At 39.6% G+C, this 222156-nt stretch overlaps 2 protein-coding genes across 5 annotated transcripts; both read right to left on the reverse strand.

Moving 5' to 3' along the window:
* Positions 1 to 4873: 4873 nt before the first annotated feature.
* On the reverse strand, positions 4874 to 167245 carry ST7 (suppression of tumorigenicity 7). 4 transcript variants are annotated; one of them, XM_068932637.1, is made up of 16 exons: positions 167182 to 167245; positions 166617 to 166757; positions 78229 to 78311; positions 68565 to 68724; positions 63097 to 63151; positions 62413 to 62528; positions 61186 to 61261; positions 59957 to 60111; positions 56612 to 56709; positions 44723 to 44837; positions 34390 to 34462; positions 32750 to 32852; positions 20013 to 20163; positions 14435 to 14527; positions 11277 to 11416; positions 4874 to 5200 (listed from the first exon to the last, which is right to left on the reverse strand). In XM_068932637.1, the coding sequence occupies exons 2-16, from the start codon at positions 166675 to 166677 to the stop codon at positions 5105 to 5107; spliced, it is 1575 nt and encodes a 524-aa protein (XP_068788738.1). In that variant the 5' UTR covers positions 166678 to 166757; positions 167182 to 167245; the 3' UTR covers positions 4874 to 5104. The 4 variants fall into 4 exon arrangements, with proteins under 4 accessions (XP_068788738.1, XP_068788732.1, XP_068788751.1 ...); XM_068932631.1 differs by lacking the exon at positions 167182 to 167245 and having other exon boundaries at positions 166617 to 167102; XM_068932650.1 differs by lacking the exons at positions 166617 to 166757; positions 167182 to 167245 and adding an exon at positions 120304 to 120754.
* Positions 167246 to 179926: 12681 nt separating this feature from the next.
* On the reverse strand, positions 179927 to 215690 carry CAPZA2 (capping actin protein of muscle Z-line subunit alpha 2). Its single transcript, XM_068932660.1, has 10 exons — positions 215562 to 215690; positions 200110 to 200173; positions 198083 to 198134; positions 197318 to 197381; positions 196619 to 196825; positions 195007 to 195086; positions 191620 to 191698; positions 186806 to 186877; positions 183857 to 183919; positions 179927 to 182861 (listed from the first exon to the last, which is right to left on the reverse strand). Exons 1-10 carry the CDS (start codon positions 215598 to 215600, stop codon positions 182721 to 182723), a joined length of 861 nt encoding a protein of 286 aa, XP_068788761.1. The 5' UTR covers positions 215601 to 215690; the 3' UTR covers positions 179927 to 182720.
* Between the last annotated feature and the right edge of the window lie 6466 nt (positions 215691 to 222156).

Consider the following 222156-nt stretch of genomic DNA (forward strand, 5'->3'; position numbering starts at 1 on the left):
CAAAAGCCTTGCTGAAGTCCAGGTAGACGACATCCACTGCTCTCCCCTCATCTACCCAGCCAGTCATTCCATCATAGAAGGCTATCATGCTTGATTTCCCTTTGGTGAATCCATGTTGACTTCCCATTGTTGAACTTCACGAGATGCTTGGTTGCCTGCTTCTCTGGGTTGTTGAGGTCCTTTTGACTGGCAGCACAGCCATCAGGGAGATCAACTACGCCTCCCAAGGCTGTGATGTCTGCAAACTTGCTGAGGGGCACTCTGTTCCGTTGTCCACGTTATCAACAAAGCTGTGAACTTGGGGCCCAGGGGCACACTGCTAATGGTGCCCTCCTGCTGGACTTTGTGCCACACATCACAGCCCTTTAAGCCCAGCAGTTCAGCCCATTTTCAGTCTACCTTGCCATCCACTTATTTAGTCCTTATTTCATCAGTTTGTCTAGGAGGATGTTAGGGGAGGCAGTGCTGAAAGCCTTACTGAAGGCAAAATAAACATCATCCACTACTCTCCACTTGTCCACAGAGTTAGTCACTTTATTGTAGAAGGGTCTCAGGTTGGTCAAACCCCATTTTAACTTCATAAATCCATGCTGACTTCTACCAATAACCTTATTATCCTTAAAGTGTTTGGAAAAGGTTTCCAAGATTATTTGCTGCATTGTCTTCCTAGCAACCGAAGTGAGATGACTGGCTTGTAGTTCTCTGGATCCTCCTCTTGCCCTTCCCAAAGACAGGAGGGACTATTGCTCTCTTCCCATCCTCAGGAACCTCCCAATTGTCATGACCTTTCAAAGATAATCAAGAATGACTTTGCAGTGACATTGGCCAACTTCTTCAGCACTCGTGGGTACATCTCATCAGGAACTGTGGAGTTGTGTCTGTCCAGTTTGTTTAAATATTTCCTAACCTGGTCCTCCTCCACCTAGGGTAAGTCTTTCTTGCCATAGACTTTTCCTCTGGTCTCAAGGGTCTGGGATTCCTGAAGGTCAGTCTTGACAGTAAAGATTGAGGAGAAGGCATTGAGTACTTCCATCTTTTCCATGTCCTCTGTCACCAGGTCCCCTGCCCCATTCAGCAGTGAGCCCACATTCTCCCTAGGCTTTGGTTTGCTGCTGATCTACCTGTAGAAGCCCTTTATGTTGCCCTTCACAACCCTTGCCAAATCAGGGTGTCCCAGCTTCCCCAAGTGACCTGAGGGATTTGTGTTCAGATCTCCTAAAGCTGAGTCACAACCAGAACTTCTCCTGTCTTCTGCATCTCATGTGCTCCTGGGATCAGAAGTAGGGACAGGGAAGCTAGCTCTCACACAAAAGACTGCCCAGCAGGTTGAATTTTATAGTCAGCACAAGCATCGTGTAAATAAGAAGCTGTAGGAAGAACAATACAAAAAAACCCCAGACCCCAACCCATAAAACTCCCGTTTCACCAGAGGAAAATCAGGATATTTTACAGCACGATGGATGCATGACAGCTGAGCTGGCAAATTATTTAGTTATGTTTTTTGCTGTATATATATATGAATAATAATAATAAAAAAAGCTCAAGGTAGGCTTCTTCCAGCTATAAGCATTTCTGCTGCGTTTTCCATGAAGAAAGCACTGCAGAGCTTTTGCCTTTACTTAGTGGGAAGAGATGTTCCCAGACATAAATATTACTAAGAAAGGCATCTCCTTGACCTTTAGCTAATTAAAAAGAAAGAAGAAACATAGAAATCAAGCTAAGCAAATGAAATAATTCTATATCCTATGCTATGAAATAAATTTCTCTATATATTTATTCATGAAGAAGAAACAGCTGTCCCTAGCTAGACATTTTAATGTCAGAAATAGATGTTAGATGAGGCAAAAAGTTGTAGGAATTTTTTGAGAGATGGAGTCCAATTTTCTTGAGGGAATTCCCTTTCCTTTTGGTGCATGAAATCAGAATCTAACAGCTCTCTGAAATGCTTTCAGCCAGCCAAATATCTTGGGACTGCTCCCTCACCCCCATTTTTTTGTAACAAACTTCAGAATGAAAAGCATTTGGAGGCCACGATCTCTCCCAGTTGCTGTCGAATAGAGCCACTGAGGTCTGCAAACACCTCTTTCTGTAGGCTTCTTCTGCAATGCAGGAGAACTTTTGATGCTTTTCCTTGTTTCTACCGGGGTAAGGACTTTTCTGCCATCCTCTCAAAAATCTGTTTGGCGTTAACACCTATTTAACCCAAATGATGAACAACGAGAGTAAACAGCCTTCCTATAGGCGTAGCACTCAGCTGTTCCAGGAGGGCTTTTGTCTTGGAGTAGCTGAAAACCCCATCTGGCTTGAGAGCCTGAAGGTGGCCAGCTTGACCTACCTGGCACTCCTGGGTTTCTCGGCTTTCTTGTTTTGTGCAGTTTATAATGTAAGGAGATACTGTGCAACCAAATTGTATTAGCTTGTCTTTAAAGAAAAAAAAAAAGGAACTGTGAAAATTTTGAGTTAAGAAGTCCTCCCTCCGTACATCTGCAAACTAAAGATTCACAGGAGTTACTGTCTGAACTAGATTTCCACAATGCTCATCTCTGTGTTAAGCCAGAGGCCTCCTATGATTATAATCATGGGCTGCATTCTCCTTTTGATCTAAGCTATACTGAACTTCACAAGAAACATGTCAGAAGCATAAAAGTCTAAGGCAACAGACACTGCCCTCCCAAAAAAGAAAATTCTTTTGTCTGACTTGCAGTCTCGCAGATGCCTAAAATTATAATTAAAAGTAAAAAGATTTTTCTAGATAAAATCCATAGCTCAAGACTGCATGTAAAGGAGATGGATACTAGCAACAGTAGAAATAAATAGAATTGCATAAAGATATTTTTGTGTTCCTATAGTTCACCGTAGTTCAAGGGAAACATTTTTTTTTAAGATTATTATTCCACACAGATAATAATTCATGTTATTTCATTTTCTAATGGCAGGCCAGTATAGTACCCTGTTGCTAAACATAGACTTTTGTGTAGAGCTATATACTGATATGCAAACACACTTACATATTTGGACTGTTAATCACAGCAGTTTGTTCCTTTGAACTTTTGGCTATATATACATTACATTTGACAGTTTTTTGAGGTGGCTGGGAGTAAGGAACACAAAACAATGTATGACAATAAGAGATGAAGATGCCCAATCCTTCTGATCTTTGCAAACTTTAAGTAATTCTGACAGCACCCTTGTCAGGCAAACAAGTGAGTATTATTATTCCTACTTTTACAGCTAGAGACATACAGGAACAGCACTTTAAAGGTGTTCCCTGTGGCTATTTTAGCAATTCGGAGGCAAAGCTGGGAGTATAAATATTGGTCCATTTCCCATTTCCACATGCTGTCCACTAGCAATTCTCTACCTGTAATCTTATGCCACATCCTGCATTAAACGTAAGCCATACTTATTTCAAAAAATTGCTTTGCAGGAGTAATGGCCAGAGATAATAAACCTGTCTGGAAATCCCAGCAGTGACCTCACTAGTCACCTCACTAGTTTTACTATCTAGCCATGGGGCTCCCTGCTTTCCTATGTTCTCCCTCAGGTCTCATTCTAACAACTGATTTCTCCTGCTGCAGTACGGGCTTTTTTCACCTAGTGCTGCAGACATTAAACCATTGTTTTAATGTAGTACCACTACTCATTTTGACAAATACCTTTCTCCTGTCCAGACTAACATATATGTGATCAAGAGGGCAAAAAACAAAATGATGCAACTCATTTCTTGCTGTAAAGAAACATCATCTTTTTACACTCGCTCTGTTAATAGTAGTTTTGTCTTTCCTCACTCATATCCTCATTGATAAATAAACTTACCTCCTGGTAATCACAGCCTTTCAAGCTGGGCAGCATTTGTAAAATAATGGAAACATCCTGTCACATGTGGCATATTTCAAAGTTCAGCTGGGAAAGTGGCATCTTCTTTCTGCTGTATCAAGTCTACACTTACTTGGAGGAAGAGCTGAAAAAACATCCTTGGTGAATCTATAAGATTGCAGTTTCAGCTCTTGACAGTTAAGAGCCCTTGCTTCAACTGAAGTTGCTCAACTTCAAATTCTTCATCTTAGCACTGGCTTCATACATTGGCAGAGATGTCTATAGGAAGTTAAGTAAGTCATACAGTTTCCATTTACAGTGCCGAGGTTAAAACTGAATACATTGTCTAAACCTCTCAGAGCACAAGGGTAAGATTTCTTGGAGTAAGCCAACTGTTGAAACACCACGGTCTCTACTAATTGTGCATGAACTAATACTAATTTTGTCAAAGAGCTTTTGGTCTCAAGCAAAAAACGTTTTACAGTGCTGATGTTTAATCTGTACAGGAAAAAAAAGCTGCTTTTTCATACTTGAGAGGTATTAATAATGCAGTAAAAACTGAGCAAGAAATACATAAAAGCATGAGTGCAATCACCACGCATTACAGCTAAATTTGTCATCAATTCTCTGCCATCTCTGTAAATGGGCAAAGCACAAAGCTTCTGGAGGTACTTCAAATAGTGGAATTAATAAAATCCGTAAAGTATGTGGACTAGTTGAAAATTCAAATGAGGATAAAACTGATGCAGGGGATGGGAATCAGAAGCCCAGTGTACCACCCAAACTGTCTAGAGAGCCCAAAGCTGCTCTAAGCGAGAGCTTTAAGCACCCAGAAACCTCGTCTAGACTGTGTGTAGCAGTGAGGGCTTCACCCTATTTGAACTCTTTAATGAAACATGGTGATGCTGTTGCTTCAAATTGTGAAGTTATTAGTGCTGCTTCATTAACTGAACGGAAAGCCAAGCCCTAGTTGTGGTGAAGCAGATACACCACACAGACGTTTAAGAACACAAAATACGATTAGAGCTTTGAAGGAGAAGCCAAAACACAGCAATGCTGCAATACACAAAAGTTTATTTTTAAGTTTTTTCTTTTCTGAAAGCAAAATATAATAGAACCTAACATCAATGTATTTTGTACAACAAAACAGTTTTTATATGAGAACAGACAATCCATGAAGAGTTTTTAAGTCTTAGAACTGCTTCCCTTTTTTTATCATGCTTTCTTGTGGTCAACAAAAAGTTGGCACAGAAGATGTCATGGCAGTCAAGTCAGCGGGTGTGCTCCCTCAGATCCTCGTCAGCTGGTGCCACAGACTGGAAGGCAGGATACTTTCTACTTTTTCCATAACAAAATTTAAAGGGGCAAAGAGGGTGCTGAGAAACTGCAAAGAAATCAGATATACATTTGGATCAAAATCCAGGAGACAATACACTTCAAGAGAAAGCTGTCCAACAAGATAAGAAATGCTTGCTGCATTCCTCCATAAAATCCTCCAGCATGACAAAAATCTAACTAATTCAAGCCTTTCTTCCAAATTCTGAGCCTTGCATATACACAGATCTCTGGATTTTGTACTCACGCCTGCAAGAGACCCATTTTTACAAACCTGAATGTAATGAAAACTACACAAAAGCTTTCACATGACTCACGTCCTTGATCCAGGCTCACTCTGAAGCCATTGAAAGCTCAACCCAAAACCTACTAAGTTAAAAGACAGTCTTTTTCATAAGTGCAGTCAGATCATCTCTCAGAGACGATATGTGTCTTCAGACCTAGATTTAAAATGGTTCTGTGCTATCTACAGATCTGCTATATCCACTGAAGCATCACTACCTGGAATTTATCTTAACCTCCTCCTCCCGCTACAGAACAGAATCTGTCACTCTGAAAGAGACTTCAATATATTAATGTTATGATAGACATGTATTACAGAATCAAGTGAATAGCGATCATTTTATCACAGGAAAAATAACACTGCCCTCTAAGTGCCTAAGCGCCTCAGAACTGAGTAATTAAAGCACTCCCAAAACTTTTGGCAATACTTACTAATTGTGCTTTACCTTAACTATATCTTAACAGTCTACGTTACATTCAGCTGTGTTGGAGCCCTATACGTGTATGAGAAAGAGTACAATATTAAGGTACACTATAATTGAGCAGATATTACACAATAATTTCAAATATGCAAAGTCAGCTACCTTGAGATCGTGAACACTCTGCTTCTATAATATCTGCTTCACTATAATTGAGCAGATATTACACAATAATTTCAAATATGCAAAGTCAGCTACCTTGAGATCGTGAACACTCTGCTTCTAAATGTCTTGGCTGTCACCATTTTGCCAAAAATAAACAATTCCGTTACGGTCCAGCAAAGAGCTACAAGCAGACTTGTGCTCCAGTTACTGCGACGCAGTCAGCACAAAGCATATAAACTCCGTTTAGCACACGGATGTGTATATTAAGTCTGCTTAGTATGCCAGTATTAAGCAAATCTGGTGATGTTCTGTTTGGTTGTAATTTGACCCAAAGAACACTTTTTCATAACAGAAGAGAGCATCATGCATAATATATAAACACATGTACATTTCTTTTCATGCTCTGAATTAATTCCATATACATTTAGGCACTTAAAGGAGGCAAATTTGAGAGTCTGGTCCCCCTGTAGTCACTGAAGAGAACTAAGCACTTCTAGAGAGTAATTCTATCCACCCCAGGACCAGAACTGCCTTTCGAAATTGCCTCTTCCCTCTCTTCCGCTTGCTGTTGAGGCAGCCAGGGATGACTGGGTTTTGTCTTTATGACTGAAGCGAGGAGAACTGTGGCACCGTGGGTCCTGGCCTGCCCCACCACACCGCTGAACTGCTACTGCAGATCCTCATAGAGATTTGGCCTGTGACAATTTGTTTCTCCTAAGCAAAGCCCAGGCAGGGCTTGGGGTAGGGAATGTTCCCAGCAGCCAGGGAGGACAGGGCCCTCCTGGCTTGGAAAGGAGAAGAGGTTAGTGGCACAGATACAAGTCCTGATATATCACTTGCCTTCGGCACCACTGAACAAGCCATGTTTCATTACCTCACATAGATACGCTAGTTGCTAACTTAGTCTCCTACCTAATGTATCTGAAGTTAGGTAAGAAAAATCTGGTTTTAAAAATTGTTACATGTCTGTGTGCTGCTGAAATATAGTTATATACTGCAAAAGTATTTAAAGTGGAAGGTGAGATGACTCTTATGTATGTGATTTTACTGCTATATAGTCTGTGTTGCATGAATTGTGGCTTTCACCAATATCCTCAAGTTGTTCACCGTCCAATAGCCAGAGAGTATGAACATTTCAAGGTATGCAAACAGCTTCACTGTTTACCAAAATGGGCTCTGTACTCAGTTTAATTATAAAAATTTATGGTGCTTATGTATTTTAAAGGCATTAGTAAGCATCAGAATTCTTATTTTCCTTCTTGGACATGCTTGCGTACAATGCAGATGCTGCATCATGGAAAACTTGTACATAATCAGAAAATCAGGTAACACCATTATGGGAAATCAGATTTTGTCATAAGCACAAGTCAAAGAAAAAGCTTTTTTTTCTTCTAATCAAACCTGAATGGGGTGTTTCAGATGCAGCACTGAAGATCAAGCTGTATTACATGAACCACAGTTGAATGAATGTAGCTGTGACTTAGCTAATCTTCACTGTTAATACTTCAAATGGCTTGCCCAAGTCGAAGCATTCTCTCTGATTAAACTGTGAATTGTTTGGATAAATACTTCCCTTTAATTTTGCCAAATGCAAAGGGTTCACTAGAGGACATTTTGTGCTCTTTAATAGCACTTGACCTGTGGGGCTAGTTTGCACCTGAAGCATCACATATACTTGGATAAAACCCAGCTTTTGCAGTGCAAATTACATGCTTGTTAAATCAACGAAACAAGAATATTTTGCCTGACAGCATGTTTTATTGCAATTCATAGGATTTTTTTTTGCTAGTTGATTGTATCCTGTAACAAACTTAGCAAATATTTGTAGCTAAAAATGCATCAAGCTTCTCTCCAGCTGGAAAATTGGTTGGAGCTCCACTGAAGTCCCAGGAGAATCTGCACTGACAGCAAGTGGTTCAGGATGTCACCTTCTGTACAAGCCTACCTGCGTGACATCTGTCCTGGGGCTATCCACAGCATCTCAGGCACAGAGCCCAAGCAGCCAGGGCTGAACAGAGCTATCTGAAACCCTAATAACAACAAGGGCTCAGTTCCTCTTCCCAAAGTCACGAGGAACCCAATTTCTGTCCCCAAACGCTGTGGGACACAGAAGGCCCCTCTCAGCTGACTGCCTCCCAGCACGTTTAGTGGAAGACCTGGTACTAGCTGTGAAGCTGTGGAAACAGGGCACAGCATGTGGCCCTTGGAAAGCTCTTGGTGCTCACATTCTCAAACATCACTGGCAGTGTACTGCACTTGCTCAACACGCACTAGCACTCAGGAAGGCTTAATCTGCATGGTTTGTCTTTTTTAAGCTTTTTGCTGTTCCCTTTGACAGTGACAGTTTTTTTACATAGAACAAAAGAAACAGCACCAGCAGTAGAGAAGAAAAGAAGGTGGCAGAGCAGCTGATGGGAGAGCTGCAAAAAGTCTGCTATTATTTTGTATTTTAAAAGAAAGCTATCAGCTTGGCTACTTCAAAGTTGGAAGAAAGTGGATTTCTGGGAGCATCTTCTGAATAATGCTGTTTGATTAAAACAGATACTGAAAACGTATCTTGTTAAACTCTTCCACTGCATTGGCTGGTGCATGCCTGAAGGAATTGACTGTTTATTGCTCAGTCCCTGTGATCTGATCCATACGTTGTCTACCTCAGGCTCTGCAGACGTCCAAGCAGACGAAAGATCTCCCTGTGGAAACCTGCTTGATGAACGTCTGAACATCTCATCTATCATATAGAAAATATTGAAAAAGACCCTGTCAGTGATCTCAGGCATAGAAAGGTATCAAATCAATCAGAGAAAAATCTGAAAATATGTCTTAAGTTTAATCATTTTAATAATTTTTGGTGCAATTTAACCAGGAACTACACCTTCAGACACATACGACTGTTGACTTGATGAATTAAATACTGACTCCTTTGTTAACATCTCTCATGTTTGTTCAAGATATATTCTTACCACTACCACGTTATGAAAGCACCTGCATTTTTAAATAAATTGTTGCCATTTACAGGATACTGTTATAGTTCTGCATGACAAAACACAATAAATTGTAACATATTTACACTGTGCCAGTAATTTTATCTAAACCACTGCAATTCTGCTTGTGTTCATACCTTGAAGTGACCTCCAAAAGCCTTTTGTTAGAAAGCCTAGCAAAAACTGTAAGTGCAAGCTAGGAACATGCTTTCCCCTAACCAAGTGAAAATGCTAAGGTCTGCTGTCTTTTGAAGTTACTTATACTCGGTCTGACAAATCAATCAAATAGAAGAAATTCCTATTTCTTTGTGGGAAAAGTCAACCTTACCTCCAGGTACACTGTTACATAATTGGCTGGATGCAGTTGGGAATATTTGCACTTTCTGCTGAACTGGCAGCAGCATTCAGAATAAGTTCTGGCTCTGAAAGAACGCTGGTCTGATGAGGTTTGGCAAATTCCAGTAAATCTATGCTGAACCTCTCAGAAAAGTAAAGTAGCTTTAAAACACCTTTGATCTCAGCAGCCAGTGGCGTAACACACGGCCCTGGGGGACTGTCACAGTGGCACAACCTGCCTTTGGCAACCTCACATACGGAGGGGGGTCCTCAGCATTCAAGGGCTTTTTCTGCCTTGAGAAGTCTTTTGCTGGAAGGATTCAGCATGTCTGTGGTCCTAGGCCACCCATCTAGGCGAAGCACGAGTCTTGCCAGCATGGGCTCACCTTGTACTGCAATTCCATAAACAGCGTGTAATGGGAGACCTGCAAGAACCACAGACTTCGACAGCTGACATTTGTTAATCCCTCCTTTGGGAGACCTTGTGAGCAGATCTGCTGCCAGTTTTCTCTGATGCTGCTAGTTCACTGCCTGTAGAAGGAGCTCTAAGAACAAAACCTCATCGTGCCAGCTTCCAATATATTCTTTGTTCTGGAGCAAGACAGACAGGCACAAGGACAGGACTGAGGATCATTAATTGTGCCAACACCAGGATACTGCAGGTTGCACTAGAAGAGCTCCAAAACAAGGGTCATACCCTTCAGATTTAAGGAAAAAAGCAAACAGAAACCCCTCTACAAATAATTTTAAGAACATATCCCTTGTGTAATACACTTACTGTCCACCAAATGCCTATACATATAGGCTTTAGAAAAAAGAGACTAGTAACATTTCAGATAAGTTTTAACACTTCTCTATGACAGAATTGGTATCTTTTGCTACAGCTGATCTTATTTTCTGTCTTCTAGAGCTGATGAAACAAAATTATTGACACAAGAACTGTTGCTGTATCAGACTTCTAACTCTGACCAGGCTGGGTGGTAGAAGACTTGGTTTACTTCAAAGGGAGTCCTTCAGCAAATGTAAAAGGAGTTTGAGAAAGTACTTACGTTATGAATTTTGCCAAAGCCTTTCAGCCTTGCCTCTTCCACCCTCCCTCCCCTCCCCCCCCCCCCCCAATGAAAAGTATCAGACATTGAAATTAAAGCTAGAAGGCTTTCTTGGAAACACAAGACCTGTCTCAGATACAAACATATTTCAGAGAAAATATTACTACAGCGGATATTCAGCATTTCTTGGATAAGGAGACCGTTTTTTGATCACTCTGGGACTTTTCTAGGATGTGAATTTTTCATGTCCTAGAACACCGGACTTGTGATGTTCTTGGTTTTGCAAAGAAAAAAGCAGATTTTAACACAACTGATGGCCCTTCCCCCTCCATCCTCCACCATTTATTAATCCTCATTGGATTAGAAAAGCAGAATTAACAGAGACTTCCCTAGATGCAGTTAATAAACATTATGAGGGAAATATTGAGACTGTATCTTTCACAGCAATTTGGGGAATGAATACAGCGATTTGCCTTCATTAGCAGTGCACTCTGATTCTGCTCATACCAACAGTTTCTATTGCACTGGAAAGCGTGGCATAGTTATTACAGCTCTACACGGAACAGAGAGGTTCTGCAAACCATTATTAGCTTATTTCGTTAGATTACCTAAGAAAAAAAAATATTCCTTGCCCCCCACCGTATCTTTCTTGGCAAAACCATGACAGATCTAGCCCAACAAAAGAGCCATATAAACCAGAGAAGAAAGATAGTACTGTTCTACTGTTTAGCTCCCTTAAGGGTTCTTCAATGTCCCGCTGCTCAGAGCTAGGTCTCTTGACGTTTTTACCTGTATTTCTGAATATGCAAAAGTTTAATACTGAGCAATATTTAGCTCAGTTCTGCTATATTTGTGTCTTTATTTACCAGAAAAGAGCAACAGAGAATACTCACAGCTTTTGCAAAGACCCCCATAAGCTCTGGGAACTGATGTGTCAGGAGGGCTAGCATGGCTGTGAAAGAACATAATCCAGCAGTGAAGAGGATGAAGAAAGGAAGTTCTTTCTTGGGGTAAACTGAAACTTCATGAAATGCTGTGGAACAAAGAGGGAGAAGGGAGTGCATTGTAAGTAAAAACAAAACAAAAAAAACCCCAACATTCTTATGCGTCTGAAAATGTTTTTGAAGAAAGAAACATACAGAAGATCTGAATCACCTAAGGCTAGCATTATTGTTGTGGCAGTTACCCCTCTGCTAGGTTATTCTGATGCAAACATCACACTTCTGTCTTCCTCTGATCCACCCTCCATGCTATTTTTGCTTTCCTTGTGTCAGCAATAGCTATAATTCAGCTGTGCAACAACTAACTCCAGAAAACTAACCTGCAAATAAAATGCTCAGTTTTTACACAGGTTAGTGACGAGCTACATGGCTGCATGTTTGCTAATGCTGACATACAGAGACAGCAGAAACATGCAGCTAGGAGCAGCAGTGAGACCAGCCTTTCAGTAGAAGCATGGCTGTAGATTGGTTTAAGCAGGATGTACAACTAAACTGTTTGTAACAGTAAATTCTGGGAGTAAATTCTGCAGAACTGAGAAAACTTATCCGAAAAGCATGACACACAAATATGTGCTTTAGATTCCAGAATTTCACAATTCCCTGTATATTTATAGCAATGTAACAACTTTTTAATAATTAAAGTTTTAAAACCTGAAATTGAAATTAATAAAGAATTTTTAAAGTGTTTGTTAGGATAAAGCAAAAGGGGTACAGAAAGATCCTTCACTCTGGTACTTTGGAGAAAGCAGCACCGAGAAGGCTAAAAGGGTCAAAAGAGGATGATGAGGATTTCACTGGGAGAAAATATCCTTTACACTTTCACGGTGACTCAGATTGAAGGTGAAAATTTGTCTGGGTTGGTAAAAGTTCTGGGCAACTCTTATCCGTTTCATTCATTCAGTCCATAATTCAAAGCTACAGTCAAGATAAATGCAGACTTCGAAACATTTTTTCCAATTCAGGACCAGTCTCAAGGTTAAATTCAAGCTTCCCATATACTCAAATCCTGTGGCAACCTATATACACAAAACACCATTCTGCCATTTTGTCTGCTTTCTCTGCTTCAGTGAACAGGTCTCATCTGATCACATCCACAGATAACATAAGCATAGGGTGATCCAGCAGGCCACCTGGCAGGACAATATTCATGACTGCATTCATCCTGAGCAGAGTGGTTTCCAATATAAACAGCAAGAATTTATACGGGTTTAAATCAAAATATTAAGAACAAAAAATAATTTTGGTTCTGCAAACTCATTCAGTTTAAAGAACGTTAAAAAGAAAAACACAGATAATTTGCAACTTCTGTTTGATTTAAATTTAGAGCTTGGAAAATTCTAGATTATGGGTTTAACTCTAAGATTTCTGGCATGCAGTTGGTTGCACTTGCTCAAACCTATTGTTCTGATTTATTATCTAGTCATAGGAAAAGTTATATGATTGATATTTTTAATTAGGGTAGCCTACAAGACCTCAGTGTTCTGACATCATTCCAGCTTACTCTCCTTTAGAACATATGCTATTAAAGGGTGTGGACAGGTATGCAAAACCCTTCATGCGACCTGTGTCTGGCACAGTATGTTAAACCCTTCCCTTCTCAAACCCAAGAGATTTTGCAGTGAAAGGCATTTCCCATAACAACCACGACTATCTACATATGCTGTTAAAGGGTCCCTTGCTTCTAACATTTGACGAGAACAATTAGTTTTGCATCTAGAAAGGAGAGCACTGAACTATTCTGCATGACTTTGTCATGCCTAAATCTCCCGACACTCCACCCTCCCCAGCTCTTTATCCCTCTGAGTAAAGCAGGCAGAGCACTCTAAGAGGTGTTGTTATAATTAGGGCGATTATAATGGGGTGGGGAGATACTGTCAGTTGCCAAGGATTTCTGTATAATATCAGGGAGAATGTACTGTGAAAGAGCCTCGGAATGAGTGGATTTTTGCTGTATTATTCTCACCTAACGTTTACCCACATAGGCTTTTTAAAAGTGGCAACACATTTGTTAGTTCAGCCTCACAAAGTTATGAATAAAAGACTATGAGGACTGCAAATACCAGCAAACCCAGCATTCACAGCAGAAACAGGCCGAGTTTTACTTTTTCTGGATTCCAGATAAAGATTTCTCTTGATTGTGATTTCAGAATGGAGTGAGTGAGAGGGGAACCCCTTTCATCAATCTGCGTTTGTCTTCTCTAACCTGACCCTACAAGCCCCTCCACATGTGTGTGCACTTCACACGTGCTCACACTAAGTCCCACTCACTTCAGTGAGAAACGATGTGGGAACAAAGTTTAAGTGTTTGCAAGACCAGCTGCTTGGGCTCTTCCTCTGCATTCTTGTACTCTGCTGCATGCACTGCAGGTAGTCTCATTAGCTTAGACTAGCTAGACCTCCTGAGGGCTGGATCCTTCTCTATATCTGTATCTTGTGGAACGCTGGGAACACTGTTGACACTTTGCTAATGCGTACTACAAACATGTATGATAAATGACTGAGGTAATTTCACATCAATCTCTTCATAATAGCATACACATCATTATATGAAGAAAAGCCTCCCTTGCTGCTTAGGTTTGCTTTTCAGAAAATGTCAGAATAACTTGGCACAACAGCTGTGTTAATGATCCAGCGGTCTCATGCAGGTTTGATCTTGCCTTGGAATTTAAGTAGCTAGTTTGTCTATGTAAGGCTGACAAGGCCGGGCAACTGTACTTTTGGTTTGATGGGATGTTATCCTAGATAAAGGATCAAACATATTTTCCACTGTCTTGGCAGGAGAGAAGCAGCAAAATCTAACAGATTTATATCCCCGCAGTAATCTCTCTCCCTATCCTCGCACTGCTGACAGCAATAAAGATAGCTAATCGTTATGAACTATGGTTAGAACTGCCTTTTAAACAATCAAGTGAGCTCCAGAGACTCACTGTCAAGTGATTATTCTAATCCACTGTACCCAATTTAACAGGCATCAACGGAGATCAGCATTGCAAGCCTAAGATAAACAATTCTTTTATGTCAACAATAAGAAAGAGGAGAAAAGAACGTACATGGCAGTAGCTCTCTATCTGCAGTTTCTGTACAAATAGGGTAAGGGTAGAAAAGATGTCCTTTTTCCAGTGGATAAGGGATCATTCTGAAAGCTTAAAAGAAAAACAACACAGTGCACAAATTACTGTGAGAGTGGCAGTTACTGGACATACTTAACTGTATTTACAGTTTTGAAAAACAAATACAGGCAAAGCACTAATATCAGCATATTTAGTTGCAAACAGTTAGGGTATAAAATACTTAATTAAATGCCAAAATTTAAATGTACACTTAGCTTTTAACCTAGCAAGTACTTATATTTACTTTTATTCCTGGGAGGAGGTTCACGAGTGTCAAGTGAGACCACTTTACATGCACATACACATAAATGTTTCTGTGGTCAGAGCTCAGGGTACTTACGTTCCATAGTCAAGTTTACACATTTTGGCTTAGACTTTTAGACTTCAGAATTTTTAATTTTCAGGGGGAAAAAAAGCTGTATCTGATATAACAGGTGTAGCCTACAAAAATGGCCAGCCCAGCTTGTGAATTTGGGCCAATACTTGCAATCTCTGCATAATGGAAATTTTACATGGAAAAAAGTACTAAGCCTCAGTGAATTACCCATCACACTCCAGCAAACCAGGTAACACTGTGTGAGTCAGCACAGAGAACCAGTTTTCCAACAGTCATGTTTTCATTTTATATTTGGCAATGAAAGATTAATAATGAATTATTAAAACCAGGTTCCTGTAATGCATTCTTTGAAAATGTAGCAGATCAAGTCAGGTTTGTGATATAAATCTTCAGGTCATGGATTAAACAATACTTAATCTTATGCATTTTTTCAAATATATGTAATATTTAAATTGAAAATAGTAACAGAGAGGGAGGGAAATGGATTACTAAATCTGGACTCTGATGATGTCAGAGGCCATCTGAGTTATGCTCGTGTGGTTTATGGAAACATCAGAATACTTGACTGAATTATAGCTTTGCAATCAATGCATCCTTTTCCATTATCCTATATATTATTCTCACTGTTAAAATGTCATCAACATGTTATTCTCACTATTTCTATGAACATCAGTCACTGAAGCAATATTTTCCTTAACAGATGTCCTAGAAGCACTGTATTTCAAATATTAGGTACAGATCACCCCCACATGACAATACTTTATCATCTCTTGCTCACAAGGCAATTGAGGAATTGTTTTAAAATACACAATTCTAACTACTACAATATTCTCAGTTGTATACACTGCATTTGATATAATATCGGCTGTACTTTTATCTTGTACAATTATATGAGTATTTATTTTCAGTTTCTATTTTTAAAGCAATAATAAGGAAGGCAGAAATCCTCAAAGTAGAATGAAAATATGCCAGTGTAACTTCAGCTAACATATGGCATTTATTCTCATATTTGATTATTATTAAAAAATAAAAACATTATGTATTTAATTTGAGTATCTGGAATGCAGCCAATCTACACTACAGATGTATCACTCCAAGGTAAATTGTCTTTTCAAAGTGTATACAAACCACTATGACCTCTGCATAAGGGAAGAACCTGTTTTCTTGCAGTCTTGTTGAGGTAAATGTTATCAGTTTTTCTCATGTAGCAGTAATTTCTTAAATTGAGATAGAAACAAAAAATACTCTATGTCTCAGATCTTCAGAAATGAAAGACTGATGGTTCTAAGTGCTCATGTGAGGTAAAACTGCCAACACTAGTTTCCCATAACGATTTTTATACAAGGAAGTGTAATATATTATTGAAACTATCCAACACTCTCTCCAAAAGAACCTAGAAACATCTTTATGCAACCCAGCCCCCAGGAAACATCCTAGTGTGGGTTTCTTTAATGGCATAACAAGTTCTCCATCAGGAAACAATGAACTGGAACCTAAACCACAATAGCACTATGTATGAGAAATGTATTTTGATGGATAGGTGGTATTTTCTCAAAGTCGTCTTAACATACAATTTTAAACCACGTCTTTCCCTAGACAGCACAACATATCATGCTTTCTATTTGCAAGATGCTTTACAAATACCTGATTAATTATATTCTGCATATGTTTTTACTGGTAGCACTGTCATGAGATTGCATGATGATTTTTCCTGGAAAAAACACACTTCTCTACTAGAAGATGACAGGTCATAGTCGCTTCTCCTGCTCAGTTCCTGGTCTGTAGTCTCTCTCTGAGGCACAGAAGATCAGAGTATACAAGTGGCTTCTCTTCCTTCTTACCTTCTGCTTCAGCATGTTATTTATCAGCAGCCTTACAGACCGAGTGAAATTCAGATTTGAAGTGATCTTCTAGAGTGACCCTAAATCTGTAGATCAGGCACTGCTCACGGAGTCAAAAAAACCAAAATTCTTGTTCTGACACTATGTAGTGAAATTTCAGGGAAGTTGTTTTATCTCCATGAACCTCAATTACATGTTCTCTGATACAGGTATAGCAGTATTTCTGAGGGCTGCCATTAGGTTTAATAAAATGCATATACTTATTAAGAGATTGACAGCCATTACAGTAGGTCAGTACATGGCAGAAAAGCATCTGAGCTTTCAGTCCCACATTTGTTCCCTAAGGAGTAGTCATGTCATTGTCAGTGAGACTATCTGCCAGCCCTCAAGGACCATCAACTTCCTGCAGCTTAATAACGCTACCTGGGCTTTAAAGCTTTTGCAATATTAAACCCCTCTTCTTCATAGCGCCCCCAAAGGCCAAACACAAAGTCAATAATTTAAGCCTTGTATGATCTTCATGTGCAACAAACTGAGTGCTTGTAACAAAAGCGTGTGTGAAGGGATATTCAATGCTCATTATTTCTAAATCACTAATACAAGCTTTTCCTTCACACTTGGCTTAATATTTAAACAGATAGTCAAACCTCTTCTGTCTCACACTGAATCACAGTAGTATAAGTATTCTAAACAAAACAGAAAGGGACAGCTAGGGTGCTGCTTTTACAAAACAAGCTAAAAGTGGTTGAATAGATTGTGCTGAATTTAAACATAATCCTCTTTGACACAAGACCAGATATGGAGATTTACAGCAAAATAATTCATTTAGCAGTGTTATGCGTCATAGAAGAAAGGGCTCTGGTGCATGTATATCAGTTCGTGTTTATGTAGGTACTCCTGTGCCTGACCCTTACAGTATTATCTGATCCTGTTTTACATAAAGCAATTCAGGTAGCAGAGAGGCAGTTCACCATTCAACCTTGTGCTTGTGAAAGGTACCATAACATTTTCATCTTCATGCAAACAACAGCAAACATATGATACAATTTTAGAAATTGAGGCTGTGACAAATAAGCACCTCAGACTCTTTCGGATTTGGTTATGCTTGAAACTACAGACTTTCTGTACAAAAAAGGTACAGGTTTGTTGATCCAGGTTGATCTGGATCAAATCTTAAAGAGGAACGTTTCACATTGTGTCACTCGGACTCTTGAGTTGTACTATGACCAGACGTGTGCTTTGACTGATCGAAACAAGAGACAGCAGGAAATAACCAACATTCCAGTTTGATGATCATCATTATTTTTATAACCTCACTTTTCTCAATTGTTGAATACAATTTGGGAAAAACACTCTAAGCGTTTCAGAGTTCAAAATGCCACAAGGACATTTCTGCATAAATTCTGTTAGAGGCTGCCTTAATTAGGAGCAACCTTATTCTCCTCAGAAGCATACAAGATGTACCCTCAAGTGATTTACTTACTGAAATACAGTACTTAATTCTGCCCAGTTCCTTCCCACAAGGTTAGAATTGAATAGTATACATATGTAGACAGTAATTTCCTACATACAAACTGCTAAAGGGAGACTTGTGGGTATTTCAAGCACACTAACAGTATATTGAATGATAAGTACATAAATACCTGGTAAGAAAACGAGAGCAACTGACCACATACTGTAGACTGCTGGTAAAAACTGGAATTTAGTTAAATTTAATTCCTTTGCCGTGTTTCCACTGACTTTAATTTACAATTGGACAGATACGTTGAGGTAACTTTTCGCAAGTAAAGGACATAACAGCAATATCAGTAGTTTACCACATCCATAAAGAATATTACCCACACTAAGATACGGACTGAAAGTTATGATTACTGGGCTAAATGTTGGTGAAACCATTAAAACCCATGGATGTCTTCATGTGTGAGGAAAAATCAAACAAAATTATTGAGGCTTGGTGCACTGTTCATCTCTCTCTGAAATTGCTGTGCAAAGCAAATTACAGATTTTTCTTTAGAGGCTATGTAACAATAGTCATTTACACCTTCACAAGCTAATAATATACAAACATGAACTAATAAAGTACATATTCAGATGGCTGTGAAGGTGACAAAGAGAGGAATCAGTTAATGTAGGGCATTCTTTACACCTAGAAACAAAGTCATTGCTTCCTCAGGAAGCCTATGTTGCCAGTTAGGCAAATTCAGGCCATTTAACGCAGTGACTCAGATGCTAAGTCAAGCGACTTTCAAAATTAAGGTATTAAATGCATTTTTGTAGGAGTTACTGTGGCGACAAACTTTATCTTTCCTAACAAGCCTAAATGAGAGCAGCAAATGTATGGAGGAAAAAAAAAAGATGGTAGAAAAAAAGGAACATATGAAGAGGGTGAAAGAAAGCAGAAGAAAGCAGAGCCGAAAAAGGGAACTGGATAATGATCAGAGAAAGAAAAATCTGTGTAAGAAGCCTAGAAAGGCTATTTTTTAATTCCCAGGAACCTGAAAAGAACAATTTTAGGGACAAAGTTAGATCAGGTTGCTCAGGGCCGTGTCCAGTTGAGCTCTGAGCACCTCCAGGGATGGAGGTCCCACGAACTCACAGCAACCTGTTCCAGTGCCTCACCACTTTCCCTGTGAAAACTTTTTGGTTTTCTTCTTATGTCTAGAGGGAATTTCTCTTGGGCAACTTGTCTGTTGCCTCTTCTCCTTCCGCTGTGCGCTTCTGAGAAGCGTCTGACTGTCTTCCATATAATCTCTCCATCAGGTGGTTGCAGACAGCAACTGGATCCCCTCTCTCCCTCCCAAAAGTCTTCTCTTCTCCAAGGTTGAACAAAGTCAGCTTCCTCAGCCTCTTCTCACACACCACATATTCCAGTCCCTAAAGCATCCTAGTGGTCATCTACTGGACTCACTCCAGTTTGTGAATAAAAATATCATTTAAAATGTTTTGGTTTATACTACATGCTAATATTTATCTGCTTATTAGGCACTTTTGCAGTTTCCAGTAACACAGCATTCAAATAATGACAAACAAAACTCTGCAACTCTGCCATGAGGAAGGTAAATTATTATCCCCTCATTCATGAGTAAGAAAACAGAGCACAAAGAAGATGGGAAATGTTGTTCAGTGTTACGCTAGAAAACAGAACCCAGGACTACAGAACTTTTTTCCCATTAAATAAACTCTGTATTTTCAGTTTGCATTTCAAATATTTCGGTACTGGTGAGGGTGCAACTGACCTCCAGAATTCCCACTTACTATACTTCACGAAAACCTATTACTTTCTCATGACATTCAATGGAAACATTTTATTAGCTCATTTGTAAGAAAGAGAATTACTTACTGCCTTCCCATGTACAGTGTAAGAGATTCAATGCCCCCTCTACTCTTTTCCAGTGTTGAAGGTGAAAGAAAGCATATGCTATTGCTTCACTGTCCCCTCTCTTCAGAATATGTTCAGGGGGCAGAATTAAGCTTTTCATTTCTAGTAGATACTGCAATAAAAAAGCAGAATATAATTATTTCAGAGGTAATAAAAAACACAAAAAGCTGCCTGCAATTCTGCAATGCACACTGAAAGATCTATTTCCCTACAGTACTCTCATTGGTAAGTGTTTCATCAGACGTGTAACATCACCAACTGCACTTGAAGACAATTACTGAATTATTCCCAAAGACTAAGATATGCTGACAGATGGTTAATGCTGTGCTCTTCAGCTGTACTAGGGAGACCATGGAGAATTTCAAAATGAGATGTCTCTCTTATCAAAGAGAAAGAAAAAAAAAGGTTCAAAGCAGAAAGGAGAATCTAATTACAAGAGCCTTTTAATTAAAAGTGTTTATAATAAAATGAAGAAGACATTAAGCAGTTTGATGCATATAGTGTTTCCGTAAGAAAATATGCACAAGGGTTGCTTTACTTACTAGGTATCTAAGTATGCCAAGGCTGGCAGGCATCAAAATAGCTACCAACAAGTTATATTTTGTAAGCTCTGCTACTTGGTAATGAATGTTATGTGCCCAAGATATTACACCATACAATACCTAATTTTCAGAAAAAAAAAAAGTATCTGATGTTTAAATTAGCTACTCAAAATATATACTGAAAATAGTATGAAAATGAAAATCACCACTGAGTAAACCCACAAGCAGTTCTCCCAGTACCAGTTCCACCATAGCAGAACGCAAGTGAAACACTCTGAGGGTTCATGCTACAGCAGAAGATAGCGATCCTGAACGTCATCCCAGTAAGGGATTTTTCTTCACCTTCCACATCATGAACGTCTAGACTGCTACCAGTTCAGCAGAAGTTAGTTACCTCATCACTGGTGTACTTCATTTCAGTTAGTGGAGGGAAAAAGATATAGACTTCCCTTCCTGGCATGCTTTGCAGGGAAAAGAAGGACAGAAAGAAATCACAGGCTGCTGAATCCATCATGAATTGTTAGTTTTCCTCCACAAAGTATAACATTTCCCAGCTGTACACTGACTTCCCTTCAATAGGATATGGAAAGAGCGCTCTCTTCCAGGATGCCCAAGAGCAAATGTTCTCCCTGCTATGGTACCTAATACAACAGGCAACAGTTAGCAGGTGAGTCAAACAGCTCACTCTCAGACCACAACATAAGGACAACTTTGCTGGCGGTGTTTGGATGAATTAAAAGGGGGTGATTCTGTTGTCAGAAAGGAAGACAGTTACCTATAAGGGAGGGAGATAAGACGGCTGCTTTAGCCACCAGGACAAAAGGATAAGGCCACAGAACTACTTGGATAAGAATCTACAACATTTAGTGACAGGCCAGCTGTTTAGCAGAATTAAAATGGGGTTAAAGATGATAAAAGAACTGCAGGCCTTAGGGAGGATGAGTTCTGTCATTAACAAGGTTAAATAAGACATGAAGGAAAGTTCAGGTCCACCACCAGCAAAAAAACAGTGAGCATGCTACTCATCCACTTTACAAGGTATTCTGTGCCTGCGCACGGTTCTCTGCTTTGGTCTCGAAGAACAAAGACTGCAGAATGTAAGAGCTGACAAGAACTGAGTGCAGGCACGCACTAGAAGGCAACTTCATATCAAAGGTGAAACAGAGGTGTGGGTGATGTTACCCTCTTCGCAGCTCCTGTTAAATGCTGAGTTTTGTGAATGGGAGACTGCAGGGCATGCTTGTACATTGGCTCAATGATGCAGAAGAGAGGAGAAAGCCAAAGTGGGAAAAACTACAAGTTAATAAGGAAGAAGCTGAGTGAAGAAGGGAGAAGAAATAAATGGGACTTCAGAAGCAGCCTTGAAGGAAAAGAGAAGGAAAGGCCAGAGAGCAATGAGAATTAAGCAGGATGGGCATCCTACATGAAGGGCATCCTACAACTTGTCGTCCTTCTGCCTACAGAAGCCTGGAAGGAGCTAGACAAACAGGCAAACAATTTGAAGAAACCAAGTTCAAAGCAGAAAATTAGCAACACTGGGGAACAGATAAGTAATTCAGAGAGGAAAGAGAAATCACACGTGTCTCTCATGTGGGTAACAGTGTTAAAGCAGGGAAAGCTAAATTAGCAGCAGCGGTAGACTGGTGATACTTGGATTTTCTCTAGCAGGTTTTAGAAACATCAGAGAGGGCTGTAGAGCAGATGGATTAATGGAAAGAGCTGCAATTTATTAGGCAGGACAGTCTGAGGGGGAATTAAGAATGGAAGAAAGGATGGAATCAAGAGCTAACAAGATGGAGGGAACTGCCAAGCTTACATAGAAAAAAGGGAATATGCCTGCATGACCTGCAGGTTGCTATTTTATTAGTTTAGAACATTACTCTTATCTCTGTATTTTTTGAAAAAGTGGGTAGGTTCTCAATATTTAAATAATTCAATCAAAGGAGAAAAACAAAAGCCAAAAAACAAATATCTGAAGGGAAAAAACGGGAAGGAATGTCCTATTTGCAGAAGTATTAGGATTAAAATGTGTTATATTGATCTTACGTATTACTTGCTACCTGCTTATGATTAAAAACAAATCAAGCGGAAATATGTGATGGAAGGATATATCTTAACACTTGCAACTAATTCTTAGTCCTCTCTCGTTTCTGATGATATATACAACTGCTTTTTCAGCCTGCATTTTTCTCAGTTTCAGGAGGAAAAAGATATTTGTAAAAGCTATTCAAATAAAAAATGGGAAACGCTCCTCCCTCATCACTCTGTCACATAGCTACTTTCCCAAAAAAAGTTAAGTCCTCTAATCTGGTTTGGTGATATTCAAGAAGGTCCACACAAAGTTGATGGATGGTTAAAGTCCCATGCAGGCCTCATAATAGTCTGTTCCAAGCACAAAGGTCAGTTTCACCTTTTGGGCATAAAGCTGTCAACTAATTTATTCTGGAGGTATTTCCAGTGGGAATGCTAATTGTACATAGCCCCAGAGAGCCCTTATCTGAAACACGGTTCTCATCACGCGCACTCGGGAACAAAAAGATCACATTGTACAAGTACAGAAAACAGCTAATCAAAGAAATGGCAAGTCTACTCTGTGAGAGGATGCTTAAAGGCCTCTGTTTGCTTAACTGATCTAAACTGAAGTAATGTTCACCAAAAGGTACCTAGCTGTAGACAGAGCCTGATATACTACTATATTACAGAAGGAGAGAGATGGCTGTTCAAGAAAATTAGGATGGTCTCGATATCACAGAGTATAATATCCACTCTTGTGTTACTGTACTTTCAAGGAGAGCGTAACGGCCCTTACAGCTTGCCCCCTCCTGGAGATTTGGCTGCCAAGGCTCAGGGCCAACCCAGAGACAGTGCAGCTGAGGAAGGCTCCCTTGCTTTGGTGCCAGTGGGGACAGGCTCCCAGACCGTGCTGCGGGGAGGCCTCCGAGTGGGCTGGCCCCTGCCCATGGAAGCTGCTTTCAGCTGACTCTCCACTGCAGGGGGCCTGCCCGAGCCCAGCCCTGCTGCCTTGCAGCCATTCCTGCGCCTGGCCATGGGCCCTCTGATCCGGGCCCCCACCCCGACCTGCAGACTGATTTCCTGGTCTGGCCTCAGTCCTGTCACTTGGTAGCGGTGGCGCAGGCCCTGGTTGATGAGGCCCCTGCCCTGCCAGCCCAGGGAGCCCCGCATCGTCCCTACCTCCAGGGAGCTGCTGGCCCATGTGCTGCCCTGATAGAAAGCTCCTCACACTGGGGATTGCCCAAATGGGTTCTGTATTAATATGAAGTTTACAGCTGGATAAAGAATGGCCCTTCTCTTTTATAGTGATTCTGAGATTTCAAACCTTGGATTTATTCCAGTTCAGGCCACCAACCAGAAGTGACAGATTTCTCTGTAACATGGAATGATTCTCTTCCCAGCTCCAACAGGGAGTGGGAAAACTGGAAGACCTGTGAGCCCAAGGCAGTCCAGTTAGTGGGCTCTCTTGGAGCAGCCGTCTCTAGTAGCCTCAGTCCAAGTAGTTCAAGGAGATCTGACATCTAAAAGCCTTGACTGTATGGATCCAGGGATCACGGGCCAGGGTATTCAAGGTATTATTCCCCTATCAGGTCATAAAGAAGATTACTGTGGAGATGAATGGATGGGATGGCTGTAAGCCAGGTAGGCTACTGACACAGGGATACTTGACAGGCAGGGCTGATTCACAGCAATTTGCTGGGTTTCTGGCATATTGTTACTGAAATCAACACAGCTCCCATGAAACATTTTGGACTGAATAAACAGGCAAATTCTAGTGAAATGAAATTAAATGAAATAAATCTTTCATCAAAAACTGTCCAACCAGCTACAGCCCTCATGCTCTTAAGCTAACATGTGAACCACGTATCTTGATGGACTTCTGCATGCAACAGAATACGTACCTCTAGCTCTTAGACAAAATCAGCCAAAAACAGCTGCTTATGGTTTCCAAGACATTATTACTGCTCTTAATCAAAGATACTACACTAGATAGGCATAGTCTTCTCTTTAGCTATTAATGATTTCAAGGTGGGAATCTGAGTATTTATACCATAATAGCTCCAAAGGCCTCCATCCAGAGTAGGGCCTTGTTCTTACAGACAAATATAAACGTAAGACCTCACCATAGACTCATCATAGCAGTAAAACACATTGGAAAAAATGAGTGCAACCAAAAAAAAAAGGATGAGAGGAAAGACAGTGGACAATGACAACAGTACTAATTCCACCTGGCTTTAGGAGAAAACAATCTACACATCTGCATGGATACCCTATTAAACTGTAACTGCTTATACACTTGCATCTTCTTGGATTCAGCCCTGATCTTTCTGACTGAAGGAATAAAACTTCATTACTTTTTTAATGCTTTGAATACATCGGGAAGACTGGAGCTCTCTGTCAGCCTGACAGGCCTCTGAGCCCAAGCACGGTTCCAGTGCAGCGGGAGGGTCTGGTAACAGGCTAAACAAGAAACTTATCAAAGAGCCAGCATCATGGAGGCAAACAGAGGTGGCACGCACAACACATCTCCACTCTCCCTGAAGCTGTTTTAGAGGATAAATGAATTGCAATCGTTGTACTTCAGTGACGAATGAGGAGGTTTAATTAGACCAGAGGTTCAGCTAGATCAAGAAACAATACAGGGCCATCACAAATGGCAATATGTTGCTGTGCCCTCCCAGGCAGAGGTCTCCAAAGACCCTGTCTTAGAGAAAACCTCTAAAGGTGTCTCTCCTACGCAATGCAATGGAAACCTGAGCTGCCTCACGCAGCTATACTTATTATTACACATACGCAGGTGCTGAAACACGGAGAGATCATCATGATGGCTCCTTGCATCTAGTTCTTTGCCTGGCTGATCCCAGCTCTCTCTTTGCATTCCTCCTCTTCAGATCTCTTTCATTATCTCCCTCCTCATCAGATCTGTCCTACACCTTATTGTCTCTGTTTTCACTCCCTCCAGGTCTCGAAGTCCAGCCAACACAACCACCCCCTTTCTTTCTCTGAGCTTAGTACTTCTTTCTTCCCTTTCCAACTGGCTTCTAGTTTCAACCCTTTCCTCTCCTTTTCTCTCCTGTTAGTTTTTTCTTCCTGACTGGGCAGCTTTAAACTTTCTCTTTGACATCTAAAGGCAACTTAATTACCAAGACAGGAACCCCTCTACCCAATGTCCTTCCAAATTGCCCTGTCCGTGTTGAGCATGTTATCTTTTTTCTCCTGCTGTCTACGTGCCAACCACTTCTGTCTTCATGTGTAGGGCTGCTAGCGATAATAGAAAGCTGTAGCTCTCCTAATTACGGCCAATGCAAAGTGCTCCAGTTACTACACAGCTGCCTGCAGCTCCTCCCATCCTCTTCTCCATCCAGCTATCTGGATCTCAGTAACAGCTTTTTTAAATCAGCGCCTGTATGTTCTCACTACTGAGTCTAACCAATTTTCTTTCTTTTCCTTTTTTTTTTTTTTTTTATTCCTGTACACCAGGCAAGATTAAGTCCACTGGATTTGATTCAAGTGCTTCCTTCCTTTAGGCTACCTTGGTGCAGCAGGCAGCCACAAGAGCTCAGGACAGACATGTTGATGGCTCTGGCGTCTACAGCAATCAGGAATTGCAATGATGGAGAGAATCTGACTTGGGCCCAATAGTCCTGGCATCTATCATAACTGTAACGCATGCACAGCCACATTAGCCTAGGAAACAGAGCTGTAAGGAGTTACGCAGGACAATAATCTAGGGGCTCTGAAAAGTCCTCCCTGAGTATGCTAAGTGTGATTTGTTGAGATGTTGCTTGAGTTTGGATAGGCTGCAACACGGCTTTCAAAGAAGAGCAAGGGAATATCTCAGATACACAGGACTTTCTCCCCACAAAATGTCCACTCATTGCTTTAAAGTAGAAGAGAACTAGTCATTCACAAGAGGGTAAACAAATTGTTTGCGACATGGCAAAATAATGTGTTTTTTTCTCTAGTTGAGGCATTAGAAATGGTAACAATACCATCTGGGACCATCATTTTCCTTTAAAAAGGAACTAGCTCAGAGAAGACAACCTAGAAAATTTCAGCCAGAACGACCTAATCTTAACCAAGCTATGAGCAAATACTAAAGTTGTCCAGTGATTTCGGTCTTCAAGAGATGGTTCTACCAGCCCTTGTGTATTGCATTCTTTTTAGTTTGGATTCTTGTGGTTGTCTTTTTTGTTTTCTGGACCCTCTCATCTCACATCCCAGAGTTTCTCCTTTCCCAGACTTCTTCCTCTCAAAAACCTATCTTTTAGGAACTATAAAAAATTACAAATGGGGAACAGCATTTTTCCTGTGCTTTCACAGAGGGCTTCTGAGCTGGTTACCTGACATTGTAATAAGAAAAACATGAACAAATGCATAAATAGATATTCCTCAGCTATAGCCATTACGTACACCAATGGGAACATACTTTTAATAAGCGTTAGGAGGATGACAGTGGAAACTATTTGCATTGTTATAATGCCAGTAGGTGCAAAGAGAACCTATTGTGTTAGGTGCTGTGCAAACACTTCCTTGTACACATAAAGTGCAACATAGTGGAGTTTATATTTCTCTTACTTCCTTGAATGGATTGAATATGTATTTACTTTATTGTATTGACAGCACTCTGGCCACTAATTCTCCTCTGCTGGGAGTGCTTTTAACATTCCCAATGTAACGAGGTACTTCAGTGCCCTTTTATACAATAAATTAACCTATCTGAGAAAGGTTTCCTTCTTTTCCTCAAAAGTGCAATTTGCCTCTGAAATTACAGCTCAGGCTGCAAATAGGCAAATAGTCATTCCTGCACCTGTGACAGCACCCCTTCAGGTCAGAATATGAGAATTTTACACTATTTGAACAGGAACTCTCCTTCTCCCAGGGGGATGAACAGCACAAGTTTACAACAGGTCCAAGATACTGGATTCCTCATGCCCAAAGAAGCTGCTTTTAGGTCACTTTACAAGTTCTTGTTGGATTGATGGTAATTAAAAAGTTTTGTCATTTTGCCAGAGAAATAAAAAATAAATCATTGTCTCAGCAAACAGTTGAAAGCTCTCTTAAATGTGTCTGGAATAGTTTCTCTGTAATATAATGGTGTGTACAGAATAGATTCATTTCCCATCTGGAATATAAATTTGTTTGCATTATTTGTTTCTATTAGCAACTACAACTTACTAGAAACCATGCAGGAATTCAGATACAGTTCTACCCCACCCCCCCAAAAAAAAATTAAAAAAGAAGGAAGGAAAGAAATGAGAAGGGATGAAAGGGAAAACAGGTAAAATTTTACAATTGTTTAACTTAATGGTTGGTTACATTGTTTTAGGAAACAGTTTACACACAAAACTGGGACTTAAGTAACACCAATATTTAAGTTGTCTGATTAAATTGTTACAGACTTCAGCAGGTAGTCTCATTAGATCATCTCAAAGCCTTGGCTTACATAGCAAACCCATACAGCTACGTGCACAGCACACTTCCGGGTTACTTTTAACAATCAGATATATGGACCTACATCTGTTTTCTCTCCCCTTTCACTTTACTGAATAGCTAATGTCTTACAAATGACACAAGAGACAGGGCCTTTCAGGAGGAGTTCGAATGCAGGGAGGGAGCCTTGCAAATCAGTTCAGAAAGGGTGTTCCACAACTGAGGAACATCCCAGAAACAGCTGTAGTATTTTATCAACATCAGCTTGGGATAGCTGCATTACATATAAGCTCCAAACACAACATAATAATATTGAAGTCTTGTGTTTTTTCTTCCGTAAACCCCAGGAATTATTTACTGTCCATGACCTAGGATGTACTACACTCTTTTCCATACATATGCCTCTAGACTGACACTAATATCCCAACTACTTCAGTGATACCTGTCTTAAATTGGCAATAAAACCTTTTTGTTTTTAAACTCCTACATTTCGGAGCAGAATGTTGTCAGACAGTGTCAGCCCTCTTCCTTGGGACCAACACTCTACAGTGCATGACACTACACTAAAACAAAGGTATACTACTCCCTAGAATCTCATTTCAGACAGATGTTTGAAAAAATGTAGACACTTTATAAGTTCACACCAAAAAGAAGCAAAGAGAAAAGTTGATGAGCAAGTCCTTGGCATTTCAACTGAACAGCGCAAGCTGACCATGAGCCAGCAATGCGCCCTTGTGGCTAAGGCGGCCAAACCTGGACTGCATTAGGAAGAGCATTGCTAGCAGGTCAAGGGAGGTGATCCTTCCTCTCTTCTCAGCCCTGGTGAGGCCATATCTGGAAGGCTGGGTCCAGTTCTGGCTACTGGAATGGGGCTACTGGAGTGAGTCCAGTGAAGGCCTACTAAGATGATGAAGGGACTTGAGCACCTCTCATATGAGGAAAGGCTGAGAGAGCTGGGCCTGTTCAGCCTGGAGAAGAGAAGGCTCGGGGGGGATCTGATCAATGTGCATAAGTATCTGAAGGGAGGGTGTCAAGAGGATGGGGCCAGACTCTTCCCAGTGGTGCCCAGTGAAGGGCAAGCAGCACTGGGCACAAATTGAAACACAGGAAGTTTCTGTCTGAACCTAAGGGAAAGCTTTTTTCCTGTGCGGGGACTGAGCATTGGAACAGGTTGCCCAGAGAGGTTGTGAAGTCTCCATCCTTGGAGATATTCAAAAGCTGTCTGGACATGGTCCTGGGCAGCCTGCTATAGGGGACTCTGCTTGAGCAGGGGGATTGGACTAAATGTTCTCTAAAGGTACCTTCCAACCTCAACCGTTCTGTGGTTCAAGATAAGATACAGGAAGTAAGAGTAAGAGAAAGAGAATGGCCCTGGAGGATTGAATGACGATAAAAGATCTCCAGGCCAGAATTCTGGGACAAACAAATGATTCCATTTGTTATGATTCTTCTCTAAGTGGAATTTACAGCTCTTTGTTTTGTTCTCTTTTCCTGCTGTACTGCTGGCTTCATTTCCCACTGGTACCTTTTTTTTCCCTCCTAAAAGGAACCCTGAAAATACTCTTGCCTGTCCAACTGCTTTCTTTTTACAAAGTCAATCTCTGTCAAAGTATAAAACCACAATTTGCTGTAGCTGGAATGTTCCAATAACATAAAGTTATGGATAAAAGTCTGTAGATACAGGTAATAACTTTTATCAGGTATTCTTCTGGCATAGCTGAAAAAATTAAGCAGCTCTCAAGCACTGAGAACACTTTTTACAGGTATAAGATATCTTCAGAACGAGAAGTCGTGATCTGTTTGACAGTGGTTACATTCCCGCTGCAGTCAAGAATGAGATCACAGTTCATGTGCCTGAGCTAGCCTTACACTACATAGCTCAGCTTCCAAAAACACCACAGCCAGGTCAACAGCGGCGAACAGCTCTAGTGTTTGCCCAGCTTCTTGGATAGATTTGGCAGACTGTACTGAGCTCTGTGCTGCCTTTGTTCATTTAAACCTAGTTCTGACATCTCTATGTGTCACATTGTGGCTTCAGTGTAATCCCAAAACAATGCGAATTTAATAACCTGTGGCTGAGGCTTCCTGAACTGAGCTTTGAAGACCTTTTAGTTTTGTGACACCGTTAGATTTTTTGTGATGCTGCTTGATAAAACTTATCTCCATTTAAGAACAAATTGGATATGACTTAAATCATAATTGAGCTGGAAATTGAGGTGTAATACCCATACTCTGCATAAAAGTATAATCGCAAGTATACTATTGCCACCTTAATATCCTCCGGCTTACAGAAGAAAACATGAGTGTGAAATTAGCAGTGCTGTATGTTAATCTGTATCAGGCCGCACTGTTTTAATGTTAAAATACAAAGTAAACCCCTCCACAGTCTGCTCCCTTCACCACCTCGCTATACTGATAATTTATACATCTCTCAAAGGTTTTCAATTTCAAAAGTATAGACTCTGAAAAACTGGGGGAATCAATTAATGAGGTGAACTGGACTGAAAAGCTCAGGAACTTCAACGTGGCAGAGGACTGAAGCAAAAGCAGGAAGAATAACATGGAATTTGCATTCCACAGATGGGGCTACCTGCCAGAAAGAGAGATTCAGCCTTTTAACTAACAGCCTCCTAAACAGAAGTTGGGGAGTGAGCAGAGGGTCATAAGTGATGGATAGAAAGACTGATCTGCAAGTAAAGCAGTATCTTGGAGGTCTGAAAGCACAGACATTACGGGCTGATTGCAGCTTAAACTAAGTTAGATTTTGCAAAGGAAATGAAGGCTGTTAAGTATAAACAGAAAATAGAACAAGGAAAAAGGTAGTAAAGGAAGACTTAGCCTCAGTTTCATGGTAATGTTGAACATGGAGACAATAGCAGAATGAGCAATAGGAATGCATACAAAAGTGGAAAACACAGCAGTCAGTAATCTCCATCTCTGAACACTGCAAGAACTGGCCCTGGAAATAGCCAGGGCTGGCACTAAGGATGTAAAATGAAAATCCACGTTCAGAATCAAGTGATCCTGTAATGAGAAAAGTAAATGCAATACTGCTTATTTAATGAGAAAGGAAAAAATGTGTGTTAATACGGACTCACTAGTGTGTAAACTATTAGAAAAGCAACTGAAGGAAAGAATGATCAAAAGCATGCAGATAAGTGAGGAAAATAGAACAGGCTCCCAGGTACAGCTCACGTCAGGCTAAACTGATATCTTTGCTTTGCAAGATAATCCCTCACTCTTTTTTTTTCTTTTTTGTCTTTTTTGTCAGAAAGGATATAGTACTCTATCCAGGCTTCAGTAAAACATTTGGAAAGGTTCACCCAGAGTAGGATTGGAACGTAGAGGTAACCAGGCAACCAGCTAGAAGAGCAGTATCAATGATTGCGCTGGGACAAGAACCATGGGGATGGAGAAAGTAAAACATAGTTCCTCGGGAGCAGTTCTGGAATCAGACTGTACTTAATATCTTCTAAACAGCTTGGCACAAGAGTAGAGATCAGCTAATAATACAAAGGCACTCATCTCACCTAAATCTTGTTGTCTAAAACTCAAGCATTTACTTGAAAATAGTTGTTCCTTTCCCAGTCAATGTAGAGAGAGGCATCTTGAAGGGAAAGTTTGTACAAACGAGATGTTAAAGACAGTTCTTTCTTTCCACTGCCTGTAGAGGAAGTCTAGATGATTTTGTTAAACAAACAGCCCAACTTTCAGATAGCTAAACCACGCTATTTAGTGGCTGGCATAAGAGGTATATCCTACAAAGAAAATGCTTAATTCCTGACATACATGGGAAAGGAATTTCTGCCATACCGATATATATCTATTTTTTTTTCGAACACACTTGGTGTTCAACTGTAACTGATGTGTAGGGCCTCTATTTTAACACACCTCAGTCTTCCGCTCCCCAGTGGAGGCTGCTTGCTTTCAGAGGGCAATACTGGACCCACAGGAGGTTTGGAGGCTGAAGTGCAGGAGCAGATCTCTGAGGGTGAAAAAGCATCTGCCCTTAATCTGCCTTTCTTTACCACGAACCTACATACTGCAGTACAGAGTAACAGGTGAGAAAATAATAAAATATATTAGCCTTTAGTAGCCAGAAGGCAAGATTCTTATTGCTGTGATATGTATCTAGGGAGGGGATTAGGGAATTAGAATGTAAATCCCTTTTCCTAGTGAACTTTGTAGTTTCATCGATTCTTCATCCATGAGCTTTAAGTTTTCAGAGCTTAGTGACAGGGTGCTGCATAAGGAATTACTAAGGCAATTTATGTGAAGCGTACCAGAACTCCAAACCTAGGTCCCTTTGTACAGCATGCTGAAAATAGATTCTTAGGCACGATCTTGAAAACAAAGAAAATATGCTATTTTAAACTAGATCTTTAATGACTATTGTGTAAAGAGTAATTCATCTCTATGAAGACTTCTGTCCTGTAACATAGCATCTGGTGGTGCCCACTGCCCCAATCCAGTATGTAACTGTTGCTCACAACAGAAGACTCACTTCAGCTAAAATTTCAGATTTCCAGGTCCATAGTAGAAGGCACTTAACGTGAAACCCCAAATGAAAAAATTGTGCCTACTATCAGCTTCTTTCCCACCCCATTGGTTGTTCCCCTTTCCACAACATCAACTTGTTCACCTAACGCAAAAACTAAGAGTTAGGTCTTCAGCAGTGTTAACTCTACAACAACACTTTCTCCTACTCACTTTTGGCACATGTGGATTAAACTCTACTGCTCTGTGAATAGCTTCTACTGCATTCATCTCTGCTGTACTCAGCCCTCGCCTTGAGGCAGCCTCTGGAGAAAATCTACAAAAGCAAAGAAACAAATACATTAGGTCAGAAATGCTAGAAAGTAAAAGCCAGAAAAGGAATCTAGACTATGGGCCCATGTAAGCAGACTGAGCCAATTTCCTATGCTCTCCAAACTTCCATAGTAAGTGGAAACTCTGAGTGACCTATTACATCAAGGCCAATGAAAATCTCAGCAGAAGTGGAAAGCGTGTTTGCATCTAATCATAGCAGGAAGTCAGTTCAAACAGTCAGTGCTTTCTCTGTCACTAATCTAAATTTGCTCTAGGTATCTTGCTAGGGGGCATATTCAAGGCTGAAATTGCAGAAAAAAGAAAAGCAAAAAAAACCAATGCCAAATAACTGTCGGAAGATTTCTATTAAAAACAGATTTGGGAAGGTTTTAGGGAGGTTCCCAACCCAATGCCCCTGGGTCAGGTTGGGATGGAAGCACGATGCAGCAGCAGTAGCGGGTGGTCTACTGGCCGCAGCACCATTGAGGGTAGCATGCCCAAACTGTGGGCAAATCATCTGCCCCAGTGAATGAAAAACCAGACCATGCAATCTCTTTCTCACCTCACACCCCACGGCTAACTCCAGAGCTGTACTTGGCAGGCAGACACCACAGGGAAAGCTGTGACAACCTTAGCCCTGCCCTCCCAAGCTGGAGTCGCTGTGTAGGGAGGAAAGATGTTGCAGTAGGTACTGGCGATCTACAGGATAAAAAGAATGAAAGAAAATTACTTAGATCTTGATGTGTACATACACTTTAAAAGCAAAAATTGTCAGGATGTCAGTTCAGAAAATGGCTTTCCACTCTACTTGCTTTCCAACTTTAGGGAGGCATTCGACCCTCAGGTGCACAGACACAACTCCTGCCCGGGATTTGTGTGAAGGCACCTGAGAGCAGAATCTGGATCTTTGGGCTCCATCTCACAGGGAGCCGAGCAACCTTTCAAAGTGGGCCAATGCTCTCAAGTCCACAGGCATCAAGTATATGTGCTCAGCACCTTGGAAGGTTGAGACCCAAGAGAAAAACATAACAGGAATGAGCAGATACTTGTGTCTCTAAAAATATGAATACCATCTACCTGTCAGAAACCCTGACATAGTAATGCTAAATCCACCTGCTGCTATTTAAGTAGATGAACAGTCTTCTGACAGCACTTGTAGAATAACATCACTACCACTGTACCCACATTTATGCATTACCTTTTGGGGGTCAGTTTATACAAAGTGAAGATGTTCAGCCACACAGCACCTTTTAGTTGCGTCTTCATTATACTACCTAGGAAGCCGCTGCTCCCCAGATAGTATACATAAAACTGAAACAAGAATTTATGCTATTTCTCTTCTTTTCTTCTTCTGTAATATTTGAAGTGTTTGGTCAATACAAATTCTTCTTATATATAATGTCATTTTATGAATTTACTGCAGGACAGACAATTCTCCTGCTAACCCAGCAGATTGTTAGGGTGTGGGCTCAGCACATCAGCTAAGAGAAATCTTCAGTTAAATCAGGATTTTTGCTGGACAGTGGTTCTTACGCACTTACTTGTCAGAGACAGCTCTGGCTTTGAGCAATGCAGCTGTGTAACATATCGTTGCTGATTTTGGTAAGCTTATATCTGTTGAAAAGAAAGAAAAATACAATAAATATCTGAACCCTTAAAAGCCTTCAGAAAGAGAAAGGTTTGACTGATACTTCAACACAGCAGGCATTTATAAAAAAATCACTAAAAAATGGGATGCACAAAATTGTCAAGTGACTTGAGTATGGTCTGATCAGGGACTTGCAATCGCATGTCACACAGATTTTAGGTTTATATCCAAGTAATGATCACAGGAACTGCTATTTAAGCAGCAACTGAGTTAATTAGAGAACTAATTCAAAGACGGATATGATAGGGATATAATTAAAGAATTCATTATTTCATACATAAATGCATAGGTAACCTAGAAAACACGAATTTTTCCATAGTTCAGGAAACACCTCAGAAATAGCTGAGGGCAATCTTATTCCCTTAATTTGTTTTCACTTGGAAGCACTTGTTTAATATAAATACATGACAATTATACATGTTAAGCCAGCTATTTAAGTAATAATGGATCTGATGTGTAATCAAACAACCAACAAATTTATTGCAGCTACAGATCATAAATAATGTGCAAAAATAATGTGTTTTGCTTCTTATGGGAATCTTGGAACAAAATATTCACCAGTCAGTCTCTGGCCATTTTATGCTGTCCCAGAGACACAAAGCAGCCATAAACCTGACTTAACCTATCAGTTCGGCTTTACTTATATTTGTTTTCTACCAGTAGATTGGCACAAAGTATCCAAAGGGCAGAAATAAATGCTGCTTACCAGACTTTGGCAATAGATTTATTTCCACTGTAATGTAGAAGAATTGACTTCCACACTAGTAATCTAACAAACAGGCACATATTATATAGTGCCTGAGACATTCTGGCATTCAAAAGATAAAGGTAAGGTTTTCTTTTTTTTTTTTTTTTCCTCCTCTCATGTAAATGCTAAGTACCGGCTTCTGCAAACTGCCTGCTACCAATGAACTAGTAAGTGACAGGAAGCATTATGACCTGAGATAATGCTATGGCTTCCCATTTTATCTATATCACCTAAAATACAATTCGGATACTAAATTCAAGGCACTGGACTAGGTCCTCTGTAAGAGTAGAGCATGGCCAACTGGAGTATTTTTCTAAGAAACGATTTATCCCTCTATGTGTTATTAAAAGCAATTAGGAAGATGAACGGTGATGATTTATGGTACAGCTTGATAATGTTAAGGGTTAAGAAAAGCTTGTGATTTACTGAACCCCAGGAACTTGCAAGATGGGCCTCCCTAAAAGGAGTTAAAGAGGACAAGTAAGTCATATCTCACTCTCACTGTCATCTTTCTTCACTTACGAGTGTGCAAACCAAGTAGAACGTTTTCTGTTAGACAGATAACGTTGCCAGAATGACTTAGGCACTTTAAAAATGCTACCTGTTAAATTCTCTCTATTTTTTTAAATGCACCTGTACTTCAAGTATGAGATGTAAAGATCCTGTTGGAGGCTCACTTAGAATATATTTCAACTATAATGTCACTAGACTATATAACTGAAGTGACTGAAGTAATTAACATCAACAGCATGCAGGGCAGTCTGGGTGACAGATATATTAATTACTGCACTAATAAAAGCTATAGAAACATACCTGAGAATGCTTTAAATGACAGGAGGAGAAAACTTTTATAAGCACTCCAATAACCCTATTTATACCACGTTTTCCTTAATATTATAAGTTAAAATCTATTTCCACTAAATACAAGTCATCTTTCTCAGAACATACTAGCGTCTGTGCTTTGGTACAAATTTTATGATCAAATCATAAATAGAGTGAAAGATAGAGTACCCTTCTGAATGGAAAAGAAAAAAAAAAGATCAGCAGTGATCTGTACGGTTTTCAATTAGTCAATAGAATATCATGTTTTCCCTTTACCTGTAAAGCATTTCTCTGGGTCATCAACCAAGCAATACCTTAGGGGAAATATTTCCTATCCATCAGTTCAAATCTAGTTCTGTATCAATGACTTCAGTTGGTTCAGGATTTGACCTTTACAAAATTTTTTATGAATGACACAGAACAAGAGGTAGCTCTGTTACCTAGAAGTCCCTAGAAATCTATTTCCCCAGGCAAACTCTACATAAGAAAAGGAGCAATAAGAAGAATGTTTGCCCAGACTTCTTTGAATAATGCAGTGACAGCATCACTTTGCTTTTCAATGTTTGAAGAAGCTGAAAACTAGGAATAATTAAGAGGTCCAGCAGATGTAGCTGATGTAGCAGAAGAAAAGCAGTTATGCCAATGAAAGCTGCCTGCTTATTTGCATCAAAGGAAGCAGGTATGCCACCAAAAGCCAGAACGCCAACAAGAAAATGGCAATTCAGCCATTAATACATAATTCATGAGGCTGAAACCATGAGAGCACTCAATACAAAAATCCCAAACCAACATGCCTGATGGCTAGTTTTCGGATCACTGATTCTTGAATGGTGAATGTTCAGTGGAAGTTATACGGACCAAGCTGTGACAGCTATTACAGTTCTTGGCTAGGGCTGCACAGAACACACGAGACTAAGATATCATACAAAAGGAACTGAACTTGACACTGGGTTAAATATACTAACACAAAATACAGTATCACAAAACAAGAACTGCTGCTAGGAAGTGGGTACTCCTGAGCTGCAAACAGCTGAGAAGAATCTGGGCATACAGACTATAGGACGCTCCACTGTGTACTGCTGGCGTCTGTGAAGAAGGGAAACGTAGCAATTTGAGGTAAGGGCTCCCTTAGTCAGACACACCACCTTAGTCATTCTTGGAGCAGGAACAGGATTTTTCAAGGGCATGTTATGTTCAAATCTTATCGTCCATGGTCAAGAACAACAAAAGTAAACAAAAAGACCCTGGATTGTTTTTGTAACAATCCAAACGAAATAAGTTCTGAGAGAAGATACAGCTGTTCCCTGAGCCCTGGAACTCCAGGAAAAGAGAAGGGCTGTTTATGTAGAGGATAATGTTGACAGAAAAGTAAACAGTCCAGAATTAAATTTAGGTTGGAGACTAAAAGAAGTCTTCTAAGAAGTCAAATTTTGGGGCAGATTTCCAAGTAGAATAATGGGGCAAACAGAATAGCTAATTTTAGGATAGAGCTTGCTCAGCTCACAGAAAGGATAATATCATGTAGTGAATGTAACAGCAGGGAACTTGACTCACCCAGGAGGCCTCTTCCAGTACTATGCTTCTAATGAGCAAGCAGCAATTATTTGAGGATAATACCTAGAGTCCCTTGGCAATGGAAGAAATACATACAAATGCTCATGTTTATGTTGCTGTGGAGATAGTGATCTCCCTTAGTAGGTCCATGCCTGCTTCCCCCCTGCGTTTTGTTTTTTGCTTGCCCTGAACTAGACTGTAAGTATTTGGCTATTTTATATCCTGGTCTGACTGCTGTGAAACTTCAAAATCTTTGTATAATTTAGGCTTCATTTCCTAAACTGAACCCTCAAATTTTAGAGAGCAGCACAGAAGAATTATGTCTGGTTACAACTTGAATTTAGCATGGGAATAAAGTCTAAACTAGCCCTAGGAGATAACTCCTCGGTCAGGAACCAAAGTGAAGATTTTCACAAATGAGTGTGTCCAGCTCTGTGAGCCATCTGGCAAAATACCTTCACATAGACTGTTTCCCACCCTCCTATGATTACTTGTGGAACTCCCACAATGTGCTGAAATATGTGACTGCTATTCCGTTGTCAAAATCATCAGGACATTTTTGCCTAATAAGAACTGACGTGTCAATCTGAAAAAGAATCTCCTCCTTCCTTACTTATATCTTTAAACAGAATACAAAATAGTCTAGGCTTAATTTATGAGCATTTTCTTTGGACTAGCCCCAGTCAGCTATAGGGAGGGTTGGGAAAGTGAATTCTTAGAGGTGGTTTGCTTTGGAAGAGATTGCTTGTGATAATGAACTAATGGAAAGATACTGCAGATAGAGACTTGCAACTATAGTATCATTACTCCTCTGATTTATGGTAGCATCCAGAATATGCCATATGCTGTCTAAATATGTCTAAATGGGATCTATTGTTCTCACGGAATAGCCACTAAAACAGGAAATGATGAATCTGGATATGAATTGGTGCAACATCCCCTGTCCAAGCCATCAGGAGTTCCTAAATGTGAAAAGATAGGCATGTTGCAAATGCTTTAGTTATTAATAAACAGGAATTCTAAATCACTAATCAGAAGTTATTCCCTATGTTGTCCCCAAAGTGTATGTTATTCCCAAGTCAACAGTATGGATTCCTAAGGACTTAACTCCAAGTAGGTGAGCAGTCTGATCAACATAAATGGGACTTAAATATCTGCTAAAACAAGCTGTAGATCTGCAGTCAGAGTGTGCACGCTCTGACTCTTGCAGTCAAACTGCTGGTTCCTTTTTATAAAGCACTGGAAAAAGACTACACTTAAGTTGCTTGACTCACTCGCATATTTCTGAATACAAAATGGAAAGTATGACAACAGACTGGAAGAAATAAAGCGATGGGGTAAAAAATGATGATGTACAGCATAGTGTGGTTTGGGGGTGAACCACAGTTCTGACTTCCTCTCCCTCACTGTCTCTCCATAGACTCTGCGTCTAAGTGATAGGCCAACACCTGCCCGTGTCAGTGTAGAACTCTCCAATTCTTTGCACCTGCAGACTAGATGGCCTGCTCTTGCACAGGCAAGAGGATGAACTGCTTATGGGAACGACTGAAAGAGTTCTAGTAAACAGATATGCGCAACCTGGACCAGGGGTGACAAAAGTGAGATGCAGCCATCTAGAAAAACACAAAAATTAAGGGAGAAAATTAATTAAGTTGATCCAAATGGTTAAAAGCAAGAATAATAGGATGGAATTCAATAAAGAAAAATATAAACCGAGTACCGGGGAAAAATATCTTGTCAGAAAGATCTACTATCCCATGGTATTATCTCCCATGAGAACTAGAGAATGGTCATTGCTTGAGTCCTTTTTGTATAAAATGCAGTAGAAAACATTTTGGAGGTAGTAGAACTACAAACACAATGATCTAACACTTCCTTTGTGCTTGCAGCATATAGCAGCCCTGATTTTTTGTATTTTGGACGTTCTTCCTCACAGGTAGGAGACATCCCACTCAAACACAAACACATAGCCACTGCGTACATTAAGGCCTGGTTTCTGGCTGCCTGATAATATGGGAAAAACATTTCAGCACAAACAAAGTGTTTTATTTTGCCATGATCACAGCTAGTACTTAAACTGTTCAGATATGGAAAGGTTTTGAGGGTCACTGCTCGCTGTAAGCATTTCATATGCAACTCTTGTTCCAGTGTCTGAGATTAATACCAGGCTGGTGTCAATCCCTTTGATTTGACCATCCTAATTGTACCTAGAGGGGAAAGAATCATTTCTCCTTATAGAAGATTAGAAAGAACAAGATCGGTACAGTTAGTTTAGACTTTTTGTGCTTTTGTATAAGCAGAAGAAACCAATAAAACCACAGACTCACGCAGTAAAAAAGAGACCAGATAGTATGAACAGATGCAGAACCAATACAAAGACCTAGCTGAAGTGACAAATGATATTGACCTGAAGGAAAGAAAATGGTTCTTAGAAGCAGAAGCTAAAGAAAATTCAATGCGGGGGGGGACTATTTTCCAGATATTGCTATTCCCCAAACTGGAAGTCTTATCTGATTTGCACTTCTGGCAGAAGGTAGAGTAGGCTTTAGTTTGACCTAAACTACAAGGAAATTGCTGACTTTCTTTTAAGGCCTCTCTTTCGAACAAAAACAAAAGATGAAAGTAAAGGATGATAAAAAGAGTGTGTGCCAGGTAATAGTTGCTCCCATAGTGCCACTTGCTACATCTACAACTCAGAAGAAAACCCTTTCTTGCACTAGAAGAAGAACTACTTAGCTCCACTAAATAGAAAGTCACCTTAATATTACCAGAATTTACCATGGCAAGTGATGAAACTAGTGGAATGGAGCTGTGATCTCATACACATACAGAAAAACCCTGGAGATCTAGCTAATATAATTGAATACTCCCTACAATTAGTTTATCAATCAATAACTCACTACAAAAGGAATGCCTTGAAGTTCAATGTAGATGAAATTTATGCATTTCCTAAGACTGTAAGGACAAGAAGAAACTGGATGGAGGGAGACTGGAGATATGGGAGTGGTCCTGAACAGCCTAAATTTTAGAGAATTAATTTCTCTGCATTAACTGTTTGGGTGTTATTGACTTAAAGGTCCAAATGCCTTTTTCCCCATGACTTTTATGGAAGAATTTGCCAAACTAAGTTAATTCTAAAGTCCGAACAAGAATATGATCAATACTGCTTCACCATGAACGTTCCAAAACAAAGATGACTCTGCTTCTAATCAGTGTTTTTTTCAAAGACCTGCATTTTGATTTAACACTAATTTGAAGGAGGATTCCTCCTAGTAAATAATTATCCAATAAAAAGAGTATACCTTAGAGTAGAATGATACCTTTATGCTTAAAAAAATCCCGGCATCTATGGATCCTTTGGCCTAAATCCTCTTCTCAAGTGAACTCTGAACTCAGGACTGTCTAAATAGTGACACGGTCTTTCACTTTTTTTTGCAAGGTGGGGGTAAGTGAAAGGAGAAAAAAGTGTATAAAGTATTCCTCCTACAGACCAGAATGCTCATAGTCTCAGTGAAAAACACTGTCCTTTTAAAAAGAAAGCAAGGAGAGGTTTAGGGAGCATCCACTGTATCACTACGATCAAATAAACAGGCATCTATCCTTTACAAATGTGACTTTTCATTGCCTGAAAGGTCTGAGTTTTCACACAGTGCCCAGGCTACCAGCAGGGAACAACTGAAGTAATTGGCAGCCCAGTGAAGTTAATAAATCATTTGCCCTACGTGCCACAAAAGCAGACCTACTTCACTGGAAAAAAGTAAGGCAAGAGGAGCAGAGAAGCTTTATTTACTATGAACGCTAGAAGCTTATTCCATCAAAAACGGCCTCTTTAGCAGCTATAACTATTTCTGCTGTAAGTAACATGGATATGTGTCAAATCAGAGCCAAAAATCCTTTTAGAATTCAATAGTATTTAGGTCATCTGCACTCTATTGACAGGCACTGAACTCTGAAACCATAATGATGTAGCTCAGCAACAGTGCATGCCTTCCCACTAATGAGGCACTTTTTCCATGAATAATGAGTATGGACATCAGCTCTGTTGCCAGGTACATAACATAAACAAAATTTAACACATGGCTTTTGGTAAAGCAGTGCATCTGCTTGCAGAGGCTGAGGTTTTGTATAATGTGATCCAACTTTTTAGCCCAGGGTGGGGGCAGACTACTCAAGGAAATAATTTGTTCATACGTTATCAAAATACAATAAATCAGGTTTGGTCTTAGTCAAAAAAAAAAAAGGCAGTGGATTGGGACCAACAGAAACTGCAGATAGGAAAGTATAAATGAGTTCATTGTTTTACGTTGCAATAAATCTTACAGCACATGAAGTTGATGAGTTCTAAAATGAGCTGAGATTCCCGGAGATGGACCTTCTGAGACTCATGAATCGTAAGAGTTATACTTGTTAAACCTGTGTTTGCTGAGTCCTTGGGCATACATATTGTCTGCACACACCTTTGTTTATATATGGCAAAACATGAGTTGAAACTGCATGAGTTCAAACATAGAAGAGTTTTATTTTGAAAAGGCCTCATCTGTTACATTTACAACCTGAATTTTGACTATACCAGATGGTTTTGAGAAAACAAAATACACCTTCAAGTTTTATCATCCTCCATGACACATAGTGCCACCATGGCATTGTTTACATCTAGGGATTAGTACTTTAGTATGCAAAAATAGAGCTGGGATAGGAGTTAAGTCAAGACTTTAATTCCCTGTTCTGCCACAGTTCTCACTGCTATCTCAGAGGACTATTATGAGATAAGTATATTTAAGACAGGGAAGGGCTGAAGCCCTATCGTGCCTGTGGCATGAAAGCGGGCATTTCTATTTGTTTTCTTCTTAATGTATCAAAATAAAGTCCATGGGGATCTACATCTCTGTCATAAGAATTACTGAGATACAAGGAGCTACAGGAAAGACCTCTGATTTTACCATTTCCACTGTAGGTTTTTTTCAACCTAACTAAACATAAGCAAGATCTCTCCTAGAGGCATTGCTGCTAACTGGATGGCAGTACTCAAAGGCCTGGGTGACCTTCTGATCCCTGCTTACAACGATTTGACTTCATAAAGCATTACAAACATTTCAGTGTCTGTTACCAATATTTCTTGCAACTAGTTGCTTATTTATCTTTTCTTGAACAACCTTAGCTCTGCCACAGTTTACAGCAGGGGACTGAAATTCGGTTGATTCGGTCAGTATCAGGCCGATGGCCGATTGCTGTCCTCATTAAAATTCATCTCAATTTGCCAAGTTATAAGATGTTAAAAGAAAGCAGTCGGCACATACTCAGCAGAAGCTTCTGCAGTTTTTTCAGTCATGCTCTCCAAAGACTCTTTTCTCATCAAGCACACTTGTCTCCTTTGTCCAACAGACATATGGATCATCCCCTTGCCACTGCACCATGTGACAATATGGGGCCAAGTATTCAGGCTGATAGCAAGAAGCCTCTGTCTCCAAGGGCTCTTACTGTTCTGCTTTCTGGCACCCAGGCAACGCAGCACAGAACGTCAAATGAAGAGGAGACAGAAGCCACAGGGAAAAGGGTAGATGGAAAAGGAGTGTGCTAAGACCGGGGTTGGAAAGTGAGTAAGGAGATATATGATGACTGTCACAGCCCTGAAAAGGAGACTGGAATTGGGAGTTAGGAGAGGTGGAAGCATGGAACTGGGAATGAATGGTACTGGCTGAACTAGGAGTCTCTGGCAGGATCTGGGAGCATTAGAAAGCTGAAACTCGGCAAAAGAGCAGAAAGTAGAAGACAATTCAGTAGACAAATGGGAAAAGAGATCAACTAAGGGCAGGCTGGAGGGGACGCTAAGTCTGTTCAAAGAATAGCAGAGAAAGGTGAAAAAAAGACGTCCAAAGTGCTGTGGACATACGTGCCAGTGTCCACTTTGATGGTCATTTATACAGTAGTATCTCAGAGGGTCTCCTTTTCCCTTTTCAAAAACTTCGGAAATTACAAACCTTAAAAATCTTCATTCAAAGATCACAAGAAAGGCTGTAAGATCTAGCAAGTAAGAACACTTAAAAGACCATTAAGATCAAGCTAGAAAGAGGTGAATATCAAAAATAAGGCTACCTGTTCCACTTAATTCAGACATTTAGTTCATGTGTATGATATTGTTACATGATTACTTAATACTCTTTTCATTAATTCCCTTGCCATACTTTAGCACACAGCATTCATTTCTGAGAATGAATGAGGACTGTGTAGTAACACAATAGGAAACTGGTGGCTGTAGGGGTCCTGACTCATTTGTTGCAGAACTTGGACTGTGGATAGTGAGTAAACCAGGAGATTGCACAAAAAGAATGAAGAGGGGTACTGTGATATGAATGCTGCCCAAGAGAACCGAATTTTATTCCTGCTTCTGCCAAAAAGCTTCTACACAATGCAAGGAAAACCCATTTAACTTACACCAAATAAGGTATGCCAGTTGGTGGTTCTTATTCTGTCCATTCTCCATTTGAGACCATGGAGACTGAACTAAAATGCAAAGGCTACAACTGAAGTCAGCAGGAGCTGTGATTTGAACATAAAAAGTGATGTAACACTGCATAAACTTATGTGTACTGAAAAATATTGAGGTCACAGGTTGAGAACTGAAAATTACTGTGAAAAGTCCACCTAGACTTCTGAGCTTTTCAACTTTTCCCCACAAAATATGAATTCTACCAGTTGAAAGGCTGTTGTGAAGATAAATTAATGTTTGCAAAGCACTCGTATGCTACAAAGTTAACATTCATAGAAAAGTCCACAAGGGAACTGAAAATTCTTCCTTCAGAGAAAGGTTTGAATAGCATGTAATAAAATGACTGCAGTACCTAAGCAGTCATTGACACTAACAAAAAGCAAAGAAAACACTGAAGAGCTGCTAGTAAGTGAGTTCCATTAGCCTGTACAATGAATGAAGCGCGATTTGGTAGAAAAAAACAATATGTAATCTTGGTGTTATGGACTGCGTAAAGGGTTCTATGAGGCTTGTGCAAATCACCTTAATGGTATTTCCCAAATTTTAAGTGTTTGACTTAAAAACACTGCTTCTGTGTGCAATATATAGATAAAATGTAAATACATATGGACTTACCATCATACTTCGCTAAAACTGCCTGGACATCTGCATATGCTTGCAATTCCAGCAGAGCTTCTAGCAGATTTTCATGGATGTTGAACATGCTGAGCAAAGGAAACTCCTTCATCAACTAAAATCAATAACATATGAAAGGGTTAAACTATTAACATGTGAAGTAGATTCTTGTTCAAAATGTATTTAAACAACCAACACCAAGTTAAAAATCCCCAGTTCCTCCTGTTGTTGTCTCTTTCGCAGAGATCATTAATATGTCTGAAAAATTTCTGTAACTCTCAATGGACTCTGGATCAGGCTTCTTGACAAGACATGCTTTGCATAAGATATAATTAGCAAAATCCAAGAACAGAGCTGTCTGAATGTGTCTCTTCAATCAACAGGGTTTCTTCTTCAAAGTGAAAAATGTTATCTTACTGTACTGGAAAAGAATGTTCAATAAAGTAGCTCCTGCGTATCACTAGTAAGCAATCTAGCACTTCCCTATTAGTAGAAAAAGCAGAAAATACACTGAAGAAAATCAGAATACAATCATATGAGAGAAATTTGCAAATATGCAACTGTATTTAGTAAGTATGTGTTATCAGCATTTATAATCACAAAATCTTTTAAACACAATTGTGATTGCTGCCAATGCTGGCTATAAGAAAAAAGAAAGGCAGCAACAAAGGGAAAGGTAAAGATTATACAAATCTAACACAAGATATGTATTTAAAGAATCCATGGTGCATGACGAGATTAATGAAAATGTGTAGTTACACTAATCTAATCCTCTTAGATCTAAGTGCCCTTATTGTATGAATTGACCCTTTGAGAGACCCAGGGATTTGTTCTTATACATCCTGACTTTAAATGCCTGCATAGATCTTAACGATTGAAGCTGCCATTCTGCTGCATCTCCTTTATGAAGTGATAGTTATCAGAAGCAACCATGTTCCTTCACTGTACAATTGATTACAAAATAATTTTTAATGTCAGAGTTCGGGTCTCTAAAGAACTGAAGTGTTATGAGATCCTTGCTTCAACTGCGTTCTCTTTATGGCTGTTCTAGTTTAACTGCCTACATCATGCACAGTCAGCACAACAAAGTCGCACGCAGCATAACATTAGGGTAGCTGATATTACAGCTGTGCTTCAGGAACTTCCTGTGAATACTATCATTTCTAATTTCTCTTTAGGTTTATAGGAAGAGAAACAGTAAAACAAGCCAAGCAAAGAAAATTAAGCAAGGTGAGCCTTGCTCAATTTGAAAACACCAAGCTAGATTTTAAAACTCTGTGCACTTAATAAATCTGTCTTTGAAGATACAGAGAAACTGATGAGAAGCAGCAAATACTAGTCTCACAAACAGGTAACAAACAAACATAAGCCAGGATGGAAACAAAAGCAGGACAGACTCACTAAGAAGTTTAGAAAATGAGAAACAGGTAATGCCCTAGAGCTTCTTCATTCTGTTAAGGCTTTAACAGGAGAACAAAGCATAGAGGGAGAATTTCGTCCTCGTGTTAACTGTCTGGCATTAGCTAATGTAAGAACTATTTTGTCCTTAAGGGCACATAAGTGATAAGTCCGTCAAAATTTGGCTCTTTGGACAGTACTGACTTTCCTGCATTTTGACGATTATTACTATATCAAAAATGCAAGGAGAGCAATGTTTTGTATATCCCTGATTATACAAATCTCTGGTGAGAATCATGATTGCCCAGATATCAGCTGAAAGAGCTCACTGAATTTGTGATGGCAGTGGGATGGGAATGGCTGGTTTCAATGGCAGGAGATGAACCTGTGAAAGAGAAGAACACAAAAGCGCACAGCCTGTGAGCTTTTCTCCTTCTCCAGTTTTTCAAAAAAAGGGATCGCAGACCTTGGTGTACATCTGCATAAATGGGAGATCTGACAATAATGAAAAAAATATTTAATTTCAGTCATTGCTCACCAACAGAAACAACCACAGGTGAAAATTCACATAATTGGATTAATCAGTTAAGGATCCAGCATAGAGTCATCTATTCTTCATTTTCATCCTTACTCACTGTTGCATACTTAACAGAGGAAGCTACTACTTGGCAGGAAAAAGCATGACAGAATCTGGCCCTACGTAAATAGTGATTTAAAGTTCAGAACGAACATATTGCAAATAAACCCCTCCAAGGGATTAAGGAAGATTATCCCTGTTCATTGAGAATGAATAATGGCTGGCAAAATAACATCCCCTCCATCAGAGAAGAAAAGGGAAGAGCTGCAGCTAGTTATAGATGTCCTGTGGCCAGTAAATGTTCTTCTTGCTCTGGTTCACTTTACTTCTCACTGACATCACTCACTGATTTTTTTTTTCCTATTTTAATTAGGTTCTGTCAGAGTGATAAACCTTGCTTCAGACAGCAGCAGACTAAAGGTCACTGTCTGGACTGCTAGGCCTCCAAAATGACAAGTGTTAACAAAGGTTTCATCTGGGAAAGGTCAATTGTGAAGCAATCCAACCCAGTTATAATGAACTCAGTGGATGCTGTAGCTAGAAAAATAAAACACCTCCAACTAGCCACTCAATTTACTCTGACATTGACTGTGCACAAACCAGAGTATGCTCGCCTTCAAAAAAAAAAAAAAAAAAAAAAAAAAGAGAGAGAGAGAGAGACTGAGAAAAGAAAGAAGAGGACATAAGCTCATTTCTCTGTCTTCTCAGGATGTAGATTACATAGCTTTTGATGTAAACTATTTTCAGTCACAGTAAAAAGTTGGTTTTTGAGAAACTTCCTTGAAAGTAAAACTACTTAGGTGGAAGCATATTATGACAGGTCATCTTTCAGGCCTCACAGTGAAAGCAAACACTATGCAAGAAAAAAATGCCATAGTGGTTGCAACACAGGCCTGCTGGATGTTCAGTGCAGGCCAAATACTGCATCATTCTGAGGAGCAACGGAGATGGCCTGTGAGCCTGCTCCTCTCTCCTGCCTCGCAGCTGGGGAGAGAGGCTGGCTCACAGTCCATACGGAGAGGTAAAGAAGGGCATGCTCTCCCCAGCACGGGCCTAAGAATGCACCTGCAGCTCCTCAGGCCCTCGCAGCACCGCCTTCTACTCTGGACTCTAGTTTAAAGAGACCTAGACCTTGCTCTGTGCCTGAAACTCAGTTTATCAATTTTAATTCACCTTCCATCTTTACAAGACAAATGCTTTCACTTTAGTGGTAACCACCACACTTAAGGAAAAGATCTTCTTATCATCTTTAAATGACACTGGTCAGGATGTTGGGACTAATAATTTCACTGCAAAATTCCGGTTCATTGGATTCTCACCTTTTACAAAAGAGCTGTACTGCACTGAGCTAAGCCTATCTGCACACCATATGAAAACAGATGCAACATGGCTACAAAGGTATTACTTTACAGTATAAAAACAAAGCCACATCTAATAAGGATATACAAACATATCATAGTGTATCATCATAACATATGTGATTAAACATATCATAGTAAATATATGTTCACGAGACTCTTATTTTGAACTTGCATTGGTCAAAATATTTTCTAGTGATCAAATTCAGATCTGAGACTAAGCCCATATTCTGCTCTAATTGCTTTGCACATTTTGGGGGAAATATATACATATGTAGAAAGTGGGACTGCTTTTTGTTAAAAGGCTCATTGGTTACATTGTAAATATACAGAAATAGTAGCTTTTGCAGATAATTAATACTTCTTTAAATGTTTTAGATAATAATTACTATTTTGGGAGTAAAAGTTAGCAGAAAAATTCTGGAAATACATTTGACATGATCGGATATCTTATCAGTAGTCCCGGGAGGGTCATATTTCCAGACTCACCCCAATCCATATTGCAGGGCGTAGGTTCAATGATTTTGTGATGGATTTGCAAGGGTGATGATCACAAAAAATGCTGTATGGTACAAGGAAATCCCCATCTGATTTACTGGACAAAGAACAATTTTTTCTCTCAAAGAAAATTAAGAGGACTCCCTTCCCTTAGAACATTTCATTCATCAGCATTTCCTCATTTAGATATAATTTTTGAAACATTTTCAAGTAACATAGCTTTAACTGTTGCATCTGGTTTTCTCCTTACAAAAGCACTAACCTCGTGCATCAATTAGCAATGATATATTATTCGTGCAGAAAACAGCTTTAAGTCACAGTTCATGTCTACAACTAGTCCATGGGACTCAAGGGAATAGAGAGGTAGACAAATGAATGATCCTGTAAATAACCTGGTGTTGACACGTTTATCCTCCACTTGCATTATGGCTGTACGCATGGTCATGTTTTTTACCTGCAGTGAAAGCAAACCACTTGTTGCTTATATGAATATCTTCCCAACAAACAAAACAATTTGAATCCTTGTGTTTAGCTGAATACACTCATAAATATGAAAAGTGAATTCATCTTAAAAGAAAAAAAAAAAAAGCAAATGAGAAATTCAGTGTAAATAGCGAAGCTCTTCCAATCACAACTCCTAGTAGATCTGTTCTCACCACAGGCATCTGAAATGGTAAAATCTCTCTCCTAAAAGATGGACAACTGAGACTGCCATTGTCCAGGTATGACTTTCAACCACCTTTGACGAATTAAATAAACAGGAGGATAGCACCGTTATTTTCACAAGTGCTTTGTGTAAGTTGCTTTCTGTTATATGACTTGTGATCTGTAAGAACTGTTAAATGAACAAAATAGAAAAGGCAAAGCACTGTGTAGTTTCCGAGCAGAAAAAAAAAAAAGAAATCCTCATTTCCCAGGGCCTCATCATCTGCAGCTGAATTTTCAGGTGTCTAAGCTGTGAGCCCAAACTGAAACTTCCGCTGGCCTTGAAGCATTCACATGTCATTCCATGCAGACTCCCTGATATCTAGTAGGATGCACTTATGCTTAAATTTTTCCCCAGTTGGAGGACTAATAGGATCTTTCTTCTTTATTCAGTTACTTTTCTCATAAAAGCTGAAGAAATGCAGTATCTTTAATGTTTCTACTCCTCTGTCAAAGTTGGTTGAAATTCAATGATGGATCAAATGTTCTTCATGCAGATAGATAGATAAACAGGCAAGATTTGATTGCATAAGCTTTATTTCCCCAGAAAAACAGGGAAAAATTTTCTAGTAAAGAGCATCCTAATAAGCACTAAGACACAAGCTAGACTGCTGGCTGTAAAGAAGTTATCTGACCAGATAACCAAATATAGCACAATTGATTTATCAGGTCTCAGAACAGAGGGATCAAAAACCACTGGCCAGTTCACCTGGCAAGAAAGGAACAGAAGAAAAGTTGTTGCTGGACTAAGGTTTGTTCACAGAGCCTTTCTGTGTGCTATGTCAGGCACTAATACGCTAAGACACTTAAAAATCAGGATAACTCCTGGTCCTAAGAGTGCAACTCATTCCAGTGTGTTCACACTGTGAGTGGGATCGAGGTGATGTAAATAGAAAAACTCCTAACTTACAGTCAGAAAGCAGTATGAAATACCCTGAACCAAAATGCTAATTACAACAGAATTAGAATTCTTTTGTTTAATACATTTCTCCAAGTGCTGCACTCCTTTTGGCAAATAATGATTATTTCATTTGGAAGCAGCTCCTTACTTGCTCCTTCACAGACCAGGGACAGTAAGATCTAATGGGGCCAAATCTGACAGATTCTGTTGGTCTGGAGCTTGGAAATCATGAGCAGTAGGATCCATATGTTTCCATCCCCATATGAAATCCATGGAGTAAGACATATCATCTAAGGGCTGAACTTAAAACAGTCAGAAAAGAAACCCACATCCAGTTTATACTAACTGTGGGTTGGTATAGGTTAAAATGGAACATCAGCTGAAATTTACAGTTTGGCAAATGCAAGTTTAGCCCTAGCATTTCATACTGTTTTTGGATAATATGACTTCTGTTCAATATAGGATTAACAATTAGAAAGACAGCAAAATGAAAAATATCTTCTTGAATGTGCAGACTCTAAGGAAATATGCTAGAACATGCTGCCTTTATATTCTCTCATAATTCTCTCTTAAGAGCAAACATTATCTTAATAGAAGCACAGAGCTGGAAACCCTGGGGCATATACCTTCCATGTGATGAAAAAGCAGACGCAGTTCTCCATACTACATAGATTTTGATAAAACACTATGCGATTAGAAAGCTGCAGGTATGTTCCAGCAAATTGTCAGAAACAAACAAGTAAAAAGGGATGCTGCATTGTAGCCTCAGAACAGAAAGTAAGTGTATTTGGCCTACAGGTTTACTGCTCAGCACATGCAGGTGCATGCAGCTCTTATTTAATCCTGCTGTAAGATGTCACTAAGTATATTGGACCAGCCTTTTCAGAAAGCTACAATGATCTACTAGAAAAATGTACATTTTCAACATATGCAAAGGCAATCTCTTATTGCACTCTCCTGGCTATGATAATTTTGAGCATAATTTATACGAAAAACATTATTATTGAGTTTAGGTAGTAGTCACCAAAGTTCTATAGTTTTTTAGGATTTTGAGTAGGATCACAGCAATGATGAAAAGAAAGGAGTCTGAGTCACATACAGGAAAGGGAAGGAATAAACTGCATTAGGGGAACCACAGGAGTCCTCACTTTGTTTAAGAGCCCATTCAAACGCAGGATGTTCCAATCTCCTATTTATCCATACCATGCATATCTGTGACAAGACTAGGCATATCTAAATACAAAAATATATGGAAGTGTTTTCATTATTCAAATCACCATTTATCATTTGATATTTTCAGGGTATTTGTGTGCTAGAACAAGAACTTACTAGCGATATTACTCTGAGGTGGAGATTGGCAAACATCAAAATTACATGACTAGCACTCATTTGAAATTTTTATGTAACTCTTGCTCTCCTTCAACTCAGAAGTAGTTTTGCTTCAAATTTTAATATATGGTACTTTTAATAAATGCTACAGATTTTAATAAAGCTGGAATTCCACTCAAGATAAAGAAGCCTGCTTAGCCTAACCTGCATAACATAGGCAAACGAATCTGATTCACTAATCCTTGCCTCAAGCACAGAGGTATTTGGGAGAGCTAGACAGTAGCTGTGGATGCAAGTATAGCTGCAGAAGTTGCATTGTTATGTCACTAGGAATCATAACATCTTTATTAATAATTAGGACTCTCTTTTTCTTTTACACAGCTTGATACCGTAAGGTGCGGAACATTGGCCCTGCCAGATATTCCCCTGTTAATTAAGGGGAATCAGCAATATACAGAAAAGAAAAAAAGAATTCAAAGCCCAGTAAAAGAGGTTGTCAAGAAATTATACTAGATTTGCATCATGGGCACACCAGCAAAAATCACTAATACTGCTGGTGACAAAAAGAAAAAAAAAATCAATTAAAATTATTATGGGATGGCAGAGCACCACTTTGAAGCCTTTAAGTGACATAATCTTTTAAACCACTATAAGTGTTCAGGGCATCTCACGTGTTTAAAAAAAATATTATCATGCACACTGATACACAGACAGGTCTCTAGCTGCTTTACACACTGCAAGTTGATTGCTGTCTGTGGACAAGTATTAAAATACGCATTGTAGATACTGCAGGTAGGCACTCAGATGCCACCCAGCAGAAATATTCTAAACAAGATTCTCAGAACTAGGTCCTCTAGCGTAATTTGAGGAGTATCAGCAGATTATGACTGATCCCAGAAATAAAACATAATTTTCTGACCCTTAAAAAGTGTTCTGGTTTCTATTTCATCTCCAGAGCTAAGCAAAGGCCTGGAGAGTCTCTTTTCTCCCTAAACCTCATTCATTTCTAAACAAAGCTGCAAAACACGGGGCACATTGCAACTCCACTTTATCTCAGCAACACATACATGTAAGGAGATAAACACTCTAAGGAGAAATTGTTTGTTTCACTTTCTCCCTGAAAGAGGAAGTGATTTAGACCTTTTCTTCAGTCACTACCATGCCTTCTGCCTGCCACCCTTCTCTTTCATAAATGTAGATCAGCCTTCAAGATCAGCCTTGTCCCACACTACATATGTTCTCCAGAACAATCATAGGAAGCTTGAATGAATTTAACAATTCACTTTCTTACATGGTACATTTTCACCTGGATACTCCAGTGACCCATTCAAGGGAAACGCTTTATCAGTTTGGTCCTGAATTCAGTCATATGTAATCACTGATCAAGTCACCCTCAAGCTGCAAAAGTTTCTTTGCACACCATCTCTACTTTCAGTCAATGGAAAACATGAAACACAAAAGCTGCATATGTCTACTACCATTGTAATGGGGAGGCAATCAGCAAAAAGCGGACAGGTAGTACCCGGTACAAAAGGCTATTCTCTCTCATCTCTACGGTTCTAGTTTGGCCTGAGAGATGAAAATTATGCACAATAAATATTCAGCATGAATTTTTACTGAAGATGCTGAAGGTTCCTCATGGCCACCATTGAGGATTTTCACCTCTGTGCATACCAAATTATCCAATACCATTCAGAACACATTAGCTTAATTCTTGCTAATATAATCAGTTTAATAAATAAAATAAGCAGTCTTGTAGACTGTTTTTCTCCTCAGGGCCAGTAAAAGAGATCTAGTTCCCTTGCACACTATATAATGCTCTATATGAACTGAAATAAAACTAGAATAACTCTGTTGACTAAACTGGAGTTACTCCAGCAACACGTTAATGAAAATGAGATCACAAGTTAACTCTCTCTCTAAATTTATAGTGACAGCTGCAGGTTTCTACAGAAGAAACATAGTAAATAATTATCATCAGAAATATAAGCAAAAGCAACACCTATGTATGCTTCAATTATACCCTTCCATGAAAGTTGCAGGTTAGCAATTCTGACTAATTTAAACTCAACTAAACGAACAAAATGAAAGCAGCAACAAAGCTAGCAACACAACACTACTTTGGCTCAGTCACAGAATCAACAGAAACTCCTACTCAGTTTCAACAATAAAATGCTAATGAATCACTGTTTTTAAATATCTTCAACAAAATATTAAAGAATGCGATTTTCCCATCAGCAGTGTCTATAACTAGAAACTCAAAATCTTATTCAAGGCACTAACAACTCATTTTCTTTCTATTAAGGTGTTATGAGCAGAATCTTAGTCTTTTCTTTCATAAAATTCAAGGAAGACAATGTAATCCATCAGTAATGTCCTCAAGATGGCCTTATATATGCAACGAGTTAAACATTCTCAAATATTTTATTTTCTCAAAGTGGCACAGACTCATTACATCCCAATCATATTTCCCAGATGGTGTCATGAACCTCTTAACACTTCATTTCCATCATGTTCCATGACTTGAGAAATCTGTTTTCAATCTTTCAAACACAAACAGGGCCTCCACCCTCTGTCCCCTGATGCTAGATTCAGCAGTCCCCAGCCAACTTGTTCTTCATATTCTTTTTAGGGTGAGTAAATTCACCTCCCCCCTCATCAATTACACAGAAATCATCAAGGACACATTCACGTTCTTCAAACTTCTTCATAAATGTACTGTTTGTCTTCCACGAAGAACTGGTGGATCTGCATTCATCAGAAATAAATAGCTAGATTCTCTGCCCCTCCGAGTCAGTCTACGAAGAACATCTGCGAAATCTGACTTGACCCTACTCTTGCTGCTAATGTACTGGCATTAAGACCAATAGATACTGCTGCTTTTATATTTTGTCTAGGGACCTGCTAATACTTAGCTCTTGCTTGCTCACAACAAAGAGCTCTAGAGGCATCTAAATTCAGTTCCGAAAATTTGGCTTATTGTCTGTAGGTGGAAAAATACAGAATGTGATGATCTGAGTTAAAGCTCTAGAAGTTGAAATTCTGTCTTTATGCTTCCTTTGTCTTGCATCCAGCCCTTTCTTTTTAGCATAATGTTCCCATAGAGGAATGTGTTTTCAGTCTTTCAAGTATCTAAGAAATTATGACTTTGGGTTTGCATGTCATTACTGCCTTTTAAGATCCACCTTGCACTTAACTTTAACAACACACATTCTTTCCCTAGTGACAGAATAACCCACTTATTCCAATTAAAGTGTTCTGGGTCTTATTTTGCATAAGAAACCAAGGACTGGATAGACCACCCAAGTCCCCCAAACCAGTGTTCTGCAGACACAGTTAACCAAACATTCGGACATCAGCTGCAGAAGGTTCCACAGAATACCCATTCTACATAGCCCTATCTAAAAATCACAAAATACATTCAGTAGCCCACACTAAGCCCCAGAAGTTGCCATGATTAAAACATGCCACATTTGAATGTAAAATTCAAAACTATATACTTTCTCATATATTAATACCAGAACTTAGAATTCTAATACTTGTCCCAAAGATGATTTCAGTATTCGACCGAGAGTGTCTGTGTAACAAAATCCGTAACGAATCAGTGGAGCTGACTGGACCAAAACCATCTTTTTTGAAAGCAACATTCTCCCAGCTGAAAGCCTTGACTACAAGCCTGCAAAACCAGGTCTTTCTTCCCTGTTCTTCTTTCTTGCATTCCTAGCTGTACAATGGCTGCATTTTGACCAGATCATTTTTTATATCTCTGTCTAGGAGCCTAGTGATTCTAGGGATTGAGAGCTGTGGGCCTGAACATCCTCAGCCTGAGAGAGGAAACAAAGTTAATTTCCATTTCCTTTCTGGTAGCTTATATAGCATGAAGATCAGCATCACTTTGAAGAACTCTGCTCAACTCTTTCCAAACAATGTGTGCCCCAGAAGATGCTGGGTTGCAGCTTCCAAGCTGACAGAGATACTTCCCCTAAAGTCCTTGATGCAAGTGCCTAAGCTCAAGAGAAAGATCCTTGCCTTTTTACTTCAAATTTCTCACTGAATTGCAGCAGGAATTTCCCTTTTCTGTACAGGATTTGGGATCATTCACCTGGGCTGCCTAAAGCAGTTTACAGATGCTTCACTCTGGTTATGGATTCCATACTGTGTCCCTAAAATTTAGGCCCTTCAGCTTAATCTGCCCATCTCTGTGTCTTCACCTGTACCTCACTTTTGTGGAAGCTGCAACAGAAGGTGTAAGAGAAGAGAGAATGTAGGAAGCTGACAAGCAGTTTCACCATCTTTTGTCCAGAGCTCTAGGACTCAAATTATCACAGACTTGCTACCTCAGGTGAGGGAAGTCACCTCCTTAAGAACTGTGTGCCTAGTCTGCAACCAGGGGATATCACTTAAAGAAATGCTGAGTGTTCTTAAAGTTAAGTATTTGTACGTACTTGGAACATACACAGTGCTGCATGTGGAGAGCTGATGCACCACCCCACCCAAAATACTTACTGTTTGGTGTTTCAAATGGGTCGCGCAAATTTGCAACTTACCAGCTTATGACTGCCCTTGGTAGCTCCCCAGCATACAAAATAGGGATAAAACCACCCCCCATTTCAGAGGTAAATCAATTCATTACAGGTTAATTACTTGTTCTGGACCTCTCAGTAATGAGCCCATGAACGAATGTATAACACTGTCCTCAAGCGTGACTAGCGTGAGGTATACAACGCAGAGAGCCATGCTGCAGCTTTGCAAGTAGGAAACAGAATACTTAAGACTTGTTTGTTAAATTAGTGTCATCTGTTACATGCCCTACTGAAGGGGGGAAGCCTTCAGAAAAATTGTTATGTAACTTCATGATCAAATAATTAAAGACTGCACTGTAATCTACACCTACCAGGATGGGGAATTCAGGCTGTAAAGGCAACCATCCATTTGGCTTCATACTGTTGCCTTAGCCACCTTAAACATAATCTCTTAACTTAATCTATATGCAAATTACACATACAAAAGGACTATCAGCAGTACAGCACACAGCAAGAGTAAGCATTAACTTGTAAGCAAACGCATATCAGTTCTATGCTACTATTATCCAGATATTGTACATGAAACAAAACCAAACTCACATCTCTCATCATTTTCACTGCTTCCCTGGTCCTTCCCAGCTTTCTTGCACACATTGCCAGCCTCCTCTTAATGTAAACTAACACATTGGTGTCCCTTCCTGTGTAAGGTAAAAAAGAAACAAAATTAAGATGGAATAGATAGAAAAAAGGTCAATTTCATACTATGACACAAAAGAAAGCATAGCTTTCTTGACTTTTTTGTGATTCTCCATTATCATTGTTTTCATAATTGTAATTAAAAAATTACAAATTCTAACAATTTAGGTGTGGCATAATGCCACTGAAATCAGTGGAATCACTCCAGGTATAGAGGGGTATAAAGGAGGATCCATAGTTTGCCCTTACAGCTACGAAATATAGGAAGATCAGAAGGTACAGAGAATGCCATAGGACAGAGTATCAAGTAATCAATCAGACAAGGGGAACCCTTAAAAAGTAACACCCACACTAAACTGTAGGTCATCCACATAGCATTACGTTACTTACCGATTCCCACACTCAGAAGAGACAAGAGCATCTATGAAGAGGCATGTTACGTTCTGCCTTAACCTTGTGGTAAGTTATGGTATATGTTCTTGTTGTTACAAGATGCAGCAAAACAAATCCCCAACTCTACTCTGAGTAACAGTCTTTTCATTTATGATTAGAAGACAGGTACTACACCCTGAACTTCCCTTTTACAGAGCCATTACTCGTGACACAATTATCATGTTCAGATTCCTAACACAATTAATTATGAACAGCAAATTAACAGGTTTCAGATACGACAGTCTTGTGGACTAGGAGATAGAAAAGAGGACAGACACTCAACAGCTGCAGCAATAGCGTTCTTGGAGAATCCTTACTCTTTTTGCAATCCTTGATTTCTCATTCTCCCTATAATCATAATGCAAACTTTTAAGGTGCTTCTGGACCAACAAGAAAGATGCAGGCAGCTAATCATCTATAAAATTACCATAACAGGAAAACACCTGCTACGAATTATCTTTGTGTATAATATGCAGTCAGTAAAGATTTTGGTCTGTGCCCCTAACATTTTCAAGTCTTTCTTAATAAGAACAAGATGTGCACTGAAAATATTCCAAGTACCTACAAATTGTTTTAAAGCTGTGATTGAAATTTTCAGAGAGATTAAGCAGCAGGTTGAAAGGTCTGACTTTAGGAGAAAAATTAAATAAGACAGAGAAGGAATTTCTTCAGCTCTATTTTATATTATGTAATTCCTTATCTCTGTACTGATTCCTATATATTTAATAAATGATTTATTAGCTACATCTGTTTTCAACATCTTTATGTAGTGCAACTAAGAGGTATATATCTCAGACCAGGCTCCTTTTCAGTTAGTTCAAAAGGAATGGTCAAATGCCTTTGCTTATTATGAAATCGAGGTACCTTTTCAGGCCAAAATTTTCTGAGGTGACTAATGATTTTCTGTGACTAATATGAGACATCTTAAAAAGAAGGCTGCCTGCACTTCATATAAACTAGCATCTTTTGAAAGAGGTTAACTTGGGTTAAGTTATTACCTACTCTTAAAATTCATGGCTTAACATAAATACTGTACGAAGGAGATGGAATACATGGATATACAGAAATATAAAACTATCTGCTGTTGTTCAAGAAATGATGTACTGGTTTTCACTTTTCATCCCAAAGTCATCCTGAAGGACTCGAAATAAAACACCACCACATTTCAGAACCATGGAGTAACCACAACATGAGGAAAAGAACTGTGGTCTCTGAGTAGACGCATCTGTCCATGGTCCTTCTTCTCTAAAGAAATCTGAGCTCCCCACTTTATTAAACCATATAAAGCCCAGCATGTAATCAACAAAAATCCTACTTGGAGGCCCTATGTCTAAGGCACCATATGAAGCTGAAACTCTTCTAACATTGGTGGGTGCATGCTGAAATTATCAAGGGTACAGTGGAAGGTAGTGAGAAGCGGGACAATCTAGCCCCTCTACTGTGCAAGTCACAGCTGGTCATCACTTTTCAGCCCTTCCTGCTCTGTGGCAACGCACTTGCTTAATCCCGTTAGTAAACTGGTTGCTACCTCTGGTATAACGTTGAAGGATCTCAGGGTCAAATTTGATGATGACAGTGGCAACACACATCATCAAGCAGACAGGCTACAAAAATACCATATTTACCTTTGTCTGCACAAACTTAACCAGAATCTCCTGAACATAAGCATCATGAGACAGTCTTTAATTACTCTTTTGGATATTTTCCATAGAATCACTTCCATTTTCAGTGCTTAGGATGGAATGAGTACAGAAATTAGGGTTTCACAGACAACCATAAGCCTGCTAGTGAGAATTGCTTCAAAGGCTCAGCTACTCTGTATCTCCATTTTCTCCAAAAATAAGCATATCATCATAAATGTATCATCCTAAATAATATTTTATAACCAACAAATGTTTGAAATACTACCCCAAGCTTTTAAAAACCTCAGGTCTTCAGGCATAGACTTGAACACACTTTGGAAACTAGAGATCACAGACAATTTCACTATGTACAGCTTTTAATCAGCAATGCTCCAATTACGTGAGATAGCCAGAGGCTGTGAATTCAGGTCCTGAGGAACCTGAATATGCCCAAAATATGTCAAAGCTTGCACTTATGTAATTCATCGGTATTATTTTTGCCCGAGGTAGCCATGGTAGACTAGAAATAACCTAGATCTGTTTGCTTTAGTTCATTTAGTTTTTATTCATTTACCAGCAGTGAATCCTCATGTATTTTCTTAGGTTTAAGAAGCTTCTACTGAATATAGCTGTCACATCACCTACATCTGCTTATCCAAAGCATAAACAAAAAAAAGTCTAGCGTCAGTCGGAGCATTTTATTATTCCTGTTGTTAGTTTTTAATGTTTCTGTGACCTTTCTTCATGTATGCACCCTAACTTTTCAAATATCACACTGGTGAATGGGTCCCATTACTCTTAAGTACACTACAAAACGATGTGGTGTACGTATTTACCTTACAGCTGATGAAAAAAGTTGGCAAAGCATCACTTCACTCCTGTTCTCATGGCTCTTTACTCTTTTCAAAACACGGGCATATGCTTTCAAAATGACTTGAGGCACTTCAGTGCGACTTTCTAAAGCAGAAAGTCCAGTATTTTCTGAATATCAAATCTCTTTTGGCTCTGCTACCTTTTCTTTGCTGTTAAGTAAATGTTACAGATTTTCTGCCATGACAAAGAAAAGGTGTATTTGTAATCTGAGCATCGCCAAAACAGTAACAGAGCTAGGCAAAACCACTGAAACACAATATAGCCATATCCTAATCCCTTCTCCCCCTTCAGAAGCAGCTCACCCCTCCAAAGACACACTTACTGTGTTGGGCTTCATACTGGGCACCGTGGTGCTGTAATTGCTGGCTACGCCTGTAGCAGCCCTCTCCAGCTTTCAGAGCTTGCTTAAAAAGCTTCTCTGCTTCTACAATTGTTGTTGCTTCCTCTTCAGCCAAGAGAATATAGGCAGTGGCACACCTGCAAAAGAATCAGAGGTATAACCATGAGATTGTTACTTCAAGCAAAAACTACCCCGAAACATGCTGACTAGGAAGAATGTATAAAATACAGAGGTAATGGAGTTTTGTCCATTACCTTTTGATTAATCTTTGTAACCACTCTGACAATGACATAATGTGTTGCTTTTGTAGACTCTATTGCTTCAGCACTTGAATAAACCTACTGAAACCAGGGAACCTGCCCAGAAAGTAAACCACTATCTCACTGTGCGTGATCTCATATCATTAAAACACATTTTAGAGATATAAACTAGTTTTATGCACTGTTGTTTTAACAGAAAACATCTGCACTACTGTAATGGCATGAAAGAAAACAGAAGAACTATAACACTTGTGATAAGCTTTGAATAGACTTCGAATGTAATTGTACAGGCAAAGATTCCACACACCCCCCACCCCCCCTCCCCCCCCCAAAAAAAAAAGAGAAAAAGAAAAGAAAGCTGCTTTGGGAATATACATAAAGGTGAAATGAAGGGTGGGAGTCATCTCACTCAGCTTTTCGCTGCCTAGACCTTTTAACCATCTGTTTATTGTGGGATCTCAGACTTCTACGTATCTCACTGAGAAAAAAAAAGATGGATTCACGAACAACAAAAATCCCACAAAATTACATCATATTCCCACATATTATCAACTAAATACTTCAGAAAGTATTTACAAGTCCCTTCCTCCTTGTCTCTATTCAGGACAACCAAGGAACCCAAAAGGCTACTTATTTTGTCTCCATGTCCTATATACAGACATCATATGCTGACCAGAAAGCAACATATTTAACAGTTCACCAAGCCAACACAGTGCCTGATCCAAAGCCCACTGACATCAAGGGGAAGACTCTCATTGTCATTAGTGCCCTAAGGATCTTCTGGGTGGCTAGCATAACATGCAGCTGTGCTTTATTCTTCCCATTATAGGTCTTCCTGTGACAGGCCTGCAAGCATGACTAAAAAATATTGTAGCAAACCCTCTGCCTTAAGCTATCATCAAATAGATTTTTAAAAGACAGAAAATACATGTTAACGTTGTTGTCACTCACTCATTCAATTCCAAAGCTTCATGTGCTGCAGAAATTCGGGCTTGTGGGTTTCTCTCTCTCCAGGCTTTTTGCATTACTGTTCAATAAACAAAGCAGAACAGGGGCATATCAGCCATTATAGCCGTAACAAGGAGGTTCTCCTGCACTACAATAACAAAAAACTTATTGCTCTCAGTCTGACTCGCTACAGACCATTTCAAAAAGCTCAGTGATCATTCAAAAGATACACAACCAACATGAGCTTCTGTCCCAAATACTCAGATTTACTATTTCATTTAATTAAACTTTTTCTTCAGGAAAGTTTGTCTCGGAGTTAGATCATGCCACCTGCACTGCTGCATACAGAGAGGGAAGAGAGGACAGGCAGTATTTTTCTCTTGGTGAGGCAGGCTCCACAGGACACAAAAGAATATGAGGAAAGTTGGATTCTTATTCCAATTCCTACCATGGTGTTGCTTCATGTGAGGGCTAAACAGTTCATGTGAGGGCTAAACAGAAACACCATCCAAGCTAATCAGACTACCTCAAAATTATCCCACTGGAGTTCCTAAAGGAGGATTCATTTTTCTCCTGCATCAGCAGTAGAGTATATTCTCCTTTGCAATTATGCCCTCAGAATGGAGTGCCCAAATGTCAGGATCTCTACTTTCCTAAGAAACAAAGATTTGTCTCTTTAGACACAAATTCTGATGCTTAAAATCATGGTTGTACATTTTAGCACAACACAATAAAAGCTTAATACAACTAAAGCTGCATATATCAAATTCAGTTCTAAATGTGTTGTTCCCATTTTTTGCAGAGCTTCCAACTTCAGCAGGAACAAAACACAGGACTCAGTTTTACTGAGTCTCAGCGCAGACTAAATGGGACTTTGAGAATGTTACTCCAGCTACTACACACTGCAGCAGGAGGCAAATTAAGCTGAACACATCTGAAGCCACTGTGAGAAACAGAAGGAAAAAAGGAAGTCTTCACACTCTAAGTGGTACCTTGAATGACCTCAGTAAGACAGTAGAACAAAACACAGTGACACAAATTACGTATTTTATAGTTACTTGTACAGATCTAGAATGTCATTCATCCAACAGCAACAGTTTTCCAGGCATGACCAAACTTTTGCCATTCTTAAGCTACCTGAGAGAACTGATGCTGACTACCTGTTTCTAGTGCCAGTTCAAAACCACTGTTAACCTATTAGCAAAAACGGTTGTTCACATGGTCTCTTACTAGCATCTGCAGGCCGCAAATGATCCGTGTCACAAGTAAAGAATGTCTGATGGTCCTGTGCTGAAAGATTCATATCGTAGTAGGTCAAAGGTTCTCTCCCTGTTACCCATGTATACCTGCAAACATGCCAACAAAGAGACATTTTGGTTAAATGAGCTCACATTCAGCAATATTTGTAGAAAAGGAGAAAGCTAGACATCAGAGATGGGCACAACCTACTAAGTTCACCCGGCTGACCTCCTTACCAATGTACGTTGCATTTCCCTGTACTGTGATAGAGCTATAGCAGTTAAACCTAAGCTAATGAGGATGTTGGAGAGCACATACAGGAAATCAGTAACTCACATATTCAAACATTAAGACTTCATGAAACATAGATATAATTCATTAGGTTGCCTGCTATAATTGATTTGAACAGAACTACTATGTTAACCTGCTAGATGCTCTGAAAACATAAATTTTCCGGTTTTTGTAGTAAGACCAAAAATTGAAGAAATAACGGGCGCTTGAGAATGAATTTAAATGTCTTTTCTTTCAGAAACATCTTACATATTACAGAAAAAAGTACAGCATGTGCCAACAATTTTGTTTTCTTTTTCAATCTCAGAGTTAGGTTAATGAACAAGTAACATTAAGACCTTTAACCTAGTCCTATATCTGAAATTATAGCACTGTAACACTTACCGATTATACTCAGCTCCTCTGAACAGGTTTAAGGGATTTCGCCAGACTTTGCATTCTGTCATAAACGAAAACAGAAACACACAATAAACAATCTCTTCCAAATTACAGTGTTACCTGAGGTTTGTCAGAAATATCAGTTATCTTCTAACGAGCCTTAGCAATTGACTTTTACTTTTTGTCTATGCAAACAGAAAAATTAAGTGCACAGAGATGCAGGTAACCTAATTTGTCTTTCCATTTTCTGTTTCAAATAATAATTTCATTATAAATGAGTTTTAACAAATGACAGCATTCCAGATAAATAACCTCTGGCTCCAAATGCCAGACTAAAAAGATAATAATGATTAGTGCCAGGACTCACATTTACCATAATGCAGAATTGAAGAGGGATCATACCGGGGTTAGTGCACTGCAAAACTAAGTAATTGACTCGGTCCCCATGGACTTGTTATTTCTACAGGAAAACTTCACTGTCTAGTTAATACTGCAAGTCACTGAGCATCTTAGGTACAATTGCCAGTTTTAATTCACTTTAGCTTAAGAAACAAAAATCCATGGCAACATCTGCTGACCTTATTTGAGTTATAATGACTGCAGGATTGACAAGGGAGTCTAAGGTTGATTGCCAGAGAAAACTTCATTGCAAAGGTTTGGGAACACCTAAAGCATTTCATACGTTTCTCTTCTCTTAGGAGAAAAAAAAAAAAGCAAATTCTTCGCATTACAGGCAGCTAGAGATAAGAAACAACTTCATTGACAACAGTACTAAAAAAATCAGAAGATCAATTTTTATAGCTTTTCATAAGAAGAGGTCTTAATTCTGGCTTTTCTTGCTCAGCTCTTACTTTAACATCAGTATAGCTCTCTTGCTTTCAACAAAGACACAATTTACTCCAGTGAAAGTGAGACCAGAATCAAACCCACTACTTGCAACAAAGACTAAAAAGCCATTGTGAGATAGCATACCATTTTGCCACAAATCAGTTACTGGATAACACCTCATCAAGAGCTCTGCAAAAACCCATCAGTAGTACTGGGCCTCCAGCATTTCACCAGCTGTTTTCCACCACCACATGTCAAGTGGTAAATTTTTCCCTATGAAGTTATGTGACATCATTTCTAGAGAGATCACTGCAGCACGTTTCTTGCAATATAATGAGTCAACAGGCTATCTACTCTACTTCATACAACACTCAGGAAGTTAATGCCCATTTCCTTTAGGCCTGTTCCATTAAAGTATGAGGCAGAAACCAAGGATGGCAAGTCAAGCCTTTCTCTTTTTTCACGGACCTATCTCCCATTTCTGAATATGAGGCTAAAGTGGGAAGGAGAGGAAGCATCTTACATAAATTATTTGCAATAACACAACAACACCGACAGCTGCACAAAAATCAGTCAAAGGGCATAGTAGGTGGCCTTTCAGAATGGTCCCTACATTAGATAACATATCCATGAGACAGTGACAAGAAAAAGGGAAAATGACTAGGAAAAGTAAAAGCATTTTTAATAAAGCTGCATCTTTTAACTGCTTCAGCAGGTAGCCAATATTGGAAAGCTCCATTAGCCTACCCAGAAGTGCTTGATCAACATTCACCTGTTCTGTTGCGGAGCCAGAGGGTATGGCTGTTTGACAAGCTTAAATCTGGTAATTTATATAGAATGTGATTTTCAAATCATAGTAAATATTGAATAAATACCAGCCTTCTCAGTCCCAGAGGAATAATTCAATGGCTTGGCTTACTGCGACTGCAATAAACAATATTAGATAATAAGGGTTTGATCACAGTGATATCATTCTTTCTGTTCAATTTATTTAAATTTTAGTGGTTGTGCTTGATCCAAGCACAATACTTAGTCACCATGGTGGGGTAAGGGGCAGTTAGAGAAAAAACATGGAGGAGTAGAAGCTGTTTTATTACCATCTACTGTCCTGGAGGCAGGCTGGCATCTATCTGGCTAGGTAAACATGAGGTGCTCTTTTCTTGCTTTTGTCTTGCTGTCTCCTGACGCTATGGCTGAATACAATAACCACTCTTCCAACCTCCCTGACGCTATGGCTGAATACAATAACCACTCTTCCAACCTCTCTGAAGATAAAGGTATCTACTGCAATAGTCTACAAAAGTCAAATATCAACATAGGAAAACAAGGTGAACCAAGTAAAAAAAAAAGCCATCTCTACTTAGTTAGACAGTGAGAGAAATATCCCAGTGTATGTATGATAAACTGGAAAAGTTGCCTCTTTTGTTGCATTATAAAATACTCATATAACTATGTCCACATTTTGTATAAGCAAGTGGGATATTTATTGAGGATTCATCTTTCTTTCAGGTGCTTATTCAGTGCTCAAGTTTTGAATACTGGCATCTTTCTGAAGGTATGATTAACAGGCTACCTGTAAAGACACACTGTACAAAGACATTGATAGAGGAATTCATAGACTCAAGTGCTTACGAACTGAAAGGCAAAAATGTCCTTTAGTATTTGTTTGTATCAGAAAAATTAAGATGCTCGATTGAACCTCATTAGTGAAAATACTGTGCCTTCCACTTTAAAATGAGGAGAAATATGTCAGAGTTGCTGACAGCACTGATGAAGGCACACAGGTGTTTCCAAGCCATCCCGTGCTTTCTGCCAGTTTTCCCGAAACATAACCTCCTAGACCATGCAATGCTGCTATTCATGGCCTTTCCTCTCCTCAGATGGGAATGAAAACTGCTGAATCTGCTGTGCTATGTGGAGGCTTCTTGATGTATAAATACTCAGTACAGAATAACATTTTTTGAAACCACCTACATCATTTAACTTGTAAGTTTAAAACTAATTTTCTCTTGCTTATTTTCATAAGCCTGGAAGAGCAGAAGTAAAATTTGCCAGGCCAGAAATTACAGACACAGGTATCTCAGTTGTTAAACAACAACGCTTTCTCCTTGACTGAATTTATTCTTTTTCATACACTTTTCCTCATGTTTTAATTCTGTTATGCTTTAAAAGCCTAGAGAGGACATTAATGAAATCCTAACCTTTTAATGAAACTTAACCATTTAATGAAATCATAGGGGCACATCCCTAAAGAAAGCTAAACTAATTTCCAATGCTAAGATTATGACCTGGACGTAAATCTAAGACTGAAATGGTTAAACTCCATCTTACAGATCAGGAAGATAAGGAGAGTCCTGCCCTGACCTTCTCAAACAGTGAACACCCACACCTGATGCCAGAAGCAACAGTAGTTCAGCATCCTTATCAGTTATGGCCTAAGTCTTCAATTCATTCCACTCGCGTAGCTCTGAGTCACGCAAGCGAGGACATAAGTTCCCCTGGGATCCTTATTCAGTCAACAAAGTTGCTGTTCAGTGCTCAAGCAGCTGACTCATCTTACGCAGGCTGACTTGTCTCTTTGCTGCCTACCTCTCAGAGGAATCCGCTGGCAACCAGGCTCTCAACTACAGTGCCTCAGCAAAATCTCCAGATTTGAAACATGAACTAAGTAACATCCAGAGATGCAACATCTGTGGCAGAGCTGTAACAGCACACAAGTTGTCTCAATACAAAACTGACACTTCCCTGCCACCATCACATCCGAGCTGGTTTCTTCTGATTAAGTGTCCTCTTTATCATCAGAGCAAATGAACATGCATTCATTATAGTACACATAATAAACACATAATAAAAACATTACAACTCATACATATATACTGCTCAGGTAAGGCTCTCAAAACACTTCCTCAATCTTATGTTTTTTTCAGAAAAATTACATGCACTATAAAAGAGGCCTCAAGGTGTCAAAGTCCACTTTCTAAAACGCGATTTATTTAGAAGCAGACACCATCAGCCTGATTTGCAGCACCCATACCTTGCACTGAAATTCATAGGAGCTGTGAATGTCTGGACCCTCACAAAATTAAGCCCCAAATGCCTGAAATCAAGCACCCTAAAATGGAGGCCTCTTTTTTAAACTAGACTGCATTATGACTTGCCCAAAGTCACAAATCAAATCAGTAGCTGAGTCAGGAACAGAACAAGCCCTTAAGCTATTGAAAACCACTGTGCTTCCACTTACTAAAGTGAAATCCAGATGTTGTTTACATACTATTTCCATTACCCTAAGAATCAAGCAATGCAAAAGCAGATGGGCATCCTCAACCCTTTTTTTCTGATTATTTTCTTGACAGTGATTTAATTATATTACAAAGCTCTATAAAAGAATGAAAATAAAAATACTGCCTGCCTTTAGGAATGATATTACAAAAAGAGTATGTGCAATGTAGCTGAGATTTCAGAACAAGGAAGGCAAACGTCTATTTGCCTTATGGTAATAAAGCATGCATGAGCATTGCATTCGTCTGAGTTTGGAAAGATATAATTTGTCCAAGCAATGAATGAAGCAGTCCTGTCTTTTACTTGACAGCATAACAAACTTAAAGAAAGCCTTGTATGGTCTCATGGCTCAGGATGAAATGATATTTATACCATCTGCCTATGGCAGAGGTTGAACACTAATCTCAAGCCACAAAACTCCAGGGAGGCCAAGCTAATCGGTAGCAGCCACCAATTCGACAAGCAGTAGCAAAGAGTAGCATTCAAAAGCATTTGCCCACTGACTTTAATGGGGCCAAAAGGTCCATAAATGTCCACCCAATGCATGAATATCTGCTATTTGCAAGAAAGGCTTAGAAGGGTGAGCGTGGTATCTGTGGGTGGGGTAAACTTGTGGGTGTTTCTGGGTTACAGGCAGTCTCTCAACTTTCCATAATTTCTGTATGTGGCTATTCAGGTTTAGCCACAATCTAGCTCTCAGGCATCATAGTCTTAAACCTTGATCCTGTTAAAACATAGGCATGCACCTAATTTTACAGTTCATGAACAGTCTTGCCGATTTCAATTTACTGCAAGTTCATAGCCTTAAGCAGTAATAGTCCAGGTTATTTTCCTTGTTAGACAAATAATGGCTTTTACTTTCCTCCATACCAAGTGACCCAAGACATCTGAACCTTAAAAAGCAAAGCTTTAGCTTTATACAACATAAATTACACATCTGTATTTTCCACATGACTTCCCATATATTTTTCATCCTGTTTTTTTTAAAGAAACCTGTACATATTGCCAGTCTTGACTGTATTTTTCTTAGGGGGAGGCTTCTAGCTTTATTAGAAAGAAAAGTCATTATCTATGTATCTGACTAAGGACGATTTTAGCTTTGCACGACAAGCTGCGCAGGTTGAGACGACGTCTCCCCCTACACAGCTAACAGGGCTGGAAAAGCAGGGAAGCTGTCACGCAGGCACAGCCTTTGGGTGCCCTGAGGATGGGGCGCCGATAAGTTTACCCGAAGATTAAGTGAAGGTCCGGCTGTGCCCAGGGCCAGCACCTAGGATATTTCCTCTTTCGCATAGAAAACGCCGAATTTTCTCTCATCCCGGGGGGGGGGGGGGGGGGGGAGGCGCATGCCGGCGGCGGCCCCTCACCTGAGACGCTCTGGCGGCTGGAGTCGGCGTCCCCGTTGGCGGCGTTGGCGGCGTTGGGCGCGCTGTTGTCCACCCCGCCCAGCAGAGGGCGCAAGTGGCTCACCGAGACCTGCTCGATGAAGGACGTGCCGTACTTGCGGAAGTACCACCACTCGAAGATCTGCAACACACACGCACAGAGCGCCGCGTCAGCGCCGCGCGCCCCCGGCCCCCGGCGGCCGTTAAGCCGTCAGGGCTACGCGCCTTCCCCTCGGTGCCCCTCAGCTTAGCCATCCCTCAGCGGGGCACTGGAACCGTAAAAGGGAGGAAGCGCCCCAAAGCGAGCTCCCCACGAATGAGCACCTCCCTTTCCTCACATACTGAGGTGGGGAGGCGCGACGATGGAGAAGGCCCAGGGAGGCACCTGTCGGCTCCTTGGCTGCCCGGGCAGCACCCAGGCCTCGCTCACCCCAGCCACCGGCCGTCACGGCAGGCAGACGGCTTATTTGGGCAACACTGGAGTTTAAATTTGATCAGAATTCTTGCTGAATCCAGTCGGTCACGTCGGCTGAAAACGCTGGTCTTTAAGCATTCTTTTTAAGAAGATGGAATATCTCAAAAAGCCTTGTCAGCACGCCTCCCCTTCAACGTTACATCAGGTTATTCCTCTTATAAGCTTTTAAAATTGTTAGGAATATTCCTCTGAATGCCTGGGAAAAGCCCAGGTTCATCCCATCTAAGATTAGGCAGAAAGATGCTAAAGTTAAGAGCATGCTCTTGCCTCACCCTTCCCCTGCTCCCTACAGTCAGTGAGGAAAAGCAGGTTTGCTCGTCTCCCCAGTAATGCTTCCAAAGGAATTTACCAAATTTAATTGAAAAAAATGTTAAAAATACAGAACAAAACCCAGGAAACAATCCTATTGATTTAGGATTTTTTTTCCACAACAAAACCGTGGGCTTGTTCCCCCCGGGACTCAGGTTGACTCAATTTTATTTTCAGGTTTCTGGTTCAGCTAGGAAATTGGAAAAATGATAACTTGCATAGTTCTACTTGGAAAATCATTCCACAGCCTAAGAGATCTCCTTAGAGTTGTAATTATATACCTAAATATGTATTTATGGTATTTTCATAGAGAAATTCTATTCTTGAGTAAGAATATGCATATTAACAGGAAACCACATAAAACCTGAAAATGAAGAGTATTTCATACAAATTGGGAAAAGATTTTGACTGTAAAAATTAGAAATGCGCACATAGTTGGAATTAGCATATCCTAAAGGGTTTAGCAGTTACTCTTGAATCATCAGCCAAACATGAATGTACCAACAGAAGCAAATATAGGTCAAAATCTTTTTGGCAAAATATGGCAGTACTTTGTAGTATTGATTACACTAGAAATTCTGAATGAATGATCTTTGCTCTTTTTGTTTTCCTCAGTGTTTCCATGTTTTATACCAGTGCTGAAACCTTTTACAAAATCTCTACAAAACAGGGTATTTATTCTTACTACCACTGTCCAAGATCAGAAAGGGGATTTACTGAAACTCGAAAGAATTAAATTCACATGATCTACACAGTCTAAGAGCTGTAGAGTAAGTTCTGCTTGGCTGGCACAGAACTAACTTATGGAAGGCCTCTTAGGCGTCTAAGTTCTGTACAGAGTTTCAGATTTAGCTCTACACTTTCCCTCCCATGGTCACCTGAATCACCAAAACCAGTCTCCATATTTTTCCTTTTTGAAGCTTTCTTGAGGTCTTTATATAACTGAACTGACTTCTATCCCCGTGAGATTATCTGCAGACAAGAGACACTTTTTTATTTAAATCATTTCATAAAGGGAAAAAAATGAAAATAAACCTTTTAGCATAGTAAGAAAATGTTCCTCTCCAAAGGATACACTAATGCATTCAGCATTGGGGCATCCCCTAATGTCAGCCATGTTATTAAAAAATCTAGAGCATCATATGGAGGAAGCTGACATTAGCTGCACTGGAGTGGAGTGGGATTTAGCTGGTGGCCGTGTGAAGACACACGTTCACACATTTGCATGGCGTGTACATGGCAGCCCTGGGGATCACCTGGTCCCCAAAACAATCTAATGGCTATTTTACAAGACATCAACAAGGAAGAATAAAGCAGTGTACTGGGAGAAGACAGAAGGACTATATGAACACATAAAGGTGTCACACACACTTGGGAAGAAAAACAGATGGTCACAGAGAAGTCAGAACATAAACACATCCAGATCTTTGTGAAATCTGCATTCCAGACAAATTACTGAAAACCCACACAGCACTTATATTTCCTACTTACGTAAGTACCACAATACTTTTGTCACTGCATTTGTTATTTCTGCATGTACTCGCAGTAGCACCCAAGTGGAAATCACAGGAGCCAGGGACAGAAGTATCACTATATATCTGCTCTGTACTGATACACTTCCCCAGGCATCCACTACTGCCTGCATTTCTCCAAATGTTGGAGAAGATGGACAGGGAGCTGGTGTGGATAAATCTTTGGTTTCAGCTGTTTTCATACGCTTAAGTACACAACACACTCTAAAGGGTTTAGAATTTAAACCTTATGTTCTAAGAGAGCATCATAACCGAAGCAGGCAACACATGGCCAACCATGAGAGAACCATGAGGCTGTGCCATGAGATACAGCTGTGCTGCAAGCTTTATCCCTGGCTTCAAACTTTTGAAGCTTGAACAGACTCAGGAAAACTCAAGCCACAGCTGTGCCTATCCAAGGCCTCGGAGGGAGTAGCTGTTAGAAATCAAGGGTTACAGTTTTATATTGAGACAAGGGACACTTCATTAAGACAACCTGGTATGGTAATTCTGCAGATAAAAGGGACAGATTCTCAGGTGCAACATAATAACGCAGCCCACAATTGGCTTCTCTGATAGGCTGACATGCAGAAAGTGATAGCCTAGCAGAAAAGCACCAACTGCATAGTTCTTGCAGCACCTTATTCCTACTATATTCTACTGCTGTGCCACACCGAAATGCAGCTGCCAGACTAGCCTCTCAAAACTCTTTGCAGCTACTGACTGTATTTAACTGGCTTCACACTTTAAGGGGAGGAGGGAAGATTCTTCAAAATATTTTAATAAATTCATTCTCATTATTTCAATCATAATCAGCTTTTAGATAAAAAGTCAATAAAACCCAAAGGGAGAGAGTGAGCAAATGCAAGAGCACGTTTGAGCCCATTTGCCAGGCACAAATGTATACAAATTAGAAAAATGTCACACTAAATTTCAATGAAACTGAGGGTACAAGCAGAAAGAATGTATATATTGTCACTGTTACAGTTCCGCTGAGTGACGGAAACTTGTTAAAATGTGTGACAGTTTTAACTCTCTCCATAGACTTCCAAATATATTAATTATAAACATGGGATTAAAGCTCCTAAATTATTTAACACAATTCTGAAAAATATGTTCAGTGTTGAGTGAATCCAGTGCCAGGAAACATCAGTCAAGCACATGGTCTTTTAGAAAATAAAGCCATAAAAAATCATTGTAATAAGTCTTTGCTTGAGGCGATTTGTTCAGGGTGTGTTAGAAGATAATTTGTAATCTGGTATTGTAGTCAAATTGTCTTTACAGAATTTTTGCACCTTTCGAAGATGGTATCAGCTCTTTTGAAACCTGATTTCTATAAATCAAATTTGATTTCTGACTGTACCAACCACCTTGAGAGCAACGTGAAGTCATGCTTTTGACAGTTCAGCAGATGAGAGATCATCTGGCAGAACAATTACTAACTATAAGGATTAATAACCTGTAGAAAGAGCTCTAGATCAGAGATTAAATTATGGAGAAAGGTCATTTCTGCACCAGTTCTAAAAACAAAGGCAATCTCATTTCTCTCAGGGGGAGCTCATCGTCCCAGATGTTTCCCCTTTCAAAAGGGTGGCAAAGCCCTTTCCTAGGTTCTCTCTAGTTGATGCCTCTACTTTCAGATCAGAACAGGGCCAAACATCTCCAGACTCTCAATGGATCTTTGAAACCTTTATTTTCACAAAGTCAAAGTCAAAAACCTGGTCTGAGCATTTCCAGTTTTATGTGTTTAGAAATCCAGATGTGGAATTTTTATTTTTTAATCTGGCATAGCATTAACAGCTTGGTTTTGGAAAATCTGTAATGATGATTTCTAGAAATAAATGGCTATGAAAAAACAACTTGTAGATGACAAATGGGTTAAATAAGAGCTGATTAATCACTCAGAACCCTTCTTAATGCCCTGAAGATAATTGCTTTAGGGTTTAGGGCTTGGGGTTTTCTTTTTTTTTTTTTTTTTTTTTGCCTTTGCTTGTCTATACAGGTACTTCTCTTCCCCTGTGAAATGAAAACATTACAGTCCTTCTCTTTCTTATCTTTGCTCTCACATATGGACAATCCTGGATCATTTTATTTCTCTGTATAACGGCAAATCTATTCTGCATTGTTTGTATTATCTGATCTTCCTGCCTGTTTTTTTCAGAACAGCTATTCCACCATAAATGCATCAATTCACAGGAGATGGTTTTGCTGCTTGATCTCACTGGACCAAGCAGTGATGTCTATCAGTGATTTGAGTTATGCTTTCCTGTTTATCATATCTGAGACAGACATCCTCTCTTGCAGGGAGCACTCTCTGTAGTCCTCTCCTATTGCAACAGAAATGGTCTTCAATAGAAATAGTAAAGAATCTTGTCCACATGCAACTTCCACAGCTCAGACTTTTCATTCAACCTTATAATTAGGCTTCCAGGCCTCAGAAGAGTAAGATTTGGAATACTATTCCAGTATGAGGGATGGTAACAATCAATGTAATGGATTTAAAATTAAAGGTATTCCCATGAGGAACAAGAGAACAATAGCAGAACTGGATTCAGTGGTTATGCCTCTTTGGTAAATAAACCAGAACCACAGCATAGGTGTGACTGCTCACTCATCCATGCTGTTTATTTGTCAGCGTGCTGCCTAGCCTGTTTGGCCTGTGCCAATGCCAATGACTGGACATGATTTGTTTCCTGCAGGCAGTATGGGAAAGATCATCCTATTTGGCAGGATAAGAGTGTTTAACCATATGGATGCGAGCTCTGCCATGCCACTTGCCCTCTGGGCTAGAGAAAGCACTGGTCTGTTTTAATTAGAAGTAAGGGATAGTCAGTGACTCAAAGAGATCCTCCAGTCCTGCCCAGCCTTGTGCTAGGACTTTGCCTCTGACCATGCTTTCAGTGTCTTTAATGACACCCTTCCAATTTGGCACCCTATTAGACTCCATTTTCTGGTTACGAAAGACTCCACTTGTCCAATCTCAGGGAATTAGAGTGAATTGGTACACTGCCAAGCTTGAAAATGACCAGCTTATTCAAAATAATAATCTACTGACAGATCTAACTCTGGAAATACAGAAATGGGGAAAGAAAATAATATATCGCCTGGAATAAGTGCAGTATTTCTCTCAAGACTTGGTAGGCCCCAGTTTCCTATGCTATCTATCTCTTGTCTGCGCATCAGGTTAAAGCCTGGCTTCCTGCAGACCCTTCCTCTCTCCTCTCCTCCCTGGCAAATGTTTCCAGCTTCTCGGGAACTCCCTGCATGGACTGTGCCCTCCCTGACCTGTCAGCCTCCACTGAGCAGAGCAGACACTTTGACAACTAACACATTTCACTTTCAAACTGCCAAAGATCTTCCCTGTGCAACCATCAGACTTTCTCAAGTATGTGGAAATACTCAAAACTCAGTCACCTTTCTGCACCTCTGCAGCGGGCTACACAAAGATAATGAAAGAGAAGAACACCAATATCATCAGAAAGTCTCTTCCATGTTATTCGGACCCTCTCTAAGACTTCCTATACTGGCACTGTCAGTTACAAAATGCTGAGACTCTCATGTATTATATACATACTCTGGCAGTAGCAGACAGCCCAGCTGCTCAAGACTAGCCAGTCTAATGCACCCATGCTTTACCTCTTTGTTGACTGCCAGTCTTAATTGTCCTCTCTGAAAGGCCAGGTATTTTTTTATTGCAGATTGTCTCTCATCATGCAGCAGAAAACTCTTACTATTTGTCCTGAGCTCTGAAGTAGAATAACAAGACATTCTTGGTGGAGATTCAAGACTGAGCTTCACTTCTGCCTGTGATTTGTTAGAACTGAGAATCAGCCAGTTTGCAATGCAAATGCCACCTGTATTTGCTAACCAATATTCACTCTGGTGATAACTATTTTAGACATGCAGTCTTACTGAGAAATCTCAGTGACGTTTACAAAAATAGTTCCAGCTCACAGCATTTACTTGACCTCAGCTGTGTTTCATGACAAAGCTACATTACCCTACCTGTGGAAAAACTCAGGCTTTCTTCGACACCAAATGCAATACAGGTCCATTGTATTCTGTGAGTCAGAACCCTGTCTTTTACTGAATTAAAAGTAACTGTGGTAGAACCAATTTCCAGTGCAATATTTGTAATGCAGACTGGGACTTAATTTGGTTCCAATTTTTAATGCTTAAAATAGCGCAGGGAGGAATTAAATCTGTGCTGAGTTTTTCATTTTAAGCTATGTGCTTTAGTCAAGTAACCATGAAGGAGAACGGCTGAGATAAAGACTTTTCTGTACTGTTTTGAGCAATCGAGGAAAGAAAAGAGGTCTGAAATCTTTGCTTCATTAAAGTGGCATTTCCTACAGTGAGGCCAGAATGTTACCTAAAGAATGAAAGCAAAATAAGAGATAAAATAAGACCATAGTGTTTTTTTTAAAGGAGTCATGTAGCATGCAGTTCCCCAAAGCTGAACTTTGCAGAGTCATTGTTTCATGACCTAAACATGAAATAGGAAAAACATTCACTTTCCCATCAGTCACTGCACTTCTGAAATGATGGAATTTTCCATCATTTCATAACCTGCAGGGCTGTGATTTCTCCTTCTGATTAGGAATTGCAGCCAACTGATATGGAAGGAGATCTGCCAGACCATATGGTGGAAAATTCCAAGGAATATTAGTACATCTAGTCTGACAGATGCTCTAGTGATGTAGATTTGAGAAGAGAATGTTTATGTTATAAAAGAGTTTCATTAAAGACCATTAGCAGAACTAAGCAACCTTTAGAACTGCAGATGCTGTGTAAAGTGTCAGATAAGAGGGTGGTAATGTAAACAACTCAGCCATTGGTAAACAGCAAGATTATTCAGAAATAATAAATCTGAAGAATAACTGGGCTAGTGACTGGCTAGCACTACCTCACTGTAACTTACCCAGCTGTCTTTCCTGATGCACAGTCTGTTCAAGTTGTGGATTTCTCTTTCCATGACCATCTCTGCTGAGTTCCTTTTCTACTACCCAGTGTACAGACCATACGTTCCTCTCAGCACAGACATTGGTCCCTACATTCTAGGGTTCCTGGGTGTTATCTGTCTGGCCTATTTATCTTTTGAACATTTAGCATTGTGGCATATGAGCAGCAGACAACAACTGATAGCAGCTGTGAAGGTACACAAAAAAAGCTTTTAATCTTCTTTCAAATCTTCCCAATTATACTGACGCTTCCTACTCCTCTGTCAACTCTGTTCCTTTAACTTGTTCATAATGGACTTCCTCATGTAGCATTCAGTGAATATCTTCAATTAAGGCTTACTCAGCCTAATCTCTTCTTGGAAGGCTTCTGCAGGTGGATTTATTACTAAAAGCATGTAATTCCCAGGTATTTTGCCCTGTTGTGCTTTGTTCCAGTGTCTTAGTGAGTCATGGATTGATTGGCGCTTCTCTTATCACCATGGGCTGCTGCCTTTCTTCTAACATTACCTGACTAATAATCTTGAGTCCTTCTGCTTTTTCTGTATCTGCCCTTTCTTTCCTTCTTCATATCATGGTCTTGAATACCCCTTCCCACCTTCTTGTACTTCCCATTGAAATACAACGTTTAGAATTTTTTTCTCACAACTCTCCTCCTGAGCTCATTCCTCAGAAATTGCCTTATAGACTACAGTACAAAATGTAACTACCTTTGCAGGCTTACTACACAGTTACAGAGAATTTAGTCTCTCTTTAGATTTCTTGTTTCTATTTGATTCTGTAAGGTGTTTCCATAGGGCACAGACCTGTCTTTCTCTTGCCACTTTCTCCAGCTGTCTTCATTCTCCGATAACAAATAGGGAACTGTGGCTGTGGAACCCGTATATTTCTCTCATTTCTTCTCACCATGTTGGTGGGGGCTTGGCCTTTGAACGTTTCTTACTGAGTGAGATTACTGAATTTAACACGCAGCATTTTCCTCCCACGCATTTGAGTTGTACTGAACTGAATCCAAGTCCCACAGGTTTGGCTCCTGAACCTCAGCGTTCATAGTTTAAAAGAAGTGCTGATTTCTCTGGAGCTCTGTCCTGTGCTTTGGGGCTCAATCCATACAAGTCTGATGAATGCCCAAGGTGCAAACATTAAGTAATTGCCTTCTGCTGCAAGTAAACCCCAGAGCAAGGCAGAGCAGTAGCACACCTGATGCTTTATACCTGACATCCTCTAAATGGTGCGAGTCTTCCAAGCATTCAGGAGTTGAGGATGGCATTTCTCTGTCTACATCTGCAGTAGGCCATGTGGACGAGAGAGGCCCTGACCTGCCCTCCCCCCCTCCCCAACTGATAGGGCCAGTTAGGAACCTAGTTGCTTTAGGGTTCCTCTGCGGTCAGCAGATCTAGCAGCCCCTAAAGGTCTCTCTCCCTTTCTACATACCACTGAGGTAATTACTCTCCCAAAATTGCTCTCCCAATTACGTGCCTAGTTTGGTGTGGTGAGGAAAAGGCCTGCAGCTTTCATCCAGCAAACTTTAGAAGCATACAGCTTATTTTTAAACAAAAGCACCTAACACTGATTGAACAAACTAGAATAAAATGAAGACAACCTTGATTTGTATAAGTAGAAAACCAACTCTCAGCATCCAGGGTACAGAACAACCCACTATAACCCTAATACCATACGTATATCTTGAAGATTATTAGATTTTTTTACTTAAGTTTGTTTCTGTGAAGACATTGAATAAAATCCAGAACAAATGCTGGGCTTTGGACTCCTGCACTGTGATGGTATTATGACTCACTCCATGGCATCAGTTTGCAAAATGAAGCCCTCAAGGATTATATAAGGAGAGAGTGTTTTTTTTTTTTCTTTAAGAGGTTTACAAACATTCTTTAGGCCTACAAACAAATGGATAGACATATACTGAGAAAGATTTAAAAACTGAACATCTGAAATAATTATCCCTTGGAAACCTGCACTAAAACTGCCTCACTGCTAATATTCCACTTGCTGCTTCTCCAATGAGTCCTGCTGTAATATTCTCAAAAGAGCATGCTAACCTGAGCTAGTCTCTCTCTCTCTCACTCTTCTTTTTCCTGGTCTTTTTATTTTTGTAGTACTTGTTGATGGAACCACTTAACACGCAAACACTTGTTCTGAATTATTATTGGCCCGCTTGTTGGTGGGGCACATTGTTGTTCAGGATTATTTTCTTCAAAGACACACAGCATGGAGACTTCTTTTTTTAAAGAGAAAAGAAGTGCAAATTTTATGTGCTGCAGAAACATAAACTTAGAAAAAAAACTAAAGGCATCATTGATCTGCACAAAGCCTAAAATCGCATTCTGGGTAACAGAAGCAATGTGTAAAGTAATATTAATATATCTAGTACTTACCAAAATAAGTCCCGAGATTAAAGAGGAAGTGCCTGTCAGGGCAACATAGAACTTGGGGGTTAATGTGTTCAAAAACATACTCACTGAAAAAGAAAGAGAGGAAACCATGAGTACAAGACCAGGACTTGTTTCCCCCATGTGTCCCCTCCTCCTCCCTACTGTTTTCCAAATTTAAATAAGTTATTAGCTTAATTCTGATTAAAAAAAAAAACAGTTTAAAGAACATCCTGTTTCATCTGCCTAACATGCGAGAAGTAGAACATTTGACTGCTGCATGCTGGATTTTGTTTTCACAACAGAGTCAGTCACCAGATGTTGTCAGACACTTGCACACATGCTTAGGTCTCTTCCATTCCAGGCAGCAATATACTGACACTGATTTCAGGATTCCCCATAGCATATAGGAGACACCGTATCATCTGACTTTGCTACTGCACTGCAGTTAGAAATCTTAGGAGTCCATCTCAATGCCCTGCATTCAAGATTGCCCAGCATCCTGCATGGTCTTGATCAAATCATCTGGACTAATTTTTTAAAAGCCTTTTGCTTCTCTTTACTTTGGTTCCTCACTTGGAAAGCAGGAGATAATACCATTTCTCTAACTCATTACCTCACATTAAAGACGATGAAGCCCTCAGATAGTGTGGCAATAACAACTACAATGCAATAATAAGTGGCAATAATGCAAGAGTCTAAAACAGATTAGGAAAAAAACTAACAGGTTTTCTGATACATTAGGAAAGAAAGCCCTAATAACTAGTCTAAATAAAACCTTGGCTCACTTCAAATTACCTGGAATTCAGGCCAGAAAAGCCAGACAAGCCGCAAGGAATGGCAATTCCATTCTAGTCATCTTAGTTTGTTTTTGAAGCAGCTGGGAGAATCAACATGTGTTCTCGCTTAGCCCCCTGTAGAAAATTCCTATCGACTTTAGAGAATAAAATAATCTTTTGATAGTTTTGGAATGACTCTACAGAAGCTACTAGAGGGAATTAGAGCTCTTTCACTAAATCTTAAATGTTTAAACAAAACTGTCAACTAGCCATCACCTCTCTTCTAGGAATGAAATCATTCTCTGTTTAGGTTTAGAGTATCTTCTGTAAAAAGTCTACTGGTTTCACTCTTATCCAATGCCAAAGTAAGTATTTCTCATACATACATACAAATATAGATATATGTATGCGTATATACAAGTATGTGTATATAAAACATGCACAAATACACATATACATATATGTGTATATATGCATATATACACAAAATATTCCAGTCATCTGTATCCATGACTGCTGAAGGCCCTGACAATAGTTAGCAGGTAAATGTAAAGACTTTTAGCAAACTATCAAATAGTCCTTTAAAAAGCCTGATGAAAGAACTTGATATATAGGTGGGAGGCCCTCAGCTCATTCTGTTACCTTTTAGAAATGATACTTAAATTAAATAATATGGTACCAAAAAATGAAGGGAAGACAAAACAGGATACAAATGATCAAACGTATGATGAATTTTTCATGCCCAATAAAACAGAAAATTGTCTTCCAGAAACATATCACTAAAACAGACTGAAGCCTTGCAATTCAGCTGATCTGTTTGGGTTTGGCTGCATCTTTTCTCTATTTTTTTCCTTGAAAAAGCCATAAATTGCTAAAGTGGAAGCATGATTTTCTGCTCCACTGGAGTAGCATTAAGCATCAAACTGATACAGTGAAGACCTAGTCTAGTGTTTTTTAATTTCATCTTACATTTTCTTTCACAAATGAGTTGTATGCCAAATTCTCAGCTAGTGTAAATCAGCATAACATTCCCAATTTTACTGTGTGGAGCGGAGCTATACGGCTTTATACCAGCTCTGGTTCAACAGCTGGGATGTTCCCAAATCTTACTTATTTTCTTCCTGTTCCCCTTCCTTCTTTCTTCTTCTTTTTTTTTTTTTTAATGTCTAATACAAACTGACTTTGAAATAGCAGTCCCTGCTTACTGCAGCCCCAGTATCTGCTAAGAAGGAAGAGGAACAGAGAGACTGAAATAGCTTTGGCTTCTACAAACCACCCATGAGTCCTTTAGAAGAAACATTCCTCGTTCTGGAATGCAAATGTAAACCAGAGGCATAATCAAACTGTGTCACTGGGGATATTTCAGACTGCCAGGGAAATTGCTTCCTCTGCTTAGGTCAGGATACTCCTGAGAGAGAATACACTATGATGGGATTTAGACGTACATGTCCCCCGCGTAGCGCAGCGCTGCTACAGTGCCAACAATAACATGAAAAGCCAAGCAGCAGGAGACTTTGCAGAGGTGCTTGCTCTTCCGTTCTCTGCCATAGCTTCACAGCTCATGGAATGCTGGAATTTCTCCTATTAAACTGGAAATATTACCCTGGAAGAAATTTGATTTCCAGGTATATGAAGTACAGAAAACTACAAATTTAGCAAAGCTGTGAAGCCGTCTAAGCCTCCTAAGTTTTAGAAGATTCTAAATGAGGGTATCGAATATGGATACAGTCTATTTGCTTTGAATTCCTATTTCACTAAGAAATGCTGCAAAGACGACAAAATATCATAAGCAGTGATCAGATATTCACTTATCTGACTGCCATTAATACATTTCATTTAGTGAAATGCATCCACATTTGAAGGGATCATACCAAGTCCTTTCCGTGAATTAAAATCCATCATCAATAGAGTAGAATGAGTGAGAGTCCAAAGAGATGCTTTTGTCAGGAGAAATGTTATTAGCTTTTGTCTGTCACCACAGCTATTACAGGCAATTCATACTGATTTATAGACATATAATCACATCTGAATGGAGATAGGATTTGATTTATCTGTTTTTTGCACCACTGTTACTGCTTTCTTCTACGCTTACTTGTATATGGTTGCTCATTCATGCTCTTTACTACAAGCTGCTACAGTTGTTCACTCTTATAACTTAGTCACAGGGACTGGCAAGGAGAAAAGGTACACCACTAGACGCTTTTGGATTGTATGCACCAGACTCCCAGCTAACTGGAATAGCTCCATTGATTTGCTACATTTGCACTCAATTACAAGAGCTATTTATCTGGCCTGTATCTCTCAAATATTTTTGCTGCTATTCTTCCTTTTGATTAAATTTGAGAATCTTCTATTCCATTATGAAAACTATCAACTTCTGCCAATTACTAAGTACTTTCCTCCTCCCTTTGTCTCCATAAATATTATTAACAAAAGCAAACACTTTCCAATAAGAAACATATTCCCAAAACAGTAAAACTATGCACTGGAGGATCTGTGGTCAGATTGTTTTTACTGTGAAGTCAATGGGAATTCTGTCATTGTTTTGGTGGAAACTACATCAAGGCCTAGTTCTCATAACATTAATCCCAAAAATAAAAATCAATCCAATTCTGGGTTATCTTTGTATCAATATCAAAAAAGGAGCTTCTGTTTATAGACAGCATTCTGACACTGGATAAACCATTATTTGTGACAGCTGTCCAAAACCTATACTTCTAAGGATAATCTCCCCTCCCTGCTTCCTATAATGGAGTTAGGTTTCCTTCCTTTATCCTAATATCCTTAGGATATTGCAGTAAACTAGAACCATTAAAAATGTTAATGGTCTGTCTGCCTAGGTTTGCATAGCAGTATTTTGGCTTTATGAGATGTTTCTATTTGATAAAATAGCAGGATTGAGGAGCAGGAAGATATTACAGAGAAATGAAAGAGCTGAAGATACTGGCAGAAGATAACTTCAGAAGAAAGAAGTCAAGAAGCATCACCAGTGAGAGGTGGCACTGCATGCCCTTTCTTCTGAGTACATAACTTACCAACAACATATGTCTAATTATTTCTGTCCACAAAGGGAAGGTGGTGTAGTTATTCAACCTGGAGTGTCTGCTCTTGTCTGTGACTTAGTACCACTTTTAAAGGGCATTCAGTGAATAGCCAAACAAAGAAAGAAACTTGCCTATATTTAACGCCAATTGCCTGATGCTCCCGCAGTGCAAACTCCTGTGGAATTACTGTTAAATCCCAATTATTTCCACAGGCTTTTGACAACAAATGATTTATTTTAGGTGTGTTTATTGAGATGATGGCATACAGTATAGCCTATTTTTTTGAAAGAAAACCAGCATGACCTATGAATGCTGTCTAAATAAGCCAAGCATGTCTACTTAGGAGACTCCTGGCCAGAAAGATAACAAGCCCTTTTCTTCCCTTCTTTTTATTGCGTATATTTTAATTATATTTGGGTCATTCAGAATAAGGTACTATTTACATTTCCGATCTCGCCTACGTTACATTCTTAAATCATTCCATCCTATTGTACATTATCTAGGGAATGATTATTATTTCTTTTTTAACTGTGCATGCTCACAGAGATGAACTTATATCCAATTCAATTTGTCGCAGACTGCTAAAAAAGCACACAAGCCATATCCAGTATTTCCTATTGAGGCTATTTGAAGAGGTGATTGAAGTTTTCTTAAAAGTTGATGCCGTTTCATTCCTGTTATATATTTTATAACATATATATTCACTGCCAATACTTATTCCCTTTATTCATTGCCAATACTTATTCCCATGTTCAGAATGAATCACAAACAAGAAAAAAAATCCAGGTATTTTCAAGTGACAAAATCCTCAAATCACCAAAAAGGTATCCCTCAAGGTAATACAGCACTATAGTGCATTACAAATTTCTTCAAGGACATGAGGCATTCAAATTTCAAGCATGTGAGGAGGCAAAGGAGGAGGGAAACAATGGAATTATATTGGTTGACATATCATCAGGCCACTGTATCAAATAATTTATATTAGAAGATCTTTAGAGGTGGGAGCGCTGCTAGCTACCTGCTATCCCCACTGGAGGATCTGTGATGGTACATCCATAGAACTTAACAGGTAGACCTGACAGCTGTTCAAACCGCCCTGCAGCTGACCCCGCATGGGTAGACATGTTAGCCGAAAGCTATACCTAGGGTCTCCGACCCGCCCGCCTCTGTCACACGGTACTTCATTTCTTTTATATTCAGCAGACTTCCTAACCTGCCTGTAACATAGCGAATTAACTCCTCATCCCTTTTAGGTCGTGGCTAACCTGCTGTGATTGTGTAACTAGAACGTTCCTGTAAATTAAACGTAAATAAGTTGACTCTGTAAATTGTCTAACCAGTTAGTTGTTTGTATTTGTACATTCCTGTTGTTATTACCTAGTGTTGTAAATTCATTCATTATTAGCAAGAACTCCTATGCTGACACCCCGAGCCTGTTATACATTGCTATGGTCTAATAAATAGTTCCGTTATGCCTTTGCAGTGGTTTGGTGTTAATCATTCGAACTGTGACAGGATCTGCTAGAAGGACAGCACCATTACCTGCTTCTGAATGTGAGACTACGTTGCTTGCTCAATAAGGTGCTAATAAAAATGTAACAGCAGTTTTAGACAAATCACTCAATCAGATCAGGCAAAGAAAGAACGGCATCATTTTATGCTACCTGTAAGGTGAAAAATAACTCCCCAGAAAAAATGTTATCTTAAAATGGAGCTAAACTTAAATACGTGCCAATACCTTGGAGTAAACAGCAACATGCGCTCCAGATTTAAAGATCAAAAGTCAAAAATCCAAATATGCTGAAACACATATTAAGGCACAGCTCTTTTTGTACCTCTGTGCTTTTAAGTGAGACAAGGTTTGTGGGTAGAGTAGTAGCTTTTATGAGAACAAACAGTCAGAAAAAACAGATAAGGTAATGGTCACACAGCCCTTCTTTGTGCATTACTGATCCCTAAGTCATCATGGCTATAACACCCGTGTTCCTAAGAAATTTCACAGCTTCTGTCTCCACCCTCCATAACGTTATTTGCTTTGTATGCAGAACAAGGAGGAAACTCTTAAAACACCAGTGCCAAGAACCCAAATCCTTTATTCAGGTGACAAACTAGGAAACCTATTGCTGACAACCCCTGATACAGCAGTTCAGCTGCTCTCCCTTGCAACAGCCTTTAAGAGGTGGTGCTCAAACATGCTTTGGAGGATGCGGGAGTGATTGGCTTATTTCACAGCAGCCTCAGCATGGATCAGTGTAGCCCCCCTAAATCAAATTTACCAAAGTCACGTTGAACTCTTTTACCAAAGCATCAGCAAAGCTGGTGAATTAAAGTCCAACAAACTGGTAATAAATGTATAAATTTCCTCTCTCTCAGTATGGAGAGCTGCATACTCTTTACTTTAATAGCACTATTAATGTATAACATAACCATACATCATAAGCTGAGTAACAACTTCCTTTTGGGAAAATATGCTCAGGTCATGCTGGACTATGCAGTGTATACTATGATGGCCTCCAGCTCAAAATAAATACAAAAGCCTCCACCAGACTTAAAGTTAGCTTGGTCTATTGTCTCAGAAAAAGACCTTTATCATACACCAGGGTTTTCCCTGGGAAGCTACTTAGACTTTTTTATTTCTTCAGACTTTTTGAAGAAATTGCCAAAGAAGTAAACATTCAAAAGTTTAAGAATGCTGCAGAGTGAGTTTCATTTTTAATTACGTTGCTGCAAATTCTAAGAACTTCCCTCTGTAAGGCCTTTTGTGTAAATCTGTTTTCAAAACTTGAAAGTATTTGTCACTCAGAAACAAACATGTGGTCATTCCCAGCAGAAACAATCAGCTTCTCTGTGCTGTGCACAAGGAAATCCAGATGCCCACTCACTTTGTGCAACCACCAACTCTTGTCCTAAGGCAAGAGACTGAATGAGAGTCACATTCAGACATTTAGAGCCTAATCCACTGACCAGTGAAGTCAGTCTATTGTTCTCAGTGAACACTGGATCAGGGCCTAGGTGAGCAAAAATGGTGATGCTCCAAAAGCCACCTATTATTTCAGATACACAATGAACTCTAGTTAGCTACAGAGAGCTGCACGTTCACAAAGTTCTGCCTATACAGATACTAGCTAATAAATGGAATAAAACTTCCTGGACTGAAGCACCATTATACTCTGTGTTCCATGTTTCTACATCTTAAATGTACGTTTTCCCTTTCAAGGAAATATTTTCACCGTAAGAAAAAGGGATGGTGATTATGGGTGGTTGATTCTAGAAAGAAGTTTGGCAATGGGAGAGGCTTTCAGTCACAAAGCACAGCCCAAGAGAAGAACAAGCAGAAGGCAATAATACAATACCAGTTCCAAGTCAAAAACAGTCACTTATTTATAACTGAAAAATCAACAATTTTAAAGTTTGTAGGTGACATTAGTAACCTTCTCACCACTTTGTGACCCAGTGGGTGGCTAACTGAGCAAATGATGTACAACACAGAAAACCGAAACAAGACTTTTCAAATTCAATCCTTTTTTCCCAACTGATCCTGCATGAAGATTGCTAACAAATTAAATTTGATCATTCTCCTCAACATTTCAACGCATTAAATATCTGAAGACCAAAATGAAACTATGATCAGTACTGACCTGCTTCTCCACATCAACTCTATCTTCATATTATAGCATCAGAAAGTTATCAAACCTGTCAAAATTCTGCCTCAATCCTAGTATGAGTTAGTCTGTGCTGCTTCTTGAGCCTTGGGACTTACATATAATATAATTTGTCCTTGAGAATGTATTAACCATTCAACGTGTTACACATTAAAACCACTTGTCTCCACTGAGAATAATATACATGGAAACATAACTGATAAGGGGAAAGGGTCATCATAGGAACGAGAGCAGAAGGACTGAGGTGCAAAAAGGGAAAGGTGAAGTAAAGCAACCAGGAGAAAAAGGAAAAGGTTAGAGAAAAATCTAGGCATGTTTTGGAAGAAGAACCTTGAGATATAGGTGAAGCAAGGAAACAAGATCCAAAAGACAGAAAAAACGCTTAGACACTACTGTGGCTGGCACTATATAAAATCGAAGGACAGAACAAGAAAAGAAAATCAGATTGGAGAGAGACAAGCTAACACAGGCAAAATATAAGAGATAAGTTAAAAGAAAAAGAAAAATAGAATGGTGATAAAAATTAACGTATAGAAAGAAAAATAAAAGACAGAGATAGAAATAGCAAAAGGAAAAAAAGGAGCACAAGAAATTACATCGGCAACATGAATGTAAATAAAACGTAATTTTATGTTAGCAAAAGGTAATTTGTGATTCAGGGGCATCTTTCACTGAGAAAAATAGTACTGCCAGCACTAATAGCTTTGGTCCTTTTTGGGAAGTGATACTGTCAATAAGTAATACGTTGGTGTCAAGTACACCCCAAAGCCTTGTCTCAAACTAAGATGCTCCTTACAAGATGCTAGTAAAGATTCCCATCCCCATCTACTTTTTCCCCAGAATTTCCTACTCATGTAGAAGGGATGGCAACCGCTGAACAACCACAGTATCGAGGTAACCCCAAACTTTTATAATAGAGTTGGTTGTAAACTACAAAGTTTCAGCAGCCGCTAGTGGCAGCTGCTACACCTTTCCCCAGGAATAGACAGGTTGGACTTATGGGAAGAGTAACCGCTATAGCTACCCCCAATAAAGGCATTATCTCCTGTGAATTTAACTACTAAAACCAACTTAGGATAGCTAGACTCAGGCACACAGACTCAAACACTATTTCATTTGTTTGAGATCATAAACTTCCCACCTTGTAGATTTGAGGCATATAAAAGTATGGAGAAAAAAAGACCAGCTTTCCTCCAAGATAGCAGCTATTATAATGCAAATTTGTTGCCACATAGTCACCTCTGCCAAAGGACAGGGATATTTCCTCTCACTTTCACAATGCAGCAGTGACATGAGTTAATTATATAGCTCTTGTTAATTGCAGGGTATGCTGACTGAACACCAGGATTTGCTAATATATTGGCAGCAAAAACCCTGTCAAAAAAAACCAAAAAACAAAAACCACAACACACAACTGCATTTCTATTTAAAGAAAAAAATTGCCTGCACCCAACATTGTTGTTTTTGCAGATGGGAAAACTAGTTCAACAGAAAACATTTTCTGGAACCTTACAGACCTTAACCTGCATCCTAAAATTGGGTTTAGCTTCTGCTTTGTTACTGACATGGGCAAATTACTTTTCTGAGCTTATCTGTATTCTACAACCCTGCAATTCTAATTCATTTAGACCAATTCTCCATCGAAGGGACTGAACTGTTGTGCTTTTCTTTATGACCATCACAGCGTCCTAATGCTAACAGCAAAATATTGGTATTAATAATGTAGGAGTGGGAGGGAAGAACTGGGCAGAATAAGACATGAAGGATGAGCAATGAAGTACTGAGTTCTCTTAAATATTTCTCCTTAAAGACATATAATACCTGCATTTTCAGAGACATGCAGTATGTGTAAAAGCTGGCTGTTGTCTGCTTCTTGGTCAAATTTTCTTGCAACACTCTTTCAACCTCAGTTCTTCTAAAATTAGTTTGCTTGCAAATTCACTTAAAACACTTTTTATATACACTTCTCCCCTGCAGATTTTAATGTTTCAAGAAACATACAAGTACTTGTCTTAATTTTACTTAAGTGCTTTACTACATGAAGAAATGCTCTCATATATTTTTGATGGGGGGATTTCCTTCACAATGCCACAAGATATCCTTGTATGCAAAACCAGTCTAGATATTACAAAAGGCACCTTCACAGTCAGTTTGTGACGTCCTTCACTAATCATGCACATACCAACATAAGCATTTATCAGCAATTTCCCCCATACAAAAGGAGGGGAAATTCTGATATGAAGCTACACTCAAATGAGGATGCATCCCCTGATGCCCTCTCATGTGATTTCAGAGAATCACTGTAAACAGACATCTACTTTATCTTAGACACGCATCCAGCACCTTGCTCTTGTACAATAAAGCGACAGCATGAGCTCTTCAGAGTAAAGCGGTCATACAATTTAGCAGCTAGATGAATTTAAGACTTGTTAAGACATATAGAAATCTCAACTGGGCTCCAGTGAAAGGCAGTAACAAAATATTTTACTGAAAAAAGGCACCTGAGCACTGCAACAAAACTAATTACCTTATTCACCATAGAAGCACTCTGTACCTCAAAATGTTCAAACAAATCCACAGTGTAATTTTAAAAATATTGTTAACATCAACTAACCACTGATATAACTGAATTGATAAAGCTTTATACAGTTTGGATAGGCACTGGCGGTCAATCCTAACATACCTGTTACCTTAACTGTCCGTTATTCTGATGCATTACAGAGGTTTATGTGGTTTAGCCTTTCAAAGCTGTATTAGAACAAAAGCCAATTACTAAACCTCATTATCTGGAGTCACTTAAGACAATTAATGGCTTTTGTTCCAAGTACCGATCAGCACAGTTCTCCCAACAGTTTTGCCCTCTTCTAAGTTTTGCCCTCTTCTTTCTTATAATAGACAGGGAGGCACTGACTGTTTTTTATTTTGGTTCATTAGCTGTCTAAAGAGCACCTTTCACTAAAAGTCTGCCACAGTGATTAATTTCAATGCCTTAGACAACAAACGCTAATCTAGTCTAGAGAGACAAAACCTGCCAACAGTTTTCATGACCAACCACTGGCATTCCACAAAAGACAAAATGCCATGGCTTCCTAGTCTCCAGCAACCTTTATCTGAGTAGCTATTCCCATGCTAGGACAAAAATAGCCACATGAACCAAAAACTCTGTGCTGCCCTGCAGCCTGATTTTGCACCTCCTTTTGTTCCAGGCAGGATTTGATATGAGCACTAAACCTACAGACGTGAGCAGTACCAATGAGTGGTACATTCTCCAGCCTTGGGCATGTGTTACATTCATAGGCACACAAAAATAAGGGTCATCATGCTTTCTGCATCAAAAACATTGTCTCAGCAAGGAAAAAAGTGCAGGAAATATGACTAAAATTTGGGATTTGACTAAAATCTTGACTATTTTTCAGATATAATTTTTTTTTATTCTTCTGAAAAAATATGCTGTTCCAGGCATTTCTGTTCGATGTTGGTAGCCTCTCTGTATATAGCACATCCGTTCTAAGAGTCTCTAAGATGCTAAGATGCTTTGCGTACAAACGATAGCAAGGTGCTTCTTGGAGTAGAGGTGACTGGAAAACATTTTCATAATTAGAGCCAGCAACTTCATGACAACTCCTTCAAAATCTACAATAGCTAATATTATTATCCTGTCATTGAAAACTCATTTATGTTTCCTACCTGTCAAATCAATAGGGTGTTCATGCCATTTTTCTCTAAGCTACCTATGAAAAACTTCTTGCGGCAGGAATTTTTTCAATAGTGGATGGTCCGGGAAATGTGGCACCAAAATAAGGGAAAAATGCATTTTCTATCAAGTGAGAGTCATTATTCTTATGCATCTAATAATCAACTTTCCCCTTCAAAGAATTCTTGAAGTTGAGTGACTCATATAGTAATTGTACCAAATGGAAAAGAAGACAAGTAATGTAAAAATCTTTCACCTCTTTGTCTCCAGTTTGGGGATTTTCAAGGAAAGATTTACTCTAGGTTGGACAATTGTGGTATAATTTCCATTGTCCAACAGTTTCTTGGGACACCCAAATCTTAGTAAAATCGAAAGGGCTCTGCAGTAACTCAGTACACATCACTGAAATCGGCATTCAGGTCCTGACTGTTAAGGAGATGGATAAACTTTGGTGGAGAATTTTGTATACTAAAGATTTTCAATAGAGTGAGCTACAGAGAAAGATTTTCCAACTCAACACGTTGCAGATGGTCTAGTGGAGGCTCACTGACAATGCTGCTCACACACACTGTACCAAAGCACAGTGTCAAGTTGGATTTTAAAACACTATCATCTTTTGGCCAGGGTGATGCTACTGTCATCTCAGTCTCTCTCCAATGCTATTTCCTCCAAAGGTCTTGTGTGTCTGCTAGACAAAGCTGGATTGTCCCTTTATAAAGCTTTAAAGTTTGTTTTGTTTCAAGAAAAGACAAAAGATATACCACTTCGACTATCTTGTTAACAATAAAGATGTTATTTCGTTCAGCCTTTGGTGAAATCTCAGCAGAAATGGCAGCTGAATGCGCTTACTATTTTGCTTACTGAATATTTGATGTTTTTAATTCCAAAAAGGAACCACGTAAAGTTTTAGCCTGGCTGAAAACAATTACAGAATAGCATTCTGTACAATAATGACTTGTTTAATTTTCCTTTCGTATATATAAAATCACTGAATCTTTTCACAGGTGGATATCTTTATGAATGTAAGAGGGAACACAAAAAGGGCTAAACAAGAGCTGTAGGCTGAACTTTTTAGGCCTGCTTTAGCACCATGCAGAATTGTCACTTGACCTGCATCCGAAGTCAAGCTTCTCAGAAACATTGCACAAATATGCTAATCCCAGCACTCTGCGTTACCCAACCGCTACGGTCAGATTTTTTTTCCTCTTTAGCCAAACAGTTTAAAGACAGAAGTGAAAAATGAAAGACTATACTAGCTGAACAAGGCACTCTCAATAAACAAGAAGCTTGCATGAGGAATAAAAACAGTGCACAGGGGCTTAATTACAACTCTATTGTTGTCCCAGTCAGGTATTGTATTTGCTCCAACTTGAAAATTCAAAGTCTGTTGGAAACATTCACTCCCACATTTCGATCCAGCCTGGAACCTGTGAAAGTAAACAACCATTTACCTGTCTAAATTCTCCAGGTGAAAACCAAGCAGCTGAAGAGACCAGCCCAAGAGCTACCCCTACATTTTTATAAAGAACTCTAAGAAAACATTCTGCATGTTATGCTATATTGAGCTACAGGTAACCGATAGCAGCTGGGCTGCAGATACCACAATGCAGATACCAAAGCTCTCTTTGTGATTAGCTGGCTATGTCCTGATTTTTTACATCAGTTTTTGCAGACTGCCCTGTGAATAACACACTGAGCGCCTGTCAGAATCACGTCTGGTCAGCAATGCTGCTTTTGACTTCCACAGAAGTGTGCACATCAGAGTCTCCAAACATAGGCAGAAAGTACAGGCTGTGCGTGACAGCTTAAGATCCTGGCTGTGAGCACTCCTCTCAACCCCAGCTTGAGCTAGGTGAATCCTGAGTTCCTCAAAAACCAGGCTAAGAGAGTTCAAATTGAATGCTTGCGAATAGAAAATGCTTGTGAAAGCTTCGTCAGGCAGGCAGCGAGTCACAGAGAGGAGACTCAACTCAGGAGCTCTGCTTTCCATTCAGCAGAGGTTGGTAAGACCTAAGCACATTAACTACAAGTGAACTCGGGAACTCTTGCTAGTACTCATGCCTGAACATGACTGAACATTACTTAACCACAGTACCCAAGTACTACAGAAAGCCATGCTGCAAAAAACAAAGTCGGAAACACTTTGTTTCTGTTGCATCCACTTGCTTCTCTGCTATTCCCATCAGTATATCTGAAACTAGTAACTACTGCTACCTTAATTCTCAAATACTAGTTCATTATGATAACAATTCTAGTGGGATTTTTTTCTGCTGCCTTTTAACTTGACCTACTCAGATCACCCTGGAAAAATTGTCTTTGCAGCTAATACTAGCTATATTTTCTCTTAACGCAGCAGTAAAACTTTCTGGAATATTTTTTTGGGGAGGGGAGAAGACACTCAGCCAAGATTCTTTTGACAAGTGGAGGACCTCACATCCACTCCCGTGTATCCTCCACACATGTGGTTAGGAACTGGCTTCCTGTCTGGCCCTTGAGAAAGAGCAATAGGAAAGCAATCTTCAAGTGTGTGGCACTTGGAACGGATTTCCCTCTGAACACATGCATCTGAATGAGCAACTGCTTTAGCAGAAAAATCCAGAAGAAAACTTGGAGAATGGCAGAATACCAAAATCAATACAGAAATACATTCAAAGAAGGGTCTCATATAGAAAGCTCAAAGAGGAAACACAAAATTATTGTGGGAGACTACTTAACTTAATGCTTTTTAAAATGCCAGTTGGCTCAGAAACAGAGAGAATTCGGAACCTGCTAAGTGTGTTTAAGTGCTTTGAATTGTGGCATTTAAACGACCAACAAAACCCTTACTGCTCATTATTCAAAACACGAAAATACCACCAAGAGCTGGGTTGCTGACTTACTAGCTAGAAGAGCCCATTAGAGAGAGATGCACTTAGGGATGTATCTACTGGAGAATTGGGAATAATTGGGAATAAAGTTTGTGTTTTGCTCCCAGCTTCATGACTGACTTGTCTGTGAGCCTTTGGATGAAATGTTTTGGGGCTCAGTTTCCCCGCCTGTACTTTGTGAAGAGACCTAGGTAACATTTTGTGTGCAGAAACAATTATCTTTGCACTCATTTACAGCCCCTCTCTTGACTTGTTCACTTCCATGTAGTAGCTGCAAAAAACCCCGGCAAAGTGAATTGCTTTGGCCTCGTCTGAAGACCTCCTTCTGGTATTATCTTCCTCCAAATCAAGAAGGCATTACAAAAAACAGTGGATTATAGCTGAAGAATGGTATTTTATTTAGCACTTCACAACAAACCTGATCTCAGTCCACCTTGTCCCAGTACAGCACGGTAGGCTACCTACCCAGTGGTGGTCTATGGAGCAGACTTGCCAGCTGTCTTTAGGTAAAGGGGATGGAATATGAAGAAGCACGTGAGAGGGTATGTAAAGGTGATTAAAACAAAAACTTAACACAGCTTTGCAGCCTTAAAATAACTCCCAAGAGCAGAAAAAAATGAAAGCTACATCTAGCATACTGTGTTGGGTTTGGGCCTCCCTGTATTTGGCCACCATCTCCACCCCCTCCCTTTTTTCTTTTTTTTTTTTTGGTGATGCTTTCTTTTAAAGGAAAATAGCTCACAAAAGGAGGCTGCAGCAAGGCTAGCACTGCTAAGGAATGAGCTCCTTGAAGAGCTCTTTGCCATATCATGCAATTAATTTTTCTCTGCATGGTGAAGAGCTGCCACTGAGCAGACAGGTTCAAGCTTTGAAAATAGGAAACATCATCAGTCAGGCAAAGGTTCAAGTTGAGCTTGTTAAGGCATTGCTGCCTGAAGGAAAACTTCAGCCAAGGGAGTCCAAGGGAAACAGCGTGACGTCAGAATACTTCCTACGGCTCACCAAGAAAGCCAAGCACAAAGTTAATACTGGCAGCAGAAGCCAAAGGCAGACAATGCCAATAGGTCTGCAAACTTGAAATGATATCAAAAGATCTTATTTGTAGCCAGATAAAAAACGTATTGGGCTGACATGCAATGGGGAAAGATTTGTTTATTTCTGCAGGAATGCATCAATGAAGAAATATTACATTTACCCTCTCAGGAAAGCATAATACAAAAAATGTTTAATTGTTTTTGAAAACATAGCAATCTTTTCTCCATGAATAAGGCTCTGACCCTGAAAACAATTAATTTCTCAATTAAATAAATCAATTTGGTCTTCTTTTATTTGGGAGTTATCAGCATGGCTGCGAGGGAAAAATGTACCTCTTGAATTGGAAATGTTTTGAGAAGTTTTGAGGACTTCTCCAAAGTGGTGATTTCCTTTTGCTGAGGAATCAGACCCTGAAGAAACTGCTTCAGGTTTGCTTTTCATGAAGTGCGCTAGTAATTTGGATTATTATCTAAATGCCACAGAGTCATTACCTTTTCCCTAAAGCTGCTTTTTTGTGTAAGAGTTTTCTCTAAGTTAATTTAACACTGTCAAATAGGTAAATCCTTCAGAGAGTAGACTTAAGCTAGAGACCTGCTAGGCAGAAGACTTACGACGTTTTTTCTAAGACTTTAAGTATGTTGTTCTTACCAGTTTTCAAAAACAATGAAGTATTTTATATATTGTATTTACTGAGAGAAATTGATCCTATGAGGCAAAGCAGAAAAAGAAGGCAACAGGGCACTGTTGAGAAAAACAAAGCTATCTTCACCTCACCTTCCAGTCCTACTGCTATCAATGCTGTTAAGCTGTGAGAAAATGCCAAACGCATCAATGTAAGTCAGGAGAACTGAAGTGCCCCTGAATGAAAATGCAGCAGCCATTTTTCACATACTGAAGTTTTTGGAAAGGCAGGCAGATCATACAGAGAAAGCAGTACTAGGTGAGCATCGTTGAGGCAAAATTACAAGTAAATATGTAGCACAGAAATTCAAATGAATAATTAAAGCACCCTTCTGCGTTAGCGCACGCTGACCGGACGTGTGAAAACAAGCCCCTGAAGGGTGGCTGAGGAGAGGCCTCTCCACTAAAGTGGCCCAGGAAGTGCTCAGGGGCTTGAGAACTTTACTGACACACAAAACGCAAATACTGCATCTTTCCTTTGGCTGGGGAAATATTCCTTTGTAGGGGAAATATTATTTTATCCTGCAGTTTCTTATTTATTTTATGTGGAACCAAATGATTTCTTCCAGATAAGACTGAATAAGCAGAAAAAAGAACAAGTCAAGAAACAAAATGAAACAAACTTGAAGCTCTTTATTAACAGCCGTTAACTTCATAATTATTTTTCTGTGTAGATCACTGCTCTTTCTGTCTTTTGCTCTGAGCAGACTCGGGCATTTTTCACCATTATGATACTCCTTTTCTTTACCATGTTTATCACTAGCAAGATTTCACTGAGCTGACAGGGAATGTACAGAGGCTTTGCCAGCATATGGGCTAATTAAGTCTTTTGCTTGAGGCCAGCATTAGTGGAAACTCAAGTGCTCTGTACACACCAGATTAGCTCAGGTGGCCACATGTCTACTAAGGACTAACTGTTTTTGCCTCAGTCTCTTTAGGGTGAGTAAGTTTAGCAAGTGAGTTTCATTTCCTAGCACAGAAGTTTCCTACTCACAAGGCCATTTTTCCTTTCTCTCACGCTCTACTAGTTTTAAAGCTTCTTCTTGCCTTCACTTCTGTGATGTACATCCACTTGCCTGCCTCCATTATAGCTCCTTCCTCTCCTTTGAGTTCTAAATTATTCATTCTGGCTGTCATCTGGTTCAATTTAGATTCAATCTACAATATTACTTGAAAAAAAAAAATAAGAGAGCGAGAGAGAGGGTAGAGTAGATGCATCCTCTTGGCCTATCTACATGCTTTGGGGATGGCCTCAGAAAGGAGAGGGAACCAGAATGCAAAGCTTCTGTTTACTTTTCATTTTGCTCTTTTTCTGCCAGGAATAGATAACAGCACCCATGTCTTAAGACTGCAATATCAGATGCCACTTTTTCTTATACAGTCTAGCCATATGGTAAACAACGATGGGTCAAATGTATCATTAATGATGATGGGTAAAAACTCAAGTCAAAATGCCTGTTGACATAGAGCTATTTGTTGTTTCTCAATAAATCACTTTTTAAAACTATTCCTAATGTTGCGTTTCTGTCTAGCTCAGCTGAAAAAGGCAGAAAACAAATCTCAAGAAAACAACTGATGAATGAGCAGATTTGAATGAGACGGGAGGGTCACTGGGAAATACAGTTTTTTATTTTATTTAAAGGAAGAATGAAAAAGTGCATTTAACCCTGAAGGGAAATAATCTTTTTAAAGAAAAGCAAATGCTGTCCTGCAACTGCTCTACTGCAAGAATAAAACGCGCAGTGGTGGAGCCTGGTGGGGTTACCAAGCAGGGGTGTGCAAAGGGTGGTGGAGCCACAAGGACCACGCATAACAGCCACCGCAGTTGGTGCTGTCGCTTAGGGTGAGCACTGCCTCATGGAGCCTGAGGGTCTGAAATCAATGACTGCAAAACGAAGCTGTAGCTCTCTATGGGCCCAGTGGAGGCAGCAGCTGGGACAAGCCAGCAGATGGAGGAGCCCTGCCGAGCGCTCACCCCCTACCCCAGCACTGTCTCCCTCCGCCTGCGGGTGGCCGTGCCCTGCCCCCAAAGCACACCACCCCCAAAATCTCAGTGGTGTCCAAGGACTGGCTGTGTGTTGACCTTCGCCGACTGTCCTGTATATTTTAAAAGGCGCATGCTTTCTTTTTGACTGCTCTAAAATTTTTCAAATGCACATTAAATTCCTAGAGGTGCTAACATTTTCTACCCCATACCAACAGACTGAGCTTCGCGGATGCACTGCGAAGGAACCTGACAGCCACAGAGCTCGCTCTCTCATTAGAAAGCAGAACTGAGAAAGAGGTTAAAAACAATTCACTTTTGAAGGGTCCAAAGTCTAACTCTGCTTCCTTATCTCAGGCAGCTTCGCATCTGGCCAGCGCACAGCACCTTCCAGGTAGCGGGGCAGCTCGGGGCCGACGGTGCCGCTCGCCGTAGCTGCGGCTAGCAGAAGTCACCCCTCCAGGCAGTAGGCAACCAAGCAGCGAGTATGTGTTGTATAAATCACACGTGCTGCACTTTATGTAACTTAATTTCTGACTCGTGACACAAGAACTAAAACAGAGTAGGATTTATGCTAATCTACCTTCTGATGCCAAAAGAGTACTTGTTATAATATATATTAGAAAAGAAAAAATTCACTTCTTGCATCTTTTCCTTCCTCCTCTAGCTCCTCTTCCTCCACTTTTTACTTTCATGTGATCCTTGGCCACAAACTCTAGACACAGTTTCCCAACTGACTTATGTTTAAGACGGGCTCAGGAGAGGGTTTCCAGCCCAGGGATTTAGCTTTCCATCTTCAGTTAATGCCAGCTAAACTGCTAAATCTTTGTGCATAGCACTAAACATTTCCCTCACAGTCTTATTTACGCTGGGGGCTTTCAGTAGATTTTGGTTGTTTTCACTCAGCTCAGGAACTCTTCCAAAGCTGTTTGCTCCATTAGCTAAACATACAGGACAGTCCTACAAACAGCGATGCAAGTTACTCGGTGCAGTTGCTCAATTGCTTTTAGGAGCAAAACCTTATTGGATGTGGGTGGGCATTTTTTTTTCCTTTTTCTGAACAATTACAAAGGGATGACTTACTGTACTGTTTGAAGGTAAAGGTAAATTGTCAGCCTAAAATCATTCTTCACTGGCACTTTTTTTCTTCTCTTGATGAACAGAAAGAGATTGTGTCAATTGAGGAAGACTGACATTAAGTGAACGTGACAACCTATTTTTCTGATCCTATTTTTCTTCCCTAATCTGTTTTCTTGGAAACGTTTCTGGATCAATGTTTTGTTGTATATTTTCAGCCACATACTTTCTCTGTTTTGGCCTTTCACACAGCAATAAAGGAAACAGTCTTCTAATACACAAAACTTCTATTATCCATTTATATATTGAAATTTTTTCAATCTATAACATACAACATTGTAAAAACCTAGAGCAAACGATGATAATCAAGATTTTGATGATGGCTTTTTTGAATGATGTAAATAAACAACTTCTTCTGCATTTACATCTTCTGTCTCAATGCTCAAAGCATTTAGCAAACAGGATTTAAGCCTGTTTCCTAATGCTGCAAAGAATCTTGCTTAATATTATGCTCATTTTCAAACCAACATGATCATAGCTAACGAGACAAGCTGAGAAGCGTCCCCTGAAATTCTAATTCTCCTTTCTTTGCATTCAATAATTCAAATGTCCTATTTTTAGATATCCTGTCTGGTCTGAAGCCTAAAAAGTAGGATTTAATGCAGCTGCTAGAATATAGCTTAGTAATGGTGATTTTTAGTGTAAAATTACTAGAAAAATAACTTCTGCATATATCGTAAGATGGACTTGTGCAGAAAAATCTTCCTTGCAAGGAAATCTGGGACTCCCGGGAACTGCCAGAGCACTCCAGTTGTCCTTTGTTCTTTGTTTTTTTTTTTTTTTTCCTGTCACTTTGCAATACAACATGAAATATTGATAAAAAACAGAATGCAGGATATGCTGCCTGTATCTGCAGTACATGGATATGTGCATGTTTATCTTGAGGCAGGAATAAAAGCAGGTACAGAAAGAAATAAATAGAACTCACCAGCTCTTGCCAACCAAAATCTCACAATGTTTACCTAATTACTCATTTTGGTCGTGCTAAGCCTGTTGATAACCTTTTGCACTCTACTATCATATTTTTGTATTTGTTTTGTTATTTTGTTAAAATAAAAAGGAAAATTCCAGGGAAATCTAAACAGATCTCAGCATGTGAATGGACTGCAAATGAATTGGTAAAGAATTAGTGATGTGACTGCAATCTCTTCCAAATGACTTTTCCCCGTTAAATTAAAGTCCCTCACTGTATTTTCCACCATCCTTCCACGAGATTACTAATCCTTCCAAACCACACCTCCTTTCTGTCTTTGGGCCACCACAACTATAAGAGCTCTGCTTCCACAACATGGAAGATACCAAAATTTGCTGCTCAAAAGAATGCCTTTACAACTCAGAGGAAAAAGGACCCCAAATAAGCAACATAACTGCTGTTTCGGAAGGGCCTGCATGCCTGAAAGCTTACCCATTCTTGCCAACTGTAACAACTTGTCTGACGAGACTATCCATCCTTATAAACTTTGCTTAGCACTTCAATAGCCTTTCCACTGTAGATCTCAAACTGCTTTGCTAAACAGAGTCTGCATCAAAATTCACATTTTAGAAGGGGAAACTTAGATATAGAAAAGGGCTTGCAGGCCTGAATCAGTGGCTGAACTCATAAAACACTCGCAGAGGAAATCTACTATCTACCCACTTTGAACATGGGCAGTTTTGCTGCTGACTTTAACAGGACCAGGATATCATCCTAGCAATCTGTTGCCTCTCCCATTCCCTTGATACGAAAAGCATCTGCATGAAAATCCTCATATAGGTAAAGCCATTTTTCTCGTGTCATCTCCAGAATGCTGTTGTCCTTGCAGCAGTTAAGTTATGCGTGGGGATAATTAGGTGGTTCCCACAGAACGCACAGTTCTTGGTTGATACCTTTTCCCCTGCACATCAGTTTTAATTAACGGTTTAACATATATGTCAAACACAGAAGAAAGCATCATGCCAGCCCTGCTGCCAGACAATAATGATCTTAGAGCAACCAGAAAGAAAGTCCTGATAGATAAGAACATCTGTTTCAGAACTGATTATTTTGTTTGTCAGTTCATTTCAATTCGTTTGATTTTAATACTTCAAAATATTCAAAAATATTCAAAAGAATATTTTACTAATTAAATACTCTGAATTGCTGCCTTTTCTGGATATCTGTTTGTCACACTGCAGATACTGGGAACAAGCCAGTCGCTGCAAGGACTTTTCCAAGGAACTTTAATGAAATGCAAAAACTCCTTGTTTAAAGAAAGTCCTCTCGTGCCACAAAGGGAAGAATATCCTTCTAATACTTGTGGAGCACCTTTTTATTACACAATTGATGTATAATAAAAATCCCTCTATTAAAAAAATTGCACAATTCACATGTGAGTGTGTGTGTATGTCTCAGCGAAGGCAGTAACAAAGAAAAAATGGGACAGACAGTTTTCTTGTTTGTTAGGGTGTGTCTGGGAGGTTTTTTGTTTTTTGATTTACAGCTTTGATAGTCATCTTCACTTTGCCCTCTCTTTTTATCATCTACTTTCTTGACATCGTCCTACCTAGTGGGGACAAGGTTCTCTTGATGCTGATCTCCAAGAATAATGCTTTAGTAAAAGGAGTGCTTAGCTCCCCTCCTTACCCTCAAGGGATGAAAACTTCAGCTTCTTCAACTTTGACATTTGCTGCAAGCTGAGGGCAGCTGGTTAGAAATGTCATTCACATACCTTCTCTTTAATAAATAAGGAGAGCAGCACGCATTTATTAGTGTGCTTATATGCTAATAAGAATCTGTAAGTGGTTTAAAATCTAAAAGAAAGTTCCCTGCTTCACTAGATATTCTGAAGCCTTATAGCTGATACTGGCTAAAGCCTTGTTTATTCACTTTCCTCTAAGAGTAATACAGAACTCGAAGCCCAAGGGTGTGTGTTAAGATTGCCTCAAGCCTTCCTAGCTCTGCTGAAAGGCCAGGAATTTTCCCCTTCCCTGACACAATTTGGATAGCTGAACAGGTCCAAATCCAGCATCCTTTTTGGATGTCTCTGGGATCACAGTGCAGCCCAGAATCGCTGCAGTACTGTGATGAGGCATCCATGGAAATGCCCCTCTTCACCCTCGATTAGGGCCTCAGAAAGACTCATTGTGAGTGTCTAACAGTGTCTTCCACAGGCCTAAAATTACAGAATTCCACGTAAGTTACAATTAGGCTTTTAAGGTCACTTAAAACAATACCTCAGGTAAAAGATCCATGTAGTACATGCTGGAAAAAAAAAATATATGAAGATGCTACCTTTACAAAAAGATTAAAAAGCCAATATATTTTAGAGACCTGTAACAGTAGCATTCTAACCACATCTGATAGATGCATCTCCCAGCATTCTCCTCCAGTCATCCCCTTACTGCAAGCTAGAATCTTCCTGCCCATCTCTATGTGGGTTGTCAGCACTACAAATAGTTCGGAGACATCTATTGCATTTCCCTAGACTGCTTTTCACCTTTGGAACTTAATCTCATCTCCTTATATCTTTCTAAAGAACAATATGGGTGACTAAAAGGAGTGAACACCATCACAAATTCTTCAGAACAGAAGCCTGAGAAGAAAAACAGTGTTTCTTTAGTCTGATGAGAACATTTATTTTTGATAAAGCCTATTTTCCTGTACAGAAATTTACTCCTATTAAGAACAGCCTGTTTTTCATGTTCCATTAGCATGTTTTGTAGATGGCCTCTGAGAGATGCAGATAAATAATCTGGAGACTTTCTTGGCCCTAATTGAACATACTCAAAGGTAATACATCCTTTAGTTGCAAGTAATGGTTCTGTCTATATACTAATGGGAAGTATATTAATTTTGAATGAACTACAAGTACGAGCAGTGACAGCCACCAAGAATATGAAGTGTTAGATTGAGACGAATTTTTGGAACTTGAGTTGTCTGACCACCACTCAATGTACTGATACACAGGGCAATGTGAATTTATGCAAATGAAAAGAAAACAACTAGGTCACTAAGTTATCAGCACATTTTGATGATAAAATGTTTCTTAGGATAGTAAGAAGCAAACACGGATCAAAGTTCTTGAAAAATACCTCATAATTTTGGAGGCTTAAACTGAGGCACTTTTAAAAGCTTCTAATTTTGAGGAGCAGAGCCCACCTTCTGAACAGTCCGATCCTTTAGAGTACCTTAGATAAAGCATCCAATAAAACTAGATTAAACAAACAAAAATCACCAAGAGTTGATTTAGAAGAAATACAGTGTTTCATTCATGGTTGAACGTTTACAGGTAGAAAAGGAAAAGCCAAAAACCAACTAGCAGTTATCATACAATCTCTCCAACAAAAAAAGCCTTCAACATAAACTCACCACGGATCTGAACAAACATAACACTCTAAAAGATGCAGGGATATCTAAACCATACAACAAAGTGTGTTACAGAGTACCCAAAATGACTGCTTAGTGTTTCAGAAACCCTGTATGGTGCTCCAGTACGACGCCATATGAAGATACTAACTTTGGTTCAAGATGACAGCAGCAAAACCCCATTAAACAGCTTGTAAGATTAATTAGCTTGAGTACATTAGCTTGAGTGAGTGAGTTCAGTTGAGTACACTGAAGAACAATATGCTTTGGTATTCCTCAGCTAGCTCACTTGAAGCTCCCTCCACTCCACGCTATAGACATGCCCTTTGTATGAAAACCTCCATTAAGTCAAGTGACCAAACACTTGCTTAGTTTGCCACTCAACCTTTATATCAAATTTCTATCTTCTGCTTTCTGGAGCTAAATATACTGCTGTATGCAGAAGGCCTTAGGCAGCAGTTGAATCTAATGAGGCCATATCCAAATCACAAAATGCCTCAGGTAAAATGTCACTTTCATATTTATTTGAAATGCTGAAAAAATTCAGTCTTCTCAGGCATAATTAAAATTTGAGTTCTGTATATGCTTTTCCCTTCTGGAAAAATAGTGATCTATCTTTTCAAAGGAATCAAAGCCTATTTCTATGATTGGCATCTGACAGATTTTCATTAGAGTCAGAATTCTTTGAAAAGTGATCTCTGTAATTCTGTTTAATGTAGAACTCCCTCTGTGCATTTTATATGTGTGTACAGTGAGTATGCATACCTTGTCCATCTTGTACTTTTCTGATAGCAAAGCCCTGTTTCTAATATGAAAGAGCAATACATTGAAGCAAGCTGAAATGACATTAAGTGTGTCAATTATATGGATTGTGTATTTTATGGAATTAATTAGTGTCTATCTAACAGCTCGTTTCACTAGAGCTCTCTTAATGCCTAAAAGAGTGCTTTGCTGTACCAAAAGAAAAACAATTGATCAATACCTTCAAGATTCTTCTACCTTCTGTGTAAAAGTGCAATCATGGTAGCCTACTCAAACATATCACTGGACAAGGACGTCTATTTAGATTGCCAGGATTTTCTTGTGCATGCACCAATATATTAAGTATCAAAGTAGGAGAGTAGTTTTTCCCCACTACTATGGAAGAGATTCAAGACTCAAGTGGCCCATTCAGCTTTGCATATCACAATTCTACTAATTCTGATATCTGAATGCTCTTTTATTTTGTACTTCCTGTGGTTATTGTAATTATATTTCAGGACTCACTGGCTGGGAAACTCAAATGACATGATATGAAAAGAATAAAAAGTCAAAAGTTTTAATCTCTAAATGTCAAAGACAAGAAATTACTATGAATTTGCACCAACTGACACAGAGTTTTTTTATACTATATTTGGCAACATTCAGTAATCATCCTTTCTATTCTATTCCTTCTTATAGCTATTGGCTAAATTATTATGCTCTGGTCACTTGGTATATTGAACATTAAGAAAAGGGCATAGATCAAGATGAAGTGTGCCAGATTCTTAAGCAGTTCCTACAGATGTAAATCTAGAACTTCAAAGCACCTTTCTTCAAATGGCACTGAGGTAAACCATGCTCAGAATCTGGAATCTTTTATTCATATTTTATCAGTATTATTCAGACCTATTATTAGTAGAAATAATTAATATTTAGTAATATTTACCATTGTTTAGCAAAATGTATAGTATTTAGTGATAATTACCATTATTACTTTGATCACAGAAAGTAGAATTACCTACTTGGGACCAAAATACCCTTGCATCTTTCAGTAAGTTATCAGGGTTTTCCATGTGTGCGACACTACTTTTATCACAGTATAGCCACATATATATAATCTGATAGTTTAAATGGGAATTGCTGTTTTTTTCACAGGAGCTGGTTCTGTTTTTCCACACCGAGGGAGAAGGCACAGTTATGCTTTTTAGTGCATGCACGGTTGAAAGAGAAGGATTTGTTTTGCATCAGGGGAAAACACACAGTGAAGGAATCTAGAAGCGCCAGTATATTAATACATGACTTTGAATACCTATGCAGAAGACATAGGCAGTTGGTGAGTTCAGTGTCTCCCTTTCTCCTAGTGTCGAATGTAGTCATAGACAGAGCAGCAACAGATGTTGCCTCAGATACTGCCAATAAGCTTAGAGGGAGAAATGGAAGTGGTAGGAATGTGGCGTCCTATGGAAAAAGGACGCTGAAAATGCAGTCTCTTTCTTTTCACAAAAGATGGACTAGCAACAGTTGCGCAGATCTTCCACTGCTCTTAAGCAGACGGTTGCAAATGCTGTAACGGTGCAAAGATCACAGAATATCCCACAAAGCCATAGAAGGAAGGAAACCAGTAGCATTGCTTAATAGTCTGCTTATTTTACAGTCAAGTGGATTGCCAAGCAACTAAGCTGTAACAAGTCCCATATTTAGGAGTAGAAATGTTTGTCTTCTGTCTGCCCCTGCTTGCAAATGGCAAACAGAGGGTATTTCTAAGCCAGATTATTCAAGTACAGCATGTTCCACATGCCCTGAGCCCAGGCTGCGGAGCGGCCAGTGTTAATGACTGGAACAGTTGACACACGCACCTTGCCTGAGTCCAAGTTTATCATCATCACTGTGACTTTCACTCTCTACTGCTCAAAACAAAATACAAAGAAAAGCCATGCAGTTACTCAGGAATCTGAGATTCCCACGTTGCTTAACACAACTGGATCCCTTCAGGATTACATAAACTGCGTTGCCCTTGTGACAAAGAGGGCTTGATTAAGTTGCGTAAGCACATGCATCTAACGCCATTCGAGACGGCACAGGATATGTGATACACTGACACAGGACAGATAAAATATGCCTCTGGAGGCCAGGTGAAAAATATTAGGGCCAAGTTAAAAAAAAAAAAAAAAAAAAAAATCTTAGGGCATCTGAAGTGGCTACAGATGTCTAGTTTAAGCAACTGCCCTGAGCCCCAAATGAACCTGACTCAGTCCCTCTCTCTCTTTCCCAACATTAAAAAATTATTAAAAAGAAAAAAAGACAACAGAAATCCCCAAACCCAGCAACTAACATCTAGCCTTCTCACTGAAGCACTGCGTGTGTTACATAGAGGATGTAACATAAGACATAAGGTATAGCTCCTTTATTACGTAAACATACATGTGTCCTTATTCTTTTACTCGATAGCTGCCATAAACACAACTAGAGAATACAAAAACAGGTATGTAAATAACTACAACGTAAAATTTCGTCATTGCTTTGGCCAAGGGCTGCTGTGCAAGCAAAGCAGCTATCTTCTCCTTGGAGTGCCAGTATGCTGCAGCTCACAACAGGCAGCTGCTGAGCATCTTTAAAATCTTCCTCTAAGCAGATGGACTTAGTATCTGGAATTTGAAGAAATATTGCGCATTGTACAGAGACATATTTAGGTGGAAGTGCTTCCAGCAGTGAAACTGTAACAGAAGAGCCAGATTCTCTCCTTTACTTCTTAAAGATGACCTTTGCCAGTCCACCCTGTGAACAGAAAGTCCCACTGAGAAGAAAACTACCTACCAAAGCAGAGGCAGGATTTGCTGAAAAGTTTCCTCTCAAAACTAGGTGTTTAACAAAATAATCCACCAAATAATTCCAGAGCAAATCTCATGTGCCTGCTTGTAACAATACAAGCCACCAAGCACTACTACCAAGGGTTGGAGCCTGAAGACCAGCAAGATGCATGTGCCACAAAACAAGTAATTTTGGTGTCAGAAATGCATCATTCATCATGCTAAGCCTAATCAGCCCAGCTGGGTTGAGTAATGAGAGTCAGTCACTAGCAACAAATACAAAAAAGGGATGTGTTCAAGATAAAATTATGAGAGACCACTGAAGTCTTTCAGGCCAAATAACTGAAGGCCATGTCACAGATAACAGGAACTAATTTCTGTGTATGTCTGTATTTGCTTTCCTCCCTCCATTAGGGCAGATTTATATTCATAGCTTCTTTTTTTTATTTTTTTTATTTTTCCCTTACCTTTTCAGGGTTTCCAATCAGGAAAGAATAATGCCTGTCTGGCAAAAGAAAATGGAAGTCGACCTTACAGCTACAGACCTACAGACTTTGGCCATGTTGACTTTTTCATGCCAAAGACCTAGCTGAGCCCTCTCTGCAGTGGACTGAGCTCTCTGAACCTGGCCTGTCCCATCATAAACTGGAAAATGACCTTTTCGGGTTTACTGAATTAAAATCAATGCACTTTTTTTATGCTCGGGCAACTTATCTGGCATGCCGTACTGGCTGGAACAGAAAGCAGAACACCAAGGTTCTTACAGCTGAGGAGGCAGAGTCTCTAAAATTGCAAAATAAAAACTAAGCTTACAGGGAGACACTGAAACACGGCCTGCCAGTCTGATCTTGGGAATGATCATAAAGAATATGAAATAGTGAAACATTCTGTGATGTTCTTCTTTGTCATCTTTAGAGTTCTGTCACTTGCTGATGAAAAAAATAATTGGAAGAAAATCTAGGTAGCTTTTCCCATGAGTTCCAAATACATACCCTGAATATAAGAAGATTTTTAGAATAACAGGAAAAATATCCAGCTGCAGTTTCTCAGTGGAGCCATACCTGGTGATGCTGATTGGTGAAATAGGCCAATGCTCAGAAATCTGAACTTTGAACAAAAATGCTCATAGAACACCTGGAAGCTGCAGAACATCTAATCAAAGACTGTTAGTTACTTTCTCTTAACTTCAAGATGCCAGAAGGTCTAAAGCAAGCAATGGATTGAAAGGGATCTTAAAGTAGATGCAGCTGAAAGGAGAGGAGGCACCGCTAAGAGAGACATAAATGCATTTGCTGTATTCACTTGTTCATTAGATAAAAAGAAGGAGGGGAAAGATGCAAATTAAGTGGAAATGCCTCATTTTCATAGGAGCTGAAAATAACACAGCAGCACCTGGGAAGGCGCAGCTGGTACTCAGGCTTATTGCTACCATCAAGGCTGAATGGGTATCAAGATTAAGGAGGAGCCAGGCTAAAACAAAACAGCACCAGGCAATTTCTCCTCTCCCTGCCCTCCCACCTCACCCCAATTTTGCAGTTCTGCTCTTCCCTGCTAAATAAACAGTTAACTTGCGTCCTACTATTAATTCAGTTTAAAACAGCAGACTGCATGAATCTGTACAAGACTACAGATTGGGCTTGTGCCCATTCTCTTAAGAGCACAGATTGCTTCCAGTATTGCTTCCAGGGAACCATCTGGGAGGAAGAGCACGTGTGAGGCTACTTAATTGGTGCTTTCAGTAAAACAAGGTACAGTCAGGATGGACAGACCTATAGAAAAAAGAAAGCAGTGATCATAAAGTGAGGGAAAGAAAAAGGAGCCTGCCCCCACTCCGAACTCTGAAAAGACCGGGAAATAAAATAGCATTGATGACAAACCCCTTAGCATTGCATAAGCTTTGTATTTATCTCTTCTCCTGGTAGCTTCTTCTAGAGACGCTGCCCCATTTTTCCAATCCAAGCCGGAGCAGGCAACTGGCTCCATGAAGATGATAACCTCTTGTTCACACAGCAGCTGAGGGCTGTGTGCTAACATTTACTATGGCAAGTTATCTACTATACCTCTTCTCATCTAGATGTCAGAGTTACAGGGAGACTGGTGTCTTGATTTTAACTTCCAAAACAGAGTCATTTACTAAAATCATTTAAATAGCAAATCTAGATTTTCTTTTTTTAACTTTACACTTTAAGACTGTATCTTGGTTTCTTCATGGGAATTGCGGCAGTTCTTCATTAAATGAAGCATGAGCAGGGATTTATGAATTCCACCATCAAACCTGTTCATATCTGCCTCCCCTAGCACTTCTCTCATCCTCCCTTCTCCTATACAAATGTATTTCTGCTGCTTTACAGCCTATTCAGGAGATCAGATTTAAGTTCTCACACACTCTAAATCCCCACAATTGGAACATTTACTATTTCAGGCTCTTCCACGTTGCAGACTTCCTTCTCTCTTCTAGCTCCTCATGCTTCCCAAATTTTCTTGTTCCTGAAGAATGAAGCTGATTTGGCCTCCTCCTTCAGGCTTACAACTGTTCTTATGCTTATTTCAGTGTCCACATTTCAGCTGTCTAGCCAATACTCAATTTTAGAACAGCTTACAAACGTTTTTGTGATCCATTCCTTTTTTGTCAGAATCTCTAAAGTTTTCAAACCAGTTCAAGTTCAGTAATTAGATCCAGAATAAAACCTGAGTTGCAGGCTGCTTGGTGTAAAGCATAGCTTCATGTTTTCCGCTCTTACACCATCTTGGACAATGGCTAAAGTGCTGAATTAATTCGGGTAGTGCTTTCATACATTTGCAAAGGCCCTTCTCACCTAGTGCTCTCAGAATTTTCAATGCTGTGCTTGTGTGGATCAATAAAAATGCACCTGGGCCTTCCCACAAGTAAGCATCTTAGGGAAACATGACTCTCTCTACTGGTGGGGCAATTAACACTACCTAGTATCCATTTTTCTGGCACATTCCAAATATATAAGATTAGCTTTGCAGAAACATCACCAAAGGGCCTATTTCCAGGCAATAAGATCAAAGAAACAAAGCTATTCATTTGTTGTACTTAGAAACTGTAGTTCATCTTTGGCAGACGTGAACTTCAAACCCTCTATCAAAGGTCATTCATGCATGTTAAGAAACCCAAGAGCATAGCAAACAAGCTAATATTTCATTTTGAGTTTCTGAAAGAAGTGTTATGAAGAGCTTAAAAACTAAAGCAGTAAACCATTTCATCACTTTTACATAAATGTTACTTCAAAGTACTTTGACCTGTCTACACCTACATTTCTATACAATATTGTTCATGGACATTCTTATTTCAGCTGAGACAGTTCATTTCCATTAACCTTAAATCTACACCTTGTTAACTCAACTTAATCCTAACTCAGAATCTGTGTAGATTTTTTTGTAGCAGCTTAATTAACCTTGTTAAAAAAACCCCACATTTTTAGTTAAAACTAAGTAAGGACACAAACCTTGTAGGAGATCAGATACTATTTTTTGAGAATAGTAATCACAGAAAAGGCTGATCTTATCAATCAACCTAAGCTCTCAAGAGCCCAATGCAAAGGTTTTCCAAATACACTTAGGATAAAACTTTCATTGCTCTATACCATATTGGCATGATTTTCCAAAACAAACAATACTGCAACTTGATTGTAGTGACTCATACCATATGCCACCTGCTGCTGTTGGCTTATTTTTGGACATTACTATCCCACAGGAACTTGCGTGAAATCACTTGCACAGAGACAAATAGATAAAATTTCAGTCCATAAAGCCCATGTTTTGATTTGGCTCATATATGAAGCCCTGGAAAAAAACAAGTTTATAGAGAAAAAAGAAAATTAACTCTACTCTTGCTCACAGCTAGTGCTCCATTCTTCTTGTAAAGAATGAACACAAATTAAATGCTGGAAAAAAAGTTAATGGTGATCATGTCTCCCACCACATTTTTTTAAAAGTAATCTAAAATATTTCTTGTCATATCCTAGATATCTCATTCACTCATTATTTTGTAGCTTACTGTTTTGGGTTGCTGACCACAATTTTATTTTGATTAGATTTCCTTTTGAATATATTCACTAATAACTTTTGCAACTGGACATCTTCATTTTCTTCTGCAGAACTGTTTAATCAGACTGATTTTGTGAGTTTGGATGATGTAACAAATCATGGCCCAGCAACTGCAATTTTAAAAGTTACGCATTTTTCCCTCTGAAAGTTACTTGTAGATGAAACTTTCGAAATAAAGACAAGACTGGCCAGGCAAAAAAACCCACAGAGCAAACAGTAACCTCCAGCCACTAATTTTCAAAGATGAAGCTGCAGTTTATGAAAGACAACTTGACAGCATAATCCTCTCTTATCGGTACCTAAAGTAGCATATGAGTCAGCTGTCATGCAGACTTGCCCATGCTGCCTGCAGTGTTCCTCCACCCTCTTCCATCAGTATTTCTAGGATGCTTCTGGAGAAGAGAGGCTAGTTCAATTTCTGGATGCATGTAAACTTTTGGGCTCCCCACACGAGAATAAGAATCACCACCTGCCATGGCACTGGCTTTCCAGTTCTTGAAGGGAAGCAGTTAGAAAGACCACTGCTTCACATCAGCCATAGAATACTACATCAGGAGACAGTTTCAGGCTCTTCCTTCACTAGGAAAAAGAAGCCTTGTTAACTTCAGTCAACTAGTCTGTTTTACAATCCTAGTAACTGAGAGTTCAAAAGCTGCCTTTTTTTATACACACACCCACACAGAGAGAGAGAGAGCTTTATATCTATATTTATATATTATATTTTATCATATATCGTTAATTATATACTTTTTTTGGTATATGTTTATGCACACAAACACATATACATATATGTGTATACATACATACATATACACACACAAACACACACACAGGGAGTTTTTGAACTGCTTTGTCCATCGTTAGATTGTTCAATGATGTAAAAACACCTCATTCTTCCTAGTATAAACTGAAATACACGTGGAATACCAGCAAATCAGTGAGCTAAAGGAGAATAACTGAAAATGCAGGTATCACATTATTTACTGTTAGAATGTAGAAACCAGCTGCTGCTGGCAGTGACTCTCTCTAAAATGAAGGTGACTGCTCTGACATCCGAGATTATAGAGGCAGACTGCTTTGTTCCCTCGGGGAAGTGTATATGTTTAATGGGAGGCCGTGAAGATGGCACGTCCAAACACTAGCCTCTTTTTCTTCTTGCCTTTTTGCATAGGTCTGTGTACTTGTATACCCTTCGTTTTATGGAAGAATTAATTAAATGTCACTACAGACACACAAACAAGAGATAACCTAACTAAACAAATGTCAGATACTTAGTTCACTAAACTACAGTGCAGGGCACTGGTTTTAAATCTACAGCTTCATTCATCTCTGAAACGCAGCCAAGGCCCGTGGAGACTGCAAGTAATTTGCATACATGTGATGCCCCCAGATAATCAAGCTAATGTCTGTTTCCATCAAGATGGGTCACTGCAAGCTGTGACTAGCAATGTCCATAGCAAGAACACATCCTATGGCATGTGGGTGTATCCTGGCACAACAAGAACCCCAATAACGAAAGTATTTATACCTATTAAGACAGATGCCCATTCTTTCTGGTACCCCTCTCTGCCATGACAGATTGCCACTACTTTATCCCGGGTAGGTAATTTAATTTCTTGGTCATTGTAACTCTTATATTCATAAAGGTTGGAGCACCCAGTAGTCCCACTGTAGAATGGCACCTGTAACTCTATCTTATTTTACACACCGAGAAATCCTTAGTCCTGGTATCCTCTCCATGTACTGTTGTAATGTTCCAGCTGAAGTCTCAGAAGGAAATCAGTAATGAGTCAGAAATCTTCTTACAGGAATATGTTCCCATTTGTACTGTCACAGAACCCACTCTTCTATTCTTTTAAAAAAGGACACTGTGTCCTTCCACATAATCTGAATACATTAGGCCTATCACACTTGGGTGGTTTCTTTGGGAACTCCCACTCTTGAATGAGATGTTTATAGCTCAGATCTTGCTGATTTTTCTCAGGCTGCTCATTTCCACTGTTCAGAACGTTTCTCCATCCGTCTGCGCAGGCAGCATGATTATCACTCTCTTCGCTGGGTACATAATAATAACAGCTTATCTAGAGATATCACTGTAGAGACCACGCAAACAGCGGAGAACATGGGGAACCACCACACTGATATACATTGCTGTGTTACAAGAACACTTTCCCTAGCATAGTTAACCCTCCAATAGACCTTTGCCTCCATGCATTGCTTATAAAATTTCTAAGGCTTTTTTGTTTAACTGTTTGGTTTCATTTCTTTGTGGATGACAGAGCTCGGTACGGAATCTTCACACCCAACCCAATGCACTTCTTCACCAGCTAATTTACATTTCTCATACAGTATATTCTCTTTTGATAATCTAAATCAAAGCTTGAGAATATTTTATCAGCAGCTGAATGATCTGAGTGCCTGGTTATTACATCTATGCAAATACCATGGCACAGTTTATTACCACTGAGACAGTCTTAGATATTTTACTAATTCCAGTAATAAATGCAGCTGACAGGAAGAAAGATTAGTGGTGCTAATAGTTTCCACATTCAGCTTTTTCGTGAATGTTAAATCTTTCTTTTTAGCATGTTCCAGCATGTTAATTACAGCAATCTATTTTTTTTCATTTGTGCACAGCAGTATTTGCCTTGTGCTAAGTTAGTTCAGAGTCAGTGTGAGTCACGTTAAGTATTGGTAAGCCAGCGATTTATGCAGCTCAGGTTCTGCTTCGGATGCTATCTGCTTACAGCAGTTTTTCCTACTCTTGCAGCAGAGATCTTGCAGATGGAGTCAGCTGCCATTTTCTGTGCTCCATGGAGCTATGATACATGCCCTTCCCCTCAAGGATTCTTTTTCTGCTGCAGACAAGCCTTTATTACTTTTTAAAAATGCAGAGAACATATAAAGTGAAAAATATCTGATCCCCTTTTACTAGTGCCATCCAGGAACTTAAAATCTGTGATTGAGCACATTTTCCAATTGCAGCACTTGCATAAGCACAACTCACCAAAAGCAAGACCCTATCCTCTTAAAACTCCTTGATACACCACAAGATGAGTACTCCCCCACTGAGATGAGCGCAACAGGAAATCCAAATTCACAACAGCTTTCCAAGAACCATTCCTAGCAGCAAAATGGAAATCTGCATTTGCTGGAGTGATGACATATATGAAATCATATTGTCATTGTAGATGTAAAAGCATTGAGCTAATGAGTGGCAAGTTAAACATGGGACAGACTAGCAAAAGATGGACAATATTTCCACTAGCATCTTCAAAACCTCTTTGTGGCTTCTTAGGCTACAGACCTTTCAAGCACAGAACACATTCTTCCAGAGCTCATTCCCACCACTCTTTCTTCCCTGTTTGGTCAGTCCTTTACAAAAGTTATAAAAGGGCTACACAGATAAGAGAAATCCCCACTGTAACAACAGTAACTTCTTTGAAAAACTCACCAACTTTGTCCCATTCGCATACTTCGAGGGTTACCTCTTTCATTTCATTGCACTGGGGAAAGATTGTCCCAAGCACTGGATTTCTCATTGGAAGTCAAACTTACTACACTTTAATTTTACAACACTGCCTTACAATCTCACAAGTGTTTTGCTTCCATTTCCCATGCACTGACAAAAACACCTGCTATTCCTCAAGGTACCATTTCAAAATTAAAGCCATAGAGAGCCTTAGGAAATCCTAAAACATCTTTCCATATAATGCTGGAAAGCAATTGACACACTTCTTGGTCCAGCCAGAATATGGGTTCACTCACGTTCCCAGCTATTGAGCATCTTAATTTGATCTCCTAGCATAAGCTTCACCTTGATGAAACACAGCAAAGCCAGCCAATTTCCCACTGAGCTACACTGGATTCCACGTAGCAAGTGTTCTCTTTACTTTTACAGCTTAATTCTCTATAATAGAGTCTTAGTGTCCTATCCTTTACAAACCACTTGGGCATTTCTGCTAGTGAATACTCTCTTGGTATAGATTGAACTCCATATGAAAGGGTCTAAGCAGTGATGTTGTATCAGTAGTTTCAGTAAACAGGAAAAATATCTGTTCATCCTGAAACTTGGAATACTATCTCCCAGAGTCCCAAATGCTATTTTTAAAGACCTTTATAGACCTTTCCTTGCTTCAGTGTCACATAAGGGAGACCAAGCAGGGTATTCAAGCTAAGAGAAAAACAGAGGGCTTAGATTGTTCTGCGCGTATGTTATTAGCTGTGCATAGCCAGTAATCACACCAAATCACACCAAAATTACATCAAACACTTGCGCTTCTACCCCTGGCTCAAATAATATGACGTAGTTCTCACTGCATGTACTGCACTTCCTATCTGGGTCACATCACCCACTGGGACTCTAACAGCCTTTCACCTGTCCTTGGGCTTAAAGATTTATCCCTATTCCTGGTTCTATAAATTAACCTGGTCAAAGTTCAACACTTGTTTTGACCTTACGCTATTTTGTAAACATGCAGATGGATTGAGGCGGTATCTTTCTTTGGATCTAACGTTGAGGTTGGTCCTGCTTTGAGCAGGGGGCAGATCCCTTCAGCCTAAATTATTCTATTTTAACTTAAAAAGAATTCTACCTTTCAGATCTTTACCTAAGATCTGAATGATCTTTCATGACCTTTAATCAATCACAGGCCTCTCCATTAATTATGGTCAATGCTTTTAGCTACAGGAAGCACCTACTGCAATTAGACAGTCTGAATAAAGAGTACCCTTTTCACTGCCTGCAACTTGAGATTGCTTCCGAATTCCAGAAATTTATGTGCGAATACAACTGCACAGGAGATTAAAATTTTATTCCATCAGAAACTTTACTATCCTTGTAACCTTTAAACCATTGGGACAGAAAAGATGATCTAGGGCTACAAGGTCCAGCTTGCCAAATGCATGAGTCAAATCTAGCGTGCAAGATGTCTCCATTCACCCCAGCAGTTTTTTCCTGGGGAGAAAGAAAGGGCAATGCACATTTCTTAAACTTTCCAAGCTTGTAAACTGCCCAGCACAGTGAATTTAAACTGCAGTTAGTGCTTCTGTCTGAGAACAGAGAGCTGAGCTTCAAGCATACTACTTCCTGAGCACGTGTAAGTCCAAGCACTTGGAGACACCACCACAGCACAGTTGGTGGTTGGCGGGGGGGGGGGGGGGGGGTTTGAGAAGAGGGGTGACCAGGAAGATCTCACACTGTTCCCTGCTGCTGTGGAGTTTGAATCATAATGAATTGAATGGATGTGACACCTGGACCCTGGAAATACTGTATCTGGCTCAGCACAGCTTTCTTGGGCTAAACTAACTACCCTGTGCTTCATGTTAGCCACAGGTAACATTGTTACCTTCACCACCCCGATACCGAAACAATTTTAATCGTTATCACTACAGGGTGTGATCTTTTAGGAAACTTATTGACACAGGACCATTGGCATTTGGAGGTTGTGGGTATTAGCAGCGATGTCACCTCACCAAACTGAGTCCTGAGAGTCAGGCATGCTACCCCCGAGTCACAGACACCCAGCTTTTCTCACAAGCAGCATCCCTGCTCTTTGCTAGCAAAGGAAACTGGAGGAGCACCGCTGCCTGAGGATGGAGCAAATGGAGGGTAAATATGGTCCATGTCACGTTTATCCTTCTTCACCTCTCCAGGTACAAAGCAGCCATGAATTTAGAAGCCCTGTTCCAGGGAGCACTGACAAGAGATGTGGAGATAAGGACAAAGGTTCAGCGTCCACAGCAGAGGAAATCAGGGTGCAAGTACCACAGTATTTAGGTAGTAATGTAGTAATTCCAGTATCATCTGTCTCCATTTACATTTAGAATCACATCACTACTGTGGCGATGGTAAGTCCTTCACTGCTAGCCTCACAGCTGTGTGAGGGGAATGATATTCCTTAACTCAAAGGGGTGCTGAGAGATTAAATATTCAGTAATTTGCAGTACTGAGGTATTAGTCTTAAGTGAGACAGGTAAGTGTCTACATAGATAAAATAAGGACAGCTGCATGGCTGACTTCTGAACAGCATCGCTCCTGTGCCCCAGTTTCAGAATGGTTGGGACTTCCACACCTGACTACACTCAGCCCGACGAAGGCAAGCATCAGACAGAGTAATACAGCCAAAGGAGCTTACATAAACTGCAGGACCCTCTCATCGCATGTGTGTATTTAAAAACATGCATTTATTTAGAAAATATCAGGGTACTCCTTACCATTCAGTAAATCCTCAAAATCTACTGTAGAGGGTGAGACCACATTTTCCCTCCGAAAAACTCTGAAGTTTCACTGTTGAATTTGTCAAGTTTATTATAGCTCCTGCAATCTCAATCCCTTCCATAATCCAGGCTTATTCTGGCATTTGAAGCTGCTGTAGCTAAGCCAGACTCTTTGACCTGGTTTTGCAATTTGTTCAACAATCCTGACTCTATAGGGAAGAGCAGGAACCTCAGCAGCGGAACAGGTTGGTTTAAAGTTACAGCTTCTGATATGTTCCTGTAACCTCTCTTCCATATACAGTTGCCTAAGAAACCAGTGTAACATCACTGTGCAACTGCGGCTGTCATCTGATGCCAGGTACCTATACTTACTATTATTGGTCTTGGTAACTCAGGATTGCAGTGGGCCATTTACACTCAAGAACATAACATTTTGGTCATGTGCCAGCTCAGTGCAGCCTGCTCTCCCCACGGCTGATGTCCCACCGCAGCTCATGCCACTCTGCCCTTCTTCTGTGGTCCCAGCACTACTGCTCATTCAATCCCCTCAAACACCACCCAAACTAACTAGTTGAAGAAGTGACCAGACTTTGCCTGGCTCTGCCACGCGTTGGGACCTGCTGGAGCAAGGGAGGAACATGTGCGCAGGACCAGCTGCTGGACTATGTGCGCAGCTGCAAAACTGTGTCCTGGCTGAGTTGCTCCTGAAGCGCAAGACCTCAGCTCTGCTCTAGTACTTGTCTGGAAGCTTCAAGGAGATTGCCTCTTTTAAGGTGTCAGAAATTGCTCTTAATATCCAACACTAAGGTCTCTCGTTCCTCCATTGTTGATTGCTGCTGTTTTACACAGAATTTTATAAGAGTATTTTCCCAGCGCTATATAATCAAACGTCTTGGTGCAACCATTCCCATTTATTGCATTCTGACTGAAAGGGAGTTTGAAAAATGGATAGGAACAAAAGCACTTTCTGAACATTTTCAGACAGATCAGAAGACAGTACAGTGAGCCTAGGACAAGTACAGTAGCTTTTCCTGGTACCCTTCAGCGGGCAAGGTTTTCCTTTCTCCACAGCATTCACCCTGGCTTCCCCCTGCCACTCTCCCCCTGGAGACCAGCCTTCTCAGAACTAAAGGAAGAAGTTCCATTTGTCCTTATTTCTCATGCCCTTTGGTCAGCTTTTGTGCCCCTTTCTCTGCTTTCAGCATGGAGCTGTTGATCCACCAGAAAGAGAACCACAGTGAGTGTTTCTCTAAACAGACCAGACTGGAACAACACCTCCCATATAACCCTCAGTTTCTAAAAAAGCCCAGTTTAGCACTGCTGCTAGGTTATAATACCACAACATGAACAAACACAACAGCAGCACTGGAAACCACCTCAGTCTTTCACCGTGCATATGTAGGTTCTCGTAACAGAGCTGGGGCACAGCTGTACACGTGGCCATGTAATTCCCTCCCTGGAGTTTCCTACCAAGTTATTCTGTCTGGAGTATCTGAAGCACACCTCGTGCAAATCCTACGACATGCATGAATCGAGCTCTCTACATGCCTCTTTGCTAGTTTTATGTCCTCTGAACAGCACTCTACCCCACTCCTTTTCATTATGCAGAGATTCAGCAGAGCCATATTGCCCTGACCTCCCTGACTCCTTTACAACTCCCAGAATGAGCATACCCCACCAAACTGAATGTGAGAACCCCACTGTTCTCATATTCAGTTTAATTTGCGTGTGTGTGTGTGTTGTCTCAACACACGTAGGCCTGTGTAGCTACTACTAGTCACACAATGGATGGTTGCTGGTTATTTCCCCTCAGGACTGGGGCTAGTTTTTTCTCCTTGAACTGAGAAGTGTTTTCTCTCTCTAAGAGCCCAACTCGTCCCTTGTTAGGAGAACTATCACTTTGTTCATACTTCCCAGGCTTGGTGTGTCGCTACAACAGTGCCACATCATTTAATGTTGAAAAAGGTTTATTCTCAACACAACTTTTTATCAATCAAATTCTACCTTCTACAGAACCTGAAACAGCTATGGTAAGCAAATAAATCTGTCAAATCGGCTAGTGAGATGACATGGGACAGTGAGTTTGATACCCCTGCTGCAGAGATATATACATATATATACACACACATACACACACATATATATAGCACTGTGACACCACATTTAGTGGCACGGCTACATGTGGATCAGCATAAAAGCACTGAAGATGAACAGCCTCCAGTGTAGGTGCTTCCCATGGGTATTACAAAGAGGACATATGACCAATGGAAAATATTGAGAATGACTGTACAGAAACCATAATATGACAGTTTAAGTGTTTGCATGGTCACTTAATAGAATAATTTTGCCTATTCCTTCCTAACTAATAATATACTGCATTAGCATCTTTGTACATCGTGTACTGTTTTCCCCTCTCTTTACAAGCCAGCTTTGCCTTATGTTTGTCTTTCCCCACCTCCGGGAAGCGATAAGCACATGCCTGTGTTTCTCCAATTGCCCTCATACTATCTTTCATTGCACTTCTGACTGCTGCTGAAAAAATAAAAAAAATGCTGAGAGTTGATTTGACATTTAAAGTATTTTTCTATTACATGTTTACAGAATAAATGTTCTAAAAGAAAATACGCTTCACATTTACCTGAAATAACTATTTTCCTTCTTTTTTGTTGGAGAGAAGCATAAGAAAATGTAAAAGCTACAATCCTAAGTACTAAGTGTAAACAGCTAGATTTAAAAAAATTAATGTGCCCATTTCATGCTTTTCGGATAGCTGCATAAATGGCTTCGGTAGTGTTTTCAAGGATTAGATTATGTTGATTTTTATTAATTTATCTTAACATTATGAAAGTCTATCCAGTTCACCCAAAACTGTTCTAGCAGGATAGAAATATTAACATAGATAGTCATTATTTGCTGACCAGAATATGAAGAAGGAAAAGACTGGGGGCAGGGGGAGGAGGAGGACCAAAAAGCCCTAATCTTGATTAGATAAGGCTTTAAAAGAAAAACTATAGGTTCCTCAAATAGCAGTATTCTGCATTATAATATAACCAAACTGGTTACATAAGGGCTACCCTGCCCTGTCAGCCATGTAAGATGCATTAAGAATAATACGAATAATATGGGCCAGGATCACCGAGTAGGTGACGGGAGATCCCATCCAGCCCAGACATGAACTGCAGTTTCTCAGAGGCCCCTTTGGCAAGAGGCCCCTGTCCCATGGCCCGACGGAGGGCAGTGGTGGAAGCCGCGGGGCCCAGCTTTACACAAAAGCGAGGACATGGCACAGGAGGGAGACGGATGGCGACCCCATAATGCTGCCTTCGGCAGCTCAGTTCAGAAGAGCGCAGGGAGGCACAGGGCATAACCTGTGCTGGATCTGTAGCAATGACTCATTCTGCAACTAACCCATTTTTAAAGGCAAATAACACCTCTAGACCTTTCTGTTAAACTAGCAGTGGTGGTTATAAAAGCTCCAGTCTCCCTATTCTAAATTCAGTTATGTGGGAACCATGGAAACAAAAGCAACCACAGCTGCTGTTGGTACAAACCAGTTAGCACACTGGTGACTTTATCTAAAAGGCCTATTTGACAAGCAAGCCCCTTACTGATACACTTCATAAAACAAGAGAGGACCATGAAAATGAACAATGCTGAATACTTCCGACTTTGCAAGTATGCAGTATGCACTTTCTGCAAGAGGATACTAGGTACATGACTAATTTTATCTTAAAGCCCGTTAATGCGCATTTTGCACAGACATACACCCATACACGCACAAGCTGTGTCTTATAAAGCTGGATGGGGTATAAACAGATGCAACTACAATATGCAGCATTCTTAATCATACTCCATTGACAAAGATCTTCAACATGTTTAAAACAATGTATGAAAAATGATTCTCAAAACAAAAGAAATCTAAAAGCAAATTTTGTTTTTATTCTGTCTGACCTTGACCAGGCATTGTGTCAGAGGAGGTGGGGAGCTGCCACAGTGAAGCAACAGGACCGGTTAACCCTTTGGGAGCATGATGTTTTTGACAGCTGGGACCACTCTGACCACTTCTCATTAACAGCTAAGCCACAAAAAGGTTCCCAAACTAACTACATGGGGACATTACACCACACTGCATCCTAGAATGCTCTTAAAAAGCCACTGATTCATACTCAATTGAGAAATGTTTTCAATATGCAGCATGGTTTGTACATAAAATATAGCATAAAACAAAGGTTTTATATTTTTCAGTCACCAGATAACCACTGGATAACACTGGTCTCTATACAGCTGCACTGTCACCAGCAGCATCATTTCCTCATCAACCCCCAGTCTTCATCCTCAACCAGATTAGCCAGGTAGCTGGTTGTTCTTCCCACTGAAGCAAAAAAAGCTTGTTTGCAATGACATATGTCTGTAAAGCTTTCATGCAGCAGACTTGGTTAAATTTTCCGGCTCAAAGGTTGGAAAGAAATTATTTTGAATTGTTCACCCCATATTTAGATTTCCACACAGCCAATTTAATTCTGGATTCTCCAATCACAAGAGCGATCCCAATAGAGCCTCCTTTTTCAAAGAAACAAAAATGAAGAAAATGAGATGGTCTTTTCCTTCAGATTAAATCATTCTTCCTCAGCTCTTATCCATTTAATGCTGCAGCACTCTCCCCATCCCTCAGACATACCCCTTATCATCTGAGTAGCGCATTCATTACAGTGTTTGCAGCTACAGACCATTGACAGATGTGATCTTATCAATTAACACATTCAAGTGAAACTGCCTCTTTCTCTGCATCTTTCAGTGGCCTGAATTCAGCAATGCTGACAGACCTAACCTGACTTGCTGCTGGCCTCAAGGATGATCCCACAGAGGATGTAGATGCGTCCCCTCCAGCACCTTTAGCCCCTTTGCAAACAGGCTAGAGCCGCTGCTTTTAACTAATAACCTACCACAAAGGGAATGCGAGTACCGTGGATACAACAATAAGATAACAAGCCTTATTCTAAACAGAAAAAGGATGAAAGTGGGATTCATTTACTTACATGAAGATTCAGTGCCAAACATGGCTGGCCCCAGATGCTGCTATTTTAAAAAGGAAAGAAGAAAAAACAGTGGAAGACAGAGGGAGTGTATGAGAGTAGGGATGAGGCTGCTACACAGCAGGGGTCATGAAGCCAGACAATGCAGTCCAAGCTCTCCAAGCTGCCAGACTCTCCTCTCCTCTCCTCTCTTCTCTTTTCCCCTCCTCTGCTTCACACTGCAGACAGCTTTTCCTTGCAACCAAAGGTCCTTCTTCACGAAGCAAAAGGCAGGAGCTTCTGGTTTAAATCCAAGAGATAAGGGAAGGCCAGCGTCCCTTCCGTGATACAGTGAGGCATAAATAGGTAGCGGACACCAGATACTGCAATCCACAGCCCCTGCTCTCAGTAAGACAATAGCATAGCTTATGCATACACTGGATGACGTCAGGACACTGCAAAGACTGACTGCTGTTAACCAGAGGCTCAGAGGGGGCTTGAATAGAGCAGAGCAATTCAAATGGGAATTCCTTTGTCACAAAATGCAGAAGACAAAGAACCAGACATACATTTCCCCCCGTGATGATAAAATCCTCATCCATGCTTTAACACTAGCACTAAAATTTCTGTGTTGAATTCACACTTCTCTTCTCAGCTGCACAAGATGCAAAGTGTTTCTTTGCAAACACATCATGCAGAATAAATTTCTGGGACAAATGTCCCAGTAGATGCTAAGTATGGCATTTTCAATAAAGAATAACCATGAATTCCTACCGCTAACTCTCGTTATTTTTCAAAGAAAGATTTAAATCCTGGGCCACTGTTACACATTTGCACATCAGAGTGCTACGCAAGTGTTTTAATTTCTAATACTTATTGTCAAAATACACTGTAGCAATGATCTAACCACATTCAAGAAGTCACATACTCAAATAAAAAGAAAACCCGCAAACTACGCTGATCTCAGTGATATAAAGGCATCCTAGCAATCAAAGAAATATTTTCCTTTATTTTTATCCTTGTAAACCATTTAAATGTAGTGTTTCTTAGCCCCTGCAAATGTATTTCTGAGTTTACTGAGTGCATTTTTTCATGACACTCAGTAATTAAAAGATGTTAAAGCGTAGAAACAAAGACCTAAGCTGACTCGTTCCAGTCCTACTGCAGACAAAAGGAATTTTGTGTGTGTGTGGGGGGGGGGGGGTGAAGTCAAGCTCATCTCTTGTGCTAGCAAGAGCAGTGAAGCAGTAAGTTGATTCTGAAGCTAGTAGACATTAGGGGTCATCTGTAAGAATGGCTATTTGGAGGGAGCAAAAATTGGAACATTTTTACTAAGTCTCACTGAGCAAGTGCATGCAGCTACAAACGCGACAAAGACTGAAAAGTGCTGCTAGTGAACAAGGAGAAAGGAAATGCCTGAGTCCATTAAATAAAGCACTTAACAAAACAAAACAATAACAACAAAAACCCATACACAACAACCCAGAAACTCATTTCTGATCTTTTGCAGATTAACCATTACCAAACACTCCTACTGCTCTGTTTGCTAAGGATTTTTCTACTGTTTGTAAAATATGCAATGTCACTGTGATCAGCAGGCTGGAAAAAAGAGCAATGTTTTGCACTTGCAGAACCTTCCACGGGAGGATCTCAACATGCCAAATCACTGCGGAACCAATTAGCCAGCAGCCTGGGACACTGGTGGCCCACGAGCAGATGGGAAAGCCACATAAAACTCCCAGGCGTCAACCCTCCTCTGCCTTGCCAGCTCCCTCGTTCTTAGGGAGCCAGAACGTAGCCCCAAACTCACATAACAACTGTGCCCAGCAGTGTCAATATGGACCCTCTACACCCCTGGGCCACAGCTATAGTTAGGAAAGGGTGCGGGGCGAAGATCAAGAGGCTCTACACAGCCTGATCTCCTCCCTGTCTGCCCTGCCCTGGTGCAGAGAACTGAAGTGGCACCTACAGTGCGCACTGGGCTCCTCCGACAGTAACTTCTGTTGGGCCAAAACATGGCCCATCTCTGCTTTTAATCCCCCAGTCAAACTGACTCCGTATTCTGTACACAGCACGAGAATACTTAGCACCACCAGCTGTCAGGAACATTTAAACATATTTCATCTCTGGAACAAGGCCATAGGAGAGCCCATGCCCTGGCGTGAGACATCTCATAACATGCTCTGTAATAAGCAGCTTCTATTCTCTCCATTGGCAGACAGGACACTGGGACACTGTGATTCAAATCAACCCTTAAGTGATGACTAACCTGTTTAATGATAATAAATATTTCTAGTCACGTGGCTGGGTGCTCAGCACCACGTTCAAATTCTTTTTGATCAAATGCTACAATGGAAGTGGCACAAAACCTCTGTCCTGACGGTCATTGTCAAAAGTTTTGCTATTCAAGAGGCTGAACTAGTTATTCTGACAATTTAGAACTATAAACACTGCCTTCAGCTGCTAACAGCTTGACAAAAAGCTGTAGTGCACAGAGCAAACCTAAGCAACTGAGGCGAGCTCTCACAGGAACCGTGTCTGCTATGTACAGGTAAGTCTCCCAGCACCTTTAAGCACAAATTGCTGGAACAAAACCCCTAGTGTTAATGTGCAACGGCTTAAGAATAATTTTTGCACTGATGAGCAAATTTGAACTTTCTACAGCATTGTTTCCAAGGAAAATGCAAAACTAGGGAGCCTTACAATGACATCCTTTAAGGTGTCAAAGCCCAGACCCTCTGCTAAGTTCTCGTTATACAGACGCACATATTTCGTTGAAAAGCCCACACAGCCCATGCAGGATCTGGGTCTCATAATCTGGTATCTGATATTTCATAATAGTCTATTTCATTAATGTTATTTTTGCTCATTCAGAGTTTTTGCATTGTAGAGAAATTGACTCTTGAAAGACTCCCTCCGAAATTCTTCAAGAGGTCTATCCAAAACACTTAGTAAAATGACTTACAGAAAGGATTAAAACCTGTTTCCTATCTACTACTTTTGCAGGAGCATAATCTTATAGTTAGATTTAGCTGGCTAGTAGAATTAAGAATTTCTGTTCTCTGTTTTGAGTTTTGCCACTGGTTTATTCTACAGAGATGGGCAATCTCTTCATGTGACAAAGTTTCTTACACAGCTGTTCAGATAACATAAATTAGTGTATAGAGAATGTCAGGTAGTATCTCCTGTAAATCTCAGCATTGTTATGATTTGCTCACAATATGCACAAAAAACTGCTCAAGTAATAGATTCACTTACAATATTAACTTCAATACATTTCTCTACAAGCAAGCATGAAATAGTTAAAGGAACAAAATATATGTGGTATTCAAATCTCTGCTATACCTTCACATTTTCAGGAGAAAAGGATGTGCTCCTCTATCATTGCTAGTCTTCAAGTAGATATTTCCTTGATTTCCCTCTCAAGAAGGGGCCTAATCAAAGTTTATAGATACCCGATGGTAGGGTGTAAAGAGGATAGAGCCAGACTCTTCTCAGTGGTGCCCAGGATGAAAGGAAACAGGCACAAATTTAATCAGAGGAAATTCCATCTGACCCCAAGAAAACACTTCTTCACTGTGAGGTGACTGAACACTGGAACAGGTTGTTCAGAGAGGCTATGAAGTCTCCCTCCTTGGAGATATTCAAAAGCTGTGTGGACATGGTCCTGGGCAGCCTGCTCTAGTGGAGCAGGGGGATTGGACCAGATAATCTTCAGAGGTGCCTTCCAACCCAACTATTCCGTGATTCTGTAATTTTTTTTTTTTTGGTGATAAAAGTATATGTTTTGTTTTGCCTGCATAGATATCTAAACCATAGTACAAATTTTAATATAGAAGTTGTATAATGAAATATTAAAATTTTGTACAGAGGAATTTCTGTAATAGAATAATTTCTCTCAAGGAAAACTGTGCAAGCAGGAAATTGTGACCTACCAACAGAGGCAGACTTGTATACATGCTTTATGCTGACCTATAACAACAGAAATCTTTATTCTCTCTCATCACTAGATAAATATTTCATTCTGAGTTAACACTCCTTTTCCACAGTAGAAACTGTGGGAAAGAAAAATGAATCCATTAAACCTGTGAGGTTCTCCTGTTATATTGGAATGACATGCTCATCCCAAGAAGGGAAGTCTAACCAACCTCCTACCACGGTAAGGAAACTGACTCGACACAGTCAAATCTCCAGAGGGAAAGGAGAGGATAATCTTCAAAGTTGGGCAGGGATTTTTATTTATCTATTTAAACTTTGCCTTATTCTCCATGTCCCCTGTTCTGTAAGGGCAGTGAAGGTTTTTTTAAGGCATGTTTGGTGCTATTGGTAATCTCTAAGTGATTGTGCAGTAAACAGTGTGATTCAGAAACTAACAAAAGGAATTTATTTTGCCTACAATAGTGCTATTTCCCACTTAAAGGTGTGGAAAGCTTCCAGACTTCCAATCACACATGATGTGGGGATCTCCAGCTTCTATAGTTTTGTTGTCTCTGGCAACAGCTGACACAAATTATTGATCTGCATGACAGCAACCAAATAAAATACTGCAGGGGCCTTTTTTTCAGACACTAGAGAACAGTGAAGGGAAATAGCACTTACTATTAAGCTGGAGCTCCTTGATTTTACACTTTTTCTGGCTCAATTCTCCTCAACTTCACTGACCTTTAACTAACTTTAACAAATGCTACTGATGAAAAATGTTGAAATGATGATCATATCCAGGAGAATCTACAGCGAGAGCAAAACTTTAGATTCTCCTCTCACAAGATCATGTGTTTACATTCAGAATAACCCCTCTCCCCCAAAAAAACAAACCACAAAGCCTACACTGATGCTATAAAGTTGAGCCCCCCCCAGACACTGGCACATAGTTACACAACCGCATGATATTTTTCCACCAGGCTTTCCATCTCCCTCACTGAACAGAAACAAAATCTCCAAAGTAGCATCTCTCTGTGTCATAAACTGGGAGTCGTGGCCCAGAGAAGAGCTAGCACAGATGGAAGGAGGGAGGGAAGCCCCGAGGATGGTTTCCCAGGCAGTACCGCTAAGGAGGGGCACAGCGAGAAGCAGCAGGGCCTGTTCTAAAAAGGTCCCACAGTGTCCACCAACTTGGATGATACAGAAACAAAAGTGAAGGAGAGTAATGTTTCATTGTAAGGAAATGCCTGAGATGTCAAGCATGGGAACCTTCCCGTTGCCCAGGCCAGCCAGCTTGGAGCTGAGAAACCAGAACTCATGAGGCTGCCTGGAGCTTGGCTGGCCAGCAGCAAGGAAGAAGAATGCCCAAGGAATGAGCTAGTTGGGGGCCGGGAACACATCCCGCGGTGATATGGTGGCCTGCCAGGGCAGGCAAGCAGCTCAGAAACAAAGGCAGGGGACTGGGCTTGCAGGAGAGTAGAAAATATCCCTGAGTAGCAGAGCTCTCTTGAAGTCCTCTGAATTTTGTATTCTCCTTGCAATAAACTCTTATCAGCTTCTGTTAGAGGTTTTCCACGGGCATTCCCTCTTTGCAGCCATCAGTTTCCTTACGTCAGTGGCACAGAAACGAGTCAGCTGGCAGAAAAAAGTCAAGGTCTTTATCCTGTTCAACATCTAAAGAAATCCTCTTTATACCAGGCTAATTTATTGACTGCAGGACTGTTTTGTTTGGGTTTTTAAATTATTTGTTATTGTATTGAATTTTGATATATTGCTGTATAATTTATATTGCATTTCTGCAATTCACTCAGAATTTGAATTCTGTTTTTTGCAACAAATTCTTCTTCTGCGTCATCTTTTATCTAATGAATGCCTAGGAAAACTATGTATTTTGAGTAAACATACACATGTGCACACAAATGACAAGAAGGACTGAAGAACAAGTACTTAATTCCACCACCTAAAATTTTTTTTTACATCTACATTGGTCATTAACTGAATGTTAAACTTCAAAAGACAGATTTCTCTCTCTCTCTCTCTTTTTCTTTTTTTAAGAGATACAATGATCCATAATAGCCAATTATTAACTTATTGCAATGTCTTTCAACTCCAATTAAAAAAAAAAAAAAGAGGTCTTAGCTTCAACACTGCTCTATATACCATATTGCAAGCCATTCATTAGGGGTACAGAGCAATTCTAAAGAGGTGTTCAGCTACTAACAGGGGAAGCTCTTTCTGTTCTGCACCTCCCAGGACACCTTTTGGGGAGGGACCTAATGGAGATGAAGGTCCAGTAGTTATGAAACGGTGAAGAGTTTTACACAGAGAAAGTTATATGGAAAGAGTGTCACTTCAGTGTTTGCTCCTGCTTAGCTTAATGATCTTGAAGAATCCCAAGCCTTGGCCTCGTTCTGTTACTGGAGAGCACGAGTGCAGAGCCTAGTGCTAGGGACGTTTGCAGGCAACGTAAGCAACACAGTACCTACTTCTTCTTCTGCACTAGCCCCTAGGCACTACTTGAATACACAGATTCAAGTAACGGAAAGCAATACAACAGAAATATATTTCCATTCCTTACAACAGATAATACAGAGCAGGTCTACTACTTTAAACAACCACTCCCCTTCCAATATTCAGTGTTAACCAAGCAGATATAATAAGACTGCCATTTATAAAATACTGCCTTATTTACCAGAGTTGAACTCTGTACAGCCCTTCTGCATATTACGGTCAAAAGATTCTGATGATAAATCACCTCTTTTCTGTTTTTGCTTGGAGGTTTGGATGGTTTTGTTTTAAATGTAGAATTGTTTAATCTACAAGTATGTAGACAGTTCCCGACACAGCAGAACAATGTAATAACAATGCAAATCACATTTCAAATCCAAATTAAATGTTCTATCTTCTCAGTAACATAAAGGCCTACCTCTCAACAGTATATGTGTAAAGACTTCAATAAATTCTGGGACAGTTTGTCTCAAAGACAATACATGCAATTGTGTGATGAAATGGGGCCCCTACTCTATCTGAAAAATGTACCAGCAAAACACGCTACCTTTTGTACATTCTTAGTTCTCACTGGATCAAAGGAAGTAAGCAATAAGTACTGTGGTTAAATTAAATACATTTAAAGAATTAACTACTTAAATGCATTTTAAAGGAATAAAGTAGTAGAAGAGTGTATTTTGAACAGTGAGGGAAATACAAAAAAATTCAAAAATGTCAGGTATCTAAAATCAAGATCTGTGCTGAGGGACTGCACTTAGAAGATGCTTGTGAGGGTCTCAAAAGTGCGAACAAACCGGGGTGGATAACAAATTAAAAGCTATTCAAAACAATCATCATCTTTTTTTAATGCAACTAAGGGACCACAGACTAGGATTAAAGCCTGCTTGAATAAACTGCATGCAAACTAACATCAGAGAGAATATACCTGCCCCAGAAAAAACAAAAATATGTAATTTATATGCATTAAAAAAATGGATAGAAGATTTAGAACAGTAGTCAATATTGCCAACATATTAATAACATTGATCTAATGTAAAATTTTATGGTTAAGAGTAAATTGATTGTTGAGAGTGGAAGATCAAATTCAAATTATATCTCAGTCTGAGTAAACATAATAAGAATGTTAAATCTGACATAAACAGCAATGATTTCATTGTACACATTGGAAAAATTAAGAAGGACTTCTAAACCTATGAAGGAGTACCTACAAAACAACATAAGAAGGTGTTTGAGGTATTTAGCTGGGCTTCCCAAAGGAAATAAGATTCACATAAACATGCTGTGTTCGTGCGCATGTGAGTGAGTGCCTGCTTAACAACTCTGGAACCAGTTAGCCATTTCAACCTAGCTTAGCAGAAGGACAGAAAAAAACAAAGTTATCCTGTGTGCTTTGTGAAAGCAAGTAATTAGATAGAGAAGAGGTAAGTTAAAGTCCCCTATACAGTAAGAGAGTGCTGTGTTGAACATACTCCTTAACAGACATAAAAAATTTCATATTATAACCATGGGAAAAACTTATTTTCTGAAATGGATACCTGTGCGTATAACGCTGTCTGAGCTGACACTGCAGCCTTAATATAATTCAGTTGCAGAGTCATTCAGGAAAACTCCCCTACTGGAAAATGAGCTTCACTATTCGTCATAGGACAAAAATCTATTAATTCCAGGATTTTAGTTTTCCCATAACACAGAATTTCAGTAGTGTCCCAGCCGTTGTTTCCATACATTCCAATCAGCTTGCATTCAGTGCCAACCTAGCTGACTGGAGACAAAAATTTTTCTCTCAGAAGGAAAAAAAAAATTATTACCCACAAAAATTAATAAATGTTTGGATTAGCTTGATTAACACAGCTTGCCTTAATAAAGAAGATTCAACACTATAATCCATGCAAGACACACTCCTGGACCAAATCCAATGGTTGGACTGATCAATGTTAGAAGTCCCTTTTGCGCACATTGCTGTAGGCACAGAAGTCCATCAGTATGGCTAAGACTGTAGGCTCTGGTCAGAAAACCTAGACAAAGCAGTATTGTTTGTTGCACATTCAACCGTAAAACCTCTCCTGAAAACTCAGTGTTGTTCAACTAAAGAATATTTATTTGGGTAAGGCCCAACTTGAGGAACAAATGTAAGGTGAAGAAACTTCCATCAAAGCCCTTAAGGAAGTTAAAAGTATAGTCTCACTTGCTTTTAGAATTAGGCTTTTAAGTTTCATAGACACCTTGGAAATGTTCTCCTAAACAAACCACTAGAGAAATCTAGAGGCATTTATTCATGCCAACAGCAGGCTGCCTTATACAATCAGAGGAAAATAGGATTGGAAAGGGTGGGGTCATCTGCCCTCCTCATGGCAGATTCAACGGTACCAACATCCTTCCTGCCAGATGCCAGCCACAAAGGAAAACTGCAGAAATTCCCAAGTCCAGCTTTATGTGGGAACTCGGCTTCGGAAGTTCTGCAGACCTTTATGAGGAGTTCAAGGCACTTAGTAGTTCATAGTTCTCGCAGTAAAAGCCCAGCTGCCAAAACAGAAAGAAACCTTAGTAACTGCTGCATATGCATTCTGCCCAATGATGATCACTGTATTAATACCATGGTAGAACCATGACTCTAAACAGACATGATAATAAGCATCAACTAAATGGTCAGATATTGACACTATTTATGTTTCGTAGAAGCTATGATACTAGTGGGCCTCCCTCTAAGCAGGCCACACTACCCAGGCCCAGTGCGCTTATCTCCCCTTCCAAGCCTCTCCCGTGGCGAGGGTGGTGGTACCTGCAGAGCCTCTGCACTCCAGCAGTGCTGAGGAGAGGATGGAGAGGTGGAGGCAGAGGTTTCAGGTTTCCAACTCCACAGCACTTATCCCAGGCGACTGCTGCCCAGTACAATTAGAAAGTACCATTTTTCTGTAGTTAACTTCAGCAGCCACTAACCCTAGCTATGCCTATTTCTCTCCAGTGACTATACAAAGAGTCAGGCTCGAGCAGCTGAGATGCAGATGTCTACATATGGGCAGATGAAGTCTTCTCTGGGTGTCTATGGGTTTTCGGGGAAGCGTAGGAAAAAAGAGTAGGCTCTGCTGGGATAAGGAGTCCCTTATTTCAGCAAAGGAAACACAGATCCCCAACATTCCAAAACTACCTTGAACTGTGACTTCTGTCACAGGCTTAAGTCCCCCCAGAACAGGTCTCAGACTTCAGCAGGATCAAGTCGCTGAGCTGAGGGAGACACTCTTATCCTCATGTACAGCTACACAAATCTCCATTACACCACTGACTTAACTGTATCAAAACACTTAGAAGCACTGTGTCACTTTTCTGGTTTCAGGATCACGAAAGATTGAAGTGCTCATGTTCAGAATCAGATAACATTCAGAGTTTATCAACTTCTGCATAAAAACAGGAAGGTTATGCTCACACCAGAGATTACAGATATACAAAAGAGATAAAAATCAGCAAGAGCTACTTCACCAAAGAGTCTCCCTTGTCATCTGGGAACATTCCTCCTTCCAACAAATTTAAGCATGGAGACAAATTCCTTTCATCAAGTCAGAGAGTTTGTGGCCCTTTTGACATACCCCATCTGTTTACTTAAAGCTACCCGATCAGCTGTCAAATCAGAGAGAAGACCTTCAGTTTGCAGTAGAGCATGTGTATACGGACCGTCCTCACAGTCAACATACAGGGCAATCAGAAGGCTTCTGTGTCTCTTTTGTTGATTCTTCATGATACATACCACTTTTCGGATCACTACAGACTCTGCTTAGTGTTATTTGTTGTCAGTCAGTATTATTTACCCACTTTGGCCTCTGACCGCGTTTACACTACAGCCAAGTAGTGTTTGACACCACTTATCCTTAGCAGAACATGGTTTGGTTGCTGGCCAGAACAAAACCTCAAGTCTAAGAAATGACTCGCCCTCCTGCATTTAAGTGATAAGGTTGGTTCTGCACCACCTAGCGCCACCCCACAGACACCCTCTATAGGATACATCTCTTTACATTCTCTGACTTTGAATTCAAGTAAAACAGCATGGAAAGTGTAGCTTGTTACAAAGAGTTGCAACTTTTTCTGAAAAGCTCTAAAGAGGATTGGAAGAAAATATATTTTGAAAGAATTTACAGGGACTGTTGTACCTTTCTTCAGCTCACATCAAACACTACTGGAAACAGTACATTGGATGAATGTAGTCCAGTATGGCATCTCCCCTGATCTATACCATCCCATCTGTCTATAAATCAGTAAAAATAGACTTTAAGGCTTCATTAACTCAATTGGGTGAGTGAATTTGGCATAAAAAAGTAACTTTCTGAACACATTATAAGCAGGAAAAGTCAAAGGGATAAGTACTTTCATAACCAAAGGATATGTGATATCAAGTGTCTAAATATGAACATAAAGTCCCCTATCACACGGTGTCAGGTCCCAGTGAAAAGACCTCAGTTGGAAAATCCAACTGTGTACTACTCATGTGCTCATGTGCCCCTTATGCCAAATATCTTTCTCATATCTGTGCTCAGGGAGTCAAGATTCTCCTAGAACCTTGTTTTCACTGCATGCAATAATTGCTCCTTACTGGAGCAATTATTTTTACAGAATATATTCCACGAAAAAGTAGTTCACTTGGTTTAAACCTTAGCTCTGCATTGCAGATGCACATAAAAAAATTCCAAGAAGAATTTATATTTCATCAGCAACCAACCCTACACCAGTTTTCATTGTCATTTATCAGCTTATTATCAGTTTAAGTACAGTTATTGAGCTAACAGTTGCTTACAGAAATATATTTATTTTGCTCTAAAATAGCATAAAAGATAAAAACCAAGCAAGATGAACAGCAACACCTGTTGAAACATGCCCTACGTGTCCTTTGATAATTCCACGTGCTGATGCAGAGTGCGCTGTTCTGGAGAGACATGTGCTGCACAGTCATTGTGGAAGCCAAAAAGGGAACTGGAAATTTTACTTGCAATAGCCATGGTAACAGCTCAGTTCCACAGCAAAGCATAGAAGATTTACCTGCTGCAATAAGCTACAGGCCCAGGGGATGTCTCTACAGCAGGAGCTCCCTGAAGGGGTAATTTCCTGGTTTAAAGCTGGAGATGAAACATTTATTGTCTTTAAAAATCTGTCCTTATAATGATGCTTGTTTTCCATTGTTACTAATATTGCCTGCTTAAAACAGAGTGATTCACTAGTTTGTGATAGATAAGGGCTACTGTGTCTTCAACAGTAAAAACGGCAAAAACAAACCAAATAAAAAGCCACCAGGTGACAAAGTGTGGAGAACCCCCTTGCAAAAAGTCATAGCAAAGCAGTAAGCCATCTGCTAAGGATGGATGAAACAGAGCAAGACAATTGGCACATAGATCTTGGCACTCAAGACAGAGTTAGAGGAAACAGGTATGGCATGGTGGTCCAGAGCTCATCTGCCCAGCCACAGTCAGGCTTAGATCCTAACCCCCAAGACCTACCCACACCTGCCCAGTGCTTCCCAACCCAGAGCCCCACTGCACGGGTGTCTAACTCTCCCTGACATCCATCCCTCCCCTTTGAGGGCTGCAAGCCCTCTCCAGTGTACAGTCAAGTTCCTCCTCTTCTCCAGCCCACAACAAAACCTTCCTTGCTCCTCTCCTACCTCTTGCTCTGTATCCTCTGCTTTAAGCCTCTCCTAAATGGCCACACATCTGAGTATCCAATCCATCCTAAAGTCTGCAACCTCTTCTGGCCCACACTTCCCCCTTCCTTTCAACCTCCTGATCCAAACACTCTTCCATCTCAGCCACATGTCCCCTGCCTGCAAATAAGGAGACAACAACATGCAAAATTAAATAATACTGCTTAAGATAAAATGTTGTCCTTAGTGTAAGAGATGTCCTTATCACTTTTTTCTTCTTTCTTTCTAAAAATCATACTATTAAATTTTTGCCTTTGCAATACCTTTGGAATTAACCTCAAAGTGAAATTCAGTCTTAACAGCTGAAAATTCTTCAGACTTCTGAATCTGCCCAAGTCTATTCATGTAAGAAAAATATTCTGTCCATCTCTGCATTTGAGATAAGAAGAGATGCAATAAAGTTAGCAAGCTTTAAGAAACAAGAAACGTGGATATGAAAGCACATCATGCCTTTTCCTGATGCAAAGCTATGGAAACATATACGTAGATATCTACGAAGAGTATTTTATCCTGAAAGCTTCAATAAACCATAACTTTTGCAAAATGAAGATCCTTCATTAAAGATTATATTGAGCTAGGTTTAGGAGTCTATAATAAATAGGTTTTAGTACATTAAAAATTACTAGTTACAAGCCACTAAAACCATGTTTTTGCCAACCCTCCTCCACCATCACTAAAAACAAAACAAAAACTTAAAAATGACTGTTTTGCAGACCTAGTAGGACAAAAGTAACTCTAAATTACAGGTTAAAGAAAAAAAATCATGCTGTGATGACATGACCGAACAATTTCATGTTATCAAGCTTAATGAAACAAATCTTTTCATGTAATTCTGAAACTTCTAGAAATAAAGAAGGATAATTAGAATCTTTGATTTCATATCCTCCTAAATCAAGACGTGTTCTACAATGTACTTTAGAGTACTGTACAGTACAAGAGCTAGATGGTAGTTCAGAAATAAATGTTTTATATTGTAAAAAGTTATAATTCTGTCTTGAAAATAATTAGATAATAGATTTGCTTATTTGCCGCTGTTGCAAACAATTGAAAGATATTCTGAATTTCCTTGATTTGACGCATCAGTGACCTCAGAGGAAAATATGCCCTTGTCAAGCAAGTCTTTGTTTTGTTTTCTTTTAACTGACAGAGGAATTAATACACTGTTGACAACTTTTCATCCTCTTACGATTCATAATTTTTGCACAGGGTTAATATTGAAAAACACCTTTCTTTAATTTTCTTTCATAATCCAATAAATCCATATGCCTGCTGGTAATCCTGTGGCATAATTTCGTTGCTTCTGCAGCAGCCAGCCATGGTTTTCTGTCTTGCCTGTTTCCTAGCTACCAGAAGTTCCAAAAATCTTTCCTTTAGAAGCTCTGCTAGGAATATTTTATGATCTTTTTGCATACTATTTTACCCTTGGGACTGTCCACACCGTCCAGCAGCCACGCTAACTAAACCAGCAAGAGCCCTTGTTCCTTAAACCTACCTTTTTGCGCTCATCCTTTTGAGCGGCGTGCAGCAAGCCTGCCCTGACAACTGCATGCAGTGAGACTGAAAGCCCACAGGGGTAAAGCTGTTCAAGGAAGTGCAGTTATCAAAGTCGTGCCCGAAGAACCACAGCTTAGAAATCTGCTGTGAACAACAGACCAAGGCTCATAGCAGCTTCTGCTGTCTCTGCTGCATCTTTGCTTTGAGATGAGGGCATTCCCTTGACTCCAAGAAGGGTAAAACCACCTCTTTTCAGGAGGCATATCTTGACTTTTTGCTGGAATGTTGTCACTGCAGCAAATGTGGTCATGATCTAGCCAACTAAAAAGAGGTCCATTGCCTTTTTAGCACTTTTGTACCCCTACACACCAGATCAATAGATCAAATATATTGTTTTCCTAACAGTTAGAACTTGGTCTTCAGATCAAATAGCCATTAGATACCAAGAGACTGAATGCATAAGCCATTCTTTTAAGAAGACTACAGTTCTTCTGGAAAATATAAAACATCCTTTTTCATTTCATTGGCAGTTGAAGTAATTTCTGAAAAAAAAATTGAGCAGAAATTTAAGATTCTTGAGTTTTAAAGATGCTGCCTAAATGTGAACAGAGTACTCGATCTCAAATGACAAGACTTGATCTCAAGGCCCAAGGTAGTTTAGGAAAATGAAACACAGTCCACCAAAAGTGGGTCTAAGGCAGTCTCTCAGAATCCCCAGTGCGAAGTGAGAAGTCACAAGGTGCCTTTCACTCTTTCTAATTTTTTGCACCCCTCCCTCCTTTTTTTTTTTTTTTTTTTTAAATAGAGTTTGTCGTCTTCAAGCACTGGTGTCACTGTAGGACCCGAGAAAGGCTTTTACCCGTTCAAAGTCTCATCTGGTTTCTCCTATGCTCAAAGGGAAAACATTTCTCTTTCCAGTTCCATCCCAGAACTTCCCAAATCATTTTTCCATCACCTGCAGAGCTGCTTAGAAAATGTTAACAGCAGAGCACAGCGAGCCTTCGAGCGCCTCCTGCATTACAGACTGTCAGCCCTGGGCAACAGTTTCCTAAGAGTTCTAATACAGTTTTTATCTTAAAAACTTCAGACTCTGCCAGGAGTTGGCTTGTTAAATTTCAAATCTGTGCTCTCTACACAGTACTCAAACGCACTTCTGCAATAACACCTATTAGCTCTACGCGGCAAGCGCTTGCCCGTTAGGCAGACATGATTAAACTCCTCCAGTTTTCCTCCTGGCACTCCTGTTCCTCACAGATCACTGGTGCAGAGACAGAGCCTTTCTCCAAGTGATACACAAAGTGAAAGACGAAGCACTAGTGATCACTCGTGGAATGGGAGTCAGGGCCCCCATCCTCCCGATTAACCACCCTACTCAAAAAATCACCCACACCTTGAGCCTCCTTGCATACCTCGGAGCCCACCTCCAGCACCTTCATCTCAGAGTCCGCACTCACTCCATGACTCAGCTAGTCCTGCTTTTCCAGCTCAGCCCTTGCTGCTGCCCCCCTCCCTGTGCTCAAATTTCACAACACAACCCAAATCCCACCAGCGATGGGAACTCACTGTCAGCATGTGTGCCTACTGGCTGCCACATCTAGCCAAGTCCACCCCCTCACTTAATTCTACCTGCAACACAATTCCTTGATTTTGCTTTGGCAGGAAGTTAAAAGATATATTCACAAGTTGCTCGTATCAAAATCTCTGTCACAGCACTCAGAGGACAGAAAAAGACAGGTCTGAGAAATAACAGACTTATGAAAGCACTATGAAAAGGACTTTCCAGTGTCACTACAGCAATGTAATACTGAACTCTTTCTAGCACACCGTGAAACACCCAAATTAAATACTGTTGGATTGCTGGGTGGCAGTGATCCACAGGACAGACCAGGGTTATTCCACAGGTAAGCCAAGGCTTTAACTACTATATGGATATGCTTGCACATGCAGTGTAGTTTATTCTAAAACCGTTATAAGACTGTGAAATGGAGAACTACACTTTAAAGACTAGGCTCTGCTGAAAAGTCAGAGAACTGGTAATCAAAACAGAGGTTACCATAAAGTTATAGAGAAGTTATAGACCTAATCGGGAAAGATTGAAGCGTGTGAACAAGAAAAGAAAGAATGAAAGGAAGTGAGAGCAAGTTTATAGAATAAAATGGTAGGGCATTTAATTTGGAATGAGGTGGTATCTATCTGTGCAATAATGGCTTTATAAGCCACATCCTGAAACTGAAGAGAATATCAACAATAAGCCTCCTCTGAACTAGCACGGGTTTCATAGGAATTTTCCCACAGTAAGGATCACATTCGCTGCTCCGTGCCAGGAACAATATTGCACTGTAATGTCTCTGGGATTCTAGTAGACATAAGAAAAAACATTTAACCTTAGCAATAGGCAAACTCCAAGAAGTGGCTAAAGCAGCAAGAGGTGAGCAAAATGTTTTTGTTCAGCATTTGGTATACTGAAGCTGAAAACCCCACACTATTTATTTAATTCCTCACTTAATAACATTAGAGGAGAAAAATCAAGAGATGTTCTTTTGGCTGGACCACTGTATGACAATTTTTGACCTCTTGATCATATAGCCAAACATACCAAGGTTGGCCCTACGTGTAAATCCAAAGAAAAGTTGAAAAGGCCAGAAAGCAGCAAGAGTGCTCCACTGCCAGAACTAACATTATTTAACATCATTAATTAAGGCACAGACTGAGGAGTCAGCACAAAGCTAATGCTTAACTGCAGTGATGAATCACATTAAAAACATCAGCCCTTGCTCCTGCAGGGAAGGAAAATTCAACACCATGTCACTCCAAAAAGTGGTGAATTTTGTTTTGTTTCTGGACAATTTTGGAAAAGGCAATGCAAAAGGAACAAAGATGTTAGACATGACATTATCTTGAATCTAGTACATACGCTGACATCTGTTATCTAGAAGGAAGACAGAGCACGTAGAAGTGGTACTTTTGCCTCCTGCAAGGGGAGGCGTGGGCCACTGGTGACGGCGCAGCACAGGAAGGTGAGCCTTGATTTTCCCTGGGTCACTTGCCTTTTGCCCCCTCCACCAGCACCGCGTGACACAGCAGGCATTAGATAAAGGCAAGTATTTGAGACTTACAGATACATATGACCAAAAAAAAAAAAAGGAAGGAATGTAAGTGCATTCTCTCCCTGTATAGTCTTACAGATTTGAGGACTGGAAGGGAACATGGTGATGGCTACGCAGAGAACATTGCTGGCTCTGCCTTTTTTTTTTTTTTTAATTAATGGGTCCAATGATTTTTCAGGGTTTTTTTGTTTTGTAAGTTTGTTTGGGTTTTTCACAAGTTGCCTTAACATGTGGCAGAGCTCAGGCCATCTTATTTCTAAGAGTAAGATTCTTCTTAATAGGCACTGTTATTTTTCTTCCCAACATGTTTAAGTAACCTCTCTTAACATTCTTAGGAGAACAAGATTTCACAGCTAATCTGTTTTGCACTTGCTTAGAGAACACTGTATGCCTTCTCACAATCATTACAGCAGGAAAACGGTAACCTACACAGAAAGGAAAGAATAAATTATGCTATGACAGGTTTATAAGACTAATTCTAACAAATATCTCTCAGAAGTCTCCTAATCACTGTTTCTCTAGAACAGCTACCAGGAACTTTTTTTTGCTGGAAGTATTTTCAAAAATATCAAAGTATTTCATGGAAGCACATGAATTTCAATGATATTTTTCCAGAAAAGTCCAGATAGAATTCCAGATCAAGAGGAAAAAGGGAGACCCTTCATAGCTCACTGGTCAGAGCACTGGTCTGGGATAAGACAGACCAGAGATTTGACCCTAATTCATAAACAGATGGATTCAGTCTACTTTTCTTATCTCAGATCACTCCAAATCTGACTTCTGTCAACATTTCTTCCCCTACAAGGCCCTGCTCTGACCAGTTCAACTGACCTGATATAAATCTGTTACAGGTCAGTCAAAACAGGAATTTGAAAGCGCGTCTCCTGTGTCCCAGGGCCAGGGTCACAACACAGTCACCAACATACACATCACAGTACAGCACAACTAACGTAACGCAACTTCTGCAAGATGTCTGTTTTTTCATACACCATTTCACAGTGCTTTGTTCAGGTGTGCCCAAAGTCTAAAACATAATTCAAAGCTAATATTACTTCAGCAATATACTTACATGCATCTCAGTCTTATCCCATCTACTGCCACTGGAGTATTATTTAAAAATAAAAAGCATCTATGCTGTGGAGACAAAGAAATTATATCCCTGGAAGGGGTGATGTCCAATGCTATCAATCAGCTAGCTATACCATGTGCTCTGTCTATAGTAGATCTCTTTTTCATTCATTCATCCTTTTGTGATGCATATGATTTGTTTATTGCTCTGCTCTTATTGTTAAAAAAAAAAATTTCATGCCTTGCCTACACAAACTTATTTAAATATTGTTTTAGTTGTGTCATTGAAACTCTTAGAAGCCCAAATATCCTTTGGAAAAGTTAATTAAGGAACTTTTTCATTCAAGTGCCATTAACTTCCCTAAGTAGTCAGGTCACTTTTGAAAATAGGATTTAGCTGCCTAATGATTTGGTAGGAAATTCTAAACTCCCAAGTTTCAAGACAGTCTGATAGTTCACCTGCATCACTGATCCACACTCCCTATCGTTTGTTCTAAAAGTCTCTTATCCTTGATATTCATTTACTTGAATTTACTGTGAATTCTACTATGAAGGGCTAAGATTAAAACAAGAGGCGGGAAGGACAGGGTCCAAAAACCAAGAAGCATTTAGATTCTTAGTACTATAGAAAGCAACATTCACACATACATTCCTACTACATTACACTTGACACGAGACATATCAAATTATGGCTTTCTACCCTTACACTAACCCCATTCGCTATATCATGACCTCAGTACACAAAATACCCTCAAAAGAACAACACCAAAGTCTGTTTAAAGAAAAGTAGAATTATTCTAGTGATAGAGTTCTTGCCATTATCTATCCAAAACTCCCCTTTTCTGATTATAAATGTTGTTGCATCAAGAAAAAAAAAAGTCTCCTAAGATTTCCCCCTGTGCAAGATGTGCCCATCCAGCAAGACTTTTCCTTGAGCTTTCCATGAAACGCCCTTTATTCAGTATCTCTGCACTTTTCCTTTTCAACTCAAGCACAGAATATTTGATCCCACTCCCACTTTTTACTGTGAAATAGGAACATGCCAACATTTTTTCCTCCATAGAAAATTTATTTTTAAATTGATGGCTAAGAATACAACATAATATATCTCAGAAAAATGTTCTTAGTCATCATTTCCATAATATTTCAACTCTTTCACAGGAAATATGATTCAGAAGAGAACAGCAACAGAATAAAAAAAACAAAGGCTTTCTATTAGTAAGTGGCCACAGCTCATTTCAAATCTGAGCGATAATAAAAAATTGCTGTGCCTAGATAAATAGTGACACTTTGGAATAGTACCAATGAACACTTTCTCAAAGGTACACCATACTTCATTCACCTATAGCTGGTTGGTCAGCTACTGAAACAAAGGCTTACCTTATGTTGTCCATGTTAGGAGCATGCCAGATCCTCTAGGTCTTCAAATACGTGAACCTTAAAAGGATACAATCTGTTTCTAAATCTGGATCACCTCCTTCACTAACAAATTCTCACTGATCCCAGCTAGCCTGTTCTCATAACCAAAGTTTTCTATCCCAAATGCGGAGAGATCTCCTATATTTACTGTTAACTCTTAAAAGCACATCATACTTGCACGGAAAGTATGGTTAAGTGCAAGAGACTAGCCCGTGCTAGGAATGGACTAGACCGTTCCTCCTCCTACGGCACTGACAAATAAAGGAAAGAGTGTTTTTGTTTCAGCAATGAGGAAGGGTAGATGTAATAACGTCGAAGACGGAAGTGTAAGGACCAAGTTTTTAAGCTTTGTACATTAAGCTTTTATAAATCCCAAGGCCATACTAGCTAGCCCATGCATCCAGGCAGGCAGTTTCAGTCAGAACCTTGCTTCCCTTCTTACCGCCTTACGCTTTGTTAGAGAACCGCTCCTGCCATAAAACATAAAAGCAGATCAATCTCTCTACTGCACTTTAAGATCTTGTTGGCATTAAGGTACTATACTGACTCAATATATTTTACTGCATGCAATTAGGAAAAAAAAAAAAGAAATATGACTGCTGATAAACATTCATTAAATTCCTACATTTCGTCTTCCCTTTTATTGGATTATTACCTTGGCTGTGTTTACTGTCATAATTTTCTGGGTTTTTTTAATCCTTTGTACTAGAACAAGTAGGAACAGACTGCATACCAAACAATAAAAGTTACACTGCTATTTTTCATATGAAATTATTTCAGAAAACATAAACAACTTAGGTTCAAACTGTGTATTCATGACCAAACAAAGAGATATTCATATTCATGTTGCCATTAGCTTCTACCTATTGAAGCCAATGAGAAATCAGCTACTGATTTCACTGAGAGCAGGTTAGATCATTCAGAAAAAAAATCTAACAGGATAACATCACAAAGAACAGACAAATGAATTATCACACGGAAATTAAATTAACTAAGCGTAAAAAAGCAAGTGCTAATCAAAAATTAGCTCAAGACAGACCGCCAGAGCTCCCAGGTATTTAAGGCATATTTCTCCTAGAGTTTATTTGGATATGGGAGTTTGTGTCTTTCAGGAACAACCTGCCTGCAAAACATAGAAACTGGCTAAACAAAGTAAGATTTCTGGTCACAAACATCTTACCTTAAAAAGCACCAGAGCAACATGAAAAGCCAACACACCCTATCAGTCTGACCTTATCCACCTCAGAGCCCTATGTTTAGCCGAAAAACCCAATCCCAATGCTCTCCTTGCCTCTACTGCTGTCTCTTTGTGTGCTAAATTAAGAGGACTCTATTCCTATGGGATATCCTTTTTGAAACACTTTCTCTCTTGCTGTCCATGCGTTTCACCAGCACAGCCAGGTCTGTATAACTACATAGGGAGACTTTCAAAAGTCAGTGGTCTTGTTGGCAGAAAGCAACAGCTACAGTTGAATGGAAAAGTTGTTGAGCACAGATGATACCTAGCTGTGCCAGAAACACCTTCTCTCACCATCACTGTCCATGAAGCATCCCATTTGTGCTGAAATATAAATACTGTAATCCAGAACAAAAGTTACAACAATAAATGGTTTTCATACAATAAATGGAATTCATAATCTTATAAAAGGATATTTCTCAATTGGCTACAAACACATCTAAAAGCTCCTGAGCTTCTCACTCACTAGAAAATAAAGAAAGAAATGTAACATACAAATTCCTTAAGTTTGTGTTTCTTGTTGACACTGAATACAATAAACTAATAACAAGCCATAGGCAGAAATAAGACAAATAGATGGCTAAGACCTGTTACTCTGAAATAGAGCACTATATACTGATTGAAGGCAGAGGTGCAGGATTTTTTTTTTTTTTTTTTTTTTTTAAGACCCCTACTGTTTTGAATTTTATGACTTACTCTTCCAAATCTGTAAAAGAAGTAGCAAACAGTGCAGAAAGTTTTAACAATGGCTTCAGAGAAAACTACTAAAGGAAAATTTCATTGAATCTCTATGTCATAGTAATTAAATGGCCATAAACACAATACACTGTTAAGATTTTGTTCTGGATGAATCATTCCTGTATTTGGCTATAAAACGTCAAACTTTTAACATCTAAAATTATCTATATTTTCCTAACACGGTAAACACCATGGCATCTTACTGGACTTTCTAAAGAGCCTTACTTAAGGATGAAAGAATCCAAAGGAGAATCCAAATCCTAACATACGCTTCAAGTTTAATGGTCAGACATTAGAAGGAGTTTCAATTTCATTTCCTAAATATAAGATTAATTTAATGCACAGAGATAAATGCCACACTGTACATAAAGGAGAACAAACAGTAATCCTCTAAGAGGCAGAAGATACAGGCCCAGTGCATGAAAGAGTATTTGCTAATGTTCTGCTACACTGGTAATCACATCTCAATATCCTTACTGTCTTCCACTAGCTATCACTTCCCATAGTGAATAAATCTTAATAAAGCTACATAAAAAGAGGGATGATTCTCAAGTGGTGAAAAAATGGCATAGCCTATTTAGCCCATGGAACTAAAAGGATTTAGGATAGCTAGAGAAGTGGTGCACAGATTCTCTGCGTGTCCCCAGCAAGCTCTCCTTCAGCTTCACCAACCACCTAGCTACTTCATCAAACTTGGGAGCCTTTTCTTTGCAATTTGGACAAGGAAGACATTGAATTGCCCAGACTTTGTTTATTGGCTCCATAAAAACCCAGAACATGGTTATTCTCAACTTTCTGTCAGCTAATAGGGCAGGCTAATCTTACTCTCCTCAGCATCAGTAACATTGGATTGTCTCTTTCATTCATACTAGAGAACAAGTAACAACTATTCATCTTTCAGCACTCTCCAATTTACCCAAGCAGCATCAGACAGAAGGGTTCGCCTGAGGCTTCAGCCACCTAGAGAGCTCCAGAAGAACCTCCAAAGCCTGAAAAACTAAATCTGACATTTTTAAGTAAATAACGCTTTGCATTAGCTACAGGAGCTATTAAATTAATACATCTGGTCAGGCAATGCCCTTCTGTTTCCATTTACAGTTAAGAATGCAAAAGCTTGACCCTATTTTCTTTCCCAAACTCTCCTCAGCCTGTTCCAATTTTGGAACAGAATTTACTCTAGTCAAAAATATTTTAAAATAATTTAGTTTATTTATAGTCAGAGAAGTGAGCCTAGTAATCATCAAAACTACTACAACTTACTAAATTTAAAACATAACAACTACATTTTCATCTCTCCTAATATAAAGCAACAGATCAAACAAAAACTCTATGCATTGCTATACACTGTTCAATGGAGTCCCTCTCTCTCCATGAACAGTTGGAGTCAAAGTAAAAAATCCCAAATCAGACAAACAAACAGAAAGTTAGGAATGACATACAGTATGAAATACATAACCTCTTTCATATATTGCAGTTCACCTATACTTTATGAGTACTATCACTCCATTTTAAAAACAATGATTAGAGGTTTAGAGGGAACAAGGCAGCAAGGGCAATAAAAATTATAAGATCAGTATTATAAAACTAGTATTCTTTACGTCGCAAAAGAGTTATAGAAGAAGGGATACTATAAGCATATGTGGAATAATGGTGTAGATTAGAAAACAAGCAGCCATTCAATGAAATAGTAAAGGACAGACTGAGAACTGCACAAGGAAGCAGGCTTTCACTAAATATGTAATTCACTTGCAAAAGTCATTATCACAGGATAATGCTGAAGTCAAGAGCCTAGCAAAATTCAAAGGTGGAATTACAATGCAAATATCCAGAGGAGTAACAGAAGGAATGTGAAGCAGCAGACTCGTGGGTCAAAGTGAATTACAGACTAAGAAGAGAGGCAGATTAGGATTAGCACCTGCCTATTAAGTGTTCTTTTACCTTGTCTGATGCATCTTTCTTTGCCTAGTCTCAGGAGAGGGGAAGAATAACAAACCAACCTAGAAATGCTCTGAGCGAGTCCAGCGTGGCATTGTACATGTTCTGAATATTTTCTAGAGCAAAGCCTACTAGCACACACAGAAACCCTGGACTGCTCCAAAATATCAAGAATGCATTGAAAAAACTGTTTTACAGGTAACAGGAAACTGTTCAATGGTTTACAGACTAAACCGAAGAAGCTTTCAACACACATTATATTAGTCTGAACAGAAGACTCTCTTCTTTTCCAAAGTTTGCACAGTAATCCACCATGCTTACTCTAGCTATGTGACACTGAAAGGAAAAGAGACTAAAGCTACGGTCTGAGAGGTATTTCTGGCTGCAGTTCAGGTGTTAAGTGATTTCGCTCCAAGCATCTTTTGTTACTGTTCTCCCTACCTGGGGTAACTCTCTCAAGGATCTGTTGCTGTTACAGCGCAGCAATCATTCTGCAAGCCAGTTCAGCTTGAATGATGGAGGTCAAAATCAAAACCAAGCAAAACAACTATATGGAAAAGTGTTTAGCCTAATTGAGATCACTTTATCCTAATAAAAGTTAAAACAATACCAGACCCAGTACTGACTCCTGGGGGACATTGCTAGATGTAGACCTCCAACTAGACTCTGCGCCACTGATCACAGCCTGTTGAACTCTGCCATCCAGCCAGTTCTCAAGCCACCTCACTGTCCACTCATCCAACTCGCACTTCCTGAGTTTACCTACGAGGATGTGATGCGAGACAGCATCAAAAGCCTGCTGAAGTCCAGGTAGACAACATCCACTGCTCTCCCCTCAGCTACCCAGCCAGTCATCCCATCATAGAAGGCTATCAGATGGGTCAAGCATGATTTCCCTTTGGTGAATCCATGCTGACTACTCCTGATCACCTTCTTGTCCTCCAGATGCTTAGTGATGACCTCCAGGATGAGCTGTTCCATCACCTTTCCCGGGATGGAGGTGAGGCTGACTGGCCTGTAGTTTCCTGGCTCCTCCTTCTTGCCCTTTTGGAAGACTGGAGTGACATTGGCTTTGGTCCAGTCCTTAGGCACCTCTCCTGATTGCCATGACCTTGCAAAGATGATGGAGAGTGGCCTAGCAATAACATCTGCCAGCTCCCTCAGCACTCGTGGGTGCATCCTGTCGGGGCCCATGGACTTGTGGGTGTGTTTGCCTAAATGATCTCTAACCCAGTCCTCCTCCACCAAGGGAAAGTATTCCTTTCTCCACACTTTCTCCCTGGTCTCCTGGTCAGGGATTCCTGAGGGCTGGCCTTAGCAGTGACGACTGAAGCAAAGTAGTAATTCAGTATCTCTGCCTTCTCTGTGTCTTCTGTCGCCAGAGTCCCTGCCTCATTCAGTAGCTGGCTCACATTTTCCCTAGTTTTCCTTTTGTTAACGATGTATTTGAAGAAGCCCTTCTTGCTGTCCTTGACATCCCTTGCCAGATTTAATTCCAAATGGGCCTTGGCCTTCCTCGTCACATTTCTGCATACTCTGACAACGTCCCTATATTCCTCCCAAGTGGCTTGTCCCTGCTTCCACCTCTATACTTCCTGCTTATGTTTGAGTTTTGCCAGGAGTTCCTTGTTCATCCGCGCAGGTCTGCCTCCTTTGCTCGACTTCTTGCTCGTAGAGATGCACCATTCCTGAGGCTGGAGGAAGTGATCCTTGAATATTAACCAGCTCTCTTGGACCCCTCTTCCTTCTAGGGCCCTAACCCATGGGATTCTTCCAAGAAGGTCCCTGAAGAGGCCAAAGTTAGCTCTCCTGAAATCCAGGGTTGCGATCTTATTGCCCTGCTTCATCCTCGCAGGGTCCTGCACTCCACCATCTCATGGTCACTGCAGCCAAGGCTGCCCCCAATCTTCACATCTCCAACCAGTCCTTCCTTGTTTGTTAGTACAAGGTCCCAGGACACCTCTCCTCATTGGCTGCTCCATCAGCTGTGTCAGAAAGTTATCATCAATGTTTTCCAGGAACCTCCTGGATTGTTTGTGCCTTACTGTGTTGTTCCTCCAGCAGATGTCAGGGTGGTTGAGGTCCCCCATGAGAACCAGGGCCTGTGACTGTGAGGCTACTTCCAGCTGTCTGTAGAAGGTCTCATCTACTTCCTCCTCCTGGTCAGGTGGCCTGTAGCAAACACCCACAACAGTGTCACCCATGTTGGCCTGCCCTTTAATCCTCACCCATAAGCTCTTAACTGGCTCATCATCCACCCCAAGGCAGAGCCCCATACATTCCAGGTGTCCTCTCACACAAAGGGCAACTCCACCACCTCGCCTTCCCGGTCTGTCTTTCCTAAAAAGCATGTAGCCATTCATGACAGTATTCCAGTCATGCAAGCTATCCCATCTTGTCTCTGTAACTGCAATGAGACCAAAGCCCTGTGACCACACACAGATCTCTAACTCTTCCTGTTTATTCCCCATGCTGCGTGCATTGGTGTACAGGCGCTTCAGAGACCTATTTGAGCATGCCAATTTCCCAGGAGGGGTGCAAGAGGATAGCCCATAGTCTTGTCTTGTAGGCACTTCCTTGGCTGCTTGCACTTGCTGGAGGTATCCCCACTTGAGCCCTGTTTCGGTGTGTGGGTGGTCTCTATAACTCTCTTCTCCTATCTTCCCTTACCATTTGCCCTACCATCACCCTTTATCTACAAAGAAAAAAAAAAAGAGGGAGAACATCGACACTCAAACAGTATTGGTTAACATGTGGGAATAAAACAGTGATTATTTGGCTTTTCCTTTACATATGAAGCATTACTTTTCATGAAAAATGTGTACTAAGACCCACACGTATTTTATATTCACTTATATGTTCTCAGTTTCAAATATTCCAAATGTAATAGGTCAAATTCAGCTGTTAAAAGTAATTCAATAGGGGGCTACTTAAAGAAGTAAACTTAATTTTAATTCTTGTAACCCTGTCATAGTTGTTCACCATTAGAGGACATGGTAGGCTGAGGAAAGGCTGAAGGCTTATCTACTAAAGCAGCTATTCTTCACTAGTCACTGCCTTGCCAGTTAAGGTCTTATTTTATGCCATGCTAAATTCGAGAGAGGACAACACCTAAAGATGTATTACGCAAAAAGATGCAACAGACCACTCTCAGGAACAGAACAATTAGGCCTAAACTCTTTATATTTAATTTCAGCTGGTAGTAACCATACAAATTCATTTTCTTGTATTCTCCTTTTGATATCTGTCTGAAATCTTAGAGGAGGTGCTGCCTTGGCATACACTAGCAAATACTTTTGTCACATTTATGAATGATTGTCATAAAAGACACACTACAGCTGAGACTGTTCTTACTAAAATACTTTACACACAAAATTATTTTACACATTTAAATTGATTCAAGACTATAAGTCTGACTATAAGGCTCCTTAGCTGAGTATTTCTCAGGTATTCCTTCACTTGAAACAAGCCACACACACAAATCAATTTAATAACCAGGAAGCAGGTAGAGACTTGGCATTACAAAACATGAATACCAGCTTGTCACTTCGCAGCCTATTCTAAAACATTCCTACAATAGTATTTTTCATCTTTTGTCACTTATCTTTAGTCTACGTGGATATACCAGATAAAGGTGGGAACTAGCATTTACCATACAACTGTATAAAGGCTAGTCACCAGAGCCCCAGTCTTGTTAAACGCCCCGAGCAAGCTCATGGATAATAAACAATGAAAAGGGCATGTTGTACTGCAGAGACATCTGATATTTAAGGTTCTGTTTTGACTGTCTGAGCAGCTGCAAACAGCTGCATACTTAAATTCTGAAACAATGCTATTGTACTTGCACAAAATATCAGAGTCCAGAGAAAGCGCATAAAGCGGCTAGAGAAGAAATTGAATGAACGGACTTAACTCAGTTGATTTATGAAAGAGCAATCTACTATAAGATTTCTTTTAGTAAGATAGACACAAGCATCAAGGAAAGAAATAGCCCCCTTCCTGACAAATCCCTGACAAAAAATGTCAAATGCTAAAAATAAGCAACAGGCATTATCTTCTTCTATAAAGATAATACTGAATAAAAGGGGTTTGTTTCTGAACTTGCATCAGTTTCTGTATTTACAGATTCCTCATATTGAATGAGTCAGCTGTATTTGAAAAACAAACAAAAAACCCACACCTTTAAACTATACGTATACATAAAAATGCCCGGAGAGATGATACATGAGATGTATCTAATAACAACCGGGTAGGAGATGAGCTGTCAGGACCATAAGCTGATTTCACTGCTTGTATGGAACATGCCAAACCTACTTAGGCACACTTGTGCTTAAAACGGCTACCCAAGAAAGGGTCCTAGAATCACCATCCACGCAAAGACTGTGCACGCAGAGATGGTCGGCATTAAGCGTGCCTTTACAGAGTGCCTTCTGCTTTGGATTAGGCTGCGCTGCAGGAAGATAGTTTTAGGCTTGGACAAAGGATTACTTGCCTCCCAGCTGTCTAGCTCATTCCTGCTACACAGATGGTAGTAGGTGTTTGTGAGACAGCTCCTGAACCACTGCAGTTACAGCTCAACATTTGGGAATAAACCAGAATTGTTTTCCTATGCCCTAGGGGAAAAAAAAAAACAAAAATCAGGCTGTGAGCTTAAGTCTGTAAAAGGGCTTCATCACCTTAACCACTGAGGCAGTGGGCTAAGCAAAGGCAGCAGGCAGGTAGCAGTTACCTCCTTGGCTGTTTCAGTGTAAACTGTCCTCACTTGCATCTTTAAGTCCTCAGTACGACAGGAGCACTGGCATGCAAACGTGGCACCCATCACGGAGACTGTTTTAAATGTACAGTTTAGTTTATGTTGCAATAGCCCCTCCCACCCCAGGCACACAAATATAGGAGACGTCTTTAGTCAGCAATCTCATACCTCTACCACATTTTCCATTTGTTGTCCTACTGAAGATAAACTGGCTTTGCTGCAGTCACTACTATTTCTTCAATTTAAAATAGTCAAGGATTGGGCTCTCATGAACCTCACCTTTCAAAATAAAGTTGGTAATAGATTGGAAGATACTTCTAGATGTCTACATTTCATCTGGTCCAACTGACCTGCTAAAAGCAATCTAGAGGACCAATTTACAAGCAGATTTCTGAAGGTCAAGGAAGGGGGGGTGGAACTCACCTTTGCTTGAAAAACTGCATTGCCAGTTTTAAGATGACCTTACAACTGTATTTCTTACAATTATGTGACTACCTGTGCGTAACTAGCCACTTATCCTCTGCAGATGATTTGATGCAATATAATGACAGTTAAGAATCTCCACTCATGGGAATCCATCATATGCACAAGTTTGCTGCATGGCCACATGCACGCATGTGCGTCAGTGTGCTTGTGTGCACAAATGGAAACTGATGATGACTCTTCATTAAGTTTCTGACACAAAGACACAAGTTTTTTAGACTACATTTCCCACAGGCCGTTGGCCGTCTCTCCTTGGCAATGGTACCAAGCATTCCTCATGTATCTTTTAAAGGATGCCCTCTAGTGCGAAAAATGCATATGAACGTTTCTATTTCTGCGCACATTATTGCACATTACATGCAGAATCTGCTTAAGGTAGCACAGGCAAGACAATCTCTGCAGGGCTCAGCTAAAGGGCTGAGGACTGGAAGGGAACTAGCAAAGACAAGGAAAAAAATCCCCTGAAAACTAATAGTTTTTAAAGAAAATCTAATCTTTGTTCATATCTGAATATCAACCACTAGGAAATGGAAGTGACTAAGATGTAAGTGCACTGGGTTCTAGTTAGTTTCATGCATGATAAACATCTGCTGAATCGAAGCTATAATTTGATCTACTACATAAACAAATTCAGTGAATCCTTTCTAACAAATTTAATCTTAATTGCAACATGTCAAACAGTAACATTAACAATCTTTGTAAATAAAAAGGCAGTTTATTTTGTTCACTATACACTTATAATAGAATTCAAAACGCAGACCAGACTCATCTACTTTCACAGCGTTGCAATCCCATGACTGGATGGCCACAGATTCTCAGAGTAACGTTGAAGACCTGAATCAGCCAATATTCCTCATGCTAAACTACAACACTCACAGAAAACAAACATGGCACAAGTAAATATATTTGAAGTGGCTTATTTTTGGCCTACTAATATTTTATGGTGTAATCACATCTCTCATCAATACTAACTTTTATTCTGAACTGACACCATAACTTCCTGCAAAACCACTAGTTAACACACACAGTACAGAATTACAGTAGCATTTCAACAAAAGAGAATGCAGTGCCATTATATATGCACATATAATATTATACCAGATATGTAATGATTTTCATACAGTTAAAGCACATACTTTCTAGTTTATTACCATTCTTTTTATAATTAGTATATAAATAAGTACATGTTAATAAGTAAATTAATGTTTCTTGTTAACATATGACTAAGCATCTAAATTAACACAGGGGCTTCTGAAAACATTACCCTACAGGTATAATTCCTGTCTGTATGTTTAAATTAAACCACCAAATAAATTACTATAAATTGGAAGAAAGGAAATACTTCCAGTACCAGTTTACTTTCACCTTAAAAAACAAAAGATAATTATCCAAGGTGGGGGGAGGAGAAAAGGAAGAGAACAAAGCCTTTATTGATTTAAAAGTTAAAGGGCAGACTCGGATAAACCTGATGAGAGCAAAGCTGCTAGTATTGCTTCCCTATACAAATACGTTCAGAGAACAGCAGAGCCCATTCTGCACAAGACACATTCAAGGAGTAAGACTTCACTACCTACTCTGTCAATTTTATGGATTTCTGATCTATTTCTTTATGCGAGGAGAAAAGTTTTGAAGGGCTCAGCCAACAATTTTAGTTGCTGCACTATGAAATGTCTCTATCGCGAGGCCCTGCCAGGGAATATCAGCTCCTCTGAACAACACAATCTCCTTTGGTCCTAAAACGCTTCATAAAATTTCATTGCTTCCAGCATTTTTCCCCTTAAATACTTATCTTTCACAGTAGATTACAAAAGGAAAAACAACCCAAAATTAAACAAGAAAGATTCTGGCAGCACTTTCTTTATTCATTTACTGTTTATTTTAATATTATTGATTTCTGTGCCTATGCAGAAGGATCACAGACTCATGCATTAGAAAGAGCTATTACCATGTATTTTCTAAGTACTGCCTAGGAAAGGGAGCTAAATAGCCAGACAAGCTGTCTGTGAGTTCTCTCTTTTTTTTCTCCTCCTTTTTCTCTTTTTTTTTTTTTCTTTTAATTAAAAAGTATATCATCTTCACCCTGGGAAAAATCAAAGAACTCACATCTCTGTGGCTCCAGTGGTTCACTACAATGACGCAAAGGGGCCACAGCCCTGACTGAAAGAGCTGTCATTCGCCTGTCCTGGATGATCCCTAGGGTGGGAGCTGCCCTGGCAAGGATTCAGGCTGGGTTAGGATTTAAAACAGTCAAGCTCATTTACAATGAGCTGGCAGCTGATCTAATTTGCACCAGCAAACAAATTGGCTGCAGACAGCCTCACTATAAAGTGAGGGGAGTACAGAGGTGCACAAAATTCTGCCAATTGATTTCCACATTACAGTAAGAGAAACTCCACCACATCCAAAGACGAACAGAGTTGTAATTAAGGTACCACAGAGTGTGTATTTTTAGTCTAGCTCACCTAAGGAAAGTAGTGAATGGTACTGACTAGTCCTGCAGATTGCTTACTTTGTATCACAACTGACAGAGCAGTTGTGAAGATGTGTTTTTATAGGTCTAGACTGTCAAATACAAGAGGGACAGCACCATACAGTAATTCAGAAACCTAATAAAAACCGACTGTTTAATGAGGATGTTGTTCCATAATCAATCACTGTCAGCTTGACTGAGGTCTGCAGTAAACTGGGAAATTTTCAATCTGCCCAAGCTTTAAAAGACAGCAGAATACTACTTGAAGCAGCCTTAATCTTCAGCTCAGTAATTTACTAGTTACTGCGTTTGGTTCATATTGTGTAAAGTTGCTCATATTGTTAGAAAGAAAATTATCCACAGTAAGAAGCTCACAGTAACTGCTAAGACTGAAAATTTATCTTGTAAGTGTGAGAACTTAAAAAGATGTGTGAGAGGACAACTAATTAAAACTCTTCAGATATAAAAGAACCTGAGACACCTTGTGGTTTAGGGGTAGACAAGTCCGTTTTTTTAAACACACACTATTCACTTAGCTACCTTCACTGAACGCTGTCTAATCTGCCCTGCTCTCAGGTCTCAGTTTCTTGACAACCACGATGTTTCAAGCGCAGTAAGAGAGCAAACACGACAGGCTCACTCCAGATTGCTGGGAGGTGCTTGGTTGATTGCATTGATGCTAAATGCCTCCCCTATCTGGGCCTGATGTTAAAAAAGTCTCGCTGCAGCGCAACAGTTTCATTACAGTTAGCAGGAGCTTTGCTGACTGCTTCCCAGAGGCCAGCGCTTCCTCGGGTATTGTTCGCCAAACAACTGCAGAAAGTCAGCATTCCATTTCTGCCTCATAGATACCGATCATATAACACTTTTAAACGAAGCAGTATCAGCCCTGCACAAACTTCACCCGCAAGTCCTAGGCTGTCCAAAGATTCCCCTTTGTTTTGGTGGGCAAAAAAACACAGGAATATAATTCTATTTGCTAAAGTCAGACTGAGTTATCCCTTAATAATTGCAGAAAGACATGCAATATGAATCCAAATAAATCCACCAAACAGTAAAATCTCTTCACCAAAACAAACAGTAAGGCAGTAAGGTAAGAAATAGGATATAGTGGTACTCAAAAAACCCCAAATATTTACCTCTATTTTGAGTAGGACCAACATTGTTGAACATGGAGGGAAAAAAAATAAAAATAAGTGGAAGCAAATAGAAATTGTGGCTGCCGAAACATAGATAATTCAAAGAGCATAACACACTGAAGACATAGTCAGTGTGAGATGAAGGGAGTACACATGAATGAACTCATTGAGAGAAGTGGCATTTGAAAATCCAAGCCCAGTATCAAGACAGCTTTAATAAACTGATAGGAACTCCCCTAAATAATGCCAGAATACCAAATACAGTATATTTCTACATTTAAGAAAGACACAGACCTAAGTTACTACAATACTGCTAGTCTGATGTCAGTACTATGTGACGCTTCAGTATTTTAAAGAAAAGAATAGATTAGGTAACAGGAGGCAAATGAAAAATTGGATGAAAAGCAAAATAAATAAATAACGCCAGACCAACCAGATGTGTTTCTTTACCAGAAATAGCTAGTTTTCTAGCCAAGGAAAATGACTAACTCTAAACTATTGGAATTTCAGTAAAGTATTTGACATAGTGACATGTAAGAAGTTAGTGAAAACAGGAGATGTGGAGAAAAGAGAGGAGGAACTGGCAAAGACAGAGAAATCTGCAGCTTGTTTGGAACCACTAGAATATAAGGAGCAGCCAATGAAGTTATCAACTGAACCTTATCTATTATTTTCGTTACCAAAACCAGAAGTGTATACATGAAAGTTGGTTTGAACTGCCAAAACAAAACATGAAAGCTGGAGCAACAGAAACTGGATCAAAGTTAACGGTGCAAAGCGCCAGGGACTAACAAGAATCTCTGCTTATAGCAGGTCAGCTGGAAATGACAAAGATCCAAATGTACTATATGACCACAGCATGACTGCAATCCACCAATGAGATACTGAAATAAAAAAGCAATTTTGACCCCGAGATTATATGACAAAGTGCTTCCAGTGGAAGGTGAGAAATGTTAAGTATACTAAATAAAGCAGTTATTGAAGCCTCATCTTGGCATACTATGCACAACCGGTTACCCAATTACAAAATGAATGGAAAACTGAAACAGGTAGAGGTACTGCTAATACGATCAAGGAAATGCAGCCTTTTTAACGGGAGCAGACTAAAACAGTGCAATTTGTTCAACCTCACCAAGTGAAGACTAGGAAGGAAAAATCCCTATAAATAGCCTGGGAACCAATCACCATAGAGGCAATGGAGTTTTTAAAGCTAAGGGAGAAAGTTAGCACAAGCACAAATGCATACGAGTCAACCATAAGTAAATCTGGGATGAAATTAGAACAAGGTTTCTAACCATCAGAGCTATGAAGTTCCAGAAAAATCTTTTAGTACAGCAGTTTGATAGGTTTATGAAAAGATATACATAATATGACCGAGGACTGGATTCAATGACCCAGAAAGCCTTGTCCAGCTCTTTATTTCTGGGCAACACGGTTCCTACATAATCATCACATGAGGTAGGGGAATTATTCTAGGAAGTCAAAGGTGAAAATCCTGGCTCCAATGGAGTTGCTGACAAAACACCCCCGACTGTAACACAGGCCAAATTCTCACTCATCAGATCCAGGCAAATCCTGCAATCTAGACATCTTCAGAAGTCACACTACCAATGAGAACTCCTCGTAGGCTGTGTCTCCCCGCTCCAAGAGCGCACGGCTTTCAGGACTGTTGTTAACTTGTGACCAGCGCTTTAAAACAGTAAGCTCCTGAGAGGGATTTCTGGAGAGCAATTCAAGTCCAGAATACGTAGGACAACATTTGCTGCTACGGAGACTCCCTTGCGCTTATATTACTTCTCCTTCATCTCATTCCAAAGGGCTGCAAGAACAGACATAGGAATTAGAAGGCATTTCTATACTGCACAGTGTAGCATGGTACAGAAGCCTGCTCTGTACCATGGATTCACTCAATCCATGCAATGAAGTGCTGTAGAAGAGGTACTGCTGGCTCCTAAAACCAGGAGATTTGCATCAGTACAGTTCTGCACGAGACTTAATAAGCTCCCTCTCTCAGCAGGGCTAATTAGTTCAGCTGCAGCATCACGCTGCTCAGCAAATAGTGCTTCTAGTTGGGAAGCTAGGGCAGCCACACTAAGGGAGTCTGCCCCATCCTCCCTTCCACGGTATATTAAAGGCCAGATGCACTTCCTTCTTCTGTGCTCTCTCAACAGGGTCTGGTCTAACCTTTTTGAAAACTGAGGAAATGACTAGTTTTGTACTCTAAGCTGAAATTTGTGTAAAACATACCAGCTGGGTACACTGCTATCAAATTCACTTCAGACTTAAAAATAGCAAGAGAAATTTCACATGGAAGATTAAGTGCATTAGTAGATCATATAACCTTGCTGTGCTGTAAACAATTTTCAGTCCTCAGCATGAAACATACCAGCAGTGCCATCAAAACATTTATTTATGTGGAGATCAACATCTACAGCACTCTCAGGTCACAAGCATATTTTCTTTGAGAAATGAATGACAGCCTTAAAAAATAAAACAATGAAGAAAACATTTCTTGTGCTTTAAATTTGATCTCTAAGTGTCTTGCTGCTGCACATAAAAACTAACATATCAACCTAACAGGTCTGACATTTAATAAGCCAAGTTTATTTCTAGAAAGTGAGCTGGAAATTAAACCTCACGGTTGCAGTTGGCACACTTTGCCGAAAAGGAATCTTATGATGACTGCATTTCATTTTCCCCCTATAGCGTTTATCCTTGTAATTGGTATATTTCAATGCATTTAATCACTTAAGCATTGAATCTACCACAGTGATAAATCTCCAATTTAGACTGCACAATAATTAATCTTTGTCTTCTTTTAGCAGCTGGCCAGTTTTGATTTGGACTTTGAATTTAGGTCCTTTCCTCAGGCTTAACAGTAACAACTTGTTTGTTCCATCTTTTGGAAGCGTGACATTAACTCTTCTTTTTAAATGCATTATCCTTGTTTAAGCTTAGTGTTCTCAGTGCTAAAATTGGTTGCCCTTCTGTAGTACTGTACTAAGAAACACAAAAAATCCAATTAGTCTCTGCTGGTGATTTACAAAGCAACTTTAGTTCATTAGTATTTACACAGCATCGTTGGTCCACATGACACTTTACAGACACGAGGACAAGCAGGAGTTTATAATACAATCTTTCAATAGATGCCTCCAATGCCACAAAGAGCTAATTTAAAAACAGGTGGAAGGGACCTTCAGATATACCCTTTAACAATTAACAGAGAAATAATATTCCCACAAGTACCCCATAGTTTGGCCAGAGAATCCAAGCTATGTTTTTATCGTAAATTCTTTGACAAATACCTAAATAAGTTGCTGACGTAACTGCTTTAAAAATATAACAGATGTTAGATGGGGCAAATCACAAAAGGGGAAACAGTCTTCAGACTGAAAAGATTTGGGACTCAATCCCCAGTTTTGCTACAGATTTCCTGTAGTAGCTCAGTAAATTATTTAGGCATCGATCCTTAAGAATTCATGTACATTATTACCTTTTCAATAAATCCCTGAGCTTATGCTTGCAAAAGCAATCGCGTCATTAATCATTTGCAGGACTGAGGTTATCACTTCCCTATGCCTTAGTTCCTTCTACACAGTTTAACGTAACTTCCAATTGTATCAGACTATCGATAGATGTTTGGAGTAGGGCTCTATTTTGTTAAACTATCTTCCTAAATAAGTGGCCTTGTCACAAATAGGTAGAATCTCAACTTGTTGTGACTGCTATTCAGATGGCTATACTAAACAATTTTCTGGCTGTGATGTTCATTTTTGTACAGTTAAGGCTAGAAAAAACTGTTAGATCATCCAATGTAAGTTGCCTACTAGCTATTCTATTGCTTTACCTTTTGCCAACAAGACAAACAAACCTGTCTGTTTTACAAGGCACAGCTTAAACACAGAGCTTGTCAGCTGACTGAGGTAGGTACAGAAACTCTGGACCCCTTATGCACAACAGCCCAGTACACACATAAAAGTCCTGACACATCCTGGACTTATTAGAGCTACTTTGCTTCCACAACATACCTGCACGTGGTCATTAATCATTTCCAGATGTAGCCAGGTTTTTTATCTCAACACGACAGCATTCTTACTACTCTGATCTCCTGCCTATTGCAGGCCCCTCAATTTCACCCCCAGCGATCCCTCAATTGACTTTGGCAATGATCTGACGCTGACAGTCTTAATACGAAGTCATCAAAAGTCACAAAGCCACCGCTTGCCATAGCGGTTAGGTCCAAATGTACACACCCTTCCAGAATCTCTGTTAAAAACATACTTCACATTTGAATTTATCTGGGTTCCACTTGCAGCCACCCATTTGTGTAGTATTTTTCTCCTCTACATTAAGGACTGGTTTAGTATCTATTACTTCTTCCCACAAAGAAGTTTATACAGCATGTAATCAAACACTTCTCGGTTTCATTTTTGTTTTTATTAAAGTGTAGTAAACTCTAAATGGCTCACAGTAAGGCATTTTCTTAAGACCTCCGATCATTGTTGCCTCAGTTCTGCTAATAACACATGCGTTTCACCTCTAAACATTTAGGAAGTTCATTATACCTCTGTCAACTAGATTATAGCTTTCACTCCTCCCTAGTTATAGTCAAGATATCCCTATGGCTTCGCTGTGATGAGATAAAGAGTTTGAGCTTCCTTACATTACCAATGTTAAGTTTTTTTTCCCTAGATTCTCGAGTAGCTCTTTTAGCTCTTCTCAGAGACTGCTCTAGTTTTCAGAATCCATTTTAAAATATAGACATACCATTTCAAAAAAAAAACAAACTCATTTGCCTGTGCAGAGGCAACATCATCTTCCTAATTCCTGGTAGGTATTGCTCTAAAGGCAGGTAACATGTCCTTTTGTCGTTCACTTAATGTAGAGCAGAATTATATATTTGTAAGTCTTTTAAGATGTTTAGGCACTGAACACTTAGCACTTCTACTCTTTCACAAATGCAGAAACCTACACAGTAAATCTGCATTTACTTTTTGCTTTGTTCATGAAATAACTACACAGAAGTACACTTTTATTTTACAGTTTTCAGGTAATTCAGAATCATCTCATTTTCATGACTGCTCAGATAATGAGCAGGACCTATGGAACAATGGACCATTGTTCCATATAAACAATGAGGCTTATGTTCTTATCTTAGGCTAAATTTATACAGACACTGTAAGGATGCTTTGAAAAATCCACTGGGTACATATATGCAGTTTTAAGTGCACTTCTGAAAATTTTAATCAATACATAGAGGATATTAGTCTTCAGTTATAAGCTTACAATATAATTCAGTCAGCCACAGTTAAGAGTACATTCACGGAAGATTTTATCAAATATTATGTTGGAGGCTCTGGTTTATATATTTCCTCTGAAATACCGGCTGCAAATCTTCTAGAGCTCTTGTAGTATGAAAGTCAATTTCTTAAAAGAAATATTTTCTGAAAATCTTACATTTAGTTTGAACTTTGCTCTTTCCTTCATTTGACAGTGATTGAAAAATTAAGCGCAATTAAATACAAATCAAACTCTTGAAGGAACTGAAGAGTTTCTACAACACAAGTGTTCTACTGTATCATTTCATGCTGCATCTATCAGGAATTAATTTAATGGGTTTTGTCGGGGCTTTTTTCCCCCCCATTCCGCTGCAAGAATTCCAAGTTTAGTCGATAAAGGAGTTTCTCATAAATAACACATTACTTTTATGCACATTATATTCTTTTCCATAAAAATTAAAGGGAGAATTTACAAGTGTACCTTCCTGAAAATACACATACTTGAAATGGTTAAAAGCTGGTATACAACAGCCTCTTGAATATTAGCTTATATCCAGACAACTACTACTTTTTTTCAAAACAAAAAAAGCAGATAACAGAAAACTCTAATATGCAGGCTCTATCTGGAGCTTCAGCAACATCTACTAATGCTTCACAGTGCTGTAACTGATACAACTGAAGCTGGTGGTTAACAATAAACAAAACAATGTGTTTATTTCAATTCCATTAGGACTGCAGAGAAAAAAAACATCAGTACTTATGAAGGTGGAAAGACTTCGTTTATATTCTGACAATAAAAGTTAAAGACAAGTAATTTGGGGAAGATGGGACAAATAACACTGAAAAATAATACCTAAACTGAGGATGTAACCAATAACAAACTAGGGCTATACAAAAACTGAAATGGTTTATTCTGCGAAATTCACATGCAAAGTTAATGCTGACCTTGCCAAAAGTGGTAATATATTTAAGTTTTTATTTTTAAGGGTCCAATTCATACAAAAGTTCAACACTGCACTTTCAGGGAGTTAACAGGAGTTTTTCTGTCTTATGGTGCAATCAGAATTTTGCTTCAGGTTTCCTGTTGTCACAGCAACATACACGTTTCTGTAATTCACACAGTAAACACTCACAGTGAAACACATGGAAAAAAGAAAGCTGACTTTGAAAGAAGGCCAAACAACTACCAGCAAGTCCATAATGTAAAAATAACTGTCCTTCAGTTCTTTGAAGCGACAGAAGAAAGTTGTTCACTAACTTTTAATCCGTTTGGAACTCCCTGGCCTTTGTCAGGTTAATGTTTTCCAATACTAATGATTAACTTTCCTGACTTAAATTTATGAACAGGAACAATACCTTCTGAGCATAAAATCAAGATGCTATCACAGCAAATACACTTTGACACACATGGTGACTATGGTGACAGAGCACACTAGGCACACAACACACACTCCCAACAGTCCTGCAACAGAGCTCTGTGACAGCCCTGAATACCACTGCCTGTAGCACTGCTCACTAAGGCAGAATAAACTCTTAAAGGTCAGATCCTAGCCTCACAAATGTTAACAAAAAACTTGCTTCTAACCTTAATAAGGACAGGTTATCACTGCAGAGCTGCACATATGCAGCTCCTGAGGTCCAAATACATCGTCAGCAGGGCCTATTAGTTAGTTTTAATAAGTGAATGTTTTTTACTACAACTAGAATTTGAGACCATTAGAACTAGAAGTAATCCAACTTACTTATCACATTATAATCTATTGAAGAGCAGCACATTACACTAGTACTGAGTACAGATCTGCAAGAATCAGGAAGATTAGAAACAGAAGATCAGAAAGATTACTTCCATTGACAAGTAACCACTACCTTAAGAACGCATATCCAAAAACTGAGAGGAGTGCTCCATCTGTTCACGCTCATCTCCAACAGCATTTCTGTTTATAGAATCAAAATAGAACTTTCTTTGCATGCTTAAATACTGGACAGTTTGCAAAAAGTGAGAGTTCAATGAGCTAGATTGACTGGAATGGTCTAAGTGCTTTATTTTCCTAAACCTGTGCAATGCACTTGAACATATCAGTGAATGTATTTTAGGTAGACTAGATTACCATAGTATCTGATTGCCTAAAAAGCTCTCAGTTATGCATCTTCAAAAGACCCTTTGAGCAAGAGCAAGTGTTCCTATCCTAATTTTATAATTGAACAGAGAAAGACTTAGAATATATCTGCTCCCTTCTCCTGCCCATCCATGCACAAAACCGGACTGTAATTCAGTAGTCTGTTGTTGGCTACTGTTACAAGTGTTGTTGCACACCAGCCTCTTCCCTTCTCCAGATGGCTGGCACCGTGCACTGAGCATGGTGTTTTAAAATCTGGGCTCTGACAGAATCCTATTACATGTTCACAGATCCCATGTAATTAAAATCCTGGTAATTATTTCAGTAGGACTACTGGAATAAAAACAATAAAAAAGAAAAACACTAAGCACCCCAGAACACAGTTCTTTTCCATTATGGTCTGGCTTAGAACAACCAGTTCTTAACCAAGGCTGCATGGTCTTTCTTCACAGACTGCTGTTCCCAGCCTGCTGTTCTCACGTACTTACTGACCTTGGGGGTCTGACATGACAACATTACCTTCTTTCACAATACAGATCTCTCTTCTCTAGATATTTAACTAGTAACAGTACAGGGCCCTGCTCCAGTTCAGTTGAAGCAAGATGCCCTGTACAAAGCTAACAATACTATAGAGACACCTACAAAGTTAGATAGGCTCAAACCTAAATAATTATTCACATATTTATGAAATCAGATTTCCAGACTTCTCTACCCTCAGCAACACACAAGTTTCTGAGGAGTCTTCTTGTCTGCCTTGTCACAAGCCACTTGCATTTAATACTGTGGTTATTAAATCTTTCTACTGCACTTTGAAAGGATAAATAAAATAATCTGAAACTGCTTAACTTTTGGGACTTTGTCCATCTTAGAAAATGAATAAAAAGCTGAACTGTTCTGTCAAGAAAAATAATCAGAGTTGTACATTTTTAGAAGAGGTGTGTCTTAGTTTAGATTAATGTGGCATTTGGAAACTGTGCAAGTGCCAACACGGAAGGAAAATACGGCATTTTATATAAAATCATCAGGTTTATTTTAATTATCTTGAAATAAGATGATAACACATGCTTCTTTAGTTATTTATTCTGTGTTTTATACTTTAGCTTGACACATTCAGTTTCCTCTACTGCTTCCTGGTTAATGGTATGGCACAGCTGTAATAGTTCAAGCTCTCCTGTTCATAAAGCATTTAATGGTTTGATTTATATGTCAAGCTTCATTAAAACGCCAAAAAACATGAAATACCAAAATCAGATTTAACATGAATATTTTTATATGACAGACTAAATTTCCCTTTGATTAAACCACAGTAATTTACTCCACTGAGAACACTGACATTACACTTGTCCAAAACTGAGAGGAGTTTCAAGATTATAAACGTAATTAAGTACAAAGGATGACTGACTTGCACACCAGCTTGGCCAGAGCTATAAAATGCTCAGGGCATGTATATCTGTACAACATCAAAAGGCAAAAAAGAGCCTCACACTTCATCTTAATAAAATTTAAAGCTAGGACTATTTGGTGAAACCTTCCATAATTACTCTGACTTCCTATATTGTCTAGGCTATTGCTTGTTGACAGATTTAATTCTGTAAAAAACCTTAACTCTTATTTAGCCATCGAGTTTTGATTTGAAGATATCCAGAAACGGACAACCCACTGCCTGTTGTAATAGCTCATTCAGATTTTGTTAAAAAAAGATGCCTTACTATGATTAAATTGAGTTTGTCCTTTGCTTCTAGTCATAAATTCTTTTTCATGATTAAAAGGCCATTTATTTCTCTCTCATAAGAGTACTTCTTCATCGTAATGTAGTCATCTCTCAAACTATGTTTCGATAAACTAATCAGAATTCTTTTAAGTCTCTTACTCCAATGTATTTCTCCAGCCCTTGAACCATTTTTCACTATCTTCTCCTGTTTTTCAACTTCCTTTTAAAAATATTGACTTCAAGCACGGAAAAACAAAATCCTCACCAACATAAATAGCAATAAGAAATGATTTTATTTCTATTTGGTACTCTCCTTTATATGGCACACCAAGTCCTCCATATCAGAGTAGCACATTGTGGGCTCAGGTTAAGCTGTTTGATCTAAACGTCTAAAACTGACACTACTTTATGAGCTGCAAATCATACCTGCAGAATGACAAACTGCATTTCTCTTGCTAGTTATATAATTCTGCATCTGATGGTACTGAAAACCATTTTGTTTGACTGGCCTCAACTAACGAATAGATTCAGATTGTTCTGAGAAACTGTTTCTCATGTCACCCAAAAGTCTTACTAGCAATGATTGCACTCATTTTCACGCACTGAGGTAAATCTGATTAGTACCACAGCTGGTGCCAGTTGCTGTGGGTACTTTGTTAGAAAGCTTCACTCACTGTTTCCTTTTGTGATTGATTAAAAGAAAAAAAAAATTATGATGAATCAAATACTTCTTAATCTATTTAGAAAAGCTAGAAAACCCAAACAAACCCCCACCCTGAGAGAGAACAAGAACATGTTCCTGCCAGTGCTGATTTTTTTTAAATAAACGTAATTTAAGAACAGATGATGCATAAAGGCCGTATTGTGCCTACTGTTCTCATATGGTAACTAGTTTTTGTCACACGCATTGGGACTTATTTGTCATTTCCTAGGGCTTTTTAACTCCCTTTATCCTTCAAAATACACAGTAATGAAAGTTTCTCCCATTTGTAGATTTCATATTGGCATTTTAATTGCCTTGTGGGTAATTTCAATGAAAAACAAATGACTCAACTGAAGACTGCTGTAATAACATATTTCAACAGAAAAAGTGCATCAGGAATTAGTTCTTTCAAACTCAGGAAGAAAAAAAAAGTGGTTTGATTGGGTCTCAGATGGATGCATGTGATTTTTTTTTTCAATAATGAAAATCATAATAAAAAGCATTTTGACATTTTTGCTGGACAATCATGGCCAAGTTTACCTTGTACATGTGTATTGTATAAAGTGTTAAGAATCAAGCGACAAGAATCACCTTCTGTTATAATCAGTATGCAGTAATGTCAAAAGAAACTGTATGCTTATTTAAAGACATACTTAGAAAATTTGATCAAAACTGCATTGAAAATTTCGGAGATTTGTTGTGTTCACTGTCCCCATTTAAAGTGAAAACTGAATACTGAGATAGGTTGCAGGGGGTTTTTTTTGTGTGTGTTTTTTTGTTTTGTTTTTTGATCCTGGAGTTGCCAAACGCCCATCAAATGAGAACAGACTGGTGAAGAGCATTCAGATAATGTTCTGTTTCCCAGTAGCAAGTATGTTGCGTGGGTTACAGCTCATTGGCCCCCAAATAGCTTTCTCCAAGGCAGGGAAAATAATTAAATGATCACAGTAGATAGGAGGGAAAAATAAACAATTTCAAGATAAAGATATAACTGCCCAATTTGGACTGGCTAACACGACGTACATTACTGCTGATTCAGTATACTGGTGGCATGTTACCTTAGTGAGTCTTAATAGACTGAGCAAAGTCCATCGCTACAGTGATAATCTTCCAGCAAACTCACACATTTTTTACTGTTTATTTTCATTCAGAAGAATAAGCTAGTATCTAATCAATATCAGAAACACGATAGAATGTTTGATCCTGCTAAAAAAGAAAAAATACTTAAATACAACATAAATTGTATAGGAGAATATATTAATTCTGTTCCATATATTCCCCCAATCCAAGGATATTCCCCGTAATGACCAGTCTTTTTTTTATCCTTTAAGAAAACAAGGAATTTTCCACAAATATAACTTTCCTGCTGAATCCCTTATACATTCATATGCCTCCTTCTCCAAAGAGAGCTCCCAAAAAGGATTAACTGCCCTGGAACTGAGGATGGGTTAGTATTTACAGACTTTCTCAGCCTACATCAGAGAGATAAGCCTGTTATGAAAATGAACTGAGACCAGGCACCTGTGAGATGTGAATTACATCTCGCTGTTATTGTTGAGTTAGGCCTGTGAATTAAACAAGCTAAACATTTTTGCCCAAATACCTGATACTTTCATGCGTTTCTGTACTTTTGAGAATAATGTAAATTATGGAGAAAAAGAACAGTTACATTATTTATCATTTACACAGTAATATCAGCATGACTAGCTTAAGCCAATACTTTGAAGTCAGACATACAATTATTTTCTCAAAGAGCTTACTAATCAAAATAAATTTGTTTACTCCTTCAATAAAAGGTACGGTAAAAGTCATGTGAAATAATACTCTAGGATAATACTCTAGGAAGCAGCAAGCTTCAGTTAGGGCACAATCACAGTTTGTCCTACGCTCATGAAGTGATTTTTACTTTCTTCCCTATACTCACAGCATAAAAGAGGAGAAGAAAGAAGCTTCTACAGTGCCATTATAGCCCTTACATACAGGCAGACTGGAAGTAGGTATGCAGGCACAAAGAAACAAGCAGAGCTTTTTTGCAGTATCGCTCATCTCAGCCAGCAAAGCAGAGAAGTAAATAGCAATAAAACATTAGTGAGCAATTTCTCTCTGCATCACAGAGGGCACTTGGCATGATGCTGGGATTTCTAGAGTCTGTTTCTTTTGCAGCACAGCTACTTTAACATTTCTAGACCTAAGAGGAAACTCTCATCTAAACACTTAACAGATTACTTCCATATACGTTCAAGCTCTTCCTGGAGCGGCTGGACCAAGTGAGATAACAGAAAGTCACAACCCAATATTACCCTCCTCATTCCTTTACAGAAAAGCCCTCAGTACAAGGCATGCAAATACGTTATTACTCAATATGTTCTCATTACTTCACAAACCTAATTCTAGGACTGCAAGCTCCTGAAGGCAGAAATACTTCTTCCATATATATCTGCAAACACCCAGCACGCTGTTGGGTACTCCACATTAGTATCATCTGGTATGGCTCTATACTTATCTATACATACACACACACACAATATACATACAAACACACATGAAGAGAACTATTCATAACTTCATATATTTATTGATATAAATTAAAATCTAAGATCAAAAGTCAACACCAAAGTTGTTCACTGCCCAACACCCTCCTGCAAAATATTTATATTTAATCAACACTCCTGCTCCTCAGAAATATGATTATATTAGCTAGCCCTCACATTGGTCTCGTGGCCCCTCCTCGCCCAGGCTGGTCAAGGAAGTAGGTACAGAGGGGAAACCCTTCATGGTGACTGCTCACAATTCCCACGACAGCCCCAAGGGACAGCAGCACTTCCACTGAGTGGAAACACAGCACTGGAGCATGGGAAAAGTATCTGTACCCCCAGCAACAACTTGTTGGTCTACAGCCACCTCGGGCTCCCTGAGCAGCCCTCTATAACACCACTCACAAATCCACAGCCTCACAGAACACGTGCCACTGCTGGCGGGATGCTTCTGTTAACAACTCACAGCCCCACTGTGTGCCAGTTTCTGCTCCAAAAACAGCTTAGGGATACCCTCGCAGCTATCTGATCTGATAGCAGAAAAACCTCGTGGCCTCAGGAACTAAGGACCAGGCATTGAAGTAACAGATGCAAACTGGTAGTCGAACAAAGACAGAAAGCTGCTGTGGGACTGAACATGCAGCTGGGGGCCTAGACCCCAGATCAGGAACGATAAATGCAATTAAAGCAAACAGCAAATATAAATATAAACCTTTCCTCAGCTGGCTGCATCAATTGAGTTTTACCTAGACAGATGTTAATAGATAAATACTGACTAGTTTACAAGTCTCACTTGGAAACTAGACCAGTGATTCCATAACAGAAGCTGCATATTAGTCATAGTATTACTTCGTCAGCTCAGTTTTCCATTATGATTTTACTACCGTGTGCCTTAGAAGCTGAAGGCGGTGACATACCTATTAGGGTCCTGCGGATACAATTATTGCTAAGGCCAGACCCTCTTCTTGATCTAGCTACAGCTAAGTCACCTTTTTTTTTTTTTATTATTAAAAAAAAAAAAAACCGAGGTCCTGTTGTATTAAACTATGAACTCCGAATCACGGAGGATTTGGGGAACAAAGCACTAGCTAGCAGGGAAGGAGCAAATGCTCAAAGGATCCTGAACAATGACTTGCAAATAACCCCGAACTTTGCAACCGCGCCAACCACAAAGCCACCCTTAATCCAGGAGCGCTCTGGAGAGGGGAAAACCCACCCTCCAACTGACACCTTCCAACTTCTGCCTTTGCAACAGGACTTCAGACCAGGACTTTCAAATACCCGAGCGCCTGGGCTCGGGCTTTAAGCCGGCCTTTGGCAGGGCCCAGGGCACCTCGGTTCCCCCAAGGGGGCTCCCTCGCCCTTAGCCGCGGAGAGGCGTCTCAGGTCCGCCTTGAGGCCATGTCGAAGGCAGCATCTCCCGGCCGCGGAGCGGGGCGCCTCCCCGGCGAGGCCCACCCACCGGCTGAGGCGGCGGCGGCGGCGGGACGGTTGGGCACGCGGCGGAGGGCTGCCCCGCCCCCGCCCGCGCGCCCCCGGCGGGGCCCGGCCGCCGCGCCCCGCCTGGCAGCGGGGGCCGCACGCGGCCGAGCGGCAGCGCCTCCCGCCCGCGGGGGCCGGGCCGGGATCGCCCGGCTCTGCCGGGCCGCGCAGGGTGGGAAGGACGCCTTCCCCCCAACCCCCCCCCCCGCACCCGCCGCGGCGGGGAGCTGCGGGAGGGAGCCGCGGGGTTGCCGCTTCTCCCGCCCGAGCCCGCAACGGTCGCGGGGGCAAGAGGTGCCCTTGGCTCCGCGGCCAAACGCGCGGTCGCCTCGCTGCGCCCAAGGCGCGGACGGAGCCGGGAGCCGGCGGGGCAGCCGCGGAGGGCGCCGGGGGAGCGGCGGGCAGCGCCGGCGGCTGCGGCACCTCAGCGCCCGGCGGTGGGGGCTCCGCCCGCCAGGGCCCCCGCGGGAGTTGCGCCGATTATGGGGGGAGGGGAGGGGGCGCAGGGCGGCGTGTGGAGAAAGTGCCACGGCTGCTCGGCGGGGAGATCGCGCCCTACCTGTGGTTAAATTGTCATTGATCTTCAGGGGCACCCTCAGGATGTAGACCAAGAAGAGCATGATGAAGAACCACAGGGTCCAGAGGTAGGTCCATGACCAGACGATGCAGGACTTGAGCTGCTCCAGAAAGCCTGTCCCAGCTTCAGCCATGTTTTTGAGAGGGGAAAAAAAAAAAAAAACTGCTCTCTGCTGCCACAACCTCTCAGTGTGTATTTGTGGGATGATTCACGCCTCCCGAAGCAAGCAGGCTCTCCCCCTGCTCGCACACACAGGCACAGGCACACGCCGCCGCCGCCGCCCCCCGCCAGGTCTCTCCGGTCAGGGGCGGCCGGGAGCCGTTGAAGAGCCCGAGAGGGCGCCCGCCTTCGCACGCTAAAATGGACTCCGCGGGGCTCCCGCCGGCGCTATAGCGGCGAACTCGACTTAGTGGCTCGGTTTTTACGCGGAGCCTTGAACGGCTGAACACAGCCAGCCCTGCCAACGGCTCCCTGCTCCTCCCCGCCTCGAAAGGTCTCTGCCTGATGGAGGGAGAGGCTGGTGCCCCCCAGCAGAGAAGACACTCACCGAAGGTCCCCAGGCCCAGGCAGGCTTGTGTCACTGTGGCAGCTCCACACCTGCCCTTGCGTAGCCGTGACACCCCCCCCCCCCTTTGTGGAAGGTAAAGACAGCACAGAGGCTTCTTCAGGGTGGCGAGACGCCCCTCACACTGGAATAGTTGGGGTGAGACCCCATCCCTTGACAACTCGGGTGTGCACGCGAGGGATCGCGGCTACCCCGGACGCTGGCGGCTGCTGCTACGGTGTGAAGCGCGGAGGAAAAGCGAGAAGCTGCAGGGGAACAAAAAGGCCAGGCAAACCACAACCTTTACATTTTTGAGCAAGAATTTCAGCTGATATTTTCACACTACAAGACCAAAAAGGACTCATGTGGGATCACTTTTTTACTGCGAACTGCAAACCTCATTTCAAGATACTATGGCAAGAGAAATAAATGTCTTATTCAAAAAAGTTTACATAAAGCATAATCTTGTTTCTAAAATAAAGCATGTTTCTACAACGTTGGGTGTGCGATAATACTTTCCAGTGCCTTAAGAAACAGCTAGTGCTACTAAGCAATACCAGTAGAGCACGAAACTTTATAGATTTTTTTAAACTGCTATTTGCCACTCTATCCTGGGATTTTCTGGACTGCCAAGGAAAAAAGTCATCATAGACAAGACATAATAAATACAACTTTTCCAGAATGTTTACAGTATCTAAGGACAAGATGTTACAGCAAAATAAATCTATTTGAGCTGATTACAAATTTATGCTTTCTTACCTAGTAGCAAAGACAGAAAGATTCACAAATTTATTCTTTCCAGCCATGCAGTGGGACTTATGCGTACACTTCGAACGCAAGCTTTATGTCTCATACATTTGAAGCCAGCAATACTATCTTCTGATTAAGGGAAAGGATAACATCAGAATATTGGTGCAAGATGGACAGAGAGAAAATACTCCCTCTAATAAAATCACAAAACTTTTGACTGGAGTATACAGATGGCATTTTCAATTTAACTGTTACAAGGACATTTATAGTCAACCTACATACCGAGGAAAACCACATTTCAAATATTTCAGCTTCTTTTTCCAGTTAAAAAGGAAAAAAATAATTAAAACAAGTCACATCTGAAAAAAGTCTACATTATTCCATAATGCGTTTACTTCTAAATTAAAATATTCATTTCACATTCTCTGAAGTATTGATTAAAAAAAACACAATTTTTTCAGTTCCATAGATTTCCCCTGTTTTAGTTTTGAGACTATTATTGCCTATATTACAAAACTAAGTATGATGAACTTTGGACATGAAAGACTGATGGTGTTACTATAAATATTTATTTTTCGTTAAAAAAATTATTTAAAACGTTTTCCTTCTATTAAACTGTCTTTTATTCAAAGACTGGAGTTGAATGTGTTGGTTTCTTCAGCTGTATTTTCTTTTTAGCTGCTCTAAGACTTGAAGATCAAAATACCGTGAACTGTGCCCACTTAAAGCATGTATTTATTAATTTCATGCCTTTCTTCTAAGTACCAGTGTTTCTTCTCCCCTGGATCTGAAGTAGTTATTAATAATTTGCTGATTTTATGCTTTTCACCCATGGAGCTCCAGTACTTTTAGGGTGAGTATATAGTATTTAAATAAATAAAAGAGCCCGGAGTCAAAGCCAGGTAGAATGCCTCACAGTAGCAAAGCTGCCAACAAAATCTAGCTCTTCAGACTCCTAGTAGGACACACCAACAGATTCCTCATGGTCCACTAAACAACAAAAAAGTGTGTCCAAAAAGCAACTGTTTGCATGAGGTGAACAGGAATTACCCATTAGGATATTTTGAATCATGACTGCTTCGTGCAGTCATATGACAAATTACTTTAATGTGGACAACAGAAATGAAGTGCTTAAGCTCATGTTCAAGACCAGTTCACAATTTACATTCTGCTTAACACAAATCACCTCTCCTCTTTCTCTTCTGTTGGAAGAGGGGGCTGAGTATTAATAGAAAGTCTGCTTCTTCTTTGACATATAAGGTATGTGTTTGAAAACTGTTCAGCATTATAAAGAAACCTGATTTTAAATGTCACCTAGCTCAAGGCATTAACTACCTCACTCAGTCAGAACATAAAAGAATACAACTGAAGTATTCATTGCACAAAAATTGTTTGAAAAAATCTTTTATCTTTCTGCTAAGTTTTTCCACTAAATTCTCACTCACAGGTTTTCTCACGCAGCCCTCCAAATATCCAAGTTCCTACCTCAAAGTAGCCTGCATATGCAAACACTACTAATTTATTTGCCATTAAGTTCAGAGTTCTTAGTTTCTCATACGACTGTTGATGACTTTGCTAAATTAAATCAGGAAGCAGAAGCAATGACAGTTACTAAACTTTAGGCACAGTGAAGTTGTCAGCTTTTTCCAGAAGAAAGCAATACTCTTGAACTTGGGTCCTGGCAACCAGAAAGAATAGATGCTACTGCTATAAAACAGAAGTCTAGTTTCAAAATTATATCCATGTGCTTTTATGGTTCAGGATCCAAGGTAGTGGGTTTTTTAGTGCTTTAAAAGATTACAGTTCACCTTAAAATATCTTCTGCCTGAACATTTAAGAGGTCAATAACTTTTCCCTAGGCCTCTAGCGTACAATCGCCTTAGAGCCCTAGCTAGAAGGTAAGATTGTATAAGCATTCTTGGCAATGGAGCGATTGCCAGATATATTTTTTACAATGTTTGCAAAGTGCGTAAGCAATATACGCATTGGCTTCGAACATCTGTGAATGCTGGGAAGTGTCTGCCTGGTTCAAAAGAGCCAGAACTTAAGTTGATTTCTGGTTAGCAATCGCATCCTGACAGGCAGTTTCAAGCCTTTCAACCTTTTAACCTAGATACATATTAAACAATATATACACACATACATGTAGATACATACACACATACATATCTAGCATGCTTATTAAATGTGTATAAAGTGTACATATTAAACATCTGCAGATATATATTCAACAATATCAGGGATTAACTGGAGATGGCAGTCTAAACTGAAATCAACAATGGTTACAAAATATCTGCTAATTTGATTGAAAGCACTCGAGGAAAGTTCATGGGATATCATACCCAGCACTTTTTAGATACACTCGAAGGTCTGAATAAAAGAAAACATATATCTCAGGTTAAACACATATGAAAATCTGTTCTCAACCAAAGCACGTAGTTCACCAAATTGAATTAGACCCGATTCAGTTAACACTAAGATGTCAATGTAAACACAGTGCAAAGAAAGGAGTTATAAAATAGTTAAGTGCAACTCAGAACAGTGTTTCAATATTTTCAGGTAGTGTTAAAGATAAACCTTAATCAGAAAAAAAACAAAAAGAACAAACCAAAAAAATCCAGTTTTCCTTTCTTCTTGTAGGACTAACAAACGACTAGTTCTCCCTAAAATCAGGGGGGAATTCCACCTTGAATATGAGCATAATTAGAAGTTAGTGCAGGGCATAATTTTCCCTCCCCAAAACATGCACATTTGCTAAGGCATATTGAAATGTTTTTGTAAAACTCCACTGAAATATCCACCAGCAGCACTTATGTATTTCTTATATAATAGGTTGACACACATGTTCATTGAAGTATTTTATGAAGATCCTTTATAAAAATCAGGGGGTATACAAAGCCACATGAGTATCTGTATAAGGTTGTACGTGCTTAGGATTCATGAAGAAATAATAAAAGCTGCAAGGTTGGCTGCTGGTCAGAAAAGAGCTCTTGGCAAGTCAGAATTTGGCATCTGCCTGCACACATGTTCTGTACGTCACAGGAGGCAAATGAGGTTGTGGGAGAAAAAGGGAGGCAGAGACAGATGGCTAAAAGACTGGTGGGGAACCAGCACTGCTTTCTCCCTCCTCCATTCAGGTTGAGGAAAAGGACAATAGATCAGCTTCCCATATTCATGCCTTGAATTGAAGCCAAATAGTAAATCTGCTTTTCTCTTCCAAGAAAAAATTGGAGGTATAGGAGGTGGAAGAGACATTGACTTTTCTGGTCTTTCAATATCTTGTCAGTTTTTTTTTTTTTCCTTCCTTAAGAAATAAGATATTGAGAGTGATTTTTAGTTTGCTGAGCATTGTTACTATATTTAATAAACAAACCTTTTTAATAGAGAACATATTCTCAACGTCTCTATCTGAAATCCACAATTAATTTATACAGAATATGAGAGGGGAAAGTAAACTATGTCAGTACTGTCTTCACCAATTATATACGGGTAGAAACAGGAATTCGCTGACATTTATATTTTAATTGGTCTTCAGAAATTCAGGCTAAGGAAATAGAAAAGTCACAGGGCTGGGTCTCGTAAGGATAATTATTGCTGCTTGAAGCTGGCAAGTATTATGAAGGATAAGAATAGCTTTGACTGTAGGCAGACAAGAACATAGCAGGAAGCACATCATCTGTAATCTAAGCAGGTAGCATTCAAATGGCACACTCAATTTCATTATATTACAACTAGATTTGGCTGCTGAGCCAAATATCTTATTAAACCTTTGCAAAATTATGTAGCAGAATATCCTCTTGTCTGGCGCAACTCCTTCCTACATGGTCTGCTTGCATCAGCTCTTCACATACACACAGTATGTCATTGCTGAGAAAAATCTTTCCCTTCACACCATGGTATTCCAATCCTCTTTCCCTTTCCACAGGGGAAAAAGTCTCCATTAGCTTTTCCCTTTAAATTCAGGCTTCAGAACATTGTCTTACCTACAGCTCAGTTTCATCTCACCCTACCTTATTCCCTGCCTTGCTCTCCAGGCTGTTTTGTCCCGTCTGTCATATTACTGTTGGTTCATGTCTCCTTTCCATGTAGCAATCATTCTTTGTATTCCAAGACCTTTTTCAAGCTCTCCTTCATTCAAGCTATCCTGCCTCCTCTTTTAATAATGATGAAACCACCATCCCAAATTATATTTCCCTCACTGTTATAGTGAATAAAGGAGGAACATGTTTTGTGATGTGTAATGAATAAGTTTACCCAATAATCTCTGTCTAAATCGAAAGCTCTAAAAAAATAGAAGATACCTCATGATAACTCTGATTTAGTCCACCACAGAGAGAGTTTGCAAAAGGGAAAATACCAATAGCCACTTCTTGAGTAAAAGTGGTCTGGCTGTAAGAGTGACATTTCAAAGATTAAAAACAGAGTACTTAAGCTGATCCACTTTCTAAATGCTAATGAAGCAGGAGAATAACTATAAGGGTTAGGCATCCCACTGCTGTGGTGGCTGCAGAGCTGTAGTCCTGTCTATAAAGCATTCTTTGGTCAGTTAGAAAGAACTGATGGATTCTGCAAACTGTCTATGCCCCTGCATGGGCAGGAGATGGGCTTGAGAAGGACAGAGAGTTAAGGCTTACCACTGTTATGAGCATCTTGGTTACCCAAGGTCCTAAAACAAAGCTCAGGATTAATTGCTGGTGCCAACCTCATGCTTTGCATTAAAGCTGGACACTTACATTTGTTACCTGAAACATGTTTTCAAGAAGAGAATTTTCTTTCATTAATTTAACTGTATGCCTTCCTTCCCTCTTAAAATGAATCTGAATAATTCATATCTCTTTTCTCCTACATTATTCTAATAGGTTCCAGGCTCTTTAGCCAAACTCATACCTACATAGCTGAATTCTACTCCATAAAAAAACTTTCATATAACATTTTTGTATTTCATCTCCTTTTTGTTTCTGAAGAATGCAAAACGATACCCAGTAAAGGTGAGAGTCTGACCTGCTTTGTACAGAAGAAGATTCTCTTCTTTCTCCTAACTGCTAGTCTTGGCACAGCCCAAAGTAAAGTGGCTTTCTCTATCATGAATTGTTGCTAGCTTATATCCCACTTAGTAGCTCTTATCACACAGCTCTGAATTTACTGCACAAGCAAGCATGATTTGCACAGCCTTAGCTGAGATTGTTATATACGTAGCAGCAAGGGTATCTTCAGTCCCAGAAAACATGGTAGGAGATTTCTCACATCCCCCACTAACTTGCTCAGAACAAGGTGCTTTTTTTTGTACTGAGCAAGTACCAGATGCTATTTACAGTCTCACTATTCAATAAGTATCCACAGTCCTAATTTACTACCTATTATTCAAAACCTACTATAGATACAGCATTAATAAATTCCTGATGGGTTCTTCTGTGATGCTTATCACTACACTAAGTACTGCACAGATCTTAATAGACCTCAGACCAGATCTTTTCATAACCTCCTTTGCAAACAGTAAGCTGTGATGTAAAAATAATAACACTTAATATAGCCACTAATATGGGGTCTTTTGCATTGCTTAACACTTATTACATAATACTTACTAAATTGCAGCCTGACCTCAGTTTGGAATAGCAAGCACATCTGCAAATCACATTCCGGCTTTCTCGCAATATATACCCCCCAAATGAGGAACATTAGCAGACCTAGAGTAAAATAAGATTGAAAGGAACGTTAAATGGAGGCAAAATGCTAAATCCCGACAGCTGCTGTTGCGTGGGAAAAGGGTGCCACCCCCACAGCTGTAGGGTGAGCAGAAGGCTGCAGCATTCTTCTGGTGGAAGAGGCACCAAGGTCAGGGCAGCAGGCCCAGGCCCTGTGCCAAAATGCTTTGCAATGGCTCTCAATGCACGAATGAAGCATTTGGACACCTTCAATAGTTCTTACACCGGCGTTTTATACAAATACGGAACTGTGAGAGTAGAGCTTAGGTATTGTTGGCTGCTTCCTCTCTCTCCGACTCATTCTCTTTCCTCAGCTTACACAACTTTTAGTAAGGACAGTTCACACTTCCTTCCTACAGCCACCAGCAAGATGACTGATAGAAGTAACTGGCCAAGCATCAGGTGTGCTCTGCATGCCGGTGAGAGACAAGTTAGTTGTCTGAGCGGCTTTCAATTCCTTCCCTTCTAAATATGCCCTGCCCTTTCTATGCATTTTCTCTTAAAAAAGAGATTCTCTATTTTCCTTTGTGCTTCTGCTATTCAGCCATTTTTAGAAAGGAAGAGAAGACAGAAGCTTGCTTGCTTGCTTGCTTGCTTGCATGTTCTTGCTCAGCTTCCCCCACCTCTTTTATTATAGATTTTTATATATTCTTCCTTGGCACTGCCTTCTGCCACAATTTGCTGTTAGGCCTTTTTCCTCCTAGGCTATAGACTGTACCCAAAGTCTTTATCTTATCTATTTTCCACTCTTATCTTCTGTGTTGAGGAGATTTTAAATCATCAACCAGTAAATTCTTTTCCAACAAGCTAGCTCAGGTATACCCTGGCTAGTTGGTCTTAACAGAATTTTTTTTCCTCTGCTAGTCCAATGGGGATTCTTCTGCCCCATCTCAATTCCGAAGAAATACTCATATTTTGCATGTCTCATGATTCCTCATTTACATTTAACTCCAGCATTGACTGACTTTACTTCCTGTTCAGTCAGTGCAGCTGGAGAAGCTAATTCACCTTCTTCCTGCTAACTGAATCGGTTACTCTGAATGGCAGCAAGGAGAAAGGACAAGATGAAAAAACTAGTGGGAGAGCAGCTAACCTCACCTATACACTTCTATCCTTTCCCCCCAGCAGTTCCCAGCCTTGGCTGTAAGCACAGCTAATCATATAGAAGGTCTTTTTTTGCAACAATTTAATCAATAGAGTACCCATGAGAGTGTTCCCGTGCTTTTCTTTCATCCTCTGTGGTGATCTCCACCGTTAAAGAGAGCCACGATTGTAGCAGACCCATTATCTGCAACGGAAACCCACTGCTATAAATAACCTGGGGACGTATGTATTTGCCTTCACCACTTGGGTAGCAATTTTGATTTTTCTCCGAACTCTGACCCTAGGATGTGGGATTGCCGAGGTTGCATCCGCTACTGCCCAGTCTTATCACTTACGTTTTGATACCAGGCCCTGGATTACTACACCTGTGTTAGGAGCTACCATCCAGGGAGGAACTTTACCACTGGTCTGGAAGGACTTCATCAGGAGAGTAAGTGTCAGGTAGTCAGATTTATGCTTTAGGAAATTATGTACTGGCTTTCTTTATTTACATCCAGGTAGAGTAAACCCGGTCATACTAACTACTGGTTGGACTGCAAAGCACATAGTATGTAGCTGAAAGAGCTGAGGAGAGGGGGACAAGTTCTTAAATGAAAGAAGATGGCTTCAGGGTACAGTTTATTAGTGGACTGGAACAGAACATCAACTCAATACTGACTTTAATAGACCATATTGCTTGCTTCTTTTCTTCACTCCAGATCCTCTTGCACCTGAAGAATCCAGTTACCTTGCAAGCTCTGTCCTGGCCTTGCAGCAAAGCCCTTGCACAGGAGCAACACTTCAATTCTCTACGAACGTCTGCCATTTACTTTTCTTAGCCAAATATCTCGTGTATCTTCTGCAACTGAGCTTACTCCTGACATCTGTGACAGTTAAAGGGCTGTAGCCACACTCAGCACAATCCTACAGGAACTTTAAACAGGCTCTCAAGTGACCCAGGCTCTGCTGCAGCTCTGGCTAGCTTGGTGGAGCAAAGATACTACCTTTTCCTCCACACAGAACTGATAGGCCATATGGAAGATGCACGCATGCATGTTATGCCAGCTACTATCTAGTCTTCACCAGTACATGGTAGGAGCAGTGAGATGAGCTTTAGTGCTTCTGAGAGGAGAAGTTATCCTCAGTGAGCCCTAAGAACACCATGGTAGTGAGTAACAATCAGTGGTCTGATTGATCACCTACTCCTTTTCTTTTCCTGCATGAAGAAGAAAGGCAGGAAAAAATGTGTTATGTACATCCTATCAGTGAACATGAGAGCTGCAAGACATGAGAGGCATTTCACCTCTTCAGTTTTCATGGTCATCAGTGCCTACAGGGCATTGCTAGATAAACTGCCTGCCATTAGCATGAATATTCCAGGTAACAAGGATCATCACCCTGGCATCACCCTAGCTCATCACCCTGCGTAAGCTCACAGCAGCCATCAGCTCTTCATGCCACGACACCCTTAGTTCTCTTTGCTGGTCCACATCAGTAAGATACAGAACGGTCTCATTTTCATATACTCCCCGTGCCTACTTTGTCACTACACAAGGATAACATAAGGCACACACATCCAGTTTTTTTTTATCGCACGTGTTATAATGTTAACGTTATAATAAAAATCTTCTCATTGTTGCTAAAGATAATACTAGAAGATACTACAGCATTCAAGGCCATTTTCTAGCACAAGGAAATCAAACTACTATGTTAATATCACAGTAGCTTGCAACATCATCTGGACCAATTAGCAAGAGTGCAGAGGAGAATAAACAAACCCTTTCCCATCCTAAAAGCAGGATGCTGAGAAATGACAGAAGTATTGGATTTCACTTTGAAACAAGAGTTGCTGGAATCAGTCTTTAGCCTAAAAGCTACAGAGGATGGAGATAGTCTTCAAATACAGAAAACCTGTTGTAAAGAAAATGGGAACAACCTATTCTGTATGCTCATAGTTAAAGTAAAAAGGGGTTAATATGCAGCAAGGAAGATTTAACTTTTCCTAATATCTAGCCTAATAATATAAAACTGAAGTCCTAGAGGGCAAGAGAACAAAATCTCAACTTTGTTTCACTGGCTGTTTCTTTCAGGACAGATGCTTGTCTGCTCTGTCAAGACTGGTTGAGATGCAGCTGATCCTGCCACACTGTGGAAGAGAAAAATAGGTGAGCTTTTGCTTTCCATTCAAGGATTTCAAGATTTTTCATCAGACTATTGTTCAGAGTTCTTTCAATCAAATATCTGAATTTGGGAGTCTTTATTCCCAGCTGCTTTTTGGCCAACTATACTTCAGCTACCTCATGCTCATATTTTTACAATGAAGTGAAAGAATTGCAAAGTATCCCAATTTTACGTCATCTGAAAGCTGGTTTAACAAGGCAGCATCTTGTAAAAGGAAAGAAGGAAGCAGAATTTTCTCCTTGCTAGTTAGTTTAAAACTTGCAATGGCTCTTGGGAGCTCAGGAGATTTGTACTTCAGTTGCTTATGCTGATATTAATCTGAAGTGCCATAGCAAAGCTAAAAAATGTTTTAAAAAGTCTGCTTATCTTTTGAATGTTTATTTTGTAATTAGCTTACTTCTTTTCCAAGCCTCCTTCCCCAGTTTCCAAGTTATATGGAAATTATTAATGCACATTGTTAGACAACTGACAGGAGAAACAGGTTCCAGGGCAATGCACAAGTACACAAAAGTACTTGGGGCAGTATCTTTGGAAATTTTGATTGGATTAAGACAGGCTGTGCAAAAATAGGAAGAACTGCTTGAGCAATACTTGCCCTTGCCATTTGCAAGGCACAGGTCCAAGAATAGCAGGCCTACCCAGAAAGGTTGCTGTACAGAGAGCAGAGGACCTAGCTCCCAGGTGCTGTGCGCCAGAGACATCCCACTGCAACTGCTCTACCAGACTCGATCAGAACTGCACTTTTCAAATATAACCTTGTTTTTAAGTGAACTGATCCATTTCCTCAGGGCTGCAGTGTCAGACTCTCACTTTCCACGCTGCAATAGGAGACTTAGTTAAGTGGAAACACTTGGCACCCTTCCTCCTTTAGGAAAATAGTAATAAATCACATTCTTTTTTTACCTTTTATTATCTGGCTACTCATTTTGTATTATAACTAGATATATTGCCATACCTAGGAAAAGGCAGGATGATGGTATCCCGAATGCCAAGGACTGTATTTGGGCCCTTAGCTGCATGACCGGCCCTTCTGGCACCTCAATAGTGCAGGAGGCATTGAAATAGATCTAGAATTAGGTACCTCCTTTTAGGTAGCTGGCTTCTGCTACACATTGCACAGTGCTGCGACAATACGTGCCACAGTCCACTACCCAAGAAAGAGTACATCAAGCAGAGAGTCTGCTCAAGGCAGTGACCACCCCTGCAAAAACAAAAAAACCTAAAAATTTCCAACCACCAACCCTCCCAAAAGAACAAAACAACCTCCCCACCATTTAAAATTCATTACATCCCAAGAAGATGACATTTAGATATTTCTCCACTTAAGAACTCATAGCTGTGATTTTGTAGTTACGTGCATTACTTTACTTGCAAAGGAAGAGATAGACTAGTCTTCCTTCAGCCAATTAAATAAGAGCATTTACTCCAGGGAGATATAATCCCTCTGCCTGAAGGGACTTTAACTCTCTTCTCTACGTTACAGCAACGTAGCCTCAGTTCCAGATGTACCACGTGAGGTAACTTTTGCCTTAGCAGGCTGTTGCCTACTACACAGTGGCCGATAATCCCTTAGAGGAAACTTTCACTTGCAAAGAGAGGTTGTGAACACGTGCCTCTGACCACCCCTCTCTCCTCAGAGCACTGCTTCTCTTGCTGTTCATAGCGTTGTGCCAAAGCCATAGCTCAGCCTTTACGTTATCATACTTAGACATTCTTGAAGAGTAACTCAAATTTTGAGTTACATACCCCCCCAGCACGAAACAAATCCAAGTTCTACTTTTGCAAGCACATTTACAATCCCATAAGCAGCAAGTTGTCTAAAATGCTTCTTTCTTAAGATATGCCAAACTAGGGCTGTTCAGGCAAGAGTCCTGCATGCTCCTCTGTACCTAAGAGGAAAGAAAACCCCTTAACTAATCTGCACCTGCATATTTCTTGTTGATTTGCAAGGTAAGATGCATGGAAAAAAATAAAAAACATGTTTACAGAATATATCCTTTAAGGCAAATACTATTGCTTCTATCCTCTCTTGCAATGAGCACATACATCAAAATGTGCTGAACAATTCCAATTATAGGTAAGACAGTGACAGTAGCTGTGAATACTACTACTAATAACAAAAATCTACGTAGCGTTAAGCATTCTTTTTCACGGGAGGAAAAAAAGCACAGAGATGGCTTTCACGGTTGCTTTCCCTCAGCCATGGAAATAAATTGTGACATGCATGCATGTGTGTGCATGTTTGTGTGTGTGTGTGGTTTTTTTTTTTTTTAAATTGGAAGCAAATTTTTTCTTTCCACAGAAAAGTTCAGATGCATTATAGAGCTGACACTCTCACACAAAAATTGACACTTTTGCATGTTTATGAACAAAGTCTAAGTTTAATCTAAACCTAGTTTACAGTTGCACCAGAGGAAGAACAGTTTTAGTCTTTCCAGTAAATGAATGTGGCAGAAGCTATGTCTGTATCAGCAAGTAATTCAGTACAGTAGGAGTGAATCCATAGAACAAAGCAGTTGATGTTCAACCTCCATACCTACACTATATGCAGTCTTGAAATTTGTTGAAGGCCAGATTTAGTCCGGTGTTCCAGCCAACCCCAATAGGTATGTGGTTTTCAAGCTGTCTGAAGGACTAATCATCGCTACGGACCATGTTGCCATTACGAGTTAGAGCACATGTGGTGCACACCCAGAGCAGTTTCCAGTGTAGAGTTCTCCAAAAGGAAATGAACTCAAGCGCATGAAAAGCTGCTCAGTGAGCCAAACCAATATACAGTAAGTGGAGATGAGAGAGGGATTTACTCCAAAACTGCACAAACTACAACACTGGTGTAGATCCAGCTGGAGTGCTCCCCTAAAGAGAAGACATCTATTACGATGTTCAGTTTGATACAGTGCATTCAACCTTGGGTTGAATGGCCACTTACTAATGAACTATGTTTCAGTGTTCCTGACTGAACTAGCAGGAAGCATTGCTTACAGTGTGTAGAGTGCCAGAAGCAGTCAGGTAAACAAAATTACAATATTAGATCTTATTCTACCTCCAGTATGAGTTTTAATACAGACATACAAAAAGGGGCTGCTCAGGAGAACTTGAGAGCAGAAGCATAACTCCTGTTCCAGATGTTCAGAGATTATTTACTTGTATATTAGTTAAAAATTACCGAGTAAAAAAGGGGCACCGAGATGCATAAGATGCAATACATTTCATACACGCGAGCATTTTACAAGTCCATATTACAAGTCATAATGTCTAGTACATCAACATTCCACAATACAAAGTTTGTCTTTATATTTTAAAATAGAATATAATAAATATTAATTCACATTAAGACACTTGCCACAGCAAAATTCCTTAGAGAAAGTGCTTTACCTACACAAAATACCCTAAAGTCTACCAAACAAGCTCTGAAGTTCTCCACCTTAGAAGGGGGTATGGGTAGAAATAAAAGAAGTACAAGTGACATCCAGAAATTTTGAGAGAAATCGAGAACTCCAAGTTTACCATGTGCCTCAGTTGATAAAGTCAGGTCAACTTGATCTGGGGAGTCATTACCCCCAAGTTTGATATAATATGCTATTTAGAAAAAAATAACAGAATACTTGATTAACAAGTAAATTGCATAATTGGGGCTGTAACTTAATTTGATGCTCAAGGTGTAGAACTGGCTCACAGACTAAAAATTAACACAACAGGAAAAACCATTAGTAATACAAATTATGTCATCCCACTGACAGGACTGAGCCTACAGGATGCTATTCTTTGAAGATAAGGAGTGAGACTATCCAGGGATTAAATGAACAGAGAGGGAAACAACAATAGAGCTCTTTATGGTAAAAATACCTTTTTATTAGGAATATATTTAAAATTAGCTTTTTGTTTCAGGTAAGAAAAATAGCATTCTGACTTTTAGCCAGCGCTGATTCCGGTCATATGCAATATCCTAGTAACTAGAATAGTTATTTGCACCATTGCTGCCCATCAACAATTCTCATAACCGTCCAATTCGCTGTCTCCTACTCTTCAGCTTGTTCTTAAATATGTTGAAGAAAACACTGTAACAAAGTTTGTATTTAGATCTTAATGAAGAAAGACAGACTGACTAGACAGTGACTCAGAATCTGTTATTAGCTTACACATAGCTTTTAGAAGCTTTCTTTCAAACAACAAAAATAACATGGTTCAATAGCTGATCTAGGAAGACAATTAAGAGGGCAGCTCTTCAAGAAGAATGTGGCAGAACAAAGCCCACTCTTCTACTATACAGTTTAGTACTGTAAAGTAGCAGCAATTTAAAGAACTTCTGTTAATTCTATACTCCTTTATACAAAAGCACTGAAGAATAGAATACAGGGCTATTGCTATTAAAATTTAAACAGTATACTGCTTTGTGTGTACATTTTTTACCCAGTCTAGATTTTTTCTCTTGCTGTGATGTAATTACAATTAAAGGTGATTAATTGGCTGATGCTGTAAACAAAGACATGCAAACCCTGTGTGTGAGCTTTACTGTTCTAGGAGTCTGCATAAATACCTACCTTCTCAATACAAACTGTTTTATTTACCATCATGATCATATTTTTAGGTAGCATCTTTTTAAGTATGTTTTCATTCAATTAAATATGGTATCTGTGAAGGATTTTGTCTGTGCTCTTAAAAACCCAAAGTCCATTTTCAATACCAGATCTATCAGACAGGGAAAGTATTATCCAGATAAATTTGTTATTTTTGGTCTTGTAGTTTCTTCCATTCCCTGCAGCCAATATGAAGATATAAGCTGCAAATTTTAAGTAGACTTACATATGTAGATGTTTCTTAAATGTAGATGGAAATAGTGGATGATGATACTACAGTCTCCAAACACACTGAGAATATGCAATTATAGCCAACAGGCCAAAAGTTTGTGGCTGCTTTAAGCAGCATTTCAAAAATATATATAAACACCACAAAATAAGCTATATCAGGAAGCAATTTGATACTCAAATAAATAGAAAATTCGCATTTTAATGTCACATTGAATTTTAGTACATTTCAATCCAAGAAAAAATAAACTGACAGACATGGTAAGAGTACAGGATTATATATATTACAATATGCCTTGTTATAATACATTTGTGGCTTTATGATAAAAAACTCAAGGGCAGATGGAGTCTGAGCTCACTTAAGTAATTGTCAGGAACAAAGCATTAAATGCATTTCTGAAATAAGTACTTTTATTTAATTTCAAAATCTTAAAACAGCATTAGACCTTGGCCCTTTTTTTTTTTTTTTTAAATAAGTTTAGTTAACACGGAGCTAGCTAAATAAGTATTCTGAAAGGTTTAAACCATATAGAAAATGCTTTCCCCAGTTTTACATACCATGAAAGGAAAGATGATTTCAACAGCACCTATGGCTAACTCCAAGTTGAGCTTGACCTAGCAGTGCACACTTAATGATCTCTTGAAGGGATCCAGCAAATTTTGGAAGTTGTCCATTTCACATGAAAGCAAGAGAAAGGGTTATTGTATGCAAAAATATTTTTTAAACTGTTCTTAATTTGTAATTGAAAACTAAAGGTATGGTCTCTTCATTATAAAAAAAATAAAGGTAAAACAGAAACTCTAAAGGAAGGTATTCAGCTATACTGAAGTTTCAACCCTCTGAAAAGAAAGAACAAAAGGTCAATTAGCTAAGCTTTGTGCTCTAACCAAACTACTTACAGTGATTTTCAGTGGCAAAAGCCCATGCTGACTGGGTGATTTGACAGTTCCAAATACTTTTTGTAATCATTTTTATTTGTATACAAGGACACTAAAATGATCCAGTCATGCAATGTTCATTTTAAGCATTCTGCATCTCTTTTCCAATCTTATAGCTAAGGATCTTGTTCCAGTCAATCTTGGTGCGGGTAACTGGCAATTGTCGACGTAAGGCCTTGAAAGTAGTGTCCGACATAGTCTGATAATTCTCACTGATAGCAGTCTGTTAAACACAAGTAAAGTCATATAAAACAAAAAGACACATGAAGAACAGAAGCAGCATGTTATATAAAAAGTTAAGTGATTGAGTGGTTTGATACCTCTTAAACAGGTTTATTAAAGATATACTAAATTAACACCATCTTTTATGGAGGTAAGCTGTTCTAGATCTAGGTTGAAATCAAGTGAAGAAAGTTACAGTAAGACAAATGCAATAAATCTGGCTTTAAACCAGGTGTTTCAGCAAATGATGGTGTGGTTAATGAGCAACATGAATATGTGCTGATCAGCGGAGTTAGCTCATACATCATTAATTCCAGACAACAAAGTCTTCCACCATTTTTTCTGTGGGAATGGCAGTCAGGCCAAAGCATAGCGTAAATATAAATATAATGCATGTGATGCTTACTTAGAATACCTTGTTCTGTCAGTTTAAAAAAAAAGTTCTTTAACAAAAAACTTACTGTGTCTGAAACTTAACATATGTTAATGGCCTAAATTAACATAAAGCCTCTTCTACAGAGGATACCTAGAACAGTTATACTTTTCCTGTTTTAAAATGAGTAATTGAAACGGATGTTTACAGTCATATTTAGCAGAACTGTTTTACAGTATCCTCCAAACAGAATTTATGTCAAAATTCCACTTAAGGAATGCACTAAGAATTAAAGAAATCAGAAACACTGATATTTGATCACACTAGGCACTGCAGTAATACACTTTCTGCTATCAAAAACCAGCAACATATAATCTATCTATATTTGTAAAGAACTGAATCTGAATAAAGATTTATCTGAATAAAGATTTCAGAAACATAAGCTGAAGTGACTACAGTCTTCCGAGTGAAAAGTTTTGATTCCTCCCCCCCCCCCCCAAATAAAATGATAGATTTGCTATTGCAATAAGATCAAGCTTGCTAATTACAGATTACTAGCTTTGGTTTAGTATATAGCATTCTTTCACATATGAGTAAGGGTATAATACTTGTTTCCAACTAACCTGATACTCATTTTCTGCAGCCTCTACGATTTTTATAAATTCCTTTGCTGTCTGGGCTTCGTTCTAGAAAAAGAAAGCATTTGAATTAGGCCTGATGTACAGCATGATTCGAAGACCACCAACTGACTTATGTTTTTCCCCTATAACTATGAAAGATGCCAAGTAGACTCCATGAGGACATATGACCATTTAAGGGCTAAAACCAATTGAACCAAACATACTTCCAAAAGGCACATGCCACATACTTTGGTGTTCCTCCCCTTCAGCGTTGTGCTGGTTCAGAGTACAAACTAAAATTATGAGGAAGCACATCTAGTAAGTACAAAACAGTATTGGTTTATTTACATGCAGCAAGCTTACAGAATTATTCATGGTGCAAATGATACATACAAAAAACCCAACAAAACAAAAAAAAAAAAAACCCCAAAACAGTCCAACTGCAAAAAACAAAGATTACCATGGAGCTCTTTCAAATGGTTTCATTAAAAATACTATGGCTGGTTTGATTAAAAGGCATAAGAACAGAACAGTGTTTGGAAGTATGACATCACACATGTAAATCTCTAAAAACATGCAAAGTATAGAAGCTAACATTATCAATGTTGAATCTTCACTTCAAATTCTGGAAAACTTCAAGCACATCACTCAACCAAAGAGTATGCAGCATACAAACAAAAACACAAAGAAGACCATGTACTCAACTCAAAAGGTTTTGAATTGGGCAACTCAGTTGAGGCAGCAAACCTCAACTTTATATATCTGGTCTTCTAAAAGCATCTAAAAGTATGTTTTGCAAAAACGAGGATGCAGAACACCCCAATTTCAATATTTGATCATGACTGATAAGCAGGGTCTTGGCTTGAGGCCTCATCCTTAAGTATGCCTAGTGTTTGTTGTTGTTGTTGTTTTTATTTTTTTTAAACTCAGAGACCCCCCCCTCAGTCAATGTGGACACAAATTAGCTTGAAAGAGTTGTCAAGAAACAAGTGAGGTGTCATGAATTTCAAAACTTCCAACTGGATGTTGGAGACATTCCTAAAAGCGTGCTTCCCCAGAAACCGCTGCACGTTAGGACTGTTCTGGTCCCACATAACCCGTTGTGCCTACAAGATTAGTGTTTTAAGCTTAATCACCACCAGCGACAAAATGCTAGTGCAAATGCAAGAAAGGAGACTGGATTAAATGACTACGGGAAGACTATGGCAGCTTCAACCTAAATTCATTTAAAGGTTCTGTCAAACTGCACCACCTAGCAGATGTGAGAGTGCTCCTGGACAGCAGGAGGAGGCGCAGACCAAGTGGAAGTAGATTTCAAAATGAAAGGGTCTGACATTTCAGAAAACTGAGGCAATGATTTCAAATGCTCTGCTAATGAGAGCAAAAACTCTGGGGTAAGAGTTCCCATTTGGCTTAAGAGAGAAATTACGGATAAGAAAATAATCTTCAGGGTAAGTTCTCATAGCTGCATCAACCAGAGAACTCTTCAGTTGTTTGTCAGCTGTGCCCATGGTGGATAGAAAACTGTCACACAAAAAAAAAAAAATCGAGTTTTCAGGGCTCCTTCTAATCTACCATTCCTTTTGTATGATATAAGAGTCTGTACTGCCTTTTCCTTCTATGAAGCTTAAGTCCAAGGCTAAAAATTGGTAATCAGCAACATACATGCTTCTGTTCCATCAGGAGATAGGAAACTTAAGATGTTTTTCTAATCATTGTTCTTCTGTCACTTGATTAAATTGCAGAAAAGGATTAAGTTACCTCCAACACAAAATGTAGCAAAAGGTACTGGAAAGAGAACTTCTTCCTCTGAAGCAACTGTTAATTGAAGAAAAGACTAAACACATCCCTTTGCTTAGGGGTCAGAAGTAACTTTATATCTATAGCTCCAGAAGTGTTCTTCCTCAGCACCACATTCCCCCCGACTCCTCAGGCTGCTACGACAACTGAAAAACCAACAAGCCTTGCTTTATATTAGTGAACAATGTTCTTTGCTTATGAACGGGGCTTTTGAGCAAAATTGGCCATTACTAGTCAAAATCACGAAAATACTGCTACAATTTGCTTTTTTAAATTTCCCTTTGCCAAGTTAACCTCACTGGCTTAAGTAATGTTTCCAATAAGAAATATCACTGTTTCGAAACACCATCTCCAGTAAGCAAAAGAAATACTACTTCAAAAGTAATAATTAGCCGTCCATATTGTAACATTATCTACTCTTAAAGGACACATCTGTTACTATTTCCAAATAAATTTTGTTTCTACTATCTATCTCATAACTATAATATCCCTTTTGGAAAGATACTAAAAAAAAAAAAAAAAAAGCCTTAAATTCAGCGTGTTATGCTTCTCAAGCTGAAGCATCCCTGAAAGGGCTCTTTGTACTGATAAAAGCAAGAGGCTGACAGCACCAGTTACAGATAGAGAGGAAAGGAAGGGAGAATATTTGCTATTGCTTCTCAACTGGCAGCATTTGTTTACTATTTTTAGCATACTGGCCTTCTCCCAGAGGGGTGCTAAAGGCTATCTCCTAGAGATTGTACTACTTAAATGGGTTATTATAACTCAAACTACTCATATTCAAAATTTAATCCTATAAGTCACTTTGCAGACTAAAGTTTAAATACAACAGAAGTGTAGAAAGCAAGCTAATTAAAACTTTACAATCCAAGTTAGTTTAGCTTATATAAGCCATGTGCAAGCATACATTAAATTAATTTTCAATTGCTTTGGACATCTGACTTTTTCCTTCAGTAACTACATGCTAGGCAAGAGCAGTAAATATTACATATAAAATTATTAATAAATTAGAACATTCATTCCTACTCATGAAGAGCAAGCTTGCTCCAAAATTTCTAAGTTTTTGTTTTGTTTTTTTTTTTTAAGTCTTGCTTCTCTTTTGAGATTAAAGTCATTTCAATGTACACACTAAAGTTTCTAAAGTTCACTTACAGACACCGTTAGAGAATCCTGTATGTCTTTATGGCTCACTAGCTGAACATTACCATCTTCATAATAGTGAACCTATACAAAATTAAATAAACAGAAAAAACATGTTAAGTTTTACAAAATAACAACATATATAGGAAAATGAAAAACATTGTAATATTTAAATATTTTTGAAGGGGGATAGTGAAGAAGCTACTGTGGATACATTTTCATATTGATGTGCCTTAAGTAGTATTTCATACAAAGCAGTTCAGTTTGTGATTAACATATAGTAGCATATGTGCTACTTCTAATGTGACCTAACTAAAAATTCTTGAAATAGTAAAGATAAATTTAACAAGAGAATAGCTTTGGACAGGCCTCAGGATGCTGTGAAGTTCTGTTTTTTGCCTCACCCAAACTGTTTACTAGTGCAACATCAGGTTTCCATTTCTAGATCTTTCTGTTTTCATATTACCTTCTATTAGATATGGCACATATCAAAAGCCAGTATTTGTGCAGAAGAGCTTTGCCTAGAAAAAGTTTGCCAAGGTTGGATATAAAAGCAGAACACAACTCAAACTCTTGAAATGTTATGCAAACAGCACAGCTTCCTCACTGCAGGAGGAGACTGGTAAAACTCCACCCAAGCTAGCTTTAGTACTTTTGAAGTCAGTTGGGAAAGACTGAATGATTAGAAACTGCCAATGTTTTCAAACGTAACTATTAGAGTAATGAACCCCCCCCCCCCACCGCCGAAAGCATATAAACAAGAATTATAAATAATAATTCACAGTAACTGATACAGAAGAGTTGCACAGCTCATTGACATTTAAACGGATGTGTTTAAATGAGGGTCTAGTATGTTCAAGATAAAAAGAATGTTTTATACTTTTGATAAAGTCAGCACACCAGTCAACGTGTCTTACCCTACTGAGCAAAAATAATATTTTATTCTGGTCAATAGTACGCAATACTATTTCATACTTATCGTCATCAGGAAAAGTGCAAGAAACCCTCAGTTTTATGCATAACACAATAGAGAAAACACGGCACATGCAGTAAGACAGCTAGCTGTAGCTAACAGAAAGAAAGTCTTCCTATATCCGGCTTCATTGTTTTGCCACTGCCAAATGCTTGTTTTTCAAACGGCATCATTCTAATCATAAAACTGGTTTCTTTTTTAAGTCAAACATTACTGGGTAAAACTTCTGCCAGTCAATTTCAAACTGAGTTTCCTCTGAGTTAAGTGCTTACTCAGTACAAAATTTTGAGACTTTGCAAGGAAACAGTAGGACTCAGTGAAATATAATCCCTCTCCAACTCCATCAGAACCCACTGCACAGAGCCCAAACCTGGCCTGTGCTCTAAAGACATCAGCACAAACATCTTACCTATTCTTAGTGAACATATTCAGGCCTAAAATTTTAACAGGGATGAAAAGTCAAATTAATTCTGGGATGTGTTACTCCTTATAAGAAAATATGATAAGTAACTGTTCTGTATACCTGCTCCTCACACTGACATCCTTCTATAATGCTAAGCCTGAAGCTCTTGCGGTCCGAAGACTACAAGAAGGACGATGTTTACGAACAGAACCTCTTGGGAAAGGCTAACTAAGGAAGAACGAGAACAAAAGTTATCCAATAGATAAGATTTGTAGCCAGTACACCTATCGGTTGTTTTCCACGCAGTTTGAGCATGTCAAGCATCATGGGGACTTAACTTTCAGCAGAAGACTCTGCTGATGCACTGTTTTTCCTTATGTATAATGCAAGGCAAATTAAACATTGGAAGAGATGAAAACAGTTGAGAATCTCCTATATTACAGTTTATGAACAGATTAGGAAAAAAGAGATTGTGCAAATGGCCTTAAGAGTACTGAAGACAGCAGGTGATCCTGGAATTTTCCCTCAATAAAATATTCAGAAAAGGTCTTACTATAAACAGAGCAATGGCCTTACCATTATCAAAAAGATTCCCCATTTAGCAGCTCTTAAAAAGCATTGTTTGCGGAAAAGTTGATTTTGCCTTCTCTCGGATCTACTGAGAAGGCAAGTTAGTGATATGAAAGTACTCTGAAATTTCAGTAACATAGCAGCAAGTTCATATTCCAAAAGATGATTTTGCTCTTCAAAAATATTAAACCACTTTTTTTTGTGTGTATAGAAGCGTTTCTATACACATTGCGGAAGTGGCACACAATTTGTAAAAGTATCAAGCCGAGTTCAGTATTTCTCGGTCAAACATGGTCTTCAGATACTAGATAAAACCAAAGTCAAACTTTTCATCACTCCCCAAAACAGACTTTTCAATGAATGCAAGTGATGTGCTGCTTAACTTTGTAAAATAGTAATAAGGGTCAAAATCAGGTGGTGTCCAAACTGAGATGCAAATTAAAATCTGACCAAATCCCCTATTTAGTCTACTTTCTAGACTACCGGGTTAAGGCTTCCCAGAATGAGGTAGATATCTAAAATTTCCTAGACATTTAATCAAAAGTGCATGCTGTGGAGAAAGTATCTATCTGTTTCACTGCAAGATGGATTTAGGTGATAGTTTACTTAAATTCTCTAAAAGCCTTTTGAGAAGCCTGAAAGTTGTTCAGTATGCTTAGTAAGACCTTGATCTGACAACATAATAGGGGCTGTTCGTATTTTGAATATCATTCCAGTGGCTACAGAATTTGCCCCAGAATGGGAAATCAGATTCAGGCCCTCAGCTTGTGTTGATCTGAACACTGTTACCACACCCCAGAAAACATCCTAAGCCTCAGGCTATCGTTTGAGGAACAGTCCACCACATCTTCCTTTTGAAATAGAGCAACTGAACAGTAAGGAAGGAAGCGCAAAACCCATGTGGCTACAAAAAGAGCAGGAAAAGGGACTTGACTCTATGTCTGCTAGGTAACACACTCTTCTGAAAGAATACAATGCTGAAAGCCAGACTGATCCCAGGACTGTTTTAATAAACCCATGCAAAATGGGCACACATTCCAGGAAACTGATCCAGGAAGTCTAGTCACAGAATCACAGAATCGTTTAGGTTGGAAGGGACCTCTGGAGATCGTCTAGTCCAACCTCCCTGCTCAAGCAGGGTCACCTAGAGCACATTGCACAGGATCGTGTCCAGGCAGGTTTTGAATATCTCCAGCGCAGAAGACTCCTCAACCTCTCTGGGAAACCTCTTGCAGTGCTCAGTCACCCTCACAGGAAAGACGTTTTTTCCTCAGGTTCAGATGGAACTGCCTGTGTTTCAGTTTGTGCCTGTTGCCTCTCGTCCTGTCGCTGGGCACCACTGAGAAGAGTCTGGCCCCATCCTCTTGACACCCTCCCTTCAGATACTTGTACACATTGATCAGATCCCCCCTGAGCCTTCTCTTGTGCAGGCCGAACAGGCCCAGCTCTCGCAGCCTTTCCTCATAGCAGAGATGCTCCAGTCCCCTCTTCATCTTCGTAGTCCTCTGCTGGACTCTCTCCAGGAGTGCCATGTCTCTCTTGTACTGGGGAGCCCAGAACTGGACACAGTACTCCAGGTGAGGCCTCACCAGGGCTGAGTAGAGAGGCAGGATCACCTCCCTCCATCTGCTGGCAACACTCTGCCTAATGCACCCCAGGAGACCATTGGCCTTCCTGGCCACAAGGGCACGTTGCTGCCTCATGCTTGACTTGTTGTCCACCAGCACTCCCAGGTCCTTCTCGGCAGAGCTGCTTTCCAGCAGGTCAACCCCCAGCTGTCCTGGTGCATGGGGTTATTCCTCCCCAGGTGCAGGACCTTGCACTTGCCTTCATTGAACTTCAGGAGGTTCCTCTCCGCCCACCTCTCCAGCCTGTCCACGTCCCTCTGCATGGCAGCACAGTCTTCTGGTGTGTTAACCTCTCCCCCCAGTTTAGTATCATCAGCAAACTTGCTGAGGGTGCACTCTGTCCCTTCCTCCAGGTCATTGATGAACATATTGAACAAGACTGGACCCCGGACTGAGCCCTGGGGGACACCACTAGCCACAGGCCTCCAACTTGACTCTGCGCCATTCACCACAACCCTCTGAGCTCGGCCATCCAGCCAGTTCTCAAGCCACCTCACCGTCCACTCATCTAGCCCACACTTCCTGAGCTTACCTAGGAGGATGTGATGGGAGACAGTGTCAAAAGCCTTGCTGAAGTCCAGGTAGACCACATCCACTGCTCTGCCCTCATCTACCCAGCCAGTCATTCCGTCATAGAAGGCTATCAGATCGGTCAAGCATGATTTCCCTTTGGTGAATCCATGTCCTCCTGCCTTCCACATGATAGTCAGGCTTTCTTTGGGCTCAAGACTCTTGCATTCCTGCCTGGACAGTATCTCCTTTCTGAATGCCCTAAAGCTGATAGGAAGGGCAAAATCTGAATGAAGGAGATTTATCATCTGAAACTTTAGAACCTAAAATAACTGAAACCAAAAGTTTCCCACCTTTCTAAACAGAAGGACGCACAGCATGCAAAAGACTGTCGCTATCACTTAGAAAAAAAGCAACAGCCCTGCTTCAGAAAGCACCTACCCTCAAGGGAAGTTTGTGCAACTGGTAATCCCACTTCCTATTGGCTCACTGCACAGGAAACTGAAAGACAGCCTAGCCAAGGTGAATGGACCTTTTAAAGTCTTCAGAATCGTCATGTTGGAGATTTATTTTGAAAGGATTAGGTGCATACGTAGTTAAGTGACTAACACCCTGAATGGTATCTTTACTTTGCTTTTTTGGGATCTCAAATTCTCCTACAATATTTAACGCACTGGTCTGAGACTCCCTTGATAATAACTGGAGACCTTACTGATCAGGATAAAATTTGGGATAAGCATACCTGAATTTTCAAGATGCCAGCCACTTGAGTGGTTGAAGGGGTGATTGTAAACTTCCATTCTGACCTCCAGCGGCCGTTCCTTTAAGAAGGAAATCAGATGTAAATGAAGTAGAGACAACCATTTTGAATAAACTGTTCAATTTTGAGGATTTGTTTTCACCCTACTGATTCAGGAATAAAAAAAAAAAAAAACCTGTACAACTGAAAGACAAAGGAAAACAGAATGAAATACCCAATACCGCCACACACGCGTAGAATCTTTAAAACGATAGTAAACGTTCAGCCCACAACCAGTTAAGAGTTTTCTGGAATACTTATCCTTCCTTTTGGATGAGGACCAGGAGATTGATTAGTAAGAAGCTTTTAACAATAGGACTTAATTTCTAACAATAACTAAGGACTCCAATGTTCTTATCCTCCTTTAATTAGGCATATATAGTCAATATTTTGTTTCTAGGACCTGGATGTCTGGCTGAGTCAAAGTCACACTTAAATAAAAAACATCACGCTGAAAAAGACTTATGAAAGAAGCATTAAAATAACAATACTTTCTGGAACAGAAATGCCAGAAGAGCCGAAAGCCCTATTAACAGTTCAGTTTTGCAGAATGACAACTGTTTCCTTCCAATAGAAACAAATTCAATATTCTTGCCAAATTGCTTAAGGGGAGTTTCAAACATCTGGAACACAGTATGGGGAGACTGTAGTTTCACCTGATTTCTTTCTTGAAAACTAGATACTTTTGATTTAGTTAGGTTACTGGGTTAGAAGGTTACACTAGAGCTATATTAAGATGACACTGTGGCTGTGTCTCAATTTCTTCTTTATTTGCACTTAAAGAAAGGAAAATTTTGACATACTATAAGGTCCAATTCTACTAGAATGTTAGGTGTAGGTTCAAGTACAACCAACACAGGAAGAGACAAGGACTTTAACATTACCAGCTACTAACGTATCTGCAGTGACATTTTATATAAATACACACACACACAAATATATATGCTCAGGTTCACTGGGATCCTTCGGTACGAAATGCTCTACGTTAAACAGAACATATCATTTTATGTACCGCTGCTGAATTTTTCTTGGGCATGTAATGTGTTTTTTTTTTCCATCATCCAGCAAACTTGCTTTCCTGGTAGCTTGCCAGCCTTCCAAGTGCCTAGAAAGCTGGGACGCCTTGAGAATACAGGCTGTGAATTGGGCTGGCACAGTGCTGAATAATTAAGGACCCTGGTCAATTTTGAATCCATTCTCCCAACCCCAACATGTGTTTATTAATGCATATCTTGCTAAGGATGAGAATTAGAGTTCTAACTAGCACCCTGTCAAACTTTTAGAAGCATGGGTAATATTTACCCATAGATGCCTGACTGTAACTTTTTTAAAGAATACTTTCAAAAACTTCAGATTTTCATCTATCAAAGTTTGTTGTATATCTGTTCCTCCTCTTTAATATAAGAACTAAAATATTAAAATAGCAATTCGGAATATCAAAATTCACTTGTACTTCTGAACAGCAGCAAAAAAAATATTTTCAAGTTACTTTTAACATTAGATATAAAATGTGAAAGGCTTATCTAGTCAAGTTTAAATCAGAATGAAAAATTAGCTATTTATGAACTGTGCAAATTCAGTTAAAAGCATATGGAGTAGTGAAATGCTCTGCCCATAAACATTTCACTGACGCAGACATGTGGTGGAATAAGTATATGCACCTTCCGCATCAGAAACCAAAGAGTTTTGCACTTCCATTTGTGACCAATGGGATTACTAAAGACAAGTGTAGAAGATCAAGCTGCAGCTTGTAAAAGTTTAAAAACCTGAATTTACTGTATGACTTAGAAAATGGCCTAAGGATTATAATTTATTCAAAAACATGCAAACTAGAACAAGTTGTTTTTAACGTATCATTCACAGTGGAACTTTGCCAACCATAAATCACTGCATTAGGGAACACAGGAACATGTATTGGTGCCAATGTGACAACATGGAAGAGCCATACAGGGAATTTTCTTCACAGTACCTGCAATTGCATTTGGAAGTACATTAGCCCCTGCTCCCACTTGGATATAAGCTTCATAATATGCTAAATGTATGTTCAAGCCATTGGGCTTTGAAAGTCATATTTAGGACGTTTCTCTTTTCTGATTGGACGCCTTTAAAAGATGTTTCATAGGAGGATTAAAAATGAACAAGTAAAACCCCCAAAACAATCCATTCCCTTCTCTTCTTCCTCCACCAAGTGTTTGCTACTGGATAGAAAGAGACTTTTATTTGACACTTTTGCACTTTCTTCAGTATTTTGCTTAAATGATTGACATACTCCTTTCCTTTAGGTTGAAGCTAATGAATCTTCTCTTTTTGAAAGCTCCTGTGGATATTATTTTCAGCAAGAAAAAGGGTTTTGAAAGTTAACAACAGTTATTCCCTGCAACTTGTTCTCTCAGATATGGTATACAAGTGCTTGTGCATGGTATACAAGTACTTCAGGAAAACAGTTGACTTAATTAAAAAAAGGGGGGGGGGCGAGGGAAGGGGCCACAAAACTAGCTAGCAAGTGCTCTCCTCATAAGCATTCAGAAGACCTGTTTACTCTGCTTTTTCTTTCCCCTTTCCCAGTTCCTCACTTTCCATTTCCACTCCTTCCATATTGAAGTACTTATATGAAAACACTTTAAACTTACCCAAATTACAGCAGTAGAGAAGTGGGCAAAGAAATCACTTTTGTACCCTAAAAAGGGCCAAAGCCAAAGGGGATTAAGAAGGTAACTAGAAAAAACTATGGATATTGAGAATACCAAGATAAGTTCTGTAGCAGACCTCACATCCGCACTGGTTTTCCAAATTAATCCAGAACACTCTCAAAACTATGCAAGAGTGTTTCCATGACCAGCTTGAAAAATAAGCAGGGCAACCACCTCCAAAATTCTTCTCATTTGTGCTGATTCACTGCTCTGGCCACAAAGACACATTCATTTTACAGATATAGACATCTGCGCATACAACTTGACAAAACAGTACCGCTAAAGATCACAAAATGCACAATTTTTTTCTTGTCATGTTAAATAATAAAGTCAGCATAAAGCTTCAAGAATAATATTGACTGGCTGGAGCAATATTCAGTGAAGAGCTGTAAGAAAGATTCATTGGAAAATAAAGTTGGAAAATTCTGTAGAAGCGTCCCTAAGTTCTGCAGAACAGAATTTGTGCAATCTGTTGTTTTGCTTCCTACAAAGAAAAAGCTTTCTACACAGTTTTGGAGGAAGAGACCGAAAAAATCACATGCAAGATGTGTAGCACTTCCTCCTCTGCACTAAGAAATGAGTGTAATGGCAATAGTCTCATTACTCAGTTTGCTGTATTTGCATCATCACAGAAACTTACCAAAAATTTTTTGCTTGGAACTGATGGCTCTCTATGCATGCAATAATGGTCTGCTGTCCATCAATTGTTTTACCATATACCTTAGTTAGAAATGAAAAAACAGAGCAGGGTATGAGTTTCAGTATGTCTTGCTCAAGCTGCTTAGAGATATCTAGTCCTATTATAGTTGTAATATGTAATAAATGGAAATTTAATTTTACAACCACTATGACTCTTACATAACAATCAGTATATTAAACAGGAAAGTATGCACTGCAAAGCAGAAAAATTTAAGATTTGAAAATCTCAACCACCACAGTCTTGGTCAAATTATATTAATAATCTGAAATTGTTTGCACTGTGAACTCTCAACTGAATGTGTGAATCTGTTTTCCTTCACAGAAGCTCTGACACACATCTGACCGCACAGGACTTCAACTCTGCTTGTTAACTCAGCAGATAAATATTCACTTCTTCACTAGTTTAGCTTTCTGTCAGGTTAATGAAAAGAACAGGACAGCTATTATTAGATCAGTTCGCTGAACTTTAAGTAGTCACAGGGCTCCTAAAAGCACATTAGGTGCTACTTTGGTCCACAGTCAGAGATTTTATTTTAAGCCGCCATCAGAACCCACTGATGCTGGTTGTAAGAATAAAATGCTTTTCCCTCTACTACATTTTCTATTTATCAAAAAGTTTGCATTACGGACTGTTTGTGGCTAAAGCAAACCAAGATAGGCATTTGTATCTTCAGGATTACTAAAGAAATCAGACAGGGGGTCAGAACTGATGCGATCAATCTTCAGTAGTCTATACAAGGTCTTAATGCTTTAAGACATTTACCTCTCTCAACTCTGTAGAATTTTTAAGTCTTCAATGTGACTGGATTAAAACATAATAACCTGTAGAAACCACCTACGGGTGATTGCTAAAATATTAAACTTCTAAAGCTTTCTCTCATTTCCTTGTATGAACTCTGGAGTGGACCAGTTCTTTAGAGCTGAAATGAACTGTATCTTCCTAATTTACAACAAGTTATAAATTTATAAATTTAAAATAGAATTTTATCTGTAGAAACTACATCCGTACAAAATTCTTGTCGCAAAATTGCTTACATTTTATGACTCAATGATACAATGACAATGATTCTCTGCTATCCACATGAGAAAATTTAAAATCAAGTGAAATTATATAATATTTTCATCTGCTTGCTACTAGGAATTAACTTGTAGGTGTTCATGAGAGTCAAAGAAAGAATAGACAAATTAGATTTTAAACTGACAAGTTCCTCAAGTCAAGAACCTAGTCTTCACCAATGGCATTTAAAATACCCTCAGCAGCAATACTGGCTTTGCTCTTAAAAACAAATCTGATCAGAAAAGTACATCAACAAGCTAAGTAACTTTGCTATTATAAAGATGACAAAGATTTGAAAATACTCCAGTCTCGCAGTATGCTTGGAAAGAACATAACTGCTCTGGTAGCCACTGAAGAGCAAATTTTAACTTCCCTTGAAAGAACAGAAAAGCACAATAACGGGTGACAATACTAGTGAGAGTCATATTTGGGAATACATTTCTCTTCTAGTCTACACTATGCCAATAATACAGTGGTTATATATTTTAGTACTTACTGTGCAGACACCATTTGGATAGTGTTCTTTAACATATGCTTTCATTGCTGTCTCAACTGAATTTCTCCAGGACTCTATGGCATTTTCAACTTCATGGGGCCTAGGATCAGTAGCCTCCTTTCTTAAGTGATCAAATTTAAAGGAAATCTTGTTCTTGGGATCCAAAAATTTTCCATTTCCTAAATCACCATGTTCCGTTATCAAAACCTGTATTACGAAATTTTAGTTAACAATACTTAGCATCGAATAGCGAAGAAAAAAATACCCTGCCAAATATAATTATATTGTACATTCAACTGAAATTACTCATATCCAAAGACTGACATTTTAAACAAAGTCTGCACATAGAAAGATAGGAGGAGGCTGACATGTCACAGAAAAATCCTGAATCCTACCCTCTTGCTGTGAAAAAAATTAGATATAAATTCATGTCTTTCAGTATTAAAAATAGAGCAAACGGCATCTACAGTTCTGTATCAGGTCCAATCGATTTCAGGATGACACTGTAGAACGAAATTTAAAGCTACTTAGGTGCTCTTAATCATTAACTTAGAGAATTGGTACAACTGGAGGGCCATAATCTCTACCCTTCAGCAGGAAAGATGAGTACCTTCTTATTTTCTGCCAAGATATATGTTCCAATATCAGAACATCTTTAATAACTTAAGGAACATTACAAGTATTTCATTGTATTCATACCTGTTCATCGTAACCGTCAATTTTTACTGGAGTAAACTGGTCCAGGTTGTACTGTGCAAATGCACTACAAGAGAAAAAAAATACAACCAAAAACATGCATCAGGTACCATCTTTTCCCTTAATTGCTCCGAGACCTAGGCAGCGACGTGTCAAAAGACAATATTAACGCTTCACTGTCCAGTAGGCCCCCTAATCCTGGAACCTTGGTTCATTCAGTACTCATATTACAGATTTCAACCACTACGCCAAGACTCATGTTCAAAAGTAACCTAATATAAATAGACGCCTAAGCTTTACAGTAACCCACAGAAAGCAGAGGAATAGATAAAAATCTAAATTCTACAGGGATCTAACTTATTAAGCTAGACATCTCCATTCTTACAGATAAAATTAATTTTGGTACAAAATACAGTAGGCTTAGTGTTTTGATGTAAAAAGTAGGGTCTAAGGAAGCAGCACCTTTATAGATACTAATGGCCAGGGCCTATAAAATCTACCAAGGAACAGAAAACCAAATCCAAAAAGGTGGAAAATAGTTCCAAAATCCAAGTCTCCCATTTCCAAGGCAGTTGCCCTAACCATCAGGTTACCATAACAATATCTCCCCTTTGCCATGAATTTAATCTTGATCAAAAGACTGACAATGCACGTAATAGGATTTTACTTGCCAATCAAACATCTTTTTAAGCAAATCACTTCGCAAATCACAAAGGCAGTGAAAGTCCTAGTAAAAGACATCTTTCTTTTATGCAACTGAGTACTTACTGGGCTGCTCCTTCCCTGAGAAGATTGTCATTATTAAGCAGCAATCGAACATCTGGAAGGAAGTATTTACAACATAAAAGTAGGGTTAGCTCAGAAAAATAATTCAGTCACATCAACAAATAAACACCACGCCTAATCCCCCCGACCACTCCACACCTGTACATATTTACTAGGTAGGAAACCTATTGTTTCATACTTCATAATTATGACTTAATGAGATGAGAAGAATAGTACAAAAATGGATCCTTTACAATGCAATCCGGTAAGCAGATATAAGCCATACCCTACAGGTTTTGTGACAGCTCTAAGAATCTATCAAACCAGTTTTTAGAAAAGTTTTAAGCAAAAAGAACACAGAATGCAAATAAGATCACTCTTAAGATGTAAACTACTCAAAAAGCACATGATATTGACTGTAACGGTTGCTGTATTTTGACAACTCTAGCACTGTAGTATGTTTTGCACTTAATTTTCTTATTTTACTATTTTTTTTCTTTTTTCCTTATGACACTTACTAGTCAGAGCACAATACAAGAAATATGCCAATTTAGAATAAAGTCAACCCTCTCCTCAGAATGACTTCATATTTACTAGGCAGTAAATTATTATTTACATACTTACTATTTACTAGGCACTATTACAGCCACCTTACAATCTAATGCAACTACACACAAGAAATAAAATACAGCAGCGGGGGGGTGGGAATCCTATTCACCTACAAACCTGAATTTAAAATGCTCAACTTTCAAAGACCAGAGTTAAAGTCCAGCTTTGACATTTCTAACTCTTCCGAAGATTTCCAAAAAATCATAGTAGCTATATACGTACTTAGCTATACATGTGGGATGGATTTGAAGTATTTTTCTAAATTCAAAAAAACTCACACACTTAAAGAGTAAAATTAAAGCTTTTTCTCTCTCTCCTTTTTTTTTTTTTAAGAAGTTGATTTGAATCTGAATTAAGTGCTTTTAACATTTAAAACACTCCAACAAGTAGGTTTCAGTTGGACATTTATGATCAAATGTTTTGTTAGCTGCCCTATAACACATTACTTCTTGATGTATGAGTGAGCTTAAGGACCTAATTTTAACAGTACTGCTATAAGAAATGGTATTAGCTTTCATAGGGCTAGGTTAATGAGGTGCTCAGCAATGGTTCATTTCACAAATGCATTACAAGCTAATCTTAAATAAAAATCAGCTGGTCACAGTTTAATCGAAGAAGAAGTACTTGTAAACATATTAGATTAAAAAAAAAAAAAAATCCAAGCTCTCTCCAGCCTCCCACTCACTACAATGAGTATTCTAAACTCGTTTCCTCAAGAGATCAGTAGAATCAGAGCTATTTGTAGTCTAGAGCTACAGAACATATGCCCTCTTACCCTCATCCAGACGAGGACACCAAACTTTAAAGAAAAAGCAGCTCTTAAATAAAGTTTAGAAAAAAGTACTGAGACAAGTTAATTTCTAGTTTCATTACAACTTATCTATATACTAGTACAATGTAGTGCGGTCACAATCTTACCTAGAATATCAGAATCTAACAGTTAAAAATGTTTAGAGAGAATTAACATTTAAATAAAGTGTTCAGTGCCACTTTAAGCAATACTCCTATGTCTATTCAAGGTTAAGTATTTGTAATCATATTCCCTTTCTAAAAAATAAATTTTATTTTCAGTTAATTTTCGCTGAAAAATATAATTCTATCAAAGGCTGAAAAAAAGAGACTGTGTCTTCTAAATCAAAACCCTAATAACTGCTAATTCATGAGTGATTAAAAACAGAAAAAAGCTCATCCCACATTACTAATAAAGCAGTACTTTCCTGCTTTTGCAGTCACAAGGCAGCTTGGAATTTAAATGCAAAGCTCATTATGCCAAGCTACAAAACCAGAATTGCATAGCTCTTACAGCCAATGAGTTCCTAAAAATAAACTCCACAAAACGCAGGAAAGTAAGAAAGTAACATTTTCAATGCAATTTTGGGTATAGATATCTTAAATATACGGGCAGAACAACAGATACTCACCATTGAATACCTCATTGAATTCCCCAGGAGGAGCATGAATTATGAATTTTGCTGCTATACGCACCTTAAATATAAAAATAATAATGGAGTTGTATATACTTTGCATTTATTCCTATTCAAACCAATCATGCTTTATATAACTTCAATGTCCAGATAAGGCATCGTGCAAATCCCATTTTTCATGTAGTTGCTCAAATTATTTAACTACTCTGTCTTCGTTAGAAACACAGAACATGAAGTTCCACCTCTTCGAGTAAGACAGAGGAGGTTGTATGTGATGGAAGTGAAAACAGAAACTGAGTCATTCTTATGTTTTATATTATTAGCAAAGAGAAAAAGATTAATATTGAGAAATAGGACCGCTAATATGTTCACAATGCATTTCAACTTTCAGCCCATAGATGCCTGGGAATCCACAAACTGATTCTAAGAGAGCTAAAAACTATGACTAAGAAATGCTGAAAATTCAGAGCTGCTCCTGTGATTTTACAACACATCTTATGGTTCTAAATTTTCTAAGAGGTCCACAGTTGCACAGTAATCCATAGATTAAAGAAGGTTAAAAATACTTGTTAAAAATACACTAAGGCGTGGAACTTCACCAGCATCTACTAAGGCTTCCCAATAGCACAGTATCAGCAGGTAAACATTTCACAGTATCTGAAAACCCAAGAGTTAATTTATTTTATGCAAATCCTCAAGCAATCGCCTTCAGCTGTAACTTTACGAACATATGACACAGCATAAGCCAGCACTGCCATTAAAAGTAGCTGCACCTGCCCTGGCTTTCCCCTTCCTTATGCCTGCACAAGTACACAGCTGCACAGTGAGCCAAATTAGAAAGGTTATTTTTCTCTTATCAGATCAGTTCCCCAAACTGGTTCACTGCACAGCCACATTTGCCTGCAGAAGGAACTCAAAGCCACTTTTTTGATGCAAAGCAACATTAAAACATTTCAACTATTACCTTACTTGTGGAATGTCACTCAGCAGAGTTACTTTCATTTATTCTTCTTTCCCTCTTAACAGTTTAAGAGCTCCAAGCATGAAAAAAGACACTGGTTTCTTAACTTTAACTCAAACTGACAGAAGTTTCTCTTCACACTTTACAGCTACCTAAGTTGAGGAGAAGGCTCTCTAGCATCCTTGATATTATGTAGCTATTCAAACACAGGGAAATACAGTTCTGGTAATACTGTATTTCTAACACCTTCAGTTGTGTTTCCACAGAATAGAGAGCTGGGAGGTTCAGTTTGCGCACTGAAAGGCCCAAGTTTCAGGCAACCGTCTCCAGGAAAGAAGACTCAAGCTTAGACTGTCCCTAGAGAAGCTTATCTGCCCTATTAGCAGAATTCAAACCTCAGTGAGATCCCAGATGACTAGCCAAGGAGTTTCCTGCTCACTAGAAGTCAGCATAAAGCCACTCAGAGCTACCCAATGGAAACAGAAGGGCTGCCAAGTTCCATCTTTCTTTCTAGGCTAAAGGCTACATTTTGGATTGCAGAGAGGCTTTATCTGCTACTCGAATACCTAAACCAGAGCTCCTCTTTGCATGTAAACACAAAATTGCATTATACAGAGATAAATACCATAAGGCTTACTCTTTTCTTCAAATGGAGACAGAGAAGGTAAGAGTATCTTCTCTTTTACGGCAACCTACTGAGGCGCTTGCCCAGCTAAGCAGGAGGCATGATCTGAACTGGTTCAAAGACCTTTAAACTCATCTGTGTTAGCCAGAGAATTACTCTAACCACCAGTCTACGTACTTTTCCCAAGTGGGGACATATTCTATGCCTCTCCTGCTGAAGAGGAGGCACTCTGTTCAGAAAGTAGCTCAATGTTTAGCAACCCAAAGGACAACGTATAGCTAACCTACTGTTAGGGAAGAAGCCTCATGTAGGTAGGTAGAAGCTCTCTTGCTGGGACATTTTATCAAATAACCAGTTAAAGGAGTCTGGAATCAGACTGGAATCCAGGCCTTCACATCCATGAGCAGATATTTAGGTGGGCTTTCAGAATGACCACTGGACTAGCTTAGCTCCCTCCTCAAAATTAAGATGAAGGAATGAAGCTTCTAAGTTTCGACTCGACTTCACTTAACCATGCCAAGGCCAGGTGAGCTTTGGGTTTGCAGAGAAACAAGACCTACAGAGACATTCTGAGTTTTGAAATAAAAGGTCCATCAGTTCTGAGCTAGGCAGCAGCTAAGTAGAGGCATTTTGAAACTAAGCAGAATTTGGATACCCAAACTGCACTTTAAATGACAGTGTGTTTTAAACTGCTAAGATCTATGAGGTCAGATATGAAGCCTGTACAATAACCCGAATAATACTTCATTTTCAACTGTTCTGATAATGTAGAATTGATTTTCTTTTTCAGGCATCACTAAGAACTATTTTCATTCTCACTGGTCGGATTAGCTATAGTATGAGTAATACCCATTCAGAAGAATTCAATAGCAACAGGTGTTTCCTCAGGACAGACTGACTGAAGTATTGCTTTTAATGAATGTTTTACTGGTAAATTAAATTCCTCAATACAATTTTTTTGAGAATATTAATTCATCTTAGATACCACTTTGAAAAGGATAGATATTCCCAATCACACAAATCCGCAACAATATCTCAGACAAGTGTAAAGTATATTCATGCTTGCAAAAGCAAGTAAACTAACATGCCTTCAGAAGTTAAGACAGTCAGCTAAGATGCTTTTTGCGTTTTGCTAGCCTCCCTTTGTGAAATCAGTTTAAAATTAATCCATTTTTCTTCAGTAGTTAAATCAAATTAATTTATCTGTGGAGAAAAGTAACTGAAAAACCATATTTCCCCAAATCTTACATACAAGAAGCCCATACATAAAAATTAAATCCAAGATCCTCACTTAACAAATATGAACTGAAAGCCACTTATGGCTTCTTTATTGCCACTGAGATTTTGCAGAAATATCTCAGAATGAACAGTGTAAAAAATGCTCTAAAGGAGGTTTCAGTTTTCCAAAACTAGACTAATGTTGAAATATAAAAGCATATGCTTTCATGAGCCTTAATGAGCTGAAGATCTCCCCCTGTTGGCAGCAAAAAGCCATTGGCTCAGTTGTCCTTATTTTTGCTGAAAAATGCTTAAAGAAAGCACTTCAACCAGATGAATTATAACATTATAATTGAAACCAACACTGGTTATTTAATACATTGAGTGAGGCTTTTCAAAATTGATTAGAACAATTGATTTGAACAGGTCAAAGCAGAAACAAGATAGCACCTTCAAAGTCTAAAAGACAAAACCTTTTCATTCAAGAGAACTGCATGTTCTCTACATAGTACAAAAGCTTTGTGTGCGTCAGTTTAAAAAAAAAAAAAAAACAGGTTACAGCTGAGTATTCCTATCAACAAACAACTCAAACAGCAAGACTGAGAAAATACCATGCATGAGTTTCTGAACTTCCTACCTTACTTTCCCCCTCCAAATAAACTTTAGATGGTATTTTTCAATTTAAATGCAATGTTTTATTGCTGTAGTTTCTAAAATTAAATTCACTGTCAGTGTTTTCAGTTAAAAGTCTGCATAGCTGTTTGCAAGAAACTGACAGAACATTTGATGATCAAAGGTTCACAAAAAACAGGTCTTGCAAAGAGCTCTTGCCACAAGCCTACTTATGGAATTGCACATTTACCATATTTAATTCATTGAATGACAAAAACCCAATCTATTACGCTTGCATGAAACTTTATGCAACTTCTTACAGCTCTGAGCATCAATCTGTACAAGTCATGCACAGGCTGAAAGGAAGCTACTCTAAAAAAAGACTTCTGAAAACATTCATAAGGGAAGCATTCACTACAGCAGGCACTCTCTCTGCCCGATTTTCACATAGGGATCTGTTGCAGTCATCACTGTATGCTTAAATTCAAGTCAGATAGCAGCAGGCAAGAATTGGTCAGATTCACCTTCTCACTTTAAGTGAAATCAAACGCTACCCTTCATATCAGTTACAAGCATTATTGATTTTATAAAGTAAAAAATTTTGGTTAAGTTAAACTCAAATTGAGAAGCTCAAAAGAGATAAAGAAAAGGACAAGTTTATTGTATACTTTCAGGGTGGATATTATGCAGATTTTGTTCTGCTGGAGATTAAAAGAATTTGTCTATCAACAAATAACTACAGTCAGTTACTACAGTATTTGCAGACACCAGATTACACAAGCACAGTGGTAGCAGTTTACAGGATGGTGTTAGTTACCACAAATATGCCTTGTTTCCATACTTTTGCCTTTATTTTGCGATCTAATCTTCTCTCAAGGCATGTCATCAATCAGACACATAGACAGAGACTACTCATCTACCTTTTCCAGATTGAGACATTAAGTTTGTTTCATTTTAAAGATATTAAACACAGTGACTTGAAGTACCCCAAAACCACTCTTCCTGTTTCTGGCAAATCGGAAACTGACATTGGTTGAAAAAGCCCAACCTTCTGCAATGCACATGCCTATATATGGTAATGAAAGAGCGCTCACAAAAAAAATGCAGGAGCTCTAAGAACGCCACACTAGTGTCAGTTCAACTTTAAGATATGCTCCTTCCTGATAATCACTTGAGGCACACCTAACAACAAAACAGGCACCAAAACTTAAATTCAGCTTACAATACACTTTACTGATTCATGACTGTGTCTGCTAGGCACCCTGACAGCACCTCAACAGCCACACTGCAGGAAAAGTGTGCTGGTGAGCATGATGCTGTGAAACCACATACTTTGCCCTTGCTCTTTCCTATTCATCACTTACTTTAAGTTCAGCTGCGAACTCACTGCAGCGGGGAGACACACCCTTCCTGTAAACTCATACCAGATAAAAGTTCATTGCTCTAGAGCAATAAAAATGAAATAGTGAAGTACACACAAAAAGCCCTAGCTACCTAAAAAAGTGCATGAAGTCTGAAAAAATACAATTGAAGATTGTCCACAATACTTTTCCACTCTAGAAGGCCAAGAAAACTCTGTTGCTAATCACAAGGAAAGAAAGAGCTTTTTTCAGCAATTACTTTTATCAGTGAATTTAGAAACTGTTGTAAATTCTGAATTCCTGGGAGAACCCTTGCTTCCTTATGAAATAAAAGGAATCTCACACAGGTCAGCAACCTATATGTGTGTCAAAAATCAGACAAGGTATTACATTTACCACAAGCGAGCTCTTTGGTTCATCTCTGGGAATAGTAAAGAGCGATTCCCAGTTGTCATGCGGTCTGCCACAATTCTCCTTGCTGGTTCTAGGAAGCCTTTCTGCTGACAGCTAGGCAAATGGCTTAGTTGCAACCCGCTCAACTCTATTTACAGACAGCTACAGTGTCATCTCACAACTAGCCTATAGTCACAGAAACATTAACATAGTTAAGCTGATTCAAGTGAGATGAACAAGTTTCAATTCTCTCAAGACCCTATCATTCACATGCTGACAATATTCACATCATTAACAACAACATACAAGTCATCAAGAGATCCTGCTAGGAATATCTGTAATAATATTAGATAAAAGACTTCTCTAGTTTCATTGAGTTTTGCATTTGACTCAACTACCACGTTTTAGCTCAGCTGAGCCATTATTTTTCATTACACAGCTTTACCTTCTAATGAAGGATAGAACTGCCGACATCTGCTGCCAGTCAAAACTCATTTTGCACTCACATATGTAGCCTGTCAAGGAACATAGTCTAAGGTTCAATCAGCCACCTCAGAAGTCATTGGTAAGATACAATGCCTGATGATCTGTCAATATTGCAAACATGAAAGTAGTTCTGAGTTTGCAAACACTTCAATGTTTCTAAAATGTTACAACAATGTAACCAGCTTCCTTCAGAGACCTAGACACTTGGTATTATTGGCTCCAACTGCTCATTAAATTCCTAGGTCAGATACTTCCCAGGATGCTCCACCAGCAATTACAATACTTCTTTTAAGCATAAGAGAGCTGGGGGTGTTTCACAAATGGCATTAACTGATCTAGGACTGTTCCTGCTGCCACCAAAAGCAATAATATCCCTGACTCCTCCCAAATAAGCCCCACGACCTGTTTCTGTAAACTCCTTTGTATCATCAGTGCTTGTATAGTCATGGGGGCATCCAGACAAGCAAACAGATCTAGCTAAAAATCAGCTGCACAAGGCAGCAGGAACATAGCAGCCAACTCACTTCACCGATAACAGAACTTGAGATAATTTTTTGCTTCTTTCTGCTATCAGTTTAGTGAGGTGAATAAGGCCCCAAAGCGTGAGACAAGCACTGAGAACATACGTGTGGGAAAGGGATTATCCCATATTGACAGTAAACTGTCTTCTCAGCATCTCATGAAACTTCATCCATGCTCATAGGTATAGCTGAGAAGCACCCTGATACATGCAGCATCTCACACAACCATGGAGCAAAACCAGTGAATCTGGCAGAGAGGGAAGGAACACAAAAAGCAGCGTTGCAATTGCTTTGCTGCCAAGCTCAACAGAAAAATGCAGCATACCAATCCAATTCACTTCTGCCCCTGGGACAGCTGAAGAAAACACAGCAAAAACGTGGTTCTGTGGCATATGAAAGGAGTGGCACATTCCAGGCCTACTGGCTTTGGCTGCACTTAACAGGAACGCAATGTATGTGCATGTCTGAAGCTGCATTAAACGTGTAGAACGTATATTCTCTCAACCAATTTAACAGGCTTGAAATTCTATAAGAATGTAAGGATAAAGGAGGAAGAGACATTGCTAGCGGTCCAAATAATTCTGGAGGATGAAAATCCCATAATATACTGGATTGAAAAAAAGAAAATCTATCATTAAGGTAGAGAAATGAAGAATGAAAAGAAAAATAGGATTTTTGAAAGTTATTGTGTTGAGGAATATGAAGGCAAAAGATGTTACTCAGATAACATACAGGACTACCTAGAAAAAGAAATTATGGAAGATTAATCTCACCCATGTCATTTTGCATAACTTGTTACCATTGACTTTATCTGACATCTTTTTATGCCCACATTTTTGCATATTTTAATTCAGAAACATAATAGAAGAATTATATCAATCTCAGCTTAGTGAAACAAATATGTTTTGCTTACAAACTTCAAAAGATCAAGATCTGAGGCTGAAATTTCAGGTTAATATCATCATTAATTACTAATAGCTATGAATAGGAAAACTTTACTGGTAATTATAATACAGAAAGCGTAATATACTGCAGTATATTAATTTTCCCCAGTCATATTTCTCTGGAAGCCTATAAATATCTGGTCAGTAGTTGGCTGAAAAATGAGTAAGCCAAGAAAACCACACACACACGAAAGCTATTCCAGAACTCTTGGTGGCACTACATATCCCAAGTTTGCAGTACAGAACAGTCTTCTTTAATGACAAAAAACTGAAGTAAAAACACTAACGTAGCCCATTTCCCACGAATATACATGAAAGCAGCTGGGAAATGACCAAAGCTGTTTCAGACTGAGAACCTGTTATGTTCATAATTTAGACCAAAAACAAACAAACAAAAAACCCCCTCCAGCTTTCTTGTCCATTTATTGTGCTTTCAGTCAACTTCCAAAGGACTTTAAAGAACAAAAGAAAATTAAAAAAAGAGAAAAAGGGGAGATGTCCAATAAATTAGCATTAAGTCCAAATCTCAGAAGAATATACTGATACTTTTAAATAGCTGACATCTCAAACTGTTTTCAAAAGTCATTCTTCAGTACTTCCTATTCCATTATAGGGTCAAATCCCAAAATACCGAACCAACCCAAAAATTAAAATATTAGTTTGGAAAGTAAGCTAGAGACTATCACTCCCCTTTGCTAAATAGAGCTCCTCAATGATTTGACACAGGCCTGACGCATTCATTGGTCTGATATAAACTTATTAAATGTTATCAATCATCACACCATTGTAAGGTAAGCAATTGTATTCTTCATTCATAGATCAGAAAGACGTCAAACAGTAAGCACAAAAATATCAACCTTCCAGGAGTCATTCACTGAAAAAGCAATCAAATTTTACATTTAGTAAAAAACAAAAGTGCTAACTTTTGTTTGGGCAGTAAAAGGTATAAGGTATGGCTAACTGAGAATTCACAAAGAAAAAACTGATAGAGTGTTATCTCACACGTACAGAATCAACACATTCTGTCAGATCAACACATGCTCCTTGGGTGCAGCAGCTAGACCTCTCTCTCCCAACAGTCTTTGCACATGACATTTATTATAAGCTAACAACAGCTTGGTTCATGTTTGGAAGGCATTTTTCCCATGATAAAAGCTAAATTTTAAATGACTCTTTGTACTATTCCAAGTTCATTATTTATGATTAGTTATTCCAAGTACATCAAGCTGGGATTCAAGAGCAGTGGGGAGAGAAAAGGAAAAAGATCAGAGCTTGCTCCAGGAAAAATGCCTCTATTTAAGTCATACAACAGGGTGCCACCTCAGCTGCACCCCTCTGCATTTCCAGTGTCTTAAAATTCTCTCTTAAAGTTACACATTAGTTTGAAAGTTTTAATACCTTTTATCAAATTAAGATTAAAATATTTCAAAAGCTTCCTATTTCAGAGCTTGTTAATCAAGGGTAAAAAAAAAATTCTCATAAGGTGAAAAAATTGCTTTCATTTTTGCTTAACCAGTTCTTTTTTTTTTTTTTTTTTTTGAAATAAATACTTCATTTTCAGAAACTGGAATTTCCAGGACTGTAATACTGGAACTCAGTATTACATAGAGCTATGAGAGGAAAAACGCATTGCTTTGCTAAATAACGCTGCCAGATTTCTTATCCTATTCCTCTTTGGTTGCCAATATTAAAAACACTCGAAGACTGAATTTCAAAGCAGAATTACAGGCTGATGAATCTTTTGGTGGGAAATGGAACCTTAACTCATATATCACAAATCATTTTTCTGGTTCTATTTGCCAATAATCTGTTCTAGTCTCCATTTTTGGTTCATTTCATCTTATTTAAACCATGATGTTTCCTGAGTAGCAACCTCTCACAAGAGTTCTGCAAGCACGCAGGCAGCAAGAATTGGGCTTTTGATAGTGCTTAGGTGATGCTGTTTTATAAATACTTTATGACATAGTTACAAGTTATAATCTACAAATAATTATCTACTTTCTTCAGACTGCTAATTACAAAAGAAAATATCAACCACAGTTTTAGAAATCTCTTTTTATCTTAAAACTGGAATATCAGATTTTATTTGTACTCATCTTCAAGCTTCAGATAATTTTAACTACTCAAAAATTTAATCAATTTTACATCTCATTACATGCATAGTGACAGAACAAGAAGAAATGGATACAAGTTGTAACAAGAGAAGTTCCAATTAAATATTAGGAAAACTTTGTGACCATGAGGTTAGTCAAACACTGGAACAGGTTACTCAGAGAAGTTGTGGAATCCTGATCCTTGGAGATATTCAAAACTCAAAGGGTGAGTCCTTAAGCAACCTGATCTAAGTTGGCCTGCTTTGATCTGGCAGCTTTGATCACCTCCAAAGGTCTCTTCCAGCCTATATGATTCTACAAATACATGAAGCTATTTACAATGATACATACAGTATAGTATCAAATTTTCAGCTCACGTTGAACACTATTTTGCCGCTTTCCAGGGGACAAAATGATTACAATTTCTGTTCTATCCTCCCATCTCAAGCATATTTGGGTATGTCTGTTAAAAAGTAATTCATCTCCAACCCAAGGCAACACACTATGATACCTCAGCTGGGTACCCAAGATCAAGATTTTTGGGAAGACTGCTATACTAAGACCGAATTCCACATCGGGCTGAAAAGCGCTCCCAACTTCCTCATTCTTATCAAAGAATTGACTCTAAACGTTATCCAAATTTGAAGTCCAGCCATTAAGCCTGATCTCCCATTTGTAAAAACAGCTCCCTCCACTCAACTTCTGTTATGTTTTACTTGCTGAAAAACATCAACTTTGACAGTAAGACAGCTATGGAAATGTGGTAATTAAATAGAATGCGCTCAAACATTAACTAAGTTATTTCACATTAAGTATTAAAGAATTTTCAACCTGTTATCTGAACCTGCGACAGTATTTCCGGTTCCATTCTGAACTAAGCATAACAAGACCCAGAGGGTTCACAAGTCCCTCCTGCTAGACAAATTAGCAAAATTACACTTTTAGATATAAAGCAAAGTTTACACTGATGAACTACAAAAAAAGTACATTATGAACACTTGCAAAACTTTACCTTAAGTTACAAATTGTATTGCAATAATACCTAGAGGAGGTTTTTCAAATCCTGTCCATACTCTAAGCTATTCTGTTCCTGATTATCTATACTCTCCATATCTCATCTCAGTAGTTCCAGAAATTAGAATTCCAGATCCTTTCAAAAATGCATGGTTCAGAACATATGGATAAGATAGAATACATTTATTACATCTTTCATTAAGCAAAAGATAATTTGTCAAAACAAACCTGCTAATGTCTCTAACGCCGTTTCAGGAAAAAGGTTTATGTTAGCATTAAGAAAACACCTGAACCAGAACCTCCCTCACTGGAAATGTGGTTTCTACCTACCAAATGGCTTCTGCTGCCAGTATATTAACATTTGAAAAGATAAAGTGACACACACACACACGCAAGTATGTATTTTACTGGCATAGACTGTTTCATCTCAAAGGACTGAGAAGACATGAGATTTCCCTGAACAATCTGACAGAACTACACTGCAGAGTTTTTGCTGGTGTAAGACATCTACCTTTATTACTTAAATGAGGTGCCTAAATCTAAAAATCTAAACTCATAAAGTTACCCAATACTACAAGAAATACTTGGAAACAATGCTGGTTCATTTTTGCAAATGAGAGTCTACTCCCTCATCAGAAGAGAAGTTCTGTTCCGATTACCAGCAAGCTGACCTATTGTTAAACCCTGCCTGAGTCAGTATTCCTCCATAAACAACTGGAACTACTGAGACATAACCTTACTGAGGGAGCTGTGGTTCCCTTTTCAAATCATGTTTCCATATCTATATGTTGAGCACTTTAAAGAATGTGAAAATTATTTTGCATAAGGAAAAAAAAAAAAAAAAGATGTGTTACCCTCTTTTTAGGAGTGGAAAGGAGAGAATGCTGGTAGGAAAGGGTATCTTGATTTTCTCAGACTTGATCTCGATATCAACACAGCTATGTAACTCCCATGAATCCTGTTCTCTACCAAGCGCATTCAAAAAAAGAATAAAAAAACAGTAAAGTGAACACATCCTGGAGAGTCACCAAAATGGACTTAGATCACTAGTTTTACTTATGATTTAAATAATTTTAGTCTTGTTTTGCATTTGTGCTATTACTTATTAATGAACATCTAAATGTAACTTTTAGACTAAAAGCAGTACCTTCCACTCATCATTGCTTATGTCTACAGGGACAAATTGTAGCCTTTACATATGCACTAATATGATCATAAAAATGTTTTTAGTTCGACATAGCCATAGGTAGAAAAACAATTTGCACAGAAACTGGAATGCAATTAAACTGCAAAAATTGTTACTAAGCTTTAACAAAACCACTTTGAGTATGCTGGATAAATACACAAGTTTTGCGTTCAAGACTTGTTAAGAGACGATGCATTACCCATAGGTAGGTAACAGAAGTGATGATTTCCCATTACGATATCCCTGAAGAGTTCAGGCCTTCACGATTTCCACCTCTCACATCTCATTTTTATTTATAAACTGAAAAACCGAACACAGATGTATGTTTTACCAACTATCTAAAAGCTTCTGAACGTTCAGTGACCTAAGTGAATAAAACAACTACAAAACATTGTGTCTCACACAGTTTTTAGCCCTGGAAAATCTCTAGTTCTGAATGGTAAGTCAGCAACTTTCGCTGGCAAAGGCCCAACTTCAGATCTTCTGTTGTACACAAATCTTATGTGTTTTATTTACCAGAAATAGTTCCTCAGAACATTAATTTTAGTTAGGTTTATTTAAAAAATAGACTTTTTCAATTTTATCTTCACCATCTTAAGAGATGAGCAAAATTTCAAATTCTCATGCTAAACTTGAACCTAAAGAACAAAACAGTTCAAAAACAGTTAGTCTCGCACATTAAAATTATTTTTGTTTTGGATACTGGCTCTTCTCCTTCCTTACTTTTAGAGCTTCTTTACCTGAACCATAGCACTCTTTTGCCAATTTCTTCCACTATTCCAGCACACGCCCTATTTTTTTTCATTCTCAATTATGCTAACCACCTGCAGGTTTTAAACCTGAATTGTGTTAGAAATGATACTTCAGGATAACAGTATTTAGTAACTATTAGATAGCAACAGGGAGGTACAGCCTCTGCAAGATGGAATTACTGCTGTTACAGCACTTAAAACTATTGACTATACATGAAGCAAAACATGAATCTGGGACCTCCAGAACTTGTGCTGTCACTAGATCACTTGACATCTTATTTGCAAGCCTAGTACAGTAAAGTTCTGGAACTTTTATTACCTTCTTCCCTACCTTCAGCAGTTTTGATCTGTGTTATGTTTCTATCAAAACTACCTATACTACCAAAATCAGCTAAGTCACACTCAATATTAGTCTGTTTCACACCAGGGGGAGACAAGTGTAGAGAGGAGCAGTGTGATTTGTTCCTGTTGAAAAATAAACATTTGTCTACCTCTACTCCTAAATTTGCATTATAGTCCCAACTGGATAGGTGAGAAGAGTGTGCTTTTCAAAAGCTATTCAGTAGAATTTTTTAGCTCCATAATAGTGAATGACTGAACATGTACGGAGCTAGACAAGTTTTAATTTCAAAAACATTTGTTGCATCATTCATAACAGATTTCAATTAAGACATGAGCAATTAGGCACACTGAGGAAATTTGGTTCAACATCTCCAAGACATGCCGTAAGAATATGTATTTCTAAATTTCTTTCCTTATGTAGTGCTTGTTTAGTAGCCTAATAGAGGGTAAATCTGTCCACTTAAGATTATGGTGACTTTCAGGAGAAATAAACAAACAAACAACTTTACTGTAAACTGACTGTCTTTATTTAAACCACTTATAGTGCACATTCATCTAGATTTCAGTTTAATACCATCAGAAAAGGATTAAACGTTTAAGCAGTATAGCCTTGTACTGTAAAAAAGCACAGAACTTCAATATACCAGTGCTTTCAAATAGATTAATAAAAGGCTATCCAAAATAAGTTTAGTGGCAAAGCGTAAACATAAATAAGGCCATAAACAAGTCCGCAACACTTTGAGGACTCTAGTCTTTCTGAACACCGGGTGGGAGCTGCAGTACACTGTGAACACTTGTTTTAGAATGGATAAATACATTAAACCTGACACACCTTCTAAAATGTTCAGATTAACTGAAGCTACTGCAAGCACCTCTTCCATGGAAACGGAAAATCCTTAGGTATCACAAGTTCTGCATGGACATTTTCCTGCTTTTGCAAGAGTTTGCAGCACTGCCCATCTTTGTTTTATTAGCCAATTAAATAGATTGCCAGGCTTGGAAAATTCCAATGGTGTAGGACAATCAATTTTATATGTGACTGAAGTGGACAAAGGAATTAATAGCATCATTACTGAAAAAAGGGAAAGAAAAAGAAAAAAAGGCCGTAAAGCTGGCATTTAGCAGGATCGGGGTGGGGGAGAAAGGGGCTATTTTTTTTGGCCGGGGTTGCTAAAACTTCAAAGAGGTAGGAGAGCACTGCACCTCTGCTTTCTTCTAAGATGAGACAGTGAAAAACATTAAGCTAAGACTGGACCAAGGGGTAAGAAAGATCACACTTATAGAGCACATGGGAGACAAAAGATTTCCTTCACTGATCTCAGAGCACTCGACAAGGTGGCCAGTTTAAGTTTACAGTGGAAAAGTGCAGACTCCATTCGCTTATGCTGAGGCAGAAAGAGACTCTAGAAGGCTTGCACTCGGTTTGGGAGAAAAGGGAACCTGCAATTAATGGACAGAAGAAAGTCCTGTATTTAACTATAACAGTCACAGAAGCATGGGTAGTGCTTCTCAGTTTATACAGAGGCAAAATAGAACTGTCACTGTATCTTACAGTACCACAAATAACTTTGACTAAAAGTTTTTTCAAGTACACTCCCTATCCACAACACAATGGATTAGAGTTATTTTGTAGAAGTTCCTACAGGACAAAATAATGGACTGCCACATATATTTCTTGGTTACATTCCTACTCGTACCAACACAGAGATGGTATTCGAATATGAATTAGGTAGAGCAGGACACAGTTTTAAAGCCTCATGTTGGGCTAGCGAGATCCTGAAGCTATGTGTCTCTTAGCACATCGGTGCATCTCTTGTTCTGAAACTTGGCAATGTTAACCTCAAACACGCAGAAAGCCTGCCTTGTTGTCACCACCAATTAGACATTTCAAACATCCTTCTTCTAACTTCAGAGAAGTGTAAAGCATTGTTTCGTTGATGTCTCCCACGTTTAAATCATCTCAACAGCTTCTACAGCCATATAAACCTATGTTTTTAATCAGAAATAAATGACACCATGCATTACATAAAGATATGGGCAGTGCACCATCATGTACACAAACTACCACACCCTAGCTCTGAAGCAGGCAACTGCCATGACCCTGGATCCAACAGAAGATAAGGAGCACTGATAATCGGGGTATTACAAGACACCCCACTCTTTGAGAGATTTTCAGGAAAATCCGTCTTAAACTTGACGACGTTTCCAAGAGCCATAAGCAGAGACTGCACGCAGCTCGTTAACACAAACCGCCTGCTCCCTGACCTCAGACTTCCCCAACTGCTGTCCCTTAAGAGGAAGTACAGGGCTGCCCACCCCCAGCGCCGACCTCCTCCCCCAGATCTCCCGTATCCCAGCTCCTCCCGGAGACCGCGGGAGGTGAGCGAGGGGACGACGACACCGCGGGCCTGCGCTGGAGCTAGGGCCGGGGCACAGCCCCCCTCGGCGGGGAGCAGCGCTGGCGCTCCGGAGCGGCCAGCTGGCACCGGGAAGGGGCCGCAGAAACGGGAAGTGGAGATGGGGGAAGGGGAGGGGAGGGGAGAGCAGAGCAGAGGACGGTCCCTGCGTGGCTTTCCCCCCCCTCTCTCTGCGGTGCCCGCTCGGCCCCCTGCCCGGCGGCCGCTCCCCGCCCTGCCCTGCCCTGCCGGCCGCCGCCGGACACCGGATCCCGCCCCCCGCCGGGCCCGGCTCCTGCCCGCCGGGCTCGCACCGTACAAGGAGCGGCGGGGGATGCCCGGCGCGGCCCTGCCCCCGCCGACCCTCCTCCCGCCCCCCTGACTGACAGGCCCCGGCGCAGGGAGAAGCTAAAAATACGAAACGCCGCGGCTGCTGGCGACCCCAAACGGCGAGGGCCGAGCTCGCCTCGCGGCTCGAGGAGCGAGGAGGCAAAAGGGGCGCGCCGGCTCGGCTGCGGCGCAGCGGCCCGCCCGCTCGCCCCTACCTTCTCCTCATCGGACAGCTGCTCCTCCAGGTCCGCCATCTTCCCGTCTGGCTCCGAACAGCGCCGCTCCGGCCGCCGCCCCCGTCCCCGTCTCCTCCCTCCCAGGCAGGAAGGGCGGGGCCCCGCGCCCCCTCCCCCCCACCGCGGCCCGCTGGGGAGGCGCCGTGACTGCGCATGCGCCTGGCCCGGGCCCGGGGCCGAGCCCGGGGCCGGGGGGCGGGGGTCCCGCTGCGGGGCGGCCGGAGGAGGGGAGGGGGCGGCCGGGCCGGGCCGGGCCGGGCCTCACGCTGTTAGCGTTGGCCTGGGCCGCCGCCGTGGGGCGGGAGGGGCCGCGGGGGGGCCCGGCGCTGAGGGAGGCGGAGGGCAGCGCCGTGGCGGTGCGGCTGCGGTCGGCGCTGGCCGCCGGGACAGAGGAGGCCCGCAGCCCTCGCCGCCATCGCCGTCCCCATCCCCGCCCCCCGCGGCCGGGGGCGCTCGGGCGGGCCGGAGTTGTGGGTCCAGCCTGGGCTGTGACTTGGCCTGTTTCAAATGGTGGTGGGCGCTGGGTGGGCCGGCCGCGGGGGCGAGGGCTGCCCCGGGGCGCTGCGCCCCGCTGAGCGTCCCCCGAGTGAGGGACGAGCAGCGCGCCGGCCCGCGCCGCGCCTGCTTTTCCTGGGTGCTAAAGTGAGTCACTTGAATGAGTCCACTGGAAGTCTGTGTGGGTGGAAAGAACTACAGATTGCCAGATTTCTGACATCCGCTCAGCAGCATGCCTAATGCGGGTTAGCGTCTCCTATGGCTAGGAGGGGGCGGGGCTGGGAATTTGCATGGAGGCAAGTTTCAAACAACAGAATGTTTGCTGGAATTTCATGAAGTTTGCTGGAAGAAACTTCAGAAAGTTCCGTTCGGTGCCAACAGCAAAGACCGAGAAAGTCGACCTTGTAAAGTGGTTGGTACTCTTGGATTGGATGAATAAAATGAGTGTAGTTAACCAGAAGAAACAACATTAGATAGGCTGGAAATTTCTTACCACCAAAATAAGAAACCTTTAGATAGGCTGGAAATTTCTTACCACCAAAATAAGAAACCTGAAGAATATCTTCTGGCTGCGTGGAACTGCAGGTGCCCAGAGGGATATTTGAAGATGATGGCTTTTAAGAACTGACTGAAAGAAGAGGTAATAAAACAAACTTTAGAGAAAAGCAGTAATAGAAGAAAGAGAACATTTGTGTAGCTAGCAGTGGGGATTTTGGACGAGTGAAATTCAATAACCTGTGCCAACAGTGTGACCAGTAGCAGGTGCCCAGGGAATGGTGAAAAAACAAGGCAAATACATACTGATACTTCTTGGGAATGTTTCCTCAGCTGCCAGTATTGTGGCTAGGAAGACAGTCCTCCTCGGTGACTCCCTCCTAACAAGGGTTGTCAAACTATTCTTCAAGGGTCTGATAGACAGCAGGAAATTTTGTTTTCTTACAGGAGCAAACATAAGGTCAGACTGGTAAAACAGGTAAGCAGGAGAAGCTGTTTTAATAATGATCCATTCTGGCAACAGTGCGATAGCAATAGACTCCACTGTACAGAAGCTGAACAATTTTAGAGGCCTAAAAAAGAAACCGAAGGAGGAGAACAGTCAGATGACCTGTTCAAGAACTCCTTCCTCTTCCTTGATCAGAAGTAGAAAGTACGTGGGAAGTATTTAACTTAGCCAAGTAGGACGTTTGGGTTTTATGGAACAGTAGAATAAACTGAATAGAACTGGGTGGCTATAGTCTTCATCTTACTAGTATGAGTAGCAATTTCCTGGATGATAAACTAGCAAGGGCAGCTGAGAGAATAAAATGAAAAGGGGAGACTAATGCCAGAGATATCCTTACACCACATGCTAATATATGACAACTCCAAAGCATTACGAAATGAGCCCAGTTATTTGTAAAGGATACATCCTGCAGTTTACTGTGCATTAATGCTAGGAACCTAAAATGCACAAGACAATTTGGAGCTTGAGAAAGATGATACGATTAGTATAACAACATTATTTGGTCAGGTCTTGTGCCTGGGCTATTGAAATCAATAGTTCAGACCTTGGTCCTAAGGACAGAAAGAGTAAAAGGACTAGTGTATTATACTGGAGAGGCCTGTAGTGGTCAGAGACATTTCAGAAGAATAGGTTCTTAATTATTTGTAGATTGAAGTTCTAGTTCATTCAGTGAAAGATAGTCTGCTGTGGACCACCCAATCTTGCTAGAGAGTGAGGTGAACTTCTTAAATATCTGCTCCTAATATGTAAGGAACTTTGTTACTGTTACTTCAGACTGAAGGAAATATGGTGGAAGGATTGTATGTCCAGTAATAACTCTTTGCTAATCTTTATAAAATATTAGTTTCTTAATGTCAAGCATGGTGTACTTCAAGGTGAACAAAGAAGAGCTGATCATTGACTTGAAAATTCAGAGATGCCAAGGTACATGTGAGTAGAGCATGATTAATGGTGTGAATGTAGCCAACTTCTAGCCGACAGATCTTGTTATGCTATAAAGTACATCCACAAGATGTGTTTTTTTTGCATGAGTATCCATACACAATAGTTGATGTAGTCACATGCAATATAGCAAAATATTCCCCAAATTTGTATAATCTTTCAAGGCTGTCACTCTAGGTGCCTTAAAATGTTCGTTGCATGCAAGTGAAAGAAAGTGATATTGGACAAGAAGTCATTGCAGTCAAAGGGGTATGTGGAAATTATGATGACACCATAAATCAATATATAAACAAAAGATATAAAAGTAAAAACCAATGAATGTACAAATTAGACAATGTGGCTTATTCAGGAAAGTTGAAAAGATATATAAAATATCTGTAGTTACTGAGGATAAAGACAACGGACATGTTAGGAACAAAATAATGGGCAAGCAAACCTTATATTTGATAAGGCCATTGCTAGATGCAAAATGATGAAGACTAGTGCAGAAAAGGCATGGTCTATGGGTATTTGGTTTTGGAACATCTCATATAATGTTTCTTAGACTCAGTGATAAAAGTTAGTGGTCTGTAGCAGGAGGAAGCGATGAGCAACATCTGTTGAACAGTTTCAAGCAGGAATTGATAACTTCCACCCGAGAGTCTTAGAGTAAATAGCTGAAGAGCTCTGTGAAATGCTCATGTTATTTTTTAACAAACTTAGGGATTTCCCAGTTACTAGGATATACCATGGAAACTGCTATATTTAAAATGTAAAAAGAGGTTCATTCAATAAGGTAGATCTTGTCATACAAACATGAGTAGTTTTCCGTTAAGATGACATATCTGGCTATTCGATGTACAATGTTTGCACAGAGTCTTTTCTTGAAATTTGCTGCAATCGCTTTGATGATGTGAATGACTTAGAGAAGAATTGTGCAGTCACGACAGATATTAAAGGGAATCTTCAATGTGGCACTCTGGCAGGTGCTTTAATGTGACCTTAGGACTTAATGGGAAAGCAGTAATTCAGCAGGATTAAGTAGGGCTCTCGCTTTGTGACTCAGTGTTGTTGTGAAGGGCTGGTGTGCCTTTTCAGAAAGAATGTGGAAATCTTGGAGAGTGTTTAAAGGAAGACCAAAAATGATCCTGAGGATATACAACAAATTTCAGGATGTGAGGCTTAAGGAGGTCCAATTAAGGAGATTATTGAAGAAAAGACTAAGAGGTGACTTAGGAAATGATTTATTTTCAGTGACTGCAGGATGAAGCATTGATACTCAAGTTAGCTTAGAATATATCTGCATCTTATATGAAGTCATACCTCTTTACTGAATTCTGAATACCTCAATTCTGAATTGATCTACTGGCTGAAAGTTAGCCATGCTCATCTTTTTGCTATAAAGTTCACCCACATCAGCTATGTTTTTCACATGCTAGTGTCTATACACAATAATGAAAAGTTCATGTGCACTGCAGTCACATAAAGTATAGCAAAATATCGTCAGTATTGTTAACTAGCTAGCTCATGTCTTAATAGATGTCTAGTCACACTACGTGAAACGCACTGTGGGCTGCCAAACCTATCTGATGAGCAGTGTGTGGTTAACTGACAGAAAGAGAGAAAACAAATTGATTTTAAAAAGACTTCTTTTTGAGTTCTAATTAATCTAAGCAAACATGATAGATCTACCAGTCTTGTACCTTGATATTTTGCACTACTATTTCTTCCATTTCTATGTATGACTTTGTAGGTCCAGAACCCTGGCCCTTGATTACAATGGGAGGAAGAGCACAGCAAGCCTTCCTGTGAGGCCTCCCTGCAGAGCCGTGAAAATGGTTTGGGAGAAATGCGGTTTCTGTGCTAAAGTGATCCTGATGACTGGCAAGTGGTCAGTTTGGCAGAGGGGGTTAGGAGAGCATACTTCTCCTGTCCTTTTGCACTGACCCCAACAGTTAAGATAAACAATGCAGAAAAATGAAATTACATTTTCGTTCTTCTCATTCAAGACAAGTGATCAACATCTGATCCCTGCTGCGTCTGTTCAGAGCACAAATTGATGAAGTCAAGTGTCTTCAGTGTTCACTTGTTTAATCTGGAGGATGTACTAAGTTTTGTTTCCTAGGACAAAGGTGGAATCAAGGCAAGCTCTGAGCCTCTCAGAGAGTGCTCCAGGCAGTGATTTGGGAGTATCCAGAATGAATTGGAAGGCTGTGTCTGTCCCTGCTCCTTACTGTGGGAAGTGTCTCCCTAGATCCTGGCACCTTGTGGTGTAAATCCTCAGATCCCTGCAGGTTGGGGGGATGCATTCTGGATTTGCTGAGATTCCCAAATATGTCTCAGATACTTGGGCCCTGGGGATTGCCTGCCAGTTTGGATCTGTTATTTTGGGGAAATAAAATATCTGATGTTTGCAAACTTGCAGTTTAGTAGCTTTACAGTGAAAGCAAATGGGTTTATTCTAAAAAAGCAAAATGTTAAATCCTTACAATAGTATTAGAAATAAAACTGTAACAGGAAGAAAACTATAATAAACTGCAGCTTTAGAAAACCTGAGACTGAGCTACCTTCTTAGATGTTACCTAGGACAGAGTCAACAGCATAACTAAGAAGCCATTCACTTACTGTGGGAACCCCATTTCTGTTGATATCTTACAATTTACTCTCCTATTGTGTTCTTTGCTCAGGAAGTTCATGATCTTCCTGCTGACTATGAAGTTTTTAAGACTGTCACAACATTCTGTGTTTTACAACAATAATTTTTTTATACAGTTTCTGTGTTTTTCATGGAGAGTGTGCATTTTATTACTATTTAGATGATTAACTTGGTATTCAGGGTGGATTTTTTTTGATCAAATCTAGGGGCTAATGTTGTCACATTTACCCTAGAAGCTCTTTTTCTGTTTCTCTTAGGATTGCTTTCAGATCTTGTTCAGGCTTGCTCTGGAGCTTCCTACTCTGTTTCTATTCTTGGGAGTTTTCTCAGCTTCTTTCTCCACCCCACCCGCTCCAATAATAGTCAGATATATCTCTTGCTTTATGTAATTCAAATTCACTGTCTTGCATTTGCCTTTCTTTTGACATGTACCCGGGGTTAAGGAATTGGAGGCCCTTGTTCCTTAGATTTATCTTAAATAAATATAGTAGTTTACTTCACTGGTTGCAATAACATTTAGTTCTCCCGTAAACTGACGGTAATGGAATCAGATATACTCATTCAAAATCTAAAAATAGTTTTATTTATTTGTGAGACAGAATTGCTACTCTGGGATGGGAATGCACAAAAGCAGTGTGAAAGGGAGCAAATGCTGAGCTACCAATGTTGAGGAAAGCAATCAAAGGGAGCACATATACCCAAGTCTTGTTGGTTACTTCAGCAGGGATAAGGAGATTCCAGGTCTTTGAAGGCGGACTCAGCAGGCGATCATGGCAGCAGCATCTGGAGAGAGCTGAAGGCAACAAGAAGATGATAAGGGTGAAATGCTGCATACTAGATTATCTACTTTTGGTTATAGCTAGTCCCAACCTTTTTTTTGACTAGAATGGTGCCTATATGTTCCGAATAGTGTACAGATTTTTAGAGATGCCAAAAAGTCCATACTGTATTGATTCTGAAGCTTGCAGCCCTTACACATGGGATATGTGTTGGTAGGTTTCTTCTCACTTGTTTGTCTTTGTTATCTTGGTATATTAACTATTTAAAGGCTACAATGTTAGCTTTTAAAGTGAAACATTGTCTCTACCTGCCAACTTAATTTCTTTATCTGCCCTTTGACTTTTTGAGTTGTTTGATAAGGTTGTGAGACTTGAAAAAGCACTCAGTTCAAAATTCTCTGATGAAAGAATCCTGATTTCCTTCTGAAATATAGAAATGTACTGTCAAATCTTACTTACCAGGCAAAGAGATTAGTGGCTGCTCATAAAACATTCCTCATTACAGAATAACTTCTCTCAGTGCTCGTTTATTTAATTAGGATGCGATATAAGGAACTACGGTGTCGTAAAAGAGCATTCTAACAGTATCTTAAAGTTAGCAATGCTTGATGGACTGCCAGTACTGATAAATTTTAGGGATATAAATTATACCACAAGAGTTTTCAGGAAAAATAGCAGGACAATTAGAAAGTTTTCTTCTAGCAAAGTTTACAGTGTCTG

The sequence above is a fragment of the Struthio camelus genome, chromosome 1 (genome assembly GCF_040807025.1).
Source record: "Struthio camelus isolate bStrCam1 chromosome 1, bStrCam1.hap1, whole genome shotgun sequence".
Taxonomy (NCBI): Eukaryota; Metazoa; Chordata; class Aves; order Struthioniformes; family Struthionidae; genus Struthio; species Struthio camelus.

Bases quoted from the DNA above. Each gene is read 5' to 3' on its own strand.
- ST7 (XM_068932631.1), bottom strand. From the start codon at position 166,767: ATGGCTGAAGCTGGGACAGGCTTTCTGGAGCAGCTCAAGTCCTGCATC. The intron at 78,312-166,616 runs GTAGGGCGCGAT...TTTCTTTTTCAG, and splicing joins CAATGACAATTTAACCACAG to TGAGTATGTTTTTGAACACA. The intron at 11,417-14,434 runs GTACGTTCTTTT...TTTGTTCCACAG, and splicing joins AGATAGAGAGCTACTGCCAT to CATTTCATGAAGTTTCAGTT.
- CAPZA2 (XM_068932660.1), bottom strand. From the start codon at position 215,600: ATGGCGGACCTGGAGGAGCAGCTGTCCGATGAGGAGAAG. The intron at 200,174-215,561 runs GTAGGGGCGAGC...TTTATATTTAAG, and splicing joins AGCTGTCCGATGAGGAGAAG to GTGCGTATAGCAGCAAAATT. The intron at 182,862-183,856 runs GTTAGTTGGAAA...TGTGTTTAACAG, and splicing joins CTGCAGAAAATGAGTATCAG to ACTGCTATCAGTGAGAATTA.